Source organism: Ochotona princeps, chromosome X (assembly GCF_030435755.1).
Source record: "Ochotona princeps isolate mOchPri1 chromosome X, mOchPri1.hap1, whole genome shotgun sequence".
Taxonomy (NCBI): Eukaryota; Metazoa; Chordata; class Mammalia; order Lagomorpha; family Ochotonidae; genus Ochotona; species Ochotona princeps.
The window spans coordinates 105,994,152-106,240,275 of record NC_080865.1 but is presented as its reverse complement, the minus strand read 5'-3'; the positions used below and the strand labels follow the sequence as shown (position 1 = coordinate 106,240,275).

General features: G+C 53.5%; 7 protein-coding genes and 1 non-coding gene across 13 annotated transcripts; 3 read left to right on the top strand and 5 right to left on the bottom strand.

The window, feature by feature from the left end:
- Positions 1-18,061: 18,061 nt before the first annotated feature.
- Positions 18,062-25,562, bottom strand: DUSP9 (dual specificity phosphatase 9). Of its 2 annotated transcripts, XM_058658595.1 has the most exons (5): positions 25,367-25,562; positions 22,142-22,249; positions 20,248-20,655; positions 18,725-19,174; positions 18,062-18,460 (listed from the first exon to the last, which is right to left on the bottom strand). In XM_058658595.1, exons 2-5 carry the CDS (start codon positions 22,155-22,157, stop codon positions 18,135-18,137), a joined length of 1,200 nt encoding a protein of 399 aa, XP_058514578.1. In that variant the 5' UTR covers positions 22,158-22,249; positions 25,367-25,562; the 3' UTR covers positions 18,062-18,134. The 2 variants fall into 2 exon arrangements, with proteins under 2 accessions (XP_058514578.1, XP_004598896.2); XM_004598839.2 differs by lacking the exons at positions 22,142-22,249; positions 25,367-25,562 and adding an exon at positions 21,183-21,273.
- A 49,373-nt stretch (positions 25,563-74,935) lies between these two features.
- Positions 74,936-75,042, bottom strand: LOC131478674 (U6 spliceosomal RNA). The gene has a single exon (XR_009244605.1). It is a non-coding gene; the product is annotated as a U6 spliceosomal RNA (small nuclear RNA).
- Positions 75,043-89,427: 14,385 nt separating this feature from the next.
- On the top strand, positions 89,428-98,093 carry CCNQ (cyclin Q). 2 transcript variants are annotated; one of them, XM_058658874.1, is made up of 6 exons: positions 89,808-89,858; positions 92,152-92,228; positions 92,602-92,785; positions 94,120-94,252; positions 95,844-96,065; positions 97,577-98,093. In XM_058658874.1, exons 3-6 carry the CDS (start codon positions 92,616-92,618, stop codon positions 97,664-97,666), a joined length of 615 nt encoding a protein of 204 aa, XP_058514857.1. In that variant the 5' UTR covers positions 89,808-89,858; positions 92,152-92,228; positions 92,602-92,615; the 3' UTR covers positions 97,667-98,093. The 2 variants fall into 2 exon arrangements, with proteins under 2 accessions (XP_004598894.1, XP_058514857.1); XM_004598837.2 differs by lacking the exon at positions 92,152-92,228 and having other exon boundaries at positions 89,428-89,858.
- A 4,864-nt stretch (positions 98,094-102,957) lies between these two features.
- On the bottom strand, positions 102,958-134,054 carry ATP2B3 (ATPase plasma membrane Ca2+ transporting 3). 3 transcript variants are annotated; one of them, XM_004598836.2, is made up of 21 exons: positions 133,729-134,054; positions 130,085-130,282; positions 129,692-129,949; positions 129,245-129,370; positions 128,239-128,364; positions 126,427-126,468; positions 125,171-125,335; positions 124,761-124,975; positions 123,788-124,030; positions 123,365-123,606; positions 122,366-122,600; positions 120,463-120,642; positions 120,283-120,370; positions 119,827-119,933; positions 119,025-119,216; positions 116,678-116,891; positions 115,303-115,514; positions 114,600-114,707; positions 113,345-113,527; positions 109,957-110,110; positions 102,958-103,606 (listed from the first exon to the last, which is right to left on the bottom strand). In XM_004598836.2, exons 1-21 carry the CDS (start codon positions 133,934-133,936, stop codon positions 103,581-103,583), a joined length of 3,522 nt encoding a protein of 1,173 aa, XP_004598893.2. In that variant the 5' UTR covers positions 133,937-134,054; the 3' UTR covers positions 102,958-103,580. The 3 variants fall into 3 exon arrangements, with proteins under 3 accessions (XP_004598893.2, XP_036354095.2, XP_058514698.1); XM_036498202.2 differs by having other exon boundaries at positions 110,024-110,110; XM_058658715.1 differs by lacking the exon at positions 102,958-103,606 and adding an exon at positions 110,413-110,480 and having other exon boundaries at positions 109,978-110,110.
- A 19,943-nt stretch (positions 134,055-153,997) lies between these two features.
- On the bottom strand, positions 153,998-163,802 carry BGN (biglycan). 2 transcript variants are annotated; one of them, XM_058658725.1, is made up of 8 exons: positions 163,710-163,802; positions 157,640-157,915; positions 157,230-157,342; positions 156,625-156,838; positions 156,226-156,336; positions 155,991-156,084; positions 155,764-155,902; positions 153,998-155,018 (listed from the first exon to the last, which is right to left on the bottom strand). In XM_058658725.1, the coding sequence occupies exons 2-8, from the start codon at positions 157,878-157,880 to the stop codon at positions 154,821-154,823; spliced, it is 1,110 nt and encodes a 369-aa protein (XP_058514708.1). In that variant the 5' UTR covers positions 157,881-157,915; positions 163,710-163,802; the 3' UTR covers positions 153,998-154,820. The 2 variants fall into 2 exon arrangements, with proteins under 2 accessions (XP_058514708.1, XP_004598890.2); XM_004598833.3 differs by having other exon boundaries at positions 157,640-157,891; positions 163,710-163,780.
- Positions 163,803-183,596: 19,794 nt separating this feature from the next.
- On the top strand, positions 183,597-204,472 carry HAUS7 (HAUS augmin like complex subunit 7). The gene is made up of 10 exons (XM_058658726.1): positions 183,597-183,715; positions 184,196-184,311; positions 186,723-186,790; positions 188,740-188,801; positions 193,772-193,863; positions 194,303-194,443; positions 194,549-194,645; positions 195,091-195,300; positions 196,102-196,216; positions 204,396-204,472. Exons 1-10 carry the CDS (start codon positions 183,605-183,607, stop codon positions 204,434-204,436), a joined length of 1,053 nt encoding a protein of 350 aa, XP_058514709.1. The 5' UTR covers positions 183,597-183,604; the 3' UTR covers positions 204,437-204,472.
- A 385-nt stretch (positions 204,473-204,857) lies between these two features.
- Positions 204,858-207,257, top strand: TREX2 (three prime repair exonuclease 2). Its single transcript, XM_004598891.2, has 2 exons — positions 204,858-206,118; positions 206,521-207,257. Exons 1-2 carry the CDS (start codon positions 205,941-205,943, stop codon positions 207,246-207,248), a joined length of 906 nt encoding a protein of 301 aa, XP_004598948.2. The 5' UTR covers positions 204,858-205,940; the 3' UTR covers positions 207,249-207,257.
- A 15,202-nt stretch (positions 207,258-222,459) lies between these two features.
- Positions 222,460-226,731, bottom strand: ZFP92 (ZFP92 zinc finger protein). Its single transcript, XM_058659184.1, is given in 4 exon segments — positions 222,460-222,524; positions 224,743-224,868; positions 224,871-225,569; positions 226,611-226,731. Coding segments are annotated over 4 exon segments (1,011 nt in total).
- Positions 226,732-246,124: the final 19,393 nt, after the last annotated feature.

Genomic DNA, 246,124 nt, shown 5'->3' with positions numbered 1-246,124 from the left:
CACCACTTCAGACACTGATGCGGTTTCACACGATTGTGTTTTGGCTTTGAGCTTTGCCAGAGCTTGTGGCCTTTCCCAATCCCTCTGGATAAATATGAAAACTGCCCACTTGTGGTCTCCCTGCTTTGCCTAATGCCCTCTAGAAAGGCTCAACTACGTGTTTTTCATTGTAGTGCTTTCAGGCGCTGTGTTGGGTGTTTGTAAGCTATGTTGTTAGGCACAAACGAGTTTACAGTTGTTATATATTTCAGGCAAGTGGAATATTTGACTGGCATGTGCTGGTACTGGTAATGCTTTGGCCTTGCAATCTACTTTGCTGTCTTTTTTTTTTTTAAAGATTTATTTTTATTTGAAAGCCAGATTTTACAGAGACAAAAGGGGACACAAAGATATTTTCCATCTGTTGGCTTACTCTCAACATGACTGCAGTGGCTGGAAGTGAGCTGGTCTGAAGGTAGGAGCCAGGAGCTTCCGCTGGGTCTCCAACATTCTGCTAAGTGCATTAACAGGGAACTGGATCATAAGCGGAGCAGCCAAGACAGCAGTTATGGCCTGTGTGGGATGCTGGTGTCACAGGAGTGACTTACCCCACTTCTTAACACACCTGCCACACACTTAGTTGGATATTAACAGCGACTAGAATCTACATTTTGACGTTTATTTATTTCCATTTGTTTGAGATTTATCTATCTATCTATTGGAAAGGCAGATATATAGACAGAGACAAAAGATCTTCTATCTGCTGATTCACTCCTCAAGTGGCTGCAACGGCTGGAGCTGAGCTGATCCAAAGCCAAGAGCCAGGAGCTTCTTCCAGGTCTCCCACGTGCATGCAGGGTCCCAAGGCTTTGGGCCGTCCTCCACTGCTTTCCCAGGCCACAGGCAGGGAGCTGGATGGGAAGTGGAGCAGCCGGGATTAGAACCAGTGCCCATATGGGATCCTGACACATATGCAAAGCAAGTATTTAGCCACTAGGCTATCATGCCCTGGGCCTCATTTTCATTTCTTTGGAAGTTAAATATAAAGACCACCTGTTACAGCCAGAGAGGGGTGCTCTCTGCTGCTGTACTCTCCAAAGGTCTCAAGAGCCTGGGTTGGCGCAGAGCTGACACGGCTGCAGCTAGTTCAGGTCCCTCACATCAGTGGCTGGAACCCAATGACTGATCCAGCATGTCACAGTATCCGAGAACTGGAACCCAGAGTGGAGCTGGGACTGCAGTTAGGCACTAAACATGGGATGTGGGTGTCTGCAGTGGATCTGCCTAATACCCACTCCAAAGCTCGACATTTATTTTTTTGTGAGAGGGAGGAAGAGAGAGAGAAAGAGAGAGAGAGAGAAAGAGAAAGAGAGAGAGAAAGAGAGAGAGAAAGTCCGTTAGCTGGTTTACTCTGTCAATGTCTGAGAACTGGGAACTCCATGCAGATCTTCTGAGGATCAAGCACTTGAGCCATCACTTGCTGCCTGCCAGGGAACGCACTCACAGGAAGCTTGAAAGGTATCCTAGGAAGCAGCAGTGATGGCCCAAACACCTGTGTCCCTGCTGCTCAACTTGGAGACCCACATCAAATTTGCACTTCCTGGCTAGGGGTCCAACTTCAACATCCTGGGCTGCCTGAACCAGTGCGACAATTTGGGGGATGACCCAGCAGATGGATTTTCTCTCTCTCAAATAAATACATAATACAAAGAAAAAAAAAGCCATTTGTGTGCCCACTGAGGTGATCATGTGTGGTCTGTCCTTCTTTTCATAAGCTGAATCAAGTCCTGTTAGACTTGTGCCGGCATATGTATTAGAATCTACTTATGTATTAGTCGATTCACTTGTTAAATATCATCCGAAGGACTTCTGTGTCTCTCTTCATGAGCATTATTTGTATCTACTTTTCTTGTAATGTCATTGATATAAGGTCAAAAGTTATCTCATAGGATGGAAAATATCGGAGCAGACCTTGTGGCTTAGTAAGTTACCCTACTACGTGTAAAGTGAGCATTGCAGCCACTCCAATTCCAGTCCAGCTCCCTGCTGATGACCTGAGTGCTCCGACCCCTGCTATCCATGTGGGAGACCCAGATCAAAGTCTGGCTCCAGGTTGAACCCTGGCTGTTGTGGCGATTTGCGGAGAGTGGGCCAGTAGATGGAGCACCTCTCACTCTCCTCTCTCTCTCTGTAAAATCTTCTTTTCAAATAAATTAATTAATCTTAAATATTTTGAAAATTTGAACTTTTCTAATGAAGTTGATACTGGTAGAACACAATATTCTTTTTTTGTTTCATTTTACTTTATTAATTTTTTTGATAGTCTTACTTAGTTACTTAGGGTACAAAGGGTCAAGGGCTACAAGATGAAAGTGGGTAAGACCATTGTTTCCACACTAATATTTTTCACCCTGTATCTGGGGTCAGGGGAGAAATAAAGGGAGAAGCCCCACCCAGCCTCCCACTCATCCCAGGTCCCTGATGTGGGGCATGCTCCGAGGGTCCTGCTCAAGCAGTTTTGATAGTTCAACAGTTCTGAATTGCTGCCACTCTCACCGTTCCAATCGCGATGAAATCTATTCAGAATCTACTGGCTCACATAGTCCCTTCATGGTTGGGGTTCTGAAATCAGCAGTTCAGTTGGAGGGATCTCCAAAGAAACTTCGTCTGAGGTAATCCCAGACCCGATTCTTGTGTGTGCTTGCCAGTACAGGGTCTGGCACAGTCCGTCGCCCCAATCAGCTTATGCACATGCTGGTTGTTGCAATTGCTGGGTCAGTTCTGTTTCTAGGCCTGTCTTCCACACGAACTGATGGGTGTTACAGTCCAGCCCAATCCTGTCCACTCCATACTCGGGCCAAACTCAAACCAGTGGGAGCTGCAGCCTAGTTGGGGCGACTCCCCATAACCCCCACCAGGCCTGCTCCCTACCCTGGTTCCCATGCTTGCCACTGCATACCACAGACTTGTCCAGTCTGTCCCACATTCCATTTAGCTCTCATACATGTCAATGGGCATTGAAGCCTAGTTCAACCCAACCAACCCTACTATCCAGTCCACACACATACTGGCGGGTGCTGTTCTGTCTAGCCAACCCTGCCCCTATCCTGGTTTTCGTGCTCTTCAGTGGGAGTGGTAACCCAAGAGGGAGGAGCCCACTATCTCCCTCCCAGGCCACTCCCACTCCCGGATTATGCACTCTCCAGGTGGTTCTGGAATTAAATTTGACAGATTAAGCTCCCGGTGCCAGCCTCTGCCAGCTGATGCTGTGGCAAAGCCCAACCAACCCTCACCCACTCTAATTTTTGCTTGCACCAGTCAGAACAGTCAGCCCAAGCTGGTCCTTCGCTGATCTAGCTCACCTGAGGTCCACAGGTGTTGTAGCCCTGCCTGGTAGGGTCTGCCCCCATCCCGACTCACGCTTTCCAGTGGGAGTGGTGGTCCAGCAGGGGAGCCCACTTTCCCCTGCCGACTCTGCCCCTCCCCGCCTGGTTCTCATGTGTGCAGGTTGGATGCTGCAACCACATCTGGTACAACTCACCTCAAATTGGCACTCCATAATGTGCACTGGTTTGTGTTGCGACCGAACCTGGCCCAACCCACACTCTATTCTGGTGCTCGGTTTCACCAGCGGGTGATGTAAATGGGTTCAGCCTGGTCTACCCCCACCTATGCCATATGTATGCTGGTGGGTATCTTCCTCTGGCCTGGTCTGGGTTGCTCCCTCTCATGGTTCTTTTTTTTTTTTTTTTTTTAAGATTTATTATTGGAAAGCCGGATATACAGAGAGGAGGAGAGACAGAGAGGAAGATCTTCCATCCGATGCTTCACTCCCCAAGTGAGCTGCAACGGGCCGGTGTGCGCCGATCCGACGCCGGGAACCAGCAGCCTCTTCCGGGTCTCCCACGCGGGCGCAGGGTCCCAAGGCCCTGGACCGTCCCCGACTGCTTTCCCAGGCCACAAGCAGGGAGCTGGATGGGAAGTGGAGCCGCCGGGATTAGAACCAGCGCCCACATGGGATCCCTGGGCGTTGAAGGCGAGGACCTTAGCCACAACGCCATGCCGCCGGGCCCCCTCTCATGGTTCTTGTGCTCACTTGTAGGGACTGTGTCCTGACAGAGGAGTTTCCCAAGCTCCTCCATCAGAACCTCTCCCTATGCCAGATCTTGTGCATACTGGTGGTTCCATTGGTCAGCCCTCATTGCTGGCCTTCAATCCATTCCAATTCTTGATGTTGGATGTTTCACCCCAGCCAAGGCTTGTCCATACCCAGACACTGCTCACACATGGCTCGTAGGGACAGAGACCCAGCCTAGTCTGTCCTACATCTACCCTGGTTACCCAGAGAACCAGATGGGGCTGGCGTCTAACCCGGCTCTGTGCGCCCAGCTCCAGTTCACACTTGTGCCAAGGGATATTGCAGGCATATCCAGATCAGAACACAGCCTTCACTCTGACCCCTGCACTCTGCCGTGGAAACCTCAACCCAGCAAGGGTGTACTCTCACAGCTCCCCAGCTGAGTCTATTCCCATCCCTAGATTACATGCGTGCCAGTGGTTGCTCTGATCCAATTGGCTAAGACCCCCACCTGTCTCAGCCTGTGCTTTCAATGCTGTGGCCTAGTATCCCTGGCTCATGCAGACTAGTCGGTGTAAGAGCCTAGTTCGGCATGACCTGTGCTCCATCCTGATTTCTATTCTTCCCTGTGAGCTGAGGTTTGCTCAGCCTTGCTTGGTCCGCCCCCTTCCAGTTGTAGCTCGGCCCACCCCACATCCTATTTTAGGATGCACATTTGGGTGGTGCTGCCTTGACCTGCCCAGACTGCTATCAGTTCCTTTACCTGTAAGTGATGGCAGGTTCCATGGTCACACCTAGCTCAGGCCATCACCACCCCAGCTGGTGAGCTAACCTGTGGGACTTGTATTTCCACAGGGTTGGGCCCACACTTCCCCCACAGAGTTTACACCCGGTCCGAGTTTTCTCATGTACTGGTTAGTGTCTTGACCTGCCAAGTGTGACCAGTCACTGTTCCACCACCCAGTCAGGTGCTGGTACCTAGCCTGCTAGACAGGCCCCTCCATCCATAGCTTTAGTGTGGACTGGTGTGTGGCAGTCAGTGATGCTCTGTGCTAACAGCCCTTCTCAGGATTGCTAATTGGGGTGGTGAATCAGTCTGGCCTTAATAGATCTTATGGACTCTCCTCTGTATCCACCAGGTCTCAGTCCCCATGCTTGCCAGAAAGTTCTATGACCCTGTTGCTGTGAATTATCCAGAATTCATCCTAACCTACACTCACACTGGCCTCATCCACTAACACTGTGCTTAGCCCTAGGCAGCAATTAGGCATCTTAAAAACCCCAGAGCTCGCCACCGGGCGGCCAGCAGGCAGAGCCTGGCACCATTTGATGCAATGGCCACCCAAAGCCAAGGACTCGGTCACTGCCTTGCGGCAGTGGCTTTGGCCTGAGCCCCCAGCATTGGGTCCTGTAGGAGGACATTGTGACCCGAAAAGGTCAGTGAGCACAGGACTACAGTTGGTTGGATAATATTTGGAGGAGAATAACCAAATGGCTACCTTTTGTATACCTTATTGGATATCATCTGCATATGTATATGAGAACACCTGGTGGAATATACAAGACAAAAGGAGTTCCAAACAAGCATTAATGGTTTTGTTGATAAGCTCAGCACTTCCTCCCTTATCCTATATGACCCTCAGAGTATAAAGTCTGATGCTACTAATAAACCTCGGCTTTTGACCATCAGTCAGGGTCCACGCGTGTTATTATCGGCTCCGTGCACCAAGTCCATCGCTGCGGGACAGCGACAACTGGCGCCTGAACGGGGGCTTGAAAGAAGAAGAGAAAGTGCAGCGGAGACCCCCACAGAAAGTGGTGAGTGGGACAATGGGCCAGAACCAGTGTAGGGCACAGTCTTTTATCTCTCTTATGCAGAATTTTTTAGTGAAAAGTGGAACGAAGATAACTAGGCAGCAATTGCATTCTTATTTAGAGCTTGTTAGTGAATATAATCCTTGGTCTCCAGATGAATGGACACTAGAAACTGGACTTAAGAATTTTACTCAGAAAAATGGTGAAAAGGCCAGAAGGATAGAAGATATTCAAGTTAGTTTTTGGATTATATCGGCTTTAATTAGAGCTATTATTATAATTTTAGAAGGGGAATCTGCAAGAAATTCCTCTAAGGGGAGACACCCCCAAAATGTAGCTAAAAAAGAAGTGTTTCATAGTACGAACAAGGAAGAAAGAGAAAGGGAATCCTTAAGAGGCCCACCTAACAGGAAAGGACGCTGTAATATGGCTAAAAAAGAAACGCCTCATAATACAGATGAGGAGGACAGCAAAGAGGAGCCCGTGAGAGATTTCCCTAACGGGAGACGCCACCGTAATGTGGCTAGGAAAGAAATGGCTTATACTACAGATGAAGATGAGAAAGAATGTGTGAGAGACCCTCCCACGAGGAGATGCCACTGTAATGCAGCAAAAAGAGAAAGGCCTTATACTACAGATGTGGAAATTAGGAAAAGAAAACTTGGAAGATGTTACCATAATGTGACTGAAAATGAAATCAGAACTAAGAAAAAGAACATTTTCAGTGTTAAACCACAGGATTTCTCTAGTGAGGTAAATGAGGCTGGGATAAAACAACAGTTAAATATCAGCCCATGCCATCTTGCTCTTAAATCTGATCAAAGACATTTCCAAATGCCTGATGTTTTCCGGCGACCTCATGAATTCCGATTGCTTTTTCCAATCATTCTTAGTCAAGAAAATAATCAACCTACCTATGAAAGCCTAGATGTTAATGCCATCATAGCTTTTAAAAAGGCTTGTGTGTCCTACGGACCTACTTCTTCTTATGTGTGGGAATATTTAAATGGCTGGAGCCAGGGAGCAAACTGGATTCCTTATGATTTTGAAGTAATAGCAAAAATAGGGTTTTCTCCTTCTCAATATTTACAATGGAAAATGTGGAGAAGCGATATGGCTAAAGAAAAACTGCGATCCTTAGGAGCATCAGGTCGGCAACTCCCTGGTGGAGGACAACTGACTTATGATATGTTGGTTGGAGATGGACAGTGGGTTACTACAGAGCAACAGATACAGCTACCTCAAGCTGCGCTCATGCATATACGAGACGTAGCATTGTGGGCATGGGAGAAAACTGAAACTGGGTCTGAATTTGCAGGCAGTTATGCAAAAGTCATTCAAGGAGCCAGAGAATCTTATGCTGATTTTGTAAGACGTTTGACAGACTCCATTGAAAAACAAGTTAGGGGAGAAGGCACTAGGAAATTGTTGTTAAAGCAACTGGCCTTTGATAATGCGAATGAGGACTGCCAGGCTGTAATTCGTCCTATAAAAGAAAAAGAGGATCTTCTGGGTTACCTGAAAGCCTGTCGCAACATAGGGACATTTAAGCACCATGCCCGCCTAGCAGCACTTGAAACTTTTGCTATTCAAAAACAAATGAAGGCTAAATGTTTTAATTGTGGCAAGCCAGGACACCTTAGAAAAGATTGCCGAATGCTTCCTTCAACTCAAAAATACCATGCGGATGCTTTTAACAGTCACTCCCCTGGAATATGTCCTAAGTGCCAAAGAGGCCGACACTGGAAAAAAGAATGTAAATCCAAATTTGACCGTGATGGCAGATGCCTGTGGCCAGAAGACTCTGCGAGGAGCCAGCCCCAGGTCCCAAACATTCACAGGTTTACAAAACAGGAATCTGCAGAGAAGCTACAAACTTAAGACTGCCACTGTCTTATTGCCCCACCTGTGCTCCTCACCCTGCAGGTATAAATCCTGGAGGCTGAAATTCCAATCAGTTGTGGTGTATGCATGTTATTCATATAGCACTTTTTCCTATACAGCATTGCCTAATCATGTATACTAATTTTTAAGTACAAGTCTTTATATTAAGTTAATTTTTATGTTCACTGCCTCATTACGTTCTCATTGTTTAAAATTAACAAAAGCGATGTTCTTGCTTTAAGGAGTGTTTGGGTGATGTCATTATATCATTATAAAGTGAATGTTTGCTGTTTTGTTTGTTAATGTACCCAAGTTGTAACCGCATGTCTTTTGGAATATCTTATAATGCTGAGGAAGCTGGCCTTCGGTTTAGTGGCTAGCTTTCACAATAATCACCAATTTCAAGGTCTTTTGTTGTGTTAGATGTTTAGCAAACTGACTTCATCTGTATATCCATTGCAACTTTTGGGAGCTTGGAATTCAAAGAAGATACTAGGCTTTTGTAAATCCTGAGTGTTTTTTGGGGGGACATTTAATAAAAATGTGAAATTTTATCATAAATAATTTGGTATAAAATTGAACTCGAACACTATTTGATTATTTCAAGGTATAAGTTAATGTGATATTCATTGTCTACAAAGTGTTTGCATGTATTAATTGCATGTATTAATGTAATTCTTGTGTTTTTGGCTGGTTATCAAATCTCTCACTGCCTTTAATGTGTCAAGGTTTTGTATTTGTTTTAAAGATATTTGAGTGATGATCTCGCATCAATAACCAATTGTAATCTATCATGTGTTATGCTAATGTCAACAACAAATCTTGTTTCAGATATTTTTAGCTATCCTTAAAAAAGCATTTAAGAATTCAAAGGTTTCAAATCCTAGGGATTCCCTTGGTATTCTTACGAGGCCTCAAGAATGCCAACGGATCTATCTCCCGTTTTGTGGAGACAGTTGACCAGGCTATTGGATTGTATTAAGATTGTTGCCAAATAGCAAATGGAGTAAAATTTTATTGTGTCAAAACGTTGTATACATCCATGGAGTTGTGAAGGTTTAATTTTAGTTTGCGTTGCTAATTATGTATTCTTAGCATGGCTGTATTGCTGGGAAGACTGAAATTTGCAATTTTAGATTGATGGAGGGATTTCATAGCATGATCAATGTTTTTGTCTGAGTTTCTCAGTTCAAAACTATTGACTTAATGGTTTCACTTACTGGTTTTTGGTGAACACTACTACTAAGCTTGGTTGAGAATAATATTTTCAAGTCTCCAAAAGTGTGTGTGTGTCTGTGTGTGTGCGCGCATACATGTGTGTCTTAACATTTTGTCCTTTGTAAAAAGTTGTTTCAAATTGTTATCATGTGTTGCTGTTTGTTTATCAAGAGCAGGTTGCCTTGGGGCTGTGGCAACCTGCAGCCATGCCCAAAGCTTTCTGATAGGATTGTAAAATCACAAAGATGTTAAAGTTATGCTTTAAAAGCAGAGGGGGGAATATGCTACCCCTGTAAATGCATTAATTTGGTCTTACTCACCTTAAATTTTGTTCAGATTTTGTCTCCTGGTGAGCACCAGCTCTGCGTCACTAGAGGCTGCTTGCAGGCCCAACACAAATGCCTTTGGTTTGATGGAGGGACCCAGCCACTCACAAGTGGAGAGATCCTGACCCCTTGCTAACTGTGGGAAGAGGGTTTGTTTGTGTTTTTCCAGAAACTGAGCTGCAGCCTGTGTGGGTGCCAGCTGGTAATGTAAAGCCCTGGACTCCATTCACCGGAGGAAGCGCCTGCAGTAAGACAAATTCGCGACTTCATTCTGAAAGATCCATCTCCATCAAGGAGACATTGGAGGAGGAGGAGGCCAGACCCCTTCCAACACCGGGTGACGTGAGGGATCCTAAGAGATTGGTGCATCAAGCGCAACTGTCCTTGACATTATGATGCATTTAATAAACACTAATAATCCGTGGGAAAGGTTATGCTCTTGTCCCTAGAATTTCCTGATGGATCCTCAAAACTGGCTCATCTGACCTCGAAAGTGCTGCAACTCCCTTGAACTCAACACTGCCCCTGGAGAAGATGGAACCCCCAGTGGAGCTGCCTCTAAGAACTGAAAAGCTAAATTTCTTTAATATTCCTCTGGTTCCACTACAGGTCAGGAGTGCAGAGAAATTCTCCATCTTCTTAGAATGTTTGAGGAAGACTTTAAGTGTAACTTCTTATTTATAGAGACATTAGAAAAGCCATAGAAATTTGTGGTGGGATCCAAGCACAACTCTGACACTCTCTTAAAGGAGGTTGTGTGTGTAGAGCAAGGGGGATCTCAGGGTGGAGCAGGAGGATAAGAGGAGCCCTCTATCCTAGTCCCGGAGACCCCCGGAGGCCTCCCATGTGCTTTCACTGCAGAAGCAGTGGATATCTGCCTCATCAAGGACATCGAGAACCGTATCCCGACTGCCAAGGAGATCACAAGGAAGATGAGTGCCCTTGGAGGCCGAGAACTCTGAGGTCAGTCCTTTCCTATTGGATTTCTCACAAGGGATTGAAGCAGCCCAGTACCCTGCTCATAGGGTCTGGTGACCTGGGAACTTAAGCCAGGAGCCCCGGGAGGCACTCAGAGACAAAAGGATTGTAGGAGGAGCTTCCTCTAGTTCTTAACTAGTTCCAGCCTTGGCTCCCAGCCCTCTCTTACACCAACCATCAGGGTTGCTTGTGAGTCCCATGTAGAGTTAAATTCTTCCTCACTCACTAAGTTGTTGGGGATTTCCCTGCTCACCTACCTAAAACTTTTCTATTCTTCAATTGTTAAATGCAAAACTGTGCTTAACCTCTATAAAATGCAAAATTTAAATTGGGTTAAGAATCTCCCTGAAAAGCTTTTATCAATTTAAAACTGTTAATGCTAAACAAGATGTAACTGTAAAGAACTTTGATGTTATGTTTGAACTCAGCTGCTATGTATGTCAATGTTGGTCTTTACACTGTTCCTGTGCCACTCTGCTTTCGGTTAAATAATATTGTTTCTCCCCATTTTTCTGCTCTCCCAAGTGCATGTTTCCCCTACATACATCATTCAGGCCTAATTTTACAAAACACAGAAGGGGGATTTGTAGGAGGACATTGTGACCCGAAAAGGTCAGTGAGCACAGGACTACAGTTGGTTGGATAATATTTGGAGGAGAATAACCAAATGGCTACCTTTTGTATACCTTATTGGATATCATCTGCATATGTATATGAGAACACCTGGTGGAATATACAAGACAAAAGGAGTTCCAAACAAGCATTAATGGTTTTGTTGATAAGCTCAGCACTTCCTCCCTTATCCTATATGACCCTCAGAGTATAAAGTCTGATGCTACTAATAAACCTCGGCTTTTGACCATCAGTCAGGGTCCACGCGTGTTATTATCGGCTCCGTGCACCAAGTCCATCGCTGCGGGACAGCGACAGGGTCCGACCCGGCAGGGGCACCCCCCACAGCCGCCACACTGTGAGGAGCGGCACTTGCCCCCAAACCCAAGGCCCGAACCCCTCCCAAACTCACCTAGCCGCCAGATATTAGCAGCTGGGTGGAGCTAGGAATTTTAACCCAGTTCCCAAGTTCCCTCATGGCGCACTTACCCTGAGGAAAGAGCTCTCTTGGGTCCTGGGTGAGGCCGAGGACTCGTTCACTGCCTTGCGGCAGTGGCTTTGGCCTGAGTCCCCAGCATTGGGTCTGGCCCAGCAGGGGCACTCCCACAGAACACAATATTCAACAATGGCAGAATATCTGTTATTTTTTGAAGATTTATCTTTATTTCAAAGGATTAATTACAGAGAAAGAAGGAGAGAGAGAGAGAGAGAGAGAGAGAGAGAGAGAGAGAGAGAGAATCTTTCTATCATTGGTTCATCCCAAAATGGCTACAGCAGCCTGACCTGAGCCAATCTGAAGCCAGGAGCCTGGAGCTTCTTCTGGGTCTCCTACAGAGGTGCAGGGCCTAAACACTTGAGCCATTTGCTGCTGCTTCCCATGTACATTAGAGGGACTGCAAGTGGCACCCATATGGAATGCTGACACCACAGGCAGAGGTTTAATTTGCCATGCCACAGCACTGGCCCCAATGTTCAATTTTTTTTTCTAGAACATTGCTGATGTTCTGTCCTGATCTATCAGTTTCTGAGATGGAGTATGAAAATGTCCAACTATTGGAGCTGAATTTTCTCTTTATCATCTCAATTTCATCATTTTTTTTTAATATATTTTGGGGTTGTACAGTATGATGAGTTGACCATTTATTTTATCATTAAGGATTGTTCCTTGCAGTGTGTATCTGTACTCCTGAATACAAGATGGACTTCCAATGGAATTTTTCAATATATCTTGACAGTAAGATGCTGGACTTTCTACCATTGTCTATACCCACAATGTCAGGATACACTTAAATAGCAGAATGATGGACTTGTGACTGTTCCTAAAGAACTATCCTATTGTAATAATATAGGGGAAATTGGTGGCGAGAGGGTGGAAGGTGAAATCCAGAGCCTATGTAATTGTATCATGAAAAATAGAAATTAACGGCCCAGGGTGATGAGCTAGTGGCTAAATCCTCACCTTTCATCCTCCAGGATACCATTTGAGTTCGTATCCCAGCTGCTCCACTTCCCTTCCAGCTCCCTGTTTGCGGCCTGGGAAAGCAGTCGAGGATGGCCCAAGGCCTTGGGACCCTGCACCCACGTGGGAGACCCTGAAGAGGTTCTTGGCTCCTGGCTTCAGATCAGCGCAGCTACAGCCACTGCGGCCACTTGGGGAGTCAATCAGTGGACAGAAGATCTTCCTCTCTGTCTCTCCTCCTCTCTGTAAATGTGACTTTCCAATATTTAAAAAACAAATCCTCTAAAAAAAGAAAATTAGAAAATTAAAATAGAAATTAAAAAAAATGTTCTCTTTTTCTCTAATAATATTTTTGTCTGGCAGTCTATTTTAGCTGATGCCGTGGTTAAGCCAGGAGCAGGAGCTGCAGCTGGGTCGCCTCTCAAGCACTTGGCTGGAAAGTGGAGCAGCTGAGTCTAGAATTGGCACCCATATGGCATGGTGGCATTGTAGTGGGATCTTTACTTGCTACACCAGAATGCTGGCCCTGCGTGTGTGTGTGTGTGTGTGTGTGTGTGTGTGTGTGTGTGTGTGTGTGTTAAGATATTAGGAGGACAAATTAAGAAAAGTGTATTCAGATGCATTTTTGCTGCTTTTCGTTTGTTTGCTTAATTTCTTTGAAAACATTTGAGAGCGAAGAGAGAGCGAGAGGGTGATGCTCAGAGGGTTGAGTGGCCTGGGCAGGAGCAGCAGCTGGGCTTGGGTGCTGTGCTTCATTGCTGTTACTGAGTGGCCATTGTTTCATCAAATACTGACTCTATCCATATTTCTGTGTCTTACTTGGGACACAGGGTGACACACAGGTCTCATGGTTGCTTTCCACTCTTCACGTTGGACAGTTTGTGTCTAGGAAGTTTCAAGTTCACTAAAAGCATCTTCTGACTGTGCCCTGTGGCCCCTGATGGCTGGCGGGGTGTTTGCCCCTAATTCTGAGGCTCTTGTGTGTGGATCCATTCTGCTTGTGCTTTCACCTCACCGCGGCTGCTCTCCAGTCCTCATTTGCTAATTCCGCCATCCGGGAGCTCAGAGACAATTTCTCCTCACCTTCCCTGAGTGTCCGTCGCATTGCACTGCTCCTTGGCACGTCTTGTGATTGTTTTTAGGTTGTTCAAACTGAGTATTTTTGAAAGCCGTTCCTAGTACACCATGTTCTGACATTTCCCTCGTGTTGTGGACCGTTGGGTAATTTGTTGCACCTGTGAAATCTGTTCCCTTGGGGTTACTAATGTCCCTGTTGGATTTTTTTCTCTTGTTAAAATGGACATGTATGTTCTAGGCTGAAAGGGCAACTTTCTTAAGATTTATTTATTTGTATTAGAAAGGCAGAGTCACAGAAAGGAGAGACAGAAAAATCTTGCATCCTCTGAATTGCTCCCCAAATGGCCACCCCAAATGGTGTTGGGCAAGTCTGAAGCCAGGATCTAGGAACTTCCTCCAGGTCTCCTACATGGGTACAGGGTCCCAAGGCCTTGGGCCGTCCTCGACGGCTTTCCCAGGCCACAGGCAGGGAGCTGGATGGGAAGTGGAGCTGCCGGGACATGAACTGGTCCATATGGGATGCTGGCAGCATAGGCAGAGGATTAATATGTTACACCATGGCACCAGCTTCAAACCTGATTTATTAGGGGCTTCTGTGTGTCTTCCTGGCTTAGTACCTTCTGCTTCTGGCTGTGTGGCCAGGAGAACTGTTGCAGCAGTTCTGGCCTTGGGTCTTGCTGGGTTCTATGTTTTACCAGGCCTGTGGGGGTCTCTGATGTCCATGAGCGAGCCCTGGGAGAGTCCAGGAACTGCTTGCAACCCCTGTAGTCTCCAGGCAGCCAGTGGTGTGCTTGCCACCTTCACACCCACAAGCACAGTCTCGTGGAGAGAGGTGAGCTGGCCCTTCCACCCAGCGGCTGTATGGGCTGCCGGAGCTGCAGGCAGCTATGCCACAAAGCAGCCGCGACGTTCGGATCTCATATGATAGGATTCACAGAGACAATGAGGACACCATTTTCTGACTTTTAGAAAAGATCTATTTTTATTTATTTGTCCAGAATAGTTCAAAGGGAGAGGGAAAGACAGAAAGACTGAGAACACTGACATACAATCCCAAGCATTCAGACTGTGTGTGTGTGTGTGTGTGTGTGTGTGTGTGTGTGTGTGTATAACATGATTTCTGTGTGGCTGCCACTTACTGCTTAATTTGCTGTGCCACAATGCTGGCACAGCTTTTTTTTTTTTTAATTTTAGAAGCAGAGAGATGCGTCTTTGCATTTCTCTGTGCTGCTTTCTGGGTAACTTTTTTAAAAAAAGATTTATTGTTAAATTATTTTTACTGGGAAGTCAGATTAACAGAGCAGGAGAGACAGAGAAAAAGATCTTCCATCCGTTGATTCACTCCCCAAGTGGCTGCAATGGCCAGAGTTGAGCCAATATGATCTGAAGCCGGGAACCAGGAGCCTCTTCCGGGTCTCCCACGTGGGTGCAGGGTCCCAAGGCTTTGGGCCGTCCTCGACTGCTTTCCCAGGCCACAAGCAGGGAGCTGGATGGGAAATGAAGCTGCTGGGATTAGAACCGGCGCCCATATGGGATCCTGACGCATGCAAGTTGAGGATTTAGCCTCTAGGCTGCCATGCTGGGTCTCTGGTTCACTTCTTGCTTCCATTTTCCTCTTCAGCTATGTTCTACATGTTGTTTACATCATTTTTATATAATATATATATATATGTGTGTGTGTGTGTATAGATAGATAGATTTATTTATTTTTATTGCATTCAAGGCGAGGACTTTAGCCACCAGGTCACCGCGCCAGGCCCCATTTCTTGATTTTCTAATTTGAATTGGTGTCTTTTTGCTTTCTAGAACTTGTCTATGGCCCATTTTCTAGAATATATGGTTGCTTGATAGTATGTTTTGTTGTACTCTTAACACTTCCGTTCATTTTCTTTAAGTGTATTACTCATGTTTTGATACTTTCTATCCTATCATTTAAAAATGATCATTTATGTGATATGCAGAGTTAGAGAGAAACAGAGAGAGAGAGAAAGAGAGAGAGAGAGAGAGAGATAGCTTCCATCTGCTGGTACATTTCCCAAATGAGTGCAATGGCCAGTGTCAGGCCAGGCTGAAATCAGGAGCCCAGAGTTTCTTTCGGGTCTCCCACATGGGTGGGTGCAGGGCCCAAATACTTGGCCATCCTCCACTGATTTCTCTACATCATTAGCAGAGAGCTAAATCGTAAGTCTAACAGCCAGACTAGAACCCATAGGCACATGGCATGCTGCATGTCAGGACTGATTAGACGAGAAGATGCTTACGGGAGAAATGATTTCATTCAACTACACTGCGGCCATCACCCATACTTTCAGGACGATGCCCCTTGTCTGAACACAGACTTCTACATCCCCAGAAGCTCTAAGAGTCCCCAGGGTTGGTTTTTATGTTCATTAAACTTGAAGAAAGCCAAAAGGGAAGAGCACCATGCCAATGAACAAAGGCAGAGGCGAGGAGTCAGCCTGTGGGTTAGCGGGCCTTCTTCCATAATTTACAACGGGAGGGAGACAGGAAGGAGAGATGGCATTGCTCCAAGAGAAAGCATCACAGCAGCTGTTCCGGGCCCCTGGGAAGCCTCTACGCTACACTCTCAGCTCCTTCGCTGGCACCGCAGACTGGCTCTTTCACTCCCTATACCACAACCCCAGTTCTGTATCCTGTCATTTCAAAATCTCCTATCTTTATGGGCTTTACGTTTCTATGTATGTTACTCATGGTGGCTTGTTTCTTGTCCAATGTGTGATTCTTTTCATTGTCTATTTTTAGAATTCTCTGGAGAAACTCTAGAGGGCTTGTGTTTAGAGGATTTGGCCTTGGTTCTGCCAGATCCTCTGGATATAACGACGTAATTTAGGACTTTGAGCCGCTGAATTTTGTTACTGCTGAAGCTTCATTATTATATTGGGTGGTCACAATCCAAGTGACATCTGTGTGTCTTATAACACATACAGCTTGCACATGGATGCCCTCCCCGCGTCACTGCCTGCTTCAGTCATACCATGTGTTAAGAAAGTCTGAGTCCACACCACCTGCAACCGAGCTCACAAATGATTCAGACTTCTGTCAGCGGGTTCAGAAGACACACACTTCTCACTGCCCACTCCTGCAGGCTAGTGGATCCAGTGACTTCCCCAGAGCCAAACACAGGTGTTGGCCAGGGTTCATGGGCAGAGGAGACGCTCACACACTGGTCCTGCCTGCAGCCGCACGGATGCTTGAGGTCTCGGCTCTCTGGGCCCTTGTTTGCCTTCCTTGTTAGCTCAGCCCTTCAATGATGGCGGGTTAGCTCTGTCCTGCGCCAGACCTGGGGGTCCTGTGTGTCTGCCCACTTTGCCCCCAAGGTGTACACACATTTGAAGGCCCTGTCTCTGCAGATGGCCTCATAGTTCCTGGAGGGTTCTGGTTGCCCTCTCCTTGAGCTTCTGGAGCCCAGCCAGGGGACGCACTCAGGCCACTTCGCAGCTCAGGGTGCTGCCCCCAGCAAGGCACAGAGCTTGTCTTGGGGACCAGGTACTGCATACCACCTTCTGCGCCCTCTGAGCACTGGACTCATCACATGTGGGACTTCCTGGTTTACCATGCTACTGTCCACACCCTTCCGCACGTCTTGGGCTACGTATCCCCAGCCCCCAGAATAGGGACACTGACAGCTGCTGAGGCTGGGGCGTGGAGCTTGGCTTGGGTCTGCAGGTCAGCGACCTGGGCTGTGGGTGGCTGGGTGCTGCTTGAGGCCCTGGCCAGCTCAGAACCGCCACCCTCCCCGTTTTTGTACGGGCTCAGCAAGTACTTCCTTCTACTTACTATCTTAAATAAACCATTTATTCAGGAGGAACAATTGAAGAAAGCAGCTGTGACATGGATTATAAAATGAAACAAGCATAGCTTGGCCTCCAGGTGCAAGGGTGAGATGACTGTGTTGCCACAGGGACTGCCAGTATGGCTTGGGGTGTGAGCGGGCTGGTGTGTGGGCGTGAGTGCAGACACGCACAGGCGCACTCACACACATACGCGCACAAGCGGTGTGGGTGGCGATGAATGACTTTGTGTGTCTGCAGCCGGGCCCCTTCCCTGCCCCCCAAGCCCACCACAGCAAAAATGAGGCCTTCTTCCCCTCCCTCCCCCTGGCTCTTGCTCAGAGACCCCCGTCTCCTGCAGTGGCAGTTTGACCACCCTCCGTCACAAAGAACCCCAGTGATGCTGAGGCTCCCGAGAGGAAACGACAGTGAGGACGCCAGATGTGTGGCCAGGAGCCCGCCCCGGTGCTGCCTCCCTGTACTCCATGAGGCCCCCACCATTCCGTGTGCACATACACACTGCCACCCGACTGTCTGGGCACAGGGTCCCTGTGGCAAATAAGGTGGCCCACACCTTTCCTGGAGGGGGAAACAGCAGGGAACCCTACCCCCACCCCCAAAGAAGAAAGTACCAGTCGCGGGAGAGGAAGGGTGTATGCAGAGCTGGTCCCACAAAAGGCAGTACAGCCAGGCTCTGGCTGCTCATGGGCACGGCAGGGAGCAGAGAAGCACTCTGCTCCACTCCCGCCTCTCGGCACTGTCCCCCAACCCCCTCCCATGTGAGGTATAGCGCTTCCCTCCCTCTCCCTCCCCATGACCCCCCACTGTGTCCCTCCCACCCTCCTCGACCATGTGGGTGGTCAGAGTACCCTCTTGCGGGCAAGGGTGAGGGACCAGCCCAGCAACACTATAGGACCTTATGTGGGGTCCAGCTCAAAGACCCCATCACTGGTGGGGGTGGTGAAGAAGGAGGGCGGGTCAGAGGTGGTAGACTCATGCCCCCCGCTGCCCACTGCCTGGGAGCGCCTCTCCTGCAGCCGCAGGCTGCGCTCCAAGTCTAGCAGCTGCCCCATGAAGTTGAAGTTGGGTGAGATGTTAGACTTCTTTCTCTTGACCAGGTCGTAGGCGTCGTTGAGTGACAGGTGCAGCTTCTGCATGAGGTAGGCCACGGTGACAGTGACGGAGCGGCTGACTCCTGCCAGGCAGTGGACGAGCACACCACAGTTCTGGGACAAGGCTTCGTCTAGGTGTAGCAGGGCAGGGTTGGGACATGATGACAATGTGGCCTCAGATGGGGGTGTCACCCTCAGAGCTGCCTCTCTGCCCTCCAGAGCCTCTGGTCGTGCCCTGCCTGCCTCCCCCGCCCCTGCACCCCAAGATGTGCCCTCTGGCTCTGGGACTCCGGGAATAGTGGCTAAGCCTGGGGGGAATTCACTGGGCTGGAGAGGGGAGAGGCCGGAAGCAGGAGTGGGGGGCAGGGAAGAACGGGGGAGCAGCACCCACTCACCAATGAAAGCAATGGCCTCTGGAAAGAACTGCGATAGATTCTGGCTCCAGTGGTCAGAAATGGGGATCTGCTTGTAGTGAAAGTCCCCATTCTTCTCGAACAGATTGGGGAGGTTGGGGGTGACATTGAGGATGTAGCGGATGCCCAGCCTGGCCAAGCTCTCCAAGTTGGCTGAATCACGGGCACAGCCTAGGTAGAGGTTGGGCAGGATCTGCACAGGAAAGGCGCGTAGCAAGCCCAGCGGCGGGGGCGTGCTACCGTCCGAGTCCAGGCCACAGGTCAGGGAGTCGCGCTCAGGCTCTGTCTCGGAGCAGTCGGAGGTGAGGCACAGGGCGCCCAGCCCCACCACGGGCGCCGGGCTGCGCAGCGTAGCTGTGCTGGAGCCTCCGGGGCTGCCAAGGCTACTCTCACACAGCTGTGGACACTCGGCCTGAAATCTGCTGAAGCCACCTGTTGGAGACAGGCGAGAGGTCAATATCAAGGGGTGCACGCATCCTATTTCCTGCGTCTAGGTCCCAGCTGCGCTTCTGACTCCCACTTCCTGGCACTGTGCAATCTAGGGAGGCAGCATGTTGATGGCTCAAGCGCTTGTGTCCCTGTCCCAGCCATGGGAGATGAGGACAGAGTTCCAAGCTCCAGGCTTTAGCCTCATCTGGCCCTGGCTTTTGTGGGCATTTGGTAAATGAACCCGTGGATGGAAGAGTTCTAGCTGCCTTTCTTTTTGTGTCTCCCTTATTTCAAATCAATACATAAACAGACGGACACAGCCGGCAGCTTGATCTGCACTGTGACCCATGTGGCGGCCCGCAGGCTCCCGGGCAGCTCTCTCTTGGCGCTAGCGGCTGGTGCTTGGTCAGCTGCTGCAGGCGCAGTAGGCCAGGCTCAGGCAGAGCGCAGGCAAGCGTGAGGGCTCGTCAGAGCAGGCACCCACACGAGGGCCAGCAGTAAAAAAAGAAAGGTTTATAGGTCAGTCCTGTAGCTGACGGACTAATGGGGCCTGAGGGAGGGGGAGGAATGGAGCATGTCACCTGACCGGTTCTAGAGTCCCAAGGAGCCAGCATCCCTGCCTCTAAGGCCTTTTCTTGGCCACTCACTGATGAAGAGGTTCGTGTGAACACTGCCCCTGCCTGGGGCCCCTTGGTGGTGGTGGTGGTAAGTTGGGGGATGGTGGAGGTGCTTGGCTCAGCCGCCTCAGTGGCAAGGCTGGTTCTTGCCTCTGCCAGCCCTGTTGCGTCCCACTCGCCCTTCACAGCCTGCGTGGGGAGTTGGTTGGTAAGCATCTCGTGAGCTAAGTCAGCCAGTTCTCCCCATTTGCCAGACTCAAACACTGGACTCTCAAGGCTGAAGGGACTTGTCCAAGGTCGTGCTCAGACACCCCCTCCTCCCGAAGCAGCCTGGCAGGTTGCCAGGTGAGGCTCACCCAAGGTCAAATTAATGATGAATTTCCCAGGGCAGGCAGGCTCATGTCTCCATCCCTCCTCCCACCTCCGCTGGTGCCCCAGCGCCTCTCCTGCGGCACCTACCCTGTAGGTAGTAAGCCAGGTAGCCTTCCTCTCGCAGCTTCTGGAGCAGGATGCCCAGCACCGAGTCGGCTTCCCACTCTTCCGCCTCAGCGTCGGCTTCCCCGCGCCGGCGCCGGCCCCCGGTCTGGTCGTAGAGGAGCACCGGGGCCGGCGGCTGCGGCTGCGGCTGCGACCCGGGCAGCAGCGCGCGCACCGACAGGCTGCCCCTGCGCAGGCGGCGCAGCAGGAGCGCGGGCAGGGCCACGCTGAGCGCTCCGCCGATGCGAGCCGCTTCGTACAGCTCGCGGCTGCGGCAGTCCAGCAGCAGCAGCCCCGGCCGCGAGGGCGCCAGCTCCTGGCGCAGCCAAAGGCAGGAACGGCCTAGGCCCTCCATGGGCGCGGGGCTTCTTGTACGTCGGTCGGCGGGCGCTGCACACAGAGAGAAGACAAATGCCATGAGCTCCAGTCTCGGCTCCGAGGGGTCAACGCCCCGTGTCGCCAAGACTGTGGAGACCCACGATCCCTTGGGGTCGCCCCTCAGCCGCTCAGCCCGCTCGCTGTCTCAGGGAGGCCTAGCAGAAAGGCAGCACCCAGAAAAGCACCCGGGGCGGAGGTCACTGGGACGCCCAGCGTTGCTCCTCTTCCTCAGAGAATGGCTGGGCGAGTAGTGGCTGCCTGCTCCGGGCTCTGGTGGCGAGGCCTCAAGGCCACAGCCACCTCTTTCACACCTACTTTCTGAGGCTCTTGCTCAGCCTGACGGGGTCACTCCCCAAGATGCAGCTTCCCACTTTGGGGCTGTGTGCCTGCGAAGCAGGGACAGCGATCAAGGCCTCCGTTGTCCCCCACTACCAAGCGGAGCCAGGGACAGAGGAGGCCCATCAGCCTCCAGCGGCCCTCTCTGGCTTGACCCTGCCCGAATCCCCCGCACCCTCAGGAATGAACAAAAGGAGAGAGACCTGGAGAGCGATTGCTCAGCGGTTGCCTGCGCGGGGACGTTCAGGCCAGAGCGCTGGCACCGCGGGGCGCCGGAGACCCCAAGGCAGGCGCCAGCAGGAGGCGGGGCAGCGGGCAGGTTCGCACGTGGAAGATCGGCCTCGCGCCGCTCGTGAGCTGGCCGCTTCCTGGCAGCGAGAGTGAGCTACCACGTTGGAAGTCGCTGCCTTTGGATGGGGAGTAGCTGCCCCAGGGGGCGGGCCGGGGCGGTCCAGGGCAGCGGGGGCGGGCTCAGGGGGGTCAGCAGACCAATCGCTGGGAGCCAGATGAGGCGGGTGGGACCTGAGAGCTGCAGGCTGAGCTGAGCCCTCCACTCAGGCAGCATAGGGTCGAGGCAGAGGCCAAGGGCAGGTCAGGGGCCCGGTAGGGGACCAACTGCAGTTCCCCTGGCTGGTGGCGCCAGCTTGGTCCCCATAGGCAGGGGAGGGGGGTTGAGGACAAAAGCCCAGCCCCCGTGTCCAGAGGCTGCCTCCTACACAGCTCCCTGGTGACTCTGAACCTTTGTCCTCCCTGACTGGACCTCAGTGGGCACATCTGTAAAATGGCAGCAGCTCGTGCTCCTGTGGGGGTACTGCTGAATTCACAGGTCTACCTAAGAGCAGCCGGGAGCCCGAGGTCCCCGGTCCTAAGCTAGGGCATTGTGCTGGTGTCACACAGGGCCAACCCAGCGCCTCCTTCTGCTTCATCCCATTCACCACCACCCCCTTCTCCCCAATCCTACCAATCAATCGTAAAAGAAGCAGCTTCTATTTCAGTCTCTCACATCAGTGATGTCCCCTGGGCTCCTACACGGTACAGCCTCACATTCACCAGCTCTTGGCCAGGTCACTGTCACAATTTCCCAAAGTCTCCATCAACTTACTCTCCATCGTGGTCCGAGCCAAGCCTAGGGACCTGGGCCCCTCCATGAGCCCCTGCTTACCTGGTGCTCCCAGCATAGTAGGGTAGATGGACAATGAGCAGGGAGACCAAACCAGTTCTCAGATGGGATGATCCACGGAGACAATGAAAGGAGAGCTGAGACAGGTTTCTGAAAAGCAAACAGCCTCTGATGAAAGATGCATAGTAGATAAGATAAAACTACACAGCGATCTAAAGGTTAAGACCCTGGGAGATAGCTGGGGCAGAGATTGCACTGTGTGTTAAGGCTGGAATGCCACGGAGCAAAAGACACCTGGAGGGGCGAGGTTCAGCGTCAGCATGGGGACAAAGGCAAAACCAGAAAGTCAGTGCCACCTGCTGCCATGTTCTCGGACTCCTCAGGGCTGCAAGGTGGTTGTGGGGTCACCACAGCGCTCTCTTGCTGCACAGTTGGGTGTTGGTGTGGGTCATTTGGAAAGTAAGTTTTGTGGAATTAATCTGACGATCATGTTGAGACTCTCTTCCAACGGCTCTAGCTTAAGGAATTGAAGGCAGAGGCAGCCCCATCACACAAGCTAGGAGGTGACCACTTAGAATTAGGTGTGGTGCGCCTGCAGCTCTAATGCCAACATTTGGCTCATGAAGCATAAAACGAAGATGAGAACATGCATGAGGTAATGCATGTCTGAGGTCACAGGTCGCCTCCAAGGGGCCTTTGGCCCACCCACCCCCTTCCTTCTGAGTGGCCCTGGGCAGTGGGCTCATCTGTGGCCACCCTCCATGGTGCCACGTCGGTAGAACATCCAGGGCCCCCCCTACCCCGTGGGCACAAGCTCAACCCAGGCCTTCCTGCGAGGCTGCTGTCTGGCCCTCCAGTGTGCCCTTCTCCGTGCAGGCTGCGCCTGTGTTCCCATGGCGGGAACAAGCTCTCACACACTCAGACACTCGGGCTGGGCTGCTTCAGAGCCATTGCAGTGGTAGGTGGCGCTAGCGGTGGGCAAGATGTTCCACAGGTTGCCAGCCAGTTGCTTGGCCATGTAGTGTGGTGGTGGTGGGTGGCAGGGAGGCCCGCAGGTTGCTGCACAGACACGAACTCACATGCACTGTGGTGGCAGCTCAGCCACCCCTAGATGCACAGGAGAGCCCAACAACCCCTGGAGGCCTCTCTAGGGAGGGCTCCCAGCAGGAGGTGAGGGGGTTGAGGTGGAAGAGAGTGAGACAAGCTGTGTAATAGTGGAGAAAAGGGAAGCCTGCAGTGCAACAGTGACAGCGCCTTGCTTAGACCCCCAACGACAAACCCTCCGAGCCGGAAAACCGTTCCAAGCCTTGGGAGCAGGGCGGAGGCAAGTTCCAAAGTCAGCGCCCGGCGCCCGGCGCCTGCAACGCTCACAGCGCCAGCAACAGGACAAATGGGAACCTGTTACCACCTCCGCACTGCAGGGCTGAGAGCAGCCAAGCCCCCCGGACCCGCCCCCCCTCAAGTCCCCTGCAGCGCCTGCTCAGGGCGCCGGCCCCGCCCTGCGGCCGCTCCCCGGCGAGCCGCCGGCACTGCGGGCGGCCGCACTGCGCCCCCGGGCCTACAGGCCCCCCGCCGGAGGGCAGAGGCAGGCTGCCCGGTCACGGTTCACCGCAGGGTGGGCGCTGCGACCGTCGCACCCCCTCGGGGCGCCCCTCGGCCGCGGTCAGCGCCCCCTGGAGGCTGCGGGAACGGCCGCGGCTCCCAGGCCCCGTGCGCGCCGCGTGCGCTCTCGTGGCTCGGAGCGCCTCAGGAGAGCGGTGCCCCGCCCCCCAGCTCCCAAAGCACAGTTCCCGCCCGGCAGAATGGCCGGATTTCGGCTGTCGCGGTCCGGTCACATGGCCAGGATCACAACTCCCAGAGACAGCGTTTCCTGCCAAAAGCAGAGTGTCTTTTCCACCGAGTCCACTTTGCGCCGGGGAGATGGCTTTCTGCTTTTCCTGCTCGCTCGATCTGCTCTTGGAGCTGGGAGTTCCTCCGAAACGGGAGCGGAGGTGTGCCCGGCCCCTGGCTGGCCCTAGCCCCCGGGGCAGGGTCTGCTACGCGCCGGGCGCTCATGGAAGAAATGCTCGTTAACAAGACGTTAATGAATGAAACCAATTGTTTGTTGCTCGAAGGAGCCCGGGAGGGTACATCACACACTCCTTCCCAGACAGGCACAAACACACGCGCGCACAGCCTGGCTCCCGCCTCCATACGCCCAGGCACACTGGTACGGCACGCGGACTCCAACCCTTACCGCGCCAACCTATTCCTTGGCTGTCCAGGCGCTTTATGCCGCTTTGATCCCAGACGCCCCGCCTTCATCTAGGGGTCTGCCTCTCTTTGCCCCCTCGCAGCCTGCCGCCTCCATATCTAAGTACCTTACCTTGAGCCCCAAGTTACCTCTTAGGGGAGAGGTCAAGCCAGCCGCTGGGGAGGCTGGAACTCTGCCTGGGGAGGCACTTGGGGGCCTCCCCGGGGCGGCTGAGCTCCCGCTCAAGGAGAGTCTGGGGTGCGTGGCACGGATGTCACCAAGTGTTGCAGCCTCTAGAATCGGCCCGCCAGGTGTAGGGGAAGACTGGAGAGAGGGACTCAGGGCTGTGCTGGGGGCGACGAGGGCGATGGGGGCGGGCCACGATGCCTGAGAGCGCCGCAATCCAGCAGGTGTGCCTGTGTGCAAGGGGTGTGTGAGAGTGCGTGTTGGGGATGCTGGCAGAGTGTGCCTGGGGAGAGGGGAGTGTCGGCGGCTGGGGTGTGGGTTTGTGTTGGGACTTGGGTCCCGGGTGGGTGGGCTCCAGGCTGTGTCTCTGGGTTGGGAACTTTGGGGCGGGGGTTGTCTGTAATGGGCTTGTGCGGAGTTCGAGAAGGTGGGTAGGGCTGGGGGAACTGTCAGGCAGGCACCGTTGGGCTGTATTGGAAGCGTGCGTGCGTCTGGGAGTGAATGGGGCGTGGCGGCATCTGCGATGGCTTGTTGGCGCGAGTTGGGAACAGCATGAGTGGTGGGTCGGGGCTGCCGGCGTGCGCACCACAGAGACCCGGGGCCGCGGTGCGCACAGTGTGCCAGGTGACTGTTCCGCCGCTGTGAGTGCAGGAAACACGGCAGCTCCACGGGCAGGGAGTGGGGGTGTGCGGCGAGTGGGTCTCGCGGAAACGCGTGTGTCGGCACCCTGGGGTGCGTGCTGGCAGGATTTTAGGGGTGCGAGGCAGAGGAGTGCACGTCGGAGGGCAGCCAGGCCGACTGCGGTGGGGGTGGGGTAGGGGACCGGAGGCGCCCAGAGCTCTGCTCACCTTTGATGGGCTGGGCTCCGCGCGTAGTGGCCGGGAACTTCCCGAATCTTGGGCGGCGGGAAGCGCCACCACCACTGCCGAAGGCTACCGGAGTCCCGGGCGGCGGCCTCGCTTGCAGCTGAGAGGCCGCCGCCGCTGCTGCGGAGGGAAACTCCAAATCCCGCCTCCGCCGCCGCCTCCGCCGCCGCCTCCTCCCCTCCCGTCGCCGTCTTCTCCGCCCCCTGCCCAGGAGGGGCACTGTCGCCGGCGGTGCGCGGGGAGGGGCGGCAGCCTGCCCAGCGGATCCCTCCTCCTCCTACACCCCCTCCCGCCCGCCTCCCACCCGCTAGCCTCTGCCGGCTCTGCCAGTCCTGCCCAGCGCGCCCTGAGATTCCCCCAGCCCTCAGCAGCGCCGCCGCTGGGGAGTTGGGCGCTGGCCTGGGCAGCACTGCCCCGTGGAGTCTACACTGGCACTCCTCTAGGAACCTCTGGAGGCCGTAGGCCCACGATGCAGAGGGCACTGTGGGCTCCCCCTTTGCCTTCTCCCCGAGTCCTTCTGTACTGATTCCTGTTGACGTTGTGTGTGAGTTTTGGCCGATAGTAACTAGAACCTTAGTGCCTGGAAAGGGCGGAGCCAGGGCGGGGGGAGGGGTCGTTGCTCAGAGCAAGCGGGGGCGGGGGGGTCCGCACTGAGGGGGTGGGTAGGTGGCAGGGGCTGTCACCTGATCCCTTGTGCTTTCCTCTGCATCGAAGGTCGCAGGCATTGCCACCAAGGATATTCATTGAGGTTTTCAGTGTGCTTGGCAAGTCAGCAAGGACACCGTTTCCAAGTAACAATCAGGGAAACTGAGGCACAGGTTCCCTAGTGGTTGTGGTGGTGCAGAAGTCCATTGCGTTCCAGGGTTCCACTTCCCAATGTTGGGAAGGAGAGGGCTGTGGCCTCGGCCCAAGCCTTCGGGGGCTTCCGGGGCCAGAAGGGGCTGAGGCCCTGTGCTGCTAGCTGGGAGTGGCAGCTTGAGGCTGTGGGCGTTAAGCATCCCTAGGCCTAGCAGCAGGGGCCTACCCCAGCCAGGTTGGGATGGCAGCAGCTCCCTGCATGAGGGGCAGCCAAGGGAGGCCTGGCCTGGGCCGCATCTGTCGCGGCGCTGAGTCATTAGCCCTGGACAAGACAGACCAGCGGCTCCCGCTCTGGCGCCCAAGTCCCCGTGCCATCTCCGGACCTCTGTCTGCAGCTCTGTATGTTTGTGGAGAGAGAGAGGCAGGAGTGCTGCCTCACCAAGGGCTCAGCTAGCTTTGCTGCATTTTCCAGCCCAGCTGTGCCCTGGGGCCAAGCTCCGGTGGCCACCAGCCCAGCATGCCCTCTCTGTTTGGTTGTCCCTGCTGTTTGTCTTGTCAACCTCTGCTCTGGAGCCTGTGCATTCGGGAGGAGCGGTGCCCAGCTGACTCTCAGAAGTTTCTGGAAAGGTGACTGAGGAAGGAGCATTTGGGTAGAATCCTCCCACATGTGTCTGTGCTGCGCAGGCGACGGAAGAGAACTCCTAAGCTCTACCAGCGCTCTGCCAAGTTGCTTCTCCCCTCCCTGGCCTTTCCTGCTGCCTGGGGCCCCATTGGGAACCTGGGTCTTCTCTGTCCCTGATAAAAGTTCCCGGAGGGTGCCGCAGCCCTTGGCCTCTCTCTATGCCACTGTTCCAGGACCCGATGCTTTGCGCAGCACTCTGCATGCTTCCCGCCCCGCCCCCGCAGTTTCTCCTGCTCTGTCACTGGCCCTAAGGATGGTCCTTGGCAGGTGGCTGTCTTGTGCCCCCCCCCCCCAGGCCTCAGCCTCAGGCTACCTAGGTCCTGAATAGCTGGGCCTGGCGAGCTGTGGGCACAGTGGAGGGGCAAGGGAGCTGGTCTTGCTTGGGGATGAGACCTCTCCAGCCAGCCAGTGTCTCTAACATGGCAGAGATGGCCCAAGAAGGACCACTTCCAGGTGGATGAAGCTTTGGGGAGGCATGTGGGAGAGCCTGGCTGTCACAGCCTCAGGTCTGGCCCAGTGTTCCCAGGGGCTCAGTGATGACGGCTGCCCCCAGCCCTGCGGCTCTGCCTCACCCAGGTCCTCACTGGACAAGTTCCCCCTCTTCCTGCCTCACGGCAGTCCCTCTCCCTTCCCCTTGTGTTGGCACTGCTCAGCTGGGAGCACTGGGCATATGGGGCCCACCTGCACCCTCCTCACATGGCAAGCTGCTGGCATCCACATACCCGTGCTACCACTGGGTCCTGCGCAGAGCACAGAACACTGCGCCGCTGAAGCCATCTGCTGACATGACAACCACCCCCCTCCCGGTCACTGCTGCTGCTCCGCTGGGTAAATGGGCTTTGCTCTGCACTCTCTGCCTGCTCAGCAGGACTGGGTCCCACATCTTCTTCGTGCCCAGTGTCTCACTGCTGGTCGCCAGGCCTTCAGGAGCACATTCTGGATCTGGCACACAAGCACCCCACTGCCCTTAGCTGCTCCCACCAGGGCTATGTCTACGCTTCATTTTAAATCTTTAGAAAGAGGTTGGTTTGTTTATTTGAAAGTTACAGAGAACACTGTCGGGGGTGGGGGTGGGGGTGGGGTGGGAGACAGCTCTTCCATGTGTTGGTTCACTCCCCAATATGCCCACAACAGTCATGGCTGGGCCAATCCAAAGCCAGGAGCCTGGAACTCCATGTGGCTCTCCTGTGCGGGTCCAAGCCTGCGGGCCGTCCTCTGCTGCTTTCCCAGGCACATTAGCCAGGATGTGGATGAGAAGTGGGGCGGCTGGGACTTGGATAGGTGCTCTGAGAGAGGCTGCTAGTGTGGCAAGTGACTGCTTAAAAAACTCACCGTGCCACAAGGCTGACTCCAGGTGTGGGCATCTTTACCTGAATGGTCCCTGGTAGCTCTCAGACCCGCACTGTGCACTGGCTGTGGGGACGCACCGCACGTCCGGAGGCTCAGCCTCAGCTCCCGTTGCTTGCTGAGGAAGCCCCTCTGGCCAGCCACAGTATCACCTGCTGGTACCACCCCCCTGCTACAGCGGAGTGAGCAGCCTGCAGCCAAGGCAAGTTGAGGACAGGTGGTGATGCCCATGGCATGCTCGGGCCACCCCGTTCTTCTGCTGTGGGCCTGCTGTGGCTCTGCCTGGCCCAGGAGGAAAGCTGCCTCAAATGGCTACTTGCTGAGTTCCTCTACTCCCTGATTGAGATGCCTACAGCACTCAGGGCTGTGTCAGGTGGAAGCCGGGGGCCAGGAGCCTATTCAGGATCTCACATGGGTGCAGAGGCTCAATCACTTGGGCCCTCTTCTGCTGTCTTCCCGCGTGCATTAGCAGGAAACTGGATGGAAAATAGTGACTGCAACTTGAAGTGTCACAAGCAGCAACTTATCGTGCTATGCTACCACTCTGCTGAGCTATAAGTTCACACTCCAAACTTGGAGGTGCCCCTTCTCCTCCATCTGTTTGCCTTACCAGGCTCTGATGCCTTCCCACCAAAGAGCTCACAAATGCGCCTCTTCGGGCTCTGTCCAGCCCCCTCCCCTGCACTGTCTTGTGCTTCCAGGCCCGGCCTCCCACTGCCCATGTCAAGGCCGGATGATTATCCTAAACCAGATGTTCAGCTGCTCCTTCCCTCCATGCCCTTCAGTGGCCTCTTGTGGCCTTGAGGACAAAGTCCGCTTGACTGGGCTCCTGCTGGCCTTCGCAGCCTCCCCCTTCCACCTCCTCCAGCCCCGGCTCAGTTCTTGCAATCACCAGAATGCTTGAGATGTCTTGTGTTGCAATCTGAGGCTCCTGGTGGGGGCAAAGACTGTTTGCGGAGGGGGTCACTGTTGACCTTCCTGGAGCCTTCTCTCTGCATCCTCCCACAGCTTTACCTGCTCTTGCCATACTATACGCCCAGCCACATATCTGCATGGGCAGGGCACGCTGGCTCCTCAGGCCTTACAGAGCCGCCATGGCAGGCTCATGTGCAGCTGCAGCATGCTGTACCTGTCTACCTCTGCGAAGGACTTCTAGCAAAGTGAGGATACCCTAAGAGTTGTGAGGCCCCGAGCCAGGATCCTGGTGCAGCTGGCTGGCACAGAGTGGGAAGGGGAGGTTCCAGTCAAGGGAAGGAGGTAGGGACCCACACTCCCCCCCAGAAAGCCCAGGGTTTGGGGCCCTGCAGTGTCTGGCCAGGTACCTCAACTGTAGATGATGATGGCAGTGGCCTGCTAGGTGCCCTCCCGGCTCCCTAGCCCTCGGCTGGGTGCTGCCTTCCTCAGCTTGGCTTGTTGGGCATCGCCTGAGGGAGAACACATGGGCAATCCTGGCAGGAGGATGAGTAGACAAGTGGTCGCCTACCACAGGGGTGGTCGCCAGGACCACCTGTGCTGCAGGGCTGCAGGCCTTGGTTACTGAGCAAATGAAAGCCTCGTGTGAGAACAGGGAGGAGGGCCACAGCCGAGCACGTGTTTGTGAGTGATGAGGCACCCAGTTGCCATGTGGAAGCCCACAGCACAGGGACAAAGGCAGGCACTCGAAGCGGATGTGCTCAGCACTGTCGGGACCCAGGTTGGCCACTCAGGCCAGGAGCCCACATCCCTACAGCCAATCATGAGAGAGAGTGTTCTGACCACGTGTGGCAGTCCTAATGCCCTAACCCTGAAAATGCAACTGGATGGGGATGTAGGCTCTTTGCAAGGCTAGCGATGAGGAGTGGCTGCTGCAGCAGGGTGGACACTGAGCCTGTCATGCAGAGGTGAGTTTTGGACGTAGGCAGCATGCGCAGGGAGATTGCTGCAGGAGGACGGAGCCCCCAGAACTGCAAGAAAAGACATGTCTGATGTGCAGAGACCTCCAGGCTGCAGTGCTTGGCTGGAACAATTCCAGTGAACTCATGCACACTGTTCCCATTCGCAAACTGCTTTCTCCTGAGGCAGCCAGGCTTTGCCGCATCTGCATGGTTGGCTCAGCTCTGTCCAGTTACTCTGCAGAAGCCCCAGAGCTCAATTCAAAATTCAGGTTTTCTTTTTCTTTCTTTTTTTTTTAAATTCAGGTTTTCAATCTAGGAAACCATGAGATGTAAGGGCCGTAGAGTCTCCCTCAACTTTGAGGCAGGCATTTGACATTTTGCTGCTCATAGCTTTTTAAAACTTTATGGATTTATTTGCATTTTATTTTAAATTTTATTTATTTTTATTGGAAAGGCAAATATGCAGAGAGAAGAGACAGAGAGAAAGATCTTCTGTCCATTGGCTCACTCCCCAAGTGGCCACAATGGCCAGAGCTGAGTTGATCCGAAGCCAGGAGCCAGGAGCTTCTTCCAGGTCTCCCACGCGGGTGCAGGATCCCAAGGCTTTGGGCCGTCCTTGACTACTTTCCCAGGCCACGAACAAGGACCTGGAAGGGAAGTGGAGCAACTGGGATATAATCCCAGCACATACGTTCCCAGGCCACAATCAAGGAACTAGATGGGAAGTGGAGCAGTTGGGACATGAACTGGTGCCCGCATGGGATCCCGGCGCTTGCAAGGCTAAAGATTATCCAGTTGAGCCAATGCACCGGCCCCTATTTGCACTTTTTTTTTGAGTGAGAGAGAGGAAAAAAGACTCTCCACCCACCAGTCCACTTTGCAAATACCTGCAACTGTCAGGTTTGGGCCACATTTCAGCCAGGAGCCCAAAACCTCATCCTGTTCTTCACATTGGTGGCACGGTCCCAAATACTCGAGCCATTTTCATGTGCTGCCCGGGATGTGCATGAGCAGGACGCTGGGTTGGAAGGAGATCCCAGCGCTTAGATCTAGGCACCCAAGGAGGCATCATAACCTCGGTACCAAATGCCCACTGCAATATTTCTACTTTCATTTTTATTTGTTTTGGTATATTTGTTTTTCCGCTTTAGACTTCCTCCTTGCTCTGCGCATTGTTTAGAAGTGTATTGTTGGGCCCTGTGGCGTGGCCTAGCGGCTAAAGTCCTCGCCTTGAAAGCCCCGGGATCCCATATGGGCGCCGGTTCTAATCCCGACAGCTCCACTTCCCATCCAGCTCCCTGCTTGTGGCCTGGGAAAGCAGTCAAGGATGGCCCAATGCTTTGGGTTCCTGCACCTGTGTGGGAGACCCGGAAGAGGTTCCAGGTTCCTGGCTTTGGATCGGCGCGCACCGGCCATTGCGGCTCACTTGGGGAGTGAAACATAGGATGGAAGATCTTCCTCTCTGTCTCTCCTCCTCTCTGTATATCTGACTTTGTAATAAAATAAATAAATCTTTTTTTTTTTTTAAAAGAAGTGTATTGTTGTTTTTCCTGGTATTTGGCGATTTTCTGTGACTTTTCAGCAGCCATTTTGTTATTGGTGAGCAGAGTATCCAAAAAGGTCTGTCAGCCTGTTTGCTAATTCCTTGTAGTCTTGCTGTTTTGTTGTCTAGTTATTGGGTTAGTTGTTGGTTTCCAACCATAATCATGGGTTTGCCCATTTCTGCTTTCAATTGTATCAGTTTTGCTTCATATATTTGTAGCTCTGCTCTTTGCTGCATGCGTGCTCAGGATTGCTCTGTCTTTTTGACGGGATGATCCTTCTTCATGATATCTTTTTGTTGTTGGTAACTTGACTTTTAAGGAATTTTATGTTGGGGCTGCGGGAGTGTAGCAGAGTGAGCCTTCACCTGCAGGCTTGTGTCCTGGCTGCTCCACGTCTGACCTAGTTCTCTGCTTCTGGCCTGGGGAAGCAGAGGAAGATGGCTCAAGGCTTTTGGCCCCTGAATCCATGTGGGAGACCCAGAAGAAACTCCTGTCTCCTGGCTTCAACCTGACCCAACCCCAACATTTGTGGCTTTTTGGAGAGTGAACCAGCAGATGGAAGATCTCTCTTTTTCTCTCTCCTACTCCTTCTCTCCCTAACTCTGCTTTTCTAATACAAACAAATAAATCTTTAAAAAACAAAAGAAAAGGAGTTTTAGGCACTCTATGTCTTTAGCTAGCTATGGTCTTCATCATGTTAGGGCCTTGCAACAGAAGAGGTTCTTAGAGGGGATGGTAACACAACTCCAAAGAGGAAGTTGAGTTTTCTTTGGCTATTTTAGACCCCAACTGTGCAAAGGAAGCCTAGCCTGCGCCTTTCGTGTCCCTCACAATGGAAAAAGGGTGAAGCTGTCATTTGGCACACTCACACAACAGGAGCAGGAAGAGGGCTGGAGCTTGCAGCCCCATGGAGAGCAGTTTGGTGAACTGCTTTTTCCACCTCTGAGACAGGCCCAAGTTTCAGCTGCTACTGCTGCTGCTGCAGTTTGTTGCTAACATTGACAATAGGGTACCTAGCTCATCCTTAATGTCACTTCTAGCAACCTTGCTCGGAATTACAACATTTTCCTGAGTGTGCATCCCAATGCAGCACTTGGTGTTTCTTTGTACCCCCTAAAGAACCTGGCCTCAGGGAGGGAGCGTGCTGTGGTAGGCACCCACCATGTGTTTCTGGAATGCAGAACCCATTTGATTGGCTTCTGGGGGAACATCCAGGTCTGGTATAGTTACCAGCATTGTGGCTGAGGACCCAAGGGGAAGTGGCTCCCAGAGATGCACAGCTCATGGAGGGTTAGGGCTAGCACCTCTGAGCTGCCTCTGGAAGGAGGATGGCTCAGGGGCCCAGCATAGACAGGAGTGGGAGGCCTGACAGTGTTTGACTTGCTTGGGACCTGGAGGAATCTGGAAGAATAGGAGGAATATGGTCGGAGTGTCCTGTGCCCTCAGCATGTCGTGTGGTGGTTGAATACAGGCACACATGTGCACATAGGCCTGGAATACCCGGGGACATTTGGAGGAAACATGAAGCCGGATACACAGAAGGGCCTATACGTGTCTTGTCACATGGCTACAGCATCAGCAGAGAGCTTCAAGATGTTCCCTGAAGGGCAGCCCAGTACCTAGAGCCCCTGTGGTAGAGTGCTCTTGCTGCCTTGTGCACATGCACATGTACACACAGACACACTTCTGCACACACACAGGACTTGCCGGCTGGCACAACCTCCCTTCTCCCCTCGCCCACCTCCTTAATAGGCTCTCCACAGCTTCCCATGTACTGCATATAGTCATGTGGCCACATGTTTCCATGCCTTCATACATACTGCTTCCCCTGCAGCTGGGTATACATGGCACACACACATGGTGCACACACACTGCTACTCTGGGCTGTGAGCCCGGGGTGAGGGGTGGAAAGCGGAGACAACGGCGTTTGGTGTGCCCCTTCACGATGCTTCTCCCTCCTGGCCCGCTTTTTGCTGGCTGCCATGGCCGATCCTCCACAGCCTTCGTGTTCTCCCAGGGGCAGTTGATGGGTACTGGTGTGGGAAGCAGTCAGGGAAGGAGGGAGGTTCCTCACTGCTGGCCCTCACTAAGAAGCTTACCTCTGGGACCAGCCACAGTATGGTGAGCACTGTGTGGCTCACTGCAGGCTGCTGGCCTCATGAAGCTGTCCAATTTCAAGACTTCACTGTGGCTGAAAAGATTTCCCCTGCATGTGAAAAGCAGAGGCTGGTGTGTGCGCGCGTGTGTGTGCACATGAGTACGCATGTGAGCATGTACATGGTGTGGTGTATGTGAGCACACACATGTGCATGATATGATGGGTGTGCATGGGCAGTACAGGCATGGGTGTGAGAAGTGGCCATGCAATGGAGGCAGGCCCGGGATCTGGGGCCTGCATGTGGGATGGGAGCTGACAGTTGGATCCTCAGCTGAGTAGGCTGGGGGGTGGGCAGTGGGGATGGTACTCCAGGCTGGCCTCCTCCTGGCAGCCCCTGTGAAGCACCTGGCTACTGCCCAACCAGAGGCTTCGGCTCAGCTCACCTTTGTACTGTGGTCATGTGTGCTCCTTGTCTCTGCCTGCTCCTGCTTGCTGCTTGAACCTTTGCAGGTGCCTCCTCAGGGGAGGGGTGGAGTAAGGGGCTGACACGTGGAGCTGGGGACACTCGACACTCCTCTGGGCTGCCAGGTTGTACATGCAGTGTTTTGCCCCTACTGGCCAGCAGGTCCCGGGCCAACAAGTGGGAAGCTGGCAGAGGAAGGTGGCCAGGGAGGACTGTGGGTGCTGACAGATGGGTCATGTGCGTCTTCTCACGGCAGGCAAGGCCTGTGTCTGAAACTCTTTCTAGTAGAGTGTGAAAAATTCTAGAAGAGAGGTTTCTCTCCCCTAGATTGTGGGTTGGCTCTGTGCGCTGGGTCCTTTGCTAGCTCCATAGAGATGGTTCCACTGTCAGGGTGTCTGAGCCCCATGACGGCCAGAGACAGTAGGTGTGGGGTGCACTTCTTAGGTCTGGCTTGGGGCTCCTCTCCAGTTCTCGTGAAGGGCTGCCCCCGAATCCCCTGGGTCCCTGCTGGAGGTTGCAATGGCCCAGCTCCTACCTCCCCTGAGTGTGAGGGTTTTGGGGCAGCTGCCAGCAACCCATATGGGTGATGGTTCAAGTTGCAACTACTGTACTTTTGATCCAACTCTCTGCTTATGGCCTGGGAGAGCAGTAGGGGATGGCCCAAATACTTAGGTCCCTGCACACATGTGGGAGAATTAAATGAAATTCCTGGTTCCTGGCGCTGGCCTGCCCAGCCGTGGCTGTATGGCCATCTGGGAAGTGAACCAACAAATGGAAGGTCTCTCTCTGTCTGTCTTCTTTTTCTGCAACTCTGCCTTTCAAATAAATAATAAATCTTTGAGAAAAGTAAAACTTGGGCCTTGGAGCACAGAGCTGGGGACCATAGGGGTCTTTCCTGCTTCTGCCTTCATAGCAGGGGTGAGCCCAGGGCTGCTATGCCCTGGGCTGCTAGAGCTGCACTCTGTATTCACTCAGCTCATGTGGGTCCCAGGCAGAGCAGTTGCTGTGAGCATGGCCCGTCCCCTGCACCCCACAGTGGGACCCAAGACAGAACAGGTCCCTCTCCTCCATGCACCGCAGCCAATGTGGCTCCCACAGCTGGCCCTGGCAGAATCCTGGTGCCTCCCACTCTGCCCTTTGTGAATGCTACCAATGGCCTCCTTGACCCTGATCTTCCTCCCTCTGCTTCAGATGCTCCCAGGGGACTCTCTCACTTGCCACAGGGGCTGGGATTCACCCTGACCCCTCCTCCAGGTCCTCCCATGACACTAGGTGCTGGCCCAGAAGGGCCCTGCCTGCAGCTGGGCCAGCACCCCAGCACAGCAGGTAGCACCTGGCCCAGGACAGTGACAGCTCTTCTTGGCCCCAGATCCTCACCTCTCTCTGCCTAGCCAGGGCTGCCTCCCAGCCTGCCAGGACAGGCTGGACCTGTGGGGGGCAAATGGCTATTCGGTGTGCAGGTTCCATGCTGTGAGGGAGAGACTGGGAGCCAGGGCTGGGGAGGAACCAGAGCCGGACCTTGATAACGTATCTCCAGACAGTGTGGCCTTGAATGGGATGGGCCCTGTTGCCAAGGCACTGCCAGCCATGGCCCTAGTTCTTGGGCCACTTCTCCGAGAGCCAGACCTCGGTGACAGCTACCCATTGTAGGACCTGTTGCCTTCCCACTCATTCATTCATTCGTTCGTTCGTTCAACAAGCACCAATGCTTTGTGCTGTGGGTAGGAAGGTGACTAAAATCAAGTGTGTATCATCACAATGCACCTCCAAGAAGCTCTTCAGAGGAAAGTCAAGTTGTTCAGAGCCGTGGCGCACTTTGGCCCAGGCACCCTGTGCACCCCTTGAAACTGGCATTTCCCCGGCTGGCACTGCCTATGCCTCTGGGCTGCAGCCCAAGGTCAGTGATGGGGCTCAGGCTGGCACGCAGGGATACTGACCTCCACTCTGCCAGCCCTACTCCCTCGCAGGCAGCTAAGGCATACTGTGTCTCTCTTGGCCTTGGAGATAGCCAACAGGCAATAGCCACTCTGGGCTCCTCTGCCTTCTCTGAGATCCTGGAGTGGGAAGGTGCTCTAGGCTCTGGAGCAGGATCGTGTGGAGACCGAGAAGGGAAGGGAGCACAGGTTCCGGTGCTGGACAGGCCAGGCAGGGCCCCCAGGGCACCAGAGTTAGCAGTGGGGCTGTTTCTTTCCAGAAGCTAGGTAGGGAATACAAGCCTGTGACCGACAGGCTGGTGGGTGGAGAGGGTCACGTGTTCCTCTGCCCTCGCTGCTTTCCCAACCCTTTGAACCCTCAATAGCAATGGCATCTGCCCAGAGCTGTGTCAGGTACTGGTGGCTTTCACTGAACAAACTCAAGGGTGCTCTGCAGGACCCAAGATTTTTAAATGAGATTCATTTATTTATTTGGAAAGGCAGTATTACAGAGAAAGAGAGCAAGCCCAATAGCTCTTCGATCTGCTGGTTCACTTCCCAAATGTCTACAATGGCTGAAGTTGGGCCAGGTTAAAGCCAAGAGCCAGGAGCTTCATCCGTGTCTCCCATATGGGTGCAGGGTCCCAAGGACTTGACTCATTCTTCAATGCTTTTCCAGGCAATTAGCAGGGAGTTCGTTCAGAGGTGGAGCAAGTGGAACTCGAACTGGTTCCCAGATGGGATGCTGACACTGCAAGCAGTGTCTTTACTTGCTATGCCACACCACTGGCCTCTGCATGGCTGTTTTTTTTTTTTTTTTTTTTTGGTGGGTCTGGCTTCTGGAATGAGTGGCCCTCAGTCCATGGTACGTACTACACTGTACTTGAAAGGGTTCTGTTTCACTCCCCCTGTTGCTGCATTAGACTGGTCGTGGGGCTCCTTTAAGGAGTGACCACACACCCAGAAGCTTATGACACTGATGCAATGGGCTAAGCAGCTAGTTGCAAAGCCTGCATCCTGTATCAGAGCTCAAGTTCAAGTCCCAGAGGCTCCCCTTCTGATCAAGCTCCTTGCTGATGCTTCTGAAAAGGCAGCAGAAGATGCTCCAAGTCACTGGGTCTCTGTACCCAGGTGAGAGAGTCAGATGGACTTCCTGGTTTTGGTTTGACTCAGAACTGGCTGTGTGCGCGTCTTTCTCTCTATGTCTGGAAGCTGAGATGAAGGTGTGGGCAGGGACCCGCTTCCTCCTGAGGCTCCTGGACACCTCCCTTAGCTCCTCGAGGCTCTAGGCCTTTCAGATCGGTCTCTGTCTCTGCATGGCCTTTTGTTCTGTCGCTTCAGTTTCCTCTATGGACTTCTGCCACCGGAGATGGGTCCGGCCAGCTCGTTCGGGTTGAACCCATGGGAATATCTCCATGTCATGATCCCTGTGGAGACCCTTGGCATTTACCAACTCTGTCTCTTCCACCTGTTGCTTCACTTCCTGGCCAGGACAAAGCTGGCAGCCGGGGCTCAGCAGGGCCTCCCACATGGGCGACCCAGAACCCAGTACTCGCATCAGCATTAGCCACCGCCCTCGAGGATGTACATGAGGGGGGCTGGGACTCGAGCACAGCACTCCAACATGAGGTGCAGACGCCCCGAGTAGTCTTTTATTTTAAACGAGTTTATTTAGTTGAAAAGCAGAGACCAAGGGGGGGGGGGAGAAAGAGAGGGAGCGAGCGAGGGAGAGCGAGAGAAGAGAGTTCTTCTGCCCACTGCTTGCTTCACTCCCTGAATGTCTTTATTGGCTAGGACTGAATCGGGCTGATGTCAGGAGCGCAGCACTGCACTCAGGTCTCCCCCAGACGCAGCAGGATGCGACACTGCATGTCCAGCTGCTGCAGCGGAAGCTGCTGCCCTCATATGGGACGTGGTATTGCTGGTGGCACCACACCGGCTCCCAAGCAATGTCTTAACATTTGTACAAATGCCAACACCACTTTTGCTAATAAGGCACCTAAGTGAGGACCAGTGTTGAACCCTGGCTGAGGTGTGGAAGAAGCTAGCAACGAGGAGCTGCAGATCCTCTCCGTCTCTGCTCGGGGCACGGGGCCGAGCGTCTCCCTCAGAGAAGCTAGGCTGTGTTTGCAGCTGGGCACTCGAGCAGAGGAGTCGGGCAAGTGCTGGGGGAGCCTGTGCTTGGCCAGGCAGCTGGTGTTGTGTGGAGGTGCAGGGCGCACATGGGGCAGCAGCTCAGTGTGCTGACAGGGGTGCTGGGGCACCAGCGACCCAGGCTGAGGACCCTGGCTGCCTTCATGGTGGTCCCAGTCCACTCCAGGGCTTCCCTTGCAAGAAACAGGTTCTGCTCTCCTCCCCCCACCCCCCGTCACCCATCCTTGAACATTATGTGACTGCATACATGCCATTCACAGGGGAGCCGGGCAGGCCGTGGGCCCCTTTCTTCCTGTGCAGCGTTTTGTTTTCCCAGGAGTTAATCATTGGCCTTTGGGCTGCTGTTTGCTCAGCTTCCCACGCACTTATCACTAATTCCACCCTGGACTCTCCTCGGGGTGTGCAAATGGGCTCTCAAGGCGTTCAAATATACCAGACATTCCAGCGACTTTACCTTGAAGGAAATCTCTGGGGATAGAGCCTCTGACCTGCCCTGGGTGTTCTGGCTGGCCCCAGGCCCCCTCCCCCAGTGGACGAAGCTGACATCCTGGGCTTGGGGACCGGAGTCTTCCGCTTTCAGGCAGCCTGCCTTGCCTTTATGTGCCACTTGTGTAAAGGTTAAAACAGGTGTTTAAAGAGAGCCGAGCTGGCTCTCGGGAGCCCTGACTACTCGGCGTGTCCTTGAGCCGTGCCTCCCCTCTTGATCTTGCTTCCATTATCTGCACAAGGACAGGTTTGGACTGCGGTTATTCATTAATCCTTCACTTATTCATTCAGCAGACGTTTGTTTAGCAGCTACTCTTAAGAAAACAGTTTATCATGGAAAAGTTCAAACGTAAACAAAAGGAGAGAGAAGAGTTAATGAAGCCCTGTGAATCGATCAACCGTGGTCAACAATTCTCAACCACTTCTCCATATTGTTCATTTCTATCTTTGTTCTCTGCCTCTCATTATTTTAGTATTTGACAGCCTGGAAGTCACTGGAAGATGCCACAGCTTCCAGTGCAGCATCTGGCACAGCAGCTGTGCAACCTCTCAAGCTGCTGTGGCAGCTCAGCCACTGCCACCAGACCACGGTGTGATTGCCCAGCCTTGGCTCTCTTCTGGTATCACTTGTGTAGTTTGTATGGCTGCTACAGCAACTGAAATCCAGAGCCACCCCACCAACCTCATGCGACCCCCATTCACGGTGGAAATGTCGCCATGTGCCCAGCTGCCTTCCAGAACGGCCACTCCACTTTCCGGGCTGGTCTGGGTTCCCACATCCTTCCTGCTACATGCACCCTTGCCCTTTTGTGGGCATCCGGTGCCACCCACATAGTCCATTTGCTAAGCTTTCTTCTGTCCACTTGCTCAGGGTGCTGTGGGCCTTGTTACTACTGAGGGTCACACATCCTCTTCATCTAGTCCTTCTCCTGTTTTCTTGGGCTGTTTGAAGAAGGACCTTTTGATTGTGAGACCATCTGAGTTCTCTAGAACAGTTGCAAGGATAGGACAGAGAGCCCCCACCCATTCCCATGCTCTCTCCCGGAATCTCTCTGTGCTTGGGTGTAGAGCGACTGACAAGATATTCAAGATGGCATTGCCCACGGAAGACTGAAGGAGTAATCTCATAATCTTTCTCGAAAGATTCATTTATGTTTATAGGAAAGTCAGAGTTACAGAGAGAAGTGAGACAAAGATCTTCCACATGCTGGTTCACTCCCCAAATGGCTGTTGCAACGGCCGGAGCTGAGCTGATCTCAAGCCAGGAGCCAGAAGCCAGGAGCCAGAAGCCAGCAGCCAGAGGCCTCTTCCAGGTCTCCCTTGTGGGTGCAGGGTCTCAAGGCTTTGGGTCGTCCTCTACTGCTTTCCCAGGCCACAAGCAGGGAGCTGGATGGGAAGTGGAGCAGCTGGAATTTAAATAGGAGTCCACATAGGATGCCAACACCAGGAGGCAGAAGATTAACCTGTGATGCCATCGCAACAGCAACATCACAACACCGTATTCAAAGGAATCGTTGAACACCACCTCCTAGGCACATTCCTGATTGTGACAAAGATGTCTTATTGGAGCAGATTGATTCACACTTGATGACTGGGTCAGCTTTTTCACTAGCCTAGGAGCTCTACGAAGCCAGCGATTACTTTGGTTTCATCTGCAACTGTAGCCCCAGAACCCAGTGCTCCAGGGCTATTGACCAATGAAAGAATGGCATGAGCAGGAGGCAGAGTGCTTGGTGGCCCCCAAGGGGCTGTGGGCACAGGTATGCATTGTTGAAAGGCAGCTGCAGAAGGTAGCTGGCACCCGCAGCAGGCAGGCACCACTCCTGGGTTGTCCATGGTCCATCACTTAGCTTGGTGTGGTTACTGATATGTGATGGGCTAGCTGCTGATCAGCTCCAACCTACAGCTGCCATGCCAGAAGACATGCCTTGATTACGAGACAGAGAGCAAGAACGAGTGTGAGAGCAGAGAGCGAGAGGCATGGAAAACAAGCCCATCCTCTGGCTTCCTCTCCAAATACCCACAACAGCTAACTCTGGACCAGGTCAAGGCCAGGAGCCTGGAATTCAGTTGGGGTTTCCATCATAGAGCCAGGGAGCCAAGTACTTGAGCCATCACTTACTACCTCTCAGAGTGTGCATTCATAAGAAGTCGGAGTGAGGAGTGGAGCTGGGACTCTATCCCAGGCCCTCAGATGCTCATTGGATGTGGGCATCTTAACTCTTGGAGTGGATGCTGACTTCAGGCCAGGCCCCTCCTATAGCATTTGCACAGTTGACATGTGTTGGATGGCATCCATGTGACCTTGCCTACCGTGCTCCACCATCTGCCCTCCCTCCGTCCCTGTTGCAATAAGCAGAAAGCAGAGCCATGGTCTGGGGCTAGTCAGGCTCTCTGGATGCAGTTTGGTGTACTCCCTAGGGGCTGGAGTCCGGCCTTCAGCCTCCTCTCAGGCAGGCGATGGCCACATGCTCGGTTCTGGAGTGTGAGGCTTTACTGTGAAAATCCTTGCACAGTACTGCAACTTTTCTCCCTGCCCTCTTAGTTGTTCCTCTAACCCTTCCCCAGTTCCATTTTAATGTGCTGTCTGAAATCCTGCCGGCCTTTTTTTTTTTTTAAGACTTATTTATTTGCTTGAAATGTAGAGGAAAGAGAGAAAGAAGGAAAGAAAAAGAGAGGTCTCTTACGTGCACTCCCCAAATGGCTACAATGGCCAGAGCTGAGCTGATTTGAAGCCTGGAGCCAGGATCTGCTTTTGGATCTCCCATGTGGGTGCAGCGCTCTAAGGAGTGGGACCATGCTCTGCTCTTTTCCCAGGCCACAAGCAGGAAGTTCAATTGGAACTGGAAAACCCAGGACTCAAACTGACATCCGTAACGAGTGCTGGCACTGTAGATGGCAAGTTTATCTACTACGCCACAGTGCTGTCCCTGGCTCCCATCTTGAATCAAGGCAGTGAAGCCTCCACCCCAGGGATGAGCGAGCAGTGTGCCACACTAGTTGTGAGCAGCTTCACCTGTGGCTTTCATGAACAAATGGGACAAATAACTATCTCCATTCTAATCAACTCTTTGATTGCATCTCCATTGTAATCAACTCTGTCATTTGTGTGGCAGATGCATAATTATTACTGCAAAGATAGCAATGAGAGAAAAAAAGGACTACCTCTCAACAAGAAATTGATAGTGACACACACAGAGAGAGAGAGAGAGAGAGAGCTCAGTTATTTATCGTTGGTGAACATATCCAGGTTCTTTCAATTAGGAAAGCAAGAAAGAGCCATTTGTGTGTGTGTGTGTGTGTGTGTGTGTGTGTGTGTGTGTACGCACACATGCACATGCATGTGTACCCATGGGTGCACAGATTTTGTGGCATTTCAAAAGGAAAAAATGGACTTTTGTTTCCACCAGTATTATAAGCCACATGCTACCTGTGACTTTTGAGATAAAAAGAACCAAAAGGTTCAATAAAATATTGTCAAATCATCTTTGTAAACTTCCTCACCAATGAGATGATGAAGAAAAACCAAGCAAATCAGGAGGCCAGTGGTCCCTTCCCACCCTGATCATTGTGACTTCTATGACCTTAGACATTTGGGGACAGATGCCAAAAATAGAAAGTGCCCTCTCTTCCCTTGGAGCTGGTACTTAGCTTTGCAGTTCAAATGCCCATGCCCCGCATTCAAGCGCCTGGGTTCAAGTCCCAGCTGTGCTCCCAATCCCAGCTTCCTGCTCATGCGCACCCTGGCTGGCAGTAGTTGATGGCCCAAATAGTCGGCTCCCTGATTCCCATGTAGGGGTCTTGTAGATGCCAAAGTTTATCCTGGCCCTTGGCTTCCACCCCAGCCTAGTCCTGCCTGTTACAGGGAAGTGTACTAGTGATGGGAGATCTGTCTCTTTGTCTCTCTGGCTGTGTGTAGTCCCCCTAGAAAGTTCTGAGAAGGATAAACATGTAGTGAGAAAGCAAACAGCCCCATAGATGCAGGCCCGCTGAATAAAACTCATGCAGACTGCAATGCTGGACTGAGCAGCAGCGCAGTGTAGAACCAGAGTGGCTTGGGCGTGTGCTCTGGAAAGAGCCAAGGGGAGCGGAAATAAACGCAGCTGTGCTTCTGAAAGTGGAAGATAACCGAGCACAGTTCACAAATTAAGCGCAGGACTTCCATTTCTAGCGAGGAAGGAGCAAAAACAAGAAGTATTTCCAGCCCGACATGCAGTGGGGTGAGGGCCCAGGGGTGAGACTAGTGCTGGGAGCTGCTTATCCCCAGGGCTTGTCTGGAGATTCTAGCAGGAGTGGGTTTCAGATGGAAGAGGGCTTTGGAGAAGTATACATGGGCAGGGCTGGCACTGGAACCCAGAATCTGCTAAGAGCCCACTCTGGGAAGGCTCCTTCGCTTTGCTTGGGAATGAGGATTCGACTCATGGAGGCTCTCCATGCTCGCAGATCTGAAACTGGATTCGGGCATCAGATTGCTAGTGCCCTTCGAAGCTGCCCGTCACAAGTACAACCTGCTGTGGAGGAAGATAGCATCATCTGTGGTGTTGTCAGAAGCCAAGAAAAACAGCAGAGCAAGATCACGGGCACAAAACTGGAAGGCAGTGTCCAGGTACAGCTTAAAGAAAGCTTAGAAAATCCATGCAGGCCGCATGGAGAGAAACGCAGGCCGGATGGAGAGATATGTGTCATTGGGTCGACTAGGGCGAACTTGCTGAAGCGGACTGAATTGTGAAATGTAGGAAGTTCTCCTTTTGAGATCTCCTTTTGAGATAAGCGCCAGCTGTGTTGGAAATTGCACTTGAGTTCTTGGCCAGTGCAGTAAGGCAAGGAAAAAAAATTTAAGACAAAGGACAGTGTAATAGTTGATGTTCAAACCCAAGAATCTACAGATGAATTATTTAAAATAATAAGAAAATTTAACAAGGTTTTTGGCAATATATGGCAACCAACAGAAATAGAGATAATTGTTAGATAAAAGAAAATACGATCATGTAGGAATAAGTCTATACATATATGCAAGAGCATCAGGTAGAAAATGTAATAATATTTTAAATGACGCTGAGGAAAGATGTCAACAGGAAACATGCTCTGAGCGCAGTCTCTAGGTAAGGCCATGTGCTCCTTCCCCTCACCTTTTGAAAAAGTACAATTTCAAATTTACAGAAGGCTCCCAAGAACAATAGAAGCAAATGAGAGGCACTATCTTCAACTTGGTAAAGTAACTGTATCTTCAGCTATACTGAAGACTGAAAGCTTTCCCCTTAAGATGAGGGACAAGACAAGGGGTCTGCTCTCACTATACTCAGTCCCCTGCTGGAGATTTGAACCGGAGCAATTAGGCAACAAAGAGAAATAGAAGGGAAGGGAGAAGTAAACCTGCCTCTGTTCACAGAGTCCACGACCTCGTGTGGATGAAATTCTAAGGAAGTCATGCAAAAGAAAAATTAGAACTAAGAAAGAAATTCAACAAAGCTGTACCATACAAGGTTCATAGACAAAAATCAACTACGTTTCCATAAATTAGCAATGAACAATGATTTTCTTTTTTATTGTTATTATTATCATAAAAAGAAAAGAAAGAGGTTATATCTATAAAAAAATGAAATTAAGAAAATGGTTCGGGCCCGGCGCCATGGCCTAGCGGCTAAAGTCCTTGCCTTGAATGCACCAGGATCCCATATGGGTGCCAGTTCTAATCCCAGCAACTCCATTTTCCATCCAGCTCCCTGCTTGTGGCCTGGGAAAGCAGTAGGGGACGGCCCAAAGCTGTGGGACACTGCACCCGTGTGGGAGACCCGGAAGAGGTTCCTGGTTCCTGGCTTTGGATTGGCGCAGCACCGGCCGTTGCGGCTCACTTGGGGAGTGAATCATCGGATGGAAGATCTTTCTCTCTGTCTCTCCTGCTCTCTGTATATCTGACTTTGTAATGAAAATAAATAAATCTTTAAAAAAAAAGAAAGAAAATGGTTCCATTTATAATAGTACTGACAAGAAACGAATAAGCGTTTAAAAAGAAAAGTAAGGTATGTATAATAATATATTATTGGAAGACATCAAAGAAGATATAATAAAGACATTTCATATTCACAAATAAAAATACTATTCAGATGTAAGTACTCTCCTGATTGAGATTGATCTACAAATTGTATTGAATCTCTATCAAAATCCTATCTGGCAATTTTTTTTTTCAGAAACTGACAAGCTGGTTCCACAATTTATGTGGAAATATGAGGGACACAGAATAACCAAAGCAATCTTTTAAAGTTCTTCAATCTTTTATAGTTCCTCATAAGCAGTCATAAGTCCATCATTGTGCTATTTAAGTGTATCCTGACATTGTAGGCATGGACAGTGGCAGAGAGTCCAGCATCCTATTGTCAGGATATATCCAACAGTTTCATTGGGAGTCCATCTGGTCTGGAAGTAGAGATGCAGACTGCATTGTATCCTCACATCTGGATGTGATAGTCTCCACTACAGTTACTGTACATCCCCTTAAATGAAAAGTCATAAAGCAAAACAACAGGAAGAAAATTTTAAAATTTACTATGCCATTAAGTTAAATAACATGCTACTGAATGACCAATGTGTCACTAAAGAAATAAAAAAGAAAATAAAAAACTTTCTTGGAAAAAAATGATGCTACTGTATAACCTATGAGTCAGTGAAGAATTTATGAGAAAAGAAACTATTTTCAAGAAATGAAAATAAAAACAAAAACATCAGAACCCATGAGTTGCAGTAAAAACAGTATTGAAATGGCTATTGATGTTGCATTTTGCATGAAAGCTGCCTTACATCAGAGAGTACACTCTTTGTCCTTTGGGGATTGACTTGTTTCACTGAACATAATGGTCTCTAGTTGGGACCAGTTGGTTGCAAATGACAGAATTTCGTTCTTTTTAATGGCTGATCCAAAACAATCTTGCAAAAGAAGAACCAAGTTGGAGGCCTCAGCCATCCTGATTTCAAAAACTTAACTACAGTCATCATGACTGTGTAGTAGTCACTGGCATGAGGACAGATTTAGGGATCAATGGGACAGAATCAAGAGTCTGTAAATAAACTAATTCATGTATGGTCAATTGACTTTTGACATGGGTGCTGAGGTCATTGAATGGTACAAGCAATAGTCTTGTTAAACAAATGGTCCTGGGACAACCGGTGTCGCAGGTGGAGGATTAGCATGCTACACCACTGCACCTGCCCCTATTTGCTTTATTCTTGTCCCTATACACACATACATGTACATACACATGCACACACATTCAGTTGCTGACAGTTTTTAGCTAATTGAGGCATGGTGCTTCTTTAAGTCTAAACGTATCAGTCTGTATTTCCCCAAAACATAGGTCATTCTCTTACATAACCACAATGTAGTTATCAAAAATGAGGACATTATCATCAACACTATAATCCATAGACTTGACTCAGTTTGCCAATTGTTCCAATCATGTACTTTCTAGAAGAGAGGCATCTCTTTTATTTGGTCTTTGTGTTTTATGACATTGATGCTTTTTAAGAGCTCAGCCTCAGGGCTGGTGCTGTGGTCTCCTGGGTAGAGGTGCAGTCTGTGACGCCACCGTCTCATATGGGTGCCCGTTTGAGTCCTGGCTGCTCTGCCTCAGCTCCAACTCCCTGCTAATGGTCTGGGCAAGCACAAGAGGGCTGGAATGTTGGGCCCCTGTGTCCACAGGACAGACCTGGTTGAAGCCTGGTTCCTGGTTTCGGTCTGGCTCAGCCCTGGCCATTGTGGCTATTTGGGGAGTGAACCAGTGATGGAAGAGCTGTCTCTCTCTGTAATTCTACCATTCAAGTGAATAAGACAAAAAAATTGTTTTTTGAGAGCTGAGGCCAGTTTTTATTTATTTCTTTCCTTTCTTTTTTTTTTTTTTTTTTTTTTTTTTTTTTTTTGCAGTATGCCTTCTTGGAACTTCACTGTCACATGGTTTAATTGAAGGTTTGCACTTTTGGTAGGAATAGCATAAAAGTGCTAAGTCTTTTTCAATACATCATATCAGGAGGGCCACAATTGGCCTAGCTCCTTTTGCCCTATTCCTGGAGATGATAACGTTGGTCACTTGGTTAAGATTAGCTCCGCTGCTGTCCCTGTTGTTAAATGGCTGGTATGCTTCCAGTGTAGGGAGATTTTTTTTTTTTAAGATTTATTTATTTTTATTGGAAAGTCAGATATACAGAGAGGAGGAGAGACAGAGAGAAAGATCTTCCATCCGATGATTCACTCCCCAAGTGAGCCGACACGGCTGGTGCACGCCGATCCGAAGCCAGGATCCAGGAACCTCTTCCGGGTCTCCCACACGGGTGCAGGGTCCCAAGGCTTTGGGCTGTCCTCGACTGCTTTCCCAGGCCACAAGCAGGGAGCTGGATGGAAAATGGAGCTCCTGGAATTAGAACTGGCACCCACATGGGATCCTGGTGCATTCAAGGCGAGGACTTTAGCCGCTAGGCCACGGTGCCGGGCCCAGTGCAGGATTTTAAGACTACACAAATATTGTGTTTCTCAACCCAGTTTCATTCACTAGCGCTTTCTGTCCATTGATTGTTTTTGCTTAATTTCATCGTTTCTATGATGATTGCCAAATGGTGGTTTTGTAATAACATTATTCTTTCTATGTTTATTATTTGGCTTTTTACTGTGAGTAAGTTTCCCTATTCCTCATCTGCTGGCTTATTTGTATCTACATATACTCACGGCTGCCTGACTTCCAGGAAGAAAAACACGTCCTAGGCTCATCTCGACTTTCTCTCCCTCATTGTTAGAATCAACCATTTCTCCTAGGACTGTTAATTCATTTTTTCCATTTTTTATTATATTTTGGACAATCTTTACATAGTTATTTAGGGTAAAAAAGGTTCAAGGGCTACAAGAAAATGGGTAAGACTATTATGTCCATATTGTTTCGTTCATGTATCTGAGGTAAAGGGGGATTTTAAGGGAGAAGCCTCACCCAGTTTCCCCCCCACCCCAGGTCCCGGATGTGGGGCATGCTCTGAGAATCTTGCTCAAGTGGTTTTGATAGCTCACAAGTTATGAACCGCTGCCAATCTCGTCACTCCAAGCACGATGAGGTCGCTGAAGAATCCACTGATTGACATAGTCCATCATAGAGTCTCCATTTGCCCAGTTTTTCACTGCCAACATATAGCTGAGATGGTTGATTGACCTGTTCTGTCCTCTGTCTCTTCACGGTTAGGGTTCTGAGTCCGGCAGGTAGACTGGGGGGTCCCCAAAGAACTTTGTCTGAGGTGTTCCCAGACCAGATTCTTGTATGTACTAGCAAGTACAGGGCCCAGCACAGTCCATCTCCCTGATCAGCTGGTGGTTGCAATTGCTGGGTTGGTTCTGTTTTCAGCCCTGTCTTCCACTGGAACCAATGGGTGTTGCAGTCCAGCCCGGTTCTGCCCAGCACATACTCGGCCCTCACTCAAACCAGTGGGAGCTGCAGCCTAGTCAGAGCAACCCACAATAACCCCCACCAGGCCCACCCCCTACCCTGGTTTGCCAGTATGTGTAGCAGACTAGTCCAGTCTGTCCCACATCCCATTCAGCTCTCATACATGGCAATGAGTATTAAAGCCTAATTCAAGCCAACCAGCCCGACTATCCAGGCCTCACGGATGTTGTTGAGTGTCTCTCTGTCTAGCCACCCCAGCCCCTGTCCTGATTTTCGTGCCCTCCCGTGGAAGTGGTAACCCAAGAGGGAGGATCCCACATTTTCCCTCCCAGGCCTCTCCCACTCCCGGATTATGCACTCTCCAGGTGGTTCTGTAGTTTGACAGAATTAGCCCCCAGTGCCAGCCCCTGCCAGCTGATGCTGTGGCTAAGCCCAAACAACCCTCACCCACTCTAATTGTAGTTTGCACCAGTAGGGTCAATGAGCTCAGCCTGGCTTTTCCCCGATCTGGTCCACATGAGGCCCACAGGTGTTGTAGCCCTGCCTGGTAGGGTCTGTCCCATCCCAGCTCACGCTCTCCAGTGGGAGTAGCTGTCCAGCAAGGGAACCCCTTTATTCCCCCTGCCGGCTCCAACCCCTCCTGCCCGGTTCTCACATGAGCTGTTGGGCGCTGCAGTCATATCCGGTACAGGTAACCTCACCTTGGCATTCTGTAATGTGCACTGGTTTTTGTCGCGACCAATCTTGGCTTGACCCACACTGTTCTGATGCTTGGATTTGCCAGTGGATGACGTGAACTGATTGAACCTGGTTTGCCCCCTGACCCATGCCAAATGTATGCCAGTGGGACACTTTCCATGGCCTGTTTCCTATCATGCTTTTTGCGTTCACCTGCCGGGTCTGTGTCTTACCAGAGGAGCCGCCCAGGCTCCTCCATCAGAACCTCTCCCAATGCCAGATTTCGTGCATACCAGTGGGTCCATGAGCCAGCCCTGCTCAGTTCACCTCCTGTCCTAGCAAGAACTTCAGCCCAATCTGGTTCTTGCTGTTCGATATTTCAGCCCAGTCACGGCTCGTCCATACCTATATACAGCTCGTACATGGCTCAGTAGGGGCTGAGACCTAGCCTAGTCCACCCCACATCTACCCTGGTCCTCCAGGACACCAGATGGTGTTGGAGTCTGGCCTGGCTTGGTGCATCCAGTCCCAGTCCACACTTGTGCCAAGGGAGACTATAGCCATATCCAGATCAGAACGCAGCCCCCATTCCAGACCACACGCCTCTCGGTGGGAACCTCAACCCAACCCAGCTAGGGTGTCCCCTTAGCTCCCCAACTGGGCCTGTTCCCAGCCGTAGATCACACGCATGCCAGTTGTTGCTCTGACTCAGCTTGGCTCAGCCCCTCACCTGTTCCGACTCCTGCCTTAGACACTGTGGCTTAGCGTCCCTGGCTCAAGTAGACCAGTAGGTTCAAGAGCCTAGCTTGGCATGACCTGTGCTCCATCCCGGTCTCTAGTTTCGCATGTGGGCGAAGGTTTGCTCAGTCCTGCCCGATACGCCTAGTTCCATTACCATTTCACACATTGGCCAGCCGTTGGAGCTACTTTGCCCAGCTTGTCTGACCCCCAGGTCTGGAGCATATGTTCACCAGCGGGAGCTATGACTCGCCTAGGGAGTTTCCCAAGTTCCTCCACTTGACCCACTCCCAGATCCGGTTCTCATACATGCCAGCGGATGGTAGGCCAGTGTCCAGCATAGTCTGGCCTTCCATTTGGCCTTGTATGAGCTGGTGATGAACGTTGCAGCCCGGCCCACCAAACACCCTATTCAGAATGCACATTCGGGTGCTGCTGCCTTGACCAGTCCAGACTGTTATGGGTTCCTTAACCTGTGATTGATGGCAGGTTCCTTGGTCACACCTAGCTTAGTCCATCACCACCCCGTCTCTTGAGCTAACCGGTGGGGCTAGAATTTCCACGAGTTTGGCCCACACATTTCCCACAGAATCTACCCCCGGATATGGTTCTGTAGCGTGCTAGTTAATGTTGTGGCCCTGCCTGATGTGACCTGTCTCCTGACCCACCATCATGTCAGGTAATGGGATATGATTCTGCTGGACAAGCCCCGAGTCTTAGGTTTTGCATGGACTGGTGTTCGGTGGTCAGCATTGTTCAGTGATTACAAGTTCTTCAAAGGAAAAGTTACTCTGTCATTGGGAATCTATAGGATTGATTCACATCCCAGAAGTACGCTGGGTTCAACATGGAGCTACCTAAGCAGCGATTCGAAGAACCAAAACCCCAGAGCTCACGGCCGGGTGGCCAGCAGGTGAAGCCTGCCACTAAATGGCACGCTGGCCGCCCGGGGACAGCTCACCATGTACACGTGGTGGCTGGAGTTAGGGAGCTGAACATGAAGACACTCCAGCTTGAGACCCACCATCAGCTTGCAGGCTGCCGGAAGTTTCAGCCACCAGGCCAAAGGTCGTGCCCCTTCCCAATCCCATCCCCTGCCCAATGATGGTGGCGGGTGGGCCCTGTGCCTGCCCTGGCCCCCGAGACTAACCCCCTCCCTCCTCAGTGTACTCACCGCAAGTGGAGCAGTCCCTGGAGCCCAGGCACGCCTGGGGACAGCTCACCGTGAAGTGCATGCGGTGGTTGGAGTTAGGAATTTCTGTTAGTTCATTTTTTGAAAGATTTATTTTTATTTGAAAGAGTTACAGAGAGACAGAGTGAGAACCTCCATGTGCTGGTTCAATCTCCAAGTGACTACAATGACCGGAGCTGAACTGATCCAAAGCCAGGAGCCAGGAGCCAGGAGCTCTGGGTCTCCCATATGGGTGCAGGGTCCCAAGGCTTTCGGCCGTCCTCGACTGCTTTCCCAGGCCACAGGCAGGGAGCTGGATGGGAAGTGGAGCAGCCATGACCTTCTGTCCTTATGGTATACCAGCACTGCAAGCAGAAGCTTGGCTTGCTGAGTTGCTGCACTGTCCCTCACCCATAGTTCATTTTTAGTGGACAGTGGCACTTGGAGACCTTCCTGGGCTCTCTCAGCCTCCCTCTAGCGTCCCCTTCTCTGTTGAGCACCATGAGTTCCTACTGACCCCTCGAATTCTAACCAAGCTTCTTGCAGCCTTCTTCCTGCTTGCTTATTTGCAACCTCCATCTGTGTCTCTCACTGACACCGCTGGCTCCCACCATGCACAGCGCGCCGTCGTGTTTGCTGGGCATGTGATTCTTTGTTTGTTGCTGGCTGTGCTGCTCTTGCAGTGCTCCCTTTCTTGGGACATAACCTGCTGGAGGGTCTTCTCAGCTGAAAGCCTCTCTACCTCCGCTTTATATTGGGAAAGTGCGTTTCTGTATAATTTTGCAGAGTTCCAGATGTATGCCATCACCTTCCCAGCTGGATCCACAGGCTGTACACATGCAACGGCACTGAAATGACACTTTGTAGTAAAAAGAGCTTGACAAGGTAGCTCTTGAACTTGGCCAGGGAAAGCAAACGGACATAGGCAGAGCAGGTAGACCTTGGCAGATTAATAAATTCCGTAAGATTGCATGAAATTAGCAAGGGATGGATAGTCTGACCAATGGGACAGAAGGAAGAACCCACACACAGATGAGACATGTGTAGACACTTGCTCTGTGACAAAACTGGCACTGCAGGTTGGCGGAAGAGGGAGATCTTTCTGTAAGTGACACTGGTGCAACTTTGTAACTCTGAGCACGGCTTGAGCTGGCAAGGCTGGAGACGCACCAGAAAGCTTAGTCCCACAGCAGGGCCTGTGACCTGCGGCTGCTTGGGCATGTCTGGCCACACAGCAGGGCCTGTGACCTGCGGCTGCTTGGGCATGTCTGGCCACACAGCAGGGCCTGTGACCTGCGGCTGCTTGGGCATGTCTGGCCACACAGCAGGGCCTGTGACCTGCGGCTGCTTGGGCATGTCTGGCCACACAGCAGGGCCTGTGACCTGCGGCTGCTTAGGCATGTCTGGCCACACAGCAGGGCCTGTGACCTGCGGCTGCTTGGGCATGTCTGGCCACACAGCAGGGCCTGTGACCTGCGGCTGCTTGGGCATGTCTGGCCACACATGCAAAGGTGGTGAATCTAGAAAGAAGAACACAAGAGTGGAGAATGGAGTCTGGAATGATGGCTCAATTGGTTAATCCTTCCCATGCAAGTGCCAGCATAACATATGGGCACTGGTTTGTGTCCTGGCTGCTCCACTTTCCATCCAGCTCCCTGCTTGTGCCCTGAGAAAGGTGTAGAGGATGGCTCAAAGTCTTGGAACCCTGCACTCGCGTGGGAGACCCAGAAGCTCCTGGCTCCTGGCTCTGGACCGGCTCAGCTTCATCCATTGTGGCCACTTGGGGAGTGAACCAGAAGATGGATCTTCCTCTCTGTCTCTCCTTCTCTCTGTGAATCTGCCTTTCCAATAAATACAAATACACCTTTAAAGAGTGGCTAATGCAGAACAGAGGCCATGGCATGGGCGGTGGGCCTGGAGGTGAAGACACTGGTATCGTGCTTTGGATGGCCTGATAGGGGTCTCTGCTCCAGCTCCTAACACCAGCTTCCCAGCGCTGAGGGCAGTCAGGATGGCTGGGATAGCTGTGTTCCTACCAGGCACATGCACAACTTGGATTGAGCTCTGGACTTGTGGCTTCAGTCCTGGCCCAGGCCCAGCCACGACCGGCATTTGGGGGGAGTAAAGTAGTCATGGGAACGCCGCTTCTCTCCCTCTCTGCCTGCACTCTGCCTCTCAAATAAAATTGAAACAGGGGTCACCATTTGAAGAAGGAAGATTTTTATGGAATTATGGCCAAGCACCACACTCCTCAGCCCTGACACATAAATGGCTTGGACCCTTGCAGTGTCTGGCACACTCACGCGAAGAGCGGGGCCGTGGTTAGAGTGCTGCCCACCTGCCCAGCATTCCTGTTTGGCCTTACAGTCCTGCCTTGCCCCCAGCTCCCCTGAGCCTGAGCTGATAGCTTGTGCCAGCCACGCAGCAGCCATGGGGTGAAGGGCCAAGAACATTCACACTAGCTCTCTCCTTGGGGTCCCTGCTTTGCGCTAGGGCCCAGCACGTGCACTCTGAGGGGTTGCACCTGCCCACTGGCCCCATGTACTGCCCAGCCGCCCACAACCAGTTCGCCTAATGACCAGGTCACCTCCAAGGCTGAATTTGGAATTCAAATGAAGTTTATTTTCACCTCTTATTCTTACAGTTGCACTAGCTTAATCAGTTCTCTGGTGATCAATTTGCCTAATTAAAAACAAAATGAAGCATTTTGAAAGCAATTCTCAGCTGGGCCAGGGGCTTTCTCCCCTGGGGACTCTGTCTCTGCTGCTTCCTTCAAACACAGATCCCTACCACACACTTGCAAGGAACTGGTCTGTTGGGCCCTGAGCCCAAGCTGCCACCTGGGGCTGGGCACCTGCAGCGGGCTGTGCTCGCACGGCCCACTCTGGCAGGTGCAGGGCAAGAGTGGCAACACACTAGGTGGACTTGGCATTTCTGTCACTCATGAAGGAAAATCAGGCTAGGATACACACAACAGCTCCATCAGATGCACTTAGGTGAACATTACGAAAAGGTCTTCTTACCAAAGGCGCAAAGTCCTTAGGTATTGCAGAAGAGACGGAAGAGCACAAGGGTAAGATGTCGCAAACCAGCTAAGTGCTCCCCCGGCTCACCTCGGCCTCTGAACTGGCGGCTAATCCCTTGCCGCCCACCGCAGAGCTGGCCCGGACATACACTTTGTTAACTATTACAGAGTACTGGTGAAACAGCCCATGAAAGGATGTGTTGTTCTGTTGGTTTAATCCGTAAGATGACAAACGTGGGGGTGGGGGAATAAGCCCTTGATGTGGAAGCAGGTCCTACTTAGAGCTCCCTGCGGCCTCCCCTCCACTTGCCCTCTGTAATAGGACCGCCGCCGTGGCGGCTCTGCCCTTCCGGGCCCACTTGCTGCCTCTCTGTGACTTGGCTCTGCCTAGACTTCAGCCTGGGGGGCTCAAACCAGGAACTGTGTCTAGATTCTTTCCTGTCTACTTCAGCACCCAGCCATGTTTGGAGGGCAAGGCCTGGGCCCCCTCATTCTTCTTCCACTGTCCCTCACACACTGGCTTGTCCCCCTGCGCAAGGAAGGGGTGGCATTGAGTGTCACTCCACTAGGGGTGTCTCCCTGTGAGTGGGTGTATGCTGCACACGTTTCTGTAGACAGGACCCCACTTAGGCCAGCAGGGCATGAGGACATAGACTGGGAAGGAAAGGGTGTGAGCACCCTTGTCCTAGCTCCCTCTGTCCTGGCAGCACCAAGCGAGGAGGGGGGTGGCTAGAGGGGCAAACAAAGCTAGGTGACAGACATCTTGGGGGCTGAAGGTCAGGGGCACCCCCTTCTCTCGGAGAGTCTCCACTGCCCCAGTATGAGACAAGGCCAAGAGGTCAGGGGCTCAGGGAAGGGGCGACTTCTGGTGGCACGTGACTGCCGGCTGCATGGGGGAGAGGGGGAGGTGGAGGCGCCAGAACACACGCACAGGAGTTCCGGCAGCAGGAAAGGTCTGCAGCGGCTGCTAAAGGCCCAGGAAGTGCCCAAGGGCCCCAGGAGGCACAGGTGTGTTCCCTGGGCTTGTGCTCAGTTTCCGTCCTCGTAGCCTGGCTGGTCTCCTCGCCTCTCCCCCAGATGTGCTTCAATGCTGGGGGAGGGGCGTTTAAAAACAGCATGGGTGTTGGTGCTGGGGTGACCAGTTTTCTGCACTTAGGACACCCCATCTCCTCCCACTGCTCCTCCCGCCCCCCCCCCCAAGTGCTATTGTGCTGCTATTTCTCTGGCCGGAAGGCTTGCACAGGTTGACACAACCACCTGCCAGAGTGCTTGCTTGTGCCCCCCTTCTGCCTCCAAGGCTTTGCCAGCAGCTTGCTGCCTGGCCCAGGTCTTCCTGCCTTTCGCACTCTTTGGGCAGCTTCTCCCTCCAGCCGCAGCCCCTCAGCCCCTGCGGTTCTCAGTAGCATCACATCAGCCTCGGACTGCCTGGTGGCTGAGTGGGAACCATGGCAACAGGGAGCGGGAGGATATTCCGGGCAGCCCTAAGAAAGGGCAGCCTATTTCTGGGAGCAGAGCCCAGATACGCACTGGCTTGGCTGTGGATTCCAGTGCTGCGGTGGGGGCGACCGGGCCGAGCAGCGTCATCAGTGACCCCGCTGTCCAGCCCACAGAGTACATTCCACACGGGGCTGCCACGTGCCACGCGCCCCACACTTCTACACCACCCCAAACCTCTCTTGTGCCAGACACAGGAGGATGGGTGCTTTGAGGTTGCCTACGACGGAGCCTCTTAGCCCGGGGTGTGATGGGGATTGGGGGCTTCACTGCTTCACCTCTTTTCATTCACGGGGTTCCACTTCGGTGTTTTCAAGTCAGGGGGATCTGGGGAGTCATCCTATCAGGGGGCACTTAGGGGGGATCCCGTTGCTTCCAACCTAGCGACCGGCGCTCTCTCCGCTCCGGGCCCACATACACCAACACCCCTGCACACGCAGGCACCTCAGCTGGGTGATTCTCGGGTGTAGTCGACTCTGCCCCCTAGCGGCAGGCTGCGGCCAGCGCGCGGGACTCTGCAACGCGACTCAACCGGCATTCCTGGCAGGGTGCAAGAAGGGGTGGTTACGACTAGGGTGAGTCTTTGAAGATGAAGGATAACAAGCAGAAGGTCAGGGTCCTCTTCATGCCAGCTTCAAGGACAAACCACAGGCAAAGCTCGGCAGGCCACAACAAACACATCTTCTTGCAGCGGCCTCTCAGCTCAGAAAATAATTTAGCCCAATACCTTGCTGCTTCCTCACATTCTCCCCACTGTCCAGAATCTCACTCATCTTGGGCATCTTACACCTCAAATGTTTTGAATCCCGGTTGCTCTAATTCCAATCCAGTTTCCTGCTAATACGCCAGGGAAAGCAGTAGGAGCTAGCCCAAGTCCTTGGACCTCTGCATCATGTGGGAGACCAGGAAGGACTTCCAGGCTCCTGGCCCAGCCCTGGCTGCAGCAGCTGTTTCATGAATGAACCAGCAGTTGTAAGATCTGTCCCTCTTTCTTTCTGACTCTCTGAGCCTCAGCAATATGAATAGGAATCCCAAGAAATGTCTACTTTCTGTAGAGAGTTTTGAATGCATCCTCAGGTACCCAGGAGCATCTGAGCTACAGAAGGAGACACTCAGGAAGCACACACAGCAGAGGTGGGAGCAGGAGACGGAGCTGGCCAGTTCTGCTGCTCAACCCTCCCTGAACCCAGAGAACTTCCCAGTGGCCTCTGCAGTTCATGGTTTAATATTGCTAAGACCCAGGAGTCCTTGCTCTCTTCTCTCTCTGTCTCTCTAGATATATATAAGTTTGAATTTTTGAATTATGCGTTACAATTTCATATAGACTGTGATTTCCCCCCCCAAACTCCCACCCTCTGACAGATTTTCCCCATTTTACTACAGTGGTTTAATCCTTCATAAGGAATCACAATTCCATCAGTCTGTTATTTAAGTGTAGCCCGACATTGGTGGTACAAAGTGAAACTCTGAGATTGGCAAAGGCTTTTGCTCCTTTGCAGAGGAGTCTTCGGTAATATTCATTGTGCCTTTGTCTCCTCTTTTGCTCTTGGTCATTGTATTTCTGGTTATCAGATTCTTCTCCTTGGGGCAGGTTTCTAAGATGTATTACCTACAGGTCTACAGTTTGATTTTACTTATTGTGGTTGGTACATGGCTCTGCTTGCAGTCACTTGTGCCACTCTCTCCAGTGAGTTCCAGGTCTGGGTTCTTATGTTAGACTTCCACCATGTTCTCCGTAGCCTCAGCTCCTGCTCACCACTCTTCACTCCTGTGGTACTGTACATACACTACACCATCGTCTATGCAAGCTTTCTCTCACTTCCTGTTTGAGCAGTTCCCAGGATTAAGGAGACACCAGGCATCCCGTATTACTAGATTGTTGGTGGTGCTGATCTTGCTGGAACCTGTTGGCTGTTAGGTCTGACGACCACACAGACTTATTTTGACCTGTATGATGTCAAAGTCAGTATTATTTTCCCTGTGGGACCAGTGCAATGCACTGAGCTCAGTGAGTTTGGTCCCAGCTCAGTGCATGCTCAGCTCACTGTTGTCCCTGCAGTCTTCAAGTTTTTCCACACTGTAAGAAATGGCGCCTGACATGCCACTGCTAGAGTTCTTGATCTGCTGGCCATCAAGCCTGAGGGCTACCTGGACCTGTCTTGGGTGGAACCTGTAGGATGCCACGTTGTTGCACTTCACTGAGCCAGAAGTGAGTTCACTCCCAGCTCAGTGCATGTGCATGTGCAGTATTGTCACATAACCTTTGCCTCCCTATACAAAATGGCGCCTGATTCAGCTCTAGGGGTGGACTGGGCTGTGAAATATATCCCATTCTCGCGCTGCCCATCTGGGATCTACCACCCTGTCTCTGCTGCTGGTCAAATCAAACAGACCAGCAGGATGGGCAGTTCTTTGGGTTTACCTCTCGAGCTCCTGGTTAACGTCCCTTCCTTGTTGCTGGTGGAGTTCTGGCTGCCAGTGCAGTTCAGATCACTGCTTGCTAAATGCTGCTGGGCTATCGGTCATTGCAACACCACATGCTGTGTCTACTGCTTTCCTGTGTCTGTCAGTCTCCAGGTATCCCTCTGCTGTTGTTTTGTCCTTTCCTAGTTTCTGGAATGTGCCCTCTCTGCTTCACACTGGCTGATGTTTCTCCGTCTGTTCAAACATGTCCTTACTCTATTCCCATCCTCTTCTCTTAAACCAATAGTCCCTGAGGCTCATGCCCCAGTTCAGCAGTGTCCTTATAGACAGGCTGTTTTTCTTTTTGTTCTTTCTCTCTTTTTGTCTTTCTCTCTTTTTGTCTTTTTGAGAGATGCAGAGGATCCAGTAAATTATTCTTTATAAAAACATGTATTTATTTATTTGGAAGGCAGATCAACCCAGAGAAGGGAGAAATAGAGAGCTCTTTCATCACTTCCTAAATGGCTTCAACAGCTAGGCTGGGTTAGGCCAAAGCTAGGAGCTAGGAATTCCATCCTGGTCTCCTACACAGGTGCGGGGTGCCAAAGCTTAGGGCTGTCCTCAACTGTTTTCCCAGACTGCTGCAGCCCAGCAGCAACACTAAAATGACGAGGCACACTCTGAGAGTCTGGGAAAAGCCGGAACCGCAACCGGATCCTTCACTGCCAAAAGCGGCTGCGTTTAAACCCTTCTCTTTGCTGCCCCGTCCCCATTGGCCTTAGCTCTCCTTCCCGCTTCTCCAGCCCTCTCTCCGCCACCCTTCTTCCTGTTCTTCCCGTACTCTATGCTGCATTTCTCCGTTCTTGTCCCCTTACTTAGGTCTTACTGCTTCTGTACTGCTTTTGTATCCCTCTCTGCCGCTTCTCCAGCCCTCTCTCTGCCACCCTTCTTCCCGCCCGTCCTTCTTCTCCTCGTCCTGTCTTTCTCCGTCACAGTCTCTCCGTCTTTCTTGTCCTCATCATCCCTGTCTTCGTCCTCGCCTAGCTTTTACCGGCTACTTTATATTGTTCTCCACCAATCACTTCTCCCCGTGGGTCCACTTGGTGCTAGGTGATAGGCCAGTAGCAATGACATAATCGCAGCGAGGGCAGCAGCCTATCCCTGTGACTTCCTGTTTACCTGCTGGCGAGACCAACTCCACCTCCTGGCCCTGGGCCAGCCGCCATCTTGCAATGGCCCCTCCCAATCCTAGGAGCGGCTTTAGCACCCTCCCGCTCTCCACACCAGACCACAAGCAGGGAGCTGGAATGGGCACAGGAGCAGCCGGGACTCGAACCACTGTTCATATTGGATACTGGTCTAACAAGCAGTGGCTTAAGCTGCAGTGTCACAACACTGGTCCCCAGGGAAATGGTTTTTGTGCCTGTGCCCTGGCTGGGTTTGGGCTCACTCCAGGTAAGATGACTGTGGGAGGCAGAATAACAAACCCACAGAGCTATCCGTGGCTGTGAAGGTGAGCGTATTCCAGAGGGTAAAAAGGCTTTCATGTATGTGATTCAGTTACGGTCTCAAGAGGACATCCTGCTGGATTAGGGCCTTAAATCCCATGACAAGTATCCTTAGGAGAAGACACAGAGGAGAAGGCCCCATGACGACAGAGGCAGAAACAGCTGAAGAGGCAAGGTGGCTTGAAGCCACCACATCTGTTGTAGTTTGGGTAGTTTGTGACAGCAGCCCTCAGGAAACTCAAGTCAAATACAAATGCAAACTGCATGGCCTTTGCAAGTGCATGCCTTCGTGCTGCCTCGTGGGGAGGGGACATTCTTAGGGCCTATTAAAGTATGCAGGTTCACTAAGACTCCGTGCCCTCCTTCCTCTCTCCGTTTTTTATTTTATATTTATTTATTTTATATTTATTTGCAATGCAGATTTATAGACAGAGAACGACGGAGAAGAGAGAGACATGGTCTGTCCTCTGGCTTATTCCTCAAGTGGCTGTAATGGTTGGAGCTGAGCTGATGTGAAGCCAGAAGACAGGAGCTTTTTCCAGGTCTCCCAGGCAAGTGCAGGGTCCCAAGGCTTTATGCCATCCTCCACTACTTTTCTAGGCCATTAGCAGGCAGCTGGATGGGATGTGAAGCAGCTGAGACTTGAACTGGTGCCTATATGGGCTGCTGCTGTGCAGATGAAGGCTTAGTGTGCTGGCTTCATTTCCACTCCTTTTGCTAGTCTGACTTCCACTTCCACTCAGCAGGTGTCCCTGTGGGCAAGGCTGTGAGCTCACCTTGCCAACAAGCACAGCCCCTCTGAATCTTGGGTTCATGATCTCTCTCTTGCTGATCACGCCTTCTGACCCTACAGGTCACAGGGAACTGCCCTCCTAATGTCTCCCACTTGGGTATGTCTTACAAAGACATTGATGAGACCAGGGATTTCTTGGCCTCCAGTTCCTGCCAGAGACAGAGCTGGCTTGTGGGGTATCCTGGGAGACACATGATCAAGGTCTGGGGCAAGGAATGTTGGCATGGATTCTGAAAGTTGAAGTTCCCCTGGGGTTTTGTGGGTAGAGCAAAGGAAGAATTTTGCTGTCTGCAGGGTTGGGGGGAGCTAGGTGTGTGTAAGCTTCTGGAAGTCTCCGTTTATTAGGATGGAAATGCACATCATTGGTGAGGTGCTTTTTGGCTATGCTATTAAATCACCATGAGGTCGTGGGATACCAGCTTTTGGCAGCCTCCCTCCCGCAATCCAGTCCATGACCCAAGGAGCATTTGTGGGAACCGTATGGGCTATCATGTACACCTACTGGCACGAGATCCTCAGGAACTGGGGAGTTATCACAGGGACCACTGTGCGTGGCACAGCCTCAGGGCTGCTCCAGAACTCCCCAGCGGCATGCCATCATCAGCCCCTGTGCCAGAGAGCCCCCATCTCCAACAATCCACCCAAGACCTCTCGCCATGGTCCCCAGACAGCAGTATCTTATCTCAGAGTTGAGGTCATTAAGCTTGTTTCACATCCTGGTGTTGCCTCTACACTGCTCCTGCTGCAGCAACAGAGTGTCTCAGTCCTTCGCACAAGTCTCAGGCCCCAGGAATGTGCCCAGAGCTGGTGCTGTTCATTTTTCTCCAGAAGAAAATACTCAGGCTGGAGGTGTTGTCACAAGGGACCATCTCACCAGTGTCCCCTCTTGGAAATGGACACCTGTCTTCCTCAATGGCACCAAACCAAAACCTGCCACAGCTGCTTCCTGGCTGCGGGGATGGCTCCTGCAGCTTGTGGGAGAAAGGGCCTGGGTCGCTTTGTTCTGCCTTGAGCATGGGACTGGGGGCGGCAGAGACCCCAGAAGGTCAGGAACGATTGGGAGGACAGGATTTCAAAGAGATTGCTCTCGGACCAAGTGCTGCCTGTGGAAAGCCTGCTAGGAAGGAGGCGAGGGCAGGGACAGTGCTGGGGAAATCACCCTTGCCTTTTTTTTTTTTTTAAGATTTCATTATTATTGAAAAGCCGGATATACAGAGAGGAGGAGAGACAGAGAAGAAGATCTTCCATCCGATGTTTCACTCCCCAAGTGAGCCTCAACAGGCCGGTGCGCGCCGATCCGATGCCGGGAACCAGGAACCTCTTCTGGGTCTCCCACGCGGGTGCAGGGTCCCAGTGCTCTGGGCCGTCCTCGACTGCTTTCCCAGGCCACAAGCAGGGAGCTGGATGGGAAGTGGAGCTGCTGGGATTAGAACCGGCGACCATATGGGATCCCGCACCCTTGCCTTTGAAGTCCATCACCTTGTAGCGGTCTAAGCTTTTGCCTGTGGCGGCAGCATCCTATCTCCAAGTGCTGGTTCGTATCCTGTCTATTCTGCTTCCAAGCTAGCTTCCTACAAATGGTCCAATGACTTGAGCCCCTGACACCTGTGTCAGGATACCAGGGGTATCAGGATGGAATTCCTGCCTCCGGGCTTTAGTTTGACCTAGCCTCAGCTGGTGGGGCCATTTGGGAGTGAACCAGTGGATTGAAAATCTCTCTCCCCCTCCTGTCTCCACCCTCACATCTCTGTTGCTGTGTCTTTCAAATAACCTTTAGAATCCCAGCTGTAGGCAACTACCTAGGTTTCTCCTTGTACCTAGGCTAGTATTACATTGCTGGAAGAAAAGCAGCCAGTAGGTGGCAGGCATTCTGGGCCTGGTTAATGCCAAATTGTTTTTGGTTGGTTGGTTGGTTGGTTGATGGTCAATAGCTGAAGTCTATTAACAGCATCAGATACTTTCTAAAGACTGAGGATCACTTAGGCATAGGGAGGAGGGTTTGAGGAATTCACATACTAACAGCAAGTAGGAGTTGACTTGAGACTATGGGAGTTCTTGCACCTCAGCCTGTGAGAGGAAGCACCTCTCTTTGATTTGTTATCTAAATCCAAGGATTAGGTAGTTCCTGGCCTGTGTATTTCCATATCAAACCAGGATGGCAGCTAGTCATGGCTCCACACCAGCAAGACTTCCCAGTGTCCTCTCTTACTCAATTATCTTCCTATAGAGCTAATCAGTTGTCCTACAGATCCCCCTTATCTGTTTTTGAAAACTTGCCCTGAGGGATGTAGCTAGGGAGAACATGCTTTTGCAAGGGCAGGGAATGGGGAGAAGCAATACTTGATATTTTACAAAGGTAACTTCACCAGGGACCAAGACCCTAACTGCCTGTTATCCCAGTCTGATTCCTCAATATTCCTTCCCCCAGAAGAATGGACCCTAATTGCTGTTAGGGACAAAAGGCCATGACCACTCTGGCTACTTCATGCTGAAAAGAGGCATAAAGGGGGCAACAGTAGCTGGGAACTCTTCAGGGGGTCTATCTAGAGGTCCCTGGTAGAAGGCAGAAGTCATCAGGTGTCTGCAGAACTGCTTGGAGCTTGGAGACGTCTCTTTGTTGAAGTCTAGATAACAAAACATAACACAGTTATAATTCCTCCCAAGTTAGCATGTCGTTAGAGCTTAGATGTGAACGATGTCAAGTTTAAGCCTTTGTCAGAGTAAATGTTAGACCTGAACACTTTAAGATTTTTAAACAGTTAATTCAATAAAAGCAACAGAGCACATGAAGCTTCCTTGAGCTGCACAAAATTGTCACCTGAATCAGTTAGAATCACACAGAAACAATGAAAGGACTGTTAACATCAGGCTATAAATCCATTATATAGGACAGTTGAATGCAAGTTTAACTTCAGACTCTCTATGGATTTATATCTTATTTAGCATTGAGAGTTTTGAATCAAGTGAAGTTTCTTTTTTTGGAAGAATATATAGAAACTTAATCCATAATGATTTAAACTTACTTGAACTTTGAAAAGGCTAAAGCTATTTCTGCATCTAGGCAGGAAATAGGCAGTTGTTAGATTCTCTAAAACAATTATACTTTAGCAGTTGTTGTAAACCCTGAGAGTCTTAGGAAGACATTTAGCCTAGAACATAAAGCACAACAATGAAATACTTTTTATAAGACTTATACGAATCATATTGTAGATGGCAAAGGATTTAAGTTATGATATACAATAACATAGTAGTTTATAGCATTTTAGCAATGTTTCACAGAACTTCATGTAATTTAGAATAATCAAAACAGTTTTATAGTTATAACAAGTCATATATTAACAACTGGAGAACAGAAGAGTCTTAGATAGGTGAGCAGGGAAATACCCAATAACTGAACTCTACATCCTATCCAGTGAAGTCTAGGAAAAAGGGAGGGAGGTCAGTGGTACAGGCTGAGAAGTTCTATGTCAGTCGACTTTTCCCTGGATGTTCTAAATTTCTAGATTAGTTTTTCTCTGTCTTCATCTGAGCTAGTTTGGGGCTCCTGAGAGACCCTTATGGTCACTGTAAGAGAGGAAAGGGAGTCAAAGCTAGAGCTAAGGACAGAGAAGGCTGCTCTCCTGTGTCCAGAAGGAAACTTACAGGCTTCCTCATCACTATGAGGACCACCCAGGGCTCCTGGCTGCTGCTCTGGATGTGTCACCCGATCCCGTGAGTAGGGTCCTCAGCTGCTTCAGTCCCATGTGGCAAACCCAATGGGAAATGGCTGAACCCAGAATTCTCAGCCTTTGAGGGCAGTCAAATTTCCAGTGGCTTCCTTGGCAGTTGGGACATGCCCGCGGTGTCCTTTTTGACTATCCTTGGTGAAGTGTCCATTGCTTCTGCATTGGAAGCATTTGGGAGGCCCTTGGGGGATCTCACTGGGACCATGGGTACAGACCTCTTCTTATCCTCCTGCTCTGCTATGGGATCCCCTCCTAATCTGTGATAAAAGACCTTGTGGCCACCTTTAAGGTTGTCAGGGTGCTCTCATGTTCTATTGCAAATCTCTATAGCTTTTTCCTAATGTCCAAGACAATTAAGAATCTATAAATAACCTGTTAGTATACTTAAAGTCTTTCTCAAACATTCTAAGAAGGTGGGGGATTTCTCTGTGTGTCAGATCTGCTAGGGATTTGTTCAAGTTACATGGACCAAAAACAACATTACTTTAGCAATCTTTATTTATGAATATTCTTATCTATAAGTCAACTTCTTCCATTCTTTGAGGAAGTTCCACTGGGGATTCCATCTTCTCCAGGGGCAGGGTAGTATTCAAAGGAACTGCTGCACTTCCTAGGATGGATGAGCAATAGGGGAAAGCTATAGTTTTTTTTGAAAATCCATTAGGAAATTCTAAAGAGACAAGAGCATAACCTTTGCCGTGGGTTATTAGTGTTCCAGAATGCCAATCATTCAGTTGTTTCACACAGAGATTTGTAAGGCCTTATTAGAGAATGTAGATGTACAAAAATGCTTGTCAGAGTGAGTATTAAAGTTTCTGTGAGGCAAATTTTAAAAATTAAGTGTTAAAAATGTTAGAGTATCTCTGGGGGACTTCCCCCTTTAAATTTTTCTAGCAATTGGCTTTTTAGGGTGTGGCATGCACATTCAACAAGTCTGAGCCACCAGGTTGCTTACTCTCAGGAACAATATCAAGTGAAAACTATCAAATAAGAGCTTTCGAGAACATTTATCCAAAGATCCAATGCCTGCTACAAGTTGGAGACAAAAGCACGGGTTAAGAATCAAAACTAATTTGCATATTAGAATGTAATTAAAATCAAACTTAAGCACAAATGCATCAGTGACTTAAAATATTTTAAAAACAGCCTATTAGACCTGGGAAAGCAGGAGAGGACGGCCCAAGGCTTTGGGACCCTGCACCCGCGTGGGAGACCCGGAAGAGGTTCCTGGTCCCAGCATCGGATTGGCGCGTACCGGCCGGTTGTGGCTCACTTGGGGAGTGAAACATCGGATGGAAGATCTTCCTCTCTGTCTCTCCTCCTCTCTGTATATCGGCTTTCCAATAATAATAAAATCTTTATAAAAAAAAAAAAAAGAAAAACAGCCTATTAGAGATTTAAGTTACATGAACCAAAGAAATTTGTGTTGATTTAGCTGTCTCAGTTCAGGACAGAACGATAAATCAGTTTTAGCGACAGTTTAAGTTTGTTAAATGCATTTAAAAATTATTATCATTGGTTAGAATTACTTAAATCCAGCACTCAAATACTTCTAAAGCAAGTACGTAACTTTTCTCCTTTTTAAAGATTCATTTATTTTTATTGTAAAGTCAGATATACATAGAGAAGGAGAGACAGAAAGGAAGATCATTCAAGTTTAGATAGAAACTATTGATTTAAAGAAATGTTTCACAGTTGAACACACTTTCTGGCCTTGGCTAGGAGAGGGCATATTAAGTCACACACAATGAAAGAAGACAGTATAGAGACACTGAGGGGCATGTCCTGGTAGGTGTACTGGTGTTTTAGTTTATCAAATCTGGAAAAGTTTTTTTAAAAAATATTTATTTATTTTTATTGCAAAGTCAGATGTATAGAGAGGAGGAGAGACAGAAAGGAGGATCTTCTGTCTGATGGTTCACTTCCCAAACAGCTGCAGTGGCCAAAGCTGAGCCAAGCCAAAGCCAGGAGCCAGGATCTTCCGAGTCTCCCACATGGGTGCAGGGTCCCAAGGCTTTGGGCCATCCCCCACTGCTTTCCCAGGCTATAAACAAGGAGCTGGATGGAAAGTGGGACTGTCAGGATTAGAACCAGCGCCCATATGGGATCCCAGTGCGTGCAAGGTGAGGACTTTAGCCGCTAGGCTACCACACCAGGCCCACATAACTTTTCTAAATTTTTAACACCAAGAACCTAACAAGAGAACACAAAGATTATCTTAATATAAAAACTTGCACATAAGAATTAGCATATTGGTTTAGAATAGCTGTCTAGGAAAAAGTGATCTATCAAACGTCCATTTGCCACAATTGATTAGAATTTTGTCCTCTAGGATTTATGCCTGCAGGGTGAGGAGCACCGATGGGGCGCTAAGACAATAGCAGGTTTTAAGTCTTACTCTTCTGCAGACATGGATTGAATAGGATATTAGTGTTTTGTAAACTCTGATTGTTCGGTGTCTGGAGCTGGCCCCTCCGGGAATTTCCTGGCTACAGACATCAGCCATCTCAATCAAATTTAGATTTACACTTCAATAAAATTTAGATTTACATTCTTTTGCCCAATGCTGGCCTCAATGGCATTTAGGACATATTCCAGGGGAGTGACTATTAGAAGTATTAGCACAATGTTTTTGAGTTAAAGGAGGCACTCCCATTGTTTTCAAAGGTGTCCTGACTTGTCACAATTAAAACATTTAGTGAAGGAGAATCAAGATGGTGGCATAGGGTGCAGACACGTTTGGGATGATGGAGAATCATTAGACAGGGTGAAGCCCAGGAAGAGATTCCAGGGAAAGATAGGGGTCAGGCAGTTGCCACGGGGTACCTGGTGAAGAACCTAGATGTTTTCTGCTTTTGTGATTTCTGCCTTAATTGCTTGGCTGGGGGCTGTGTGAACTCCCGGCCTGACAGTCTATGTGACACCCGGCAGGACACCTGGCAGGTCACGTAGGCAGGCCACTCTTCAGCAAGGAGGTATCTGGTGTTAGATATAATTCACTGCCCTAGAGCCCATCAGTTTGTACCTTTTGAAAGTTGCTTTGCTTCAAATCCACCAATAGAAGCCTGCCAACTTGCTCTTTTTGAAAGTTGACAGTTAAAACTGACCAATCATGACTGTACAATTATATGGAATTGTCCTGAAATGTATAAGAACCCTGTGCTGTTCAACCTTGCTCTCTGTTTTTTCTGCCCTGCTGTTCCTGCCGCAGTCGGCTGCAGCTGCTCCTCCCCTGCCCAGCAGGGAAGTGGCTGGGAGACCTAGGTTAACCTGAATAAACTGCCCTTTATGCGTTAGCACCAACTTCAGACTCGATGATTTTCTGGGGATCTCAAAATTTCAGCACAACACTGGAGACTTCATAAACATAGGGAAATGGTGGTGATGGCAGAGCAGTGCTACAATGAACAGGAAAACCCACCAATGGCCAGTGAGTGGCAGTCTAGACTCCAGCAACAATCAGGGATCCAGTGGAGGCCATGGATTGGCTCTTGCGGCAGCCAGGTGAGAGCTTGGGTTTGCACGGGAAGCTCAGGAGGCAAAAGCAAACCGAGACTGGCCAATCCTGCTGAATAGTTTGGCACAGCAACGAACAGAGAAGGAGCAGCAGACTCTGCGGGGCAGAACAGTTGAAGGAGAGAGCTAAAAACGCGGAGATCAGGCTCTGGAGTGGGCTCACTTCTGGCTGATCGCACTGAGCTGATCCCACGGGGAGGGCAGCGTCAGCTTCACATCCTGCAGGGTTTGTGTGGTCCCCAGATCTGAAAGCCAACAGCCCTGATTGTCCAGCAGTGCCTTGCCAGGCGTCATCTTGTGTGTCATGGAAGAGAATGTGGAGTTCAGTGAACTGTCTGGAGTGGGTCCAATTCTAATGAATCACACTGAGCTGAACCAATGGAGAATGCAATGCCAGTCTCACATCCTGCAGAGTCTGAGTGGTCCCTGGATCTGATGGCCAACAGCCCTGGATCTGTGTCAGTGTCCTGCTGGGTGCCATCTTGCACAGAGAAGCAAGGGCTTAAAGATCAGGAGGAGCAGTGCTAAACTATATGTAAACTAAATAAGGAGAGCTCAGAAGCCATTTTCATGGGACCAGGCACTGTTAGACTGAAGGGAGGACAGCTGAGCTGCGCAAGGGCTAAGCTGGAAACAAAATCACTTCCTGCTAAGAGCACTGCACAGGCTCCTCAGAAAAAACAGTTCCATGGTGGCACTTTACAGACTCCTTCCAGGGTAACTCCAGGTGGCACTCAGACTTAACAGCCACCACATGTAGACAAGATCAGTTCCTCTGACAAACCAGTTATTAGGGACAGCTATTGTTTTCCTAATCCGGAACACTGACTGAAGATGAAAATCGACTTGTAGACCTGTAGGTAATACATCTCGGAATCCTGCACTAAGGAGAAGAACCCACCAACCAGGATTGCAATGTCAAAAGTTAAGAGACAAAGGCACAATGAGTGTTACCAAAGACTCCCCAGTAAAACAACAAAAAAGCCTCTGCCACCTTCAGAGTTACCTGAGAAAGACATCGAGAAAATGGGTGGCACAGAATTCTGAAAACTCCTTATAAAACTTCAGACCAACAGTAAGGAGCACATAATATGGGCGTTCAAGGAATTTAAGGAACATGTCACACAGGAAGTAAATCAAATGAAAGCTGACATTTCAGAAGTTAAGAATACAGTGGAGCAAATTAAAAGTACAGTGGAGAGTCTCCAAAATAGAATGAATGAAGCAGAAGAAAGAATCTCAAAATTGGAAGATATTTCCTTCACCAGGAGGAAACAAACAAAAAGCTGGAAGCAGAGTTGAACCAAGCTTAAAAAAAAAAAAGCATTCAAGAATTGAAAGACACTATTAAAGGGACAAATATAAGAGTTATGGGAGTCCCAGAAGGTGCAAAAAAGAGAAGCTGGGATTAACGGTGTATTCAATGAAATAATAAACAAAAACTTCCCTAATCTGGAGAAAGATTTGGAAAACAATATACAGGAAGGTCACAGAACTCCCAATAGAGTTAATCGAAAGTGAACTTCACCATGACAAATGATAACCAAGCTCTCTTAAGCTGAACATAAGGGAAAAAAATCCTTAAGTGTGCACATAAAAATATCAGGTGACCTATAGAGGAATGCCAATCAAATCACAGCCGAGCTCTCAGAGGAAACACTACAAGCAAGGAGAGAATGGAGTGGCATATTCCAGACTCCAAAAGAGAAACATTTTCAACTCAGAAAAACGTATCCTACAAACCTCTCCTTTGTTTTTGAAAATGAAATAAAATTCTTCCACAAGAAAGAAAAACTTCAAGAATATGCCTCTTCTAAACCTGCCTTAGAAATAATACTCAAAGATATTCTCATGAAAGAGAAAAAGAATAGCAACTACCCACACCAAAGGAAAATGTGGAGAACATTTCACTAAAAGGCTAACAGAAGACTCAGAGAACAACTTATTGCTAAAATGACAGGACCAAACTGCCATCTACCCATATTAACATCGAATGTAAATGGCTCAAACTCATCAATCAAACACCACAAATTAGAGGACTGGATGAAAAAACAAAACCCATCTATCTTCTGCTTATAGGAGATACATCTCACCAACAAAGATCAGAGGAAACTGAAAGTCAAAGGATAGAAAAAGATATTCCAAGCAAATGGTAAGCAAAAAATTGTGAGTGTAGCCATTCTTATACAAGATGGTATACACTTTGATGTGAAAAACATTAAAAGAGATGAAGAAGGATACCATATAATGATCCAAGTATGCATTCAGCAAGAAGAGATCACCATAATAAATGTATATGCACTAAATGCCAAGGCACCTGGCTACATGAAACAAACATTAATGGATTCAAAGGGAGAAATAGACTCCAATACAATGATAGTGGAGGACCTTAATGACCATTAACTTCAATGGACAGATCGAAGAGAGGAACTCAGCAAAGAAACAACAGAGCTCAACCAAACTCTAGAACAAATGGACTTAGTTGATATCTACAGAACCTTTCATCCATAGAGAATACACTTTTTTTTATCAGTACATGGAACCTTCTCCAGAATTGACCATATTATAGGCTACAAAACAAGCCTCAGCAAATTAAAAAAAAAATCGAAATTATACCATGCATCTTCTCAGACCATCTGAAGTGAAGCTAAAGACCAAGAAGTCAAAACACCTAGGAAGAGTTGCAAACACATGGAGATGGAATAATATATTACTAAATGAGCAATGGATTAGAGAGAAAATCAAAGGGGAAATTAAAAAATTGCTTGAAACAAATGAAGGCATCAACACAACATATTGAAATTTATGGTGATACAATGTAATTAATAAAAAAAATTATAAAGGAAAAAAAAAGAAATTTATGGCGGTGTCTATCTCCTTTTCCCCCTTTTGAGAGGTACCCCACCTCCTGGTTTTCTCTGAGGTGCTTTCCCCTTCCCTCTCCCTTCTCTGCTCACCTGGTCCCTTTGCAAATAAACTTTTCTGTCTGCAAAAACAAACAAACAAACAAACAAACAAGCCAACCTTATGGGACACAAGCAAGGCAGTGTTAAGAAAAAAGTGCATCTCAATCAATGCTTATTTTAAGAAACTAGAAATGCACCAAGTAAACGAGCTGACCTTACAATTGAAGGAACTAGAAAAACAACAGCAAAGCAATCCCAAGATTAGTAGGAAAAAGAAATAATCAAAATAAGGGAGGAAATAAATCAAATAGAGACCAAAACAAGCATACATAATATCAATGAATCAAAGAGCTGGTTCTTTGAGAAAATCAACAAAATAGACTCCCCACTAGCCCAACTAATCAAAAAAGGGAGGGAGAAGATACGCATCAATAGCATCAGACAAGAAAGGAAATATTGGTTCAGCAGTGGGGCTGGGGCAAAAGCAGCTCCCTGCAGTGTGGCAGCTGTTGGGGGGTGCCCCAGCTAGGCTAACCCAATGCTGGGGACTCAGGCCAAAGTCACCGCCGGCAGGTGGTGATCGAGTCCTAGGCTTTTTCCAGGCCCGAGAGGTCTCTTCTCTTAGGGTAAGTACACCATGAGGGAAACTTGGGAACTGGATTCAGGCCCTGGCTCTGCCCTGCAGCTTTCATCCTGCGGCAGGAAAGATTTGGGCGGTGTTTGGCCATGCAGCTGGGGCAAAAGCAGTTCCCAACAGTGTGGCAGCTGTGGGGGGTACCACCTCCAGGCCGAACCCAATGCTGGGGATTCAAGCCAAAGTCACTGCTGACAGGTGGTGATTGAGTCCTAGGCTTTGCCCTGCGGCGAGACCTGGGCTTCTTAGGATATGTAATTGCTGCCTAGAGATATCCATGCATAAGGCCAGTGTGAGTGTAGGTTAGGATGAATTCTGGATAATTCACAGCAACAGGGTCATAGAACTTTCTGGCAAGCATGGGGACTGAGACCTGGTGGTTTGGAAGGGAGAGTCCATAAGATCTATTTGGGCCAGACTGATTCACCAGCCCAAATGGGAATCCTGAGATGGGCTGTTAGCATAGAGCATCACTGACTGCCACACACCAGTCCACATGAAAGGTATGGATGGGAACCTGTCTGGCAGGGCTAGGTATCAGCACCTGACTGAGTGGTGGAACAGTGGACTGGTTACACTTGGCAGGGCCAAGACACTAACCAGCACGCGAGAGAACCAGGTCTGGGGGTAGATTCTGTGGGGGAAATGTGGGCCCAACCCTGTGGAAATACAAGTCCCACAGGTTAGCTCACCAGCTGGGGTGGTGATGGCCTGAGCTAGGTGTGACCATGGAACCTGCCATCACTTACAGGTAAAGGAACTGATAGCAGTCTGGGCAGGTCAAGGCAGCACCACCCAAATGTGCATCCTAAAATAGGATGTGGGGTGGGCCGAGCTACAACTGGAAGGGGGCGGACCAAGCAAGGCTGAGCAAACCTCAGCTCACAGGGAAGAATAGAAATCAGGATGGAGCACAGGTCATGCCGAACTAGGCTCTTACACCGACTGGTCTGCATGAGCCAGGGATACTAGGCCACAGCATCGAAGACACAGGCTGAGACAGGTGAGGGGCTATGCCAGCTGGGTCAGAACAACCATTAGCATGCGTGTAATCTAGGGCTAAGAATAGGCTCAGTTTGGGAGCTGTGAGAGTACACCCTTGCTGGGTTGAGGTTTCCATGGGAGAGTGCAGGGGCTGGAGTGAGGACTATATTCTGGTCTGGATATGGCTACAGACTCCCTTGGCACACGTGTAAACTGGGACTGGGTATACCTAACCAGGCTAGACGCCAGCACCATCTGGTGCTCTGGAGAACCTGGGTAGATGTAGGACAGACTAAGCTGGGTCTCTGCCCCTACTGAGCCATGTGTGAGCAGTGTCTGGGTATGGATGAGCCTTGGCTGGGCTGAAACATCCAACAGTAAGAACCAGAATGGATTGAAGGCCAGCAAAGAAAGGCCACTGTTTCTACCAGGACAAGAAGTGGACTAAGTAAGGCTGGCACATGGGCCCACAAGTATGCACAAGATCTGGCATAGGGAGAGGTTCAGATGGAGGAGCTTGGGAAACTCCTCTGTTGGGACACAGTCCCTGTAGGTAAGCACAAGTACCATGAGAGGGGGCAACCCAGATCAGGCCAGAGAATACCCACCATTTGGCGTACGTCAGGGGCAGACCAGGCTGAATCAGTTCACATCACCTGCTGGTGAAACTGAGCACCAGATCAGAGTGTGGGTCAGGCCGGGTTCAGTCGCGACACAAACCAGTACACATTATGGAATGCCAAGGTGAGTTGAGCCATACCTTTTTGTACGGTAGATGTGGTCGCAGCACCCAAACAGCGCACGTGAGAACCAGGGAGGCAGGGGGCAAAGCTGGCAGGAAGAATGTGAGCTCCCCTGCTGGACCACCACTCCCACTGAAGAGCATGGTTGGGATGGTGGCAGACCAGACCAGGCAGGGCTACAACACCTGTGGGCCTCAGGTGAGCTAGATTGGGGAAAAGCCAGGTTGGGCTGATTGTTCCAACTGGTGCATGTTGTGAGCTAAGGAGTTGATTAGCGCTTGTTGGGCTGGACAGGAACAGGAACTGGGCTTGTAGCGAAAAACACCTAGACTAATAGGACTTATCTGTATCCAATATCCTGGCTAAATTAGGACGTTGGGTGAAAAGTATATAAGGAGAGATGAAGAAACAATGGAGCGAGACTTCGCAGACACTTTTGCCATCACTGGCCTCCTGTTGGTGCTTCATCCCCCAGACCCTCTCCCTGTCCACATTACTGGCTCTGCTGGTAGGAGCAGGTGCAAGCAAAAATTAGAGTGGGAGAGGATTGGTTGGGCTTTGTTAAAGTATCAGCTGGCAGAGGCTGGCACCGGGAGCTTAATCTGTCCAGTTTAAATCCAGAACCACCTGGAGAGTGCATAATCTGGGAGTGGGAGTGGCCTAGTAGGGAGATAGTGGGCACCTCCTTCTTGGGTTACCACTCCCACTGAAGAGCACGAAAACCAGGATAGGGGCAGGGTTGGCTAGACAGAACAGCACCCGCCAGTATGTGTGTGGACTGGATAGTAGGGTTGGTTGGGTTGAACTAGGCTTCAATGCCCATTGACATGTATGAGAGCTAAATGGAATGTGGGACAGACTGGACAAGTCTGTGGTATGTAGTGGCAAGCATGGGAACCAGGGTAGGGAGCAGGCCTGGTGGGGGTTATGGGGAGTCGCCCCAACTAGGCTGCAGCTCCCACTGGTTTGAGTTTGGCCTGAGTATGGAGTGGACAGGATTGGGCTGGACTGTAACACCCATCAGTTCGTGTGGAAGACAGGCCTAGAAACAGAACTGACCCAGCAATTGCAACAACCAGCATGTGCATAAGCTGATTGGGGCGACAGACTGTGCCAGACCCTGTACTGGCAAGCACACACAAGAATCGGGTCTGGGATTACCTCAGACGAAGTTTCTTTGGAGATCCCTCCAACTGAACTGCTGATTTCAGAACCCCAACCATGAAGGGACTATGTGAGCCAGTAGATTCTGAATAGATTTCATCGCGATTGGAACGGTGAGAGTGGCAGCAATTCAGAACTGTTGAACTATCAAAACTGCTTGAGCAGGACCCTCGGAGCATGCCCCACATCAGGGACCTGGGATGAGTGGGAGGCTGTGTGGGGCTTCTCCCTTTATTTCTCCCCTGACCCCAGATACAGGGTGAAAAATATTAGTGTGGAAACAATGGTCTTACCCACTTTCATTCTGTAGCCCTTGACCCTTTGTACCCTAAGTAACTGTGTAAGATTATGAAAAATTAATTAATTAACTAATTTTGAAAAGAAAGGAAATATAACAACAGATACCTTGGACATACAGAGAGTTATTAGGAACTATTGCAAGCAACTATAGCCAACAAATCAGAAGAACTAGAAAAGACTGATAGATTTTTGGACACGTACGGTCTACCAAAATTGAATCAAGAAGCAATTAACAATTGGGATTGAATTGGTAATTAAAGCCCTCCCAACCAAGAACATTCCTGGACCAGATGGCTTCACTGCTGAATTCTACCAAATGTTTCAAGAGGAATTTACCCCAATCCTCCACAAGCTTTTCCAAACAATAGAGAGGCAATTCTTCCAAACTCTTTCTATGGAACCAATATCACCTTAATACCAAAACCAGACAGAGAAACAACAGAAAAAGAGAACCACAGACTGATATCCTTGATGAACATAGATGCAAAGATCCTCAATAAGATACTAGCCAATAGGATCCAGCAACACATCAGGCAGATCATTCACTCGGACCAGGTGGGATTCATCCCGGGCATGCAGGGATGGTTCAACAGTCGCAAAACAACACATGTGATACATCACATCAATAAAATGAAAAATAAAAACCATATGATCATCTCAAGAGATGCAGAGAAGATTTTTGGTAAAATCCAACACCACTTCATGCTGAAAACCCTAAGTAAGATAGGCACAGAAGGAACATTCTACCACACAATCAAAACAATTTATGAAAAACCCAATGCCATGATCATACTATGTGAGGAAAGACTGGAAGCCTTTCCACTAAGATCTGGAACTAGAAGGGATGTCCACGGTCACCACCACTTTATATATATATATATATATATATATATATATATATTATATTATTTATGTATCTGAGGTGAAGGGGGATATTGAGGGAGAATCCCCACCCAGTCTCCCACCCACCCAAGGTCCCAGATGTGGGGCATGCTGAAAAAATATGGAACGCTTCACGAATTTGCGTGTCATCTTTGCGCAAAGGCCATGCTAATCTTCTCTGTAGCGTTCCAATTTTAGTATATGTGCTGCCGAAGCGAGCACCACCACCACTTGTCAACATAGTATTGAAAGTCCTTGCCAGAGCCATTAGACAAGAAGAAGGAATTAAATGAATCCAAATTGGAAATGAGGAATTGAAATTATCTCTATTTGCAGATGACATAATTCTCTACACAGGAGAACCAAAAAAACTCATTCAGGGGACTGCTGGAACTCATAAGAGACTTTGACTGAGTAGCATGATACAATATTAATGAACACAAGTCGATGGCACTAGTGTACACAAATAACTCCATGGCTAAGAAAGAAATAGTAAGTATAATCCCCTTTAAAATAGTGGAGAGGAATCTTTAAAACTTAGGAATTAAGCTAACTAAATATGTGGGAGACCTCTATGATGAAAATTATAAAATATTAAAAAAAGGAGATACAAGACATTGAAAAATGGAGAAACTTACAATGTTCTTGTATTGGCAGGATCAACATAATCAAAATGTCCATATTACCAAGAGTAATATACAGACTCTACACAATCTCAATCAAAATCCCAACAACATTCTTCTCAGAGATAGAAAAGATACAAAAGTTCATCTGGAAACACAAGAGACCACAAATAGCAAAAGCTATCCTGAAGAATAAAATTCAAGCTGGAGGAAAAACAATTCCAGACCTCAAGACATACTACAGAGCAGTGTTCATCAAAACAGTCTCGTACTAATACAAAAACAGAGATCAATGGGACGGAATAGAAATGCCAGAAGGGAGCCCACACATGTATAGCCAACTAATCTTTTTTTTTATTATTCATTGATTACATTGTATTATGTGATATAGTTTCGTTGGAACTGGGAATCACCGCACCCCTCCCCCCGCCCTCCCCCCATGTGGAATGTTCACCTTGTTGCATATCCACTGATCAAGTACAGTTGAGACTCCCTCTTTGCAAGCATAAACTAAAGATAGAGTCCAACATCTTATAGTCCAATCTAGTTCCTCAGGAAAACTGAAAACAATCCAGGCAAAAATCCGGGTCTATTCAACAAATGCTGTTGGGACAACTGGATAGCAGCTTGCAGAATTAAGAAACAAGACCCACACCTGTTACATTATACAAAAATCAGCTCTAAATGGTTCAAGAGCCTAAATCTACACCCCCAAACCATCAAACTATGAAAGGAAAACGTAGGAATTACTCTCCAAGAAATAGGAATGGGGAAAGATACCAAAAGCACAGGCAGTCAAAGACAAAATAAACAGATGTGATTACATCAAACCAAAAAGCTTCTGTACAGCAAAGGAAACTATTAACAAAGTGAAGAAGCAACCAACAGAATGGGAGAAAATTTTTGCATACTACACAAGTGGATAGGGAGCTAATATCCAATATTTACATAGAGCTTCAGAAACCTAGGGATAGTAAAACAAACAAAGAAACAAAAAACCCTCTGAGAAAATGAGCAAAGCAAATGAACAGATATCTTTCAAAAGAAGAGGTTCAAATGGCTAACAGGCATATGAAAAGATGCTCAGGCTCTCTAGCCATCAGAGATATACAAATGAAAAGCACATTGAGGTACCACCTAACTCCAGTGAGACTGGCCTACTATCAGAACTCAACTAACAACACCTGCTGGCGTGGATGTGGGGAGAAAGGCACCCTTCTTCACTGCTGGTGGGAGTGCAGGCTAGTACAACCACTGTGGAAATCAGTATGGAAAGTGCTTAGAGAATTGCAAATAAACCTGTCATATGACCCAGCTATCCTGCTCCTAGGAATATACCCAAAGGAAATGAAAACTGCATATGAGAAGGGGGTCTATAATCCTGTATTTACAGCAGCACAATCTACAGTAGCAAAGACATGGAAACAATCCAGGCTCCCATTCAAAGAAGAGTGGTTAAAGAAACTGTGGTACATCTACTTCATGGAATATTACTCAGTTGTTAAAAAGAATGAAAGTATACCATTTGTAACTGGATGGTCCCAATTAGAGACCATTATGCTCAATGAAATAAGTCAATCCCCAAAAGACAAATTCTGTATGTTCTCTCTAATACAAGGAAACCATCATGCAAACTGTTTTTTTTTTTTTAAAGATTTATTATTATAGGAAAGCCGGATATACAGAGAGGAGGAAAGACAGAGAGGAAGATCTTCCGTCCGATGATTCACTCCCCAAGTGAGCCGCAACGGGCCGGTGTGTGCCGATCCGATGCCGGGAACCTGGAACCTCTTCCGGGTCTCCCACGCGGGTGCAGGGTCCCACAATAACCCCCACCAGGCCCGCCCCCTACCCTGGTTCCCGTGCTTGTCGGTATTTGCAACAGGCTAGTCCAGTCTGTCCCACATCCCAGTCAGTTCTCATACATGTCAATGGGCATTGAAGGCTAGTTCAACCCAACCAACCCCACTATCCAGTCCACACACATACTGTTGGTTGCCTTTCTGTCTAGCCACCCCAGCCCCTGTCCTGATTTTCATGCTCTCCAGTGGGAGTGGTAACCCAAGAGGGAGGAGCCCACTATTTCCCTCCCAGGCCACTCCCACTCCCGGATTATGCACTCTCCAGGTGGTTCTGGAATTAAACTTGACAGATTTAGCCTCCAGTGCCAGCCCCTGCCAGCTGATGCTGTGGCAAATCCCAACCATCCCTAGCCCACTCTAATTTTGTTTGCACCAGTAGGGTCAATGAGCTCAGCCTGGCTTTTCCCCGATCTGGTCCACATGAGGCCCACAGGTGTTGTAGCCCTGCCTGGTAGGGTCTTCCCCCATCCCAGCTCACGCTCTCCAGTGGGAGTAGCTGTCCAGCAAGGGAACCCCTTTATTCCCCCTGCCGGCTCCAACCCCTCCCGCCCGGTTCTCACATGAGCTGTTGGGCGCTGCAGTCATATCCGGTACAGGTAACCTCACCTTGGCATTCTGTAATGTGCACTGGTTTTTGTCACGACCGAACCCGGTTCGACCCACACTGTTCTGGTGCTCGGATTTACCAGTGGGTGACGAGAACTGGTTCAGCCTGGTCTGCCCCCTGACCCATGCCAAATGTATGGCAGTGGGTAACTTTCCATGGCCTGTTCTGGGCTGTTTCCTATCATGTTTATTACGCTCACCTGCAGGGTCTGTGTCCTGCCAGAGGAGTTGCCCAGGCTCCTCCATCAGAACCTCTCCCAATGCCAGATTTCGTGCATACCAGTGGGTCCATGAGCCAGCCCTACTCAGTTCACCTCCTGTCCTATCAGGAACAGTGGCTTTTCCTGACTGGCCTTCAACCCAAACTGGTCCTTGCTGTTGGATGTTTCAGCCCAGTCACGGCTTGTCCATATCCACATACGACTCACACATGGCTCAGTAGGGGTTGAGACCTAGCCTAGTCCACCCCACATCTACCCTGGTCCTCCAGGACACCAGAAGGTGTTGGAATCTGGCCCAGCTTGGTGCATCCAGTCCCAGTCCACACTTGTGCCAAGGGAGATTACAACCATTTCCTGATCAGAACGCAGCCCCCATTCCAGCCCATGCGCCCCTTGATGAGAACCTCAACCCAACCCAGCTAGGGTGTCCCCTTAGCTCCCCAACCGGGCCTGTTCCCAGCCGTAGATTACACGCATGCTAGTTGTTGCTCTGACTCAGCTTGGCTCAGCCCCTCACCTGTCCTGTTCTCTGCCTTAGACACTGTGGCTTAGCGTTCCTGGCTCAAGTAGACCAGTAGGTTCAAGAGCCTAGCTTGGCATGACCTGTGCTCCATCCTGGTCTCTAGTTTCACATGTGGGCGAAGGTTTGCTCAGTCCTGCCCGATACGCCCCGTTCCATTACCAATTGACACATTAGCCAGCCATTGGAGCTACTTTGCCCAGCTTGTCTGACCTCCAGGTCTGGAGCATATGTTCACCAGCGGGAGCTATGACTCGCCTAGGGAGTTTTCCAAATTCTTCCACTTGATCCACTCCCAGACCCAGTTCTCATACATGCCATTGGGTTTTAGGCCAGGTTCTGGAGAAGTCTGGCCTCTATTTGGCCTTGTATGAGTTGGTGATGAACGTTGCAGCCCGGCCCACCAAACACCCTATTCAGGATGCACATTCGGGTGCTGCTGCCTTGACCAGTCCAGACTGTTGCAGGTTCCTTTACCTGTGATTGATGGCAGGTTCCTTGGTCACACCTAGCTTAGTCCATCACCACCCCGTCTCTTGAGCTAACCGGTGGGGCTAGAATTTCCACAGAGTTTGGCTCACACATCTCCCACAGAATCTACCCCCGGATATAGTTCTTGAGTGCTAGTTAATGTCATGGCCCTGCTTCATGTGACCCGTCTCCCGATCCATCATCATGTCAGGTTACAGGATATGATTCTATGGGACAAGCCCCGAGTCTTAGCTTTTACATGGACTGGTATTTGGTGGTTAGCAGTATTCAGTGATTACAAGTTCTTCAAAGAAAGAGTTACTGTCATTGGGAATCTATAGGATTGATTCACGTCCTTAGAAGCACAGTGGATTCAACCTGGAGCTACCTAAGCAGCGATTCAAAGAACCAAAACCCCAGAGGTCCAGGCCGGGCGGTCAGCAGGCGGAACCTGGCACCAGGCAGACCCCGGGGAACAGCTCACCACATGCACGTGGTGGCTGGCTTCTGGGATCCAGGCATGAGACGCCCTGTCCTGAGACCCACCATCAGCTGGGAGGCTGCTGGAAGTTTAAACCCCCAGGCCCAAGGTCACGCCCCTCCGCAATCCACCCACTGCCCAATGAGGGCAGCGGGTGGGCCCCGGACCTGCCCAGTCTCAGAGACCTCCCCCCCCCCCCCGGTGTACTCACCCCGAAGGGAGCAGCCCCTGGAGCCCAGGTAGACCCGGGGACAGCTCACCACGTGCACGTGGTGGCTGGCGTCTGGGATCCAGGCATGAGACGCCTGTCCTGAGACCCACTCATTTGCTTTTGAATAGCAAAAGTTTCTAGTGCTGCTAGGCAGGCAGGATGTTTGTCCCTATGTTGCAGCAGGCTTTCAGGTAACCCGCAAGATCTTCTGTCTCTTTTATAGGACTAATAGCTGCCTGACAGTCTTCATTGGCATTATCAAAGGCTAGTTGCCTTAATAACAATTTCCTAGTGTCCTCTCCCCTAACTTGTTTTTCTGTGGAGTCAGTCAAATGTCTTACAAAATCAGCACAAGCTTCTCTATCCCCCTGTATGACTTTTATATAACTGTCTGCAAATTCAGACCCAGTTTCAATTTTCTCCCGTGCCCACAGTGCTGCGTCCTGTATATGGGTGAACACAGCTTGCAGTAGTTGTACTTGCTGCTCTGTAGTAACCCACTGCTCATCTCCAGCTAACATATCATAAGTCAATTGGTCCCCTTCAGGGAATTGCCGACCTGATGCTCCTAAGGATTGAAATTTTTCCTTTAACATATCACTCCTCCACATTTTCCACTGTAAATATTGAGAAGACGAAAGCCCTATTTTTGCTATTACTTCAAAATCATAAGGAATCCAGTCTGCTCCCTGGCTCCAGCCATTTAAATATTCCCACAAATATGAAGAAGTGGGTCCATAGGATGCACAAGCTTTCTTAAAAGCTGTGATGGTATTTTTTTATTTTGAATTTTTGAATTATGTGGTACAATTTTGTATAGACTGGGATTTCCCCCAAACTCCCACCCTCTGACAGATTTTCCTCATTTTACTACAGTGGTTTAATCCTTCATAAGGAATCACAATTCCATCAGTCTGTTATTTAAGTGTAGCCCGACATTGCTGGTACAGACAATGTCAGACAGTCCAGCACCCCACTGTTTAAAAGCTGTGATGGTATTAAAGTCTAGATCTTATAATTATTCAGGTTGATTATTTTCTTGGTTAAGTGTAATTGGGTAAAGTGATCGTAATTCTTGTGGTCTCTGGGGAATATCAAGTACTCAGGCATGTCCTTGATCAGATTTATGGGTGAGACAGCATGGGCTGATACTTAACCGTTTTTTAATTCCAGACTCATTTTCCTCTCTAGAAGATTCAGAGAAGGCCTGGTGTGGTAGCCTAGTAGCTAAAGTCCTTGCCTTGCATGTGCTGGGATCCCATATGAGTGCCGGTTCTAATCCTGACAGTCCTGCTTCCCATCCAGCTCCCTGCTTGTGGCCTGGGAAAGCAGTGGAGGACAGCTTAAAGTCTAGGGACCATGTATCCGTGTAGGAGAGTCGGAAGAGGCTCTGGGCTTCTGGCTTCACATTGGTGCAGCTCCAGCCATTGTGGCCACTTGGGGTGTGAATCAATGGTTGGAAGATCTTCCTCTTTGTCTCTTTCTGTATGACTGACTTGGTGATAAAAATATAATCTTTTTTAAAATTTCATTTTATGACACAGTTTCATAGGCTCTGGGATTTCCCCACCCCCTCCTCAAACCTTCCCCCACATTGAATTCCTCCACATTGTTACAGTAGTACAGTTCATATCCTGTCATGATTCCTTCACTGCGGGCATGGACCATGCAGAGAGTCCAGCATCTTATTGTCCAGATACATTCAACAGTTTCATTGGGAGACCATCCCTGGTCTGAAGGTAGAGCTGGCTGAATATCATCCCCTCCAATGAAAAGCCACTACACAACTTCAACAACAGGAAGAAACATGGAAATTAACAATATCATGAAGTCAATTAATTTGGTATTGAGTGACCAATATGTTAGAGAATGCAAGTTCTTTCTGTTTTTTAAAGATTTATTTATTTTTATTACAAAGTCAGATATACAGAGAGGAGGAGAGACAGAGAGGAAGATCTTCCATATGATGATTCACTCCCCAGGTGACTGCAACGGCTGGAGCTGAGCCAATGTGAAGCCAGGAGCCAGGAGCTCTTCCAGGTCTCCCATGCGGGTGCAGGGTCCAAAAGACTTTTGGCCATTCTCAGCTGCTTTCCCAGGCCACAAGCAGGGAGCTGGATGGGAAGCAGGGCTGCCAGGACTAGAACTGGTGACCATATGGTATCCTGGGCGCATGCAAGCCAAGGGCTTTAGCCACTACACTATCGCACCGGGCCCTAACAAGCCATATGTTAAGGATTGAGGAGCAGAACAGTTTTAGGAGGGATGTGCAGAGAAATCTTCAATACCTTATTGTTCTCTGTCTATCTGATCTAGTTTTGGGGGCTCCAGAGAGACCCTGATGGTCATTGCAAGGGAGTGTGGGGACCCAAAGTTGGAACTAAGGACCAGAGAAAGCTTCTCTCCCGGGTCCCGAAGGAAGTTTACTGTTCTTCTGTTTCTGAGGACTGCTCAGGGCTCCTGGCTGTTGTTCCGATGACATTAGATCCTGTGAGGAAGGATCTGGGCTTCTTCCATCCTGCATGGGAGGTCCAATAGGGAATGGTTGACCTCAGAGTTCTCGGCCTACAAGGGCACTCCAATTCCCTGTGATCTCCTTGGCAGTTGGTGCCCATACTGATAGTCCTTGGTGAGCTACTGGGAGTCTTTAGGGTTGGGATACAAGCCTCCTCCTGTCCTCCTGTTCCACTCTGGGGTCCCCTCCTGCTCTATGCATATGACCTCCTGTTAAGAGGCTGTCAGGATCGCTCTTGGATCCCACTGTATGTCTTTAAAGTTTTTGCTGATGTCTAAGGCAGATTTGAGTCTGCTGTCTGTAATTTACCTATTACAGTCTTGATTATAGTTAACATCTTCCTCGCTCAGTCTAAGAAAGAGGAAGATATCTCTGTTCTCCCGACCCATTGTGGAATAACAGAGATGGAAGATCTTCCTGTTTGTCTCTCCTCCTCTCTGTATATCTGACCTTGCAATAAAAATATAATCTTAAAAAATTTTGGAGAAGTCCTGCAATTTTGCTGTTTTAACAAGGGAAGCTTTAGTTTCTTTTCTAGCCACATCACGGTGGCATGTCCCATCAGCGGAATCTCTCCTGAGTTGTCCTTTTCCCATCTTTCTCTTCTGTAGTATAAGGCCTTTTCCTTTTAGCTGCGTTACAGTGGCGTCTCCTGTTAGGGGAGTCTCTCCTGGGTCCCCCTGTTCCATCCTCCTCATATGTACTTTGAGGCATTTCTTTTTTAGCCACATTTCGGCAGCATCTCCTCTTGGAAGAGTTTCTTGCAGGTTCCCCTTCCAATGAAATTAAATAAATTTAATTAAAGCCCATGTAATCCAAAAATTTACATGAATATCTTCTATCCTTTGAGCCTTTTCACCATTTTTTTCTGAGTAAAATTTAAAAATTCAGTTTCTAATGTCCCTTCATCTGGGGACCAAGGGTGATATTCACAAATGAGTACCAGCTGGTGAGTGTCAGACTGGGGGCCAACCATTTCAGTCTGAGTAGCAACACTCACTGGCACATGTGGGATTCTTATTTAGATACGAACACAACTGCTGCCTAGTTACCTTTGCTCTGCTTTTCACTTTAAAGTTATGCATTAGAGAGATAAAACGCCGTGCTCTCCACGGGTTCTGGCCCATTTTCCACCCGCCTCTTTCTGTGGAGGTCCTTGTCACTCTATCTGCTTTCAAGTCACTCTTCACAGGGGTCACTTTTTCACTGTCCGGCAGCGGTGAACTTGGTGCACAGAGCTGATAATCATACATGTGACTACTGACTCATCAAATTTGTTTTAACTATACCAGTGTGCCAGCATAATTGCTTATTTTTTAAAATTCCCTTTAAAAAAAAGACAAGTGGGGAATATGGGGAATGCCACCCTGGTCCCCAGGTTGGGGGGCTGCAAATTCCCCAGTGAAGGGGTTCTGGGGATGTTATCAGAGTGGGAGTGCCTGAGGGCATGTGTGACAGAGGAGAAATGACTTCTGGGGTCTTCCACAGACTGGGCCACTGCACCCATAGGTAGGTGAGGGAGCTAAGAAAGAATTGTTTAGAGGGGGATTCCAGCGGGCATGTCTGGGTCAGGCCAAAGTGCCCTCTCACACACATGTGGCAGACCTGGGCTGGGCTAAATAGTATCACCTATTGTTCACTGGTGCACACAAAGGCTGGGGCTGACAGGTCAGGTCTGCTTGGCTAGGTCGCAATTTTTACCTGCGAGTGTTAAAGCAGCGGATAGGCCACATCAGTCTGAGCTGGAGCACCCACCAGAACACAAGAGAACCAGATTTGGGGTCATATTCTGTAGGGGGCTTGTGGCCTCACCTCTGTGGGACTGCAGCACCTGCCAGTTTATGCAGACAGCTGGAAGTGGTGACTGGCAGAGCCAGGCTGAACCACAGAAATCACCCGACAGGAACCCCCCGACACAGGAGCTGGGGCTGGGAAGAGGCCAGGCAGGGTCAGGCTGCAGCACCCACTGGCACATGCAAAGGCCAGGACAGAGGGAAGACCACACCGATAAAGACGTCTGTCCCCACCATACATGAGATCTAAGGTTGGGGGCGGGCCTGGTAGAAGAGCTTGGGCAACTCCCCTACCAGGCCATAGCTCCTACTGGGCAACACAAAAGCTGGGGCTGGGGCCAGGCCGGGTCAGGCCAGGCCAGGCAGGGCTGCAGCACTCCTTAGCATTTATATGGGCCAGGTCTGGGGCCAGGCTGGACTGGGTCAGGCCACAGCACCTATTGGCATGCATGAGAGCCAGGACAGGGTATGGGCTGTCCCCAGCTGGGCTAGGCTGTAACACCCACCAACGAGAGCTGAGACTCTGGGTGGGCCATTCCAGGCTGGGTGGAAGCACCCACCAACATGCATGTCTGTGCAAGAGCTGGGGCTGGGAACAGACCTGGTAGGGGAACTCTGGGGACTTTGCTGCTGGGCCACAGTTTCAAGTCTGAGGTCACCTCAGGTGAGATTTCTTGGGAGACGCCCCGACTAGACCACTGAACTCAGACCCTGGTCACAGAGTGCAAGAGCTAGGGATTAGTGAACCAGGCTGGGCAAGGCTGAAGCATCTGTCGGTATGTGTGTGGGGTGGATGTTGGGTGGGCCAGTCTGGGCTAGGCTCTACCAACTGCTGGCACTTGACAGAGTTTGAATAGTTGTAAGACAGGCCAGGCTAGACCATGGCATCCACTAGGTCACATAAGAGTTGAGTCTAGTGGTGGGCCATTGGCAAGAACTTGAATGGGTGAAGGCCAGTAGGGCTAGGCTGCAGTACCCGCTGGTGAGTGCCAAGACTGGGGGCCAACCATGTCAGTCTGGGTAGCAACACTCACTGGCACATGTGAGATTCATTGCTGGTGTCATGCCTGATAGGGGAACTTGGGGAACTCCCTTGCTAGGCCACAGTTCCCATTGGTGAGTGCAAGAGCCAAAGCTGGAAACAAACTGCAGCACCCAAGTCAGGTCTGGGTGTGGGCCATACAGGGTCAGTCCACAGCACACACTGGCATAGGTGAGAGTCAGGACAGGTACAGGTCAAGCATAGATGGACTGCAAAACCCTCCAGTTCATATGAAGGCTGAGGGCAGTCCAGGCTGGGCTAGGCTGCTGTACCTGCTGGTGAGAGCTGGACCTGGGGGAAGGCTGGGCTGAGCTAGGCTGCAGCACCTGCTGGCTAATGCCAAGACTAGGGACAGGCCTTCTCAGAATGGGCCGCAGCACCTACTGACACACACAAGACCGAGGGCTGGGAGTGCACTTGGTATGGGAACTTTGGTAATGAGCTCCTTTGCTGGGTTGCTGCTTCCACTGGTGAGCATGAGAGTTGGGACTGGAGGTGGGTTGGTCTGGGGGTGAGCTGGGCTGACTAGGCTGCTATACCCACTGGTGTCCACGAGAGCCAGAATGGATGTCGGTCAGCCAGGCTAGGTTGCATTACCAGCCGGTAAGTGCAAAGACTGGGTGTGAGTCTTGTCAGGTTGGACTTCAGTAACTCCTGGCAGGCACAAGATTCAGGACAGGAATATGCCTGGTAGGGGAACTGTGGGTACTCCCTAGCTAGGCTATACCTACTGCTGGTGAACATGAGAACCAGGGCTGGGTGTGAGCCAGGCTGGACAAGGCAGCAGCACCTGTAAGCATACATGAGGGCTAGGTTTGGGGACAGGACAGGCTGAACTAAGCCATAGCACTCATACGTGTGCATTAGAGCAAGATGGGATGTGGGCTGGGCTACTAGTCTAGGCTGCAGCAGAGGCTGATATGTGTGAAAACCAGGGCTGGAGGTGGGCTTGGTAGGAATTATTGGGGGTCACTGCAACTAGGCCATAGCACCCACTAGTGTGTGCAAGGACTGAGTCTGTGGTAGGCTGGCTGGGCTGAGCCTCAGCACCTCTTGGTTTGTGTGAGATATGGGGTTGGGGTGGAACTGACCAGGCAGCTGCATCTACTGGTATGTGCACTGTCTGGTGCAGGTGACAGACTGAATCTGACCCTGCACTGGCTGGTATACATAGGAGTCAGGTCTGAGGTCACCTCAGGTGAGATTTCTTGGGAGACGCCCCGACTAGACCACTGAACTCAGACCCTGGTCACAGAGAAAATCACAGTATGTATGGTTTGACCTTGGAGTGCATGTATCAGTACAGGGCTTCCTCAGTGGTTGATGCTTGTGCAGGGGACAGCACGCCCAGATACATATGGCTGACATGATGGGCAGCTCCTCTAGGCCAGCAGGGGACTGCCTCGGCAGAGGATGGAAAGCAGAACAGGTTGGACCACTCTGCTGGCAAGCTTTGCAGCATGTTCTTGGGTCTGTGGGGCCCAGCACAGTGACCTAGCGGCTAAAGTCCTCGCCTTGAACACGTTGGGATCCTATGTGGGCGCCGGTTTTAATCCCGGCGGCTCCACTTCCCATCCAGCTCCCTGCTTGTGGCCTGGGAAAGCAGTCAAGGATGGCCCCAAGCTTTGGGACCCTGCACCCGTGTGGGAGACCTGGAAGAGGTTCCTGGTTCCCGGCTTTGGATCAGCGCAGCACTGGCCATTGTGGCTCACTTGAAGAGTGAATCATCGGTCGGAAGATCTTCCTCTCTGTCTCTCCTCCTCGCTGTATATCTGACTTTGCAATTAAAAAAAATAATAAATCTTAAAAAAAAAAGAAAAAAGAAAATTTAAAAAGAAATCTTTAGAAAAGAGACCCCCATGCTAGGCTCTGTGCTCCGCATGCCTCTGGCATCTTCCTCTGCTTCAGCTTTTGAGCTGCAACTGAAGAATTTAATTCATTGAAGTGACTCATCCTCTTATGTGATAATAGCATCGCTGTGAGAAGAGGACTGAGACTTAATTATTGTCAAGGCCCTGCCCTGGGTTAGACAAGGAAAGGCTGGCAAATGGGCCAGAATCCTGCTGTGCCCTCAGGGAGCTTGCTATCTGAGTCAGGGGGAAGAGACAGGTGTGGTGCACAGGTGACAGGTGCAGGCGAGGGAGGGCTGGTCTGCAGGCACGCTCTGCTTGTGGCTGAGTACTGCTGGCGCCAATTGGTGCTTGTGAATTATTCATTTATCAACCACTCCCTGAGGCTGCCTGCCAGGAGAGTGCCTTGTGACCCAAGGCTTTAAAATTTAATGTGTTCATTGAGTCACTCCCTTGACTCGCATTCACCAGCACCTATTACTTGCAGAAGCCAGACTCTTCACACCACAAAAGGCCCAAGGGAGGGCGAGGTGCTCAAACAGTGCCGTTTAACTGTGAGACCCAGGGGTGTGGGCAGTGCAGAGGGCATGCACAGGCTGGCGCACCAGGGGCAGGCCCAGGGAAGGACAACAGGAGTGTGTGTGTGCACATATGCATGGACATATGCACGTGTGTAGCAAGGAACACACAATGTACATGTGTGTGTATCCATGGGGGGCATGGGCAGTGTGTATACAGATGTGGGAGGTTAGGTAGGAGGTTTAAAGGCAGTAGGTTCATGTCCCAGGGGTCACCCATAGACTTGAACTTGTCAGATCTGGAAGGAGCCAGAGTACTCAAGGCATGACAGGTGTGCTTGCTTTGGCACGCACAAAGCAAGCAGGGGAGCGTCAGGGGTAGGAACCCTTGTTACCGGCAGAAATGCTGAGCGGGAAGGTCATGCTAGAAGGACAGAGTGGTGAGCTGAGGCAGGTGATTGGTGCCCCAGCTGCACGGCTGCACCTGTCAATGTGACCTGAGGCAGGTGATTGGTGCCCCAGCTGCACGGCTGCACCTGTCAATGTGACCTGAGGCAGGTGATTGGTGCCCCAGCTGCACGGCTGCACCTGTCAATGTGACCTGAGGCAGGTGATTGGTGCCCCAGCTGCACGGCTGCACCTGTCAATGTGACCTGAGGCAGGTGATTGGTGCCCCAGCTGCACGGCTGCACCTGTCAATGTGACCTGAGGCAGGTGATTGGTGCCCCAGCTGCACGGCTGCACCTGTCAATGTGACCTGAGGCAGGTGATTGGTGCCCCAGCTGCACGGCTGCACCTGTCAATGTGACCTGAGGCAGGTGATTGGTGCCCCAGCTGCACGGCTGCACCTGTCAATGTGACCTGAGGCAGGTGATTGGTGCCCCAGCTGCACGGCTGCACCTGTCAATGTGACCTGAGGCAGGTGATTGGTGCCCCAGCTGCACGGCTGCACCTGTCAATGTGACCTGAGGCAGGTGATTGGTGCCCCAGCTGCACGGCTGCACCTGTCAATGTGACCTGAGGCAGGTGATTGGTGCCCCAGCTGCACGGCTGCACCTGTCAATGTGACCTGAGGCAGGTGATTGGTGCCCCAGCTGCACGGCTGCACCTGTCAATGTGACAGGATGAAGGTGCGATGTGGGCAGTATTGGGTGCAACGTGGGGCATCCTGGTAAGAGACAGAGGACAGGGTGGAGAACGCGGTGTCACTGTCCTAAGCTCAAGCGACAGCTGAGAACGGAAGGAGCTGTCTCAAAGCCACCATCTCCACAAGCCTGCAGAGCTTGGAGAGGACAAGTTGGGGCTCTTTTTGGCCACCCCAGTTAAGTGAGTTATGTGGGATGGGGAAAAGACTGGGTAGGAGGCTTAGGGAGCACTGCCTTTTGCTTCTCAGCAGTGTTGAGTCAAGCAACTACGCAAATATCTGAGAATGCTGTCCAATGCACGATGATTCCTGTGTCCGGAAGATATGACAGGATTATGGGATGTAAAGATGTGCTTCACAGTCAACACTCAATCAAGAAACATTTATTAAACTCCCACTGTGTGCAGGCTTGAAAAATGAGCACAAAGTAGATTCGGAGCAGCTGGGAAATACACTACCAAATACCTTGGAATCTCGCACAGCATTTCCTTCAGGTCTCATGCATATGTGCGACATTCCTGCAAATCCAGATTTGGAATGTACAACTCTAACCTGGAGTCCTTTAAGCGCCCTTTGCCCAATGCTTGGCAGATGGGGCCAGCTCTCACCACGCTAAACCACTACCTGGGAGCCCCAACTTGTCACTTTCGGCGCTGGGGGACCTTCGTGCTCCCGCGGAGCAGCTCCGAAAGATTCTGGTCTCAGGGACAGAACAAAGAAGCTCCCAGGGGCGGAGCTTCACTCTCCAGGGCGGGCAGCTGCAGTGTGGGAGTGGAGTGTCTCCCGGAAGCGGGCCCTGAGCCCAGGAACGCCGAGCTTGCTTCTGCGGGCGGAGTCCAGGATTGCGTCCTCAGGCCCGCACGCAGAGCTGACCGCTGCGCCTGCGCTGCGCCTGCGCACTCGGCAGGGCCGCTTCCTTCGCGCAGCCGCGGTCTCAGGACCGGGCCGAGCGGGGCGGCCGTGGCCGCCGCGCCAAGCCCCGGGAGGTGACCGAGCAGTGCGGAGGGACCTTCTCCTTCCGGTGGGAGGGGAGCGGCGGCGGCGCGCCGCGGGGCGGGGCTTCATGGAGGCCGTGGGCCGAGAGAGCCACGGAGGAGGGGCTGGGGCGCTGGGGGCCGAGGGGCGGCCGGTGCCCGAGGCGAGGGTACACTTCCGAGTGACGAGATTCATCATGGAGGCAGGTAACCAACGCCAGGGAGAGGGCAGCCCGCGCAGACAGGACGCGGAGGCCGGGGGCCGCGGACAGTGAGCGCCGAGCGAGCCGATGCCGGCAGGACGCGGAAGAGGCCAGGCCTTCCCGGCGTGGCTCGCCGGAGAGGCCCAGCTCAGGGCTCGGGGCTTCTGCCTGTCCAGCACGCCCATTGAGCGTCCACGCGCACGCCGGCAGCCGCAGTGCCAGCACGGTCCTGCAGGCCCGAGAGAGGACGTGGTCTAGAAGGGCCGCAGAGGCCCCCGGCCAGGGTTCCCGGCCTTCTGTGGAGCAGGCCACGCCCTCGCCTCGCCCCAGGCCCCACCTGCTCGGCGCTGCGTGGGGTGCAGCCTTTCGGAGTGCTGCGTGGACTTCCACTGTGCGGAACGGAAGCCACTGCCATTGCTACAGAAACACTCTTTGCTTCTTTCAACCAGAAACAGTTACCTTTTGTTTCTTGTTACAGTTTTATTTTTCTTATGTTACTAAGATACTTATTTTGTTGTTTCTCTTACTTTATGTTACTTTCATGGTAAAAGATTAGCAACTAATCTCTTATCATTCTTGATTTATTCAATTTTGTCACTAATCACAGAGAAACCGCTGCAAGTGTAGCTTTTGGGGCTCTCCACGGTTTCAGCGTTCACGGGGCTCTTGAACCGTAAACCCCCGTGGACGAAGCCGCGGGGGCACTGGAGCACTGCTGCGGTCTAAAGATGAGGAGTCCTCGTAACTACGAAAACATGGCAGGAAATGGCTTATGTGCTTTGGAATTTAGCAATACAAAATAAAACCTCACACTTTTGAGGCATTGCTGCCTTACAGTTTTGCCAATGTTTGGAAAAAATAAAAAAAAGTTTTCTCTCACCTTGTGAAGCTCAATTCACATCTTCTTCCACTGAACAGTCATTTCCTTACTGGTCTGTGTGCCCCGTGGGGGAGGATATGTGTTCGAGTCGACATGCTTGTGGACGCTGTGAGAGAATGTGGCAAGCTGGCACCTTGCAGTGAGCTGTAAAGCTGCATTAAGTTCCCAGGAGAGTGTCAGAGGATACTGTCAAAGGGTGGCAGCATCCCTACATTTACTGCCATCCACTAGTGGGGGCAGGGCTTTAAATTGGGGTTTTCTGTGACTACCCAGGCTTGGTGGCTCACTGCAGTGCCACCTTATGTGGCATCTTCTGAAATGACGGGTCCCTTGGCAGGATAGTCTAACTGCGCTTGACATCTGGATGTACTGATAACTCCTTCGGAAGCACTTTGTTATGAACATGTTGCATTGGTGCTGTGTAGGCTGCCAGTGCTGTTCCTGTTTTACTTCCAGAACTTGTGAATGTCACCTCACATAGCACAAGGGACTTTGCACATATCATTGAGGACCTGGAGATGGGAAGATTATTTTACATTATTGGGGTGGGTACAACTGTGACCACACTCATTAGTTATTTATTTGAAAGAGAGATACTGAACTCAACTGGTTGATACCTCCAGTGCCTGCAATGCCCAGGACTGGGACGGCCAGGCCAAAGCTAGCACCTAGAGTTTCATCTGGGTCTGTGGATACCAGGGACCCGAGTATTTGACCCATCACCTGTTACTTCCCAGGGTCTGTATTAGCAGGAAACTGCAATTGGAAGAGCAGCAGAGACTTGAACTCAGGAACTGCAGTGCAGGATGCGAGTGTCTCAAGTGGCATTTTAATTATCATGCAATGCTTGCTCCCAGTCACCTTTGAGAGAGGCAGGACGAGTCATGGGAGAGGGCCATGAGGTGATGAAACAGGAGATGTGCTGCTACTGGAGGTGATGATGGGGCCAGGAGCTGAGCAGTGCACAATGAGACACAGACTCCCTGGACCCTCCGAAAGGGGGACCAGCCCTACTGGCACCGTGATGCGGGGTTCAGACTTCTGGTCTGTGGGTCATTTGATGTCAGGAGCTACAGCAGCCCCAGGGAGCAAATCCCCCTTGTTAGGGACAGGATGTTGAACACACTCTACCTCCTGTGCTCAGCCCATTGGACCTTATGTTGCTAACAAGGCTCATCGTGAAGCATTTGGACTCCATGATGCAATATGGTGGCCTCAGGAGCTGAGCAGCATGGTGGGGGTAGCTTTTACCCTCTGCCTGAGTCCATGCCCGTCGAGCTCTGCATTTTGAGTTCAGGTCACTTTGCAGTGTGTTGGTCTCCTTCCCTGGCAGCAAAGATTGCTGGGTTGTTTTTGTTTTTGTTTTGTTCTTTTGCATCGCCTGTGCTCACCCTGCTTGCTTCTCTTGCCTTTCTAGTCTGTGCTGAGTATGCTCTTTAATGTGACATCAGCACTTGTGGCATCTTTGCCTTCTGTCAGCAGGGTTTACAGTAGGTGAGCTGTGGGGCAGACGGTGTCTAGTTCAGTGCTTGCTTGCCGAGGTAGAGAGATACGCACGGGCATGTGCTTCTTGCCAGGGTCTTATGCCTGTTGGGAACTGAGCTTAGTGTGGACTGTTGTGTGTCAGTGTGGTGTGCACACCCACAGCACGTGCATGACATGGGGCTGTACACACCCCACATCTATTGCAGAGGGCCCTGTGACCAAACAGCTGCCCAGGGCCAAGGCTGAGAAACCTGTGGCTGCTGCTAGCAGCCAGCCCGCAAGCTCTGAGTCTGATGTGAGCTACCTCTGTGCCTTTCAGGCCTGAGCCAGTGGGGGAGCAGGGAGCAGATTGAAGGATTCTCCCACTGCTTTCTCTCTGTAGGTATCAAACTGGGGATGCACTCCATTCCCATTGCCACTGCTTGCACCATTTACCATAAGTTCTTTGGCGAGATCAACCTGGATGCCTATGACCCTTACTTGGTTGCCATGACAGCCATTTATTTGGCTGGCAAAGTGGAGGAGCAGCACCTGCGTACCCGTGACATCATCAACGTGTCCAACAGGTAATGGCTTCCAGGCCAAGGTGCTGGTGGAGGGGCAGTGCAGAGTAGGCTCCTGCTGTGCCTGCCCTCTTGGTGCCGATGCTGGCACTGGAAGGAAGCACCTATATGGCCTTGTCCTGGGCGCTGACTGCAGAGGGAGGAAATGCAGTGCCAAGGGGCCAGGTCAGGAGTCTGTGGGAGAGAAGGTGGGCCAGATTGTGGGGGAGCTTCAAAGGTCAAATGGAACACAGAGCTATGGCTCTGGCAGAGGGAGTTCAGAGATCTGACTCCCAGCTGGTTTTTTTGGGCCAGCCCAGGAACGGAACAGACCCAGCAGGGCAGTTGTCTTGCTGAGGCGGGGCAGGAAACTGAGTTAAGTCACTTAGGAGGCAAGTGTGTATGGATCCACAGGCAGTGCAGCTGGACCCAAGGACTGGCAGTGCCCAGTCAAGTGGGCATCACCGAGGCCTGGAGTTGGGGGGGCAGGAGAGAGCTGTGCAGTTGATGGAAAGTTACTAACTAGCTGTGCGTCATCAGCCTTCCAGGAACTCTAATCATTAGGAAGAAAGCTATTTTGTTCTGCTGCTTTTAAAATAAACAGGTAACAAAAAAAGCGCTGCCCACCCTCTAAGCCTAACAGGTTCACGGTGTACAGGGACGGACTGAGACAAGCGGGCAGGAAGCCGAGAGAGGGTGGCTGGAGGCAGCCTGTAATTGCCTGTGCCCCAGCATGGAGGAGCAGCTGAAGGGGAAATGGTGGGAGCCTCTAATTAGACGTGGGCACATGGGGGGGGGGGCTGCAGAGAAATTGCAGAATGAGGAGCAGCCCGTAAGGGTGAGTCACCGGCAGACAGCTTTGATCGCCCGAGTATGAATTCTGTTCACATGCATCTCCGGCTGCTTGTGTATGTGGCAGTGTCATGCACATGGCCAGTGTAAGTAGGATAGAAAGATCTGGAAGGAAGAAACTACAAAACTGTATGCCATTTGCTGTTGGGAAGATGGCATTCATGTGGAATGTGCCTTGCTCCCAGAGTTAAGAGCCCTGGGTGCTGTCTCCTCAGGTGAAGACCACCCTAGTGTTGGGCTGCCTGTAACCGGAAGCCACAGCCCTCTCGGAGCTAGTGCTTCCGGTTCTTCGGAAACCGTCGCAAAGAGCCAATCTTTGTGCTTGCCGTTCTGTAGATGCCTCCTTTCCCTCGGGCACAGTTTTCATTGTGACAACAGCAGACCCAGTGACCCTGTATCCAGCGAGTGTGGCCCCTCGTTGATTTGAGGGTGTGGCCGCGCCAGGGCGTCCTGCCGTGGCAGGGGTAGCTTCACTGGTGCCACGAGGGCCGCTCTTGTTCCCGCAGGTACTTTAACCCGAGCAGCGAGCCCCTGGAGCTGGACTCACGCTTCTGGGAGCTGCGGGACAGCATCGTGCAGTGTGAGCTCCTTATGCTTAGGATCCTGCGCTTCCAGGTATCCTTCCAGCACCCACACAAGGTATGTGCTGGGGCCCTGTGGACGGCGGCCCAAAGGCTTCGCGCTCTGTGAGCACCCAGCAGCAGAGCCTCGGTTCTCCTGACAGCCCGCTCTGGGGCCAAGCGAGGCCCAGCTGTGCTGTGCAGTCGCACACCTTCCTGCTGGGGGGCCGTTGCTGTAAAGGCTCAGGGTGTGTGTACAGCTCTGCTGACCTCCACTCCCAGGAAGAAAACGGAGTGGCCTGAGGGAAGTTGCATACTTGGAAGCGCCTGGAAGGCATGAGACTTGGCAGAGGCCTCCTCTTAGGGACCCCATAGATGTGGCACTTACAAGGATGACCCATGGCCAGAGAGAAAGCAGGCTGTGTGACTTTGGTCTAGGATTTCAGGTTTTTTTTTTTATTTTTCCTCTCAAAGATTTTATTTATTGAGCTGAAAAGCAGAGTTTCAGAGAGAGGAAGGGACAGAGATCTTCCATCCACTAATTTACTCCCCAAGTGGCCGCAATGGCTGGAACTGGACTGATTTGAAGCCAGGAACTTCCTCCAGGTCTCCCACACGGGTGCAGGGTCCCAAGGCTTTGGGCTGTCCTCGACTGTTTTCCCAGGCCACAGGCAGGGAGCTGGGTGGGAAGCGGGGCAGCTGGGATTAGAACCGGCGCCCATATGTGATGCTGGTGCCTCAGGGCCAACCCTCTTTATATGTATATATATATATGTATATTTTAAAAAAATTTTTTTTTTTTTACTTGGGAAACATTTGAAAGGCTGACACAGAGGGTAACAGGCCACTCTCATTCCCTGGCTCCCCCGAATGCTTGTCGTGGCCAGGGACAGGGTACCTCCTCGGGGTCTCCCAGGTACCTGGCAGGGGCCCAAGGACTTGAGCTGTCACGTGCTGCCTCCCAGGGACTGCATTAGCAGGGAGCTGGAGTGATTCCTCACAGATGTAGCACAAACAACAATTATGTCAATAAAAGTGTTCACATGAGCAGGGGCTGTTTAGCTAAGTAGTTATGCTGTGCTTGGTGTTGTCCACAGTCCGTAGTGGAGTTGCCTGGGTTTGAGTTGGCTCTGCTTGGGGAGCACATGTTGAGGCCTTGGAGGTTATGGGCTCAGCGCCTAGTAACACCAGTGCCAGACCCTAGAAATTCGCTGCCAAGACCATAGGGATGCATGGCTGGGGTGTGCCGGTGTGTGTGGCCGGCCAGCGTGCTTGGCCGTGTGTTCCTGTGCTGCATGAGGATTCAGTAGACAAGGACCTGGCTCTCTGTGGCGCCAGATCCAGAGTGATGTGCCATGGTGGCAGCAGTGGGCCCGTGTTGCAGAGGGCGGTTATGGCCATGGCCACCCGGAATGGCAAGCACGGGGGAATGGTGGACAGTGAGGTGGTTGGATGTCGGGGAGGGTAACGCACGTGCAGGCCCAGAGTGCGATGGAGTGTATCTTCCACATGGAGTGAGAGGCAGGCCTGCAGCAGGTCTTGTAGCTTTTTCCCCGAGTGGCCCAGAAGCCACCGCAGGGCTGGTATGAGGAGGCAGCACGATTGTGCCCACTGGGGCAGAGTGGCTGGAGCCTGGCGGTATTCCGGCTGAAGTGTGTCTGTCTTTGCAGTACCTGCTCCACTACCTGATTTCCCTGAAGAACTGGCTGAACCGGTACAGCTGGCAGCGGACCCCCATCTCTGTCACAGCCTGGGCCCTGCTGCGGGACAGCTACCATGGAGGACTGTGCCTGCGCTTCGCGGCTCAGCATCTGGCCGTGGCCGTGCTCTACTTGGCCCTGCGCATCTATGGCGTGGAGGTACCTGCTGAGGCTGAGAGGCCATGGTGGCAGGTGAGGTGGCTGCTTATTGCACCTGCCCTGGGCCCCCTTTCCTGATGGAAGCCCCTGTCCTTGGCTGCTTGCCACTCTCTTTAGTCCTTGCCTGGAAAGGAAGCTTAAGTCCCCTGGGACTAGTGGACCAATGCAGTTGTTTGGGCTACATTGGTCTTCATGGGCAGCGGGTGGCGGGGAGGGTGCTGTTGGTGTGGTGGCCAAATGCCCTTGTACAGGGCTTGTCCTGCTTGGACCCCACTGATGTGAGCCAAGAGCAGTTAAACTGAGTGGGGACTAGGTGGAAATCAGAGCTACCCTTCAGGAGCCTCAGAGTGCTTTGCAGAGATGGATGGATGGATGAGAGGTAGGCAGGCAGCCGAAAGAGTACACAGGTATTGTGGAGGCAGGGACACGTTGCTTGCCCCACTCAGACTGATTGAGCGGGAGCACTGGGAGTAGACTGCATGCCCAGGGTGCTCCTCGCAAGATCTACGTCCCTGGCGTGACGCTGTTCCTGTCATGGTGCACCCAGCTCACACCCAGCCGGAGGTACCTGGGATTGGGTGCCCAGAGCTCAGGCCAGGTGCTCTCTTCTGTGGGATTTATAGTGGCCTTGGGCCTGGACAGTCAGTATAGAAGTGGCTACCACTGCTTGCTAGCCTCTGCCCTCTGAGGACGCCTGGTGGGTGAGGTGGTCCCAAGCCCGTGGGACCCTTAGATCAGCCATGTCACCCTCTGTTGCTTCTTGCTGGTGGCAATTTGTCCAGCCTGCTTACTTGCTTACCTTCCTGTACATTCTCTTTGCCAGGTTAGCTAGCACCCTCTCTGCCCCGGGAGTAGCCTGCCCAAGGGTGGAGCGCTGCCATGAGGCTGTTTTCAGGGACACCCAGACTAAATGTCTAAATGGGGTACACCCAGTACATATGCACCCTGAGCCTCTGAAAGCCCCACACCCTCACCTTCACCTTTCCCAATGGCTCACAGCTGCTTGCCTGGGGTAGGCCTGGAGCCCCGGGCAGCCTTGGGGCGGGGGAACGGGGCAGCAGGAGCCTTAGTGAAGGATGCTCGCATCTGCCTTTGGGACTGCTGCTCTTCACTGTGCTGTCCCTTTCGTGTCCCCTGCGCTGCCAGTGGCCCAGGGTTGTCACTTTGCAAAGTCCTCATGGGTTGGGGCTCCTGTGGATGCGCCTTGCAGCTTATTGAGTGTCCTTGCACTGTCTGGCGTCAGCAGGGGCACAGCTCCAGGTCGCCCCTCCTGTGCCTGCTGCTCTCATCAGAGCCTGCACTCCGGGCCCCGCTGTCTGCAGCTTCCTCTGTGACCATGCACAAGTCCTGTCTCCTGTCTGGGGCAGATGATTGCAAAAGGCCTCTTCCCTGTGGTATTTTCTGACCTCGCACAAGAACCACTATCCCTGGCAGCCGGACTCTGGGCACCTCCCCTGTCTGGGCAGTGGCATTCCGACGAGGGCTCAGTGCCTTGCTTGACTTGGGGGAGTCTAACTGGAGCTTGTTTTCTTTTTCCTTTCCAGGTGTTTAGTGAAGACCTTACCAAGCCAATCATTGATAACATTGTGTCTGATCTCATTCAGATTTATTCCATGGACACAGAGATCCCTTAAGGTCCAGGCCCAGGCCTGCCCAAAGAGAAGCCCAGGATGGCTGGCTGTCTGGGGACAGTGCCAGCACATCGCTGTGACAACCAGTCCCCAGGGGAGCAGCTGAGATGACCGACTGGGCTGCCAGAGAGCGGCTGGTGAAGGGGACGATGTGCTGCCTGCCAATTTATCCCTAGTAGCTGCAGCCCAGCTGCTGAGAAGAGCTCTTCTGGCAGTGGGCAGGCTGGGAGCCACAGTGTTTGACTGGCCCAAGTGGTCACATCTGCTTTTGTCCTCAGAGAGGACTCCAGCTGCCTTTGAGACGTGACATCCTTCCGAGAAATGAGAGCAGATTGGACTGCATTCCTCGGCGATTTTTTAGAGACAGCGTGAATACGCACCAGAGATGGCATTTTATTTTGTATAATAAAAAGTGATACAAATCTGTGGGCACCAGTGGTCCTTGCTCTGCGGCCTGTGCTGCCCCTGAAGGTGCCAGAATGCTCTGCAGGGTGTGTGGCATAGCGTGTGGCAGGGTGGCCCTGGGGTAGTGCAGGGTTGGGTGGCCAGCCTGCCAGGGGCAGGCTGAATATCCATTTGGCGGAAGAATCTGGCCCTTGGCTGGCAAGTCTGGCTTTACGAAGGACCACTAGCATTCAGAAGGGCTGCACCCAAGTGCCATGTGTGCAGACACAAAGCCAAGAGGTACAGTGCCAGATAGGCAGTGCAGACCCATTCCACAGCAGCATCCCTGTGCTTCCTTGCTCATTGCTTTAAGAGAAAGGACCATTCTTGGTTGGGGGGCCCCAGGCTAGCTCCGGGCACACTCGCCCAGCCTCCCTGCAGGCTGCACACAGGTTAAGCACACTGTGGCATAGTGGCTGGGACTGGTCCAACTCAAGTCTCACGTTTGGTTCCATGAGTTCATCTTGGGCATCACATTCTTGCAGGTACAGAAGGAGCCTTCACTCAAGGCTCATCACTCCCAACGGGCAGGCCATGCAAACCTGTCCTCTGACCCAGTCCCGCTCCCAGGCTGCACTGACAAGAAGCACGAGTGGAGTGAGCAAGCACACATCAGGCACTGACACGTGATCCTTTCCTCTCTCTGGGACTCAGTTTCCCCTCTCTGCTAGTTGAGCATGTTGTACCCAGTGCCTTCAGACTAGTTTCTCTTGTCAGCTACCCCATCTGCCTGGCACACTGGCCTAGGGACTTGGCCTTGGCTTCATGTTCTTTGTGTGCTGACCTCTGCCACTGTCGCTTATGTTGCTAGTTGCCCAGGGCCTCTCTCTGCATTGTCATGCACATTCAGGGACACTGTAGGTGCCACCCAGTTCTTGCTCAAGTGTCTTTGTGTAGAGTGACATTAAAGTTGGTGTTCCACGGTGGGTGTGGTGTCGAGGGATTTGCTTCCCATTACTCAAGGCTTTACCCAGGTTTAGTAGAGGTTGCATTGGCACAACCCCCTCTATCATCTCCTTCACTGAGGGGTTAAAATGGTCAGTGATGAGAGACTCAGGTAAGCTTGGTTCTAATCCAAAGCTTCCAGGAATTCCCCCATCCTGAGGTCATCCTAATTCCTGCAAAATGTCAAGTAATTGAGCAAGAGGAGAGAGGAGAGCCACTGGCTCCTGGGAAGGCCTTGATTCCTCTTTCCTGGCTGTGATGCAGAAATTGAATCCCCTCAAACTGCTCCCCACACCTCAGTCCCTGGAGTCCATGCATATGACTGCAGTCAGAAGTCTGGGGTGTGCAGAAAGTGTCAGATGACTGCCTTAGCAAAAGGCACTAGAGACACAGCCAAGGATTGCTGGCTGCTCCAGAAGCTGCGAGGCTGAGAACATACTTTTTCGCGAGAGTCTTCAGAGAGACCGTGCCCTGCCGGCACCTGTAGAGCCAATGTCTCCACAGGAATGGGTCCCTCCCCGTGGCTTGAGGCTGACCTGGGGTCACCCTGCTTAGCAGCAGTCCCTGTGAAAGACAAGTGAGAGACACATTGCCCGTGCATTTGGGGGACCCTGTGTTCTCCCCATGGGGTGCCTGCTGCTTTGACACAGAATGTGGCTCACCTGCACTTCCTTACTGTCTTGGTTCAGGATGTGCTTGCACCCTGATGAGTCAGGTGTTCTGCCATTTGCCTGCTGCTGGTTTGTTTTTTTTAAGATTTGTTTATTTTTCTTGGAAAGTCATTTACAGAGAAAAGGAGAGAGAGAAAGATCTTTCATCCGCTGGTTCACTCCACAAGTAGCGGCAATGGCTGGAACTGAGCTGATCTGAAGCCAGGAGCTTCTGGATCTCCCGTGCAGGTGCAGGATCCCAACCAAGGTTTTGGGCTGTCCTCTACTGTTTTGCCAGGCCATAAGCTACATGGGAAGTGGAGCACCCAGGATATGAACTGGTTCCTGTATGGGATCCCAGCACATGCAAAGCAAGGATTTAACTACTAGACTACCCTGCCAGACCCCCTACTGTTTTTTGTTTTGTTTGCAATGTGTGTGTGTGTGTTTTGTTTTTGGTGTTTTTTTTGGGGGGGGGAGGGGAGGAAAAGGGTGGTACTATTCAAACTCTGGTACTTGGTGGGAACTTGGAATCCAGTTTTTGCCTTTCTTGTCCACTTCCCTGGAAAGTGTACTCTTGCCAAGTCTAGAAGGGTGATGTGCAGTGCTGAGCCATAGAATTGTGACCTGGGTTTCCTAACAGGCCACTCCAGGGCTCATCTGCAAGTCTGGAGACCAGAACAACCTGCCTGGGCCTTGCTGGCTTGAGCTGGGTGCAGGTGCAGTGGAGTGCTCCGATTCCTACCTGAGCATTCAGCAGAAGCACGAGCATGGGTTATGTGTTTGCTGTCCACAGCTGTAGGAAAGATGAAGGCTGCCATCGGAACCCTCAGGCAGTAGCCATGGCAGTGTCCACTGGTGAAGAGATACCAGTGTGCCTCCATCTAGCAGTACTGTTCCTAACAGTCAAACAATGGAGGCATACCATGTGGCGCTCTGCAGGAGTGCGCAGCCTGGAGTGCTCTTTGCACACAGTGGCATGGTTGCCCCTGAGGAGGGACGTGGGATGGGACCTGTGTACTCATGGCCTTGACCTTCAGGGCCAGGACACTCAGGGAGAGCAGGTAGGCAGGGCAGTAGTGTAGGAGTGCATCCAAAGGCAGTCCCTGCAGGGGTGGTGCTCACAGACACACAGCAGTACAGCAGGGCCGGGGGCTGCAGGTTAGCCCTGAGCGTGGACCAAGTTGCTCTGGGAGAAGAGGACGTGTGCACTGCAGGTGCACAGTGCCAATGGATGTGAGTGTGATTGATGCCTCTGCGCTGTGTGTGCACTGAGAAATGCCTCATGTGCTCCACTTTGTGTGTCGGACTCAGAGGGGCATACCCCACCCTTGTGTGTGTGCTCGGTCTGACCTCTCCTGACAGGTGCCTGTCACCTGCAGGTCCCTGGACAAGATGACATGAAGATGCCTGTATTGAGGTTGCACGAGAATTTCCCCAGTAATAAGTCACACACATGATCCAGGCCAGGATTGTAGGAGCCTTTCATTTTTTTTTTTATACACAGAAATTTGGGTCTAGTCTTTAACTTAGTAAATTCAGCTACAGACTTTAAATTATTATGCATCTGTGGTCTTCCTCATTACAATAGTTCGTGTTCATCTTCCTAACAGGCAGATACAAATGTCAAACATGTTTATTAACTGAACACAGGTGGCCAAGCCATTCCATGTGAGAGAATGCTGTAGAGTGGAGGGCTTCCCCATGAGTCAGGTCCCTCAGCCTGAAGATGGTACCCAAACCAGGGTGAAAAGATCCGCGTGCACAGCATACCTCTCCCGAGCCCACACCCCAGCACAAAGTGGCCCAGGGACGAGACAACCGGTGCGTACGGTAGCAATGAAGGTTTGCTGTGCAAGATGTATCGGCCGTGGGCTCTGGGAACACATGAGCGACAGAGGGTGGGAAGCAGCTGGAGTGGAGAGCACGCAGCTGGCCTCCTGCCATTGCAGCGTGAGCAACCCGTTGCCTACTGTTGCAGTGGCGCAGAGCCCCTCCACCAATGGATGGCAGGGAACAAGTCACAAATGGGTGACATTCTGAATGTGCCCTTTAGAAAAAAGGGATGGCTTTTAAGTGATCTGGAGCTGGCATCTGGAAGTGGGATTTTCTTCTCCAATCAAAATGCCTTTGCTGGAGATCTGGCTGGTCCTGCTTGGCAGTGCCAATGTTGCCATGTTAGCAGTGGGCACTCCTGGGGATGCGCTGGGTCAGGGCAGGAACAGGACTGCAGTAAGCCCAGCCTGTGAATGCCAATCTGCACTGCCCCATTCTGGTCCTCTGTCCCCTAGCTGTCGCCTCGTGGCCCAAGTGGAAGTAGAAGCTGCGGTGGCATGCCTGCCCCCTCCCTGCAGACACCTGTGAGTTGTGAAGGGAAAGGAAATTCTCAAAGCGCTGTGCACTGCTCCAGTGTTGGTGTGTGTGTGTGTGTGTGTGGGGGGGTAATCCAGCCTGGGAACCCTGAGGTGAAGGGAGGGTTGGCTTTTCTCTTCATCTCCGTCCCAGGTGCCCACGCTGCCAGGGAAAGCTCCTGAGGGACCCTTGCCTGCAACTCCAGGCCCCGCTTGAGGGCCATGTGGAGCAAGGGTCGGTCAGGAGAGTGACCATGACCAGTTGGCCTCTGAGGACTTGGTGGCATGTACCAGAGCACAGAATGGGAGCATGAGCAGTCTCCCAAGGATTGGGCTTCCAACGAGCCCTGCCCTGCAGCCACTCTCTGCGGGGCACCCTGCACACACCACTCCAAGCTCTTGTGGGCAAGGAGAGTCCCTGGGTGGAGGGAAGGATGTGCCGTGGAAAGCAAAGGAAGCTGGAAAGGAAGTGCACCCTGCCACCTCCTCAGCAGGATCATTCTCCTTAGGACTTTGGTATTTTTAAGTTTAAAAAAAAAAAGTATGGACAGGGCTTTCCACTCTGCAGGCAGGGATCTGCATGGGACTGGCAATGGGCTGGGCAGACAGGCAAGGACTCGCAAGGCGCAGAAGGAATCGACACCCTACAGTTCAGAGTCAGAATGGTCGTCTCGCTGCCTGCTCCCTTCAACAAGCAGCCTACATTCAGTAATGACATTTCAAAACGAAAATGCCTGTGAAGAGGGATGGAAAGATCATGCCAAGAAATAGTTCGTTATTCTGCAAATATGCATCATGTCGACCATATGCATATGTATTTGTGTACACACACGCATTGAAATGCACACACGTGCACCTTTGCCACCATAGCTCATTGGGTGGCCTGTCTTGGCAGGAGCACTTGCCCTCCCACTTCCTGCATGGCACACGTGGCGAACACACGCTGGAGTGACAGCCTTCATGCTGGAATAAGCATCACTTAGAAAGGTGGTGAACACGCCTCTTCCCCTGCCTGCTTCCTCCTTGTTCCGTTTTGGATGCAGCGCCCCTCTCCTCTTCCGTGGTCCCACGGGAGATGCCTATTGCAGGCTACATCATGGTCGAGCATGTGGGGCCCAGCCACCTTGATGCAAGTGTGCGGGCTCCCATCTGTGTGTGTGCATGCGTGCAAGTGTGCATGTGACTGCATGAGTCCCAGTGTGCGTGAGTGCATGTGCCGATGACAGTTCTGGTTAGAGGGACGTCTCCACGCTGTGGAGGGGGCTCCCGGGGCTGGAAGAGAAGGCTGAAGAGGTAGCTGACTTGGTGACATGCGTGGTCAGGTAGATACCGCTGTCTATGGCATTGTTGTTCTGGTTCGGGGACAGGGGTGGCGGGGCCCGTAGGCGCTCTTCGTGCTCATCCACATCCGTGTCATCAATGAGTGGGATGTTGTGGGTGTAGTCGTTGATCAGAAACTCGGGTGTTGCCATGAAATTATGGATGGAGCTCTTGGATTCAGGTTTCTCCAGGCCTTCATAGAGCGAGCTACGGAATGCTTTCACCACGCGGATCTGGAGGGAAGAGCAGGGCAGGACAGGGGCCCAAAGTGGGAGCCACGAGGGAGAACAGCACAGGACAGGAGCCAAGGACAGTGGGAGGGCAGAGAAGAGGAGAGGAGAGGGGAGGGGAGGGGAGGAGAGGAGAGGAGAGGAGACACCATCAGTGGTTCTGCCAATGTTGATATGTATGCACCGTGGGGTCAAGGGGCACAGGGCGGCGCTTCCTGGCCTTGGACTCATCAATAGACCCTCAAGAGTGCTACCCTAGACTTTGGCCAGCAGCCTCCCTGCTGCTTGCTCTTGGGGTCCAGCCAGCATAGGTGGCCCCTGGTCTCGGCTCAGTGTGCACTCCAGTCCGCTCAGAGATGACTTGGGAAGGGGGGAACATTGCAGTGGGCTTTCTACCATGGCCTCCCTGGACAGGCACTGCTAGTCCTTCTGGCAGGGACGTTGCTTCATTCCTGTGGCTGCTGGGGCTGCAGCCAGGACCCACCATGTCTTGACTTGTCTCAATGTAGCTGACTGCGCTTCTATGTAAACTTTTCATCATTCCCTCACACAGCCTGCGGCCAGCTCTCTTCCACACTGGTGGCTCCACTGCTTCTTCCTCTGGCCTGCCTGATATCTCTTCCCACCACCAGTGCTCCGTGCCATGCTCCAGACTCCTCTGACAAGGCAAGAATGACCCCTGCTTCACACTCTTACTAACACAGACACCAAGTTCCAGCACTGTTACAAGCCATCGAGCTTGGAGGGTTCCGTTTTCTTAGCTTAGATAAACTGTCACTGTACTGCGGCCTGAGAACTAACTTTGGTCTTCTGGTCTCACGAAAAAGTTTTATGGACACACAGCATAATCCATCAGTCTCCATACTACCCACGGCTGCTTTGGGGCGATAGAGAACTGGCCTGCAAAGCTAAATGCTTCCTCCTGGCTCTGGCATAGACCGTGAACCACTTTGTAGTCCCTGGTAGCCCCCCACAGCCTAGACCCTGGAGCCAGTGAGGGTCAGGCCAAGTGCAGTCTCTCCCAGACTGCTTTGTGATGCAGAAGTTGATAGTCACCTTGGCCTTCTGAACAAGAACAAGCTGGACTCCCTTTTCTGCAGCCAAGGTACCTGTGGCCTCAGTATCTAGGCCTTGTCCAGTACAGGAGTGTGGGGTTCGGGGACAGCACCAACTCCAAAAAAGAAGATGCTGTGGTCTGCTGCCCTTAACCCCAGTGAGGTGTGCCAGCCATGTATGGCGGATAGGCCTTGTCCACACCTGTCTCCTCCCCTCCTTTGCATGTGGTCACATGACCTGGCTAGGCCCCTGCGCAAACCTGTCCATAGGTCTTAACTGCACCTGGCTAACCTCCAAAGTTCTTGCACTGCTATGGCCCTGTGGGCTCCTTCAGATGCAGCCTGCTTAACACAGAAGCGGCTTTCTGTCACCACGGGGGGAGTACACACGCAGACAAGCGGACTGCCTGCAAAGCACAGCAGCCCGTGTCCCAGCATTGTGCTTCTCGGGGCTGTAAGCCGGGCTGCCGTCACCTAGCCAGGAACAGCATTGCTGCTGGCGAGCCAGTGTTCTCCAGGCTCCTGGTTACCAAAAACGACTTGGATTCGGTCATGGGCAGGAAGCTTTGCAGCCTGCCCCAAGCCGCAGGGCAGAGTTAATTAGTGCACCATGAATTAGGGAACAGCAGCTGTGCTGGTGAAGGGAGGCCTGGCTGGAGGGCTCAGCTGGGACGTGGGGGCTTCCTTCCACCTGCTTGGCACTTAATGTGTTCCTAGCCTGGACACCAACAAGACTGAGTGGAGCCGGTGCCTCCCCTGGCCTCCCAGCTTTCCTCACCCTTACCCAAGGCAGTCTCTCCACTTCTGCTATTCCCAAGGGGCCGACAGCACCCTTAACCCTGGCTTGGCCATGCCCAGCCCGTCAGACCGACCGGATGCCACCACCCCTGCCAGCGTCCCATCCACATTGCTACATATTGCCAGGCCCCCTGCTTCCTGTGCCAGTTGCCTCCTCGCCAGGTGCCCGTGGAACCATCAAAGTGATGGAGACCCGAGGAGGACTGAGTTGCTCGTCCGCACACAAATCTGCCTCTTGCCACTCTTCCAGAGTCCTGCATGCCCTAACTCCAATGTGTATGCCACCCAGGAGCCCTGTTTGGCTCCTCGGCAGCCTCTGGCACCTGTGCCCCCTTGCAGGTACAGACCTGAAGACAGGCTAATGTCTTTTTTCTGCCTACTGAATTGGCCTGTGTACCCCACCCTCCAGCTGCAAACATGCCAGTGGGTTCTGGGTCCAACCAGGCCCTGTGTGTGCAGTCTTCCTGCTGCATGGTTGGCCCGTCCTAAAGAAGAGGTGAAAGCAGTGTGCAGAGGTGGGTGGCAGAGAGGAGACTGGCTCAGGGACATGGGTAGGGTGGGTCTGCTTGGGAGAGGGGCTGGGTTCACTGCAGTAGCCGCTGCCCTGCTTTTCTCTGTCCCCAAGCTGTGACTTCATTTCCTGGACTGCTTCCCCGTGGCCTTCCACTGCCAGAGTGCTGTCATGTTGCCTGCCTCTGGCTCGGCATGTGGGTGACGCCTCCAGCGTGTTTCAGGCTCCAAGGCCCTGACCAGCGGCCACAGCCTCTGTGTCCTGCACGATCTGCCGCGTCACTGCCTGCCATGCCGGTGCCGCCATGGCCTCCCCCCAGCCCACCAGTGTCTGTGAGGACAGGCACAGCATGTCTTGGTGCCCACTGGCTGCATTTCCTGACTCGGGGCCTCTGTGCTGGCACCCTATCTCCTCCTGTGCCCTTCTGCCCTATAATGTTCCCCTCACCCCCACTGCACTCTCCTCTCTCTTCTTGCCCCCTTAGGGCTCGGCTTTGCCCGATGACCCAGCAGGGAGTCAGCAATGGGAAGCAGAGATAGGGGAGGCAGAAGACAGAGGAGGCACCCACCGCATTCAGCGAACACACTCAAAGGCCAGGCTCACCCACTCAGCCTCCTACCCTGTCTTTCCCCTGCTAGGTAGCAACCATTCATCTAGAACCTTCTTTCGGATCTCTCAGCCCCTATGGCATCTGAACTTGGGATTTGGAGTGATAGCCAGGGTGAATTGTGACTTGGAAACCACCGTGAAAGCTGTCCTGGAGACCCTGTGACTATTATGTGACACATCAATCAATCAATCAATCAGTCAGTCAGTTTACATAAGGAGAAAGCCAAGATGAGAAAGCCAGGTTGAGGGGGAACAATGAGGGAATGGTCCCTTTCCCTGCCCCTGGATTAAAAGACACGAAGATGAAAACAGCATCAAACCTAAAGTGGGAAACTAGACACGTGTCTTCGTGTGCTTCGGTGAGCAGAATTATGAATTGTGCATGTACACACATACATACAATGTGCACATGTGTGTGCCGAGGACCCTGCAAGGCCACTCTTGTGTTCCTGCTGATGGGTGTGCAGCTGATCAGCCCTGCCCTAAAGAGGTCACAGGGAGGACCCCGCCTGAGCCCTTGCCTCAGGTAGGCTGTGTGCGCCAGGTTGAGTTCAGGTGCTGTGTGCTCTGTCTTTGGCCAGCTCCCAATATATGCTTTATAGCCATTCTCCTGGGGGCAGGGCACAGACCTCTTTGAGGGAGGAGTGCTAATGCACCACTCTCAGAAATCCAAGCAGAAGATGTGGCCACAAATCCAGGAGCAGAGCCAACTGCATACACCTAGAGTATTCCACATGGCCAGGCTCCTTCCACCATGGCATGATGGGTACTTTCCCGGCCAGGCTTGATCCCAGTGGACGGAATAAAGCAATAGTTCTGATCTCTGGTCAATGTGGTGAATCAGCTAGAAGCTCCAGGGGTCTGGCTTCCAGGGGGCAGGCGGAGAGAGTGGAGCCCTGGAGCTCACAGCTAGTGTTAGGGTCCAGCTAGCTCTGGCAGTGATGGCACATGCCCTGGGCCCGCAGCTGGCCACACCCTGGAGACACTTCCCCACTCGGGGGAGTGACTGCTCAGCTTTTGGTTTGGTTGTGATGGACAAGGCAGTGAGTGCTGACATCCCAACAGGGCTAGGATTCCCCCCCCCAACAAATTCCCACAGCCACCCACATGAGTCAGTCATGGGAAAGGAGGTAGTGGCTATGAAGGGCTGGGAGGCTTGTGAATGAAATGGTTGTGATGGGGCCACACCAGGCCAGGTGGAGAGCAGAAATGGCTATGAGCAGGGAGGAGGCGGGGCCCGGACTCCCGGGTCAAGCAGTGGCAGCGCGCGGGGCAGGGTTAGACAGGATCCCGCATGTGCACACCCCGCCCAGACACCCTGTCCTCCACTAGATCCTCTCACAGCAGGGCTGCGGGCCTTGGTGGGGGGACCGAACTGGAAGGAGGCTGCCCCATCCCCTGCGAGGCTCCCCAACTTAAGCAGGGTCAAGGGCACAACAAAAAAGCCCAGCACTTCCTGGTTTACCAACACGTGACAACTACCTGGGGCACCTGTGAGCATGGCACTGATACAGTGCTGCATCGCATCTAGGGGCACTCAGGGGTGCCCTTCTTTTTGTATCCTTTCTAAGAAACCCCCCTCCACTACACAGTTGTGAGGGGAGGGGGAGGGTGCTGTCTGGGCTGACGGACAGCCAGTCCCTTCCCCTGATTTAGAAGGCACCCTGCTGATTTTCTGAAGTCCCTTAAGCTCAGAGTTCTAAACCCATGCCAGTGGTAAGGACGACAGGAAGTGATTTGAATTGGTGGCTTCTGGAAGCAGGTGCGACCCCCTTGGTGTTGCTGGGTCCCCCAACCAGCATCTTCCACGGGGTGGGGACCCTTTTCTGACGGGGTGTCTCTCCCACTGTACTTACCGGGCACTGCTGGCTCGGCACAAAGGACAGAAGGTGCCGGGACCTGAGCGTGCGAGGTGACAGGGAGGCCACCTCCAGGGGAGAAATGCCAACCGAGTGAAGGGACCATGAGGCAGAAGGGAACTGGCCCTGGCCTGGGTGGGACAAGGCCAGAGCTGAGCCAGAGGGGCGAGGGGCCAGAGGACAGGGACTTTGTCTTGCTGACTCCCTGCAGCTCAACACATTGGCTGACTGACAGGAAGCACAGAGAGCCAAGAAACAAGGGGGAAGTGCCACTGTCTCCTGCACCTGTCCCTTCCCTGCCTGCCTCCCTGCGGGAAGTGGTGGTGAGTGGGACTCTTGTCTGGGTGCGTGTGCACTTGTGAAGCCTGGGGTTCAGACAAGGTGTGTGTGTGAGTGTGTGCTATGCACCTGAGTGTCTGTGTGCATAGACTCGTGTGCTTTTCCAGGGAGGGGGGCAGAGTGAGGTCACCAAGTCCTCATCCCCTCTTTAAAAGGACAGAGTGGCCCCCAATGACAGCATAAGCAAGAAGAGGGGTGCCCCCACTGGGGACTTTCCACCAGTTCCTAAAAAAAAAAAAATCATAATAAAATAAAGAAAAAAAAAGCAAAGCGAAGCAAGACAAGAAATCAAGCAAAAGGAACTCGAGAGTCTGTGACGGAGAAAGGCGTGGTTAAGTGCTCACGGAGGGAGCCGCGGCCTCGCTGGAAGCAAAGGAGAGAGAGCAGCGGTGTCCTGTCTGCCTGTGCGGCTGGCTTTGTTCCCGAGGGCGGGGACCTTGGCGCCCTGATTCTTTCCTGTTGGGGGAGCTGAGGAGGGGCGGGGTAGGAGGGAGGGCGGTGCGTTCGGCGACCTAAGGTCCTTTTGTCTTTGTGACAAGATGTGAATTGTCAGGGCTTCCTAGAGTAACCCCTGGCGTGAGTGTAATGCCCCCGCTCTCCCCCACTCCCGGGGTAGGGATGCGTGGCAGGAAATTGCTTCCTCCTGGCTTCTCTGTGGAAGGAGGAGAGGGAGTGGGTGCCTTCTGGGGTCAGACTTTCCCCGGGCCAGGCCCTATGTGTGAGTAGAGGGACTCCAAGGCCAAGTGGACACACAGCTGAGTGCAGGCCGTAACCTTGCAGTACACCACTTAGGGACCTCACAGGCTGCCCTGAAGCTGCCTGGGGCTGATGCTTTCCTTCCGGAGCAGGTGGGCTGCCAGTGATGCCCAAGAGGCACTAAGGTCCCACTCTAGCCTGGGACAGGGTAGAAGCCTTAGTGAAGGCCTGGTTGCCACCTGCTGCCACGGCACAAATGGGCCCAAGTTGGGGCAAATGCAGATAGGGCAGAGCAATGGATGGAAGAAGGAGCCCTTGAACATGGACTGCCCACGTCACACCCTGGCGGGGTGTGCTTCTCACCAGAGCGAACGCGAGAGGCACGCTGAGCGCACGTGCAAGACTAGAAAAAAGAGAAGGCGGCGGGAAGGCTTTGTCTTCCCCCAGAGAGACCATTTATGAGAGAAAAGGGAAGTCAAGACTCACTCCCGGCAGCACTGGTGGGGTTGACAGCAGAGAGAATTACGTGAGTGGGGGTACAAAGATTGGTTACGTCATGGAGCTGGCTGAGGACCGAAGACCGCCGGCGCACAGCACCCTGAAATGAACCGCTTCTCTTGAAGGTACTCACTACCTCCATCTGTGGGAGAGAAAACGAGATAAAGGTTGGCTTGCACTGTTGTCCAGGCATGTGCGTCGCTGGGGCAGGGTGGGGCGAGGACAGGGGCACACACATGGGCACGATGGCCAGGCCCCATCTTGGGTCAACCCCACTCCCTGGGAGCTGAGCACACTTTGGACCCAGGCCAGTGGCTGAGAGAGAGGGTTTGTTGAGCGAATGGTTAGTGCTGGTGACAGTGGGTGGGGATGGGTTACCCAGCAGACACACTGCACACAGTTCAGTCATTTGCATTCCCAACAATGCCACTTGGTGGGCAGTACCTGTGTCTCGTCATACTTTGTTATCCTACTTCGGTAGCTCTCAACCTTTTTTTTCTGCCCCAACATACCTGAGGGATATGACACATTTCTATTAGAAATGAGGCTGTCCGCCAGAAATCCCCGGTGTCCTTGACTGTCAGTCAAAGTGTGGGGTGGCCACGACACAGGAGTGGCTGCAGGAAATGTGGGAGGGGTGCTCTGCAGCTGCCGCTTTGACTGCTCTTGTGGGCCAGGGAGGCTGGGGACTGCTGCTGTGTGCTCCCCTTAAGAGCTGACGGGGAAGTGGGATTGAGACCCAGGGGAGAGGCTGGTGGAAGGGCAGGAGCCGTTGACAGACACACACAGTGTCATGCATGCGCTGACCCGGGGGCCGGGGTAGGCGCAAGCAGCAAGGATTTGGAGGGTACCCCTTTGGAATGACCTCAGCGGAGTGGGGGGTGGGGGGTTATCTCTTTCCTTCGAGGGCAGATGTGGCTTCTGAGGTGCTGAGGAGTCCGCCACATGCCTCCAGCAAAGCCAGCATGCATGTCTGGGCAAGCCCACTTCCAGCCTACTGGGGCCGCAGCCCTGCGTGACTGATTGGGGCTTCACACGGGCACGTCTTCAGCCCTGACATGCAGCACAGAAGAGACTGCTCGGCATGTCCCACGTACTCATGACAAGGAGAATGCTATGGCCACAGCTTGAGAACCCAGCATGGTCTTAGTGCCAGACTGACATGTCATCGTGTGGAAACAGGACAGATGTGATGGTGTCGCGGTCTCTCAGTGTGTGCGTGTGCCAGCTTAGGGTGGATGATCTTCCCTGTCTGTAGGACTGCTGGTATGGCATGAGATGCAAGGGACGGGACAGCAGGCTCTCCTGCCTGCTCTGCTCAGTGCTCCAATGGGACAGTTGTTATCCGCAAAACCACAGCTGTCATAACTTCTTGCTCTGCGCAAGCCCAAGCTTCCTGCTCCTGAGTGCCACCCCACCTGTGTGTGCACTGCACTGTTAGTATGGGGTGCTGGTGCGAGTGGGTAGCACGTTACATAATGCCATCCCTGAGCAACTGCACAAAGGGAGTTGGCCCTAGAAACTGAGCATTGCCATGCTTCACAAAATCTGCCCATCTAGGCTAGCTGCCAGGGGGTTGTACATATGTGGTGAGGCTGAGACTGTGCCTCAGGCTTTATTTGGGTTTCTTTAAGCAAAGATTTGCAATCAAAGAGAGCAGAAACTTCCAAACTCCAGCTGAGACAACCGATGCCCCAGCACTATGAGAAGTACGCTGGATGGGGACTAAGTCCAAGTCAGAGCCCCAGATCAAGATGCTGTGCAGGAAGCAGAGTGGCCGGGCCTACTCTGTGATCATGCTCCAGACCTCTTCTGGGGATCCCCATTGCCATGTGTGTAACACCAGGCATCTGGCCAGCCAGCACTCACATGGGCACCCATATCCAGATTGGTTGGCCACCCCACCACCCTACCTACTAGACCCTACCTACTAGTTGGTCCTGGCACAGCAGCAGTGGTGGGCCTAAGGGCCCAAAGGCACACAGAAGACACAACACACAGGTAGCCGGGGAGCCACTGACGCCTCGAGTGGGGGCATCAAGCAACGAGGTCCTGTTGTTGCCCCCGCTGCGATGTTCCGCAGAACAGGGCACAGCACACAGAAAGGCCCGCCTCTGGCCAACCCATAAGCCTTGGGGTTCAGTGACACAGTCCCTAGGACAGGAGTGCCATGCTCTTACAGTTAATTTGGTCCTTATTCATAATACCCACATCCAGAACACAGTGCACCTGCTCTCAGAGCAGACTGGCTGCCAAGATCTCTCCTTCCCCCCTGCCCCAGTGTGCACTCTGCTCCAGCCCAGCCAAGACCAGATGCCAGAGTTGGTGTGTCCTTCTCTTAGCTAGCAGAAGCCCCTTGGACTTGGACCTTGCCCAGCTCTTCAGCAGCCTGGTCTAGCCTGGAGGACTGCACCTGGGGGAAACTTTCCCAGAGCATTCTGACCATCTGGGTACCCATGGTGGCAGGAGGGCGTGGAGTCTGTGAAAGCTTGGAAACACTGGAGTGAGAAGAGGGCACCTCAAGAAGACGCGGTGGGGAGCTGACTGGGCCTAGGGCCCCATGGTGGCAGCACGGGGGTAGGGGGGATGTGGGGCAATGGGTGAGACATGAACCTACGTTTGATCCTGAAGATCCTGGGGAGACTCCCACGGCCTCAGGGTGGACTGTGGTGTTGAAGGGGCCGAGTTGAGCCCTCACAGGGGTGCAGAAATGCCATGCCCAACCACATGTACAGCTTGGGACAAGTTCTGGTGATGGTGGTAGTCACTGCGGAGGGGTGTGACTTCAGATCAGACTCCTGAGGGGGTGTGGCCGGGGTCCCGCCTTAGCTGATGCTAATGCCCCAGGAAGGGGTGGTGGGATTGGGAGATGTAGTTCCCTTGCAGGTATACCTCACTCTCACTGCTTGGTCTGTAAGGTTTTAGTAGGGCAGAGCAAAGGGTGAGGTGTGGGAGCCAAGCAAATGAGGACACGAAACCATGGAGGCACAGAGAGGTCTACCGGGCAGAGTAGGTGCACTAGCAATTTGGGAGGGTGGCTGAGAAGGATGATATGAATTCCCTCCTCGGAGAGGGGGGTGGCAGGTGGCAGGCAGCAGGAGGGTTACAGAGGGCATGAAATGGAGTGACAGTCAGTCTAGAATATTCTGAGAAGAAATGCCATAGAGAGAGGGTGTAACTTCAATACACATGCCTTTACGAAGCCTTGGAAAGTGCCCACTCCTGGTTGGGTGGCAGTCATGGTTAGCAGATGAGCACAGACGACCCAGTTGGAGGCCAGAGTCCATCTCTGCCCCAAGAAAGCAGCCCAGCACTGCTCAGGGACCCCACAGACCCACCACTCGGCACCTGCTCTTGCCTTGCGGCTGTAGCATACCTGCGTCTGAATGCGGTTGAGGCCCCGGAACCACAGGATCTGGCCCCTCCGGAGCTCCCGCTCGGCGTGGTCAATCTCCTCCTCGCCTTCAGCCAGCTCCTCGTCGGCCATCTCATCCTTGCCAGGCCCGTGGCCTGCTTCCTTCAGGCACTTGAGCTGGCTCGTGGGGATGGTGGCGATGACCTGCAGGGAGCCCCAGGCAAGGGACAGAAGCAAGGGTGGCCATGAGGACAGGCAGATCCCCTGCTCTCTGCACAGTCAGGCCATGGGGTGGCTGTTTCCATGCCTTGGTGTATCTGTGTCCCCTTGGTGGAGGACAGCTGCTTCCAGGGGATGAGCCATGGTGTTCCCTGGGCCCTTGGGACTCCTTCCTGGGAGCCCAGAGTGTGTCGCCACCCTACCAGTTCCTCCCCCGAGACTCCCAAGGCTACGGACACTGAGGACTGGCTCCTGAGACCCCCTCTCCTGGGAGCAGCAGGTCTCAGGCAGTGCCACATGGCTGTCCTTTGTTTCCACCCCTGCCTGGCAAGCCCTGGCTCCTGTTGGCCCTTATCACTTGGGAGGATCAGGTGCCAACAGCACAACTACCCTGGGAGGGTTAACTGGTCCCTCTTGGAGACAAAGAGTCCTGGGTAAAGACGGGCCTGGAGACTGAATGCGGAAGGAGAGGTGTTAAGGTGAGAGTCAGCCAGGAGAGCCGGCAATGGAGAATACAGCTGCGGAGAATACGTCCTGGGGCCAGGATTAAAGTGTGCTGAGGATGTGGGGGAGGGGTGCTGGTGCCGCTAGACAAGGATCTGATCAGCTGGCACTTTCATCTTGGCCGTGGAGAATTGTAAACTGTGAGACAATAAGCACCCTGTGTGGAAGCTTCTCGGTCCCTGCTGCGCTGCCATGGCTGCTGGAGCCCCTGCAGCTCCCGGATGGCTCCCCCCTCGCCCGAGCCTAGTGCGTGCTGCACCCACTGCTCAGCCTGAGGCTCTCTCTTTCCCTCATGGATTACTTTGAAGGGATGCATTGCTCTGTTCTTGATAGCTCTTTCCAGGAACCTGCTCGCAGTGGTGGCTTTCCTGCCCCAGGGACAGCCCTAGCAGACTCCGCAGTCCTCTCTCTGCCCATGCTGTACTTGGCTGTCTTGCTGCTTCCCCCTCCCCTGCCCCCAGCAACCTGCCGAGTGCTTGTGCACATAGGCCCTGGCATGTTGCAGGAGCAGGCCCACGAGGCCTGGGGCTGAGAGCCGAGCAGGTACACTCACCTGTCCCCAGACCAGCTCCCCTACACCGACAAACAGGCACCACAGCCACTGTTCCGTGGACAACGGGGAGCAGCTGAAGGGCTTCCCACCAAACTGGACGATGACGATCTGTAGAGGAGGGCGAGGGAGACGGGCTGCTCGCTAGCATGCCCACCCGCGACTGGCCCGCGGGGCTCTGGCAATGGCGCAACACTGTGAGCCACGTTTCCTGCTACTGCTCTGAATCCGACCTTGCAAGTCATGTGTGCACCATGCGTGCTTGGTCTTGTTTCACTTTGGTGGCGCTCTGTCTCTCAGAAGCCACAGTAAAGGCCCTGCCGTGTGTCCCTTCCTCTGCCATTGTGCCCCTCAGGGGCATAGCATGCCTTCCTCTTGGCATCTGGATTAACAAGCTTTCAGTGACATCTTTCATCCTTCTGCACTTTAAATTTCCCCCCAGGACATCGCAGCCCTCCGGAAGATTCTCATGGCACCACGGCAGGCAGAGCTCAGCAAGTCAGCACCAGGCACTGAGGGCATTGCCCAGAGAACCTTCTGGAATTACAACAGGAGTGAAGTTACACTAGGAATGGGATGGGACCAGAGGGACCACTCTGGTTGCTGGGGGAAGGGTCCTCTGCAAGCCAGTGTGTGCACTGGGACCAGCGGATATAGCCAGGGGTGGGGCCTCAGGAAGGCATCAGGGGCACAGCTGCCCTTGTACCTGGATGGCGAAGGTACCCAGCACAATGCTGCAGAAGATAGGGTTGCTGAAGATGCCATCGAAGACGTTGCGCTCGCCGTGGATCTTGCGGGCGTTGATCTCGTTGAAGAGCTGCATCATGACGAAGGTGTTGAAGATGATGGTGTAGTGCTCTGAGGGCGGTGAATGCAGTGGTGCGTTCCTGCCGCTATCAATGTCAAAAAACAGCTCTCCTGCAAGGCGCATGCATGACATCACTCAGCCACACTTCGGCCATGACCACGCAGACCCTGCCTGGGCAGCCATACCCAGTGAGGGTGCAGGTGGGGGTGAGCTCAGATCCCCCAGATCCCACCAGAACAGGGGTGAACCCTGCAGGTGATAATACCAGAAGCCCTGGGGCAGGAGTGTAAAGGGGTGCATTTGGCGTCTCACCTCCTTCGCACTGGGGCAGGAGCTGGGCGGTGGGAGTGGGGAGAGCTGGGGGGCTTGGAAGGCTGCAGCTGCCCTTGGGCCCTGGGGTAGCTCTGGCTCACAGGAAATCAGAGACCCCCCCATGTACTGACCTATCACAGGACCCCAAGTGTTACCTCTGGGATGTGCTGTGAAGCTTCGACCTCACTGGGCACTGAAGGACCAGAGCATGCAAGCTGAGTTGCCTGCCCCATCCAAGCTACTTCCAGCTTTTTTAAGAGCCTTGTGGACATGGGACCACACAGTGAAGTGCCAGGCACCTGGAGAGTGCCCCCACAGTGCAAGGGCAGCAGGCTGCACCCACAAGAGGCAGCCCTGCTACCCTGACCCTTCAGGATGGGATCAGGGTAAACTGGAGCCAGGCAGGAGTCGGCCACCCCTGCCCACAGAACTGCCTGTGGCGTAGGCGCAGCTGCTGGGCAGTGTGATCCATGTCTCTGAGGACTGCAGCCCCGGGGTGGTTGGCCATGACCCCTAGCAGGGGCCTGGGGCCTGTCTTGTCTGTGCCCTTGCCCTCTAGCCTTCCTGCTCGCTTCCTTGCTGTCTTTCTGCCTCTGTTCCCTCTCTTCTTTCCTGTTCCATCCGCCTACCACCTCCAACAGGGCATCCTGGCCACTGCGTCTGCTTCCCTGCCCCCTGCCCTGATGCTGCAGGAGTCAGGAGAGGAGAAAAAGTGGGCGAGAGGGCCAAGAAGTATTTCCATGGCTATTCCATGAGTGGGTGGCCACGAGGCATTTTGCCTTCTCCACGGATTGTGTTTCTCAACTGCCAGGAACCTGGGAGCAGATGGGCAGGGCCTCAGAAAGAATCCAGGAGCCAATGTCATGGGCTACAGACCCTGCAACGCATTAGTCCCCAGGATGCCCCATGAGGCCTGGTTAGCATGTTGGCCCACAAGGCCAGAGCCCCAGAGGCAACGCACCGACAAAGAGCAGGGTGAAGATGATGGTGAGCTGGTAGGCGGCGTGGCCCACGATGTTCTTCATCATGGTGCGCGAGATGAGAGGTTTGTCCCGGCCATAGGGCTTCCGCAGCAGCAGGGACTCAGTGGGTGGCTCTGTCGCCAGGGCTAGTGAAGCGAATGTGTCCATGATCAAGTTCACCCACAGCATCTGTACAGCTTTGAGAGGAGAGTCCTGTGGAGAGAAGCAGGAGAGTCCTGGAGCTGGAATTTTCTGGAAGAAACTCAGTTTGCAGAGCCTAGGCTGCCATCAGGCCGGGGCTTCAGCTCCCCTCAGCCGTCAGATAGTACAGAGCTCTCAGTCACCCAGGGAGCAGGAGGAGGCTTTCTTCTTGTTTCTCGTCTCCTCTGTTATTTTGGTTAAAAATCAGCCTCCTGAGGAGGGGTGCATCAGACTCCCTGGCTTGGGGCTCAACTCCTCCACTTCCGCTCCAATTCTTGTTACTGCTCACCCTGGTGGAGGGGGCGGCAGGTGAAGGCCTGACGGTTAGGGTCCCTGCCACCCACGTGGGAGATCTGCATGGTGTCTTGTCTTTGCCCTGGCCTAGTCCTAGCTGTTGGGGGCACTTGGGCAGTGAGCCAGCAAATACAGGACCTCTGTATTTCAAGTAAGTAAAGTAAGAAGGCAAATAACTAAGTAAATAGAGAAACAAATATTCATCTCGAAGCAGCCAGGCACACAAGACCACACATGTATGTGGGGACAATGGAACCACAAGTCTACTTGGCTGTCAAGATAATGCTATGCATTCCTAGCTTTGTCATGATCCGCATTTCCCTGAACTTCCTGAAGATTCCCTTGTAAGCATGTATTTCACATTCTTCTTGCCACTGAACCAAGTTGTGTTTTAATTTCATTGTCCATGAATTGTGGGAGAATCCCCTCATCTGGCATGGCTGCATTCATGTGAAACTTCCAGAAGTAACAAATCCACATAGAGCAAGCCGTGGAATTGTGCACTTCCGATTGGTTACTATGGTTACTGCTTTTTAACAATAAACGCTATCTCTCTCATGGGAGACAAACTGCAGACACTTACCACATGACCTGGCCCCAAGGGAATGGACAAGGTTTGTGCACCTGGTGCCCCTCAAGGCAGATTGTGGCGGAGCCAGACAAGTGGCTGGATGTGGCCAGGGGAAGGGAGGAATGGCATTTGCAAACACTGAGCTAAGGGACACACTGACCTAAAAGACCATCCGTCAGTCACATCCATGGCTATGAACTGTTCAAAACAACTAAGTTCACAGCGACAGCACACTGAGGGGGCCAGGGGCTGGGAGCTGGGGAGGGACTGCTAATGGGCATGGGGTTGCCTATGCAGGGGCTGAGGTGCTGGCATCCCATGTGGTCACCAATTCATGTTCCAATTGCCTCACTTCTGATCCAGCTCTCTGCTGCTGGCCTGAGAAAGCAATGAAGGCTGGCTCAGGTCCCTGAAACCCTGCACCCGTGTGGGACATCTGGAAGAAGCTCCTGGTATCAACTTAGCCCTGGCTGTTGGGGTCATTTGGGGATTGAACCAACGGTTAGAAGACCCCCTTCTTTCTGTATTCTTTTCTCCTGTCTGTAACTCTGCCTTTAACATAAAAATAAAATAGAAATCTTTAAAAATCCTGCTGACTGTATTCTAAAAATTCTAAAATCCTGTATTCTAAAATGGTGGATTTTTCTAGAATCTCACAGACCATTGAAAGGACTTTAGTTTTTACTTAGAGGAATCCGGCCGGAGTCATGGGGCTGGCATTGTAGCTCAGTGGGTTAGGCTTCACACCTGTAACACTAGCATCTCCTGTGACAGTCGGTTTAAGTCCTAGCTGCTCCCTTCTGACCCAGCTCCCTGCTGATGCGCCTGGGAAAGCAGCAGCGGACGGCCCAGGTGCTCGGGTCCCTGACTTCGGCCTGACCCAGCCTCAGCTGTAGCAGTCATTTCAGAGGAAACCAGTGGATGGAAGATCTCTTGGTCTTGCTCTCCTCCTCCTCCTTTCTTTCTATAATTCTGCCCTTCAAATAAAATCTTAGAAAAAAATTTTGAATTCTCTGGAGGATTGTGTGTGTGTGGCTGTGTGTGTAAGCACTTGAGCCTATGCAGATTTGATGGAAAACTTGAAAGAACGTTGTCTTCAATCGTCCCCCAACTCAGAGGCTAAAAGTCGGTCTTGTGACGGCTTGGGAGTTCTGTAGCCTAGGCAGCCGCATTGCCCTCCCAGTGGGGTCCCAGTGAGGTCTTCAGCTAAGTGTACTGGTACAGTCTGGTGGGACAATTTGCAGTCATTCTAGTCTCAGCATGGCCCCCCTGCTGCCCACCTGGGTGATGCAGGCACCGGTGAAGGCCACGATCACGGCCACCACGTTGACCGTCAGCTGGAACTGCAGGAACTTGGAGATGCTGTCATACACGTTGCGGCCCCACATCACGGCCTTGACGATGCTGGTGAAGTTGTCATCGGTGAGGATGATGTCTGACGCCTCCTTTGCCACATCTGTGCCTGCGATCCCCTGGGGGCAGAATGGACACAAAAACACACGTGGGGAGGCTGTGGGAGGCTGCTTCCCAGGTTGGTTTTGTGTCCTTCCTGTTCAGATAAACCCCCTCCCCCAAAGCTATGAACAGCACTCCTTTTTATACAATGGGTTTGCATACTACAAACAGCAAGTTGTCACGTGTCACAGTGAGGGCTGTTGTTTGCAAGCACACAGGGAGCTGACAATGTGGCCCAGCCTGCTGTCAGCTCTTAGCTCTTTGGGGCAGCTTGGGGTCTTGGGAGTCTGGGCCAGGGAGGTCTGCGGCAGGGCAAGGCCCCTGTAACTCCCAGCCTCCATGGCTATGGGTCATGGAAGCCCTGGGCTTTGGGTGCACTGCGCCTAGTGTGGGTGAGTGCAGGGTTTGCCTAACTGGCAGGGTGGTAAGATGGGCTGCTCCCAGTAGCCAGGCCCAGCGCCAGCCATGCAGGCAATGTGGGCCACGCCCATCAGGCCACCCTGTGGCAGGGACTCAGATTGGGGAATAGCAGGCAGGCATCATCACTGCACTTGCTTTGGGAAAAGCTACTCCAGTGCAAAGGTAAAGACCGTGACACCCAGGGTAGCATCTGCTGGGGCAACTTACCATGGCAAAACCCACATCTGCTTTCTTGAGAGCTGGCCCATCATTGGTGCCATCCCCAGTCACTGCCACCACCTGCCGCTGCTCACCTGTGGTGCTGTCAATAATCCCTGCAACACAGAATGGAGCCGGGCAGGGCTGCCACCTGCCAACCCTTCCCCGTGGGGGTCCTGCAGCCTGTCCCGCACCTCTCCAGAGCGCAGAGCGGAGGATTCAGGCTGTGATCCGGTGCAATCCTCCCTCGCTACTCAAAGAAACAGGGTCATGGCAAGAATCATCTGAAGTGTGAGCTCTGGCTCAGCAGCCCTTGATGCAGAGGGGATGGATTCCCCATTATTGTCCCCATGTTCCTGATGTGAATGCTGAGGCTCAGGGATGGAGCAATATCTGTAACTTCCCAGGCAGGCTCCCGGGACCCATTGGGACACAGACGGCGCTGGTGTGGGCCCCCTCATTTACCTTTGACTAGTGTGTGCTTGTCGGTGGGAGACGAGCGGGCGAGCACCCTCAGCTTGGGCCACACCTTGTCCAGCCGCTCCTGCTCTATCTGGGGTGTGGGGGGGGGAAGCACACAGACGCTGCTGAGCTCTGCAGGGATGGGAGAAGGGGAGTGGTGAGCTGGTATAGGGAGTTACCTACCTCTCCTTTCTCATTGCGGATCCTTCGGTTGAACTCTTTCCCCTCCAGACACAGGAAGTCCTCCCCAGGCTGGATGATGCCACACTTGGCTGCAATGGCCCGGGCCGTGTTGATGTTGTCACCCGTTACCATGCGGACCGTGATGCCAGCACGCTGACATTTGCGAATCGCTTCAGGGACCTGGGAGAGATGAGAGAAGCAGCTGAGCTCAGAGTGCAGGGGGAGCCACACAGCCTAAGCAAGGCTGAGAGAAGCTTCTAGAAGCTTTTACTCTGGACAAGTCACCTATGGAGGAATGAAAAAGTGGCCTCCTGCCTTCCATGCCCCGGCTGCCTGACCTTGGGCAGGTATCTGCCATAAGCTGATGGCTAAGCTCTGGGCTCTTCTCTCACGAATTTTTTTTTCTTTTTTAATGATGGAAAATCAAAGACATTCTCCCTTTGGTTAGAGTTGCAGATTTTACACTCTCCGCAGGTGCTTTGGTGGGTGGTGCACATTTCACTACAAATGTCGGCTTGTCCTTTGGAAACTGGCAAACAGGAAGCTGCCTTACGGTCGAAGGGAGTTGATGTACTGGTGGGGATGCTGTGGGGAGAGAGGGACCTTCTTATAGCAGTGAGGAGGACGTGGCATGGGTCCTGTGGATGGTACAGAGGCTGGGGAGAGGTGGGAGGCTGGTATCGACTGAGGGGCTGAGCAGGGATGCTGTGGGAACAGTCGCTGACTCAAGCTGGAGAGTGCAAGAGTCGGTGCATCCTGGCTGCTGATCCCTGAGACCAAAGGGGAAAGGGGTGTTGTGACCTCAGCCAGGGAGAGTGTGGTCAGAAGACAAGGGTCCCAGCTGAGGCTGTAACCCAGTGACAGCCCACACTTGCTAACTCCTAGCTGCCTCGCTGCAACTTTGAGGCCCTTGAGCTCATGATCCCAAAGTGTGGGGAAGCCACCCCTCTGCTGCCACCAAGTGGCCATGATAAGCCTGCACCAGGGACCAGCACGCCAGCTCTGGCGGCCTCCTCAGCCACCTGGCCAGTGTCCCTGTGGGTTTGCCTCAGGGCTTTTACAGCTTAGTTTTGCCACTGTCATCTGCCACCTGGACCCTCTCTGCCTCGGCCCCTCCTCATGGCTTTGCCTTCCTGTGCCTGGGCCTCAGTTTTTCTGTGGGGTGATAAAGGAGCTCCCAGCCCCCCCATCATCTCACCAGCGCCCTGTCCGCTCTTGCTCTGCTGGGGGTGACTGGGCTGTAGTGGATGTGGTAAGCACAGCCCACTGTAACTGTACCCCCACCCTGGGCAGCTCCCAGAAATGTATGTTTTCAGGGTACACTGATGCTGCAAGGTGACCACTGCTGGGGGAGACCCTGGCAGCACAGGAGTGGCCCTGGCTTGGGCAGCCTGTACTCCTGTGCTTAGCACGCTGTCTCCAGGGTCCTGCTGCCTCTTGAAAACAGTCTTTACACAGAACCTGTCCCAGGTCAAGGTCTCTAGTGACCTCTGAGTGTCAAGGCCATGACTAGGCTGCTCTGCCCTTCTCCTTCTGCTCTTGCTTCCTATTACCCCGGTGACATGATTCGGGGAAAGATGCCTCTAGAAGTGCTGCCATCTTGAGCAGGGCCTCCCTGTCAGGATGTACCCACTCCCTGGTGCCATCCGGCCCCTCCTGCTCCTCAGCTCCCATTCCGGCAGTCAGTCTTGCGGGGATAGCTTCCAAATGCCAGGCTCTGGCTACTGGCACTTCTTGCCTGAGCCAGACCCACAGCCCACGTGGAAGACGGCTTGGCAGAAGGCAAGCCACAAGCTGTGTGGGGGTCAAGGTCAGGTGACTATCCCTGACCCTGTGGAAGGATGGGGGAGGAAGGGGCTGAGGGCACGGTTACCAGGGCAGCCCATGCAGAGGGCATAGCTACCTCAGGCCTCACAGGGTCCTCGATGCCCACGACAGCTATGCAGGTGAGGTCGCCCACCACCTCATTCTCATTGTCCCAGTCAGGCTCCTGGCCTGCAGGGAAGTCCCGGTAGGCGATGCAGATGGTGCGCAGGCCATCGCTGGCCATCGGCTCGATCACCTTCTTCCCCATGTCTTCTCGGTCCCGAGGACGGAAGAGCCGGAGCTCCCCGTTGTTGTTTAAGATGTGAGTGCACCTAAGGCAGGGCCAGTGGGAGGGAGAAGCAGGGCGGGAGCGAGAGGAGACAGCTCTGGTCAGGACACATGAAAAGAGGACCCAGTGAAACAGGCAGACATGGGGCGAGGCTGGAGGCAGAGACTGGGTGACGCGGGCACCAACCAAGGAGTGCCGATGGCTACCAAGAGAGCACAGGGCTGCCCATACCCTGTGACTTCAGACTTTGGGTGTCCACAGCAATGAGACCAAAAATTCCTGTTAGTTTGAATCATTAGGACTGTGGTGACTTGTCATGGCAGCCCCATGGACATGCAAGTCAGAGGAAGAGACACAGAGGGCTCTTCTATCTACTTGCGCACTCCCGTAGTGGCTCCAGTAGGCAAGGTGGAACCAGGCAACAGGCAGGAGCCAGGAGCGGCTTCTGGCTCTCCCACGTGGGTGCAGGAATGCAAGTGTCTGAGCCATCTTCTGCTGCCTTGCCAAGCAATAGGCAAGGAGCTGCATTAGAATCCTTGCTGGATTGGAACGCTGCACGCACATGCACCAGCCCAGCTCTGGCTATTGCAGTCATTTGGGGGGTGAACCAACAGACGAAAGACCTCTCTCTCTCTAACTCTGCCCTTCAAGTAAAAACACACAGGTGTAAAAAAAATTAAAAAAAATAGGTGTGCAAGCAGTCACTTTGAGTTATGGTTCACTTAGACACACCAACCAACCAAAGCCTCCATGTTAGTTGCCTGCGGCCAGCCAGCCACAGCTCCTGCCTGGCCGCCACGCACTCACTTTCTGAGCAGGATCTCCGAAGCGCCCTTGCTGAAGAGGCGGAAGGTGCCGTCAGGCATACGGATGACCGTGCTCATGGACTTGCGGACCGAATTGAAGGTGTACACTTTGTACAGCTTGTCTTCTGGGATTTGCTCCCGCACAGGCTGGAAGTCCCGCTGGAGGTCCAGTACGAAGCCCAGCAGGGCACACTCGGTCTTGTTGCCCACCTGGCGCGGCAGGGCACCTTCCTTCTCTGGAGGCTGTCGGGGGAGGAGAGCAGCACACAGCTTTCCCATCATGCACCAGCCTTGGCAGGGGCTAGCCCAGCAATCAGGGAGAGGGAGGCCCATGACCCGCACCACTGCCAAAGTGATGCAGGGGTTTGATGAGGACCGGCTCCCATTCCCTTGCCTCAGCCCGTGCCCGGCAGCCCCTGCTCACTAGTATTTTGGTGGTGTAGGCACTGTTGATGGAGATGGCATGGACCAGAAGGTCAAGGATCTTGGATGTCACGGCACTGGCGGATGGAACCTCTCTGTAGTGTGTATCTCCTAGGTAGGCCTGCACCACCGTCATGCGGTTGGTGGTGAGCGTGCCCGTCTTGTCCGAACAGATGGCCGTGGCATTGCCCATGGTCTCGCAGGCGTCCAGGTGGCGCACCAGGTTGTTGTCCTTCATCATTTTCTGTAAAGGCCACAACCAGGGGATGGCAGGGTTCGTGTCTTAGGTTGTTCGTTCATCAGGGTGAGAGGAGGAAGAGGCACTCCACAAACACTGTGGGAGAGTCTTCTCCCCAGTGGTGCTGCGTGCCCAGTAGGGAGTCCGGTCAGTAGCGAGCACCTGACAATGCTAAAGGTGCTGTTTCAGCTAGCCCTCAAGCTCCTGGCGGAACTTAGCCCCTTAAGCCCGAGACATGTGCTCCTACTCTGCGTGTGATGTACCAGGGGACCTGTGCCTGAGCCTGCACTGCGAACTTCTAGGACCACGAGCCCTTCTCTTGAGAAAGTAGCCTGCCTGGGTGATTTTGTTACAGTAATGAGCAGCTAACACAACCTGCAAGGTCCAGGGAATCTCATCATTAGGGGAGTGGGCTGCCACTTCTCAGAATCCTCCCTCAGCTCCCCAGCCCACCCCTGACTCTGCTAAGCTCTGTCTGCTGCCTCCCAGTGTGCCCGGCCAGCTCCTAATGCCCCACCCATGTCAGCCAGCACCATCAGCTTCCTGGCCCGTCTAACCTCTACCTGCCTGCGTCTGGCAGACGACAAACCCTGGGCTGCTGCTGATTCGCTCATGCTGCTGGGTCTGTTGGCACAGCTTCTCCCGCAAGCCATCCCTGAGTTTGTGCGCTGCCCAGCAGCCTGCTACCCCATTTCAGAGGTTGCACCGTGGTACTGATGCATTGTGGTATGAATACCTTCACAGAGTAAGCCAAGGAGATGGTGACAGCGAGAGGCAGGCCCTCGGGGACAGCCACAACCAGCACAGTGACACCGATGATGAAGAACTTCACGAAGTACTGCACGTAGACCGGCGTGCACTCTGTGAGCCACACACGGCCATCCACGACAAAGGTCTCTATCACGAAGTACAGGACCAGGATGATGACGGTGATGGCAGACATCACGAGCCCTGCCACAAAGTGGAAGTGGGACGAAGAGGTGAGGCACACTGCACCCTGTGCTGTATCCGTGGGCCTCCACACCCCTGGCTGCCTTGTGACAGAGTCAGGGCTGGGCTCTGAAGCCCCAGGCAGGTGTCGGGGCATGGTGTGGTCAGGACGCCACACAGGTGGCCCCCAGTCACAGCCAGGGCCATCAGGCGTACCTGCCTTGCCGATCTGCACCGCCAGCTTTGTGAGCTTGCCCTGCAGGACCGACTTCTCCTTGCGGGGTGCACTGGCCTTCTTCCTCTCGCGCTCCTCCAGCTCCCCACCCTCTGCGCTCTTCAGGGGCTGCATCTCCATAGCGACTGCCCCATCTTGCTTCTTAGCTGCGTACACAGAACGCCCACGGCCAAGGTTACTGTCCAGCCAGGGGCAGTGGGTGCTACTAGGGGTTTTCCAAGTGTAGCACACCTAGATGTCTCCAGCACTGTCCGGTGGGGCAGAGGTGTGGTTCTTAAGAACTTGGGCCCAAATCTCAATACCCGGGAGCACAAGACTGGAACCTAAAGAATGTTCCAGAATACTAAGCTGCCTCATTTGCCCACTAATGTCCAGGCCACTTCCCAGGGAGACCCAGAAGTATTGCTGTACCATCCCCTGGCACCCATGGCTGTGCTCCATCGCCTGCCTCCCTCATGTCCACACAGCTGCCTCTGGCTTTCTTCCTCCTCCCTGCCGTCCTATGCTGCTCCCTCCCCACCACTCCCCCTCCTTCACTCCCTCGGCTGCCTCCCCTCTAAACCCTGGCCTCACTCACAGCCTCTGGGGGCTGCAGCTGCACTGCCTAGGACAATCATGTCACCCCCTCCTTGGAAATGGGACACCCAAACCAATGGCCTAGGGCTTTCCATAATTTGTCCTTTGTTTCCCATTTAATATGCCAGCACCTCTACATCCCTGCTCATGTGCCAGCACAGGGCCACCCACCAAGGTTCCTCTCTCCCAGTCGTCATGCACTTGGGCTACCCTGCCCTTATGCTGCATCTGCTGCCGCTCCCCCAGCCCATCCCAAGCGCCTGCCCGCATTGCTATCCTCTGTGGTTCAATTCACTTATCTGATTGTATGTTGTGCTATAACTCTGCATCCTTGCATCTGAGTACTGCCCCATGTTCACCTCTCTGCCCATGATCTTCCTGAGGGCTGGGACCATGCTTTCCTCCACCTCTCGGTTTCCAGTCCATAGAATGGACCACAGAGCCCACTCAACCTCTCTTCTGCAGATACGCCACTGCCCGCAGCACCTTTGCTTTTTCTTTGTCTATCACTCAAGTGCATTTGGGCCAGAGGACTTTGGGACCTCTGCCCATGACCTGGGAACCCACAAACCAGCAGCCTCTTTGCACCTGGGGATGCCCGATGCATCAGGTAGGGAGTATGAGCACCCTCTGGCAGCCCCACCCTGCTGTGGCACCTTACCTTTGGTCTGGCTGCTCTCCATGGCTCCATCCTGCTGTTTGCCTATCACAGAAGAGAAACCTTGAGAACACCCACATGGCCTGGTATGCACAGACAACGCAGGACCCATGGTGATGGAGGAGCCAGAGGAAGGGCCTTCTCTGTGTCTTGTGCTTGCCAGGCTCAGGCTGTTGTCCCCCCTCCCAACAGCAGCCTCAACCCCAGGCCTACAGGGAATCCTACAAGGCAGGCACCAACCAGCCCTGGGTCACAGCGGTTTCCCTGGTTGGTCCCCCTAAGGCTTGGGAACCCTGTCCAGCTACGCTGGCCAATATAGACATGCTTTCTCTGTAACTGCCGTTGCAGGTTAGCTCTGCACTTGCTTGAAAGACACAATGATACTGTAGCATCTGCTGGGGGTCTCCAAGCCACAGGTTAACCCATGGAGGGTACCTTGCTTGTATGCCCAGGGTCATCGCATGGCAGGAGGTGGGTAGGTGTGCTGGCATGAGTGTGGACATCCAGAGACATTGCAAAGAGCATGGGCAGTGGCTGGAACCCTCTTGGGGAACTGTATTTTCACTGGCCCCACGTCCAGAGATAAGATGGCCAAGGTGAGGCCAGGAAGGGCTTGTGCACTGGCATTCAGGGACACCAACAGCATGCCAAGCAGCTCTCAGGCAGTGTGTTCAGGGTCTAGGGTCTGCAGGCAGGTGTGGGGGTTGGGGGTGTAGTCCAAAGGGGAAAGCGACTCGTGGAGGAAGGGAGACACCCAAAGCCATGTCACTGAAAAGGTGACAACGGAGGCACCTGCGCAGGAGGAAGGGGAGCGGACACAGGTCCAAAGGGGAATGGAGGCACTGTCAGAGTGTGCCCAACAGCTGGGCCCAGAAGATGACAGCAAGGACAAGGGGGACAGGCCCAGCTTGGCAGTTGCTGCCCCTTACCCAGAGGCTGGGGAGCAAACAAATGGGGGAAGACCAGCAGGGCTCTTGTGAAAATCAAATAATGGGCCGAGAACCAAGTTGTGAAGCACAGCTCCTAAGAAGCCTAAGAAGCAGTCATGGAGGGTCTCACCATTCCAGGAGGGAGACCCTTGGGCAGTGAGGTGGTTCTTGGGGTAGGTACCCTTGTGTAGAATGGGGACAAGAAAGCTCCCAGACAGGGACACAAGGCTGAGCCCTGCCAGAAGAAAGTCTTGCTTTCCTCTGCCTCCAGCTCCCAAAGGTGAGCTCTTGCTGTCCACTGCAAACAGCGGTGGCCAGAGACACATGAGGGCAAACCCAGGCCAGGAGCAGGGGCATGGCCTGCAGCAGAGGCTCCAAGCAGCCCTTGGGCGGTGACAGCACCATGCTCAGCACCATAGTTCCTCAGCCCCTGTTCAGAGGGCTACCTGGCCATGGCTGTGCCTTGGGGGTGCAGGGTGGTGGCCGGTGGCTCTCAGAAGACACCTAACCCCCGAGGCTGCTTTCCTCTGCCCTCCTTCAGCCTCGCCAGCACCCTGTGGTCTTGGACATCCTTCAACAGTCCTATCCATCAGGCCCTGTCTGCCTGTCTGCCCTCCCTCTGGCTGAGCGTCCCCAGGAAGGGCCCAAGCAACAGGAGCAGCTGAGGTGACTGCTCCTGTTGCTTGGGCCATCTTCCTCCCACCATATTCCTCCAACATAGGTTCCCTCTGCTGCCCCACCCAGGGCTCACACAATGCAAAGCAGTCATATGAGGAACTGGAGAGACTGCTGGGTCCTGAAGGAACAGCCCGGCAGGTGATTTCCTGAATAAACTTCGCAGGCCACCTTCCATCAGGGTCAAGACCCCAAAGTCAATGCATGTTACCTTTCTTATCTTTCTTTTCCTCCTCTTCTCCACCAGCTCCAAGCAAGGTAAAGATGATGCCTGTCTGGGAGTTCACCCCAACGGCTGTCACCACCATTCTTCCAGAACCTTCCATGACATGGGTGCCTGGTACAGCAACACAGACAGACTGAGAAAGAGATTTGCATCACCTGCTGGGAGACATGCTCAGTGCCCATGGACTTCTTTCCCAGGGAAGCCAAGGATTCAGTGTTCAGAGGTCCCCAGAGTCGGTGCTGATCCCAAGGTCACATGGAAGCCTCCCTCTGGGCTTGGAGGGGACCTAAAGGCCTACAGAGGAGCAGAGAGACCTGTGTACAGGCTTGGGGTAGGGTCTTGTATTGTGGTACAGTACATTCAGTCACTGTCTATTCTCCAGCTTTGCATACAGGTGCTGGTTCGAGACCTGGGTGTTTCACTTCTGATCCAGCTCCCTGCTAACGCCCCTGGGAAAGCAGTGGAGGACGGCCCAGGTGCTTGGGACCCTGCACCCACGTGGGAGACTCCTGGCTTCAGATCTGCCACAGGCTGACCATTATGGCTATTTGGGGAGTAAACCAATGGGTAAAAGATTTCTCTCTCCCTGTCTCTCTCCTTCTCCATAACTCTGCCTTTTACATAATTTTTTTAAGAGCCACAGGTCACAAAACCTAGTCTCTGTGTACGGTCACACAGCACATTGGCCACTGGAATAAACACTACGCTAACTCACAGCTTGCAGGCAAGGGACCACTATGCCCCACAGGACTGCAAACTCTCAGTCTGTCCCTTCTTTCTGGGGCTTCCCATTCAGAACTCCAAAGCATCCTGCTGGCCTTGGGGGAAGGTGGACCATGTCCCTGTGCCATGGCTAGAGCTGCTATGGGGCTTCCAATGGCCTACTGTGGCTTTACCATGGCCATGTTCTTTAAACTCTCTCACTGGACAGGTGCGTTAGGGTTTGCTGGTTGAGGGTGAGCCTGTCGGTGGGCCTTGGGGTGCCGGTCACCTGAGAGCAGCATGGGGTCCTTGCCAGCCGACTTGCGCACGTGGTCGGACTCGCCTGTCAGGGAGCTCTCGTCGATCTTGAGGTCGTTGCCCTGGATGAGCACACCATCGGCAGGCAGCAGGTCTCCTACGGAGTGGCCAGTGGTCACTCTTGTGGCCTGTGGTCACTGCCTCCCCCATCCCTGTGGGAGGGCCTGTGAGGTGACAGGCCACTTGCAACATGGAGGGACTTGGGTGCCCTTTTCTTTGGGCCCCCTCCTTTTTGGAAGGCCAACTCACACAGCTCCCAGGGACCAGAGACATATGCACCCTGTGGGATAGCCCGCTTGCTGGGACACCTTGACACTGGAAGCTCTCTCCGCCCTGCCTTCCCCACCTACAGCTTCCCGTGCTGCAGACAGAGGGTCATTAGGGTCCCCTGAGAGGCTTGGAGCAAGGAGGCACTCACCGTACTTGACCTGGGCAATGTCCCCCACCACCAGTGCGGCCACTGGGACTTGGAGGAGTTGACCGTTCCGGATGACCGTGAACTTCTGCTCCTGCTCAATGCGGCTCTGGAGGCCCCGGAACTGCTTCTCCTTGCTCCAGTCATTGAAGGCCGTGACCAGCACCACGCAGATGACCGACAGCAGGATGGCGGCCCCTTCGATCCAGCCCGCCTCGGCCTCGCCCTCGTCTTCAGCTCCAGCGGACACATTCCCACAGGCTGTGCCCAAGGACAGAAGCAAGGAGAAGTCATGTTAGTCCAGGACTCAGTGCACTGCAAGCCCTGGGAACCCGTCCAGGTCGCACCATGCAGGGAGCCTCATTCCCTTCCTTGCAGCCCCAGCCCGGCCCTCACCTTCAGTCTCTTCCCCAGGCGGAGCGTAGAATGAGAGGCCCAGGGAGACAATGGCGGCTACCTCCAGGATGATGAGGGTCACGTCCTGAAGGGCCTCCCACACCAACTGCAGGAAGGTTTTGGGCTGCTTGGGAGGGATGACGTTCTGCCCGTAGATCTGCCTGCGCTTCTCCAGGTCACTGGTATTGTCCGCCAGGCCTGCACCACACCCAGTCGAGGCAGCAGGAGCACATAATGGGACAATGTATCCTGTCAGCTCGGCCCTGACTCAGCCTGCCCAAAGATCCGCTGCTGCAGGGTTGCCCACACCCATGGCCACACACACACACACACACACACAGCACTCACGTTTTCTGTCAGGAGCTGTGCTCTGGCCATGCCCCTCCGCCACGGCCACCTACTCCTTCTTCCAACCTGCCCTGTGGCAACTACTGCTAAGAAGATGCCACAAGGAAGTGAGTAGGACCAGGCATGAGAAAGGCCACCTGGAGACAGAGCAGCCAAAACCACCAGGAAGGAAGACCAAGTGCCTAGACGGCGTTGCTGAAAGAACAACTGCATTTCCCAGAGTGGAGGTAGGGAGGCTCCCAGGCCCACAGCACATGTGCACATACCTGCTTTCTAGATACCTCTCAGGAAAGAATAAGAGAGGACAGCAAAGGGGCTAGTGAGGGATGTACATTCTGGGGTCTGGAGACCCAAAGAGTGGGAGGAGGAAGGACACAGAAAAGTGACTGGGCACACCCAGTGACAGGGCGAGCAAGGGGGGTGCTTCGGGCATGGCCTTTGGGCATAGCTTTCTCTTCCTTAACACCTAGCTGGGAGACTGAACACTCAGAGGCAGGCCCCTGGGATGGCACCACCCATGCCCAGGCACTCACTGCCCAGGCACACCTTTGTTTTAACTTGGGGTTGGGGGGCAGATGATCTTGGGCCCCTCTGGGGAGAGCCTACACCCCCAGGGCTGTACTCCCACTCTCCAGCCCCACACTGACACCTAGTGGGCAGATGGCAGCTTGCAGCCCCCAGACCCTGAGGAACTGGCATTACCCTGCCACCTGCTGCACACTCCCCGGCCAGCATAGAGGCCAGAGGCTGCTGGCTCCTGCAGTGCTCCTGGTGGCTTGGGAAGACATGAAGGAGCCACAGCAGAACACTAAAAGATGAGGAAGGGCTAAGGGCAGGATTTCTGGGGAGGGAGGAGAGGGCTGGGGTGTGTCTGGGGCAGAAAGACGAAGTGCAAATGCCGGTCTTGCACGTGCAACCCAGTGAGGCAAGGCTGCGTGGCACCTCCCCGTGAGGAAAGCCAGCAGCTGTCCCTGCCTTTCTTCCAGGGGCCTCATTGCACTGTGTTCAGCGGACGGCTCAAGTTTCTTCTGGGGCCAAAGGCTTCCCTGCTGGGCAGCTGGGACAAAGTCAAAGTCAGGGGCAGAGGAGCAGGGACCTAGGTGCATGAGCTGTGAGAGGTGGAGGCAGTGTCAGAGAGGCCAGCTAGTTTCTGAGCACCCGACCTGGACACCCGAGGTCTCCACTGTCCCTACTTTGGAGCTTCCACCATGCTCCAGAGTCACCCCATCCGCCAAAGCCTCTTGAGAGCCTCTGGGTGCCCATGGCACCACATGAGGCTGCCCCTTGCCTGCCCCACCCCATTTGTCCCTCTGCCCTCTTGCCCTTGACCTTGATTTGTCCTGGATGCTGTGGTGACATGTCTCCTGTGGGCTTGAGGGGGTTCACCTGCTGCCACCACTACACTGGCTGTCATGTGTGAGACCGTACAAAGAGTCACGGCCTCTCTGATTCTGAGTGGGCCCTCAGGCAGCCTGGGGCCAGGGCCAGTGGGGGAGGGGCAGCAGTGGTTGGCATGGACATAGATGGGCAGGCTGCCCAGAGCTAAGCTGCCTCCCCCTTTCCAGGACTGCCTGCGAAGAGCAGAGAGGGGCGGACTGGGGCCCAAGCTGGGAGGCCTGCCCCTGATGTTGCCTCACTGAGGGGCAGAGGCTTTCTTCTGGAACCCTCCTGCATCTCTATAACGGCTGAGGGGGCAGCTGGTCGATGTGTTTGTTGCCAGAAGACAAAGCCCCCTCCTGAAACATCTGCCATCCAGGAGAGTAACCACCTGCTTCCCCTGGCCTCTGTGTATCTGCCGACCATGTCACTATGCTAGAAGGTTGACAGTTGAGGCCAGTGGGTTGGGACCGAGTCTGGGCCCTGCTAAGCAACTGCCATGCTTGCTAGAGGCCCATGGACTGGCCAAGGGGCCACAGAGCTGAGGCCCCCCTCTCCTGGCAGCACACAGCCTGGGCCCGAAGGCCTGGAGGCCTGCCAGAACTGAGCAAGGAGCCTTGGTCCTTGGGCTGCTCCATCTTCTGGCACAATGGCCGCAGGGAGCTGGGGGCTTTGGAGCCCGTCAGAGCTGTGCCACCCACCTGTGCACCTGCCCTTCTCTCTGCCCGCCCACTCCCTAGGCGCTGGGCACGCTCCGGGCTGTGTGGCAGGCTTGGGAAGGTTCCCAGGAGCCTTGACATTTTCAATATTTAACAAGGCCTGGCAGGCAGAGGGAAGCGCTGCCAGCTGAAGCCCATCTCTTTCTTTGATCCGCGAGAGGCCACATGGCCACTGCTGTGACCCTCTTGAGGTCCCTGCTCCTTGGGGGGTGGGCGACGATGTGCAAAGGAAAGAGGCTGGCCAGGAGCACAGAGCAGGGGGACCCCAGGGGCCCGGGCAGCTCTTGACCAGGGCCGCCTCCTCCTGCCTGCACTAGCAGCAGAAGGAGCTTTCTGAAACCCACTCAGGGTGAGCCCAGAGCAATGGTCTATTGATGTCTCCAAGTCTCCGGTGGGAGTGAACGCAGAGCAAGGAGGGTGCAGGCGGAGCACAGGAGATGGTAGTGGTGGTGAATGCCTGCAAACGATGGATTTAGAAATCAGAATGGGCAGGGCCTGATGATGGATGGGGCAGGGGTGCCAAGGAGCAGGAGAAGCCCAAGGCCACAGCCAGGACCAGGGATAGCAGCTCCGGGTGGGCCAAGGTGCTGCTGCCTGGACAAACAGCTGATTAAATCAATCAACGCTGGCTGGGCCACAGGCCTGGCATCGGGTTGGGATAGCCCAGGCAGCCCTGCCAGGCGAGTGCCAGCTGGGCCAGAAAGCACTGCAGCTCCTGGAATCTGAGGCTGGGCTGGCTCCTGGGTGGTCTCAGCCTTGTACTACCACTGCGCTGGGAACTCCCTGTAGCCAGTGCTACCTCTGGCCCACACTTGGGATGGGGGACCTGGTCTCAGTTTCTGCCACTCTTTCCCACAAAGACCCAAATGCTCCTGGACCGCCCTGGCTTCTCCCCTCCACTGGGAGAAGCCCTCTGTGACCCCAGCTCCTGCACCCTATCTGTTTCTGCATTTGGCATTCTGGGGTTTCAGTTTGGAGCACTCTGCCTGCATTTGGCCTTGTCTTCCCTCCCAGGCTCTGTCTACAGACTCCGCCCCCCTCCTTCTCCCCCTCCCTCCTCTAGCCCTGCAGCAAGCACCTGCCACTCAAGGACACAGGCCCACAGGAGGGCGTGACCAGGGTCAGCAGCACCCGCATTCACAGGAGGAAAGGCATGCCCAGGGCCCCAGGCGCTGGGGTGCTGCTCCGGGAAGGACTCACCCTCTGTGGGCGAGGTCTTCAGCCTCCTGCAGAGCCCACCGACGTCCCCATAGGCTTCCTGGATCTTCTGCAGTGCCTCGGCCCCGCGCAGTTCCATGAGGGTACGCAGCTCAGCTAGCGTGCACCCAAAGCCGCCTGCATGCGGAGCCTCCCGCTGCGGCTGTGACTTGGGGTGGAACTCAATGGAGCTGTTGGCCATGTCGCCCATTCTGCCTGTGGGGCCTTGTGCAAGGTCAGGCTTGGTATGTCACTGTAACGAGGAACCTGCAGACCCAAGGCCCTTGCCAGGGGTGGTGGTGGAGGAGCAAGTACTGGCTATATGTGGACACCTGGGAAGAAGGAGGTGAGAGGAAGCTCCAGTCTTCCAGAATATTCTTAGTCACTCTTCGCTCAGTTTGAGCCAGAACTCAATGAGCACCAAATTCACCCCGAAGGCTGGGCCACGCTCCTCCCATCCTCCAGCCCTGTGTGCTGTGAACACCAAGGGCCAAAAGGGTTGGCCTCTGGCAAGAGGAAACATCAGGACTTCTGGTGACAGGGACCCCCGGCCCCCACCCTGGCACTGCCCCGAGTCACCCTTCCCCGCACCCTGGCCCCAGCGGCAGCTCCCCTTGCTCTTGCCTGATCGCGACTTGCAGTGCCTCAGTGGCATGCTGTGGGGCCCTGGGGCTGTGCAGGGCTGAAAGGAGCGGGAGGCTGAGCCATGCGCAGGACCGGCTGGGCTCCAGGTCAAGGCTTCGTGTGCAGGCTGCTTCCTGGGCCCTCCTTGGGGCACCTGGGGGTCCAGGGCAGGAGAGCAGGCAGTTCAGAGGGAGGGAGGGAGGGAAGACAGCGAGAGCATGGCGGAGGTCAGCAGGGGAGGAGAGGAGGGCGTGACCAAATGAGGGAAGGAGGCCAGAGGAGGGGCTGAGAGAAGAGGAGGGCAAGAGCGATGGGTGAAGGGGTGGGCCCACAGGAGAAAGCCACAGCAAGCACAGGTCCCTGGTGACACCAGCAGTACTCTGTCACCCTTCTCGGCTGCACCGTGTCCACCCCCAGCCCACGCAGCCCCTGTTTGGCCACGTCTCCTTGCTGGGTGCATCCCTGCTGGTGTTGGCCTGGAGCCGGACTAGTCTCAGCACACATGGTCCTTCCTTGTGCTGGGGAAACGCTAGGCTCAAGAAGGATGTATGCGAAGTGGAGCCTCCGCTTGCAGCTCCAGGACGCAGAGCCCCCCATGAGAGGTGAAAAGGCTCCTCCCTGCACAGCCAACACAGGGACGACACGAAGTGTGTGTCCCACTGATCTACATCCTAAGGGCCTGGCAGCTCATTGCTCTCCCGACGGGCAGCACACAGCAGCCTTTGTTCCCACATGTGGGGACGAAGTGGCAGCTACACGAATGAGCCATCCACACCCTCCCACCTGCTCAGCCACCTGCTCATGGGGCACATACTTACTGAGCGTCTAGTATGTGCCTAGCGCTGGCTGTCTTGTCTCTGAGCCACGGAGTGACAAAACAGAAATCACTCCCTCTCTGTCTAGCTGGGGGACAGGTGACGAGCAGAGTGACATGGCTAAAAGCCATGGTGCAGGCAGCAGGGAAGAAGCAACTACAGAGGAAGCAGCAGGCGGAGCTGAGGGAAGGCCCCTCCCAGGGGCACTGTGAATGCGAGCCAGCCGCCCAGCTGGTGGCGGTGGCAGCGGTGGGCATGGCATGAACCCCTCGGCGTTTCCTCAGTGTCCGAGACTTGGCCAGCCAAGAGCCAAAGCTAGAGGACTCTGTCCTCTGTATGCAGCCCACCACCAACCTCGCCTTCTCCCCTCCAGCCCCATCCATAACGAACAGCTGGAGGGCACAAATGGGTCTGCTTTGTCCCAGAGTGCATATCCACTGTCACAAACCCCCTATGTGGCTTCCCAGGCCACAAGTAGGCAGGAGAACTGGAGGAGACAGCAGCAGTGGTGTGTGTGTGTGTGTGTGCGTGTGTGTGTGTGTAGGGGGGTTTCTGGTCCCCTTCCTGCCCTTCCTGCCCTTCCCAGCTAGGTAGAGTGACAGCCAGTGACTGCCCGCGGTGCTGATGTTATGTTGGATGTGCAGCGCCACTGCCCTGCATGGTCCACAGCAGCGGTGCGAAGGCAACTGAAGCATTGTGCTCCCTTGGGACACTTGTATCTTCCTGGCCTTCCAGCCCAAGGGCGCCTGTGGGCTCCTGGGGGAGAAAGGGTGTACAGAGGGCTGGGCTGCTGGATAAGCCCTTGAGTGGTCTATGCAGCAACAGCATGGTCGCCCGTGGCCCCTGTTGTAATCCTCATGGCCGACCCATGAAGCAGAAAGCCGCGTTGCCTCCTAGCACTGTCCAGCTGCTTTGTTGCCTGTGGCCTGGCTAGCTGTGCCTCCCACACTGACTCCCCAGGTCACCCCTGACTGCAGCTACCTGTCTCACAATCAAATGGGCAGCCAGCCAGTGCTGAGCCCCCAGCAGGCATGCCCTTCTGCCTCACCTCTACCTGCCAGCCTCCTGCAAATTCTTCTAGCTGCAGTCTCTGTGGAATGCTCCCCAAAGGTTTCAGTTCCCAGCTCAGATTGCTGGTTGGTGAGCCTCTAATCCCACGACCCCTTTCTGTTGCCCTGTGGCCGACACTATGATGGTCTATGAGTGAGGTTTGCCCAGCTGCTGTGCGGTTAGTCCTGGCTGGAGACACAGGCTTGGGGGAAATGGGGCCAAGGGGGTCTGGCTTCTGGGAGGAGGAGAGTGCGAGGGCAGGGCAAGGTGGGGCTGCCTGGACGTCAGGCGCTGCACAGGGCATAAGGCAGGCAGGAGATGGCCACGAGTTCCAGCAGTGCCCATTTGCAGTAACTGCAAGCTGCTGAGAAACCAGGTGGCAGAGACTTTAAGCTAAGGTGATGGCCTCCGTCCGTGTGAACACAAACAGCAGTCCCCGCTATCAGTGGCTGGGACAGCCGTGGCCAGGCCTGCGAGTTCTGCCAGCTCTGAGAGGACAGGCAGCACACCGGTTTTGTGCCCTTTCCTCTCTCTGATCTGAATTGGCTTAATTGCATTAAGAACTCTACAGAGGGGCACTGGGAAGTTCCGGCATTTGCCGGCACTGTGGGCTGCTTAGAGTGGGACTTGGCCCACACCGCTGTGCACGTGTGTCTTGCAACAGGTCCACCATCTCCTGCCCTCTGCAGCCTTATTCTCTTCACCCCCACTGGGCCCAAACAGCACTCGTCCCTTTAGTGATTGGAAGCCCAGGAGTCTTCCTCCTCTCTGATAGACACCTTTGACTGAATTGTCTGTGCATTGACAGGCTCCTCTTTCTCATGTCCTTGCTCCAGAAGCCAAGTTCGGAGCTGCTGGCACCCACATGATTGCCAAGTGCCTAAGACCCTGCCAACCTATGTGAGTTCAAGGAGCAAGTCTCCCACCCTCCCATTTCAGAGAGGGCAAACTGAGCTTCACAAGTGCTCAACAATGCCAGACTCAGGCTGCTGCTTTTGCCCTGGCCGTGACCTCAGATGAGTCACAGCTACCCACATCCGGGCATCTGCTAACATCCCGGAGAAACATCCCCAGCCATCCAGCCTCATCTGCTAGATGGGACAAGTAGGGGATGCATTCCCACCGTCACGCCAAGCTCAGGGCTTATACACGTTAGAGCTCGCCCTGTTCTCCAGTCTGGAGAACAGGCACCATGGCTAGGCACCATGGCTAGGCACCAGCTGGGCAAGAGTTTATGAACCCATGCTAGTGATGGGGCACCTGCCACCAGGGGCTGCCACCTCCCTGCGCTGGATGGAGCCATAGATCCCAGAGTGTTCCCCCACACAACCAGATGCCTGAGGTGAATGGTCAGATCCTGCCACTCTTGGGGCTCCTGGCCAGTGCGTGTGCCAGAGGTGGGCCAAGGACACCACAGCACCAAGGCAAGCAGGAAGCAGCCTGCAGAGTCAGAGGGCAAAAGATGGAGGCCTCCATGCCTACTGGAGCGCATGCCCTGTTTTAGGGGCCCTCTCTTACAGAGCCAGCAAGCCAGGGCCTGCCTTCTGGAAGGACCTCCCACGTGAGGGAGACAGTAGTGATCAGCCTAGCCCCAGAGGTCGGGCGTCCTGCGCTTTGCCCAGGAGGGTGGCTGTACTACACACTTGCAGCCCTGGCAGGGTTTGGGAGCAGCTGGGGGCACAGCCACAGCCCCCCCCCATCCTCTCCTGGGTCATCCCTGCAGGTGGGGACTGTTTTCCCCCAGGGACACCCTGGAGCCCTTCACTGCTCATGTCTCCCTCCTGCCCGCCCCACCCCTTCCCCTCTGCTAGACGCACCTTGGCGACCACCCGACCACCCGGGAGGGGAAAGGAGGGTTCCAAGGACGAGGCATGCATGCAGCCTGGGAGGAGGGAGGGAGGAGCCAGGCAGAGAACAGCCTCATTAATATTTCAGAGGCACCATCACTGCAGCTCCTGGGCCCTCACAGCTCCGACACTTGTGCTGGTGGAGGGAGGAGGATGGGAAAAGAGGAAGAAACAAAACCCGAGAAAACAGATTTAAAGGGACAGGCGCCCCCTCCTGTCTCAGTGCTTGCTCCTGCCTCCCCCTGTTTCTGGTACAATCTGTGCGCACACCAAGTGGCTCTCAGTGGAACAGCTTTGGACAAGAACAATAACAGACAACAGCCAACCGCAGCCACGGTGCCCCCTCCCCACTCCCCTACTGCCACAGTACCCATCAGCCCCAAAGATCCGCCCCCAAGGCCTGGCTAGCAAGGCCAAGGGGATCCTGCCCTCCAGTGACGGGACCTACAGGAACACAGGTGCAATGCAGGTGCCTGCTAAGAAAGGTATAGTTAGGGAAGATTCTGGAAGCCAGAAAAACCCCAATGCACATTCCAAGAGAGTCTGGGACCAAAAACACGGAGCTGTTGTGGCCTCTGCTTTCTGATGGGTGAATTGATAGCTCATACCTCCAATCTTACCCGGAGCAGCTGATAGCAAACCTGGGTGGGTCCCTCTGCCTGCAGAATGCTAAGAATGCCAAGTCCCAGGTCCAGAGCTGCCTTGTGTGCAGGGTGGGGGCAGGCATTTGGCCTAGCTCTTTGGATGCCCATGTTCCCTGCCTGGGTTCAGTACTTGCCTCTGGCTCTTCGTCCCAGCTCCCTCCTACCAGGTACCCTGGGAGGCAGTGCTGATGACTCAAGTGCTTGGGCCCCTGCCGCCCATGGATGGAGTTCTTGGCTCCTGCCTTCAGCCTAGTCTAGCCCTGGCATTGCAGGCATTTGGGGAGTGAACCTGAGATGGGAGATGTGAAATCTCTCTCTCTTTCTCTCCCACTTTATTGCTCTCTGTGTCTATTTCTCTAATAGACACACATAAGTACTCCTTTTTCTCACACAAGGCCTCGATGAAGTGTCCAACAGCACAGCCTCTGTACGGGGCAGCATTGTGATTCCTTATACATCCAACAAGGCATAGGCACAGCGCTGGCAATCTCCCTCTGGACTCAGAGACATGCTCCAATGGGCTTGGGGTGCTTGGGGAGAGCAGCGAGGCAGGGCAGTAGCGTAGGAGTGCACCCACAGGCGGTCCCTGCAGGGCTGGGGCTCACAGACACACAGCAGCACACCAGGGCCGGGGGCTGAAGGTTGGACTGAGCTGCTCTGGGGGAAGAGGACACGCGCACTGCTGGTGAACAGTGCCGACGGATGCTTGACAATGCCACGTGCTCTGCTGCCAGTCTGCCATGATGCATTGAAGGCAGTGTGTGCATCACCATGCTTACAGAACAGCGAGGGACAGTGTGCTCAGGGTGATGGCGCCGGGCCTGAATGCTACCTCCGTGCCTCCCAAAGCTGCATTGGCTCAACAGATGCATTCATGCTTTTGAGGGACACAGAGGCACTGTGTCCCCACAGCAGATGGCTGGAACATGCGCAGAAGGCCTTAAGACAAGTGCATTGTTTTTACAAATGATGACTTTAAGGGACGCTAATAAGCACCCCCCCCCAGGTCGTGGCAGAGACTTTCCAGCTGTGATCCCACTTTCTCCATCACGTTGGTTTTCAGCTAGGCAGGAGTTCTGGCAGTTCGTGAGAGCATTCCCCCACACCCTTTCAGCTGCTAGGAGCACGTGATGCTGTTCTTGCCAATGGGATGGAAGCAAAAGCGATAGGCACAAGTTCAGGGTCTCGGCTGTAAAGGGGACAAGATGTTCCCCGCCCTTTTCCTTCCTCCTGCTGACTGCAATGCTGATGTGAAGATGAGAGCTGCTGGCATGATGGGGCGCCATCTTGTTGGCAGAATCCATTTATGTCACAGGAATCTAAAGCATTAAGAACCGGGCAGCCGCCAAGGCCAAGTGGACAGGACAGAAGGACCATCTTGACACGGGCTGCATAGCTCCCGTGCTCTGCAGGAAGATGTGCCGTCTGTGTGGCGCCCCACTGTGAAGCACAGAGAAGGTTAGGGGCTTGCTCGAGGCCACACAGCCAGCAAGTAGCAGTTGCCAAAACGAAGTCAAGTGGTTCAGCTTCAGAGGGTTCTGCACAGCTCCTTTGTCGAGTGACTGCCCAGCAAATCACGAAAAAGCACCAAATGTGATTAGAACCAATAAGCGCTCAACAAAGCAAGCAGACAGGAAATCCATCTGCAGAAGCTGGCTCGCAGAGGGCTGCTGCATGAGCTGAATCAGGTCCTTGAAGTGCCCCAGGCCTGCGCTGTGGGGCCTGGGAAAAGGTCCTCCTCCTTCCCGGCTGTACCGTGGGGGCAGCGACTTGGCCTGCAGCCCAAGCAGGTGTCCTAGCTCCCATCTTCTCTCTGCTGTGAGAGCCTCTCCAGGGAGTAGACAGGAGTGCTCCCTGTGCGCACGCCTTCACCCTGTCACAGCCCTCTTCGGCATCCTGTCCTGAAGCCCTGAGCTGTCTGCAAGAGTTAGTAGGGCAGCATGAGGCCCCACTGCCCAGTGCCAGGATGTCCCACTGGGCCAGAAGCTGCTTCCTCACTTGGAGGGTATCCCTATGCCTGCACCTGTATGCCAAGGCCTCGAGGGCTCATGGTGCGGGTGCTGAGGGTGGGAAGAGGAGCATTTGTCTCCTGCTCGAGAACTTGGAGAATCCAGAGTGGAGGAGCGGGCAGGAGCTCTGCACCTATGGGTAGGAGGCGTAGTGCCGCTAATTATCCAATTACAGGAGCTGTGCGGGGCCTGCAATGCAGCAGGAGCCTGAGCCAGCTTCATACCCCCACTCACTGGGACCGCGGGGCCTACCCCACAGCCTCATGGCACACATGTAAACAGGAAAACGGGCAAAGACCCAGGCTCCACAGCTCTGTGGTTGGCACTGCGGTGCCCACCCCTGGCAGCCTCCAATCCCAGAGCTGGCTCCATGAACCAGAAGCAGCCAGGGCCTAAATAGGTAATTAAGGAAATTACAAGCGGCTGGAGGCCGTGGGGGGCAGGGCCAGAGACGTGCTCTTTCCACCGCAATAGACAGTGACCTGATGTGGAGATGACTGTCAGGACACAAGTTTTGGGCTCAAGGAAGAAGCCCCTTGGTGGATCCCTGCTTCTGGGAGGACGGGCCTAGGGGCATTTACTAAGGTCAAGGTCAGGGGCTGGTAAAAGCACTGGGAGCTCCAGATAGGGAGTGCTGGGGATGCGCTACTCAGAGAGCTCGTTGGGACTGTCACCATATGGGGACTGTCAATACCCAGATCATGCGGGGCCTCTGACAGGGTGGGGTGGGGTGGCAGGACAAGGGTGTCGGATGGAACAGAAAGATGTGTTCAGACTCAAGGTGGGAGTCAAGCCTGCCCTTGTGCAACCCAGACACAAAGCAGTAGCACAACAGAGGCCGGCGCCCGTTCTGCAAATGTGGCCAACAGTGCCCGCCTGGGAGGCTGCAGCCACAGTGCCTGCCTCCTCGACAACCTGACCAGCTGCGACCATAGAATCCTATGGACGGATGGAGCTTTGTGCCACAAAACTTCCCTAGGGTTTAGCGTTCCCTGGAGGGAGTGTGAGTCCTTCCTGCGCCTAGCCAGAGGATGCTGCAGAGGTGGCAGGGATACAACTGGCTGGGGACCAAGACTCCCACACACCTAGGCCCTCTGGCCCACTTCCCCTGGCTCTGCCTTAACTTTACTTCCTTCAGGAAGAGCTTGGTGGCCCAGGATCCTGGATGGTGAGCCCTCCTCTGCCCAGGACACTCTTATTCTTGGCCCCTCTCCTGTCAGTCCCTGGGCAGAGGTTTCCAAGAGCAAAGGCCCACCTGCCATCCTGCTTCTCTGGGCAGTGGAGTCAAGTGCCAGGAAGGCAAGACAAGGCTGAACTCCAGCTCTGTGCCCCTCCCTGTCTCCTTGCATAAGGCTCTTCTCTCTGCAGACAGGAACTGGGGGAACTTCCCAGGCCATGACTGCTCCTCCCAGGTCCATGGCTCCAAATAAAAAAGGGACGTGTGTGACAAGGCAGGTGCTGAGAGGGTCCCTCCTTCACATGTGCACACAGGAGCCATCCCTGGGCTCAGAGCAGTGTGCAGAGGCCCAGATGGGGAGGGTGCGTTGGCGCGTTGGAGCGTTGGAACCATGCCAGGAGCAGCAAAATCCCCAGGGGTGTTGGGGGCCCTTTCTCGTGCACCTTCCTTTGTGGCAAGCGGAATAAGTGACTTCCACAAGAGGACTGCAGGATGAATCCTGCCTGGTGGAGGTGGCCGCCCGCTGCGGTGGACATGGGCAGCTTTGCTTTGCTGCTTCCTATCAGGAGAGTCTGTGTCCTTGGCTGCTAGCTGCCCAGCCTCAGCTGTGAGCCTCTCTTCACCGTCAAGCCTTGCCAGCCACCTGTGCTCCCCCTCGCCACTGGCCATGGGATGCACCTGCTCCTCCCCCAAGCCTGATTCCAGGGGAGAGGGGGGCTGTACAGAACAGTTCAGAGGGACCTGGCTCCTCTTGCTCGATGTTGAGGGCAACTAAGGTGTTGAGGGACAGCAAGCAAGAGAATCCCAAGCTGCTCACTGGAGCACACAGCTGGACGGACTCTGGGAGGCCATAGGAGCTAGTCAGGAGCAAGCGGCTTGATGCCAGCCAGCAATCTGGGCATGGCACACGGGCCCGTTTGTGCATGCAGGGTCAATGCTACTGATTCCTGTGTGTGTACATGTTAGAGCTACAATGCCCTCCGTGCAGACGCAAAGCACCGAGACACATGGAAAATGCAGCTGCGTACAGTTCTCTGCTCTCAATAAAGGACATGGTAAGCTTAGAAGCAATGGAAGAAATCACAAACACAAAGCTCGAAAAAGGATAAATTATGTGCAGCAGGGATGTAGGTTATGCTTTTTCCAACCCATAAGACAAACACCATGATCTCACTAAAAAAAAAATAACAAATAAAAATTCCAATTTATAAACACATGGGAAAATACAGCTCCTTAACAGCAACTAAAGAGAGCCACACCTGGGCTTGATTCTGGGCCAGCCAGGCACTCTGCTTGGGGTGCAGCCTGGCTGACTATACTGCCAGAAATAGCCAAATAATTAAGCGAATTACAATCTCTGGAGAGAATACTATTCAGCCATTAAAAATTGTAATTACTGAGGACCGCCCTGATGCATCCTGGGAACTTGATAACTAACTGTCAAGTAAGGGAATGATCATAGTTCAGACTCATTACTTTTGCAATAAGCACTTACGGCTTTCATAATCTTAAAAAAACTAAACTATATCCTTTTTGGAAAAAACGTCCATTTCAGAAGGGATTATATTAATAAATAAAATGCTTATGTAAAATAAAAAATAGATTGCACAATCGAATCCATGGAATAATTACAATGATATGAAAATAAATAGACTATGCAAAGAGAAGGGAGCAGAAATAAGTGCAAAAAACTGTCAGTGTCAATGTCTTTGTCTCCCCCGGGTTTCAGGAGTGTTCCACAAAGAGTATACATATGAAGAACATTATTTTTAAATAGGAAGAAATAAAGCTCATTTAAACATAACAAAACAAACTCTGCCTTGCCCATCTGTGCTAAGCCACCTGGGTCCCTCCCACTGCTGCCACTGCTGCCACTGCCCCAGGCCTGCTTCTTCCTCCCTGCAGGTGTGAGCATGCGGGGCCTTGCGAGGACCAAGTGCTGGCCACATCAGGTTTTGGGCCCAAGCTGAGCATGCCATTGTCTGCTGTGCTGACCCTCACTGGCAAAGGCCCCGAGTCTTTCTCTGCCCAAGGCACCCACAATTGTACCACCCACTCCCTTTTATGGTGCCTTGGCGGATGCTCTTGGGGATGGCTTTGGGGTCTGTGGGACAAAGAAAATGGAATCCATCTGCATAGCTGGGTGGCTACTAGGGGGTTCAGAGTAGGGCCGTAAGGCTGGGTTGGGGACTGAGATGGGGTGGGGAGAGCAGGCAGTGGGGCTGCAGATTCCTTGACGCTGAGAAAAGCACGTTTGCTGCATGAGGGCAGAGCCCCTAATGGTATCACACCAACGGCGTGTGGCCACTCTAACAAGTGACCCACCTGAGGGCCCTCGCATGATTGCTCAATTGGCCAGTCCTGCCCTTGCGAATGCCAGCATTCCATATGGGTGTCCATTCAGGTACTGCTTGTTCCACTTCCCATCCAGCTCCCTGCCTGTGGCCTGGGAAAGCAATATAGGATGGCCCAAAGCCTTGGGACCCTGCACTCACAGGGAGACCCAGAAGAAGCTCCTGGCTCCTGACTTCAGATCAGCTCAGCTCTGGCTGTTGCAGTCATTTGTGGAGTGAACCAGCAGATGGAAGATCTTTCTCTCTGTCTCTCCTTCTCTCTGTAAATCCACTTTTCTAATAAAAATAAATACTTTTTAAAAAATAAGTTACTCGGGCCTGGCGCGATAGCGTAATGGTTAAAAGTCCACGCCTTACACGCGCCGGGATCCCATATGGGCGCCGGTTCTAATCCCAGCAGCCCCACTTCCCATACAGCTCCCTGCTTGTAGGCTGTGAAAGCAGCAGAGGACGGCCCAAAGCCTTGGGAACCTGCACCCACATGGAGACCCGGAAGAGCTCCTGGCTCCTGGCTTCGGATCGGCGCGCTCCAGCCGTTGTGGCCACTTGGGGACTGAATCATCGGATGGAAAATCTTCCTCTCTGTCTCTCCTCCTCTCTGTATATCCGCCTTTCCAATAAAAATAAATAAATCTTTAAAAAAATAAGTTACTCCAGACCAGCCCGGCACCTTTTGGCCCCAGCTCAGACTAGAGCCTGGTGCAGCCAGGGATACTTCTCCAAATGCCAGCGAGTTCAGAGGTGTTGTAAGCCAGTCTATGGCCATATGCTATGGGGGCAATTTGTGGGTCAGCTTTTGGCTTCATGTGAGGCACTGAAACTGCATTCAGTGACAGAACATTCTGGAAAGATAGACATGGTCTTTTACCTGCACCATCTGACATGGTTACCACCAACAGAAATGACTCGTGAGTACTTGAAATGTGGCCAGTGCACCTGAGGAACGCAACCTGTAATTAGATTTAAATCTAATGAAATGATTGCCATGCCTTGGAGCCACCTCATGGGACAGAGCAAGGTGAGGACCTCTCTCATTAGGGGTCTCTCCCAGGGCATGCCCAGCACCTGCTCTGTGCTCTTCTCATAGCACCTACCAGCTGCCGTTGCCTCGTTCTTCCTACCTACGCCCTGGGGCTCTGCTTCAGGCTCAGCTGTGTGACTCTGGGTGCGTTTCCTCTGCAACCTTGGGCAGGCAGTCTAACGTGGCTCAGTTCTCCCCAGGTCTGCGGGCCTCCTCCCCTCAGCCCCTTCTGCTTAAGCCTATCTCAGGCTCACTGCCAGCACTGCCCACCCAACAGAAGGTGCCCAGGCAGGGGAGGGCTTCCAGCCAGGCACCACTTGGCCTGGCTTCTGCTGGCTTTGCAGAGGGCAGGTGAAGAGCTTGGAGACTACAGGGGACAGAAGAAACCGTGAATGCGGTCGTAGAGACGGAGCCACATGCTGGGCCCAGCCCACAGGTGTTTAGATTAGAGCCTCTGTCTGCTTTGGGGGGCTGCATGCACCTGTCCCTTTCACAAAGCAAGCCTGCTCTTGCTTGAGAGCTCTGTCAAATTCTTCCATTCAGACCAATGGGCACATGGGGGTAGGCAAAGAGGTCACAAGAGTTTTCCCAGAAGCCCTGGCTTCAGGCCACCAGCTCTAGAAGTTCTCTACACCCTCAGCTCACATGCATGACTTCCACTCCGCTAAGCGCCCCACACATTTCCAGAGGCAGCAGAGATACAGTCAGAGCCCAACAGCCAGGCTTCCTGTCCTGGTTTTACCACCTGCTGGCTGTATGGCCTTTGGTAAATGACCCAAAATCTCGAGTCTCAGTTGCACCATCTGCAAAATGGGTCTATTACCAACACAGGCTTCATTTTCAATGGAGCAATGGAATAGTGCCTGGCACAAGATGACTGCTAGCAACTGCTGGTGAAGGTAACAGCCCTCAGTGAAATACACTCATTCCTCATTAAAAGGGGGCGCCAGTGTGGTGGTGCATTAGATCTTGACATCTCATATCAGATCTGGTGTGAGTCCTGGATGCTCTGCTTTCAATCCAACATTACTGCTAATGTTCTGGGAAAGCATCAGAACATGGCCTCTGCCACCATGTCTGAGACCTGGGTGAGACTTTAGGTTCCCAGCCCCAGCCCAAGTCCCAAAAGTTGTGGCCATTTCAAAACATAATTCCACCCCTTTGCCTTGCCTCTCTCTCTCTCTCTCTCTCTCTCTCTCTCTCTCTCTCACACACACACACACACACAATTTCAAATAAATCAGTCTTTGCAAAAATGCAATCTGATCACAAGGAGTCTATGTGTGCTAACAACTTCCTGTGTAAGGTGTAGAAGGAGGTGCATCTGGCCTTGCAGGTGCCAGGAGCCTTGGGGACCAGGGCCGTAGTCACCCCATCTGTGAGAAAGGAAGGCAAGGGTTGCCTTGCACCAGCCACGCTCCACGAGGCCTGTGGGGCTGAACTCAGCATCCCTGGCCTGCCTCTCCAGGCCAGGAACAGATGTTGTGGGATGGAGGGCACTCACTGACTCACAGGCCTGGCCACTTGTACTTAGGAATGATTCAACCTGCACAGCTCCAAGCTTGGATCCTGAAATGTCAGAGCAGAGAGCGTCGCATGGCCCACCCTCCCCTCCCTGGTGTGGGAGTGGGCAAGGGACTTGGCCAAGCTCACAAACCTCATCAGGCACTGTGCTGGCACCAAACCCTGGGGCTCCTGTCGCTTGAGCCCCAGCTGTCTCCCTCAAGGCCCCTGTGCCCCCTCCTGTCCTCCCTGTCAGTGAGGACCATCCTACCCCCAACCTCAGAGACCCCTCCCCACCCCCAGCCCAGTGCTGCTGCGGCCTGTGGGTGGAGCTCCTCTACAGCACGTTCTTTGCCTCAGGGGCTTCCTTCCCCAAAGCACTGGCTCTCCTTCTGGCTCTGTGCAAAGCCCCCTCCCACGCCCGCCCCACTTCCATCTGCCTGCGTTCCCCTCCTGTGCCAGAGCAGGCCTGCCCCTTCATTCAAGCCACCTGGCAGTGCTGTGTCCTTGGCCCTCCTCCCCTTGAGGCCAGTGGCAGGGACAATCAATGCCTTGGGACCACAACTGCCCAGGCCCTTCCAACTGGCTCGCTCAGCAGGGGCGGACTCCAGGGACTAGCTTCACCCTTAGACACCTTGCCTGGCCTCTGCTAACTCATGCAGTGGCCCTGCAGCCCTGTCCCCCTCTGCAGAGCCCATGGCCTTGGTCTCCTTCATTGCCTATGGAAAAGGGGCAATGAACATCACGGCTTGTACGTGTAGATGACGTGAGACTCAAATGGGGGAAGAGGCCAGCATCATGCCCCGAGCTGTGTCTGCGTACAGGAGGCACTCAGGAAGATGGGCTGGCCTCTGACTATTAGGCTCCTCCTCCCCCTCCCCCACTGCCGGGTCCATAGGAGTGACCTCAGCCATCTGCTCACAGAGAAGGGGCCTCCACACATGCAGTTGTTCCAGGGCCAAATTCCTTCCCCTCTTGGGGCCTCAATGATCCCATCTGAAAAATGGGGACAAATGTGAGATCCAGGTCTTCCTGGTCTTTCCCAAGTCAGGTGAATCTGCAGATTCAGTGAGGTCAAGGTCATGAATGAGACACCCAGAAAACCAAGTGTCCACTTGGGGCTAGGCCTGTACTAGGCACTCAAGCAGCCCCTGCAGACGGAAAGGCAGTTCTTGCCTTCAAGCTGACACACTATTGAGGAGTGACTGTTGGAAGCCAGGGTACTCGCTAGTGGGAAAAGATCGGGGGATATGTGCAGGGGGTGTCCACCAGGATGGCACTGACGTCCCAGGAGGGAAAGCAGCCAGGCTAGCCTTGATCCGTTTTAGGTCAGAGCATCAGGGCCTTATCTGCCCTCCTAGCACTCAGTCTCCCCACTCCTCTGTGCCTTCAGCTTGGGTTGTCCGAGGTTCCCTCCCTGGTGCCCAGCGCCAGGTACCCGCCCTGGCTGCACGTGTCCTGCACTGGGCAGAGGGATGGAGTCCAGATCCAAGAGAGACAGAGAGAGAGACAGAGAGAGCCAGAGAGCCAGAGATAGACAAGTGGATGGTCCCAGGTTTGGGGAGATGGCACATCGACCTGCTCCAAAGTCCACAACCGCAAAGCTGGAGCTTCTGCTTAGGGGAAAACAGGAGCAAATTCCTCTGGGCCAGGAGAAGCCCTCTGGCCAAGGTCACACAAGTGCAGAGGGGGATGCGGGAGTTCCCCAAGTGTGGCCAGGGCACCAGCATAGGGTCGCCTGGGCTGCTGTGTGGGAGTGCGGGGGACGGTGTGAGAACCTGTGAGGGGGAGGATGACATGGTGCGAAGGCGCAGGGGGAGGGGGCCGCGAGTCTCCTGGAACGTGCTCGCGCACCGGCTGGGTTCCCAAGCTGGGCGCCCCCCAGCCGTGCCTCCCGAGCCCCCACCCGCAGCCCCCAGCGGCCTTGTTCCTTAGACACAGATGCGCGTGCGCGCAAGATGCGGGACGCAGAGTGCGGGGCGCTGCCCGCCGGCTAGGGGTCCTGGGGTGGGCGCGCGGCCGCCGTGCCGCAAGGACACGCAGGCCGGGTGCGGGGCGCAGGTGCGTCGGGCGGGGATCCGTGCCCCCCCACCTGCCGCCGCGCCACCTGCTGGGCAGCCCTCCCGCCCCGCCCCCGCCCGAGCGCCCACCCGGTTGGTGCCTGTGCGCCCCGGGCACCACTTACCCGGGCATGGGCACGGCCGCCACCGCGGCCTTGGCGGGCGCAGTCGCTGCAGGCGGGCGCCCGGCGGGCAACAATCCGTTCCAAGGACGGAAAGGCCAAGACACGGGGCGGACTGACCGGCGGCGTGGGGCGCGACCCTCCGCGGCTGGCGAGGGCTGCGGCCGAGTGCTCCCCACGCTCCGCACCGGCGGCGGGCGACGCGGTGTGCTCAGCTCCAGCCGCAGCTCTGAGCGCGGAGGGAGGGAAGGAGGGAGGGAGGCAGGGAGGGGGAGGGGAGGGAGTTGGAGGAGGAGGTGGTGGAGTTGGAGGAAGAAGAAGACGAAGATGAAGAAGAGGAGGGAAGAGGAGGGAAGGCAGGGGTTACAGATACAGTGGGGGCGGGTGGGGGAGGGTCGTGCACAGAGGCCGCGGGGGCCACGAACCTGGTACTCACACGCGCATTGTGTTCTTCCCTACCTGGTATTGTCCTACAGGGCATTGATTAAGTGGGGGTGGGCATGAGTGAAGATTGGGGGCAAAGGAAGTGGCCGGAATGTGTGAGCACATGGGTAGGGGGGCACCCGGCTGCCACTGTGTCTTCAGTTTGCTGCCCTATGGTAAAGTGAGCATGCAGCTGGGCAGCTGGCCTGGGGACTGATGCCCTCCAAGGGCTGCTGGTCTGCTGATCCACAGGCTTGTGACTTGTATGACACACGTCGCTTAATGGCTTGCCACAAAGCCGGAGGCCACACCCAGGTGGACACCTGGAGACAGACACAGGTGGAGAAGAACACTGCAGGCTACCCCAGCGTAGGCACCTGCCTGTTCCCATGTATGCACAGGTGCAGAAGGAAGCCCTGGAGCTGCCCCCAAGCTTTCCAGATCCTGGGCAAAGGCCTGAGATGCCCCACCAGGCCTTTGCCGCCATGTGTGAGCAGCTGGCAGATGTGGCAGATGCAAGGTGGAGGCCCAGAGGAGTGACAAGTCCCCTGGAAGTGTCACCCCAGGAGCAGGAGGGAGTATGTGGCAGATAGGAGAGACCTGGATGCAGAAGGCCCCGGGGTGACTCATGACCTGTGCATGAGTTGGGTGCTGCTGGCACAGCCAGGAGTACCTAATACACAGCAGCAGGCCGAGAGCTGAAAGAGGCCATGGGAGGCTACACACACCACAGCTCTGGAGGCTCAGGCTCAGGCCTCAGCTGTGCAGTGCTCCCTGTCCCACACCCTCTCACACTCACCGCTGCCATGTGTGCCAGTGATTCACAGTCCCATGCTCTTGCACGTGCACGTGGTGTTGACACCTTCACCCTGTCATGCATATACACACTCACACACGGTAGCATACTTCCGTCACTGCTTGTCCTGTGCATGCAGTCCTGCCTACTGACAATTACCCACATGTCCATGCTTATTTACATACACTTGCATACAGGTAAGGAGGTTGCTCCCTCTCCCACTCTCCCCAGCCCGGGAGCCTGGTCAGGCACAGTGGAGCAGGCAGGCTGCTGTCTCCTTGGGTCTTGGCCCCACCTGGCAGGAGCCAGAGGCAGCCCCAATGTCTTCGCATACGTGTTAGGAACCAGGTGCTGGCTACCGTGTAAGAGCCTTGCCACCTTCTAGGTGTACTTGGTGTCACCCCACATTCCAACTAGGGACGCAGAAGCTCAGAGAGTCATCTCATGTTCCCTGGAGCCATTTGGGAAGCTGATCTAGTGTGCATATGTGGGTGCCACTTAAAAAAAAACCACCACCACCACTGGAGGCCCCCTGTGCCAGTGAGAGAAACCTGAGGCAGGGGACATGATGCGCTCATCAGCCATGTTAGGTGCCTGTCTGACAAGTCCCATGGGGGCCGTCCCCAGGTCCTAAGCAAATTATGGTCCCCAAAGAGCGAATGGTCAGCAGCAGAGGTGGCCCTGGGGTCAGCAGGGAACACCCCCACCCGTAAAGAACGTGGGAAGAATGTTGCTAGAAGCTTCTCCAACCCAAATTGTGTCTTCTGCCTCGTCAGGGTCCTTTTCTGTCTCAGCCCCCCACTGTCCAGGTTGGCCTTTCCAGGCTCCGCACTCTACCTCCTCCTTCGGACTCTGGGTTGTGGCCCTTCTCTGCTGGTTGTCACTGCTGCCACTGTAGTGTGGTTTCTGTGCCTCTCCCGGGGCATCCAGGTCAAGGCTAATCCTGAAATGGATACCGACATGGCCAGCCCAGATCAGCCTTCCCATCATATCTTCCCTCTGGGAGCTGAGGTCACACTGCTTCCGCAGGCCTTCAACCACCTGCAGCCACGGTAATGATGGAGACTGTAGCTGCTAGGCCGGCACCCTGGCTGGAATGTACCTTCTTTCGAAATGCGGCCTTCGTAGATGGGACCAAGGTAGGGGTCAGGAGCTAGGCACGCTGTACAAAGGAGGCCCAGGGCTGGGGTGGGGAGCACCAAGGCAGGCCCTGTGAAATGACTGCAGGGGGGTGGGGTGGGGACAGAGATTGGGGATACTGCCTGGAGCCAACAGGAGTTAGAAAACCCAAGAAGGCTCCTTAGAGCCATTGGGGGAGGTGCTGTCCCCCTGACGCCTTGAACTCTCCTCAGGACCACGTAAGTCCCAGCCTCTGCTGTTTTCTTTTTCTTTCTTCGTTCTTTTCCCTCCCTCTATCCCTTCTTTCCTTTCCTTTCCTTTTTGTTATATTAGAAATGCAGATTTACACAGTGGAGAGACAGAGAGAAAAATCTTCCATATGTTACTTCACTCCTCAAATGGCTGCAATGGCCAGAGCTGAGCCAAGCTGAACTGAAGCCAGAGCCAGGAACCTCTTCTGGGTCTTCCGTATGGCTACAGGGTCCCAAGGCTTTGGGCCGATGCTTTTCCAGCTCATAAGCAGGGAGCTGGATGGGAAGTGCAGCAGCTGGGACATGAACCAGCACTCATGGGATCCTGGCACTTGAAGGTGGAGAATTAGACAGTTAAGCCACAGCACCAGCCCGGCTGTGTGGTGCTGCGGGCCCCCAGAACCCAGAGCCTACCTGCTGTGTGCCTCAAGCCTTGCAGGTTGGCTGGCATCAGTACCCACAGCCCCCATCCCCGGGCAGCAGCCCCGCTCTGCGCACGCCTGGCCAACTGTCCCCATGACAAGCCGCAGCTTGTCTCAACCCCAACAGAGGACTCGGCTTAGGCTCCTGCTGGGCCCTCCGCCTCCACAGGCCCTGCAAGCCCCCTCCTGCCCCAAGCAGCTGCCCATGTGAGCCGCTCCAGGGACGGCTGCTTTCTTCCTTTCTTTGCTGTGTGTACGCTTGTGATTCTGGGGGGTCAGCCCACCTGTGTTCCTGCGTGTGCAGTGTTGACGTGGATTTCCACAGCACCTGTGTGCCTCTGGGCTTCTCTGTGCATGCGTGTGCGTGTGTGTGAACAGCTCCCTCTGGGCTCTGCCCCAACTCTGAGGTGTCCACGGCTCACTGCTCTCAGCCTGTTTATGGAAGAGGATAACAATATCCGTAGGGGGCACCCCAGGTGAAACTGTGTCACTGGGCACAGCCGCTCTGCCCCGATGACCAGGGATGGCACATGTTCCCCCACCCCACCGTCCTCACACTTTCTAGTGAGTCCCCAGTATCCCTGCAAGCCAGACCGGCTCTTGGGGCTCGATCTTTTTGGCCTGTGACCCAGTTAGAGTCTTGAGCTTGCAAATGAATGGAGGGGAGGGCAGTCAGCTTGCGGGAGGTAACTCGGACATCACTGCGGTCAAAACCACCTTCTCTATCTGACTGACCCACAAGCCCTCGCAGCCAGGCAGCTCATAGTCTCTGGCCAGGGCCCACATGGGCGCTGCCTGTGGGGTGCCCTCAGGTGCACCACGCATGCAACAGCACAAAAGGCAGCTATGAGAAAGTGGGAACAGGTGTCATAATGGCAGCCTCGCTCCATGTGCTCAAGCACAGGAAAGGAAGATGAGCCAGTGCAGTGGGAAGCAGGAAGAGAGAGATCTGGGAGTAGGGGAATGGGGTTGCCCCCACAACATGCACTCAGCACCACAGGCCCAGCCACTAGGCCCTGGCCAGAGGCTCGCTCGTTCCCATGTCTTCCAGGTCCTGAAGCCGGCTGCCATCCCTCCCTGCCAGTGAGGGCACTTGACTGAAGCCGGATTCCTGGCCTGTGGCCAGTGTCCTTGCCCTGGGCCTGCCCAGCTCAGCAGAGATTGCTGGCCATGCAGCACATGCCCCAGAATAGCGCTATGATGCCGTTGGTGACATTCTAGCTGAGTGGCGCTTCCCAGCCCAAAAAGGAGAAACCGGGGCCAGCCGTGTAACTCCAAGTTCTTGCCCATGGCACTGGCCTTTGCCCGCTCAGTTCCCGCTGCTAGCGTCCTGCCCAGGAAAGCCAGGCTCCTACCAGCTGAAGCAGAGGCCCTGCTAGGTGCAGGGCGGAGTAGCCAGGCTGAGCCCAGGTTCGCATCAGCTCACCAGGCTTGCTTGAGAGGGCCTTGTTTCCTTGGTGGGGTGCACTACAAACAAGCTTCGCTAGGGAGCTGTCGGCTCTCTGGGGCTGTCAGGAATCAAGGTTGCGCCGGCTTGCGTGGCACACACAGCATGGTGTCCACTGCAGTTGCCTTGAGGCCGGCATGCACATCTGGGGTTGCTGGGCTCACTTCATATCCCCCAACCCTGCCACCACCTGGTGCAAAGGGTCCACGGGGCCCCAGAGGTAGTAGCTGCCTGGCAAGTGTTCTGCAAGGACAGCTGGGGCAATGAAAGCACCTGGAAGGCGGGGAGGGGGCTGTCCTTGGGCCCTTTTTGCAGCCTGGGGCTTGACAGTGGTGAAGAACCTCTTGTGAGGACAAGGATAGCCATAGAGCAGCAGCAGAGGTGGCCCCTCAGGGCTCTGCTTCTGCTCAGAGGCGAGCAGCAGCACACAGAGTCCTGTTGCATAGTATTTCTTTAATTGAAAAATGACAGCGACCTCAGAAGCGTGGTCTCTTGGAGCCGGGGGTGAAGACCAGGAGCTGCCACCAGGGCGGGGGTGCAGCGGGGCACAGGAGATGGCTGATGGGAAGCCCTGCTTGGGTCTCGGGTACAGTGCTGGGCCTTTCTCAGCCCAGGAGGCTCTGCAGCTGACAGGAGAAAGGCTCCCTTTGGAATGTGTGGAGCACAAGCTGCTCCAAAGCTCACGGATGCAGGGACTCACCTGCTCACCTCCTCCAGGACCATCTGGGCTGGTGGCAAGGCCTGGGTAGGGCAGGCCAGGAGGGGCAGTTGCCCCCAGACTGGCTTAGACAGGGCTGGGCAGAAAGACAGAGGCAGAGTTAACCTAAGGCACAGGGTCAGGATGTGTGTGTGTGTGTGTGTGTGTGTGTGAGAGAGAGAGAGAGAGAGAGAGAGAGAGAGAGACAGAGAGACAGAGAGACAGAGAGACAGACAGAAACAGACTGGTCTAGGGGCCAACAGAGCAAGGTGCCTAACATGGAAAGGCCAAGGGGCAATGGGCCCAGTAACTCAGAAGATACATGGAAGGAGCTGAGGAGGAGGAAGCCATGCCTGCCCGTGTTTGGAGACCTCAGCAGAGTCCTTCAATCTCTACCTGCCTTGGCCTCATAGGCCATGGGCCATTTCCCTAGGACTGTAGCCTGGGTCAGGTGGATTTTTGGAGTGTGAGGGAAGAAAGCAGGCAGGGGTGCATCTGAGTGGCTGTGGTGGCTGAGCCGGGACAGTCGGGAAGACAAGGGTGCAGACGATGGGGGCCGTGCCTGTGGCTACTCGCAGGAGGAGGGGCTGAGGAGAGGCACGCTAGGGTGGCGAATGGGGTCCTCAGGTGGGGTACAGCCAGGCAGGGCCCCTCTGCTTCGCTTCCTCTGGCAGAGACCCCCTACTGCAGGCAGTATGGCAGGTGACGCTGCGTCTACTTCTTGTAGTTGCCAAATTGGATGGCCAGGCGGTCGGTGACACAGCGGAAGGTGGCTGGCTGCACCTCCCAGTAGGGCACAGGGTTGTTGAAGAGGCTGATGCCGTTGTAGTAGGCCCGCTTGACTCCGAAGCCCACGGGACAGAAGTCGTTCACACCCACCTTGGTGATGTTGTTGGAGTGCAGGTAGACCACCTGTGGACGGGGTGGCCAGGGGTTGGTTTCAAGGCCTGAGGTGAGCAGCGCACACGCAGGTGCAAGGCCCTGTCCTCTGATGTGTACTTTCTGCATCAGGAGACACAAGTGAGCCAGGGGCAGGGGCTGCTGTCGGGGCTGCTTGTGGGTGGAGTGTTGGGGAGCTATGCTTGGTGCCACGGCAAGGGAACCACCACTGGCCCTGACACAACGCATGCAGACAGTCCCTGACCCTCCCTCTGGGATCTCTGGGCCTCTGTTTGCCTGCAGGGGAGCGCCTCTGACTCTAGAGACCTTCTTCTTTGCAGTGAAAGAGCCCTCTTCTTTACAGTGCTCAGCGGCACCTGGTACCCAGGGTGGGCTGGTGGTAGTGGTAAAAGAAACGAAGTCATCAACCTAGTGGTGCTGAGTGGAACACTGGCCACTAGAGGGCGCACTCAGTCTAGCTCGGGCTGCATTGTGTCAGCAGGGCTGTGCAGACGCAGGACACAGAAGAGGAGCAGAAGCAGCAGGAGGAGGAGGGTAGCACTCCCACCATTTGTGATGGGGCTGAGGAAGAGGTGGAGGGCAACAGCAGGGCTGAACAAGACCCAGTTCTCCCATGTGGCTGCAAGTCAAGACCTTGGCATTGCGACCAGGGTGTTGAGCTTTTCTGTTTCTAGGCGAGGTCTCTGCGCCCTCCAGCGGTCTTCAGGGACCTGGCAGCCCAAGGCTCTCTAGCCTCACGCCGTCACCCCCTGCTCACCTGGAGAAGCTTCAGATCGGGCAGCCCAGCGGGTACCCTCGACAGCTTGTTGTTGTCTAGGTGCAGCTCCCGAAGGGTTGGCAGGAAGCTCAGGCTCCCGTTCTCGATCATCCGGATCTGGTTGTGGCCCAGGCCCAGCCTGTGGGAGGCACGGGAGGTCAGAGGGCAGTGGGTGGGGACTGGTGCTCCCTTTGCCGCCCCTCCAGCCTGCCTGCTCCGGCTGCCACCTGTACAGCTTGGAGTAGCGGAGCAGATCCTCCAGCTCGATTGCTTGAATTTTATTGTGGTCCAGATGCAGTTCATTCAGGGTCTCAGGGAGATCTACCCAGAAACAAGGGAACACCAAGCTGGATGGGGGGCTGGGGCACGGAGAAGGACTCTAGGCCTTTCCCCAGGCAGAAGAGGTGCTGGCCGGCTCCAGCCTCCCGGCCCCAGCTGTGGTCATCTGTGCCAGCTTCCTACCTTTGGGAATGCCAGTGAGCTTGGCCTCCGAGATGCGCAGGTAGTTGAGCTTCAGGCCATCAAAGGCTCCGGGTTCAAAGCCACTGTTCTCAAGGGGGTTCCCGCCCATCTCTAGTGGAGCGAGAGATGGACAAGTCTCAGCAGACAAACTGACAATTCCTAGCTGACTGCAAACTCCTGGCTGCTCAACACTGGTAGCCTTAAGGCCTCATCCTGCCCGCTGCCCTTCAGCCGCATCGGTCATCTGGCTGACAGATACTCTGCCTTTCTTTAAACTTTTTGACACACTGGTTCTCAACCTAACCATGCTCTGAGACAAGGCTCTGGAATGTTCCAGGAGGCCTTCTGGGCCCATCTGCGTCCTCTTCTGCATGCCTCTTTGCCTTTAGCCGCACTCACCGATGCAGTTCATGTTGCGGAGCCCGCTGAACACGCCCTTGGGCACCTTGCGGATGCGGTTGTCATGTATGCGCAGCTCTACCAGTGAGCTGGGCAGGTTGGGTGGAATTTCCACCAGATGGTTCTTGGAGATGTAGAGCTTCTGCAGCTTCCGCAGGGGGCTGAAGGCCTTCTCATGGATCTTGGTGATTTTGTTGTTCACCAGGACGAGGGCCTGAGGCACAGAAGGCAGGAGGTGGATGGCCAGTCCCAGGGGCCTCCTGAGCTTGCTGCAGAGCTGTCTAGCCTGGCCTCCAGGAGCTCATGCCATGCTCACTGGTTGCGCACAGAGCAGGGAGCCGGCTCAGGGCACAGTCATACTGCTGTTCGCTGGCACAGGGAGCTGCTGCTTCTTGTGCCTCAGTTTCCCCCCTTGCACACTGGCTACAGTGAACTTTCTACCTGTGTTTTCTGCCAACAAGGGTAGTGAGCTGGGTGCTCCCATGCCAGGACCTCAGCAGCCGCTCCACAGAGCATGCATGCCCACTGGGGACCCATTTCCCTTCTTCCCGACCCCCCCAGCTCCTCCAGAAGGACCCAGTCACACTGAACGGGGAGGGGCTCACGTAGAGGTGCTGTAGGCCCTTGAAGTCATCCTTGCGCAGCTCAGTGATGTCGTTGTTCTGCAGGTCCAGCAGCGTGGTGTCAGGCGACACCTCCTTGGGCACAGTCTTCAGACCTGGGGCCAACACCAGCGCGCCAGTGTGAGCACATGGCCCTGGGACACAAAGGCCCCTCCCCCCGCCCCAAGAACTCAGACACAATCATGGGGTCCTAGCCACAGTAGGGCAAACCCTAGAGCTGGGTTGTTTTCCCATGCCTCTGCAGTCAAGAGCAAGGCACCCTCACATCATGGCCTGCATACCTGATGGCCCACTCACCTTGCCTCTCCCCAACCTGTTCAGTCCCCTTTATCCCACAACACACACACATGGGCTCACACACACACACACACACACACTATTCAAGCACTGACCCAGGTCAGAACACTGAACGACCCGCAGATGGCAATGACACCCGAAGGGACACATGGCACTGAAAGTGGGCGTGAGGGCATCCTGGTCTGGCACTCCTGAGGTCGTGTCGGCACCCGATGCCTCTTCGTCGTTCATCAGGAGCAGCCCGTCGTCCAGGGCGAAGTCCCAGAAGCCTTTCTGTTCAAAGGGTAGGGCCTGGCCAATGGCCAACAGAGCCGCGAGGAGCCACAGCACACACATAGTTGAAGAGCCTGGGACACAAGGGCGAAGAGGGGCTGCTCTTCAGTGAGCACTCCTGCATGTCCCCTAGCGGCAGTTGGCATTGTGTGCTTTGCCACAGCCAGTCCCGGGGCAAGTGGAAAGCAGCAGGCAGGCTGGGAGCTGGCGCCTCGGCCTATTAAGCCACTTTGGGCTTTCACCTGTAGCCCCTTTCCTCCCCGGCAGGCCAGTGAGTCAGCCAGAACCCGCCTGGGAGTAGGGATGAGAGGACATTGATGCCAAGGGCTGCTTTTCTCTCTGCCCACGCTTCCCTCAAGGAACTCCCACAGCCAGGGGCACAGCGGGCCGAGGCAGCTCTGAGCAGAGGGGGCCCCACGCTGGCTCACCAGCTCACTTGCTGGGGCCTTGGCTTCCTTCCCCCGGGAAACTGCCACGCAGCACAGCCTTTGGCCTCCAGGCCTGCTTCTGGCCTCCCTCTGTACCCATGTGCCCTTGGTCCCCGGAGAGGCTCTGCCGTGGGGGTGGGGGCGGGGAAGGGCAGGCAGCAGCCTGGGTGGCAGGCAGGGGCAGGCTTGTCTGAAGACACTTCAGACTGAGGGAGGCGGCAGTGGGGGAGGGGGAAGGGGAAGCTGCCCTTGCCTGAGCCTGTCCCAGGTGCCCACATCTGCCTGCCCACTACCTCCTGGGTCACACGCTGGCTCTGGTTCTTCTTCCCTGACCACCAGCAAAGGCGCATGTTTTGTCCCCACCGCAGTGTCCCTGGGAACACTGGGAACAAATGTCCAGAGGAGCTAGGGTTACTGGGGATAACTGTGTACCCAGGGACTCCAGCTGGCCCCAAACCCAGCCTAGCCAAGGAGCTGCTTCCTTGTGGTCCAGCTGAGCTCCCAACCCAGACTGCCGGCTGCCTTTCTGGTAGGCCCAGGACACAGGGTGAGGGGCAGGGGCCTGAGCTAGCCACCAGCTCCTGCTGCTGCAGGGTCCTTGCCGCTAGCAGGCCTGGTTGGCTCTGGGTGCAAGCACCCGATGCCAGGGCCATTTCACGAGCGCTCTGGGGCTACATCCTCACGAAGCCAGCCTTGGCCCGCACAGAGTCCCCTACCCGAGGCCCCGGCTGCAGACCTCACAGCTTAATTCTATTTCCCTCTCCCAGGAAGAGGTTGCCTTGCAGTCCTTGGCCAGGCTCTGCTGGAGGTGTGCCTAGCCCCCTCCACTCTGTCCAGGCTACAGGCTGACTCAGGGACGTCCGGGAAAGCCACCGGAAGGAGCTGGCCGCGGTGCAGGTAGAAGCAGCCGTGCTCACCTACTCAAATGTTGCTCCCCTTCTTTCTTCCCTTCCGTTTGTAGCCTCTAGAGAAGGCAGGGGAGGATGTAGGTGGGAAGGCAGGACGGAGCGCGGGGAGCAGCTGCCAAAGCCGCTACCTCACGGGGTAGTGAGTCAGGACCGGGCAGGTGGGGCTGTGCTGGGGTGGTTGGCCAAGTGCAGGTGGGGTGCTGTGCAGGGCCATCATCCTGTCACTGGCCTGGAGGGCTCCACAGCACAGCCCTTCCCAAGGAGCGAACCCCCTCCCTCCCCACCAGGTGCTGTGGGAAGATGGGCAGCTTGCTAGGGTACTCGGTAGCCAGCCAGGGCCCACCTGGCCACTGGGGGCCTGGCTGGCCTCATCAGGCTGATGCCGGGTGCCCAGCGCTGTGGACACGAGGCAGTAGTCCCAGCCCGGTGTCCTTGTGGTCGCGAGCCTGGGTGTCTCCAAGGGGCTGATGGGGGCACGGGGCAGAGGCTGGCTCTCTACCTTGCTCTGGGTTCCAACCCTGGCTCACCCTGAGAGTGGAGGCAAGGTCGGGCCAGCTTCACACGGCTTAGCTGGCGGGCTGGGGGCCAGGCGGGCGGCCCAGCACAGCCCTCATTCTCCTCAGAGAACTGGAACATGACTCAGTGCCCACAGCTTGGCAGGGGAGGGGATGAGGCAGATATTGAGACTACAGAAGGTGTCCATGGGCCCCAGCGGGGCTCCCATGGCATAGGAGATGGCAAAACTGAGGCCCAGAGAGAGGAGCTGACATTCCCCGAAGCACTCAGCTTGCTGTTTGGGGGGGGGGGGCGTTTGTCAGACCTGGACGTTCAGCCCAGGTACCACCTGCCCCAGCCCGGCCCTCAGCAGTGGGAGGGGGTGTCGACAGAGGGTTGCTGGGTGTCTTGGCCAGATTGGCTTGAGCATGGCAGTAGTGGTTTAGGGATAGCGAAGGCAGACTGTTGCCCTGTGTCCTCTTGTTTCCCGCCATTCTCCACTCTGAACCCCAACCCTGCCACGTACACACACACACACACACACACACACACACACACACATCTTGAACAGGCAGGCAGGGCCACAGCCCACAAACTAGGAGGCTCCCAGAGACAGGCACCCGCAGAGGCACCCCTTCCTATCACTTGGATCCCCAGAGCCAATTTTCTTCTGTTGGTTTTCTGGAGTGCACCTCTGAGGGACTTGAGGGTAGGGGCGCTCAATTGTCATCAAAGTGAGCTTTGAGCCTGAGGGAAGCCATTTCCTCAGAGCGAAGGAAAGAAGTAGCCTCCCCCTGCCGCCCCTCCCCTGGAGGCCAGCGCTGGGCCAGAGGCCACAGGTGTGCATGCGGAGCCTGGGAGCCGCCTCCATAGGCCCTCCTTGTCTGGCCCTCTCAAAGCCATCGCAGTTCTCCACACCAGTTGCTCCAGGTCCCAGCCAAACAAGACGCGTTGGCAGCTTCAGAGAACACGGCCGGGCCGGGCCAGGCATTGAGACCAAGCCAAGGGCGGCAGGAGCAGGGTTTGAGGTCTGGCAGCTGCTGTGGGCTTGTCTGCAGATGTGTGCTGGCGGCCACTCAGGCGCGGATGTCGGGTGAGTCTGGCCCCATTCAGCAACCCCGCCTGACCTCTGACCCCTGCAGCATGAGGCTGGGTAGGAGAGACTGAGGAACTGGTGACGCTGCTTGCCCCCTCTCTCTCCCTTTTGGCTAACAAAGTCAGCCCTGCCTGACACCGTACTGTGTATTGCTAGGGCGGGAGGCTGGAGTGAGGAGAGGGGACTGAGCCCCAGCCCATCAGTACGCTGGCCACTGCTTGGACCCGCAGCCATGGTCTTGCCTTGCGACCAGGCTGCAAAAGGGCGCAGATGCCAGGCTCCTTTCTGCTGTGACAGAGTTGGCCAGCGCAGGGCCTTGGCTAGCTGGGGTGGGGGGTGTGGGGTCCAGGGCACTTCAGCCATGTGCTCTCCTCCTAGCGACTGAAGAAATCCAGGCCTCTGCTCAGCATGTTCTAGAATCTTTCAGGAAGAAGGATGCTGTCACCTGTGGTGAGGGGTGGGTGAGCCAGAGACTCAAGGGATGCTTTGCAACCCAGCTCCTCCATGCTGTTGATCATAATTGATTTGGGCACGTGACAGAGGGGTAGAGTGCTGTCCGTCCATCTTCCCGCCTGCTTGCCAAGAAAGGAGAGCAGCCAGGCATTCAGAAGGCTGGGCTTAGTATTTTCCTGCATCCTGCTCGTGCCCCAGCTCCCACTCAGTCTGGAAGGGACTCTGGCTGAAGTGGGGATCCAGGCCTCTTTAAACAGCCCAGGAAGCCCAGAGGGTCCCGGAGGCTGCCCATGTTTAGGTCGCGTGGAGCCACCAGGACTCCCATGGGAAGGCAACCAAGGCCAAGCAGCAGCTCAGATCCTCGCTGTGTAAGGTTGTCCGATGTCCCCGCCCTGCGGCCCGAGCCCACCCGGGCTGGCGTTTGCGTTGAGCTCCAGCTGCAGCCGTGAGGTGGGAGTGGGGCCAGGACAGCTTGATCTAAGTAGAGGGACCAGGCTGGGGAGAGGCACCAGCACAGAGAGCCAGGAGCATGGGTGGCATGCTGGGCAAGAGGGTGCCCAGGAACTCTCTACCCCCAAGCAGTGAGCAGAGCAGGGGCAGGAATGGGGTCCCACAGGTGGGGAAGGAGGCCCCTGGCCAGCCCTCTGGCTGGGAGCTCCAGGTGTGAAGACGAGGGGGGAGGAAGAGTGGTCCCCAGGGGATGTTGGGATGCTGGTTCTTGGGGCAGCGGTGGAGTAGGGCTAGAGCAGGAACGAGCCATGCCCCTCCCCTCAGGGTGCCTCAACGACACTGTGAGCAAACTGAACAGAGCACGAGGTCCCTGGGGCTGGGTGGGGAGCCCCAGCTGTCAGGGAAGGGCCACAGAGCCAGCGGGAGTCCGGAACTGGCCAGCTTTCCCAGGGAGCCCAAGTCCACCCCACATGTGCCCCAGAAGTGCCCCCATCACTTATCGCAGGCCCCTGCTGGGCTTGGAGTTGGCAGGGGTTGCATTCTGGGAATGCGTGGGACTGAAGACAATGACAAGGTGAAGGAGGGGTGGCAGGGAGGGGGACAGGAAGTCAAGGAGACAGGCAGAGAGCCTTGTTGGACTACGGGGACCACTGCTTAACAAAAGACACTGCTTGCTATGAAAACACACCCTCTCCTTCCAGCCTTCGCCGTTCACCACCCCCACCCCAGCTGCTGTGTAGCTATAGGGCAGCGTCCCCACGCGTTGAACGTTAAAATGAACCAGTGTGGAACTGGGGCCATGTGGACCCTGAGCCCTGATCTGGTGCAGGATGCAGAAGCAGCCCGAGCGGTCATGCCCACTGGGACCCAGGAGGCTTAGAGAAGGGGCTGGTGGTGCCCCATCAGCCTCCAACCTCAGCCCCCATCCCCCGCTCCAAGCCCATTTCTACTGCCCAGTCCTTTGCAACACCATACATGGGCATGTGGCACACAAAAGTGCTCCTGCCTGAGCACCAACTCTCCTAGGGGGCGCCTGGCACAGGAGACTGCCTGTCACCAGGAAATGCCCCCTCCCCTCGCCCCATGGCTCTGGATGCAGCTTACCCAGCCACCTCTCTGACTCCCCAGGGGGAGCATTTGGGCCGCTCCAGCTTGAGTCTACCCTAGTCACTACAAGGTAGAGAGCTGGCAGGCTGAGGAAGGTTGTGGGCAGGGACCAGAGTGGCCTGGTTGGCCAGCAGAAGGTTTGCCTCCACACACTGCTGGAGAGCAGAGTCCCAAGCAATGGTACCAGCCTCGCCCTGCCTTGCACGACCTGGGGTCTCTTGCTCTGCTCGGCAGAATTAGGCATGGCAACTGTCACCAGGGGCCAGGCACCCAACTTCACCCATGGGACACTTGTCCCAATCTCGTGGGACACTCAGACAGCTGCCTTTGTCTCTGCCCTCTCCTCCTACCATTCTGAAGCCTAGTCTGAGGGTGCTCTGGGGGACTGGCGGGACCAAGCTGCTCAGGCAGCCCCACTCAGGGCCCCGCCACTGGGCTGCACAGGCACATGCCCCATCCGGGAAGAAGTAGAGGCAGGGCAGGGCCTGTGTGTGAGCCAGAGCCATCTGGGCAGAGTGCCGAGCACAGGCTGCGGGCCGAAGGAGTTGCTCCTAAGCATTGAGTGCGCGGTTGCCCAGAAGCCCTTGCCCACCTGGACTGGGAGCAAAGCTGCAGACAGAGCAAGGCGGGCAGGGCGGAGGGTGCTCCTGGGAGTCACAGGGAAGAGCAGGGTCATTGGCATGGATGGACAGGATGAGGCAAAGGCAAGTCAGAGGCAAGAGAAAAGGATGGCAGGGGAGAAGGTACCTGGCGGGGAGGGGGTGTGCAGGGACCGTGAGCCAGCGGAGAGTGTCCTACAAACCTGGGTGCCCTGGGGGGGCAGTTGGGGGCAATGTGGAGACAACAGGACCAGAAGTTGAAAAGGGGCTGGGGGCAGTAAGAGGCTAGCAAGAGGGCAGTTTGAAGCACTGTGGGGGCTGCGGGGACAGTGCAGAGCTGGCGCAGGGTGCCCTACCTGGGGAGGGGAAGCCGCCAGGCGCAGGCCGGCTAGGTGGCAGACTGGGATGTCGGGCTGTCCGTACTTCCGTCAGTCGGGGGGGCTGACCGAGAGCAGCTGCTCACGCCTGGGCAGTTGGTGGAGAGAGGGAGGCAGAGGCGGCAGGAGGAAGGCTAAAGGCTGGGCGGGCGGGGCGGGCGGGCCAACAGGGGAGGGGACGGCGGGGAGGGGGCGGGGAGGGAGCTGAGGGAAGGGGCAGGAGGGCGGGCCGGCGGGAGGGGGCAGGCTTCCCGCCCCCCTGGCAGCTTCAAAGGGAGCAATTTTCTCTAGACGGCTGGGCTAGCTGTGCCCCTCCCCTCCTCCGTTCCCCAGCCCCCTCCCCGGGGCAGGCGCACACTCACAGTCACTCACACCAGGACCCAGAGTCAAACTTTCCACTGCTCAGATGGGGACACTGAGGTGCTTGTTGGAGTCTCACCAGGCAGAAGAAAGAAGATGAGGTGGATGGAGGTGGCCTCGGGTCGCGAAGCCACTGAAAGGGCCCTGGAAGTGCGTCCTAAGCCCACCCAGAAGTTGCGGCTGCTGGGGTCTGAGCAAGGAGTTGCTGCGAGGCAGCAGAAGCTGCGTGGGAAAGCCAGTCACCCTTCTTGCTCCATCCTGGGGCCTTGGGGTGGGGGGACAAGGACGACGCTGTGGGAGGCATTTCCTCTTGCTGATTCCCGCATTGCTCACTGCAGACTCACAGTGTCAGTCGGCCAAGCTTCAGCTACTTCCTGGGGGCCCAAGGAGTTTGACTCCCTGGGGCTCTGGTTCCTCAGACCTCCTCCCCATCCACTGGTGGCCCTTCCTGCGAGAGCAGCTTCAGAGACAAGGGAGACCATGCAGGCAGTGAAAAAGCCCAGTACGGAGACGAGGATAAATTGGAGGCGAGAGAAGGGGACTGGCACCGGAAGCTGCCCTCACACAGAAGTAGGGGGAAGTCCCAGGAGGAGGTGCCTGGCTGCAGAGTACCAGGGAAAATCCCGAAGGCGTCTTGTGTGGGGTCTGAAATCTCACAGGCCAGGGCCACAGCCTCCCACAAGGGCCTTGACCACGGATATGGCCTGGCAGAGACATCGTTCGTATGCACCAGGGTCAGCAGCCAGTGGCAGACAGAGCAAGTGCCAAGGCCAGGCCAGGCCCATCCTTGGGGGCAGAAAGGAGATGGTGGTGGTGGGGGGGGCAGTGCAGTAACAGCAGTGCTAGCGAAAGATTTGTTTTTTCGTTGAGTTGAGGAAAATGTTCTGAAATTGAAGTTGCTGATGGCTGCACGGCTCTGTGAAGATTCCAGGGGCGTTCTCCACAGGCGGATGGGATGCATGATAGCAGCGGAAGCTGAGCTTGGTACAAAACCACGATTTCACGGCCATGTGTCAGGATGCAAAGGAGATGTCAAAAAGGCACCATTGGAAAGCAAGAAATTCACACGAGCCCTCTCTGAATACAGCGCACTTGACTGTAGAGGCTGTCACTCCAGCCTTGGCCTCCAGGAGCCTGGAGTGGGAGCCCCAGGAGGCAGAATGTGACACACAAGGAGGTGACTGGCCTGATCTTTTCTTTCTTTCTCTGTTTTTTTCTTTCCTTTGTTCTTTTTTTCTTTCTTAGAGATTTGTTTATTTTCACTTGAAAGGGAGATTTACAGAGAATGAGAAAGAGAGAGAGACAGAGAGAGAAAGAGGTCTTCCATCTGCTGGCTCTCTCCCCAAATGGCCCCAATGGCTAGAGCTGGACTGGTCCAAAGCCAGGAGCCAGGAGTTCATGGGTGTTCCACGTGAGTGCAGGGTCCCAAACGTTTCGGCTGTCTTCTACTGTCTTCCCAGGCAGGCATATCAGCAGAGAGCTGGATGGGATGTGGAGCAGCTAGGACCAAGATGCCTATATGGGATGCTAGCTCCACAGGCAAAGGATTAGAGTGCTATAGCATGGTGCTGGCCCCATGTTGCTTCTTATTTCTTGCCTTCTCAGGGTCACACACAGAAAGGCTCCCTGGAGGAGGTGAGTTAAAGCAGGGCGCTATAGTGCAGAGTGCCTACAGCTCACTCTCAGGACGCCAATAGGCGGTAGGCCAGTTCCTGGAGAGGCGACCCTCTGTGTGGGGAGTGGGGGATGGTGGGATGCATCTCGGAGCTCTAGCTTGAAGGTGGGGGATTGCATCTGGGTGATCCTGGCACAAAGCCACTTCTTGTGCCCGGAGGCTCCCTGTGTCTATGGTTTGTAATCGCTCCAAGGTCAGCTGAGTCACTTGGCCTGGCCCTTTAATTTGGGGGCCACTCCCAGACCAGACCGGAAGCACCAAAGTTCTTGGGCATTTTCTGTTTGCCTCCAAGCTCCACACAAAGAGCCTAGACCGCATGTGAAGTGCAAGGAGCTGAGGGTCCTGGCTGGTTAGAGGGGTCAGGCATTGCAGCGGTGGGAGGAGGCCGGGGTGGGGGTGTGCAGCAAGGCAGGAAGGAAGAGCAGGCATTTCCGGAGGTCCCTGGGGCTCCGGAGCAGGAGGAGGCTAGAGCACAGCTGGCTTAACTCTCCAGGAGCCCAGGGTGGAGGGGATGGGAGTTGGGGGGTGGTGCACGGTGCCTCTGATTGCAGCTGTGGCAGCCGCTGCTGTGTGGCTCTGGGAAAGGCTCTTAGAGCCCAGACAGGCACACGGCCCATCCACCGCTCATCCCCTTCAGGTTTCTGGGGCAAGTTTTCGGGCCCAGCCACCATGCCCTGGTCAGTTCCCAGGCCACATTGCACAGCAGCCTGGCTCGCTTACCTCTCCACACGCGGTGCTTGCTGATGCACAGGCACGAGGGGAGGAGTCCCAAGGAGGAAAGGGCTGACGGGAAAGCATGAATCCCACAGAGCCACAGCCAGCTGCCACTCCCTTGGCTTGTGCACAAACCTGAGGACCCTGTGTCAGCAACAGCCTGGCCTCCACAGCTGGCTTGCAGCTGTTAGTGCCCCAGCTTCAAAGGGGGCTGGGGATCAGGGCAGAAGTGGGGCACACACACACAGGGCACGCTCTAAGCCCCACACAAGTCGCTTTGGGCAGGAAATGCTAGGCTGTGGTGTGAGGCCCCTACAGTACACGGCCTGGGACCCGCTGTCAATCGCAGCAGTGTGAGAGTCTGCCGTCTGAGCCCTGTTCCTCTTGTTCTCCCTGGGTGGCAGCTTCCCACATAGAAAGACCTGAGCTGCTTTTGGCCATGCTTGATGGCCAGGCGCTGGGCATGGCCATCGTGGCTAGAGCTGCAGCAACATGCAGGCCTCAGGGGCTCCTCGGCGCGCTGGGGGCAGGGCAGCTGCACAGGAGGCTCTTGCCAACATGCCCAGGAGATGGTTAGAGAGCTGAGCTGGTGCTGAGTGGGTCTAGTTTCCACTTTCTGGAAGTTTTCCAGTGCCGGATGGCTGAGGTGTGGCTGGTGAAAGCTGGCGCTGCCCATGCCAGGAGCTTTTTTTGACCTTCCCCCGAGGACATAATCACACAGCGTCTCTCCCTTCTTGTCCACCAGGGCTGTAATTTCAGGGCCCGCGGGGGGTGCTCGGCATAGGTCCGGCCTGCATCTTGGCTATCTTTAGAGATGCAGGGACGGGGAGATGGCCGGAGGAGGGCCTTGGGGAACCTCCGTGGACAGCCTGCAAGGAGGTAGATGCAGGTTAAATGAGGTACCACATCCCCAGCAGAGGCCAGCACCTGGCCTGGGGCCAGACAGTCCCACCCAGCCTGGCTTGTCCCTGTGTAGTTGCTATGGAGCAAGGATCTTGAGGGGAGCCCAGTGATGAGGGGGAGAAACAAAGGTTGACTTTGGGCCCAGGGTCAGGATCGGAGGAGCAGTATATACAGGCTGAATGAACCCCCAGGAGCACTATGGCTCCCTGCCCCTTCTCCACCCCTTGAACTTGCTAGTCTTGTGGGTCACTCGTACTTCTTCGAGGCCACTTCCTGAGCAAGTAATGCTGTCTAGAGCACGCCGACTGGAACCAGCAGCTGCCCCTAAGGAGACCCCTGGGGCACCGAGAAGCAGCTGCTGGCGGAAGGCAGACACAGCGTGACAAGGACTTGAACTGGGGATGTTCCTTGCAGTGCTGGACCCTGCCACATCCCTAGAGGCCTGACTGCAGGGACCAGGGAGGACTCCTGAGCTCCTGGCCCTTTGGGGGACTTGCTTGGGCTGAGTCCTTGACCTAGCCAGCCTTGTTCCCTTTGCTGGGCAGCCCCAGCTCATAATGGCACAAGGAGGAAAGCCTTATATCCTTCACCCAGCACCTGAGTGCCTGTGGGGTTGACTGATTCTCGCCTACCTGTTAAGCAGCCCAAGTGTTAACTTGGAAAGCTCCCATGTAAATCCCCCATTCCAGCCTCCTGAGTGTGAGTTGGGACGGGTTGGTTCCCATCCAAGCTGTGCCCCCCCCCACAGCAGCCCCAAGGGCCCAGCTACTTCTTGTCTTGTGAAGCTGGGGAAGCCCCTGTGGACTGCCCATCTCCTGCCTGCCTTCACCCTGTGGTACTGCCCCCAGCCCCTTCTCCCTCTCACGGGACAAGGTTGCTTGATAAGTGCTGGCCTCCTCACCTCCTGAGCTTGGAGAAGGTGACGTGGGGAGGACAAGATGTGGAGGAGGAGCATGGGGGCTGGAGGGTGCTTGAAGTAGGACAGACAGGGGCTGGGCCCCCAACGAGGGGGTCGAAAGAACTGAAAAAAAATGAGTGTGTGTGTGTGTGTGTGTGCGCGCGCGCGTGTGCACACAGTGCCTCCAGGGCTGCTGACCTCTAACCCAGCCCAAACAGGAAGTGCCCTATCTGGTGGTCCTGGCCTGGGAGGCGAAGGAATGCAGGGACGAGTCCAAAGCAAACACTCCACCAGCTTCCCAGAGTCTGAGAACATGGGAGCGGGGGAGGGAGAGAGGGGATCTCTGCAATGGGCAGCATATTTTCTCCTTCCTTTACTCCACCCATCTCCTGCTGGCCTGTCCCCAGGCGGTGTTGCTGCTCCCAGACTGCCATGAACTGTCACTCCCCCAAGGCTTAGATCTGGGGTTTGTCCTGCCCCCTCGAGAGCATGGGGCATGGTAGTGTCGTGAGCTGTGAGGCAGGGCGCCGCAGAGACGCTGGGTCTGTGCCTAGTACGCTCGACCAGTCCACCAAGCTGAAGCATCACACGCGGTCAGCAGCTCTGGCCAGGGGGCAGTCACCGCTGGGTCCTTGGGGACCAAGTGCTGACTCCCCCCCAGGCATTGTTAAGTGGCTGCTCCCCCACAGTCTCCTCTGACATAAGGCTACGTTGGAGGCTGGATGGTGGATGTGCAAAGGGAGGGGACCAGGAGGAAGATTCTGGAATTTAGAGTGGGGAGGGGTGAGGGAAAGTACTCTCACCAAAATGCCACCGAGAGCAGCCCCTAGCTTCGGTGCAGACTTGGGTGTGACTAGGGCAAAGGCTGGGTGGCGGGAAAGCGGCCTCTGCAGCCCTTGCTGCCAAGGCAAAGCTCAGGGCCCTTGGCTTCAACAAGACATATTTATTGAGTTCAAGTGTAAGCAAATGTTGCCCTCCTTATATATACCCTGCTGGGTTGCTCACTCAGTCTGGCTGGGAAATGGGTGTCTTTCACACAGCAGGGTCCTCTCAAAGTCTGATCTGGCCCACCGCCCCAGTGAGCATGCATGTGTTGGCAGCTGCTGGCCAGGGTGGGGCTAGGAGGGTTCCAGCTCCCACTGGCGGGGGCTGGAGGACCACGCTGTGGTAGGGCTGGCTGCTGGAGAAGGCCCTGGGCAGGATGCGGCGTGGGGCGATGAGGTTGTGCTCCAGGTGTGTGGAGATGAGATTGGAGTCTTGGGCCACACCTGTGTCACAGATGGAATTCAAGGGCACGTGTCTGTGAAGCACGCAAGGATGGCAGACATCCTGCAAGAAGCGGGGGGAAGTCAGAGGAGTGGGCTCCTGCCATGGGGCCTCCAGCCCCCTGCACGCTTGAGGGCCACAGACTGCCATCATCATCCTCCACTGCCTGGCTGAGGCCTCTCCCAGGGCTCTGAGCTCTGCAGGGGCAGTAGCCTTCCCGAGCACATCAGGCAGGCAGGGCTTCCAGGCCTCAGGCTGCGTCTTCCTCCCCTTGCTGGTGGTGGGCAGTGGCAGACACGGGACAGCACAGGCAGGGCCCCCAGCTGATCTTGTTGTGGCTCAGGCATAGTACCTGTAGCCACTTGAGGCTCAGCAGCCCCTGAGGCACAGCCTGCAGCTTGTTGTGATTCAGCAGCAGCTCAACTAGGAAGCTGCGCAGGCTTCAGAGAGACGCAGCATGGATGCTGTTGGCGCACAGCCCATTGTGGGACAGCTGCGACAACTCCAGGCTGGGCTTCATGTGTGCTAACACGAGGCCAAGGATGCACTCGATAAAGTTGTGGTGCGACATCAGGCGCCTGAGGCCCTGGGGCAGGAAAGAGGGCATGGGCACCAGCCAGCTTCCTGAGGTGGGAGTGCACAGGTCTGGGGCGAGCTGCCAGTTCCCCCAGGAGGCAGCTCTACCTGGGCCTCATGTGAGTTAGACCAGGCCCTGCTGGGCTGCTGGGCTCCTCTCTGTCCCCAGGGGCCCAAGAAGACATGATGTGTGTGGAATTCCCATGCCTTGCCCCCTTCTTCACCCTTGGCACAGGGCCACCTGGGCTCCTAAGCCTCAGGAACACAGCAGGGTGAGGCGCTGTGCAGCCCTCTCCTTGTGTCTCTGTACCACCTCACCTGTCTTGTCACCAGCTATGCAGAAAAGTGCCAGGGAGGGAGCTTTGAGGGCCTGAGAAGATGGCTGGGTGGGCAGGGAGCAGGTGGCCCATGGCGTGTTGCTCCGCACACAGGCCCGTTGCAGGCACGAGAACAGGCAGGGCAGCTCTGCTCAGTGATGTTGCCTCAGCCCTAAGCATCAGCCCTACGCATGTGCTCACTCCTTCGCTTCGTGCCCCACAGAGCTAGCAACAGGCCTCTCCCCTTCTGCCAAAAATGGGGGGGGGGGTCGGGGAAACAGAGAGAGAGAGAGAGAGAGAGAGAGAGAGAGAGAGAGAGAGAAGCCAGCCTCAGCAGCCGTAGACTCAGGCTTGACTGGCAGCCAGCTCCCTGCCCAGGCCCCACGATGGGCGGCGGGAGTGGAGCGTGGCTGGGCGGCCCCTCCCAGGCTGCTGTCTGCTTTCCTGTGCCCCTTTTGGCAAGAGTGGGAGAGGAAAATGGAATAATTAAACCCAAACATTCTGGTAACTTTTTCCTGGAACACAGGGACACTGGGCGGGAGGCTCTGGAACGGCAGAGCGCCTGTGGACCCCATCTCTCCCCTGCGCCATCCCCAGCCCTGCCATGGCAGCCACCAGAGCCTTACCAGCCTCTCGCCTGGCCTCCACCCTGCCCTGCCCCTGTCTTGTCCCCATGCCATGTCCTGGCCCCTCGGTGCCCAACCCAGCTCTGCCAACCACATCTGGAGTCATCAGAGACCTTCCAGTACTGAGAGGAAGGGCGACCCCCCCCCCAAAATACGCCTGCTTAGAACCTGCAAACGTGGCATTATTTGGCAAAAGGGTCTTGGTGGCTGGAGGGAAGGATGGTGCCTGAGCTTGGTCCAGGATCCCCAAGGAAAAGAGGACAGAGGCTCCAACAGGGGAGAAAGCCATGTGCAGACAGGCCCAGCGACTGGAGTGAGCTGGGGCCCCCGGAAACTGGGAGAGGCAAAGGAGCTCCCTGATGCCCCAATCCCCTAGCTGGCATGTGCTGCCCTAACACTTAGATTCCAGATTTCTGGCCTGTGGATCTCAGGGCCAGAGTTGAAGGGCTTCAAAATCTGGCAAGATGTTGAGGAGCAGGTGAGTGGCAGGTAGGGACCCAAGTATACCAAATCAGCTGCTTGCTACCAGCTCCTGGTGTCGAACCATGGAGCCCTTGGTCTCCTTGGCCCTCTCTTGTTGCCCACCCTGCTAGCCTCTCTGGGCTCTGTGTACCTGCCAGGATGAAGCCCTGCTGAGCTGGGCCGCTCACAGGAGGGCGATCCAAGGCCTGGGGTGCCAGGCAGTCCTCACGGAGCCGGTCGTTGCTGAGCATCAGCATGCTGAGGCTGAGGGTCAGTGTACCCTCTGTCACCTCTTCACTGAGGTTGGTGGCCAGGTGCAGCTCCTAGGGTCAGGGGTCACGTGAGGGGCTTCTGCTCGCCACTGAGCCCTGCTCAGCCTGTTCCCATTGCCTGCCTGCATTGCCTCCTCCCACCCTGCCCTACCCATGGGGACACAGCTGTCATTGTCTCTGCATCTGTGCAAAGGATCTTGAGGACACCTGCCATCTGTGCATTAGGTCCTCAGAGCCTCCAGAAACACAGCTACCAAGATCATTGTCAAGGGAGTCAATGTTGTGGTTACAGAGGATTAACCCACCACTTGTGATGCCAGCATTGCATTAGGGAGTGCCAGGTGAAGTGGCTGCTTCACTTCCCATCCAGCTGCCTGCTAATGTGCCTGGGGAAGCAACAGAATTAAACCAACTACTTGGGCCCCTGCCACTCCAGGTAAGAAACCCAGATGAAGTTCCAGGCTCCTGGCTTCAGCCTGGCCAAGCTGTGGCTGTTTGTAGCCATTTGGAGTGTGAATTTGCAGACAAAAGGCCTCCCTCTATATACTGTCTGTCAAACCAACTGATTAACAAATTTTCTAAACAGGAGGTTTCCCTTTGCACTCTCAGTAGAAGCTGAGGCTGCTTGAGCATGGCGACACTACTTTCGTCCTGGGGGCTCCTGGCTCACCTGCAGGGAGGCCAGCAGGCTGGTGGGGTTCTGGTTCACCTCAGGTAGAACAGGCTGTACAGAGGCTGCAGGGCCAAGGGGGAGATCTCCTGCTTCCACAGCTCACCTCCTTCTACCTCCAGTGTCAGCAGCTGGCTGAGCCCTGTGGGAGTGGCAAGGCGGACACCCTGGCTGGTTGTGGAGCTCCTGGGGGGAGTTCCAGGAGAGACCAGGGCCACTCAGCCAGGCTGGTGGCCCTCTCCCTAGGCTGCCCAGCAACCGCGTGGCTGTGCATCCCACTGGGTATACCCTCGGCTCACCCACACCTCTCCGCCTCTCCCCCAAGCTGGCCCCTGGACCTTGCTGCCCCTGGAAGCTGCCCTTCTGCAGGTCTTGCAGGAGGTTGTCATTGAACTTGAGCCCCTGCAGGGAGATAGGCAAGGCGGGCACCATGGGCAGCAAATTCCCATCATGGTTCAGCCACTTTAGGCATGTCAGATTCTGAAGGGCAGGGAGAAGAGCCAGGCTGGAGTCTGGGGTGCTACCATGATGGTCACTTGGGCATGGTTGTAGCCTGTCCTGGCTAAGGCACACCCCCCCTCCCCTGATGGCTGCCTGAAGGCTTCTTACTTCTCCTGGTAGACAGGCTTGTCTGTGGTCTCCATTGGCTCCTGCCTGGAGCCCAAGGGGTGCAGTGCTCCCCATGCTGTTGGCTACAAGCTGTACACGCCCATCATGGAAGTCAGCCATGCAGGGTGCTGCCTGCAATGCCTCTTCCAAGCCTTACTTCCGGCAGCTCTCCCTTGCACAGCCCCTCTCCCTGCCAGGCCCCCAGAGAGAGCAGGTGCAGGGCTAATGGCACACCTTGAAAGCATGGGAGTGCAGGCCACGGCCATCCAGTTTGTTTTTGCTCAGATCCAGCCCCTCCAGCTTGGGTAGCCCCAGGAATGCATGGGCTGGGATCTTGGCAGTTTCATTCTCTGTGCACGTAAGGGCAGCAGCCACACTACATGTACCCAGAGTCCTTGCCATCTGCCTCTCTCTGCCTCCCATGTCTGGCCTTCGAGGTAGTGGTGACACACTCCTCGGACGAGCTACCTATTCTGACTCCCAGGTTGGGGCATTGTCTGCCTGTGACCCAGACCTATTAGAACATGTGCTAGTCTAACTGCCTGGTGACAACCCCAGTTGCTGAGGATCCGCCTTGGGGGAAAGCAGGGTGAGGACTGAGCCACACAACCTTAGGTCTGTTGCAGGGGTGATTGCTGGGAAAGAGCAGTTGCTCACCGACCAGGTAAAGTGTGGTCAGTCCCATGTCGCTCATGGTGAGGACATGTTTTACTTTGGCATTGCCGCAGGGGTCAGCAGACACGTTGGCCGGAAGGGAGGACATGGTGCGTCCTACAGCACCTGATGCTGTATGCCCAGGCCCGTGCCCTCGCCTGCCCCTAGGCCTTCTCAGCCCACCACCAGTGGCCTCTGCGAGGCAGCTGCTGCTTCTGTGGCCCCTGCTGTGCTCCTTCTGTTGGTGCCAGCTTCACAGTCCTGGGGGGAGAGAGGCACAGACTGGCCTGGTCATAATCAACAGAAGCTGTGAAGGGCCAGAGCATCCTGGGCTTGCTGGCTTCCCCTGGGAACCAGGGGCACAGGTCCCCTAGGGTCCCTCCCTCTGAGGCTGGAGACCAAGACTTTGGAAGGTTTCCCTTCTGCTCCAGACATGCAACTTGGGCTCCCAGTGACCTGGGCAGGGGTCGGTGGCCACTGGGCACACTCATGAGTGACTGTCACCTCCAGGAGCTGTGCATGTTCCAGCCACTGCTTATGTTTGGAGGGGTCTCCTGAGCTTCAGGCTTCTCTGCCTGACTTCCTGTCTTCCAGCGTGGGCCCAGCCGAGGGCCCAACAGCTCCTCTGGGGTCCCAGGGGCTCTACTGGCTGGCAACAAGCTAAGCTTCTCAGCCCAGAGCTTCCCTGCCTCGGGCTGCACGGCAACCCTGGCCTGGGCGTGAGTGAGCTCACTGCCCAGCCCCTTATTCTGAGGCTGCTGCTTATTCCCGGATGCTGGAGACTGCTATTCCCTTAGTAATGGCCCTGCAGGTGCCTTTTGGCAGGGGGGCAGAGAGCTCTGTGTGAGCTCCATGGGCCCCCTCTTGGCAGTGAGCTCAGCCCGTGGTCTATCTGGCTGATGGATCACAAGGCTGGCCCGCAGGTGACTTGCAGAAGGAGCCAGTGAGGACTTGGTCAGCTGGAACTCCTACATGGCAGAGGGATCTGCTCAGGGGACTTTGTGGCCTCCCTTCCTTCACATCCCCCAGAGCCGGGGCACTCACAACATGCCATCTTCATTGTGCCAAGTGGTAAGCAGAGACCTCCAGGTGCCTGCCAGGCACAGCCTCTGGGGAGGGGAATGGGTTGCTGTTACCTGGCATGGTTTGCTTTTGCAAGTGAAAGCTGCAGAGGCTGCTGGGAGGTGGCAGGACAGGCAAGCCTGGAGGTCTTCTTGAGGAGCTGTCAGTTATTTGAGGGCCTTAAACCCCACTCTCCTGACCACCCCATCCCACTCATGAACCTTGCATTCAACTATCCTGAGATGCTCCTTATCCCAGCATGCCCCAGGGCAGCCAGATCTGCTTGACCCCCTACAAACCCAGAGAATTTCCTGCAGTGCTGTGAAGCATCCCCTTCTATGGGGCCTGTCTCTCCCTGGTCCCTTCCAAGGCCTGGGCACGGGGCCACTGAGGCTGTGCACACCAAGGGAATGGCAGGCAGGTGGCCTTGGCTGACTGGCTTTCTCTGGGCAGGCACCCCTCTTCCTCTGGTGGGGAGAAGTGCAACTATTCACCATTGGGGCACCCAGGCAAGCTGGGCAGCAGCTGCAGGGTTGGCAGGGCTGTGGGCTTTCTCAAGCTTGGCCAGGACCCCTGGAGAACAGTACCCCACCTGAAGGGCCAAGGTGGGGACCAGCGCAGTCCTCATGACCCCAGTGGGCAGGCCCCGCAAGCAGTGGCGGCAGAGGGCCGGAGAGGTGCTGCAGGGGCTGTGGCCGATGAGACGCATGGTCCCTGAGGCCTGGCGACACGGCTCCTGACAGTGCTACTGCCTAATTTCCTGCTCCTATCCTAGGATGGCCCCTGGCCTTCCAAACACGCAACTCCACAGGCCATGCTCTGGCTTCCCTAAGCTGAGGAGAAGTACAGATGCCAACAGAGCTGCCTACCGACAGAGGTTTTCCCTTGGCCCTGATGTTCCTCGCCATGAAGCCTGCATTCATTCGCCCCTGGCATGCGCCCAGGGGCCCCCATGAATGGGGTGCCTGTGTCCACACACAGTGGGCCTGTGGGCCCCACCACAGACCAGGTGCTTGAAATACACTGCCAGCTCCCACCTCCAAGGCCAGGAAAGGAGAGGGGCTGGGGCCTCTTGGCTCCCCCAGAACCGGTGAGGGCTGGGTGGTGGCGGAAGGTGCTGGAGCCAATGGCTATGGCAGGTCCAGCCCCAGTGGAACCTGCCAAGACTGAGGGCCAGTGCTGAGGCCTGTTGATTCTAGGTGAAATGGGGGTACACGGGGAGAGCAGCGCAGGGAGTGTGACCCCCCTCGACTTTTACACTCCAGTAGAAGCTGGGCATGGGCCTACCTCGAGTTGGAGTTGGCTCGTTTCTTGTACTGGCCCCATGTCCTCCCGGCTTCAACTTCCTGCTTTGTAAAAACGTGTATGAGTGTGGTGGTGGGGAGAGTCTGAATGTCCTGGGGCTGTCCCCTCCACATGGGCATGCTGGCCACCTCATAGGTCTACCGAGGCTTCTTGGCCAAAGGTGCAAGCACTATTGTGGTCAGCCCACTCCCAGATGGCCCAGGGTATCACACGCACACAGCTGCTGAGACTCTTGTGTGTCAGGACAGTGTGAGGCTAAGCTCAGAAGAAGGCACTGCCAGGTGTGTGGGGGGGAACAAAAGGGGTGGGTATTGGGACACAGGTCCCCGAGTCAGAAGCAGACGGTTGCTGGCAGTGCCCACTGCGGCGGATTGGCCCCTGCATCCGCAGGCTGATCCTGCAGCTCCAGCCCTCCAGACCTGGCCGAGGGTAGGCAGAGGGGGCCGGGGGGCTGGCAGGATGGACTGAGCTCACCACAAGGCTTGGTCCTGCTGCCAGCATTGAGGAAGCTTTTCCTACAGCTCTGTCCAGCACTGACTTATGTTTGGACGCAATCTGAGAAAATGAGTTAACTGTGGGCAAGGCTTGCTTGGGGGAGGTGGGGCAAGAGGATGTGGTGGGGGAGGGTCCACGGCCTGGAAGGGCCATCAGCAAGGAATGTGCAGCCTGGCCATGACCATGGGGCATGGGGGCAGGTCCTTACGGGAGACAACAGGTATAAGAAGCAACAGAGAAACTTTCCTGCTACTCCTGTGCAGGGTGCGAGGAGCAGCGGTAGAAGTCACTGTCCTCAGAAGCCAACATGGGGTCCCCAGCATCTTTCTCCCCCCTACCTGCTACTGTGAAAAATTCTGCTTTACCACCTGAATTTGGGACCAGGTCACACACAGAACAGAGACAGGGACAGTCTGGGGAGTAAGCAAATGTGTTGGAAGCCAAGGGTGAGGCCTGTGTCTGCCTGTGCACCCAGTGGCTTTCCTTGGGGGAAGGGAGGGCACTTATGAAGTTGGGGTAGGGGCATGTAGGCATGGGAAAACTGGCATACAAGGCAGATGGTCTGTGAGTTGGCCCAGAGATGGAGGCCGCCGCCAACCACATGAAGGCTAGATCCCTGCCTCCCAGGTGGGCATCGCAGTGGGCCTGGCCCCTGGATGAAGGCAGCAAGGGAGCCTTGGTGCTGCCCTTCCCCCAGCTGGGGATGGTTGCTGGAATCCTGGCCCCTTACCCATTTCCCCCTGTTCATGCACTCCCCGGGCGCTGACTAAACATCCTGCCATCTGGTTCCCATTAGCTGGCTGGGGGTGGGGGAGCCTGCTCCCAGGTTTCTCTGGCATAAGCAGCCCGGAGAAGGGAGGCACCACTCTTAGCCACCTAAGCAGGAAGGGCCAAGGCCTCAGTGCTCTCACTTCCTCAGCTCCCTCCCCGTACTTATCTTGCTGCCCTTCCCTGGGTGGGCCCCTGGAACAGTGGCAATCCTCCTATTCTGTCTAGTCTCAGGGCATCTAACCATCATGGGGACCTTAAAGGATCCCTGGAGAGCGCAGTTAGCTGGGGATGAGGGGTTGGGGAGGGGATTTGGCAGAAGCCAGAGTTCCTGGGCTTCTCCACGCCTTCCCCAGTCCTGAGCTGTTAGCCAACGCTAATCTGGAGCCTAGTGTCTGGGATTTTCCAGGAAGCAGGGATGAAGCCCAGGCCCTGCTGGAAGGATCTTCAGGCTCCCAACTGGCCATGTGATCTAAGGAGCAATCCTCCCTATGCAGTGTCTCAGTCTCCTGATCTCAATAGTGTAGTCTGAGAAAGTTCTAGAGTGTGAGAGTTGGTTGGCAGGAGCCAACAGAAGCTGCAGTAGATGATCAAGGTTGCTTTTAGCTGTCCAATGTTCAGACACTAAGAACAAGGAAGCGACTATGGTTCCTCCACTCCTCTTTGCCTTCCACGTTGTAGCCAATGACCTACAAACAGGTGCCCACATGTGCCTCTGTGAGTTGGAACTCCAAAGCCAAGACCCATGACCCTTAAGGTTCCTTAGAGAACCGTCCAATCAGAGAACTGTCCTGAGCTTCTGCTGGCAGGCACGCGGGAACAACATGATCAATAAAGGGGTTGGTCACGGGGATTGGAGGGACAGGCCAGGACTGTGTGACAGTGACTCGGGTGGAGGTGTGAGTGCAGAGACCCCAAGAAAGAGTGGCAGAAAGGAGGGAAGGCGGTGGTCGTCTGGGTTAGGGTGTTGCAGCAGATGGGCTTTCTCTCTGTCTGTGGACAATCTAGGGAGCCACTGCACATTGCTAACAAGATCTGACTTCTAAGAGGGTCCCTCAGGCTGCTGGGGGAGGGCACTGGTGTATGGCTTGGAACCGGGTAGGGGAAGCAGGTGGAGTCAGGATTCTGTGGGAGGAGTTGGCCATCCTCACACCTAACAGGTCAACCACTAGACTGGGAGGTTGGTTCTTACACAGCCAAGCTAACACTGGCAACCAGTTGCATGTATGTATGTGGAGCTCAGGGCCAAGGGCATGGCTTCTTCTTGAACCTTTCCCATCATATCTGAGAGACATGGGCGCCAGGGTGCACACAGACACACGTGGCCTGGGTCTACCCCACAGTACATGCTCTTGCAGCTGCCTTGTATGGCATTAAAGGTACCCAGGCCTTTCCCTCCTGAAAGCCTTGAGGAGCAAAAAGCCAGACTTTCCATGCCATTTCCCCTTGCCAGCAGCCCTTCCCTGGAGGAAACTCATCAGGTTTTAAAGCCACCGCAACCCCAAAGGATCTGGTCCCAATTAAATGACTTTTTTTTGCAGATGCTTTCGTGAGCACAAAATACATCAGCCGATCCAGACTCACTCTCTGTGCTTCCAGACCTGGAGAGAGAGCGAGAGAGCCAGAGCAAGCCCTAACAGGACGCTGATGCTGGGGTATAGGGAAAGTTGAAGAAATGCTTATTTCATAATAGAGAACTCCCAGCCCCTTCGCTGCTGGGGTCTCCCAGAATCTAAGCTGCTGCGGTTCTAGGGTGTGGGGGTCCCTTAGGAGGGAGACTCTGAGTCAGCCTACGTGGCTGGGGGAGGTGGGATTACCTTTGGGACTTTGTCATCTTTCTACCCCAGCCCCAATCTGCCTCTTCCTGCCCATAACATGGACCCGTTCGCCTCCCTCTGAAGGCTGTCCCTGTCTGGTCCCTCAACTGAGCTGACGCTGGGAATCAGGCTTGGCTTAGGCGAGGAGGTGGGGTCGAGCAACCCCCTCCCCCAGCGGGCATGTTCATGTTCCAGTCCTGGCGCCCGTGTCTCCAGCTCCAGACGCAAGTGACTCAGCCCCGCCGCCCTTGCCAATCCGTCTAGACCCGAGTGTCTCCCAGCGGAGGGGGCGATCCCGCCCTGTCGTTTCCTCTGTGGCCGGCCCTCCTGGCTGAGGCCCGCGCGGCGCCTGTGCGCGCTCCCGCCCCCGCCACGCCTGCTCAGTCTGGAGCCCTGGAGTGGTGAGTGAGGGAGTCAGGGGCCCGCCCATCCCCTCTGCAAGTGGACAAATGAAGCCTGTGACCCTTCTTCCCGGAGGCGGAGGAGCATTGCCTGGGCACACCCCAGCCACCCATCCAGGCTCTGGCCACACCCACCAGAGGCAGGAGAGACCCCGTGGAGTCCCTTGAGCCCTAGGAGTGGGCTGAGATCCCAGCTGGGCCCCGTGCTGATGGTGGCACTTACTGTATTCTGCAGGAGGTGAGGGAAGGGCTCCGTGGCAAGGGCTGAGGGTGGCACTGCCCAGGGATCCCAGTGGGAAACAGCCCCTGTCTTGCATGACCCCAGCACTGAGATGCAAGTGGCAGCAAATGAGACCAAGGTTCCCTGGCAGCCTCTCCATCCTCATGTGCCAGCAGCTTGCTCAGGGGCACCCAGAAGCCTGCAATGAGAACATTCTGCTGTTGAAAGTTCCTAGAATCACAGTTGTGGTCATGTAGAACTAAGGCCAGAGACCCCAGCCTCCCCAAGCCTGCTGTCACAGTAGGCCCCCATCTTTAAGGCCCACAGGGGCCGCTGTGGCGTCCTAGGGCTTGCCGGCAACAGACACATGTGAGGTGCCAGGTGGGAATCCAGAGCCTCAGCCAGCAGGTGGCAAGTCAGTGTCATTCCAGTCCTACCACATATCCGAGTGGGGGCTGCTGGAGCCCCTGCATGGCAGGAGCAAAGCACTGCATGCAACAGAGAGAGGGGGACTGGGCAGAAGAGCAGCAGAGGGTGGAGAGGAGGGTTGGGGAGGAGGCGGTGGCCACTCCCACACAGGTTGGATGTCACCTGGAAAGGCTCTGCTGAGACTGATAGCAACCCAGCATGCACTGTCATTTCCCTAGGGACACGATAGCTGTGCAGTCACATAGCTCTCCTCTTGAAATCTCTGGGTGCATGTGCGCGAGCACACACACACACTCACACTCACACACACACTCTCACACGCACTCTCACACACACTCACACACACATATACGCACACACACTCACACACTCACACACACTCACACACACACTCTCACACACACGCACACACTCACACACACACACACGCACTCACACGCATACACTCACACACACGCATACACTCACACACACACACACACACTCACACACACACTCACACACTCACACTCACACACACACGCATACACTCACACACACACTCACACACACACTCACACGCATACACGCACACACACTCACACTCACATACACTCACACACACTCACACACACACACACTCACACACACACGCGGCTTTTGTTGCCTAGACGCATTTGGTGCTCAGTACTCTCACTGGGAACTCTGCAGATGGGGCAGGGGTTGAGGATGAGTGAGACCTCAGTTCTGTGAATGTATTCAGGTGTCTGGGGTTCAATACCAGAGGTTGATGGGGTTCCATAGCACCAGGCAGGTCTGGGGGCTTTAGCCCTCACAGCATGCTTGGATTCCCAATGCTCCCAGCACCCCTTCTCACAGGGGATGGAGTTTCTCCTCAGAGCTAGCTCTAACCCCTGTGGCATGCTGCGAAAAGCCAAGCTTTTGATGTCAGCTTGTTGCAGGCAGTGGTGGCCACTGGGGCGCTTGCCTCGATGCAGAGGGTGGGAAGGTTCTGGAGTGCTGTCACTTGGCCTGAAGCTCTGTACAGCTCCCCCCTGGCCTGGCCCAGTGCTCCACAGTTCGGAGGCCGATTCAGCAAAGTTAACTGCTGGGTCATGTCCCTCTGAAGCCACCACAGAAATCGCAGTGTGTCACAGGCCTCCACCGTGGCTAGGCCATCTCGGGCACAGTGGGGCTGGTGCCTATCAGCTGCTCTAATTTTCCCATGTGTTTGTTGAACACTGGTACATGGATAGGGCTGTGCTGGGCAACCCACATCCGGGTTTCCCCCATGCTCCGGATGCTGAGTCTGGCCGTGTGCCATCTCCAAGTGTGCCCAGGCCCCCACAGGCTGCCATGCTCCACTACAGGGCCTGGAGCCCCATTTTCAGCCTCTGCCCCACTTAGGCCTCCCTCCCAGAGCACCACGTCTCTGGGAATAACTTTCCCTTAGAGATGTTGCCAGGCCCAAACCCCGCTCGTCCACATCCCTACACCTCTAGGTGCTCAGCTGATGTTCAGGTAGTGCTCTCTGGTAGGAGTACTTCTGTGAGCTCGAGTCTTTCTTTCCAGAAGTTTCTACCACTGGGCCTCTTCTTGCCTTCCCTTCCCTAAGAGCTCCAGCAGCCTCTCTGTCTCCAGCCCAGCCTACAGCCATTCCCAGTGCTTGGCAGCAGCGTGATCTGGGGTAATGTGGTCAGGGAGGGGCAGCGTGCTGCTAGCTGTGCCTCCCACAGGCATCATGAGCAGTGGGCTGGTGGGCAGCTCCTGGATTCATGAGGATGCTCTCTAGGACCTCACATGTATGTGATATGGTGTCCCCCGCCCCCCAAGGCTTTGTGAGCCCTGCCACGTCCCACCTGGTGCCACAGACAGAGTCGCTGAGTAGGGGAGAGGCCTGCTGAACGGACTGGCTCCATGAAAGTGGGTGGGGAAGAGAAATGTTCTTCCAGAATACACAGGGGCTGTTCTTTTCTGGATCCTCAGGAGCAAAGGATATGAGAAGGGCTGTGGGGGAAGGAGCTGCCACCCGTCTGTGGCTGCTCCTGCCAAATTTTCCAGCGCTAGCAAAGAGCCACAGACAAGCCCACAAGAATTTGAACGTCTGGGCTGGGGCTATGATTGAAATGAATTTTTCTGAAAAGAAAGAAAGAAAAGAAAAAAAAAAGCTAAAACAAACAAACAAGAACGCCAACAACAACAAACTTGAAATACCCCATGGCCTGGCTCAGTTTCCAGAAAGGCCCACGGAGCGGTAGAAGGAGCAGGCTCTGGGCCCGATCGGGGCACGTGCGCTCTCCTGCCTGCAGCCTCCTACAGCAGCAGTTCAGAGATTCCAAGGATTCAAAAGGGCCTGACGTTCCAAATCTTTCCATCGGGATCAGACCCTGCCCAAGTGCAGCCAGGCCCAAGCAGCGCCTCTCAGGGCCCAGTGAGGGTCCCTCCTGCCCAAGACACAGCACAGCGCTTCCTGTCAGGTGGGGGACGGTAGAAGCGTGTGGGCAGCTCCCTGCCTCCGGCTTATGTCCTCATGCCTAACTCCAGGAGCTGGCTAAGTGGGCTACGGAGCAAGGTAGGCCTTAGCACAGCCGATTGCCACCGTTGACATCCCCCCACCTCCCGGCCGGGGCACCACCACCTTGCAGCTCCTTGTTGCTTTGTCCGATTAACAGGTGTCAGGGTTGGGAACATTCAGTGAGCTGGGGACTTTGCAAAGTTGAGAAAGCTGGGGCCCAGCATAATCACATACTTCCACAGTGCTCTTGCTAGGGATGGGTCACACTCAACGCGAGGAGGCACTGACAGATTTGGCTACCCACCTGGAGTCACACAGCTAGTAAGTGGGCAGGTTGGATGTGAAGTCAAGAAACGTCCGTCTGACTATATACCGGGCACGTGAGGGACAGCAGATTATCTCCGCGCTGGAAGAAGTGTTGCTCAAGTCTCAGTCGCATGCTGCACTCAAGGATTCCTTTCCTCCTTGGGAACACCACGCCGCCTCCCCGTGCAGCGGTCAGAGACGACCCGAACAAGGCGGGCGCGCCCCCTGCCGGAGGGAGCCTCCCTCTACACGTCTTTGTCCAAGGCTTCCAGTACTGACGCCGCCGTTTGGCCCCGTGACGCGGCGTCAGCCCCAGCTCGATCCACCGCCCTCCTCGCCTCCCGTTCCCGGCACCGTGCTTGGTTTCCCGGGGAGTGACGAGCCGTAAGCGCGTGGGCGCCGGGGAAGACGTAGCCCAATGGGAAGGCGAGGCGGGGCAGGAGTGGGTCGTCGCTGGATGGCCTTGATCCCGCCCCAAGCGAATTACAGCCTGGAGCTTGATTGGCAGTCTGGCCAGCGAGTGAGGCGGGGCTGTGGGTGGTGCGCAGATTAGAGCGCGAAACATGGCGGGGCAAATGGCCTGCGTCGCCGGTGTCGGCAGGGTCGGCCTCGGCACCTGCGATTGCTATGAGGAGAATGACGACAGCGTGTTCAAAGCAGCGTTGGAGGTGTTCCAGAAGCTTAAGGTGCCTCGGGGCCCCGGAGCCACTCCTGGGCAACGTGAGCAGTGCCCTGCCGGAAGCCTCGGCGAGCTGGCCGTGGAAGGCCTCGCCATGGCTGCTGCTGTGGCGGCTCTGGGTCAGCCCTGCATGGGGCAGCTTGCGGGCCGTGCGATTTTGTCTTTTGGGGGTGCCCCGGGCCTTTATTCTATCTATATTTGCGACCTGTGCCGTGGCAGCTGGGGTCAGCACCAGGTACGGAAGTCTGCTGGTGCACCTGGGCACTTGGGGCAAGTGTAGACAATAGAACACAGATCCTGGTTTCCAGGAACTTGCCGGCTGCGGACAGGACAGATGAGCGCCATGGGCTAGGTGTCAGAGGTGCCACAGCAAGGAACCCCGGGGCTTACAGGTCAGGTAGCTGTCGCAGATGCACCAGACCGCTCCTGCCTACCTGACTCCATCTCATCCCTCCAAAAGCTTCTGATCTTGGTTTCCTTTGCGCAGGAGCTGAAATGCCCCTTGCTGGAGGGCCTGTACATCGCTGAACCAAAGACCATTCAGGAACTGCTGTGTAAACCCTCCAAGTACCGCTTGGAGATTCTGGAGTGGATGTGTAGACGGTAATGCCCCTCCCTCTTTCTTTCTCTTGCTGTGGGTGCACAGGGGTAGCCCCTAGCTGAGTGGGCAAGGCGGGAGCTTGTCCTCCCACAGGGTGCGGCATACTGGGACAACAGCTGGGTGTACAGGAAGTGCTGACTAGGGGGCTGCGCTCAGACTGGCCAGCTGAGATGGTCTTAGGAACCTTCTCCTCCCTTCACACCTGCTTTGAAGATCTCAGGTCTTGCCAACTGAGTTGTGAAAGGTGAAGCTGTGATTGGAGCCCTGTCCTGCCTGGAGCCCTTGAACCAGAGCAGTGACCTGCGTGGGCCAGGCCATGGGCTTGGGCTATGAGGCACCTCAGCAAGTGGCCCTTGTGTGGTGTCAGCTCTTCTGGCTCCTGAGATCCTGTGGCTGAGGTGCTAGCAGAGGGAAAAGCTGTAGGATGTCCTTTGGCACACAGGTGTCCCCAAGCGGCGCAGCTGCCTTAGCTGTGGCTAGGGAAGGTTGGTGACAGCCTGCGCAAGGCCTCTGAGCCTCTCAGTAGTGGCCATGGGTTGTTGGTGCGCCTGTGCTCTGGCATGCCTGCCTGTGCTGCTGGAACTGCAAGACTGGGGGAGAAGCTAGGGGAAGAAACAGGCATTTTTATATTTGATCTTTTCTTCCTGCCATCTTCTAGAGCCTTGCTTAGCCCTCAGCAAACCAGTGCTTTGCAAACATTTTTCTCTCATTGACCTTTGTTTTCCCTTTGGGAGACACCATTTGAGTGCCTACATGTTCTCCAGAACTCCTACACAGACTTTGAAGTCCCAGCTCTCAGTCCCATTTAATTTGAAAATGTTCCTAATTCATGGGGTGAAATGTCCTCCTTGTTGCCCTGATACCCGGCACTACGGGAGTGACCCCCTACCAGAGCCCTTCGCCCGTGCATGCTGCCTTGGGTCACTGAGCACCTGGCTTGGCACTTATTTGCACATGAGAGGGAAGTTTAGGTGCTAGAAAGGGACCGGTCAGCGGCACAAGTGGCAGCTTGGGGGGGTCACCTGGGGGCCTTATGAAGCACCTGGAGGCCTTTGAACTGTATGTTCTGAGTAGAGCAGGCACAGGATCAAAGGACCGAGTTACTGAAATGCGTTTTGGCAAGGTGGCCCAGGAGCTGTGTGACAGATGGATTTGGAGGGGAGGGGCTGCAGGCAGGATAGCAATAACCCAGGCAAAAATGGCAAGAGCCTGGTTCCGAGTGGCAGATGGCTTCTGTGGTAGCCACTGCTGCTCCTGGGGTGGGGCTGGTGTGGGGGAGGCAATGGCCGGTCCAGGAGCCAGGAGCCTGGGAACAGAGGAGCTGGTAGGGACCACCTGGCCAAGTGCGAGGGTCTTGAGCCAACTTCCAGGAGGAGGTACACACCTGCTGGGTTCAGGCAGAACTGGAGGCTGACTGTGAGCTCGGGTACTCTGCTGCAAGCTCGGGTACTCTGCTGCTGTGCTGCCTGCGCAGGGGTGGAAGCAAAGGCCGTGTCCCCCAGCTGTTCCTAGTACTTATGTGAATACCAGAAACAGCGTCTTTGCAGAAGTAGCCCAGGAACTAGCTGGCAGCAGTGGTCCTAAAGGAAGATTGGGCAGCTTATGGTTCTCCCACGGCATCACATTTCCTTCCTTAGCACCTGGCTGCCGAGTGTTATTCCTGTGCCTGCTTCACCTTGTCCCAGGGGAATCCAGGAGCTGTAGCCTCAGTGTCTGTGGACTCCAAGTGTGCCGGGCATTGGCCCTCTGTGTAGGGTGGGCCATGCCCTCATGGGCCCCTGGGTTACTGGGGCCCACGCTGTTAGGGTGTTGCTTTCTGCGCTACATCCCCAGGAGGCGGTGAGGTGGACTGCAGTGGCAGCCAGGCTGAGTGTGCCTACTCGGACTCTCCTGGCTCCCTAGTGAGGACAGCCACAGCAGGCGTTCCCAGGGCTCAGGACCCAGTGTGCAGCAGGTGGACTGCGCCCTATGGGAGGATGAGACCTGGCAGGAGGCTACATAGAGCCAGGCATCAGCATTTACTAAACCCAGGGCAAGGGCCACACATGTGTCCCACATTTGGTGGCTGCCTTTTCTGTCCGGCCATGGCACAGAGATGGGGTAGGAATGCTAGTCAGCTCCTGGTGCCCTGCGCTCCCACAGCAGGATGTTGGCAAGGTACCGCTGGGACAGGGGGATGGCGGGGTGGCTGCAGCCTCTGTCCCCGGTGCTGTCCTATGCAGTAGGTAAGCTTAGAGCCTAGAGAAGAATTGTCATGTCAGTCCTGGAATTCCCATGTCTGGAAATAAGCTTTTTAAAGTGGTTTCCCTCTGGTAATTGATGGGGATGCAGTTGCGTGGTGCTCTGCGCATGCGCCAGCGTGGGTGTTCCTTGTCCCTCTCGGGCCTGACTGCTGTTGCTTTCTTGTCTGCAGGGCCTGCCCCTCCTTGCAAGAGAAGCTCAGCTCACTGAAGACAGCCCCGGTGGAGGTGAAGATCCAGGGTAGGTCCCATTCTTCCACTGGGGTGGGGATTCTTTCCTCTGCCAGGGGCCACTTGGATATTTATAACGTCATTAGTGCATCATGCAAAACGATCAACTTAAAAGTTTGCGTTGAGGCTGTTGATAGACCCTTGCAGATTCAAGGTGAGTCAAGGTAGGTAAACTGGACCTAGGAACTCCTGTCTGTGCACGAGGTGGCACAGCCACAGTAACTGTGTGGTGCCACTTGTCCTTGCTGCTGAAAAGGGACAGGAGCAGTTGGTGAGTGCACCCTGCTTCCCAGAGCTGTTCCCCCATGGGACTACCCGGGAGCCAGGAGCTTGCTGGCTTCCTTGAGGCGCATGTGCACACGCACACACATATGCTGAACCTGGCCCACTGCAGCTGCACTGCTGCTGCGTCAGGCTGCTCCTGCGCAGTGCGCATGGCAGTGCTGAGGGCCCGGGCTCCCCACGAGCAGAAGCAGCAGTGCCAGCAGGACTGGGGCGCTAGGACTATTCTGTGATTCATCTGACAAGTATCGTGTTTATTTATAAATTAAGTTTTAACTCATTTCACAGGCTTTGGGGGGAGGGGGCTAGAGAGAGAGAGAGCAAGCTTCTGTCTGCTGGAGAGATTTTCCATGTGCTGCCTCACTGCTGAAATGCCTGCAGCAGGCGCCTGGGCTAGGCTGAAGGTGAGGGCTGCTGGCTTCTCCCCGGTCTCCCAGATGGGTGGCAGGGACCAAGCCTTGCCTTCCAGGGTAATGCCTGCAGGAAGGTGGGACTGGAAGTGGAGTTGGAACTTGAACCCAGCTGTCCTGCTATGGGACAACTCTGTCCCAAATGGCCACCTCCACCTGCCAAGTATTGAAGGAACAGCTGCATTTGAAGGTGCTGGGGGCATGGTGGTACGTTTTAAGACCCTCGTGGGGTGGTAGCCAGGAGAGAGTAGCTGTAAAGCTCTAAGCCTTGCGTGGAAAGCAGCACTGTAAGCCACCCGGAGGAGGGCAGTGTGGGGTGGGGGTGTCGGAGGGTTAGGAAGAGATGGTCCTGGTGACAAAGATGGAGTCAAGGGAGGCGGCAGGCCAGTCAGGGAGCAGGAAGGTGTGGGGACACAGGCTCTGAGGGAGAGCAGGGCAGGGGAAGGGAAGGCTGTGGCCTGCGCTGGGGTCATTGTGCTGGGGACAGGGCGTCAGGCAGGGCTCTTGCTGTGACCAGTCCAGGGGAGGGCTGCAGGCACATCCTGGCTCGCTGTGCTGGCTGAAAGCAAGAAAGGGTCAGGGAATTGAGGCTTGGGGGCTAAGCGCTGTGGGGCAGTGGGCCTGCCTGGGCCACACACCATTACTTACAGAGTGTTGGCTATCTCCTCTCTGCTCCCTTCCTGCTGGAGCCTGCCAGAGCACATGACCACAGGGTTTGGCTTCCTGCTAAGGTGTGTCGGGGGGCACACAGGCCTGCACCTGCTTCCTGCCACTGAGTCCAGCACCACTATATTCGAATGTCCTGCACCTGTGGAAGATGTGGCCAGGCATTATTTGTTGTGGGCAGGGCCTCAAGCTCTCTATCTGTAAAGTGCAGCCCGGATCCCACCTTTTGGACAAGCCGCCTGATGGGAGGTGATGGTACGGAGTGTGTGGGATGTTAGCACATGTGTGTGCTGGTTTTAGGAGTAGACACAGAGCAGGTGGCAGAGCCTCAGGAGCCAGAGGTGGAGTCTCAGGTCTGCAGCCCCCACTGCAGGCCAGGAAACAGCTGTGGAGAGGGCGAGTGCCTGGGAGCAGGCCACGGGTGCAGGCAGTGCTGACCCTGCATGTCCACACTACACCAGCCTGGTGATGTCGCAGGAGGCCCCTTAGCAGGACAGAACCTTGGGTGCCTGTGTGCTGTGAGCAGCCTTGCCTGTCAGCGTGGGAGCTGCAGTAGCTCCAACTGTAGCTGTACAGTAACTGTGTGTGTGTGTGCCTGCAGAGATGGTGAAGCTTGGCTATGAACTGATGCTGTGCGCTCCAGATGACCAGGATCTTCTGAAGGTAAGAGGTCCTCGTCTGGCCCCACCAAGGCTGGGCATGCTCCCTGCCCTGGCTGGGGACCTTCACATTACCTGCCTGGGGCTGCCAGGAGTTTCTTCCCCTAGCGCCTTTGAGATTCTTGGGGCCCTACGCTGCCAGGGTCTGCTGAGGGTGGGCTCTAACCATCCCTTGCATGGCAAGGAGGGCAGGATGGGGGTGGAGGCAGATCTGTGGCCTGCAATGAGTGCATCCTACCCTTGGCTGCTGGCTTTACGTCACGTGCAGGCAGTTGTCACGCCCACTCGGCAGTAGATGTTTAGCTCAACCTCATTTCACGGGCGGAGACAACTTGCCTGGAGTCACACGGTGGCAGAGATTACCCTCCACCTCAACCTGTGTGCCTTCCCACACGTACTTCCTGCCTGAGGGCTTTTATGCAGCAGCTGCCAGTTTGCCTGGTAGTGGACCCAACAGACTCCAGCCCTGGCCCCTAAACTTGCTTTGAGATGATGATCTCTGTGTTGTGTTTGGTGCTCTTGGTTCTGTAGGTGGCTCACATTGTCACGGAGACTGTTCACCTTCCTGGTGGCCATGTGGTGTGAGCGCCTCAGCCTGCAGCCTCTCTGGCACCTACGGTCCTGCAGCGGCCACTGCTGTCCCAGGCACCAGCAGGCTCTGTTGCGCTCTGGGGACTAGTGGGGGGATCATCAGTCCACTTTGGATGTCTATGGGCAAGTCCCTTGCTGCCTTTCAAATGGGCTCATTTGACTTTTTACTGCTAGGTTGTAAAAATTGTTTTTGGGTTCTGAATTTAAGTGTTGTCAGATATTTGATTGACGGTTTTTGTCTTTTGGTGTTTTCAGGGCTTGTCTCTCTCTCTCTGCTGGGCTTGTCTCTCTCTCTCTCTCTGCTGGGCTTGGCTGTGCTTAAGAAGCCATTGCTAAGTCCGGGGTAGTGAAGATTGCCCTTCTGTTGTAGGCCTTTGAGCCACTTTGAGTTAGTTATTTTTTTTTAATATTTATTTATTTATTTTTATTACAAAGATATACAAAGAGGAGGAGAGATAGAGGAAGATCTTCCCTCCGATGATTCACTCCCCAAGTGAGCACAACGGCCGGTGCTGTGCCGATCCGAAGCCGGGAACCAGGAGCCTCTTCCGGGTCTCCCAAGCGGGTGCAGGGTCCCAAAGCCTTGGGCCGCCCTCGACTGCTTTCTCAGGCCACAAGCAGGGAGCTGGATGGGAAGTGGAGCTGCCGGGATTAGAACCAGCGCCCATATGGGATCCTGGTGCGTTCAAGGCGAGGACTTTAGCTGCTAGGCCACGCTGCCGGGCCCAAGTTAGTTATTTTTAAAAACATTTCTTTATTTTATTTGAAAGGCAGAGTTACAGAGGGCGGGGGAGAGAGATACCTATATAGAGAGGGCTTCCATACTCTGGTTCGCTTCCCAAATGCGTGTAGTGGCTGGAGCTGGGCTGGTCTGAAGCCAGGAGCTGGGAATTCCATCCTGGTCTCCTACCCGGGTGCAGCACATGGACAACCTCCGCTGCTCTCCCAGGCACATTAGCAGGGAGCTGCGCCGTGCCTGTGTCCGGCACTCGCAGTGCTCATGTGACCTGCTGCTCAGAAGCTCTCTCTTGGGGTTTTCCATGGGCCAAGTGAGTGCACATTGTCCTCTGTGTGTGTGCAGCCTTGGCGCAGCTCTGCGCGGTGCTGCTGACGCTGCTGTGCCGTGGCCTCTGGCTCCCAGACCTCCGTCTCTGTTTTGGCTGTGCCCAAGATCATGGGGTGGGTTGTGTGTTGCGGGGGTCATGTGTGAGCTCTCTCAGGTCTGCAGGGTCACTTCGTTGGACTCTCCCAGCCCCGCAGTGTCTTTGCTGTGTTCCGGTTCCTTGGGGTTCCCTGTTTATTTCACTGTGCCCCACTCACTGGGAGTAGTTTGGACTTCTGGATCGGGGCTCTCTGCCACCATGTGACTCGAGCTCCCCAGACACAGCCAGAGGTTTATCCACAGTGTGTCTGAGCTCGAAGCTGTGTCTGTTCTGCAGTGCTGTCTTCCGGCTCTCAATTAGGGTCAGGTTCAAGTTGAGGAAGCTCCAACAGCTGCCCGGCCCTGGGAGTGGCGTGCGGAGGCTGAGAGACGGTGTGTGTACCCTTCATCCTCCGCACTGTGGGAACTTTCCCCAGCTCTTGGCACTTATCACATTTTTGGTTGTGCTAAAATGGACACAGTGCAAAATCTACCATTTTAGCCGTATTTGAAATAGGCATCATGTGCCACAGACCTTGGTCACCATGCTCATGTGCACAGTGAACTGACGTCAACCGCATCAGCTTTGCTTGTCCCGTCGTCCATCTCCAGACCTTTTTCATTTCCCCAAGCTGTAGCTGCACTTGATTTTGAAGCCATTGCAAAACATGCACTCAAGTGGCGCTTGGCGCATTCACAGCACTGCGCAGGTCCTACCTCTGGGTTGTTCAGAAGTCTTTTTATCATCATGAAAGGAGACCAGTGTCCCCCAGCAGTCACTGCCCGTTCCCTCCAGGCCCTGGCCTCCATTTATTTACTGCCTGGCTGTGCCATGTTTCCCCATGTTACCAGATCCCTCTAGGTGGCAGCAGCCCCGGTCACAACCTCCTTCCTTGCTGCGATGCTGGCATCAATCTGAGAGGTGGCACTGGAGAAATCAGGCACAGACTGAAGATCCTTAGCTTTTGTCCAACTTATGTTGTCTTTTAAAATATATATATTTAAAGATTTCTTTATTTTTATTGCAAAGTCAGATATACAGAGAGAAAGCTCTTCCATCCAATGATTCACTGCCCAAGAGGCTGCAATGGCTGGAGCTGAGCCCATCTGAAGCCAGGAGCTCGGAGCCTCCTCCGGGTCCCCCACACGGGTGCAGGGTCCCAAAGGCCCTAGGCCATCCTCAACTGTCCTCCCAGGCCACAAGCAGGGAGCTGGATCGGAAGTAGGGCTGCCGGGACTAGAATCAGCACCCACATGGGATCCTGGCGCGTTCAAGGCAAGAACTTCAGCCGCTAGGCTACCATGCTGGGCTCAAAGAAGATATATTTTATTTATTTGAGAGTCAGAGTTACAGAGAGAGAGAGGAAGAGAAAACGATGTTTCATTTGCTGATTCACTCTCCAAGTGGCCACAATGGCTGGGGCTGAGCTGATCTGAGGCCAGGAACCAGGAGCTTCTTCTGGGTCTCCCACATGGGTACAGGGTCCCAAGGCTTTGGGCCGTCCTCTTCTGCTTTCCCAGGCCACAAACAGGGAGTTAGATGGGAAGTGGAGCAGCCAGGACTCAAATCAGCACCCATATAGCATGCCAGTGCTGCAGCTAACAGCTTTACATGCTGTGCTCCAGCCTCAGCCCCATATATATGGGTGCCCCCAAAAGAAGTATAGAACAGTGTGATCCTTGTCGGACACTTAAGTTGAGCTAGGGCACACTGACACAGTGAGGAGCAAGGCAGCCAGTCTAGACTCAGGGTCACATGTGAGGGGCTCAGGAGCCAGCTAATGCCAGAAATGCTGGCCCAGAGGGGGCCTCCACGACTGTGGCAAACACAGTGCCTGCAGCTTTGCAGGTACACTGACGTGAGGAGCTCAGGATGTCCTAAGAAGTCATCACTTCACATTAAAAGCCCAAGCAGCCCCTCTTGGGCTGCAGGACTGGCACATTAGCATAGCACACTAATCAGCCGTCTGTGGTGCTGGAATCCCATATAGGTACTTGTTTATGTGATGGATGCTCCACTTTTGATCCAGCTCCCTGATTATGGCCTGGAAAAGTAGCAGGAGATGGCTCAAGTCACTGGGCCCCTGCACCCACATGGGAGACCTGGAAGAAGCTCCTGGCTTCAGATGTCACAGTCATGTGGAGAGTGCAGCAGTGGGTGCAAGATGTCTCTCTCTCTCTCTCTGTTTCTCACTCTCTGTCCTTCTCTCTGTAAATCTACCTTTCAAAAAAAAAAGAGAGAGAGAAGGAAATCTTACAAAAAGTTAAGGAATCTGGTGCACCAAAGACACCATCTGCCAGAATGGAGGAAGGTATCTGAAATCACTTAGCCCTTACGAGACTTGTGTTCCTGGAATCTGTTCAGAATTGCAACTCGAATAGAAAAATGCAAAACTCAATTCAAGAATTGGGGGCAGACGTTTAGCCTAGTGGTTAAGCACCTGCAGAAGCGTGGCCAAGTCTGGAGTCCATTCCCAGCCGACACGCTGCGGGGCTAAGCCCCTGCCCCCCATAGAGAGGGCCTGCATGGAGTTTCAGGTTTTCAGCTTCAGCCCAGTAAGCGCCAGCTGTTGCAGGCACTCGGAGACTAAACCAGCAGATTAGAACTTGGCATTAGATCAATTTGTCTCAAATCAATTGCAACATTTCTTGAATGGGCAAAGGGATCTAAACGGGCATTTGTCTGAAGCTCTAGCAATGCCAACAGGCCTGTAGAGGAGTGTCTGGCCGTGCAGGCCCACTCCTAGGTACGTAGTCAAGGGAACTGACAGCCGATGCACATACGAGCTCACACGTGAAGTTCATAAAGTTTTCATAGCTTGCAAGTAGGAGGAACCCAAATGCCCGTCACTGCTGACTGAAGCAGCGGCATGTGGTCTGGCACAGGTACTTCCCATAGGAGTGGTGCCCGGAGAAGGCAGCTGGACGCCGAGGGTGGGCAGCGTGCAGCTGCATGCACAGCAATGCTCTGGAAGAGGCACATGCTGTGGGGCATGGCAGGCGGCTGCTCCTGCCTGCGTGTGCAAGCTTCTGTGTTGCCAGCCGAGCACAGCTCAGCACCGTCGCGTCCCTGAGGGCTGTGTTCCCTCTTCCTGTGGCACCGGGCACTTTCCAGTGTTGTGCCAGGCACTGTTGGAGCTCCTGGAAGTGTGTTGTTTCCAGCGACCCCCGTCAGGGGCAGCGCGTGGAGAGGGTGGGGTGGGGCCTGTTTAGTACCCAGCCAGCGTGTCTTCTCTGCCCAGGGCTGTGCCTGCCCCTGGAAGCAACTGCACTTCATGGACCGGCTCATGAACGTGATTCGGAGCCTGAACGTCGGAGGCTCCAACTGTGTCAGGTAAAGATTGCCATGGCAGCTGGGCTCATTTCTGTCCTGGACCTGGAGCACTGGAGGCGGGGGCTGCTCTCTGCTGACCCTACTCTGGCATCTGGGGGTGCAGGCTGAGGTAGGACCCCTACACCCTCTGTGCCAGAGAGCTGGCTGGCTGCTCTGGGGCCAGCGTCTGAGCAAGGAGTGGCCGTGTAGCGCGGGGACTGGCTTACTGCTCACAGAGCTGGGCAGTTATGTGTGTACTGGAGCAGGGTGAGTCCCGCAGCTGCTCCTGAGCAGAGGTGGGCCACTCTGAGCAGCCCCAGCAGGTGGGGTGCAGAGAGCTGTCTCTTGGCCCTGCTGCCTGGTCTCCTTTGTCCCCTGGCTTTTCTGTGGGGCACCCAGGGCTTGCTGCATCAGTGCCACTGCAACCTGTGACCGTCTGGCCTTGGGGATGCCCCGACAGCCTGCAGGAGTGCTTTGAGGACACCATGGAGAAGAACGAGGACCTGCTGGAGGAGGTCTTCTCCAGCTGTAGGCCGCACACGCTGCTGAGGCCCCTGCACGTGCAGCCCGTCCTCGATGAGCGGAGCGCGAAGCACCCGAGGCAGGTGTTCTGTCACTTCAGATGGACCCTTGTTCATGTGCCCTACAAAGTACCCGAGGCCCTGGCACTGAAGAGCTGAAAGTGCCCCCTCTTTTCTGCCTGCAGTTCGTGCCCCTCCTCCCAGTCAGAGGAAGAGAAGCTGGCAGACCTGGCCAGGCAGCTGCAGCAGTGCGTTGCCAAGTTGCAGGCGCTCCGAGCAGAGGTGAGGACGGTGGTTCCTAGGGGTTGTGGGGCTTGGGGATAAGGCCATAGCCACCGTGGTCATAGGCTGAGAGATGTCACCCGCCCCAGGTTGGTGTGCCCTGAGGCTTATGTGTGTTAGGTTATGTGTAGGGCTCAGCAGGCTTGAGGATGTGGAGCTGTCTCCATGAGGGCGAGAGGCTGGTGCCGGGCTGGGCCCCAGGGACCAAGGTGTGCACATGTGAGCCTGAAGCTCCCAGTTTGCCCACACCGTGTGGCATGCGGGCTGGTGCAGCAGCCCTCGGCTCAGGCCTCTGCTCTGATGGAGTGGGCTGTGTGCCATCAATGGCCGGTTGCGAGCCTGCTCCTCAGGCTGACTGGTCTGGGGTTGCCAGCCTGGGCTTGCTGCGGGCCTAGCTGGCCCAGTGGGCTGAGCCTGAGGGACTTTACGGCCCTTCTCTCAGCAGAAGCCAGGGTCTGCTCTGAGTGGGACAGACAGCAGCACCGTGGAACAGAAGCTGCGCCTGGTTCTGTCTGACCTCTACCAGCTCGTCCTTGCCTTTCTCCAAGTCTATGATAATGAGCTCAGCGAGTGCTGCCAGCGCCCGGAGCCTGACCTGCACCTCTGCGGCCCCGTGATCCAGGCCGTGCACCAGACTCTGGCTTCTTGTAGCCAGGTAATATCCAGTCCTGCTGCTCTGCTCTGTCCTGCCCACCCTCCCCTGCTGCTGTGCCCTGCTGCTGCTGAGGGACCCAAGATCTGAGCTGGGGTGGTTGCCCTCGCTGTGCCTAGGGGCCTGTAGCTGTGGAGGGAGAGTGTCTGCCCTGAAGAGGTCTTGGCACTGCTGGGGTTTGAGTGAGACCCTCGTCTGAGCCTACAGCTTCTTACATGCACTGGCCATGCCCTGCTTTTGCGTTCTGGCCCTGCAGGGCGAGGTCTGTGCCCGTGAGCCAGCCACGACGGGACAGGAGAGGGTGGGCTCATGCCATTCAGCCCTGACTCGCTGTTAGCTGACTGCCTTCAGACCCACAGCGAGCAAGCAACAATGCCAGCTTTAATGGCAAGGGCCTCAGTTGCTATATCGGCAACTCTGCCGAGGGCTCAAGGGTTCCATGTGTGGCTTTTATTTTGGCTTATTTAACAGGGAGACTTCAGCTTTTCTGAAGCCTGGCTTGCCTGTCCTGGGCAACTCGTGAGCAGGTGGCTTGGGCTCAGTCCCCATCTGTTGGAAAGGGCCTTGGATCTCAGTACACTCCCTCTCCCTGTCCTGCCAAGGTGCTGTGTGGGGTTGGCACATGTGGTAGGTCACTGTGCAGTGAGAGGTTGCCAGAGCCGAGCTGGAGAACTCTGGTGACCCTCCTGCTAGGGATTCTGTTGTTCCCTCTTGGCGCTCTGGGGACATGAGTCTCGCATGCTCAGTGTGACCTGAGCGGGAAGCAGGACACCGAGCGCTGTCCCCGCCTTTCCTCCTTGCCAGCTGCTGAAAGCAGTCGTAGAGATCATGGACGCCTCTGCGCAAGTCTTGGAGATGGCCAGGAGGCAGCAGGCTGAGCACGTCCGCTGGGGCAGCAGCCACGCCATGAAAAGTCTAGGTATGTAGCCGCTGCTCGCATGCTGCTGGGGCGAGCCTGCTGCGTGCAGGGCTCCTTTTTCACTGTACATTGCCACTTGGGGACTGGCCCCTCCGTCTTATCCCCTTCTTTGAAGATTCATTTAGTTTATTTGAGAGACAAAATAACAGAGAAAGAGGGAGAGATAGAGGAAAGTGGATGTTTCATGCACTGATTCGGCCCCCAAATAGCTGCACTGATCTGAAGCCAGGAGCCAGGAACTTCCTCCAGGTCTCCCACGCATGTGCAGGGGCCCAGGCTTTGGGCCATCCTCGACTGCTTTCCCAGGCCACAAGCAGGGAGCTGGATGGGAAGTGGAGCAGCTGGGACATGAACCAGCACCCATATGGGATCCCAGCGTGTAAACAGCAGCGGAACACATCCTGCATCGAGGTGGACCCGCTCTGCTTTCTGTAATACATATGTTCCTTGTCTTGAGAGAAGATTTCGATGGGTTACAAAATAAAAGCATGCATTGTAGAAAATGAGAAGTATGCAGAAGCAAATAAGAGTGATATCTTTAAAATCATCTTTATAACTGAGATGTAAGTATAGCATGTGCACAGTTTTGTATGTGTTCTGTGTTCTTTATTTCCCTTTGACCTATTTTTTTTGTAAGCATTTTCCCAGGTGCCCTAGGTAAGTTTTCATTGTCGAACATTCCACGCAGGCATGTGGTGTAGTTTGCACAATTTTCTGCTCGTGAGTCAGGAAGTCGTTTTCAGAGTTTTGCTACTTATTAAAGATCTTCACAAAGTGAATGGAAAGTGCCATTGTGAGTCACCTGTACGGGTTTCTCGGTGTTCTGTGCCAACGTTTACCTTTCGATTCCATCTTGCCCTGAGCTGGCTGCAGTAGCCTCCCTCCTGTGCCGTGCCAGTGGAAAGTGGAAGCAGTTCCCGAGTCTGGCGCCAGGGGGCACCTGAGTACACGGAGGTGTACCTCTATCCATGATGGGGAAGGTGACGGTTTACAGCCAGGAGAAGGTGCATGGTGCGCAGAGATGCAAGACACACAGGACACCTGAAAGTAATGGACAGAATGTGGACTTGGCGTTGGTGGGTTGGAGAAGCACAGGTGGTTTCAGGTCTGCTCACTGTCTCCTTGGCCTTGGCTCTGAACTTCAGATGCTGTCCCAAGAGCATGTGCTGTTCAGTCTCATAGGTGTGTTCAGACACAGCGCTTTTGCCTCATGGCATTCCTGCCATGGATGTCCCAGAGTCGTGAAGCTAGGCTTAGCAACTGCATTTGAGCCTTTTTCACGTTTTTGGGTATTGGATGGAGGCAGTATTATATCTGCATTTAACTTTAATTAAACTTTGTTATCTGAGTAAATTCTTTTAGAAATTGTGGAAATACACATTCAAAGTTCAATTGTAATAAAAGAACAATGAATTTTGGAAGGAATCTCAACTTGTAGTGCTAGGAACCTGAACTGGTTTGCGTTTTCCCTGTGCCATTCTAGTTTGAAAGAGTTCAAGGTGAATACAGGTGGAGCAGCAGGGTGGAGCTGCATCCCCTATGTCCAGGTAATTGCTGTCACTTCCATTGTGTTCATGTTCATTGTCGCGTGTCATGGGTGAGGAGATATTTTCCTCAGATTGTAAATATCTCAAGCTTTGTGGCCCCTATGCTCACTGAGGCAACTACTCCACTCTGCCACTGCACTGCTTTCGAAAGTAGCCGTAGAATAGAGTCATGTAGCTGTGTTTCGGTGAAACCTAGCTTCCAGAAAGAGGCAGTGGGCTGTAGCTGGCACCTGTCTCTACGTTCTTGAGCCTATGGGTGCTTTCTGTGTTGGGTCAGCTTCTGCAGCGCATCTCCCAGGCCTCCTACCAACCTGCCGGTCCTCAGCATCATCTCGGACATCACATTGCTCCACACGATGTTAGTGGTGCCTGTCCGTCCGTGTGCAGTGGTGTTTCGCTGCGTCTTTATTTTGTTAGTGATGATGGATGAGCGTATGCTTCGTCTTGATTTCTGACCTGTTGGCATTTTCTCCTTTGGGAGGGGCTGTTTAAGTGTTGTCTTTCTAGTGTCCTGCTTGTCTTTCTGACATGGATTTCAGGATATGAGTCCTTTGATGCTCATTTTATTGCATCTAAAAAGTGACTTATCTCCTCAAACCCTGTGTGGCCTTTTGATGTAAAGTAGCTTTTGGTTCAGATTTGTCAAGGTGGATAGTATCTTTGTAGCTTATGGAAGAAAACTTTCCTCCTCTGACCCCATGGAGCTCTTACCTAGCTTCTTCCAAAAGGCGTGGCTCTCTAAAGTAGAAAAGTTGATGTTAGTGTGTGCTGTGAGGTAGGGGTCGGTTTTGTGGTATTCCACCACTCTGCCCCACTGAGCTGCAGCACCAGCACATTGCTTAGTGCTGAAGTATATGTAGGTTTCTGCATCCTCTGCCCTGTTTTGCGGTTTGTTGATTTGTTTTAAAGAGTTAATTTATTAGTTTTTTTTTTTAAAGATTTATTTTATTTTTATTACTAAGTCAGATATACTGAGAGGAGAAGAGATAGAGAGGAAGCGGAGCTGCCGGGATTAGAACCAGCGGCCATATGGGATCAAGGCGAGGACCTTAGCCACTAGGCCAAGCTGCCGAGCCCTATTAGTTTGTTTTAAAGAACCTTTATTATGGCATGAAACACTTTCTTTCATACATCAATTCATTTGACACTACTTTTAAAAAGATTTATTTATTTTTAAATTGAAAGGCAGCTTCTTTTTTAATTGGAAAGACAGATCAGATTTATGTAAAGTAGGAGATACAAAGAAAAAAATCTTCCCACTGGTTTACTCCCCAAAATGGCCGCAGTAGCTGGGGCTGAGCTGATTTGAACCCAGCAGCTGGGAGCTTCTTCTGGGTCTCCCATGTAGGTGCAGGGTCCCAGGGCCCTGGGTCATCCTTGACTGCTTTCCCAGGCCACAAGCAGGGAGCTGGATGGGAAATAGAACAGCCAGGATACAAACTGGTGCCGGTATGGGATCCCAGCGCTTGCAAGGTGAGGATTTAGCCATTGAGCTCTCATGCTGGGCTCTGAAAGGCAGATTTACACAGAGAAGGAGAGTCAAAGAGAAAGATGTTCTGCCCACTGGTGCACTCCCCAAATGACTGCAACAGTCAAAGCTGAGCTGATCTGAAGCCAGAAGCTAAAAAATTCTTCCAGGTCTCCCACGTGTGCTCAGGTACCCATGGACTTGGGCCATCGTCTACTGCTTTCCCAGGCCATAAGCAGGGAGCTGCACTGGAAGTGGAGCAGCTGAGGCATGAACCGGTGCCCATTTGAGATAATGTGCTTGGAGGTAGAGGATTAGCCTGTTGAGCCACTGTCCCGGCTCCTACCGTACTATTTATGTTGAATTGTAGAGAAACTGCTACAGAGATGACTGCTACTTTATAAAAAAAAAAACTGAGGACAATTTAACAGTCCATTGAGTTGCTTGATACATAAATTGGAAAATATTTTCTCTGTTACTAGTAGAATAGAAAATAGTAGGGGAAAACTATAGTTTGTTATGCCAGCATCCCATATGGTTTGCAGTTTGTGTCTCAGCTGCTCCACTTCTGATTCAGCTCCCTGCTTGTGGCCTGGGAAACAGAGGAGAACAGCTCAAGGCCTTGGGCCCTGCACCCGTGTGGCAGACCTGGAAGAAACTCCTGGCTCCTGGCTTTAAATCGGCCCATTCCTGGCTGTTGAGGGCAGATGAGGAGTGAACCAGCAGATGGGTGATCTCTCTCTCTCTCCAGAACTCTGCTTTTCAAATGAAATGCATCTTTTAAAAAAATTATTTTTTTATTGGAAAGTCAGATATACAGAGGAGAAGAGACAGAGAGGAAGATCTTCCATCCACTGATTCACTCCCCAACTGGCTGCAATGGCTGGAGCTCAGCCCATCCGAAGCTAGGAGTCAGGAGCCTCTTCTGGGTCTCCCACACGGGTGCAGCATCCCAAGGCCTTGGGCCGTCCTCGACTGCTTTCCCAGGCCACAGGCAGGGAGCTGGATGGGAAGCGGGGCAGCTGGGATTAGAACAAGTGCCCATGTGGGATCCTGGTGCATGCAAGGAAAGAGCTTTAGCCACTAGGCTACCATGCCAGGCCCTGAAATAAAATTTTTTTAAGTGAAATCTTAAAAAAGCAAACTAGTAAAAACAATAACATTTCGCATGCTAACCCAACAAGCTCACTTAAACCAAATGGTAGGGGAAGCATATGCAAAATAAATGCAAAGAAATAAGGTAAATCCATTTTTTTTTTAACCTTGCTCTGCTTTATTTTCAAAATGCTTTCCTGAGCTATAACTCACACGACAAAGTTCATTCTTTGCAAAGTGTACAGTTCACTGACATTTGGGGTATTCCCAGTTGGATGGGAAGTGGAGCAGCTGGGACACGAACTGGCTCTTGTTTGGAGTCCTGGCTCTTGCAAGGTGCAGATTTAGAGATTGAACCATTGTGCCATCCAACCCAGTCACTTATAATGTGATTACTGGTGAGGTGGGATTTGCATCTGCCATTTTGTTCTTTGTTTTCTCATAGAGCTCATTCCAACTACCCGTGCTCTGTTACTTCTTCAATGTAAACGAGCATTTTTCCAGCCTATCGTTTTAATTCTCTTATTGTCAAGTTAAGTTTTTTTTAGTGCTACTCCCTTAGTGGTTCCCTTAGGATTACAGTTGACAATTTAAGACAGTCTAGGGGCTGGTATTATGGCGTGGTGTTGTGTTAAACCTCCACCTGTAATGCCCGTATTGCGTATGTGTAGTGCTTTGAGTCCCGCTGCTCCACTTCCAGTTGAGCTCCCTGCAATCGTGCATAGGGAAGCAGCAGAGGATGGCTAAAGTGCTTAGGTACCTGCCAGCCCCGTGGGAGACCTAGAAGACGCTTCAGGCTCTTGGCTTTGGCCTGGCTCAGCCCTGGCTGTTGTGACCATTTGGGGAGTGAACCAAGCGATGAAAGATGCCTTTTTCTATTTCTTCTCTTTCTATAATGCGGCCTTTCAAATTAAAAAAAATCTGAAAAAAGACATTGTCTGGTAACAAGCTAATTTCATAGTATATAGAAACTGCTCTCATCTAGCATCTTGTACTTTGTGCTATTATTTCATTTTGATTACAACTTGATATGTTCTATGCCCATCGTACTAGGTTTATAATCATTCCTTTGCGCAGTAAGGCACAAGCAGTACCGGTGTTCGGCACTGCAGTTAGCACTGTTTGGGATGCCTGTACCGCAGCGCGGAATCCCCGGGCTCGGGCCAGCTCTGCTCTCCAGGGCCCTGCGACTCACCAAGTGCTTCAGTCCTTGCGTCTCATGCAGGAGGCTCCAGTTGAATTCTAGGCTGTTCGTTTTGGCCTGACCCAATCCTGGCAGGCATTTGGGAAATGAACCAGTGGATGAAAGGGCTCTATGTCTCCTTGTCTAGTTCTCTGCCTTTCAAATGGAACTAATGCTAAACACAAATTGAAGAAGATACATTTATCTTCACTTTTAATGTTAGCTCTTATTGGAATTTTTAGTATTAAAATGGAATTTGGGGCTGGGTTGGGAAAGGTGAGCTCTTTCCCACACTCTGGTTCGTGTCCAGATGCCTGAGCCTGTGAGGCCTGGTCCAGAAGTGGAGCCAAGAGCCGGGAGCATCATGCATGTCTCTCACGTGGGAGGCAGGAATCCATCTACTTGGGCCGTCACCCGTGCCTCTTAGGAAGCTGAAGTTAGTGCCAGCTCTTCCTTCTCCTCCATGTCTTTCTTGCTCAAAGCCTCAGGGTCAGGCTGAATGAGGGGTAATGGACATTTTAGGTCCCTTCTGGGGATTCTCATGACTCCTGGTGTGCACATGACCTTGCAGAATGCCGACTTTTTGGTCAATGTCTAGTTTGCTCCAGTGGTTCCCCAACTCCTCAGATGGCAGCAACAATAGCGTCTGCCCACAACTGCCCCAGCTGGTAGCTTTAGGCCATGTACTCACACAACCCTCTTTGGAAGCTGTCTAGATGAACAGCCAAAGCCAGCCCTCTGCTCTGGCGGCTGGTGGTGTTGCCAATCTTGACCTTGGCACGTGGGTAGCAGACACTCAGGAGTATCTGCTTGCTAATTCAACTGCAGCAGAATCCTCCATGTTTAAGGTTATTAGAGCACTGACCCCAATTCACCCTGTTGCTCACTCTCACTTCTCTCTGTATAATTGCTGTTAATAAGCTGCTTATAATCCATGCTGCCATTATTATAATAATGGTCACTACTCTTCCTAGTAGTGTGCCATCTCACCTGGGACCATGGCACAATGGCTTTGGAGTTGTCAGGGGAGCAGGTCTTTCCCTTGCTTCCTTACTTGGCTTTGGTCACCTGGGCCTCCTGATTTGGTGTGAGGCCAATCTTTATGTTCTAGGTATGTCCAGAGAAAGGGGTTGGTGTCAAATGGGTGCCATGCTTCTTTGCTTTGGTCTTGATGGCTTCCCGTAGCTCTCATGCCATGAGAAGTATGTCTGGGTGCCAAGAGTAGGGTTGTAGTGACTGGTGTGGGCTCGTACCACCCTACCTCACCACACTCCTGGCCTTTGCCTTGCACCCTCACAGGACAGAGGCTGGCGAGGAGGTGGACAGTGAAGTGTGTGAGGGAACCTGTCAGCTGGGTGGAACTCCATGGACTCCTCAATGGGGATTGCAAGCAGAGGGCAAGAGCTGCACCCTGTGGCACTATACCCGTGGTGCACCCTCCTGCTTTCTGGTGAAGACAGTGCACAGCAGTGAGCGACCTGAGCCCAACCTGATGTGCCTGGCAGTGCCCAGTAATATCCAGGCCTCCTTGGTCTTGGTGGCGGTGGGCAGGGCAGGGGAAGGATTGTGTTTTGAGGGGTGACCCCTATCTGTTCCTACCACAGAACCTCCCTTCCCTGCCCCAAATCCTTACCCCAATCCCCTCATGAGGCAGCAGAGAGAACAGGTCAGGACAATTGGCTAAGCAACAGGGTAGTCTCATCTAGCATTCTACAATTCTGAGTCAGAGAACATGGTGGGGCTGGGGTGGGGGTGGGTGGGAAAGCCTAGGGCCTCTTGCTCTGCTGAGAGTAAGGTCAAGGCCAGGAACACTGGGACTGGGAGGGGAACTGGGACAGGATGAGGGGCTGGAGGCTGGGAAAACCTGAGCCATGCTGGAGGCAAGCTGGAGCCCAGGGGAACGCGGGGTTGTGACTGGAAGTCCACTAAGCAGGTGTTGGTGGCGGGGGGACACCCTTGGGGTGCAGTCTGGCATGGGCTGGGTATGTTTCCCAGCTGGCCTGCTGCAGCTACCTTAGCCACATGTCTGCTTTGCTAGATCAGGAGACAGCGCTCTGGCTCCTGTGTGGCATGTGTCGCAGAACCCTTGCCTGCTAGCCGGCGCGATGTCCAGGTTAGCAGGGCCATCTAGGATGGAGGCTTCAGCTGAATGAATATCATTGCGAGACCATGAGTCCACTGCCTTGGGCATCACCCTGGAGTCCCCAGGCAGTCCTGAGCTCCAGAGGCACCCTAGGGAGGGGTCATCACAAACCCTGCTGTCAATGGGAATGATGTTCCTTAGTGAAAGACAAGTGTGACTGACCTTGAGGAGAGCTGTGGATGGTCAGAGGACAGCAGGAGACCCCCTCTTCAGAGGACAAGCTGGGAGGTGTCAAGCTGTAGTGCCTGAGGAAAGAACTAGATGTGTGCGTAAGCTGAGGCACCAGGGCAAGGAGACCTGCAGGGAGAACAGACCTGGGTGGAGCCGAAGTTCTTGCGTGTACAGCCGGGAGGCACTAGATGACTTTTAGGGCAGTCACGGGGCCCATCCCTGTCATGGCCTTGGGCTGTGTGCCCCTGCCATTGCTCTGATGAAAAAGAATGTACTGCCTCTCCCCCCGCCCCAGGCTGGGGCTGCTCCACAGCTGGGGCAGGATGTATGGGGTCTGGTCTGAGCTTTGGCATCAGGCACTGTGGGTGCTGGGACCCAGTCCCGGACCCCAGGGCTGCTGGCCCGGCACCCACAGAGCAAGTCTACTCCCTAGACATGGAGCTCCTTCAGGGCCAGCTGTGGGAGTGCCCCTCTGTCTGCTGAGGTGTCGTGGGGAGCCTGTGATTGTGGCCTGCTCCAGGCCAGCAAGCACCACACTCACTATGCTGTTTGTATTTCTTTTTGCTCTGCAGCCTCCAAAATCAATGAACTCACACTGGCATACACGGTCTGAACCGACAGCCTGTACCAGGACCCGGGATAGGGCTGCCCCTGTGGCACCTGACCTGAGAACTGCATCCAAGATGACACCTAGCCTGCCTCACAGCCACCACTCTGGCCGCAGCTAACAGCCCTTTGGGCCTCACCTGGGGCCCCCTTTGCCCCCATCTGCCTAGAGACTGCAGCCGCTTAGAAGGTCTATTGGGAAAAAGGAAACCTCCAATTCTGAAAAGTTACTCTGAGCCTGGTCTTTGCTTGCATTGGTCTGTGTCACCCCTACCCTTCCCCACCACCCCAACCCCCCGCACTCGGGCAGCTTCTCCTCCTTGCCAGCTGCTCCAGATGCACCCTGAGACCTCCACTCCTCCCTCCTAGCCGAGCCCCAGAGGCCCCAGCTCTGTAGCCTTTTCTTTCCCTGCCACGGCCTCCCCCAGCCAACCTCAGAGCCCTGTGACAGGACGTCTCAGGCTCCTTCCCTGTCCTGCGTGTGCTACCCCAGGAGCCTACAGATGGGGTGTCTGCTCCTGCTCCCCCTTCCTCCCAGGGCCTGTGAGCACTAGGCTGGGCTGGGGAATTCTTCCCAGTGGCCAGACTGGTTGTCCAGGAAGCTGCTCCTGGCTTCCCAGACTGACCCCGTATCTCCTGAGCAATGTGCCTGTCACAGTCACCTCCCCTCCTCTGAGCTGGGAAGAAGTACGCCTGGTGGGGCCTTGGCCACTTGTCAGGCTGCAGGTGGCTGGAACAGGGCTCCCTTGTCCCACTGCCCATCCTGCCCTGCTCCCCCTGCTGCCACTCAGCTACCTGAGGGTGGGGAGGAGGTGACCGAGAAGATAGGCAAGGCTGTGGGCACCACTGACCAGCAGAGCAGCTGAGGCACTGACAAGGACCTGCAGTGTGTGGGGCCAGCATCTTGGTCACTAACCTGCACCCCAAGCAGGACACGGAGGCTGCAGTGTTCTCCTGCCGGACACTGCCTCTTGCTGTTGCGATCGGTTCCTTCCCCTAGAGTAGAAGGTCCAAGTGGCCAGAGGCTCCACTCCTGCTCCAGGGGTTCTGGGGCCTTGTGTCCAGTACCGTATGTCACTTGCTCCTGCCCAGCATGGTCTGCTCCCACCTGCCTCTCCCTGTGGGTGCCCGACAACATGTGGGAGGCCCTGAACCAGTCCTGTCCACTGGGGCAGCATTGAGGTGTTTGTCCTTCAAAGCTGAGTGTTATGTGTCGGGGTGCCCTGCTCTTGCTGCGGGTACACCTCGTGCTCATGAGGGGTAGTTGGGCTCCCTCGGATGGAGAGGCAGGCAGAAGCATCGAAAAGGGAACCCTACAATGCTTGCTTTGTCCAAGTGTGTGGCTAGGTATCAAGTCTGCATCTCCTGGGCCTGTTATCTGTGGCCTGACTGCCACTGGACTCTGAGCCCCTGCGGCTCTCTCATGCCTGTGAGCACGTGTTCTTCAGGAGCCTGTGTGTAGCCAGAGCTTGTCTTCTCATCTGTCAACACGGGCGTGTGTCCCAGTGGCTATGAGCTTGCGAGGGGGTGGCAAGCAAGCCGGCTGCACAGGTCCTACGGCCTCACGTCTCCCGGTTGCCCAACAGGAGGCAGGGGGCGGGCCGTGGCCACTGATTAAAGGCAGCCTGGAGCAGCCTGAGTGGAGACAGGTGCCCAGCAGCTCAAGAAGCCAGCCAGCACCCGCCCCAGGTAAGCCAGCGCTGGTGTTGGTCGTGACTACTACCAGGAGCCCGGAGGCAGGCACAGGCTGCTTTGGGGCCAGCATCCATGGGCCAGAGGCGGTGCAGGGGAGCCTGGGACTGTTGCCTGGCATCTGATCGGGGAGTGGGGCCAGGGTGTTATGCCTGATGCTTCTGGTAAAGGGGTGAAGGGGCTGGGCTTAGGACAAGAGGGAGAGGGCCTGGGGAGAGGAGGCAGGATTGGGGCAGGCTAGGGGAGCACACAATGCAGGGCTTCCCAGTGGAGGGGCCAGGAGGTGGGCAAGGGGGCCCAGGGCCTAGAGGGCTGTGAGCCATGGCCAGAGTGGTGGCTGTGTGCAGCAGGGCCAGGTGTCATGGGTGTAATTTTCAGGTTTGGTGTCTCTTGCTCTAGCCTCGCTGCGCTGTGACGCCGTCACCATGTCTGAGGTACTTCGGGCCGAGACCTTTGTCTTCCTCGACCTGGAAGCCACTGGGCTCCCCAGCGACGAGCCTGAGATCGTTGAGCTGGCCCTGTTCGCTGTTCACCGGTCCTCCCTGGAGAACCCAGAGCGCGACGAGCGGGGCACTCCGATGCTACCCCGGATTCTGGATAAGCTCACGCTTTGCATAAGTCCCAGGCGTCCCTTCACTGCCAAGGCCAGCGAGCTCACCGGGCTGAGCAGTGAAGGCCTGGTGCAGGCCCGGAAGGCTAGCTTCGACAGTGCTGTGGTGCGAACCCTGCAGGCCTTCCTGAGCCGCCAGGAGGGCCCCATCTGCCTCGTGGCCCACAATGGCTTTGATTACGACTTCCCCCTGCTGTGCATGGAGCTGCAACGCCTCGGAGCCCAGCTGCCCCAGGATACCATCTGCTTGGATACACTGCCTGCGCTGCGGGGCCTAGACCGTGCTCACAGCCATGGCACCCGCTCCCAGGGCCGCAAGGGCTACAGCTTGGGCACCCTCTATCACCGCTACTTTCAGGCGGAGCCTCATGCGGCCCACTCAGCCGAGGGGGATGTGCACACCCTGCTCATGATCTTCCTGCACCGTGCTGCCGAGCTGCTCGCCTGGGCAGATGAGCAGGCCCGCAGCTGGGTCCGCGTCAAGCCCATGTACATGCCACCTGACCCCCAGTTCTGAGGCCCTGCCCTGGCCTCCCCAGCCACATACCCCTAGAGCCCTACGTGAGGCCCAGCCAGGCCCAGACATGCTCCACTGGAGCTTGCTGTTGTGGGGCTTCTGCCCTCCGATCCTTTCTCAATAAACATTGTAAGCTAATCACTGGCTGTCCTTGCCTACTCTCGGGCCAGATGCCTCACTGCCCAGCCTGGCCGGGAGCCGGAGCAGAGCCACACTCACCTGCTTAATGTGTCCTTGCAATGAGCTGCATGTGTGGATGGGGACGTCTGGGGGGCTGATGGGTTGGGACTGGGGACCTTGAGCTGCCAGCCTTCTCTCTGACTGGTCTGTCACTAGTCCTTTGTTCTATAGCACTTTCTACGTCATTGCCCCACAGAAGCGATGAGCAGGGCCTTAGAAGGGCAGTGGCTTGGGGAGTTGAGCCTGCAGGACCAGGTCTGCTGCGGGGATGCCCAGCTGCAGCTCTTAGCAGTGCCTTCAGCCTGTGTGCCTGCTTTATGAACTGGGCACAGCATGAAGTGCTGTGATCCGGAGTGGGAAGGAGTCACACCCACCTACGTTTGCTGCGGGCGCAAGTATGCTGGCATCCTTTGGCAGTGTGCAGCTGAGGTGGTCCTGGCTTTGAGGCTGACCTGGGGCCTGGGGGAGAAGGCGACACCTGCAAAGGAGCCTGCCCTGGGTGCTGCCTTGGCTGAACTTTGGGGTACTGGCCAACTTGCCTCTGGGGCCCTTTCCGGACGTACTCTCAGTCCAGTGCGTGGGGAGGCGGGTGAGGAGAGTCCTGTGTCACCAAACACAGGTAAGAAAGGGTGGGGTGGCCACACCCAAGAGTGACGCATGAGCAAGGCCTCCAGTCTTGAGCCAGCTGGGCCCATTTAGGGGACGCTAAGTAGGTCACAATGACTGGAGCCACTGCAGCGTGCAAAGTGGCTAGCTGGGTGACGACACCAAACCCAGGTTGTGGCCACGTCACACTGAACTCAGCCCACAGCAGGGCTAAGCCTCACAGCATTGGGGAACCTTGGAGTTGTCAATAGCAGCAGCAGAGTCTTGTCTGTGTTGTGCACTGCCTTTCTAGCTGCTCACTGGGAATGGTCTGGAGGAGGAATACAGCAGCTGGCAGGGAGTGAAGCTGACCAGGCCTACGCTCTGCTGGGGGAGGGGCAATATACGGGGAGTCTCACAGGAACCGGGGCTGACTGAACTGAGCCTCAGCGCAGGCGCTGAAGGGCCAGGGGACTCAGCATCCCCAGATCTGTTATCAAGGCATGGCCTACTCCCATTTACTGGCCTAAATAGCTCCATGCAGCTGGCAGCCTGAAGCAGGAGTTAGTGCCCTAACAGTGCTGATCTACCACTACCTTGCTGGGTGGGTTGCCCTTAATGGCTCCCCGTGGGCCACTGCCCAGGCTCAGTTCCCAGCACCCACCGCTCTGGTGCCAAGGTAGCTTTGCCTTGCCTGGTCTCCCTGAGTCCACTTGGACAGGCTGAGCCAAGTATCCAGCTTCTGTGTTGCTCAGACAGGCTTTGACGTGCCTGGGGCCTCCCGGCTGTGACGTACTAATAGCCACCAGACAGCCCCTCTGGGATGGTGCCTATGCAAGGGCTCATGCCAGAGCCTTGCGTGGCCCGGAGTGCCGGGAGCACTGTCCTTGCTGAGTCAGGCCAGAGGTTTCCAATTCTGACCGAGCCTTTTCTTTTTCCTTCGTCTTGCTGTTGACCTTGTGGGGAACGCGTTTTTCCGAGGTTCTCCTTTATTTTTAGTGCCTGTTTATGTAATTTAAATTAAAGATTGTTTCATTTGAGAGAGCACATTTCTTTCCACTGGTTCACTCCCCAAATGTTTGCTTGGGCTGTCCCAGGCTGAAGCCAGGAGACTGGAGCTCAGGCCGGGTCTCCCATGTGGGTGGCAGGACTTTCGAGTCAGCAACTAGAGCAGGAATTGAATTTAGGCACTCTGATAGGATGGGGCTGTCTTAACAGATATCTTAAGCACTAGGTTAAACACTTTATGCCTCTACTTTAATGTTCAACAATCAATGGCTGTGTTTAAAACCAGCACCCCCTGCAAATTCCCAAGCACTGCATTTCTTAGAATGACCGCAACAAAACCGATGAGTCACAGGAGGTTCCGCACAGTGGTCCACGCCATGGCTGCCTTGCAGCACACTTCGCTGGTATCGGAGATGATGAAATGTGCACCTATCATGCAACCCAGTGCTTTCACCCCGGGGCTCTTACCTGTAGACCTGTGGAAAGCCAATTCTAGAATGTTCATCACAGCTTTATGATGACCCCAGTGTCATCATAAACTAGTAACTCCAGTGTCCACTAGCAGGTGAATGGTTTGTAATGCATGCTGCATCTGGATCAGAGCTGCTGCTAAGCAACCGCAACCAGGAGGAGTGAGCCACCCCCCACCCCCCGCCACCCATGACTTGAGTGACTGGCATTCAGAACAACTGGGCCGAATGAAAGGAGCCAAGCTGCAGAGAGCCTGTAGTTACGTGTGCAGAGCAGCTCCACTGCGTCCGCTCTCCTCCCAGAGCTGTGCATCAGCTCATAAGGGTGTCTGTCAATGGGGACACAGCTGTGATCGCAGCAGCACATGGGGCAGGGGCAGATCACACGCTAAGTCAGTTGACAGGGGAATTATCCAGGGAGCGGGACACATCACAATGAAGGGCACACACATCGCCAGCTGGTCTTTACACAGTGACTCGTGATGGACGGAAAGTGTGAGCCACACCATGTAGCATGCCAGCATGGGAAGCCAGAGGTAGGAAGCAGCTGCCCTCCTTGCCCTCACCTCTGGGAGGCACCTGCTGTCAGGAGAGGCACTCCACACAGAGGATCCCTAAGGCCCCCTATACACCCCTACATGCACACACTTACAGTAAGACACACATAGAGGCACCCTTACACTCAAACACACAGGCTTCTGTAAAAACACACATTCTGACATAGGACATCCCTACACTCTCATACACATGCACAGAAGGTTCCCTCTGTCACATTTACAAGCAATCCCTATACACACACACGGACATTAACAAACAGGAATCCCTACACATGCGCTTCCCTACACACATACACACACAGGGGCATGCCTACACACGCACAGGATTACACAATGCTTCCCTACACACACAGGAATACCCACCCCACACATACACAAACACACAGAGGAACCCCTACACACATATATATACAACACACACACATACACACAGAGGAACCCCTACACACATACACACATACATTGTACTCGCTTCGGCAGCACATATACACACATACACACACAGAGGAGCCCCTACACACATATACACACACATACACACACAGAGGAACCCCTACACACACATACACACACATACACACACAGAGGAACCCCTACACACACATACACACACATACACACACAGAGGAATCACTATACGCATGCATATACACAGAGGAACCACTACACACACACACACATACACACAGAGGAATCCCTACACACATATACATACACACACAAGCAGAGGAATGCCTACACACACATGCAGAGAGGAACCACTACATACTCACACATGCACAGAGGAATACCTACACACACACATATACATGCACAAAGAGGAATCCCTACACACACGTGCACAGAAAATCCCCTACACACATGTGGACAGAGGAATCCCTACACATGTGTGCAGAGAGGAACCCCTACATACAAACACATACACACATACACAGAGAGGAATCCTTATACACACATACACACAAAAGAACCCCTACACATATATACACACAGAGGAACTTCTACACACACATATAGAGGAATCACTACACACACGTGCACAGAGGAACCCCTAAACACACATGGATACACACACATACACACAGAGGAACCCCTACACACACATACGCACATAGAGGAACCCCTATACACATACACACAGAGGAACTCCTACACACACATACACACATAGAGGAACCCCTATACACATACACACAGAGGAACCCCTACACACACATACACACATAGAGGAACCCCTATACACATACACACAGAGGAACTCCTACACACACATACACACAGAGGAATCGCTACACAAACACACACACAGAGGAGCCCCTGCACACACATACACAGTTGCACACAGAGGAACCACTACATGCACAGAGACACACACGGAGAAACCCCTACACACACCTACACACACTTATACACAGACGAATCCCTATGCACATGGGTGCACAGAGGAGCTCCTACATACACATACACACATACACAAAGAGAATCCTTACACACACGTACAGACAGACGCATACACAGAGGAACCCCCACACACATATACACACAAGCACAGAGGAACTCTTCACAGACACACAGAGACATCACTGTACACACACAGGACCCCCCAACCACACACAGAGGGATCCTTACACACACAAGCCCTTCCTCCACACGGAGGTGTCCCCACACACAGCTACACATTCTCTCCGCACTTCATTTTAGCTGTAAAGTTGAGAAGCGATACACTCCCTCTCAGAGTCAGTCATGCTTTACAATCACACACACACGCTCATGCAATACACCCGAACACTACCCCCACCACATACACAGAGAAATTCCCTCCCTCCTTCCCCTGTCCCCCAGGCATCCCTGCACTTAGATTCTTTTTGACACACACCTGAATTTGCCTTTTAAAGTGGCGATCAACCTTTCCTAAATGAACCAGCTTGGATGAGGATCTGGAAAGTGTTATTTGCATTTCACCTTAGTGTGTGCTGGCTACCACAACAAAAAGCCATTGACCAGGTGGCTTTTACATCAAAACAAAAAGAGACAGAGCTCTGTCATGTGCTGGTTCACTGCTTCAGTGCTTTCAGTGACTAGAGGTGAGTTGAACTGAGCCCAGCAACTAGGAGCTCAATCCAGCTGTCCCGTGTGAGTGGCAGGAAGGCAAGTGCTTGAGCCATCACCTGCTGTTTCCGAGGAAACTGGGGTCAGGGGCCAGCCAGCCATAGGGCCCCGAGCCTCTGATATGAGACACAAGCCTTTAAACTGGCAGCTAAACTGGTAGGCTAGAACCCCACTCCCTGGTGGCTTTCAAACAACACACATTTATTTTTTATAGTGCTAGAGGCTAAAAGTGCAAGATGAAGGTTCTGGTAGGTTCAGTGTCTGCTGAGGACCTGCTCTTTGTGGATGCTGCCTTTGTGTGGTGTGTTCATATGGTAAAAGGGACCAGCTAGCTTCCTGGGGCATGTTGTACAGAGACATTAATTCCCATACGTGTTGTGTCCTCATGACCCTGTCACCTCCCACTGGTTCCACCTCCTCAGACCATCACTTTGGTGATTAGGTTTTAACACAGGAATTCAGGGGATATAAACAGATCACAGCACATCAATATTCACACACACACTTACAACTCCCCACTCCCCCCCACATTCCTGCACACACCTTTAGAAACACACACACGTGTATGCTACCCACATAACTCCTATGCAACACATACACACACCACATATTTATATGCATCCCACACATTGACTAATGTTTTTTAAAAAAGATTTATTTATTTTTATTGGAAAGGCAGATTTACAGAGAGGAGAGACAGAAAAATCTTCCATCCACTGGTTCATCCCCCAAGTGGCCACAACGGCCAGTGCTGAGCCAATCCGAAGCCAAGAGCCAGGAGCTTCTTCTAGGTCTCCGACATGGGTGCAGGGTCCCAAGGCTTTGGGCCGTCCTCGACTGCTTTCCCAGGCCACAGGCAGGGAGCTGGATGGGAAGTGGAGCTGCTGGGATGCAAACCGGCACCCATATAGGATGTCGACAGTTGCAAGGAAAGGATTTAGCCACTAGGCTATCCTGCCGGATCCCTGACTAATACTTTTGTGTAAATGGAATCTTACCAGATACCACTTATTTTAAAAATCGTAAACACTTTTGTTATTGATGCTGTTTAAAAGATTTATTGCTATATGTAATTTATTTATTTGAAAGGCAGAGTGACAGAGAGACAAAGACAGAGATCTTCCATTCACCATTTCACTTTCCAGAGGACTGAACTAGAAGCCAGGAACAAATACTTGGGACATCAGGCGCTGCTTCCGCAGGTGAATCAGCAGGGAGGGGAACTGGAAGCAGAGCATTCAGGGCTGGAGCTGCCGCTTCAGCATGGGACGCCAGTGTTGCAGGCACTGGCTGAACCCTCTGTGTCATGACGCCAACCCCAACACTTGGCTGTTTAGCACTTATTTTAGCGGGGTAGTGTGGCATAGCAAGTTATTCCACCCCCTGTGGTGCTGAGATTGTATATGTGCTCTGGATCAAGTCCTAAATCCTTGCTAATGGCCTGGGGAAAGCAGCAGAAGATGGCCCAAGAGGGCCCAAGATGGCCCTCTGTCACCCACTTGGGAGACCTGGATGAAGCTCCTGGCTTCTGGCTTCAGCCAGCCCACCCCTCGCTATTGTGCATATGTGGGAATGAACGAGCAGACAGAAGGTCTCTCTTTGTCTCTTGCTTTTTCTCTAAAACTATGCCTTTTCAAACAAACAAATCCATCTTAAAAAAAAAAAGAGTTGTTTTATAGTTAACATCTTGCAGGGTATTCAAATATATTAGCATAATTCTTTTAGCTTCTTTAGCATCTGTAGTGACGTCTCCTTTCTCCTTCATAGTTATGTATGGTTTTTCGATCCTTAATAAGAATTGTGAGAGACCGATTTATTGATTTTTTAGAAAAATATTTTCCCATGTTCTGTCTCCTTTTAAAAAATGTTTTGCTTCATTAAATTAACTTTTCATTGTTTAATTCCATCTGTCTGATTTCTGTTTTGTTTTGTTCTTCTCTTTCTAATTTACTCTGTTGTGATTGTCTTTATTGAATGCCAAGGCATTCAAAGTCTGCGATTTTTAAGTGCAAACTTGACAGTGCTTGCTGTCAACCGCTCTTCTTGCTTTTGCTTTAGCGAAAGCTTACCATTTTGCTTTTCTTTATCAGATGATGTATTGCCTAAAATGATAGCGTTTTGAGTGAATGCTTATGTGTGGGGCTTCACGAATTTGCTAAGGGCTGCTGTCACAAAATGCCACCACAGTGGCTTGTACCCCAGTTCTGGAGGCCAGACGCCATGGTCAAGGTGTCAGCTGGGCTGCAAAATTCTGTCTCTGAGCAAGGTCATGGTCTGAGGTGCATTTAGGGGGGAATGGGACATGAGTCAAAGCATAACCAAGCTCAATTGCATGAATTATAATACTTCTTCTAACACTCTACACTCCTTAAGATGTAGCCTGTAAAACTGGGATGAATTTCTGTACTGTTTAGCTCATTTATATTTTTACTTGTCTTTTTGCCTATGACATCTGTCCAAAAATTCTGTAATTATGTTAACATATTTTTAAAAAAGATTTATTTATTTTTATTGGAGCATCAAGTTTACAGACAGAAGGTGAGACACAGAGAGAAAGATCTTCCATCCACTGGTTTAATCTCCAAGTGGCTGTAGTGGCCAGAGCTGAGCAGATTTGAAGCCAGGAGCTTCTTCCAGGTCTCCCACACGGGTGCAGGGTCCCAAGACTTTGGGCCGTCCTCTACTGCTTTCCCAGGCCACAAGCAGGGAGCTGGAAGGGAAGTGGAACAGCTGGGACATGAACTGATGTCTATATGGGATCCCGGCACATGCAAGGTAAGGACTTTAACCACTAGGCTACTGTGCCAGACCCATGTTAAGGTATTCTATTGCAATCGGCATTTATAGGGATGTTTCTTCATGTCTAGTGATTTTTCCTTTACATGTTGTACTATGTTTCTGCCATGTTTGCATTTACTGAATTAACAATGTGCTTGTCAGAGTCCTCACGTTACACACACACGCACACTCACACAAGATAATCTTCCAGAAATTCATGAAAAATGTGGATCATGAAAAAGCTTTCCATGGCTTTCAGAATTTCTGCACCCAAATCAATTAGTGTTTTATTGCATTTCCTTTCAAATGCCTGTGTGCTTGTGTGTGTGTGTGTGTGTGTGTGTGTGTGTGTGTGTGTGTGTGTAGGGGGGAGGGAGGGGGAGAGAGAGAGGGAGAGAGTGAGAGATTGAGAGATTTTAAGGAAATGAGTTAGGGCTGGAATCCTGCAGTGTGAACTGGGAAGTTGGAGGCCCAGGAAGAGCTAATGCGGCAGTGGGAGTCCTCTGCGGGGGGCTCCATCTTTTCTCTCTAGGTCTTCAGTGGGCATAGGAATATTCAGTCCTCCCATCTGGGTCTCACACATGGGTGCAGAGACCAGAACATCTGAGTCATCTTTTGCTGCTTCCTTGAGTGCATCAGCAGGGAGCTGGATTGGAAACGGAGCAGCCAGGTCTTGCACAGACATCCATGTGAGATGCCAGTAGCACAGGCTCAACCCGCTGAGCCATAATGCCGGCTGCATAGCATATTAATTTCTTAATCAGATTCAAGTGTCTCACAGACATAGATATTCTCAGTGGAGACATTGTGAGGCACCCAAGTAGACAGGGCTTCTTCAACAGTGACAGAGCAAGCACGTGTTCGCCAGTATCCCTCCTGAGTGCACCCCGAGCCGTGGTCCATGACAAAGATAGCTCTCCCTGTTCCCAGCCTCCTTTATGAGGTAGGGGTGGTGCCTGTGCATGTATGAAGTCATCTGGGAAGTTTATGGCCCCTCCATAAACTTCACATGGACCTTCATATCTGTATATCTGTATAGCTTCTCCCATTTCCTGGTTCTGGATCAAACACAGAGGCATCTTGGGAGCATGGTTGTCTCTGATGGATGGAAATAGAGAACTTGTAGGGCTCTGAGGATTCCAATTCACTATGACCCATCTAACTGTGTGCATAGAAAGTCAACCTCATGTAAAAATACCTTCACAATCACAGCAACACTGGTATTCAGCCAAAAACTAGGTACAAAGGGGCACTTCAAAAAGTTTGTGAAAAAAGACATTATATGATAAGTTTCCTTTGGTTTGAAAGTTGAAAGCCTACAGCAGTGAATACACAACTTGGAAAAACTCCAGCTCCTATCAGAGTGCCTAGGTTCAAGTCCCAGTTCTAGTTCCCATTCAGCTTCCTGCCAATGCACACCCTGTGAGGCAGCAGCGGATGGCTCAAGGGCTCAGGTCCCGGAAGACCTGAATTCATGCTAGGCTCTTAGTGGCCAGCTGTTGCAGGCAATTGGGGGAGGGAACTAGCAGCTAGAAGACATTCTCTCTCTCTCTCTCTCTCCAAATCAATAAATTGAAATCCATGCCTTTTTCCCCCAACAGTATACATCTTCCATGAACTCAAAGGCCCCTCATATTTGTGGATTTCACATTATTGAGAATTCCTTTATTTGCTTATTTGAAAGGGAGGGAAGGAGCAAGTGGGAGGGCGGATGGAGGAGGGGTAAGAGAAAGAGATAGAGGTAGAGATTTAGATTTTTGGATTTGTCTACCCAAGGGTCAGGGAGGCCAAGAGGGGCTCACTCTGTCCCTCTATGCAACTTCCCCAACCCTACACCCTGGGTCTAGGTCTCTCCAGCTAGCGGGGATGCTGGTACCTGCTTTCACCTTCCAGCTGACTTGACAGATGCCCCCTTGAGGCCATACTAGAGTCCAGGGCAGCCCTCGGGCAAAGAAGATGCAGCTTTTCCTGGTGGGGGGTGAGACTTGCAGCCAGGCAGCAGGAGCAGGTCAGAAGGCAGAGGGCTGAGCACAGGTTTTAGGACCGCAGCCCTGGGGACAGCTGTGATGCTGGCATTTCTGTCCAGGAGCCTGGCAGCACAGCCCAGGGCAACAGCTCAGCTGTCCTGGGGAGCCCGCTTGCCTTCTTACTGAGCCAGAGTGAGGCAGCCTTAGCCTTTCCTGGGATAGAGGGCACTCAGCAGGCAGTGGGGGTGGACTTGATGGTGACAACATTCCCTAGTCCCCCACTGGCTGCTCCATGAGCAGCTGAAATTACTCTGTGGTCTGGCCCCCTGTGTGCTCACCTGTAAACTGCAGACCATCTGAGGATCACAGTGATGGGAGGAGGGGCCACAGCTCTTGTTTTTTGAGCCCTGGGAGTCCTGCAGGGCTGGATGCCTTACTACCCTCCTCCCTCTGCAATGAGTTCAGATATTCCTTTGTGCTCTTCACTGCCTCCAGTGTGCAGCCCAATGTGGCAGCTGGAAATGGAGGCGCAGAGTATCTGAAAGGACCAGCAGCTAAGAACCTAGACCCCAAGCAGGGCTTACCAGTTTATCTTGTTTTGTACAATCCCTTTCAGAGCATCAGATTTACTTCGAGGTGATTTTATCTGTTAAACTCATGGAGTCATCTCTAAATGGACAAAGGTGGGAAATTGGACCAGAGTTCAGTCAGCAGCTTTGGGGTTGGCTGGAGTTGGGAGACCTTGAGGAACATGAAGGAGCCCACGTACTGCTTTCTGGCATCCCACGGATGCTCCTGCAGGTATGGACAGCCAGGAGGCCCATGAGAGCCACTGTGGCCTCAGAGAAGCCCATAACTTTGGAAAGGGAAAGAGAAAAATCAGTCACAAATCATGGACGTGAACGTGAGGGTTTTATTAACAAAAGCAGTAAGGAGCAGGGGTGGCCATAGAGCAGTGCCGTGTGAGGCTTCTGTTCTTTTCTCATGGGCTTTGGCAAATGCACATTATTTGCATGAAAGGGACAGTGACTTCTGAGAATTAAGGAATCTTCCCCCTTTTCTCCAAATCTGATTATGTCTATAGGTTGCTATGGCAATGGTAAGCTGGAGTGATATTTACCAGGCTAATTCCTTCTGATACAAGTATGCTAAGTGCTCGCTGTCTTGGAGGATGGGTCTTGGAGGATGGGTCTTGGAGGTTGGCCTTGGATCTAGGTGGCTTAAACCAGGTCCTTGGCCTGTTATCTGAGTTTCCTGTCAACTTCCTCATGCTTGGAGTTGGGCTTGCCACATACTCTGTGACTTACAAAGTTCTCTCTCTGGGCTTGCTGCGTCATTCCAATGTTGCTCTGGGCAACAGTGGGCCTGGCCTCAGGGCCCTGACGTCCTAGGTCTGCTCTCACAGCCTCTCCTGTAGCTAAGGATGACCATGAGAGCTGCTTCTGGCTACAGAGACCCTTCTTGGATCCTTATAGAAACTTCTTGGGTGAAGCTAAGTGGAGACTCAGGACTCTGGCCTTGCCCCTTCCTCTGTCCATACTTGCAAGTCTAAGTAATGGTTATACCTTTGCTGTGATTATGAGGTAAGGTGAAACTGCTCAGAGAGATGCTACTGAACCAGAGCCAGAAAGTCACCTGCAGAATTCCCCAGAAATCTCAAGCAAAGAATCATACTTCTCGTTAATTAATCTAGCATAGTCAATAAACTGTGACCAGTTTCTTGACTTGTATGCTGTGCTTGGTCCTCAAGCCAAGATAACTTCTATTTTTTTTCTTTTTATTGATTGCATTGCATTATGTGACACAGTTTTATAGACACTGGAATTCCCCCCACCCCTCCCCAAACCCTCCCCCCATGGTGGATTCCTCCACCTTGTTGCATTACCACAGTTCAAATTCAGTTGAGATTCTTTCATTGCAACCATCTACCAAGCATAAAGTCCAGCATCTTGTTGTCCAGTTAAGTTCAATGGTTTCTTGGGGAGACCATCTCTGGTCTGAAGGTAGAGCTGGCAGAGTATCATCCTGATCAATTAAAAGCCCCGACATAACATCAGTAACAATTTATACCATTATGGAATTAATTGACATGGTATTGAGTAACCAATATGTTAAAAAAATGCAAGTTTTGAACCACATCCTGTGACTTCTTCATTGACATTTCAATTATTAGTTTATATACAACCGGGTTCTATACATTTTAAAATGGCTACATGCTTCAACGATAACTTCTATTTTTAAAATATTTATCATTTTATTTGAAAGGCAGACTTTTATATAGAGAGGGGACACACACATACACACACCTTCCATCCGCTGGTTCACTCCCCAAATGGCCGTAATGGTTGGAGTTCAGCTGGTCCAAACCCAGGAACCAGAAGCCTCCACTGGGTCTCCCCATGGGTGGCAGGGGTTCCAAGGCTATAGGCCATCCTCTGCTACTTTCCCAGGCCATAAGCAGGGAACTGGATCAGAAGTGGAGTAGCTGGGACACGAGCTGGCATTCATATGGAATGCCAACACTGCAGGTGGAGGATTAGCCTGATATACCACCATGCCACAGCCCCTTCTTCCCCTTTTAAGATTTATTTTGAAAATCAGAGAGAGAAGAGGAAAAAAGAGGAAAGGAGAGGAGAGGGGAGGAGAGGAGAGGAGAGAAGAGAAGAGAAAAGAGAAGAGGAGACTGAATATGTTTCAGTCTCTAGTTCGCTCACTAAACGCCTATAATGGCCAGACTTAGGCCAAGATGAAGCCAGGAGCCCAGGTCTTCATTTGGATCTTTAACAAATGCAGGGCCCCCAGTATTTAGAGAATTTTCTACTGTTTTCTCAGGTCTATTAGTGGGACTTGGCTGGGAAGAAGAGCAGCTGGGAGTTGGACCCATGTTCCCAAGTGAGATACTGGTGTTGTAGGCAGTGGCTTAAGTCACTGCACCACCACAGCAACCTTTCCTAAAACACCTTTGAGCCAAACATTTCTCTACCACAGAGTTGCTCTGCTTCTCCTCTCCTTCAGTGTCCTTCTCTCCCTGCCCTTTGTTTGCTTGCATGTTCTCACATTTTTGCCACTTCATCAGCTAGAATATGAAAGGAAAGGACATTGAGGAAATTTTCATTGGGAAAAAAACCCCTCAAAATTATTTTCTTATTTCCCTTGTTTTGATTTTGCTTTATCTGTCGTAAGCCTTAAAGAATCTCTGGGAATAATAATTAGTCCCCAGAACCATCATGCAGGGATACACAATTATTATTATTGAGCCTATTGTCAAATATGATCTGCAGCCCCCCATCATAGGAACAAATTAATATTCCTAGGGATGGTTGAGACCACAGTTTCAAAATCAACAACCTGTGCAGAAGACCCTGACACCTAAAATGCAAGCCATTGCTGAGAGGGATTCCAGGTCCACCAACATGGAGCCATGTACCATGTCTGTGGGAGGGCTGGAAGGCTCAATATTGTTATGAAGTCAAAAATGATGTAGAATCACTACAACCCCAATTGCAGTAGGTGACTTTCTTCCTAGAACCTGGAAAAGTGTTTCCAAACTTCCACACAAATGCAGTAAACTTAGAACAAGCAAAAAATCGTCAACAAGCAGACTAATGGAAAACTCACAATTACCTGATTTCAAGACTTAGTGCAAGACTAAGTAGTCAAGAGAGTCACGTGGCATAAACACGTGCAGACTGCCTTCGACTGCGTGCGCTGTAGCAAGGAGATTCCACAGTAGGGCAGTACAAATAGCAGAGATGATTTCTCCCAGTTTTGGTGGCTGAGCAGTCCAGCTTCTGGCACATGTTTTCTGAAGGAAGAACTCTCTTCTGGTACATGACTGCATTCTTGCTAAAGCCTCACTTGGTGGGCAGAGAAAGCTCTGGTGTTTCTTCTTCTTATAATGGCACCATTCCCATACTGAGAGCTCCTCTCTCATGACATTGTACAAACTGAATTAATTCCCAGAGGTGCCACCTCCTAAAATTATCCTCTTAAGGGGCAGGACTTTCGCACATAATCAATACGGTGCCATGAAGAGTTCAAAAAGTAGAAAGAAGATCATCTTTTCAACAAAGAGTACTGTGAAAAGTGGGTATCTATATAGCAAAAATAAACTATACATCTGCATCATGCCATACATAACATGAATCATAACTGTAAGTATAAGAGAAAAACTATAAAACTTACATGAAAAAGCGTAGAATGAGAAATCATAGTGACTTGAGTTTTGCACACTTTCTCAACCATAACATAAAAAGAACTAAAAATATTCAAATCCATCATTTGAACTTTATCAAGGCAAAACAACTTCTCTTCTTCACAACACACTGCTATAATGGAAAGGCAGAAAATATTTGCAAGAGGACGTTTGAAAAACAATAATGGTTGTGCCTGTAATTCTTCAAATTTGCTAATAAGACAAAACACATAATAAAAAATGAGCAAGCAGCTGGAACAGACACTTTATCAAACAAGATTACATACACAACCAACGAGCACATGATACGATGCTCAACGTCATTAGTCAGCAGGCAATTGAAAACCAGGATAGGATCTCAACTCACACTTACCAGGATAGCTAAAATGAAAATGATGGACAATGAGCAGAGTTGGAGAAACTGGGACCACCATTGCACCAAGTGGTGCAATGTCTTTAGAGAATAGCAACTGCATTCCTAACTATAAACTGCCAAGAGATGAATACACATCAACACAAAAACTTGTACGCTAATATTCATAGCATTCTATATACCATGACAAAAAACCCCAATGTCTAGCAACAGTATCCACAATGTGGCCCATGCATCTGATGGGACACTACTCAGCAATAACTGTACAGTATTCATGTGCTACTATTATGCTGAAAGGTCAGACATCCACTATATGAATCCACTGACACAGAATTCTAGAAAGTGCAAATTAAGCTAAAGCAGCAAAGCATAGGGTGTGTAGATTGGGGGCCAGGGAGGGGCAGTAGGGAGGAATTACTGGGAGCAGAGGCCACTTCTGGGGGAGGTGGCTATGTTCACTGTCATGACCACAGCAGTACATGGATGTCCAAAGCCACACAATTGTACACATAAAGGTATAGAGTCTATTGCATACTCTTTATACCTCCATGAGGCTGTCAGAGAAAGAAACAAATCAGTCACCTCAAAGCTGCAGTTAGCCTTTGTTTCCCAGCTGAATGCTCCCAGGTGGTAGACAGATAAAGTGCAGTTTTCTTGAACTTCAAAGGAGGCACTGCATTGCTTTGAGGATCAGGGATCCTGGAGGGATGCTATTTTGTGATATCCCAGACACATTTGCGCAGTTACAAAAACCATGGAAAGTGGGTACTCCTGGGCATTGCTCAGAGTTGCTGGCTTCCTGCTTTTCCACATGGGGCACCCCAGGCTCCACCCACAGCTGTTCTGTGACCTCCTCACCTGAAACTGTCCAAGAGCAACCCTTCGGCCTTTGCTGAACACACGCCATATTCCTCTTTCTTTCCCAACCTGTCCCAAAGCCAGCCCTTCTCTGTCCCCTCACTGCTGGGATCTCTCACTCCACTTCTGGTTCAGAATGCTGTCTTCTGCAGAGCACTCACCATGGCCGTGTGGTCACTGCCACATTGCCCGAAAGCTGGAGACAAAAACACCTGCATGTCAGCCTGTGATTTTCAGGAGATACATGCACACTTGAGCAGCCCACCTTCCGTATCTGGGCCCAACTACCTATCTGTGTAGTTTAAATCCTCAACATAGCTCTTTCCCACTAGAGAGCTCATTTCAAGGCCAAAGCTTGTAGCTCCTTTCCGACCCAATGACCCTTTCTGATGCATTCAGTCAGGCCAATTCAGCAGTTACTCCAGACACTGCCACAGCCTTTACACAGCTTTTGCTAAGTGTCTAGAGTCCCAAAGGCCAGCTGGTCCAAAGGCGAAGGTGTCCAAGTGTGGCATCTAAGCAAGTTATCACTGGGGAGGATGGGAGTATGGGGGCAAGACGGGAGAGCAGCAAGCATGACTTTTTCTAATAGCCTAAAGCTTTGACAATCCACACAGCTGCGGAAAAGCAGCTGTGAGTCAGCATCCCAGCTTGCTGCATAGCGAAAGCAAGGGAGGCCAATCTTAAGGCACCATAGAAAGCAAACCTAAATGTCCTTTGCCAGGTGGTTGATGTGTACTCCACGCAAAGGACACTCTGCTCATGTGGCATAGCTGACTGCTACACCTAAAAGAAAATGCTCCCCATAACATCCTGTAGCAAAGTGTAGATTTGACTGATTGGGAACTGGCCAACAACAGACATGCTGCTGCTGCTACGGATGCCATTCACCCAGGTCAGAGCCTGAGAGCAGGTGCTTCTTGAAGTAACGGGATCCACTGCAAGCAAGGCCCCAGCACATCTCCTTGGCAGAACCACCTTCTGCCAGAACCACCTGTCTGAGTCCTCCCCTGCTGGGAGTCATCTTCAGGGGCAGATTCTGGGGTTGGGGAACAAAGGTGCTTCTGTGAAAAAGAGTGGGCTCCCGCGCAAGAACCAGTGAAGGCCATCGCAGCAGAAGAGTCATGGCACAGTAAAAGTTGAGGATGCTCTAACTTGTGCCAATCAGGTCATCTGCCTGCCAGAGCAATGAAAGTAGACATGGGCACATGAGGCTACAGCCAATGCCCACAGCTTCTTGCTGCTGGTACCCATCCCACTTAAGCAATGGCAGATACTCTGGCTTACTTCCAGGTAAGGCCAGGGTGCACTGTGCACTGAAGCTGGGGTTCCATGTATGTTCTATGTATGTGTCCTTACTACCATCACATGGCATGGAAAACACAAAGCCTAGCAGCGCAGGCAGGTGCAGGTTGCCAGACAAGAAGGCAATCCGAGGGCAAGGAGATGGGGGTATACCAAAGGAGACAAAAAGCAAGTCAACAAAGATCTATAACTTTGTAGACTCTGATTTTAGGTGCAAAGCATAGCTAGGTAGGTATAGAAATTGTGCTTCTGTGTGTATGGATGTGAACAGATGTGTGGTGTGTGTGTGTGTGTAATTTCTGCAGCTGTCTTAGTGACTGGAGTGCTAAGCAGTGTCCTGGCATGGAAACCACAGGGTCCTCCTCCGCAACCCTACAGGGTAGGGGGGGCTCTGCTACCCTCACCCCTGCCCGTCTTGTGCACGTGCTATAACCCCTTCCCCTGGGAGTGGAGACAGCTGAAACAAGGTGGCTGGCTGAGAACACCAAGGGACACAAGTCCCAACCCTAGCTCCGGGGACAGTATAGGTGGGGTGGGACAGGACCTGGCAGCAGCCACGAGCTCGCTTGTTGAAACAGCCCTGCAGGCTTCCATCAAGTGCCCTTTGAAGGGGCTTGCCCTGGCTTCACAGGACTAGGGCACCAGGCTTGTGAGCACACGCAAAACGCATAGCATCTGAGGCTGTCCCCTCCCTCTTGCCTGAGGTCTGGTGGGGAGGGGGAGGAGGGGCAGACTTTTGTTTAAGAAGTCATTCCCTGACAGTCTCATATGGCCAAAACCTGTTTTCAATGGACATTAACCCTGAATAAGAGAACCTTCAAAGCAATCAAATCTCTAATTTTCTTAAGAAATGCCCGGCAAATCCAGAATTTCTGTTGCGCAGATTCTATTCCAGGCCCATTTAAAGCAAATTCCAAACCCATGCTGCTTTCCCCCTGCCGCTCCCCAGCCACAGCAGAGGGCCAGAAAAACTTGAGGCTTTAGGCACTGGTGGAGTGGGGTTGATGAGTGTTTCAGAGAGCTCGCTGCCAGAGGTACGCCATGGCAGATCAAGTGCGCCGTGTCTGCTAGAACCGCACCACAACGCCCACACGCGCGGGACTGCCTACTGTCGTTGCCTGGGCCGTGTCCGGGCCGCGCCCGCAAGAGGCCACCGCACCCTGGGCGCAGACCTGGCCTTCGCAGGGCCAGCGGCCTGCTGTGCACCGCCTGGTGCTTGAAGAGGTTGGCGCGGAGGACTTTCCGCACTTCTAGCTGCTGTGCGTCCGCAGGTGCTGGCTGAGGCCCGAGCAACCGCGGAAGGCCTTGCCGAACAGGCCGCACGCGAAGAGCCTGTCGCCACGGTGGCCACGGTGGTGGATGAGCTGCGACACACCCTTGAAGGCCTTGTTGCACTGGCGGCAGGCGTAGGGCTTGCTACCGCTGTGTGTGCACTGGTGCTGGATGAGGTTGGAGCTGCGGCTGAAGGTCTTGCCACAATCGGGGCACACATAATAGGGCTGCTCTCCGCTGTGGATGGGTGCGTGCTCCATCACCGCGAAGCTGCGCCGGAACAGGTTGCCACATCCAGCGCACGCGAACGGCTTCTCACCGCTGTGTATCCCCCTGTGCTTGATGAGGTTGGAGCGGCGCGTGAAGCTCTTGCCGCACTGCTGGCACAAGTAGCGCTTTTCGGGGCCCTTTGGGGACTGGGGCCTCGGAGCCACGGGCAGCCCTGAGCCCCGGGGGCCTCTCTGGGTGGTACTGTCACTGTGCTGTGCAGGCGGTCTTACTACCGGAGCCAACCAACGTGCCAGCCCGAAGGCCCGTCTCTGGGAAGTTTCTTCCAGAAGGCTCGGCCGTGTTGCTTGCTCCCTTGTCACCTGTGGGGACAGTGCCACCCCTCCCTGGGTCTCTGCGGAGTAGGCAGCTGGCCGACACAGGGCACAGGGCTGAGCTGGTAGGGGAAGGGGAGGAGAGCAAATTGCCCTTCACTGGACGTTACCACGGAGATGCTTGAGGACACTGACATCTGCCTTCCAAAGCGACTGAGTCCCCCTCCTTCACTGCTATTTTCTCTGCTAGACTGAGATGAGCCTATGAGCACCTGTCACTCACCTGCCTGCGATCCTGAGGTGGTCTGCATCCGGCGGGTCTCTGCCACCCAGGGCCTCTCTCCTCACTCCAGCTGTGACACCAGGTGAGGCTTACGGAAGACAAATCCTGTGTGTGGAAACAAAGCAGGTCAGGATCTCTGTGACTAAGAACGGAGAGTCACTCCTGAACACACAGTAGTGGGGAATGAAGAAGTCTCTAGAAAGGACTCCTGCACAAGTCTCATGAAGAGGCAAAAAGAGGCACGTAAGGAAGCACAGGGCACGCAGGGGCAGACACAGGCAATCTCAGGCAGGTGCTGCACTGCTTCGGCTGCAGGGAGAAGGCCAGAGAAGGGCTGTGGTGGGGGCTGTGAAGGGAACTGGGCTCATGGCACATCAAGATTCAAAGAACAAGGAGCCCTCAAAACTGAAGCTTCTTGCTTCACCAGCACGTTCATCTGAACATTCTAGAACTTTCCCTGGAACCCCAGAGCTGCCCATTGAGGGTCAGGAGGTAGCTGGAGGGAGAAGCTGATCTCCCATGGGGTGAGACTCCTGGGGTGGGATATGTAGGGCATCAGAGAGGCAAGGGAGCAGAACTGCGTCAACCCTGGGCAGCAGCAGGGAAGATTCTGGAAAGACAACAGCCAGGGCAAGCTCCTGAGCATGCTGGACTGGCTGAGTGGCAAAGGCTAGTGCATTCTCAAGGCTTCCTCCTTGGCTTGCTGGAAGTGTGTACTTAGTGCCCCAAGCCTACAAATCCTGGCTTTGCCTTTTACTTGACAGGACTGGCTCTGTCCACAGTATCATGAAGATGGGACGCTGGGGGGAGGCAAAGGCAGGGAAGGGGAGCCCCAGAGTCATGCAAGTGGCACAACTGGGAGTGAACAGGGTACACCTACCCAGAGACACTAAGTGCCCATAGTTCTCCAGCATTACATGCTTGTACAGGAGCCTTTGGCTGAGATCTAGAAGCTTCCGTTCTGTCTTGGTGAAGTACACAGATACATCCTCAAAGGACATTGACACTTAAGAGAAGCCACTGCTGTGAGGGCAGACAATTGTAGTCCCTGGGCCCCAGGGGGAGCAGGAAGTCATCAACAAGTGGCCAGGGACAGCTGAAGACGACTCACCTTTGGCCTCGTGGATAGCCAGATGGCTGCCATCACCGGGAACCACCTAGAGCTAAAGAAAGTGCAGAGAACTCCAGGAGAGACAAGGTCAGCTGGTTGGATCACAGGGAAATGTGGCTCACAAACTCCAAGCTGAGTCTTTCTTTTTTGTCCATCACTCTCCTGTGAGGGGAGAGAGAGCAGACAGGGCACAGAGCAAAGGCGCCACCTGCAGCTTTCTTTGCAGGAGTATCCACGGCAGTTCACCCTAACCCCTGACCATTGCACCTGCCATGGCAAAGCACCATGGCCTGGGTTTTCCGAACCACTTCCATAGATTCTCTCCCACCTGTAGAGGCCAGAAGTGCAAGAACTAGGTGCTGGCAGGGCATGCTGAACATCACAGTGTGGTCGGAGACAGCACACCATGGACGGAAGAGACAGAAAATTACTTCAGCCTCATGCTGCTTCGTATCACTTCCCATGGGCCAATATCAGTGGGTAGAACCATGTTTGTCCAGTGTGGTAATTCCTGGCCAGCTGCAGAGTGCAGACACGCATGTCCCAGGCAAAGCAGCAAGCAGCCTGGGCAGCAAGCAGCCTGGGTGCTTGCATATATGAGGAAGAGGGGACAGAGAAATATAGGATGAAGGCAGAGACAGAGAGAGGCAAACAAGTTACGGGACAGACGGGAGATTTGGGGACAGAGAAGGGGACAGAGCGAGGAGGACAGATGGAGGAGTCACACACACAGAGGAATGGGGATACGCAGAGAAAAGGAAATATAGGGGCAGAGGGACAGAGAGAAGGAAATAGGGTAAGACCAGGAAGGGGGGACAGAGAAGGGTATAGAGACAGGGGACTTGGGGACAAAGAGAGGATGGACAGAATGGGACAAATGGAGAAGTCAGGGAGAGGTGAGGACTCAGAGACAAATGGGAAACAGGAAGGGACAGAGATATCAGGGACAGAGCAAGAGAGAGAGGGACAGAGGGTGGGACAAGGGGCACAAAAGACAGGGTGACATGGAGGGGGAGGCAATTGAGACAGTGGTCAGAGACAGGGGAAGGGGCAGAGAGAGTGAAGGGGTAACAGAGAAAGAGAGGCTGGGGTGGGAACAGTGAGAGAGAGGAGATACCAGAAACGGAATGCAGGCAGAGAAATGGGACAGGGGGTGGACACAGAGTAAGGGTGGCGGGAAGGGATGGCCAGAGACAGACAGGGTGACAGAGACAGAGAGGGGACAGATACAAAGAAGGTGCTACAGGGAGATACAGAGTTGGAACAGGGAGAATAAGAAGTGACACACAGGGGAAGGGGTGAGGGCAGAGAGAGAGAGGGGAGGGTGACATTAGGAAAAAGACAGAGATGTGGGGCAGAGGGTAAGGATGAAGACAGTGTGAAAGATGGGATACACATGGGGGAGGAGAAGAAAGACCGGAGACAGACTGTGGACAGGGAGAGGGAGAGGCAGAGAAAGGGGACATACAGAAGGAGGGTGACGGGGGAGAGGGGCAGGGCTCCAAGAGCCCCAGGCATGATACATCCCTGGGGACACTACATCTCAATTCATCTGAGATTTCAATTCTTCATTTTATTTATTCCATAAGCCAGGGGAGTGAGTGAGCAAACTCCCATGTTCTGGTTCACTCCCCAAGGTCATGGTTGGGAGCCGGTTACCCAAGGCAGGTAGGTCTCGCATGTGAATGGCAAAGACCCAAGGATTTGGAGCATGTTGGCTGCCTCCCAGTTGGAGTCAGGAGGGGCGCTGGAACTGGTGGGGGCGTGCACAATGGCATCATGCCAGCTTCAGTCGCCCTCAACGCTGCTGTTGTCTCACCCCTCAGCTGACACAGTGCTAAACAAATTCAGTGCTGTTTTTGATGACTAGTAGTCAGGAACAAAAGGTTCCCTTAGGGAGCGATGGACATCAGGAAGCACGGAAGTGACCTCAAAGGTGGGCCATCCCATGGGGTAGCCACAAAGGTGTCCCCTGGAGAAAGGAAACTGGGAATGGCAATTGTTCCCAATAGTGCCAGCAGATGCAGGAGTGTATGCAAGCCTGATGCTCTCTTAAGGATCTCCTAGCAGGCCCCACCTCTTAAAAGTCCCTCCACCTCCCCAAGCACCATCCAAAGGACCAAGCTGTGGCAGATAATGCACTGCAGGTCCCGGGAGCACTGCCTAGAGCAGGGTTGGGATGCTTTTCCTGCCAGGAACCATCTGCATATTCCCAACATCAAGGGTGGGCCAGAGAAAATAATCAACTTAAACATTAGCCTATTAGACATTTACTGAATGCCCCTCCACGGTTGCCTTGGCAGAGTCAGACGAAATAATCTTGTGGATATTGTGTGGCTGGCAGGTCGCACATTGCCCATTCCTGAGGACAATGCTCATGAGAACGGACAGCAAGGTGTTTGCTCAGTGAGCTGCATACCCAATGTCTACAGCAGCAACAGTCCCAGGGAGTCAGGGATATGTGTCCGTCACACATGTGAGGCTCTCCCCGAGGCTCCTTTTCTGAGAGCTTCGCTCCCTGAGCTTTTAAACTGCCCTCCTCAACGGCCACCAAGCAGACCCCTGGGAACAACCAGTATACTCTAGACCATCCACAAATGTTTTTTTGTCTCGCAGGGCTGCAAGTAATGAATGCTTCTGCCTTTCATCTGTGCCAATAGTAATGGCTATCCATTGGCAGGTGCGTAATGTGCCAGCTAAGATTTTTGTAGCATCCTGATGGTAGGATGTGTCCATAACAAGACTATCCACAAGTTTTGGTTGGTTGCCAGAACTTGGAGTCCAGGGGCCTTAGGAGAGATTGTTGAGGAGCTCAGGCTTTGTATGTCAGAGGTTCTGGCCAATTCTGTGTTTCCAGCATCAGGCTATCACGTGGGTCCTTCACCCCTCCCCCGTCCTGCTTCCTGCCCCCCACCACAACAGTGCAGGTTCAATCTGCCATTCCACAACACACCTGGAGTTGGCCTGGTCTGCACAGCAGCAGGCCGCTGAGGAGCCGTGACCTGCCCAAACAGGACTCCACCTGGATGTGGCCAGCATTCCTTAGGGCTTGCTCCACAGCTGGCCCACCTCTGCGAGGCTCCAATGAGAGGAGGTGCTCCTCCTGTGCTGCTCGCAGTGCAGATGAGTGTGTCAAGCAGCCGCACACTAAGCAATGTAAAAAGAACAGTGAAAAAGTGTTGGACAATGAACTCAAAGGCAGCTCAACCAACAAAAAGGGAGAGGTAGTACTAAGCTTCCGGCCCATTCCTGCAGATGACCACTAGATGGGGCGGTTTCCCCAGGGGAAAAAAACCAAAAAAACAAAAACAATGAAAACAAACAAACAAACAAACAAAAACCCCACACACCAAAAACACAAAAAATGAAAACCCTAGCAACCAAACATTCCGAAAAGCAAGCAGCAAGATCAGTGACATTGCAACAGGAATCTGGGCTCTGGCGTCCATAGGAGAGTGACTGGGCCACACTGGGCAGTTTTCTTCCTTGCTGGTGGAACTTCTCTGGCGTCTAGCAGCTCATGGCCTTGACTGCCCACTCTCAATTCCACCAGCTTTCCCTCAGCCCTAGGTTCTTGTCACATGATGCCCATCTGGAAATACAGCCTTGACGGGAGAGCTGAGTGGTCCCCACTCCACTCAGAAGCCTCCACGAAGCCTGGCCTGGCAAAGCTTGCTCCCCTGCCAGTGATGTCTCCAGGTGCTGCTACCTGCTGGGGGCACAGGCCAACCTGGACTTTAAAAGTCCCTCTGATTGGGTGGGGTGGGTCCTGACCTCCCCTGTTCACAGTCCTTTCTGGGACACCCCTCTCCCACTAGCCTCCATTGAGTCAATGAACCAAGCCACTGCTGCCTGAAGGCCTTTGCATGGCTGTTTCCTCTGCCTCCAAAACTCTTCCAAAAGACAACTACATGGCTCTCTGTTTCATCACCATCAAGGTTTTGTAGAAATGGTGTTTTCCAATGAGACTCAGCCTAATCACAACATTCAAACTTCCAACCGCACTTCCCTTCCCTGGCTCTTAGCACCTTTGCAAAGCTCTGTAGTTACTCACCTGGGGCCCTTGCTAGTTACTGCCTAGGCCCATTCCCCAGAACCAGACAGGCTGCCACTCCTGCTGCCTTGTTCCCCGACACCCTCCTGGATGCCTTCAGTCACCCTCTTGTGTATGTCCTCTTGTGATGAGTGTTTGGTGGCTTGAAATAGTTCAGGCACAGCTACTGGCTTCATTTAGTTTGCCCCCTTTCTCTCCCATTCCCATCTGTCCTGTGGCCTTTGTTTCCTCTTTCTCATCCCCCTTTGATGGCATTCCAGTTACCTGTCAACAGCCTTCTTGTCCGTGGCTACAGTAGCACAAATGGGGGGTCCCTGCCTCCACCAAGGGCCCCATGGGCCCATGCCTGTGGTCAGGTGGCACCAGCGCCACCAGCTAACACGTACCTGTGGCCAGGGTTTCCACAGCTCCAGGCAAGAAATGCAAGCTTACCAGGCAATGCTCTTTGGCCAACTCAAGCACAGATGTTGAGAATCAACCAGAGGACAAAAACTGCTCCCCTGGCACCCATCTCCAGCTTACTCCGCTCCCTAGGTTCTCCCTGGAAAGGGGCAGCCTCACAGGCAGCCTGTTGGCTCTCCTGCCTCCTGGGACTATGGCCACTGCTGGCTGTGCCTTTGCCCTTGCCTTCACCTGTCCCTGACTTCCCCACTCCCCACCCCATCATAGCCCCTGATCCACTTCCGGTGCTGGCATACCTGGTCTCCACGGGTGGCCTGGCTGTCAGCCTGCCTCCCCTCCCGCTGCCTGGAAACCCAAGCCACTACCTCCCAGAAGTCCTCCCTGGCCCACGCTCCCAGGAGGCAGGGCGCAGGGGACAGGTGGCTGCTGGCCAAGTCTGGACCCTGGCCCTGGCGGCTGCTCAGTAGGCGCGTACTGCGTGCTGTCCTCTGTGTGTCCTATGACGCCGAGTCGGGGGCCAGAGCGGGAGGGGGACGCAGAGCACACGCAGCGCAGCCGGAGGGTGCTGTCCGGTGCCCGCCCCACAGGGGCATCTGGCCTGGCTCCTCAAGCATCTCAGGGCACTTCTGCTTTGTATCTGGGCTGCTGCGAGGCTTTGGGGGCATCAGGAGCCAGCGTCGTCCCGCAGTTCCTGAAGGGACAAGGGTGGGGCCAGAGCTGGCTGATCAGCTCCCGTGGATCAGACTGGTGGGCGCTGCGCCCATTACTTTGAGGTCAGTGGGACGCCTGTGGGGCAGCTATCAGATAGGGGGCTGCGCTATGGTCACCCAAGGAAGGGAGCAGTCCCACTCCCCCTGACCCTCCCTCCGACCCACCCCTTCTCACTGGCAAACCCAGATGGATTTACAAAGTGGGGAGGATTTACAAAGAATGGGAGCGGCGAGGAGGGGCTGGCAGTCTTGTGCTCTGCCTCTTGGGATCGCAATCCAACTCCATTTTGCACTGGTCTGGGGCTGACCCTGGAGAGGTTGCTGGACCCCAGCTGCTCCCTGTACCGTGGGTAGGGCACCTGCTACACTCCCTAGGTGCCTCAACAGAGAATGGGAGGTCAGGGCAAGGCTGTAACTGCAGGAAGGGGTGGCCCACCTGCAGTGCCAGGAGACAGGGGCTGTGGGGGAACAGTGCTGAAGGCCTCTCAGGCTGCTCCCTCACCTGGCACAACTATCAGAGAACTGAGTGGTCGAAGACATGCAGGATGCTGCCCCACGTGGGGCCAAGTCCTCATCTCCTAACCAGGGCCCTCTGAGACTTGCTAGTGCCCTCCTGGTGAGGCCAGTGGGGGTTAGTAGCATCACTCCTGGGTGCTAGCAGGGAGGTAGCAGTATCCATAATGGCTGGGAAGGAGCCATCCCCTCCACTTCGAGTGGGGGTAAAGAAGCTGTGAAGCACTGAGCCACTTGGAGAAGGGACGAACACTTAAGCGAAAAGAGGATTCTCATTGCAAGGAAGGGCAGTGGGCAATGTGCAGTCCCTCTTTAGCTGGTAGGGATCCACCTGGGAGAACCGGCACTGCCAAGCTGTACTGGTGAGCCAGCTGCCCAGTCTGTGGTTGACGTGAGGCCAGGGTGCCTGTCGCTCTACTGGCTACCTGTGCCTGACCCAGGAGGGTAGTGGCGGGGGGTGAGGCTCCAGGCTTGCTCACCTGAAATTCTACATGTTGTGCTGTCAGCATCCCTAGGTCACACCTGTCTTCCTAGCGCCAGGCCCTTGCATGCAGCTGCCTGACTTGCACCTGCTCTTAGATGTTTGTGGTGCTGCAGGGGCAAGGGAAGCCTGCATTTTATGCCAGAGCAGTGCTCTTGTTGTGACCCCTGCCACTGAGAAAACAAGACCCCTGCACCCATATGAAAGGACAAAAACTGGAGTAGGCTCTTTTTTTCTGTTTGTGACTCTCACTCATTCTGTACCTGCTGCTGTACATGGAGTTTGACCCTCACATAATTTAATTCCAAAAAAGCCAAAGAAATAGAAAGGCAAGTATATACACATAAACACAATTAATACAGCATTTACTTGTTAAATTACAAAATCACTTCACAAAAAACTCTGGATGTGCATGCATTGTTGCCGGCAAACTTTGCAGATGGGTGGCCAACCACAAACCCATGGAAACTCCACCATATGGCTTCCCCAGATTCCCTGTGTCTCTGTCTTTGTCTCTTTTCTTCCCTCTCCATCTATCCTCCACTCACATCAGCTCTCTTTTAGTCAAAACACTAAGTTCCTTTCAACCCCAGGACCTTTGCTCATGCAGGTGTCTCACTTGATACAGCTCCACCTTCCGTAAGAGACAAGGGACCTGGCAGGTGTACACTCTGCTGGCTTCCTTTGCAGCTGGATGTGGTCAGATGCACCCACTGTGGTAACTCTCAGGCCTGAGAGGGGAAGACAATGGGCCCCACACCCCACTTGGGTGGCCAGGTGGTACAGGGTCAGCACCACCTGCTGCTGAGGAGCAGTGCCAGCTGTGAGTCCCACAGGGTCTGCACCAGCCGTGAGGGGAGCCAGGGGCACCTCCCTGCAAAGCCTCCCGAGATGCAGGTGGGATGCCCTGCAGCTGTTCCTTTGTGCCTCCGTCAGTCAGTCTGCTTTCACTGGGGGCCACTGACAGGTGTGAGGAGCAGTCTCTACAGATGCCATCAGAGCTGGCCCTGCTTGACGCGCCACTTCCCAGGCTTGGCTCAGGCACACTAGTTGCTCTCGGCTTGCTTGTTAGCTCCCAGGAGCCCCAATGTCGCACAGCCTTTAACTGGCTCCTCTTATCCATTGACTGTGCTGGGTACTGGCTGTCTTTTTCAGACTAGCCATGTGATGGGGCAGTCAAATGTTCGGCTCATGGATGTCTTTTCCTGGTTCTCTAATTTGAATAGAACACCGTTGGGCATGGTTAGGGGCTTGGATAGAGGCTGCAAATTGGCAGTATACTTGCCAGCTGCCTCTACTTCTTGGTTTCTGTTCTAGTATTGGAAACCTGGCCCACAAGGTGCCCTGACTGGTGTGGTCAGGAGATATTGAGAGAGAGAACTATTTTATCTGTTCCTTCACTCCTTAAATGGCTATAGCAGACAGGGCTCTGCCAGTGCCTAAGCCAGGAGCCTGGAACCGCATCCCGTTCTAGATGTGTGGTAAAGGCCAAGGACTTCTAGGCACATTAGCAGGCAGCTTAATTGGAAGCTGAAGAAATGAATATTGATCTGCCATCTGATATGGGATACCAGTACTGAAAGTGGTGCTTAAGCAACTACATCATAATGTCACTCCTCTTGTGTTTAAGGGAGCCACTGGAACTGGCATAATGGTGCAGTACACAAAGTTTCTGGCTGTAATGCCAGTATCCCATATGGGCACCAGTTTGTGTCTCAGCTATTCCACTTCCAGTCTGTTTCTCTGCTAATGCACCTGGGAATAGCAGGGAAGGACAAAGCAAGTACTTGAGCCTGTGATACTCATGTGGGAGACCTGGAAGAAGACCTAGGATCCCAGCTTCCGCCTGACTCACCTCTGGTTTTTGCATCCATCTGGGCAGTGAACCAGAGGATGTAAGATTTCTCTGTCTCCCTCTCTCTTTGTAACTTTTTCAAGTTAATTAATTAATTAAAAAAAAATCTTTTTACTAGGGTGCCTGGTTAGATTCCTGGCTCTAGCTCCTGACTCCCACTTCCTGTCAGTGCAGTTCCTGAGAACAATGATGACTGCTGCTGGCTCAAATGGGTGTGTCCCTGCCACCCAAGTAGGAGACAGGAATTGAATTTCTGTTTCCTGGCTTTGACCTGGCTCAAGCTCAGCTTTTGTGGATAGGAGCTCTTTGTCTCAAACAAAAATTTTAAAATAATAAGACACAGGTCTTAAATGTCACAGCTGATGCCTGACAACATACTGCTGGCTCATGGGCCGTCAATCCAGGCAGCTGTTCTATAACTCTGCTGAAGTGTTGTTCATCCCTGTGTCAGTGGGCACTACTTGGCTGGGGCCGAGCATAGGAGCTCTTTAGGGAGTGTTTGTGAAGTGATCCATCTTGTGTCCAATGCTGCGAATTTCTCCTCAAGAGCTGAGTGTAGGGCTGTGACACCTCTTTTCCCCCTGGGCAGTCCCACATGACCAAGGCACATCCAAGCAAGGAGGGCTGCCTGTGCCGGGGCGGGGGTGGGGAGGGTGGAATTTGGGGAGCTGAGCACACTGTGTATTTTAGAAGGGGAAGGCTGGTGGAAGAGGCAGGCTAGGGACAACCACAGGGCCAATAGTATTGTGTCTGCTGTGATAAGCTGAAACTCGATTCTTCAGAACTCTGTCTTTATGGTCCCAGGTTAGTGTTGACCACAGAAGAAATTTGTACAGAGAAGGATGTGAAGTTGAAATTGCTTTTTAAAAATAGTGCTTAGCAGGTCACTTAGACCAGGAGGCCTTGCGGCCATTGCATGCTACCCCCGATCTGCTGCTTGCTGTTTCACCTGCTCTGCTGCTTCCACTTTCTGCTTCCCCAAGCACTGAGCCAAGCCCCAGCAGGTCCCACAGGTGTCTTCTTATGCAGACGCGAGGCATCCAGAGGCAGAGTGGTTTCTGGCTCATCCTACTCTCGCCCTTGTTTGTCGCCTCTGCTTCCTACTGTAGCCTGTTGCCTTTAGCAGTTGCAGCCACAGGCAGCCTGCTATTGACTATGGCACCCCAGCTGGGGTGGCTGCAATGCCACGATTCTTCATCCTTGTAGTCAGGTGGGAGTTCTGCCCTGGCCGAGCCTCGACCAGCACAGTTGCATGAGAGTATCTTCCACTGACAAGGCCTTGGTGCGCTCCTCCAAAAGGAGTTTGTTGTCCTGGACTTGGGTGAGCAGCTCCTCATGGCCTGCTCTACTCTCCCATCCCAGGGTTTTTGCCTCCTTGGCCTTATTCCCAGCAACCTTTATTGCTATTGCCTCCCAGAGGTCACTCCAGGTCACCTTCTGTTCCACCTCTGTTCCACTCCTGTTCCACCAAGAGAGTGAGAGGGTCCTCTAGTGCCCCCAGTTAAAGGAGCACCACAGCTGCCCAAGAGGCCTCCTGTCACCCAGCAAAGGAGCAGGAGCTAGAGGAGTGAAGTTGTAGCGATGAGCCACATCCAGCTGCATTTGGGGATACTCCGACAGTCGCGGCTCTGTACTGCCTTCTGTCCCTTTACGAGGCCTTAGAAAGGCAGTCAGTGGAGGCCTGTCCCAAAGGTATTTGTGGCATTTCACAGTAATAGTGACCCCATGAGCATGATGCCTGCCAAGAATCAGAGCCCCTCAGTGCAGATGGTTCCAGCAGGGGCTGTAGGTGCCCCAGTGCAGGGCTTCTGGCCGATTGCCTACCAGTGCCTGACTCAGCCTGGGAACTGATGGAGCTGGAGTGCTCTCCGCTTATGAAAACCACACACTTCAGAAAGGAAATTTGTTCAAGTCTGTGGGCTGTTTTATAGTTGAACAGAAGAATCATGGACTGACCTTGCTTCAAACATAACTTCAAAGGGAAAAAAATAGCACTGCTACAGCCTCTAACCACAAATGGAGCAGCAGCCCAGCCAAACACTGCTAAGTCTGGACAGAGCGCGAGAGAACAAACGGGGCCGGAGCAAAGATCGCTTTGTTCCCAGTTAATGGCTGCATTTCTGAGTGTCATAGAAAAAAATCATAAACAAGCCTCTGATTGCATGAGTGACATTTAACCAGCTGATGTGGGAGTGGGAGATGATGTGAGGACATTGGTGAGGACAGAAGAAAGAAAAGCCAGAGACTTGCACATGCAAATAGAGGAAGACTTTGAATGTCTAACTCTGTCCGTAGACCAAAGAAATCCAAGAAATCAAAGGTTCTCTAAAGAGATATGTGGGTTGAAGACGAGATTATAAGAAAAGAGAAGTAAATGAACTCAGCAGTGAGGCAAGGGTTACACATTTCTGAGGAAAATCCAGTTTGCTTCAAGAATGTTACATCCTTCCAAATCTTGTCCTGCAAATCTAGAGGCAAAAAGTAGAAGTTACCATTGGACAAGGAAGTCTAGCCAACTGCAAGATGGATTGAAATACAGAACTCAGAAATGGGATAACTCTCATGGGCACTAAATCATTTATATCTGGAACTAATGTTAAAAATCCTGGAATTATGTGCTCGTACCTACTATAGGACAGGTTGTAAATGTTAGCAATCTTGGCATGAAAGTAAGCAAAGTCACAGGAGAGGCCTGTGGAGGTAGGAGGAAGTGTTCATGGAGAAGTCGTTTGGTGCTGCGGTGCACTGTGCTATTTAAGCACGTGTTTCAAATAGCTTAGTGTTTTCCATAATTTTTTTTCTCCCTTCCAGGATTGAGCAATCTTTGGGAAGAAGCATTTATTGCAGTATCAGCAAAATGTGTGTGCACATTCATATTCAAAATGATTTCCATTTATTGAGATACAATACTCATTTTCACCATGTTTTAAAATTTATTCATTTTTATTGGGAAGGCAGATTTATAGTTAGAGAGACAGAAAGATCTTCCATCTGCTGGTTCATTCCCCAAATGGCTGCAATGGCTGGAACTGAGCTGATCCAGAGCCAGGAGCCAGGAGCTTCTTCCATGTCTCCCACACGGGTGCAGGGTCCCAAGGCTTTGGGCTGTCCTAGACTGCTTTCCCAGGCTGCAAGCAGGGAGCTGGATTGGAAGTGGAGCATCTGGGATATGAACTGGTGCCCATATAGGATCTTGGTTCTTGGAGGTGGAGGATTAGCCAGTTGAGTCAATGTACCAGGCCCAGGCCCATTTTGAAGCATACAGTTGAATGTCTATAGCATGTTCACCAAATTGTAGAGCTATGTCCTGCGAAACACTCTCATCGCCCCAGAAGACCTGTGTCTAGTGGTACTCACTCCCTACTCCTTCTGGCCCCAGTGCTTGGCAACTTCTTTTGTCAGAATTATTAATCATGTTGGACATTTCGTATCAAGGGAATCACATGATGCATGGCCTTTTGAGGCTGTCTTCTTTAGCTTAGCCCATGGGATGTTTCTGCTTTGAGAAACTGGTACCATGTTACCCACCCACTCCTGCAGCTGTGTCTGTCTTTCTGGATGGCGTTTGTGGGAAACTCTGGGTCTTGAGGCACATCCTGCATCATTTCTGTGCTTTTGTGTACCATGTAGCTTTTGGCAGTAGGTATGTGCTTTCTCTTTGCCTCCTGCCTATCTCTCCCTTACAAGTACTGATTGGAGAAGTCTCTGCCATGCTCCTTGTTGGCAGAGGTAACGGGGCCTTCCTGACAGACTCACCCAGCAGAGCTTGTGGGTGAGAAAGAGCCAGTGGTCCCAGGTGGCACTGAGGTATTCTACCTGAGCAGCTGACCCTTGGTGAAGGGGCCCCAGGAAGCCACTAGATTGGAAGTCAGATGGATGCAAGCACAGGCTGTTTCCCCCAAGGGCAACATGGCAAAATCTTCAAACCCACCTCAGCCTCCTCCTTCCCATTCCTGTTCTGTCTGCTAGGTTCAGACAGCTTAGCCAACTGGGAAGCCAGCTGTGAGGATGCTTGGAGTGCTTTTTGGAGAGAAATAGACTAGTTCCCTAGGAGCTAGTGTGCTGTCTAGCTGTGCTTGGGGTGCTGTGTGCCTGTGTGTTTGCAGAGCTTTCCATAATTGGAGAAAGCCCATTCTGTCAGTCCAGAAATGTAACTGTTTGTCTAGCTGCTCCCAGTGAGATGGGAGAGGGGGCTGTAGGCCCTACCACACCCAAATAACAGCTGCCAAGGGCTCTGGAGCATCCTCTTCCCTTTATGCCTGCCCCTCTCTCTCTGTCACACATGCAAACATGAACCCAGAGGCCATGAGGAAAGCTGAGACCCTGCTGGGTACAAGGTAATCCTGTGTGGCTTCCACTCTAAGCCAAGAATGATCTAGTCCTTCCTGTTCTTGGAACCGTGCTGTTTCCAAGACAACACATTTTGTGTAATCATGGTTGAGGCAATGTACGTTTCTGCTCAGAATCAAGGTCACAGTATAATACTGATTCACCACGGCAACAGCAGACTACTCATTGGACATGGGAGATGGGATTTGCTGTGAAAACCACATGCAAATTGCCAGCCCCCAGCGATCTGCACCGTGAAATAGGTTTAATTCCAGTGAAACCCATGTCCTTAAAAGGCAGAGTCCTATGTTGCTCAGTCTATGTACTTAACCAGCTGGAGCCAGACAGGCAGATGGTGGCACTGGTAAACAAATGGGTTGCAACAGGAGCCATCCTACCTGAGCTGGCTTCGGGTTTAGCTCCGTGCACAAACATACACAGCAACATGTCCTTTTGCAAACAAGCTCTGCGTGGCTCTGAGGCCCTCTGAAACCCTGACAAACCGTTGCCAGCTCGCTGTGGGAGTGAGACCGATACCTGCTCTTCATTGGGTTCAGGGGCATGAGCAGTGTGTCTGGGACAAAACCTTGTAGTTGAAGATTTGATCTTGTTCCTGATTTCTTAGCCCATGGCCAGCTATTGATCACTCTCTTAGAATTCATGCCCCTTGAGTTACAGCAAATGGGCAGGGCCTTGTTTTCTCTTGGCAAGCACCCCTACCCAGCTACAAGCTCCTGTTTGGGAGGATGGAGAGGAAGAGGTGGAGTTAGAAACTATCTAAGTCTTCAGGGTGAGATGCCAGGGAAGGTGAATCCCCTCACCCCTGACTTGAGTGTTAAGGTGCACCCCTGTTAACCCCTGGGACAAATAGTTTGGATTGCTTTGTTCAAGCCTTCAAGACCAACTGGGCCAGGGATGGGACTGTGGGATGGTTCCACGGTATTTACAGGCCAATATGTCACCCAGCCCAGAAGGAGATCAGGCCTGCCAGTATGGCCAGTGCTCTTGAGGGCAGTTGTGCTCTGTGGGCAGCCCAGCCACCAGAAGCATGTGCTGTTAACTCCAAGAGTGCCATGACCCGGACCACAGAGGCTGGAGGCATGTGAGCGAGAGGCAAAGCTGCCTGTTGCTAGCCTCTCAGTGCTGCTGCTCCCCTCAGCCACCTGCTGCCTCTCTCCAGCTGCTCACAGGCCATTCTTTGCTACAGGATTAAGCCCAGGGCTACCTGCTTCTGGCACCCTTCCATGGCCATTCCCTACTCTAGGGGGTTTGCTATGGGGTTTTGTGGCCCTGCCTTTTGTGATTCTCTGTTCACTCACAAGTAGCCACCATGAGAGAGGGCCACAGACTGGATGGCCTCATGCAGTAGAAATGGATTCACTTGCAGTTTTGGAAGTCAGAAGGTGTTGGCATGGCCCAGCCCCCTTCCCATGCTCTAGGTGGTTTGTGGTTGCATCGCTCCAATCTGAATGTGTGTCCTCCTCTTCTGTCTCCTGTAAGGGCTCTCATCATTGGATTTAGGGCCCACCCTAATGCAGAATGATCTTTCACTTGAATTATACCTGCACAGACTCTTCCCAAAATAAGGCCGCATTCATGGGGTCCAGATGGACATATCTTTTGGGGATCACCTTTCAATCGCGTGCTCAGAATCTCCTTGTGTGCTCCCACCAGTTGTTAGTGGGATCTACCTCCTTGTGGCTGTAGGACTGAGCATCTTCACCTCAACTTCTCCAGCTACATGCGAACCACTCCAGCCACACACAGTGGCACTCGTTTCTTCTCAGCCAGCAAGACTCAACGAATCTAGCCTATGGAGACAGAGCCCAACATGACTCTCCGTAAGGTTGAAAGTGGGTCTTGCGACACAAAGGAGATTTGCTGCAGTGGACTCTCCAGGAGAAGGAAGTGGTCAAACCAGGAGCAAAGAACCCCAGAGGCTGGGCCATCTTCAGCTGCAGCAGGAGCTTGGGATGGGGCACCAGGAAGAAGCAGCACTTCTGTGTGCAGCCACTGCTCCAGGAGTGGAAGATGGCAGCAGATGAAGTACACACAGCCCTAGTGCAGCTGTTAAAAGCTACAGGCCCATGGGCCCGGCGGCGTGGCCTAGCGGCTAAGTCCTCGCCTTGAGAGCCCCGGGATCCCATATGGGCACCGGTTCTGGTCCCGGCGGCTCCACTTCCCATCCAGCTCCCTGCTTGTGGCCTGGGAAAGCAGTTGAGGACGGCCCAATGCATTGGGACACTGCACCCGCGTGGGAGACCCGGAGGAGGTTCCAAGTTCCCGGCTTCGGATCGGCGCGCATCGGCCCGTTGCGGCTCACTTGGGGAGTGGATCGTCGGACGGAAGATCTTCCTCTCTGTCTCTCCTCTGTGTATATCTGGCTGTAATAAAAAAAATGAATAAATCTTTAAAAAAAAAAAAAAAAAAAAAAAAAAAAAAAGCTACAGGCCCAGGAGAATGACCAGAACTTGAAAGGAATGGAATGGGTCCAGAGATGAGCCAGGGAGTCTCTTAGAGAGGCGAGATACTGTGGATTCCACGCAAACATCCTCAGCTGAGGCCTTCTCTCAGCCACTGTGCAGAGGGAGCTGGAAGCACAGGACAATTGCTGACCCTGCAAGCAGCCCCTCTTGGCAGTGACTATGGGAGCTAGAGGAGAAGTAATCAAGTTCTGTGGCCTCTCGGGCCCGAGATCCACCTGCCCACAGTGGTAACTGCTAAAACCCCTTGTGATTGCATCCTTCCTTTTCTGCCTTACTGCTTCACTCTTCTGTTGCACTTCCTGGGGTTGCTAACACTCAAATAATCATTACACATTTCCTCTGGGGAAAACCAGTTGAAGGCATGATGGGAGTACTGTCATTGGAATGTTGAGGATGGAACCCAGACTAGAGTACTTCTTAAAACATTTATTTAGTTTTATTTGAAAAAAAGATTTAGAGAGAGAGAGAGAGAGGGGAGGGGGGAGAGAGACTCTTCCATCCACCGGTTCACTCTTCAAAAGGCCGCAAGGGCTGCGTCTGCGCCATCTGAAGCCAGGAGCCAGGAGCTTCTTCTGGGTCTCCCAAGTGGGTGCAGGGGCCCAAGGACTTGTTCAATGTTAGCAACGTTAGCTTATTTTATCAGCAACCCATTTAAGTTTAGGATATTTTTAGAAAGTTCACTTGTACTGTATTTCATCCTGAGAAAATACATAGCCTTTTTTTGAAGCAAAAATTGCTATGCAGCACAAAGCATGACACCATCAGGGCAATTTAAGCATGTCAACTATTCATATGTGTGGCCACAGAAATGTGTGTAAAACACTGAAATTGAATGGATGCAAGCACACATCTCAAACTCCCAAGAGTGGGAAGGAATACCAGCTAGAAGGAGAAATTTGTATGTGTAAATTTTTTTTTAAACTGTGGCTATAGGTATGTATGCCAAAATGTTGCTAGTTGTCAATTGTTGATAGTAGGAGTATACGTTTTGTGATTTGTTATATTCTTTTTAGTTTTGTATAGTCTTTCAGATTTCAATCAAATTACTCAGGTACAATTAAATATTGTAAAGTAGGGCTGGGGGGATCGGCTCAGAATGGTTGGCCGGGTAAGCAGTTCTGCTGCTTCTATGAAGACTGGAGGGGTGAGGGAGAACTAAAACTAGCCTTGTTCACAAGCAACGTTTTGCTGTTAACCAATAGACTGAGCAAGGTCGCAGAATCTAAGCCTTATACAAAAATTAGTAACATTTATATTTTTTATTTTTTAAAAAAAATTTAGATGATGTTTACATAGCTGATCAGGATGTGAAGGACCAAGGGTTAGGGGAAACTGAATGTATTCGTTGTTTCCAAGTTTTCTGTTTCTTCCTCCTGTTTCTGAGGGGTGGGGGAAGATAAGGGGATAAGCCACACCCAGCCTCCCAACTGCCCCAGTAACCGGGGATGGGAAACGGCCGCCCAATATCAACCCAGGGTCTCGATATGCTGCAAGCTCAGAGAGTTCTGCTCAGGTAGATGTGGTAGTTCTGAAATGTTGTTGATCTTGCCTAACCAAGGATGAGGAATCCCTTCCAATGTCCATTGGCTGAAATAATTGCCTTTAGAGTCTCCATTCACCCAGATATTTGCTGTCATCGTTTGGCTGCAGTAGTTGTCCAATTTGCTCTGTCCTCCTTCCTCTGGGATGGTGCAGATGTCCCCTGCAGGCCCCAATGGGCCGCCATATTCTACATGTGAGCCCTCACTTTTGAGCAAAGGTGCCAGGGTCAGGGAGACTGACAAGAGCTTGTCAATTACTTTTTAGTAAATTTGTTTGGTAGGTTTGTAATGAGAGGTGTGGTGCAGTTTTGAAATACTGTTGGTGGTAGTTCATCAGTGAACAAATGTGTCAAGGTGTTGTTGATGACAGCTTGGATTGTCCCTGTGGAAGAAGGGAGGTACAAATGCAGACTGGAGGAAGACCACAAGGAGCCCTGGGAAGACAGTTTAGGAGCAAAGGGTTAAATGTGGATGCATGATTTGTAAGATATGCACATAAGTGTTCACGTGTGTATACAGGCATGTATGTATACAGAGAAATGCACATAGGGTTCCTTCCATTGACAAAGCGCAGATGCACAGTTTTTTTATTTTATTTTATTTTATTATTTTTTTTATATATATATTCATTTATTCATTAATTACATTGTATTATATGACACAATTTCATAGGTACTGGGATTCCCCCTACCCCCTTCACCCCAAACCCTTCCCCCCGGTGAATTCCTTCACCTTAATGCATAACCACAGCTCAAGTTCCGTTGAGATTCCCTAATTAAAAGTTCACACCATACAGAGTCCAGCATCCCACTTGTCCAGTTCAAGTTCAACGGCCTCTTAGGGAGGCCCTCTCAGGTTTGAAGGCAGAGCCAGCAGAGCGTCACCTCGATCAATTAGAAGCTCCAACATACCATCAGCAACAGTCCAGGTATGATGAGGCTGGTGCAGAGTCCACTGATTGACATAGTCCATCTTAGAGTTTCCCCTTGTCCAGTTTTTCGCTGGAAGCATATAGCTGAGGTGGTTGATTGATCTACTCCATTTTCCATCTTTTCTTGGTTAATGCTTTGATTCCTCCATTTTGTTCAGGGGAATTCCCTAAAAAAACTTTGAGGCATTCCCAGTCCAGGCTCCCACAGTTCTTGATCCTTAGTTCTGCTTCCAACAGAAAGAAATTAGAGTTCCTTGGAAAATGGCTGACTACAAAGCCTGGGGACGCAAACATGCCTGAGGACCCTTACATGAGATTATCTCAGGAGTTCGTGGAAAATGAAATTAAGAGATGTTTATTTTGCTGCAAAAATGCTTTGAAATCCATCTGTTGCTTTTCTTCATATGCATTTCCAGGGACTTTTTGAAGATTCCCTCAAATAGTCTGCTGTGCCAGAAAGTAAAGGAGTCCCAGTGTACCACATGATACCCAACCTTTGAGTGTAGTCTCATTTGCTGGGACTCAACAGCACACTTGAGGTCTACGCGCAAACAACAATGACGTAAAGGCAGTCAGTGTAGTCGGCAGGACGACTCTTTTGGGGGGACAGTGCAGGGTGGGCAGGCCCGTACTGCTGGGCGCAGTGGTGCTGGAGGTGTGGATGCACATTGTGGGGGCAGAAAGTAATGGTACACTGCCAATGAAAGCTCATCGAAATGTGGAGGCTTAGTGTCTTCCCTCATGTCCCCATCTGAATGTACAGGATTTCATTCTTTCCCAACCTGTGTCCTCAAATAGTAGACACCCGGCCAGGATGGGAATTCAACTTGTACTTCAATCAAACCCATCGCAGGATGAGAATTTGTGTGTAATTTTCCAAGTTTGCAGTTCTGCATATGAAAGGCACTAAAAGAGTTAAGAGGGTAGGATGTATGAGTCTCTTTCATGGAACACATACATCAGTGCATGCTAAACTTGGCAGAGGGTTTGAGAAAAAGTAGAATGTTATCATGGTCTTAGAATGTCTCTGCAGGACCTGTGTTGTAGCAAATCAGATAAAGCCATTACCTGTGATGCCATCATCTCACATGTTCCAGCTGCTCCACTTCTGATCCAGTTCCTTTTTAAAGGCCTGGGAAAAGCAGTGGAAAATGTCCCAAGTGTTTGGGCCTCTGAACCTACATGGGAGATCCAGATGAAGCTCCTGGCTCCTAGCTTCAGCCTGATCCAGCCCTGGCCATTTCTCAATCTTTCTGCACATGGATATCGACTGCAGGATACCTGATTCCTAGCCAGGAACGTACAGGTGGAGTTAGATCCTGAGGAAGCAGCAGATCGACCAAAAAGAGAGAAATTGTATTTGCTGTAAGGAAAAGAGACTGTACTTTTTAAATATGTTAATGTTGTAGAAGACAAGAAAGGCTGCAAAAATATTCTAGACTAAAAAGCTATGGCAACTGATATTGACCTATGTATCATAATCATTTATCATCTGCTTATCTGTGTATATTTATTCCTCATCTCTTGGTCATGTCTCTGTAGATATACACTGGGAAGGAGAGATTAAAAGCAAAGGGGCAGAATGGTAATAATTGACAAATGCGGGTTAAGTGACATTGGTGTCCTTTGGACCATTCTTTCCACATTTCTGTAAATTTGAAAATATTTCCAAAAAAAACCACATGTATTTTTAAGCAGTATAAGAGCTTATAAAATATCTTAAATAGATTTAACAAAATACGTGCAAAGTCCATATAAACAATGATGAAAGAAATTAATGAAGACTTCAGTAAATGGGGAGATCAAGATCAGAAAATCCAGTATTATTAAGATGGCAGTTTTTGTCAAATTAATGAACCGATTCATTGTAATACCAACAAAGATTCCAATATGACTTAGGTAATAAATCATATAAATCCAATAAGAATAGGTAAATCAATTTTTAGGAAATATTTATTTATTTCTATTACAAAGTCCAATA

Excerpts from the sequence above, each read along its gene's own strand:
- CCNQ (XM_004598837.2), top strand. The coding sequence starts at position 89,741 with ATGGAGGCCGTGGGCCGAGAGAGCCACGGAGGAGGGGCTGGGGCGCTG. Across the intron at positions 92,786-94,119 it reads ATCATCAACGTGTCCAACAG|GTACTTTAACCCGAGCAGCG; the intron begins GTAATGGCTTCC and ends TTGTTCCCGCAG. Across the intron at positions 94,253-95,843 it reads CCTTCCAGCACCCACACAAG|TACCTGCTCCACTACCTGAT; the intron begins GTATGTGCTGGG and ends CTGTCTTTGCAG.
- BGN (XM_058658725.1), bottom strand. The coding sequence starts at position 157,880 with ATGTGTGTGCTGTGGCTCCTCGCGGCTCTGTTGGCCATTGGCCAGGCC. Across the intron at positions 157,343-157,639 it reads CGTTCAGTGTTCTGACCTGG|GTCTGAAGACTGTGCCCAAG; the intron begins GTCAGTGCTTGA and ends TGTTGGCCCCAG. Across the intron at positions 155,903-155,990 it reads CGCTACTCCAAGCTGTACAG|GCTGGGCCTGGGCCACAACC; the intron begins GTGGCAGCCGGA and ends TGCCTCCCACAG.
- DUSP9 (XM_058658595.1), bottom strand. Across the intron at positions 19,175-20,247 it reads CCTGGCTTACTACCTACAGG|GTGGCTTCAGCAGATTTCAG; the intron begins GTAGGTGCCGCA and ends TGTCTCCAACAG. Across the intron at positions 18,461-18,724 it reads AGAGGCCATTGCTTTCATTG|ACGAAGCCTTGTCCCAGAAC; the intron begins GTGAGTGGGTGC and ends TGCTACACCTAG.
- ATP2B3 (XM_036498202.2), bottom strand. The coding sequence starts at position 133,936 with ATGGGCGACATGGCCAACAGCTCCATTGAGTTCCACCCCAAGTCACAG. Across the intron at positions 125,336-126,426 it reads GGAGAGCAGCCAGACCAAAG|CTAAGAAGCAAGATGGGGCA; the intron begins GTAAGGTGCCAC and ends CTGTGTACGCAG. Across the intron at positions 124,976-125,170 it reads GGTGCAGATCGGCAAGGCAG|GGCTCGTGATGTCTGCCATC; the intron begins GTACGCCTGATG and ends ACTTTGTGGCAG.
- TREX2 (XM_004598891.2), top strand. The coding sequence starts at position 205,941 with ATGAGCTTGCGAGGGGGTGGCAAGCAAGCCGGCTGCACAGGTCCTACG. Across the intron at positions 206,119-206,520 it reads CCAGCCAGCACCCGCCCCAG|CCTCGCTGCGCTGTGACGCC; the intron begins GTAAGCCAGCGC and ends CTCTTGCTCTAG.
- HAUS7 (XM_058658726.1), top strand. The coding sequence starts at position 183,605 with ATGGCCTGCGTCGCCGGTGTCGGCAGGGTCGGCCTCGGCACCTGCGAT. Across the intron at positions 193,864-194,302 it reads GGAGGCTCCAACTGTGTCAG|CCTGCAGGAGTGCTTTGAGG; the intron begins GTAAAGATTGCC and ends ATGCCCCGACAG. Across the intron at positions 196,217-204,395 it reads CCACGCCATGAAAAGTCTAG|CCTCCAAAATCAATGAACTC; the intron begins GTATGTAGCCGC and ends TTTGCTCTGCAG.